Source organism: Eschrichtius robustus, chromosome 5 (assembly GCF_028021215.1).
Source record: "Eschrichtius robustus isolate mEscRob2 chromosome 5, mEscRob2.pri, whole genome shotgun sequence".
Lineage (NCBI taxonomy): Eukaryota > Metazoa > Chordata > Mammalia > Artiodactyla > Eschrichtiidae > Eschrichtius > Eschrichtius robustus.
Window position 1 is genome coordinate 19,324,962 of NC_090828.1, and position 271,945 is coordinate 19,596,906.

Here is a 271,945-nt window from a genome sequence, read left to right on the forward strand (position 1 = left end):
CTTCCCTCTACCCACCTTCCCCTAACCCCACCCGCCCAACAGGCTCCAATTACAACCACCTGCTACCTGGGCTCCAAGTGTGAACTTCAGGAAACACTGACTCAATTAATTATCTCGCCAGGCAAGATAGATTGTACCCCCTCAGTCTCAGATGTCCCTAGACCTAATGGATTTGGAGATCTCAAGAGAGCTGGAGGGTGAAAAGAACTTTTCTAAATAGTCTGGTACAGAAATAAAGGGGACAATAAAAGATGAAACTAACCTAAGGAAAATAATCGGGACCAGAACAAAGATGCTGATAAATATTTAATTTAGGCAACAGTCATTGATAAATGCTAAAATCATTAGAGGGTTGATGGGGGACTTTTACACTGAAAGGACATTTGCTATCACTTGTATATTTTAATCAATCTTAGATCATGAAATGTGGGGCAGCTATAAATTATGTCTCATGATGTGATGCAATTTGAACTACACATTAATACTTAGGAAGTAGTGTATTTTTGTCTAAAAATCAGTTGAATCTGAATCTTAATCAAACTTTTGGCTCCAACTTCCAGTTTTCAGGAAATAAAGAGAAACATCGTCACAAGAAAGCCATTTGACCAATCCAGAATGTAGGCCAATGTATAGGGGAATGACCTAATTTCTCTGACAATTTCAGAGTATAAAAAAAGAGTGAGGTGTTCTATATCATGAGACTTAAGAGACATAATTACATCAATGAGTGGACCTTGTTTAGATCCTGATTCAAATAAGCCAACTGCAAAAAAGATACTTTTGAGACAATAGAGAAATCTGAACATGGATGGGGGAATATTAACATAGATAACGTTAAGAAATCATTATTAATTTTTTTAGTTATTGTAGTTTACTGAATGGTGACCCCCCCCCCCCAATATATCCTTGTGTTAATTCCAGGAACCTGTAAATATTACTTTATATGGCAAAATATGTGATTGAGGATTTTGAGAGGATGATCTTGAAAGGATTAAGGAGTTTTTCCGGATTATCTGGGTGGGCCCTAAACCCAATAACAAGTGTCCCTAGTGAGGCAGAGGGAGATGGGACAGACAGAGAGAATACACAGAAAAAAGGAAGAGGCAGTGTGACCAAGGAGGTACAGATCAGAGTGAAAAGGAATGCCTGGGGCTACCAGAAAGTGGAAGAGGCAAGAATGGATTCTTCCTTAGAACATTCTGAGGGAATGGGGTTCTTCAGACAGCCTGATTTCAGAATTCTGGCTTCCAGAACTGTGAGAGAATTTCTGTTGTTTTAAGTCACTAAATTTGTGGTAATTTTTTCTGGCAGCCACAGGACATTTTGACATTTTGACATCTTTTAAGAAGATATCCTTATTTTTTTCCGACACTTTAAGGTATTAAACAACATGATGCCAGGGGGTTGCTTTCGTTTTAAATACTACAGCAAACACCCTAGTAGCAACGAGCACAGGTAGCATCCAGGTCTTAGTTTCTAATACCACTACATTACAAGGAACCAGCGCTCCCTAGAGAAATGGCTGATTCTCAGACTGGGACAGGAAATATACAAAATGAGCCTGAAGCATCTGGTAGTGCCAGAAAGAAAGTGTTCCTAAAACAAACAAAAAAAACAGATTGGTGGGTGTATGTCACAGGAGCTAACTGCAAGAACTCCCAATGACCAAAGCTCGAACAATTTGAGCAATAAAATTAAATAAATAGCGGTTTATGACCCAAAGTATAAAATATCCATGAGTCCCTGATATAAATAAATGGTTGAATATATTCACAAATGTGATAAAGAGACAAATCTCCTATGCAGAAAAATTCCCCCCAAATTATGTAGATACTCAGCCCTAAAGGAGGGGGAGTATAAGCCCCATTCCTTAAGTTTGGGCTGTGCAGAGTGACTTCTTTCCAAAGAGTACAGTATGGAAAGGGAGGTGGAGTAGGGCAAAAGTAGTAACAGTAGAAAAATCTGACAAACATCACTTCTGCCAGGTGATCAAGGTCAACACCAAGTCCTAAGTCATGTACATAGTATATGCCCTTGATATATGATGAAAATGGCATTTTACTTTTGTGATCTTCCGCCCCAAAACCCATAATTCCAGTCTAGGCATGAGAAACACCAGGCAAGTTCCAGTAGAGGAGCATCCTACAAAATACCTGACCAGTACTTCTCAAAATTGTCAAGGTCACAATGTTCATTGCAGCACTATTTACAATAGCCAGGACATGGAAGCAACCTAAGTGTCTATCGACAGATGAATGGATAAAGAAGATGTGGCACATATATACAATGGAATATTACTCAGCCATAAAAAGAAACGAAATTGAGTTATCTGTAGTGAGGTGGATGGACCTAGAGTCTGTCATACAGAGTGAAGTAAGTCAGAAAGAGAAAAACAAATACTGTATGCTAACACATATATATGGAATCTAAAAAAAAAAAAAAGGTTCTGATGAACCTAGGGGCAGGACAGGAATAAAGACACAGACGTAGAGAATGGACTTGAGGACACGGGGAGGGGGAAGGGTAAGCTGGGACAAAGTGAGAGAGTGGCATGGACATATATACACTATCAAATGTAAAATAGATAGCTAATGGGAAGTAGCTGCATGGCACAGGGAGATCAGCTTGGTGCTTTGTGACCACCTAGAGGGGTGGGATAAGGAGGGTGGGAGGGAGATGCAAGAGGGAGGGGATATGGGGATATACGTATGCATATAGCTGATTCACTTTGTTATACAGCAGAAACTAACATAACACTGTAAAGCAATTATACTCCAATAAAGATGTTCAAAAAAAAAATTGTCAAGGTCCTCAAAAACAAGAAACTTCTAAGAAACTGTTAGAGCCAGAGGAGCCCAAGGACAGCTAAATGATGTGTAATGAGATCTTGGAACAGAAAAAGGAAATTAGGTAAGAATTAAGGAAATCTGAATAAAATACAGGTTTTAGTTGATAATACAGTTCACCCTTGAACAACACGAGTTTGATAAACCACATGGATCCACTTACATGCGAATTTTTTTCAATAAATACATACTACAGTACTACATAATCCACAGTTGGTTGAATCCTCGGATATGGAGGGCTGACTGTAAAGTTATACTCGGATTTTCCATTGTGCGAGGGTCGGCACCCCCAAGCGCTGTGTTTTTCAAGGGTCAACTGTATATCAATACTGGTTCACTGATTGTAACAAATGTATCAAAATAATGTAAGATGTTAATAATAGGGGAAATTGTGTGTAGGGGCAAGGTATAATATATGAACTCTCTGCACTATCTGTTTGATTTTTCTTTAAATCTAAAACTGTTCTAAAATATAAAGTCTAGTTAAAAAAAAAAAAAAAACAGCAACAGAAATCTGCCTAGCCCACCTTAACCAAGTCATCAGAGGTAACTTCACCAATAATGGGAAAACGCAACATCATCGGCCTCCAGAAATGATGTACTAAGAGGACACATCATCACTTATATAGTGTTTCTGCCAAAAATGTATAACTGGAATCAAATCACACAAAAAAATCAGATATACCCAAACATCAGATATACTCAGATCACAAAGAAACATCAGATATACTCAATATCAATCACTATCATAAAAGAAAGGAAGGATGGGGAATGGTTCTAGGTTAGAGGCAAAAGAGATATCATAAGCAAACACAAAGCATGATCTTGGTTGGGTTGGATCCTGGACCAGGAGAAAAATTGGTATAAAGAACATTATTGGAACAATTGGCAATATCTGAATATGGGCTGTAGATTAGTTAATAGTATTATATCAGTGTTGAATTTCCTGATTTCATTAATCCCATTAATTATACTGTGGTTATATAAGTAAATATCCTTGATCTTAAGAAACACAAGTTTTTTAAAGGTAAAGGGGCATGGTATTTTCAACTTACTCCCAAATGGTTCAGAAAAATATGATAAAACCAATTGTGGCAAAATGTTAACAGTTAGTGAATCTGGGTGAAGGGTATATGGGAGTTTTTTGTACTGTTCTTACAACTTTTCTTTAAATTTTAAATTATTTCCAAAAAATGCTTATTTAAAAATACAGCAATGACAAAATTAAACAAGGGAATAGGTAGAACCAGTGTGATAAAATGTTGATAACAGCTGAATTTGTGGGATCAGGGTATTGGGGGGTTTAGCATGCCATCTCTCTACTTTTATGTGTTCAAAAACTTTAAGTTCCTTCTCCCCTCCCCAAAAGTTAAAATACATATGCACTCAAAACAAGCACAAATGCTCAAACCTTCCAGACATTCTCTAAATTCCAGGCACTACTCAGACTTTCATTCCAAATCCTCTCAGCACTTTGTGTGATAATTGCTAGATGTAAAACTGTTTACATATTTTTACATATTTCTTTTCTTTTTGGCTGCGTTGGGTCTTCGCTGCTGCATGCGGACTTTCTCTAGTTGCAGCGGGAGGTGGGGGGCTACTCTTCGTTGTGGTGTGTGGGCTTCACATTGCGGTGGCTTTTCGTGTTGCAGACCACCGGCTCTAGGCGTGTGGTCTTCAGTAGTTGTGGCGCTGGGCTTCAGTAGTTGTGGCTCGCGAGCTCTAGCGTGCAGGCTCAGTAGTTGTGGCACACGGGCTTAGTTGCTCCGCGGCTTGTGGGATCTTCCTGGACCAGGGCTCGAACCTGTGTCCCCTGCATTGGCAGGCGGATTCTTAGCCACTGCGCCACCAGGGAAGCCCCTGTTTACATATTTCTAATCCTTTAGATTGTATGCTCACAAGGATGGGAACATTTTTCTTATTATGCTTCCTCATAAAATTATTAATTATTGCTTGATGCAATAGCCTAAAAAGTTTGGATGTAAATTTAATTTCTCTACATTAAATTGTTTACATACCAGATAAGCAAAATATTTCAAGCTAGTGTTTAACAAATTATTTGGAAAAAGCAAATAATTCCTTTACAAGGTAATTCCCCCTAGTTTACCTTTTAGGAAAAAAAAAATCCAGATTTAAAAACACAATACTGTATACATATTTGTGTTAATCCAGACAGGTCTTAGTGAAGTACTGTGGTTTTGTGAAAAACAAAATTTCTGATTTGTCAGAGATACATTCCGATGTACTCATGGATAACATATGTTGCCCAGGATTTGTTTCAAAATACTTAAGTAAAAAAAGAATAGATATGGTAGCTATCGAAGTGGTGATGGGGTTCACTGAACTAATCTCTCTACTTTTGTGTACGTTTGAAAATTTCCAGCTAATAGACTTAACCTTCAAAACTAAACTAGATTTTTCCCACCCACTACCGCTCCACTAACAGCCTTCCCAATTTCAGTTAATGGCAATTCCATCTTTCCAGTTGCTCGGGCCAAAAACCATGGAGTCATCCTTGACTGCTTTCCTTTGTTACACTCTCACATCCAATCAGTCAAGAAAACTTATTTGTTCCATCTTCAAAATATATTCAAAATCTGACAACTTTTCACCACTCCATTGGTACCACTCCAGTCCAGGACACCATTATCTCTCATGTGAATTATTACAATAGCCTCCTAACTGCCCACCCTACTTCCCATCCTCCCCCATTCCTCACTGTCCATCACAATACAAGAAGGAAGAGCAATCTTTTAGAACATAAGGTAGATCTCAGAACTCCTCTGATCCAACTCTCCAATAGATCCCTACTCTACGTAAAATGTAAGGTCTTTAAGGCCTACATCTGGTCCCCATTACCTTCCTGTCCTCGTTTCCTACTGTTCTCCCCCTTCTTCACTTATTCCATCCAAACTGGCCTCCTCATAGCTCCTCAAGCACTCCAGGCATACTTCCATATGGCCATACTCCAGTGGCCTTTGAAGACCATTCTCCTTGCATAGTCTTTTCCCTCAGAGAGCTGCACTGCTTTGTTCAAATGTCTTTGTTCAAATGTCACCTTCTAAGTGAGGTCTGCCCTGGCTATCCAACTCAGCACTCCTCATCCCCCGCTTCCTGCTTTATATTTCTCTGGAGCTTTTATCACATTCCTACATACTGAAAAATTCATTTTTTTTTAAAGTTTTCTTTAAGTAATTTAATATTTTATTTATTTATTTATTTTTGGCTGGGTTGGGTCTTTGTTGCTGCGCACAGGCTTTCTCTAGCTGCGGCGAGCAGGGGCTACTCTTCGTTGCGGTGCACGGGCTTCTCATTGCGGTGGCTTCTCTTGTTGCAGAGCAGGGGATCTAGGCATGCGGGCTTCAGTAGTTGTGGCGCACGGGCTTAGCTGCTCCAAGGCATGTGGGATCTTCCCCGACCAGGGCCCCAACCCATGTCCCCTGCATTGGCAGGTGGATTCTTTTTTTTTAATATATTTATTTATTTATTTTTGGCTGTGTTGGGTCTTTGTTTCTGTGCGAGGGCTTCCTCCAGTTGCGGCGAGCGGGGGCCACTCTTCATCGCGGTGCGCGGGCCTCTCACTGTCGCGGCCTCTCCCGTTGTGGAGCACAGGCTCCAGACGCGCAGGCTCAGTAGTTGTGGCTCACGGGCCTAGCCGCTCCGCGGCATGTGGGATCTCCCCGGACTGGGGCACGAACCTGTGTCCCCTCCATTGGCAGGCGGATTCTTAACCACTGCGCCACCAGGGAAGCCCTGGCAGGTGGATTCTTAACTGCTGTGCCACCAGGGGAGTCCGCAATTCACTCATTTTAATAAGCCCACTGTCTCCCCAACCAGAATGGAAGCTCTATGACAAACAGGCATTGCTTTACCTCCAGTGCCTAGAATAGTATCTGGCATATAGAAAGGACTCAGTAAATATACGTTGTAGAAAATAGACTGGTGGTTGCCAAGGGGGAGGGGCCTGGGAGAGGGTTGGATTGGGAATTTGGGATTAGCAGATGCAAACTGGTATATATAGAATGGGTAAACAACAAGGTCCTACTGTATAGCACAGGGAACTATATTTAATATCCTGTGACAAACCGTAATACAAAAGAATATGAGGGCTTCCCTGGTGGTGCAGTGGTTGAGAGTCCGCCTGCCAGTGCGGGGGACACGGGTTCGAGCCCTGGTCTGGGAGGATCCCACATGCCGCGGAGCAACTGGGCCCGTGAGCCACAACTACTGAGCCTGTGCGTCTGGAGCCTGTGCTCCGCAACAAGAGAGGCCGCGACAGTGAGAGGCCCGCGCATCGCAATGAAGAGTGGCCCCCGCTCGCCGCAACTAGAGAAAGCCCTCACACAGAAACGAAGACCCAACACAGCCAAAAATAAATAAATAAATAAATAAATTTATAAAAAGAAAAAAAAAAGAATATGAAAAAGAATGTATATATGTATGTATAACTGAGTCACTGCTGTACAGCAGTAATTAACACATTGTAATTCAACTATACTTCAATAAACAACTTTAAAAAACAAACAAATAAATAAATATATATTGAACTAAACTGAAATAATCTGGATAGGAGGAAATTATGGTGGTCTCTAGAAAAAAATGTTATTTTTGCCAAAATATAAACACAGACAGTGGGCAATGAAGATGAGGTCTAAATGAATTCTTTATAAAAATAAAGGCACCTTACTCATCTTTCATTTCTAAAACAAGTGGAATTTAAGGAAGGACAAAAAGTAGTCTCCCTATGTTACAGATGGAGAAATTAGGGCTCTGGGAAGCTGGTTGCAAGCTATCCAGTGAGTGAAGGTTTAAGCTTTCCAGGATGGATTATGCTTCTAACCAATGGGCCTGCCAAACATCCCTTTCTGGTAAACTGCACAATCTCCATAAACAGCCATCCTTCTAAAGCAGCTGGGCTTCCCTATACATTGAAACTCCAACAAATATTAAAACTAGTCACTAAGCCTGAGATCAGAAAGCAATCCAATTTATCCCTCTGTTTAATCCTATCCTTTCCTATTTCAGCTCCACTGGCCCTGGCTTGGAAGTAGGTGATCACATGCAGCTCATCTGGGATGGAGGAAGCTGGAAGGCAGGAAAAGATATAAATAAGCTCCCAAACCAGGATCTTCTGTGAACAGAAAACCAGTGCTTCCAGCATCACACATCAGCTAAAAGAGCTGAACCTCTCAACTCTTTACCCTGGCAGCTCCAAGTAGGGTTAAAAAAAAAAAAAGAAAAAAGGAAGGAGAGAGGGAGGGAGGGAGGGAGGGAGGGAAGGGAAAGGAAGGAAAGAGGGAGGGAGGAAGGAAGGAAGAAAGAAAAGGTACACTCCCACCCCCACCAATGGATGGGAATGGGGGCTACAGGCTGGGGAGCCCTCCATAACAGGGACTGATGGCATTTATCCCCACAGCAGGCTATCCCCTAGAGGCAGACTCTGTCTTCATCACTGTCCTGGGACCACTGCATCTAAAACAAGAACCTGCTGGGAAGATTTCAGGAGCTCCAGAAAGGAAGAGACCTCGCAGGTAGAAGGTGTCTCCCTAAGGTCCAGGAGGCATGTCCCTTGGGTTTAAAGGCACATTATTGGAGAAAAGACCCCCTGATGTAGAGAAGAAAGGAATCTCCTCTGGCACCAACAACAATGAAGTTTACTGGCTGAAATGATCCTGAATCTGGGGGAAAGAAGGAGCTTTATACATAAATCTCTTCTAGGTTCTCGTTCTCAAATCAGTTGATTGGCAGCTTATCTCTTTCAGTCTCTTTAGCTCTTGGCTGAGTTGGTGGCTTGTAGAGCAGAAAAAGGAAGGGTTGGCAACAGTAGGGCAATGAAGGTTGGAGGCTGGACCCCAGGAATCTGGGGTCATGTATTGTGGGTTGGCCTCAAGAGGTGAATGAGTTTCCTGCAGTGTTTGGCAGAGGCCGGCCTGGGACTGCTATGTGGCAGTAACTGATTCCCCAGAGAGAGCAAGGCTAATTTCTCACTGGCACCCAGGGACACCAGCACCTGTGGGATAGAGAGAGATGATAGAACACGACATGCAGAGGACTGTGATTTGGCCCAGCAATTCCCACTCTAGAAAAGGAAGAAAAAGAAAATGAGCTCTTGGGGACTCAAAATAGGTTGTGTGGGAAAAAGACCTTGGAGACAGGAATCACCAGGACCAGAGGTCTATTTCCATTCTCTTTGGTTACAGACCATGAAACCAAGGCACCAAAGGAGCCATGCACTTGTCCCCAGGAAGAGGTAATAAATGCAGCAGTAAAAGTAAGCCAAAAGGTGAGACTCCCAGCTGTGGATCTAGACCAGGTAAGGGGTCTGGACCTCCTTACCACCAAGAATCCCTTTTATTATTTCCCCACACAGATTGCCAAAAAACTCTAATATATATCATAACCATCCTGTCAAAACTTCTCTTCTGCATGAACCACCCAATGCTACCACATTGAACTATTATAATTTGGAGGTTTAGCTTTATCATAGGTAGATGTATGATTTTTCCATTGGGCTGTTTATATACTGAAAATTGAGCAGAAAAAAGAAAAAACAGAGTAAAGCAGTGGTTAAGAACATGGGCTCTAGGAACTTCCCTGGTGGTCCAGTGGCTAAGACTCCGTGCTTTCACTGCAGGGGCCACAGGTTCAATCCCTGGTCAGGAAACTAAGATCCCACATGCCGTGTGGCACGGCCAAAGGAAAAAAAAAAGAGCATGGGCTCTGGACTTAGACTCTTGAGTTCAAAAGTCCAATCCTACATATTAGCTTTGTAACTTGGACAAGTTATTAAATTCTTTGTGCCTCAGTTTTATTGCCTGCAAAATGAGAAGCAAAGCTTAAACCAGATAATAAAGGTAAAATGCTTAGCATGGTACTTTTCACATGGTAAGTGCTAAAAAAGATAGTTAGCACCTTCGTGGCCCTCAGAATGAAACCACTCTATACCTCAACGTCTAGTCTTCCCTCACCTCCCTCCTGCACAGCCTCCAGAAGAGAGAAACACTGGTCCTTGAGATCCCAGGCATCTCCTAGCCCAGTGGAGCCCTCTTCCAGGTCCCCTCCCTTCTCCACGTGCGAAATGTTAGATGAAAAACTCATGACCAAGTCACGGCCCCTGGGTTTCCTGCTCCCAGAGAAGGATACAGCTTGGGTTTCTAGATGTCCCAATTCTTTAAAGACTATCTCAGAAAAATGTTGTGAAAACCAGCCCCATCATGGTGATTCCTAAGTCCCCTCGGGTGTACCTGATGGATGCAGGGCTCCTGTCGGAGGCTCCGGAGGGCAACGAGGGCAGCCTCCTTCACATTTGGCTGGGGGTCTCCACACGCCACCTCTAGGAGCCGCTGGGGCACTTGGCACTGTAACAGCTCGTCCCCCAAACCCTCAGGCCCCAAGTTGCCCAGAGCTGATGCGGCATTGCGCCGGATACCAGCCTGAGGATCTCCAAGCAGCTGGGTCATACCGGGCACCGCGGCTGCCAGGGCAGGCCCCAGGGGACCAGCTTGGTAGGCTGCATTGCCCACAGCAAAGCTGGCAGCGCGCCGCACAGCAGGGTCCTGGTCTCCAAGCCCCAGCAGCAAAAGCTTGAGCAGTCCTAGCTGGCTCTGCAGGGCCCCGCGCAGGTCTCCGCTGTGCTGGAGCAAGTGTCCCAGGAGCCCGTAAGTACGGGCCCGCACAGAGTTCTCTGGGTGGCCCAGGAGGCTGCGCAGGGTCCGATAGGATTCATCGGGGCCAGCCAGGAGTTCTTGGATAAAGGACAAATGGCTGGGAGACAGTACCCGGGCTGTGTGGGCCAGGAGGGAGAGAAGGTCAGAGGTCAGCAGCGGCTGGTCGCCCAGGAGGGCAGCTGAGAGGAATGAGATGGTGGTTGTAGGGGAGGCGGCTACTGTGCTCACAAACTGATTGAGAGAGAGGGGCTCCGAGAGGGCCAGGCGTGTGAGCAGACTGATGGGCAGCTCGGCTTGTGTCAGTGGAAGATGGTGGCGGCAGACCTGGAGAAGGGGGAGGGGTGCAGGCAAAAGAGCTCAGGGAGAGGGAGAACACACTGCAGCTAGATAACGAGACGGAGCCCACAATCTGGGAGAGAGAAAAGCCAAACTCTGGTGAGAATACCACAGAGAGCCGGAAGACCTGAGCCACAGCACCGCACGTGAGACACAACGTGGAGCCCAGGAGAACAGGTCCTTCCCAAGTCCATGCCTTGCTCTGCAAGGACTTAGTCTCTCTGCTTCAGAGACCCGCTCACTGCTTAATGCCAACAGTTTCCAAGGAAGTGATTCCCAGCTGAGGAGCTGAGTCTCCAGGGCCTAGACTAAGATATCTGCCCCACTGGGCTCCAAGTGAATCCAGATATCGGACTGATGGAGAGAAGAGGCACCAGCCCAGCTCCAACCACATGCCTCTGTTCAGGCCCGAATGCTTTCTCCACTCCAACTCTTAGACCAAGCCAGATGCTGCACTCCTACAGGGGCCTGGGAGAGCCCCAGAGCTGTCGGGAAGTGAATTTGAGTACACAAGGTTGGGCCACCTTCCTCTCCCACCTTCCTGCCTGGGTAGCTTCCTCAGTACCTGCAGCAGGTGGGCTGTGACTTCTGAGTCTGTGAGGTCAGCCAAGACACCTTCAAGGAGGTCAGCGTCCACATCCAGGGCGAAGGGGAAGCAGAGGAGCTGGCAGACAGAGAGCACCACGACGGGGAGAAACTCAGGCCCTTGAGGCCTAAGGTGGGGAGAGTGGAAGGATATACTCAGTCTGGCGCACCCACTCTTTAGCTTTCTTCCGCCGACTCTTCTCAAATTCCCTAGTCCAGCTCTCCTTCCCCAACCTCAGTAATCCCATTTCTTGCCTCATAGCTCAAGCTGTCAGCTCTTTCTCTCCTGCCTTCCCCTCCTCCTACCCCCAACAGCCAACGTTGAATTTTCTGGTCTCCCTCCTCTAGCTCCAACTCACGCCTGGGTCAGTTGATGCAGGAAGCTGGGCGAAAGCAGATGCTTCAGGGTGGACATGAGGATACTTCCACGCTGAGACAGGTGGCTCAGGCATAACTGGGGTTCCTGGGTAAAGGTGGCCATGGCCAGGCTCAGCAGGGCTGCCATGCCTGGAAACACCAAGAATGGAGACCCAGTGGAGCAGGTAAGAGGTCAGGATGCCCCTGCGTCCCCAGGGCTCTCAGGGCTACCACCTGTTCAGTCCCTTCCCCGTCCTTGAGCAGCTCCAGCATAGACTCTGCCATCCTCTCCCCAGGGAGCAGCAGCAGTAGCCATCCCCATGGGCTAACCCAGTTTTAGGCTGTTTCCTCTTGAAGAGGAATCAACACACTGGCCCGACAAAAGGGGCGTGCTGCTGGAAAGATACCTTGAGGTGAGATCAGCGTCCAGTCTGGCTCTGGGCTTTGTGGACTGGACAGTGACTGCTCCTCTTCCTGTACAGATGCCTCCTCGGGGAGCCTCAGCACCATGGAGAAGCGGTGCCACAGAACGGTCCACATTTCTGAGCTAGCCACGACCCTTATCGGATTACCCTTCCCCTGCTAGAGACAAAATTGAATGAGGGTAAACGAGGAGGTCCAAGACAGGAGTCAAAATGCCTTTTTTTCACTCTTGTCCCTGACCTACGAGGAAGAGGAGTCCTGGAAATAATTCTTTCTGTTTTCCCACCCAGGATTTCCCTGTTGTCCCAGTTCCCTCACTTATCACATCTTAACCCCTGACCTCTCAACCCATGTGTATGTCTACTGGAAACCAGGGAATTACAGCTTTCTTCCCACTGAATCCCAAGGGATGCAGCTGACTGGTTCCCCTTAAAGGGTCCGTACTGACGGCAGATGGGCCCAATTTAAGGCCATCACAGGCGCTTTGAGAGGAGAGGTGACTGTGTTGCTTCTTCCTTCCTATTGGCCAGTGGCTCCCCAAAGCAGCTCTCCGTACTTCCCATCCGTCCTAGGATGCAGCTGTACCTGGGTGAGCAGCTGCAGCAGAAGGATGAGGAGGCCATCATAGAATCCACAGCCACCTGGTGGAGTCAGCCGGACCTGTCGGAGAGAGGTGGGAAGAGAGCAGATCTGAGAGGGGTGAGGTGACCACACAGGCCTGTGCTCCCAACTCTAAGTCAGGCAGAAGGAGTTCTTCTTCAGCCTGGTGTAGTGGGGAGGGTTCTTTTGGACTTAGGAGTCTTGGCTCCTGCCTATTCATTCAATGACTAACTCTGTCCTGAAGACACACAGTCAGTAGGGTAAGCAGCCAGACAAACCATTACAGTTTAGGAAGATGCTTGCTACATGAGAGGCTGTCAGGGAGGGCTGTGGAGAGGGAACGGGACACAGTTGAGAGTGCTAACTCTGCCTCCTGGAGGTAGGAAACTGATGGGATTAAAAGTTTAAAAGGGAGATGAGGGGGAGGGAGGGAGATGCAAGAGGGAAGAGATATGGGGACATATGTATATGTATAACTGATTCACTTTGTTATAAAGCAGAAACTAACACACCATTGTAAAGCAATTATACTCCAATAACGATGTTAAAAAATAAATAAATAAATAAAATTTAAAAAAATAATAATAAAAGGGAGATGAGGAAGGGAGAGGTCATAGCTTCCATAAAGGCAGGTCGTGAGAGACCACAGTGAACTTTGGAAATGTTAACTCTTTGGTGGAGCAGGATTAGAGAGCCCAGAGGGAACAGATGAGCTTTGAGTAGCCTGCTAACCAATTCAGACATTAACCCAGAAACCGTGGGAAGCCACTGAGGACTTACACAAGCTCCACATGGGCGAGATTTTTTTTTTTTTTTTAATTTATTTTTGGCTGTGTTGGGTCTTCGTTTCTGTGCGAGGGCCTTCTCTAGTTGGGCCACTCTTCATCGCGGTGCGCGGGCCTCTCACTATCACGGCCTCTCTTGTTGCGGGACACAGGCTCCAGACGCGCAGGCTCAGTAGTTGTGGCTCACGGGCCTAGTTGCTCCGCGGCATGTGGGATCTTCCCAGACCAGGGCTCAAACCCATGTCCCCTGCATTAGCAGGCAGATTCTCAACCACTGCGCCACCAGGGAAGCCCTGGGCGAGATTTTTTTGTCTCTTCTTTCACTACTGTATTCTCAGAGCTGAGACTAGTGCCTGGTACTCACTACTATATTTATGTGTGAAATAATTACTGGTTGAACAAATGGGCAGGTTTTCCTTTAAGAAAGCTCACTTTGGTGGCAGTGAAGAAAATGGACTGGAGAGGAGAGAGGCTGGAGGGGAGATCCTTCAGGAGATCCTTCAGGAGGCAAGTGCCAGAGTGAGAGAGAGAGAGAGAGAGAGAGAGAGAGAGACACACACACACACACACACACACACGATGCCTCCCCCTCCCCCTTCAGAGGTCCTGCAAGTTAACAACAAACTTAAAGCCCTGACAGTCCGGGCTCAGAGGGATCTATTATCCGAGGGCAGAAGGATAGGACAGGAAAGACGCCTTGATTCTCTCACACTCCTTAGTTTCCTCTAGGATTGCTGGCATTTCAGTCTTTCTCCCTGAACGCAGACCTTATTTGACTCAGAGAAAAAACGTCTCTGCATTCCCTGGTAGAGCTCACCTCCGCAGGGGCAGACAGGGCATGTGTGGCAGCTGCAATCCACTCCACAGGCTGGAGGTCAAAAGTCACCCCTTGCTGACCAAGCTGTCCCAGCAGACAGGCTGCCGCGCTCTGTGGAGAGTTAGACAAGGCGGAGGAATGTCCGCATCTGAATGGTACTCGGGGCAGGCAGAGAGGATTTATTTCTGTCTTGGTCCAGAAGAATGCCTCACAAACAGCTGTAAATTAGGAAATGACTCTCCTGCTTGCAGAAGAGTGGGATGATAGGGTGAAAAGTGGAGGAAGATGAAGGTTGAAAACTCACCACAAGAGAGACGACGTGTGAATGGGTAAAGACAGTAGCAACCTCACTGCCTAGCTTCTCCATTCTGGAATAAAGAGATACATCAAGGGATGTAGCGGTGTGAAAGGAGGCTGCTGCGTGGCCTGCCCTCTCCCTTGGATGGCACTCTCCACCTAGGCTGCATGTCCACCTCCAAGGCACAAAGTTGGTGGGAATCTAGGTCTCTTCTTTGTACAGAAACCCTCGCACTCTCTGTCCCAATCCCTCCTAAGGATAGGCTGTAGGGTGTCACTCCCCACAATCCATGTCTGGGTGAGCTATGTGGGTGGAAGATTTCAGTGGAGAGACCCTGCTTTATGACTCACCCAGAAGGCAGATCTTGGAGGTGAAGGACAAGAAGGGAGAGGAGGTACAGTGTCACTTCAGCAGACTCTTCCCAATCCACTACCTTTACCTACAAAGGAAACCCGAGATACCAGAGGCTCCTCTGATTGAGATGGTGGGACCCCCAAGAGATGCCCATTTGCTGCTGGCCTACCTTGCCCTGGACCAACTTCCACAGTGACTCCAAGGCCAGGGGCTCTTGCCCTAGAAGACGGCACAGGGGCACACTGACGTGGCAGCAGGAGTAGAGAACCTAAAGGGAGTGGGAAGGAGTCTGTCAGGGAGGCAGAGCAGCCCCTGGGCTCCTAGATTGAAAGGCTCAGCTGAAAGCAGGCTAGCCTCTCGACAGATCTAGTATCCACAACTAGGGATATTAGAGAAATTCAGGCCACTTCTGCCTCTTGCTCAAAGACTGTGAGATGCGGACACTTCTCAGTTCTGCTGAGGACTGGCTGAACAGTTTTAAAAGCAGAAAGGGGTCCTCCAAGTGGGGATGTCTCTCATTTCTCTCAGTGTCTCTTTCTCTCTCTCTTAGTCCTTGGGTGACAAAGAAGTCTGAAAGGCCAAGAGTTAATGGGCAGGCAGTACCTTGAGAAGGTGTAGGCACAGGATGGGATGCTGCAGGCCAGAGATGAGGGATGACCTCAGTTGGTTGCTGTCTTCAGTGAGCTGGTTTGCCAAATGCCGAGAGATCTGTAGAGACATACCTGAAGACTCAATCCCATTCCCATTATTCCAATCCCATTCCTCTCTTATCTCCAACTAATCAGGACTCTCAACCCCTTGCTAGCCACTCTTACCCAGATTCACCAGGAACTTCAGCCCCCATTCCATTCCCAGTCTTCATGGCCAGTGGAGAACCAAAAGGCAAGGCCTAGTTAAGTTCCACTGCAGGCAGGTACAGAGGAAAGTGTTGCTAGCCAAAAGGGAGCAGGAAATCTGAATCTTGAACCCTTGAGGAAGTATCACTGGTGGCTTCAGATCAGCTACCCCACCACATGGGCAGTTTGTCACTGAGCTCTCTAATCAGCTGGCCAAGGGCTCTGGGATTTTGGCTACATCATGTTCTACAAGTGGCCCAAACCTAGTGGGAGCATCTGTTTCTGGAAGTACTGAGTAAAGGGAGGCATAAAAGCTTGTTTTTCTGCCTTTCTGAAAAGCTGGGCCAGCCTCCCCTACTCTGGCAACAGGGAGGACAGGAACAAAAAAATTGTAGCTCAGACCTGCTCCTTGGCTTCCCAGCAGCCAGGCAGCCCCACAGGAGCAGCGCATAAGGCTGCCAGTGCCGAGGACATGGCTCCAGGCAGATCCTCACTCTGCTCCCGAAGCGGCTGGCTCACCTCGGGGGCTCCTGCGAGAAAGGCAAAGAATGCAGGAAGGCGTTGGTTGTTTCAGATTCCCCATTCTTTCTCTCAGTTCATAGTTATTTAACACTCACTAAATGCCAGGCCTATTCTAGGTAATGGCAGGAGAAAGAGCAGAGCTGGACCTACTCGACAAGTAGGTCGAGAGAACCTTACCTTCCCAATCCAGTTACCTGGGGGGCTGTGGAAAGGGAGCTGTGGAACTGTCAAGCCATGAAGGAGCCCGTCCAACACAGCCCGCTGTGTGGTCATCAGGCTGGAGTAGAAAGCTCTGGAGATGGTCCAGCTGTTCCTATCCATGGCTTCACACAGAACAGTAAAGCACTAAGGGAGACAAGGCAGGGTTAACAGCAGGCACATCAGAAAACTGACTGGACTTAGGGTAAGGAGCAGGAGTTCCCGGAGAACCTGAGAAAGGAGGAGAAAAACCCAGGGGGACCAGCTGATGAACTCTAAGTATTCCTCACACAGAAAGTGCAATATAACTGCCTTCACATTTCAAGGACAGGAATTTTAGGTGTCCTTTTATTCTGATCAGCTGCTCCCTAGATGATGTTTCTCAAAGTATTATCTGTGGACCCTGAGTATAAGAATTCCTGGGGATTCATGGGTCCTTCCCAACCCAGTCAACGATTCAGAATTTCGAGAGGTGGGGAATTTATTCCAAACTCCCCATGCTACTCAGTGCACAATGACATATGAGAAGTGCTGACCAATAATGTGAGTCACTACTGGCCAAAATTTACATTAGATGTTAAAAGCTTCCTGACCGGAAAGGGTGAGGGATGTTAAAATGGGCTCTCAGAAGAGAAGAGACTGGGCTTCCCTGGTGGCGCAGTGGTTAAGAATCCACCTGCCAATGCAGGGGACACGGGTTCGAGCCCTGGTCCGGGAAGATCCCACATGCTGGGGAGCAACTAAGCCCAAGCGCCACAACTACTGAGCCCGCGCTCTAGAGCCCACGAGCCACAACTACTGAAGACCGCGCACCTAGAGCCCATGCTCCGCAACAAGAGAAGCCACTGCAATAAGAAGCCCGCGCACCGCAACGAAGAGTAGCCCCCGCTCGCCACAACTAGAGAAAGCCCGTGCACAGCAATGAAGACCCAATGCAGCCAAAAATAAATAAATAAATAAATTTATTTAAAAAAGAAGAGAAGAGACTGAATGGACTGCTAGCTGCTAACTGGAAGTAGGAATGTAGCCCAGATCTGTGCTCCCAGTTTCCAGTCTGAACAACGACCAGGCAATTGTTTCCTTCCTCAAACATGTTCCTCTCTGTCTCCTCTGAGATCAGTCAGAACTCAACTATTTTCTCTTTCAAGCCTCCCTTCCCATTCCTCACCTCCAGAGTCCAGGAGAGAGAACCCACATAGGTTACTAGTCTGTAGGACAAACAAGGTTGGGAATACTAGCTGATCTGTAAGTCTATTCAAGAAGAAATACTTCTATTTGTAGTTCCCTAAAATAGGCCACACTGCTTAATGCCTCTGGGCTTTAATATAGGTTGCTCTTTCTACCCGGAATGTCCTCCCTACTTTCCTGCCTCATCCACGTGGCAAACTTCTGTGCATTCTTCAAATCCTAGCAGAGATGATTTCCTTCTTCAAGATTTTTTTCTATGACCCTTAGGGACTTCCCTGGTGGTCCAGTGGTTAAGACTCCATGCTTCCACTGCAGGGGGCGCGGGTTCAATCCCTGGTCAGGGAACTAAGATCCCACATGCTGCGTGGCGGGTCCAAAAAAAAAAAAAAAAAGATTTCTTCTATGACCCTCCAAGTAGCGTTAGTCTTCTTCAGTGGTGCTTCTGCATTTTACATGAAGTTCTAATGTATTTTTCACACTGTTGTCCTTGATCACATCTCTCCTATTAGACTAGCCCTGATCCCTTGAAGATGGGGACATTCTCTTACTCAGATGGCATATGGCACATAGCTGGCATTCAACAAACATTTGTTGTATTACCTCGATCTAACCCTACAGAGCCATAAGAAAGAGGATGGGAGAAACACAGGGAAAACCACAGACAGAAATCTGGAAGGGGGAGCAGATTACCATAAGGCTGTCCCTCCGCAAAGTCTGCTCAGAGTCATCTGGTTGGGCCAGTAGTTTCCCCAAGAGCTCCAGAAAGAGGTTGGCAGCCTCCTGAAATACCTGTAGGCTAGGAAAAAATGAGTCCGTGGTTTCTTCTCATCTCTCTACTAAAAGCCCACATGTTGTGAATGGGTCAGTTCAGGGCAGGTAGGAGAATCTCTGCAAAGGAACACATCAGAGTGCTCTCTCCCCTCTCCCCTCACACACACACACAGTCTCACATACATACCTCCAGGCCTCTTTGGCATTTTCTCTAGCTTATTCACACCCTGAGCCTTCCATTTAGTGTGACTGCTAACCCTTAGAAGCTGAAATTCCGTGGGCAAACTTGGAGGAGTCTTGGGGACTAGGTAGACTCTAAGGGGTCACTCAGCTGACCCCTAAACCTGGCACAAATCATGGCTTCTCCTTACTTAGCCTCTTCCTAATGGGGATGGGAAGAAATGGGGGTAGAAACTGAAGCCAAACTGGCCAACAGAGCAAAACTGCCTCTCATCCCACCTGTCACCTGTCTGGCTCCTCTCCAGATTGAAGGTGCAGGCAAAGTAGGCCTGAATCACAGCCATCAGGTCCCGTAAGAAGGTCCCATACCAACATTGCTGCCAGGGAAGAGGACAGAGAGTCAGGGCAATGTAGGGGATGGAAACAAAGACTAAGGGAAAAGGGTGTCAGATATCCAGTCAGGCTGAGCAAACAGAAAGGGACAGAGGGAAGAGAGCGTTTGGACAGAGAGAGGAGATCCAGAGGTAACAAAGTGGCGGCCGACGGGCTGTAAACAGCCAGAAAATGTGTCTTGTTTGGGCCTGAACAGCATTTTGGAGTTTAGGAGGTTTTATTTTTCAAAATAGCTCAAATTCTTTTCTAAATTCCTTAAAAACTCTCAAGACTAACACTCATCAGCAGAGTGCAGCTTCCAGCCGCCAAGCCTTGGCCACGTTAAACATTTCTGCATTCCGGCCTCTCAGCTCAGCTGCGTCGGGACACAGCACAGGGACGTGGACACTGAGACTCACTCCTAGCTCTCCCGCTTATCATCTCCATGACCACTGACAAGGCAGTGCCGGTGTGTGAGTTAGTTAATCTCTGAATTTCAGTACCCTGCTCTATAAAATCAGTCCGGTAAAGCCTAGGATTTTACCTTTCAAAACACAGTGCTCTAAATATTGGGAAATTGCACATAAAAATCTGGATTTCTAGCTTTTCTTGGAAAACTGCAGGATCTGGCACTACTGAGCCCATATTCCCACCTGGCAACAGTGAGCTGGCGCTGAGGAGAGGATGCCCCGTTCCGACTGAGCACAAGATCTCAGTTTCTCACATTCCCACTGATTCATATAGTCACACACAGTCTACTTCACTGATGACATTACCTGCCTGGCCTCGGAAGGCATGAGAATTTGCAATTCATGATCTACTAACTAGAGAGGAGGAGAAGAAAAGAAAAGGCAGTTGGGCCAAATAGAGATGGCAGTTCAAAGAAAAGAAATCCAAAGAGAAGAAATTCTGGTAAGTCTTGAGAGGCTCCTGGTGCAGCGCTTACCTGCTGGAGACTGCTGCTCTCCTGGCTGTGTCGGAGGAGGCTGAGCAGCAGCCGGGGGAGCCCTGCCTCACGGCAGAAGGAGTACAAGGGAACAGAGTCACCGCAGCTGGAGAGAAGACTGCTCAGGACCCGGAGCACAGGAAGGATATGGGAAGCGCCCTCCAGCACGCCTTTCAGGATCTGGGTGACACAAGGGAAAGAGACAGTAATCGATATTATGAGAGGTAAAGGAAGGAGAGTCACAGATACCAAGTGTCCCCAAGATGTTGACAAAGCAGACCAAATGTTCTCATTCCTTTCTTTGGGAATCTAAAACCCAGAAAAGGAGAACAGAGAAACAGAGAAAGTGTACCAGGAAAGGGGAATATAGATGGCCAGGTCACCTGACTTAGAGGTGACCAAACTGGGGGGGAGGGGGGAACACCTCCCCTCAGTCAGTGACAGACCCAGTGACATTCCTATCTGCTCCCTCCCTTCTCCAGCCCTTCACCTTAAAACAAAATGAAACCACACACACACATTTCTGAAAATTAAAAACAATGGACACAAAACAATGTCGCTCAACTCCAGATAGACAAAACATATTATTCAACTCTAGATCAGGGGTTGACAAAATATGACCTGCAGGCCAGATTCTACCTACCACTTATTCTTATACAGGACAGTATTATATTTTTAAATGGTTATTTTTTAAAAGGTTATTCTTCAAAAGAAGACGAACGTTTACATCAAGTGCTTTACAATATGCTACTCACTGTTCTGAATCTGTTCACTTATTTACTCACTTAATCTTTACAATAACCCTAGTGATTGTAAAGTAAATACAATTACCCATTTTATAGACCAGGAGACTGAAGCTTCTAGATAGATTAAGTAAGTAGTCAATAATCACACACAGTAGTTTGGCTGGAATTCTAACTCAGAAAGTCTTACCCTGGAGGCAGAGTTGTTAACCTCCTTCCCTACTGAAAAATTATCCAACACAAGGAGGACAGGTAAGGGCCAAAAGAGAGGTGCAGGGTGCCAAGGTAATTCAAGAGCGAAAGGAGAGTCTTTTCAACAAATGGTGCTGGGATGATTACATAACCACATGCGAAAAGATGAACTTATATCCCTACCTCACAATATATACAAAAATCAACTCATAATGGGTCAGAGACCTAAATGTCAGAGCTAAAAGTCTAGAAAGCTTTTAGAAAAAACATAGGAGAAAATCTTCAAGACTTTGGGTTTAAAAAAGATTGCTCAGATACAACACCAGAAGCATAATCCACAAAGGAAAAAAATGGTAACTGGACTTCAAAATGTAAAACCTTTGTGCTTCAAAAGACATTCTTATGAGAATAAAAAGACATATTAGAGACTGGGAGAAAATATTTGCAAGTCATACATCTGATAAAGGTCTTGTATCCAGAAGATACAGAGAACTCTTACAACTCAAGTAGAAAACAACCCAACTTAAAAATGAGCCAAAGAAATGATTGGATATTTCACCAAAGAAGAAATATTAATACAAATGTCTGGTAAGCACATGAGAAGATGCTCACATTAGTCATTAGCAAAATGTGAATTAAAATGGCAATGAGATACTATTTCACACTCTCTAAAATGACTACACTCAAACAGACAGATAGTAATACATGTTGGCAAGGTGGTGGAGAAATGAGGACCCTCATACATTGCTGGTGAGAATGTAAAATGGTGCAGCCACTTTGGAAAATAAATAGTTCAGCAGTTTCTTAAAATCTTAAACGTAAATTTACTATATGCCCCAGCAATTCCACTCCTATGCATACACCCAAGAGAAATGAAAACATATGTCCACACAAAGGCTTCCTCATGGATGTTCACAGCAGCATTATTCATAAAAGCCAAAAACTGGAAACAATCCAAATTTCAATCAATTAGTGGAATGGATAAACAAAATGTGATATATCCGTACAGCGGAATATTAATCAGCAATGAAAAGGAATTAAGTATTGATACACGCTACAACATGAATGAACCTCAAAAACATTATGCTAAGAGAAAGGAGCCAGACACAAAGACTATACATCGTATGATCATATTTATATGAAATGTTCAGAAAACACAAATATAATAGACAGAAAGTAGTCTCCTGTTACTAGGAGTGGGAATGATAATTAACTATAAATAGTTAAGAATGATCTTATTGGGGTGATGAAAATGTTCTAAAACTGAATTATGGTGATGATTTCACAACTTGGTAAATTTACTAAAAATTATTTTGTAAAACTTTAAAGAAAAGGGACTTCTTTCCAGTGGTAAAGAATCTGCCTTCCAACACAGGGGATGCGGGTGCAATCCCTGGTCGGGGGACAAAGATCCCACATACCGCGGGGCAACTAAGCCCACGCGCCACAACTTCTGAGCTCGTGCGCCTCAACGAGAGAGCCCACGTGCTGCAAACTACAGAGCCCAGGCGCCCTGGAGCCCACACACCACAACTAGAGAGAAGCCCGCTTGCCGCAACGAAAGATCCCACATGACGCAACTAAGACCTGACGCAGCCTAAATAAATTAATTAATTAATTTAATTAAATTAAAAAAAAAACTTTAAAGGAAAGAGAGAGAGATGCATGCAACATATTTCGGTGAGTTCCCAGGAAAGAAGATCACCATTTCAGAGACGCAAGGAAAGGCTTTGTAGGAGAGAATACTAATTATGAACACCAATTAAGCAAGATGTTATCCCCTAAAAAAGAATCTCATTCTTCTCATTAGTATACCTGCATTAGAAAATATTACACACTTAAATTGTTACATATTTTTAATTTTGTGGAAATGTGTTTTCTCTCATTATAGAAGTAGTTACATGATATCCTCCATTTTTTCCTCTTGGACAACAGTGCCTAAAAAAGTTCCATCAGAAAGTTTGCTGATTCCCGCTCTAGAGGAATACTTTTCCCTTCAGAAAGAAAAACCCAACGTCTGCTCTTTCTGTATTACTAAAGGAGGTTGGCAAATCTCCTTGAATTAAACAGAAGGAGTGAAAGAGAATAGGAAACGGACAAACTTTCTTTCTCCTTATGTCAATCAAAGTTTTTTAATGCCTTATCTGTGAAAACAGTCTCCAATTTCATCCATGGTATGCTTCTGCTGGTTACCTGCCCTCCAGCCTCATGCAGCTGACTCTGGATGCGCTGGCAGAAGTCGGGATTGCACAGCAGGGCGAGAGGGGCCTTCAGTTGGACGGGCACAGGCTCAGTGGTCTCTAGCAGGTGCCGCCACTCATCATCATCGTTGTCTGGCTCCTGAGGCATCAGGGAGTGAAAGAGGTCAGGAGGAGGGTGTCAGGTTCAAGGGTAGTAGCTCCCAACCTGGGGAATCATGAAGTAACTGCAAAAGGCCAGCGACTCCTTTGGCACAGATGTATTTTTTTCAGCCACCCGTTTAAAAAGGTAGAGTTGGCAGTAAGTGAGGGGTCTTGAAAAGTCTCTTGGAGAACACTGGCAGGTGTGCATAAAGAGACACCTAGAAAGATGCCCACTGCATGGTTTATAATAAAAAAAATTGGAAACATCATACAGCCAGTCAGTAAGGGAATAATCAACCATGGCACATCCATATTAGGACATACTAAGTTGTTAAAAAGATTGTAGTACTGACAATGCATCATTTATGTAGTGTGCCCACCAAAAATGCATGACTCGAATCTAATTATGCGGAAGTATCAATTTGAGGAACATTCTACAAAATAACTGACCTGTGCACCTAAAAACTATCAAGCACGAAAGACAAAGAAAGAGTAGGAATGGTTTCAGATTAAAGGCGACTAATGAAGCATAACAACTAAATGCAATGCTTAACACTGGATTGGATTGTGGACCGGGGGAAAAACATGTTTTTGCTATAAAGAACATTACCAGAGCAATTGGCAAAATCTAAATATGGACTGTAGATTAAGTATCAGAATCATATCAGTGTCAAATTTCTGACTTCTATAATTGCACTGATGCACCAATTGCATATATACATATACATATATATATACATACATACATATGTAAAAGAACAAAAAGTTTGGAAGGAGACAGACACCTCTGGGACTGAAATACGGCTCAAGAGGGACTTTCCTTTTTACTTATGTACTCCAATTTTTGATAATTAAATGTTCAGATACTATGCAATTAAAATCTATAAATAATAAGAAAGCAATTTTTAACACAAAGGGAGCTATTCCTTGGAGGGTTGGGAATCACTGTTCCAGAAAACATCTACCAAGACCCAATATCCCATGTCAGGGACAAGGCCAGGAGGAGCCCCTAGGTCTCACCTCATTTTCTAGGTCCACTGCATCAAGGCTCTGCTGGCCCACCACCTCTGGCCTCAGCTCTGGGAATGCTCGCTCACAATCCTGGGTGATCCAGTTTTCCCTGCCAGAGGAAGCAGGGAGTAAGATGAGTTCCAGACCTGTGAGGCTTAGAGTTCATATAAGCCATATAGGATTGGCTAGAGGAGACCTCCTTCTAGGATCTGGCCAGGACAGGATAGGTCCACTACATGCATATCCTTGACTGCCCTCCCACTTTGGATCTTCTTCTCAAAGCTACCTTGGCGGTTTTCACCCATAGCTCTCAACTCAAATAATCTTCCCTTTCGCGTGGAGATGATTCTTTCCTTTTCAGTTAATGTATAAATACAACTGAGACATAGAGAAAGGAAAGCTTCCACATTTCCTGATGAATCAGGAAAGTATCAATACCTGGAATTAGGGTTCAGGCACCCAGGACTCAAGACTCCCAGGGCCCTGTCTACACTTAGGCAGTAGTGAGTGACAGGGACCATGCTGTATTTGCTTTGACTGGAGCCAAAGATCTGCAAGCGACCTCATCCTATAAATCCTGGTTCTACCCTCCTCACCAAGGTGCAGGGGGAGCTTCTCCAGCCCTCCACTCAGCCCAGCCGCTCTTCATTTCTGAGCCTAAGACCCCAGTCAAGAGGCTTGGTTCCTGAGGAGTGGCCTTTAGTCTGGGCAGAGAGGCTGTGCCAGAAGCCACCTTGCTGGTCCTGTCCTCTTGCTCGAGGGCAGGTCCTGTGTTCTGGTGTTTCTGCGGGAAATGAGACATTGAGTCAGAACTATTTGGTTGTCATAAGGCACTATGAATCCTATTCGTGGTCCTTTCCCAACCCTAGAAAGTCACCCTCCTTCTCCAACTCCCCCAGTCACTAGCCTGGCTATGTCATACATGCCCTTCTGCCCCACACACCTTCTGCTTGGCCTCCTCAGCCATGCGCTTACAGGCTTGCCGCAAGATGCGAGATCGATTGCCCTTGGGGGCCAGACGATGCGCCTGTTGGTCCTTTAGGACCTGAAGTTCTGGGGGTAAGCGACTGGTGAATGGGGTACCCAAATCTGGGCCTGCTGACTCGGTTAGTACTGCAAGGAGAGAAGAGGGGGACAGGTGATCACACTGGAGCTGCGCCACTGTTTCCATTTGGCCAGAGACAACTTCAGCATCTCCAGGCTTCTGTGGAAGGAGACCCTTTTGACAAAGTGACAAAGAGGGATTGGAGGGGCTTCCCTGGTGGTGCAGTGGTTGAGAATCTGCCTGCCAATGCAGGGGACACGGGTTCGAGCCCTGGTCTGGGAAGATCCCACATGCCGTGGAGTGACTAGGCCCGTGAGCCACAATTGCTGAGCCTGCGCGTCTGGAGCCTGTGCTCCGCAACAAGAGAGGCCACGATAGTGAGAGGCCCACGCACCGCGATGAAGAGTGGCCCCCACTTGCCGCAACTAGAGAAAGCCCTCGCACAGAAACAAAGACCCAACACAGCCATAAATAAATAAATAAATAAAATTTAAAAAAAAAAAGAGGGATTGGGGTTACAAGGGAAGTGGCAAGGGTCATGCAAAGGGCTAGGGAGAAATTTCAAGCTGGTGGGGAAAAGAATATATGTTGGATCCAGACGCTGGGGTCAGGGGTTGCATTGGGTAGAGTACTAGGGAAGTGCAAGAGCCCTGGGAACCCTAAGGACTCACTGGTGACACGACCAGCAATAAAGGGGTGATGTAAGAGGTCTGGCCAGGACAGACGCTGCCGGGGGTCCTTGGTGAGCAGTCCCTGAAGGAAGTTCTGTGGAGAGAAAGGATACCCCATCAGCCTTCACTTCTCCACAGGCTCTCTCAAACTCATCAGAATCGGCCAACCAAGACTCCTGAGCGCATTCTTACAACAGACTAGCTGGTCTTACTCACACCCTCTCTACTCCTATCCTTAGGCCTCATTTCCCTGGCTGAAATCATGAACAGACCTCACTGCCTCACCTCCTGGGGAGCCCCAATTCCTGTTCATGGACGTTTTGGAACCCCAGAAGTAAAACCAGAAATCTCAATGTCAACAGCTTTGTGAAGAAGTGAAAAAAAACGAAGAGAAAGAGAGGGATGTCACCTTCACAATCATCTTCAGAAAGCAAACATTCAAGGGGGTCCCAAACTGCTCACTTTGCCCTCCCTTTGACTGCGGTTTGTTTGTGCTGGGTAGAAACAAATGCACTTACAGTTAAAAGCACACTCACACGCATAAGTCATTGTGTAAAGATGTGTTTGGGAGCACTCAAAAACAAATCTTTCAGCAAGTCTTCAGATGGTGGAGGGGCAGGGAGACTGTCTGAAAAAGGGTACATCTGTTATGAGGTATCCTTGGGGAAATCCTCAATTGGGCCTGAAATAGGAATAGAAGGTACTAGTAGATTACGACCCCTGTTCTAAAACAAGGTGATCATTACACCTTGGCTCTTGCTGGAGATACCTGCATGTCTGCCCTAAGGGAAAATGAATATCTTATGTATATCACCCACTTATGTTTCCTTTGTTTAGGTTCTTTTTGATAATTATTTGGGCCACCCCCAGCTAAATAGGTTGGGGAGAAACTTGTCTCTTTTCATCTTAGATAAAACAAAGGAAAGTTATAATGAGATTTTACTCTGGGAGAAGGCTGCATTTAAATTTTATTGAAGGCCCAAATCTTGCCCTAGATGAAAAATAAAAAAGGTCAACTCCTTTTCCTCCCTCCCACCCTCCCTCTGGCCTGCTGAGATTTAACTGCAAAAAACAGGCACCATCTCTATCCTCTGCCCCTAATCAGTGAGCTAGCCCCATTAGCCCTGGCCATTTGGATATCTAAAGATTCTTTCAGGAAGAGGACAGCTGTGTTGGCAAATCTAGAAATCATTCGGACATTGCATCTGATAGGAAATTAGTAGAATAGAGAGTGTGTAAAGGGACCAATATCTGTTTCTGGTGTCTTGAAACTACCTCTCCATTTTGATAAAGGACAGCCTGACCCAAGGAGGGGCTGCTACTCCCAAGTTGGGCACACCTTAGATCACCCTCCCAGAATAGCCCCTGCAGTACAAAAGCAAGGCAGCTTGCCCCAGCTCCTGCATCAATTAAGTAACTGCAAAGTGCAGCCCCAGCTCTGGAAAAAAATTGTGGAAAAGGGAACAGGGCAGAGGGAGACAGGTTTCTGATGCAAAAGCAGTCTTTCAGTATTCATCACCTTGAAGCAAGGACTAATGGTGGGGGGCCAGCGCACAGGGTCCTTGAGAATGAGGCTGACCAGCTGAAAGATGCTCGTGGTATAGAAGGGAGGAGTGCCCACTGCCAGCTCATACAGTATGCAGCCCACAGACCAGAGGTCCGCGGTGTGGTCGTATGGTCGTTCCTCCACCAGCTCTGGAGACATGTAGAGTGGTGTGCCTTTAATGGATGTCAGCACCATCGTGTTGGTGCTCATAGCCCGGGCAAATCTGCAGTAGATGATGGAATCAAAATGGAAAAAGAAGATATTCAATAAAAACAAGAGAGACTTCCCTGGCAGTCCAGTGGTTAAGATGCTGTGCTTCCACTGCAGGGGGGCGTAGGTTCGATCCCTGGTCGGGGAACTCAGATCCAGCATGCAGTGGGGTGGGGCCAAAAAACAGATAGATAAATAAATAAATAATAAACACTAGAGCTGGTCACTGCTACCTACCACTGCGTGAGATATCCCCAACCTGAACAAAGAGACCATCTTCCAAGACCCAGCAGGAATCCCAGTCTCCAGCTCAGGTTCTAAAATGAGGCCCAAGGAAGTCAAGCATATGGTCTAAGGCTCCTTGCAGAACTGAAAGCAGAGACAGAAGGTCAGGCACCTCACCCAAAGTCACAGAGCTTTATGCCACCACCCTTGGCAAGGAGGATGTTCTGAGGCTTCATGTCTCGGTGGAGGATGCGGTGGGAATGCAGATAGTACAGGGCTGACACCAACTGGGCAGCAATGGCCTGAACCTAGGGGTCAAACAGTCAGGTGAGAGGAAGAAAGGAGAAGTCAGCGGAAGGAGTCTGCGGATGAGCCCAAAGACTCCACCCTAATACTACTGCTGATGTGATCTTCTCTTCCTTCCCTTTCTTCCAGAGCTTCACAAGATACCTTCCTTATTTCTTGCTCCCCTATTCATTCATTCTTTCATTTGTTCAATCACTCATTCGAGGAAAATTTATTGAGTCTCACTAACTGCATGACCACATGCAAATTATCTTCTTAGATTCATCATCTATCCATAAGGCGACAATAATGATACTACTTATTTCATAGGATCATTGTGAGGATTTAAATGAGTTAAAGCATGTAAAGTAACATATTGCTCAGAATGGTGCCTGGCACTTAGCATTCAATATATATTAGCTGTTATTAAATAAGACAAAGTCCCTTTTCTCAAGAGAAGTAGCCAGACAAACAAACAAGACTGACAAAACAAATAAGATGATGACTTACAAATAATTTTGAATGCTTGGAAGGAAACAGAATGCTGTGACAGGAAGTCCTGAAGGGGGCCTAGTTGCTAGAGTACAGAGAAATCCCTAGAATGAATATGGCTGGAGAATGTGTTCAACCAAATCCTACTGCTAACCACTGTGTCTTGGTGGTGAATCATGCCTTAACCACAACGCTTATCCCTTCCAGCCTCTCTGGTACCACCACACTGGGCGTTCTTACCTAGAGGTGCCTAACAATAACAACAGCATTAATAATAGCTAGAAATATTGAACACTTGTGTCAGGCACTCTTTCAAACACTTTATAGGAATTAACTCATTAATCTTCACAATAGCCTTATGAGGTAGACATTATTATTATTTCCATTTTAAAATGAGGAAAGTGAGGGCAGACAGCAGAAGCAAGAAGAACTACAATCCTGCAGCCTGTGGAACAAAAACCACATTCACAGAAAGATAGACAAGATGAAAAGGCAGAGGGCTATGCACCAGATGAAGGAACAAGATAAAACCCCAGAAAAACAACTAAATGAAGTGGAGATAGGAAACCTTCCTAAAAAGAATTCAGAATAATGATAGTGAAGATGATCCAGGACCTCGGAAAAGGAATGAAGGCAAAGATCGAGAAGATGTAAGAAATGTTTAACAAAGGTCTAGAAGAATTAAAAAGCAAACACACAGAGATGAACAACACAATAACTGAAATGAAAAATACACTAGAAGGAATCAATAGCAGAATAACTGAGGCAGAAGAACGGATAAGTGACCTGGAAGACAGAATGGTGGAATTCACTGCTGCAGAACAGAATAAAGAAAAAAGAATGAAAAGAAATGAAGACAGCCTAAGAGACCTCTGGGACAACATTAAACGCAACAACATTCGCATTATAGGGGTCCCAGAAGGAGAAGAGAGAGAGAAAGGACCCGAGAAAATATTTGAAGAGATTATAGTTGAAAACTTCCCTAACATGGGAAAGGAAATAGTCACCCAAGTCCAGGAAGTGCAGAGTCCCATACAGGATAAACCCAAGGAGAAACACACCGAGACACATAGTAATCAAATAGGCAAATATTAAAGACAAAGAAAAATTATTGAAAGCAGCAAGGGAAAAACTACAAATAACACAAAAGGGAACTCCCATAAGGTTAACAGCTGATTTCTCAGCAGAAACTCTACAAGCCAGAAGGGAGTGGCATGATATACTTAAAGTGCTGAAAGGGAAGAACCTACAACCAAGATTACTCTACCCGGCAAGGATCTCATTCAGATTCGATGGAGAAACCAAAAGCTTTACAGACAAGCAAAAGCTAAGAGAATTCAGCACCACCAAACCAGCTCTACAACAAATGCTAAAGGAACTTCTCTAAGTGGGAAACACAAGAGAAGAAAAGGACCTACAAAAACAAACCCAAAACAATTAAGAAAATGGTCATAGGAACATACATATCGATAATTACTTTAAACGTGAATGGATTAAAAGCTCCAACCAAAAGACACAGGCTTGCTGAATGGATACAAAAACAAGATGCACATATATGCTGTCTACAAGAGACCCACTTCAGACCTAGGGACACATACAGACTGAAAGTGAGGGGATGGAAAAAGATATTCCATGCAAATGGAAATCAAAAGAAAGCTGGAGCAGCAATACTCATATCAGATAAAATAGACTTTAAAATAAAGAATGTTACAAGAGACAAGGAAGGACACTACGTAATGATCAAGGGATCAATCCAAGAAGAAGATATAACAATTATAAATATATATGCACCCAACATAGGAGCACCTCAATACATAAGGCAACTGCTAACAGCTATACAAGAGGAAATCGACAGTAACACAATAATAGTGGGGAACTTTAACACCTCACTTACACCAATGGACAGATCATCCAAACAGAAAATTAATAAGGAAACACAAGCTTTAAATGACACAACAGACCAGATAGATTTAATTGATATTTATAGGACATTCCATCCAAAAACAGCAGATTACACTTTCTTCTCAAGTGTGCACAGAACATTCTCCAGGATAAATCACATCTTGGTTCACAAATCAAGCCACAGCAAATTTAAGAAAACTGAAATCATATCAAGACCACAACGCTATGAGATTAGAAATCAATTACAGGGAAAAAACGTAAAAAACACAAACACATGGAGGCTAAACAATACATTACTAAATAACCAAGAGATCACTGAAAAAATCAAAGAGGAAATCAAGAAATACCTAGAGACAAATGACAATGAAAACACAATGATCCAAAACCTATGGGATGCGGCAAAAGCAGTTCTAAGAGGGAAGTTTATAGCTATACAAGCCTACCTCAAGCAACAAGAAAAATCTCAAGTAAACAATCTAACCTTACACCTAAAGGAACTAGAGAAAGAAGAACAAACAAAACCCAAAGTTAGCAGAAGGAAAGAAATCATAAAGATCAGAGCAGAAATAAATGAAATACAAACAAAGAAAACAATAGCAAAGATCAATAAAACTAAAAGCTGGTTCTTTGAGAAGATAAACAAAATTGATAAACCATTAGCCAGACTCATCAAGAAAAAGAGGGAGAGGACTCAAATCAATAAAATTAGAAATGAAAAAGGAGAACTTACAACAGACACCGCAGAAATACAAAGCATCCTAAGAGACTACTACAAGCAACTCTATGCCAATAAAATGGACAACCTGGAAGAAATGGACAAATTCTTAGAAAGGTATAACCTTCCAAGACTGAACCAGGAAGAAATAGAAAATATGAACAGACCAATCACAAGTAATGAAATTGAAACTGTGATTAAAAATCTTCCAACAAACAAAAGTCCAGGACCAGATGGCTTCACAGGTGAATGCTATCAAACATTTAGAGAAGAGCTAACACCCATCCTCCTCAAACTCTTCCAAAACACTGTAGAGGAAGGAACACTCCCAAACTCATTCTATGAGCCCACCATCACCCTGATATCAAAACCAGACAAAGATACTACAAAAAAAAGAAAATTGCAGACCAATATCACTGATGAATATAGATGCAAAAATCCTCAACAAAATACTAGCAAACAGAATCCAACAGCACATTAAAAGGATCATACATCATGATCAAGTGGGATTTATCCCAGGGATGCAAGGATTCTTCAATATACACAAATCAATCAATGTGATACACCATATTAACAAGTTGAAGAAGAAAAACCATATGATCATCTCAATAGATGCAGAAAAGCTTTTGACAAAACTTAACACCCATTTATGATAAAAACTCTCCAGAACGTGGGCATAGAGGGAACCTACCTCAACATAATAAAGGCCAAATATGACAAACCCACAGCAAACATCATTCTCAATGGTGAAAAACTGAAAGCATTTCCTCTAAGATCAGGAACAAGACTAGGATGTCCACTCTCTCCACTATTATTCAAACATAGTTTTGGAAGTCCTAGCCACGGCAATCAGAGAACGAAAAGAAATAAAAGGAATACAAATTGGAAAAGAAGAAGTAAAACTGTCACTGTTTGCAGATGACATGATACTATATTTAGAGAATCCTAAAGATGCCATCAGAAAACTACTAGAGCTAATCAGTGAATTTGGTAAAGTTGCAGGATACAAAATTAATGCACAGAAATCTCTTGCATTCTTATATACTAACAACAAAAGATCAGAAAGAGAAATTAAGGAAACAATCCCATTCACCATTGCAACAAAAAGAATAAAAAGCTGGGAATAAACCTACCTAAGGACGTAAAAGACCTGTACGCAGAAAACTATAAGACACTGATGAAAGAAATCAAAGATGACACAGATGAAGAGATATACTATGTTCTTGGATTAGAAGAATCAGTATTGTGAAAATGACTGTACTTCCCAAAGTAATCTACAGATTCAATGCAATCCCTATCAAATTACCAACAGCATTTTTTGCAGAACTAGAACAAAAAATCTTAAATTTGTATAGAGACACAAAAGACCCCAAATAGCCAAAGCAATCTTGAGGGAAAAAAACGGAGCTAGAGCAATCAAACTCCTTGACTTCAGACTATACCAGTAATCAAGACAATATGGTACTGGCACAAAAAAAGAGAAATATAGATCAATAGAACAGGATAGAAAGCCCAGAGATAAACCCACGCACCTATGGTCAACTAATCTATGACAAAGGAGGCAAGGATATACAATGGAGAAAAGACAGTCTCTTCAATAAGTGGTGATGGGAAAACTGGACAGCTACATGTAAAAGATGGAAATTAGAACACTCCCTAACACCATACACAAAAATAAACTCAAAATGGATTAAAGAACTAAATGTAAGACTGGACCCTATAAAACTCTTAGAGGAAAACATAGGAAGAACACTCTTTGACATAAATCGCAGCAAGATCTTTTTTGATCCACCTCCTAGAGTAATGGAAGTAAAAACAAACAAACAAACAAAAAATGAGGAAAGCAAACAAAGAGAAGTTAAAGTAACTTGCCCAAGAAGATCCAGCTAGAAAGTGGCAGACCCAACCTTTGTATTCAGAGATTTGGGTTCCAGCGTTCACATACTTTACTGTCACACCACACTGCCTCTACATATACCTAGACTCTTATATTTTACTTGGGAGTTTTCAAACTGGAGACTCTCCATGCCCTCAGCTCTCGCTACCAGTCCTTAAACTGAGAAGAGGTCATGGGTGGAAGAAGTTTGAGCCAGGAATACCTGCTCTTCGGGAAGTTTTCCGTCATCTTCTAGGATCTGAAAAAGCTCTCCCTCAGCATAGTCTGTCACCACCACCACCTGCAGGGAGAAGGCAATGCTACTAATGGCTCCACATTTATGCATTTTGAGGCTGGGAAATTCCTGGGACCTTTCTTCTTGGTGAGAGGTGACCCAAAACCAAAGCGCACCTCTTTGTCAGTCTCAAAGCTGTCAAGCATATGCACAATATTGGGATGCCGCAGGCCCCGCATGATTTCAATCTCTCGTTGTAGATTCCTCAGCTCTTTCTCTGAGCGTCCCAATTTTGGAATGAACTTCAGGGCCACCACCTGTCAGTGGTAAGGTCAAGAGTCAAGGCCTAACCACACTATTGAAACATTAGCCTCAAAGGTCCAGAACTCAGACTTCAGATTGTTTGAGCAATTCTCACTATACTTGCTAGTCTCCCACTCGACTTTCCCCATGGTACCCTGGCCTTACCCAGGTTTCCCCTGCTCTCACCCTAGGAGGAAAGAGCCTCTGCCAGACAGATCCCTTTGGTGGATTCTGGGAAAAGAACTGGATAAAGAACTCAAGATTTAAGGGATTTAGGGGAAAGGGAAGAAGGAAAAATGAAGAAGGAAGGATAGAGTTCAGGTGGTTTATCCCTTCCTGCATGGTATGATAGATAATAATATTAATAATAATAATAATTGTTGTTTACTAGGTGCCAAGCACTGTTCTAAGTGATTCAGTGTGACATCACACTTAATTCTCGTACCCCAATAAGACGCTGTTCTTATTTTCATTCTATAGATGAGGAAACTGAGACATAGAGAGGTTGAGTAACTTGTCTATAGTTCTAAGGCTAGAAAGTGGTGGAGCTGCGATTTGAACCCAAGTAATCCAATTTCAGAGCTCATATTCCATAAGTATGAAGGAATCAGTGTCCTAGGAATACAGTTCAGTATTCTGGCCCCATTCTCCACTGGAGTTGAGGGTGTGGAATACCACCCAAGAGATATCCCTCTTTGTTCACCACCTGAGCACTGTATTTTCTTCGACCCTTGTACACCCTCCCAAAAGAGCCTTCTCCAATCATCTCCAACACGTGGTACTTTTCCATGACAGAGATTTCAGGATCCCTCAGAAGGAAGGAGATAGAGATGGTGGTGAAGGGCTACAGCTCCAGGGACAGTTCCACACATCTGGGAGGCCTGGTTCGGGCATGGAAGAAAGGTTAACGTTAGCCGCCTTGCCTTTTCCTTTTTTTTCATAACAATCCAGATCTCATAAACAAGGTAGGGTAGAGAATTGAAAGATGAGATCTTGGAGCAGAGTGCCTTCCGTAGTCCTCCCTCCTTTTCTCTTCCTGTCTCCCAACCCAACCTTGTTCCCACCCGACCCCGTGTCCCCCTTCCCCCTCCACCCAGCCTTGCCCACCCGACCACTGCCCCCTTCACCCAGCCTCTCCCCCTCACCCCACCCTCTCCACCCAGCCTCGCCCACCCGCCCCCGCCCCCGCCCCCTCCATCCAGCCTCTCCCACCGACCCTGCCCCTTCCAGCCACCCCAAAGTCCCTGCCACTGCCAACCTCCTCAGCACCCCCGCCCACATCCCCGGTCCGCCGGCTTAGCGGACAGAAGCGCCTCTCTTACCCCAAGCCTAGGAGCTTCAAGCTCTTCAGGCCGAGAGACGCCGGCCCTGGCCTTCAGCCCCGCCCCTTCTGGCTGCCTTCGTATTTTGCCTGACTTGTCGTTCTTATCGTGGGACTTATCGTCCCACCCCCACTGCCGGTCTCTTTAGACTCACATTGTTACCAATTTTACTCGCTAGAACTGGTCAGAGGTTCGGAGGAACAGGCGTTCAGGGGTGTGGGAGAGACGGTGGGCCGCCCATAGGCACTTCCTAGGGCATTTCCGAACCATCCCTTGGCCCTCAGGACCATCTAAGGACCGGGAGTCTGCGGTTGCCTAGAAACGGCCGCTAGCTACTCTCCCTCCCCTGCTTTACTTTCCGCCTCCGACTGCCCAGAGGCTCTTTCCGGTTCCGGCTGCGGGCCGCAGAAGATATGGCGGCGTCTGCGTCGGCAGCTGCAGGGGAGGAGGACTGGTAACTTTGGGGTCATGGGCTTTGGAGGACCGCCTGGATCCGGTCCGGGGGACTAGCGGCAGCCGCGGACGGTCCGTACGGCGGGCGCGTGGGGCGGGGAGAGGGATGAGGGATGGCAGAGACGCTTACATCTCTTTCTAAGAGAGTTCTGGACTGGGGAGCGGGTGGGTGGAGGGGCACTGGTCTGACCCGGAGGAGACCGCATCAACGCCGGCCTGGCTAGTTCGGGCCGCGCCTTATCAGGTTCGATCCTCCGGCTTCACCCCGTCCCATTCTCGCCTTCTGAAGTGGATTTGCTCAGGGTCCCGGGGGAATACCTGTTTATCAGATCTCCGCCCCGCTCCCCGTACCTTTTACTTCCCAGAACCGACGTCCTCCAGTTCCCGTCCCCCTTTCCCCTCGGATCGGACTATTTCCGCTGAGGCTTTGCGCAACCTTCTCCCTTCCCGACAGCACTAATGAGGACTGTTGTCTGAATAAAGCTTTACACCTCACAAAAAGCGCTCCTAGTCCTTCTCTCAAGCATTCTTCACAAGGGACCAGAACATGGAAGGACTCTGGGATTTGGAAATAGATAAATGTGGGTTCACATCGTATTTTGTTAGCTGTGTGATGCTGACCAGGCCACCTAGCTTCTGTGAGTCAGTGTCCTCAGCTGTAAAAAAAAAAAAAAAAAAAAAAAAAAAGTGGGTGTGGCATCCACCTCAGAGAAGGATCTGAGAGGATCAAGATGGATTTGTAACATACCTAAGCCTCCTTTTCATTAATAACTCTGAGGTGTAGGCACCTGAGGAGACTAAATGAGGCCTGAAGAGGTAAAAGGAGTTGCCAAAAGGTACATAGTTATGACTAGGAATCCAGGTTGTCAGACTCCAAACCTTATGTTCTTAGTTCTAGGACATTCTACAGTTCCACCTCTCCTTTTTTTGTCATCATCTTACCACTATCCCATCCCATATCTCACATCCAGGGCCCAAGTCACAGGTAGGGTGGGTGAAGTATTGAAGGGCTTCTTGATAGAGGCTACACGTCAGTGTTTCATAGGTTCAGGGAGCCCAGCCAGTGCTGGCCTTTTTTGACACCATCCAGACTTGCTGTTTTCAACCTGTTCAGGGGGAATTTAAGATTCTGAGGGGACACGTTGTGCCTTGGCGAGGGCCGTATTGATTGTACAACCAGCCTGCGGTGCTCTAAGACTCCAACGCTCATGTCAACCAGAAGTACTCAACTGTTACCTACGTTATCTATTTTATATTTTCAGGTGTCTGCCTAAGACTTAAAAAGACTTTAAAAATTTTTGAGAATCACTCTATATATATACACATACACATGTATACACACACACACCCACACACACGTATGTCACACTAGGGCAGCCCTGCTCTTGGTGAAGAAGGGGCAATATAACTATAAGAAAGCAAACCAAGCATGTATCTTTCCATGTATTATCTGGGTAAAGCTGTGGCCTCAAGCCAGTAACTCATCTTCAGTGGCATTACAACTGCTGTTTCTGTGATTAAACATGTGTGTCCTCTGAGGGATGGCAGAGACACTGAAATCTCTTCCTAAGAGAGTTCTGGACTGGGGAGCGGGTGGGTGGAGGGGCCACTGGATCCTGCCCTGCACAAGTTGATCTAGATCAGTCAGACAGCAGGGATTATAAATACATTGAATATTAACTACAACGTTCTCTCTTTCCTTTTATGGGAGAAGGTTAATACAAACAGGAAAAAAAGAGAACACAGATTAGCTACTATGGCCAAGATACTATTAGGCACTTGACATAAACAAATCACCTTTCATCCTCAACGATAACTGTGGAGAGTGGGTGGTAATATCTATATGTGGTGGACAGGGTAATTCAGGCTTACAGATATAAGTAACTATGCAGATCACATAGCTGGTAAGTGATTGGTACCTGTTACTCGTTCCAAGGCTGATGGCTCTTCCACTACAGCACAGCCTTTACAGCATGTAGATCTGTTCTGTTCAGGTTGGTATCTCCTTTGAGGAGGTTTACAGTGACTGGTATTGGCAGTGTGTGTAGACACTGGGATCCATGAACGGTGTAGGGAAAGCCAGGAGTGGTATTGGTAACCTTAATGCTAATCAATAGATGTCATATTTCTGGGTCAGAGAGATGGCCACTAAGGAACAACCAACAGTACAATGAAACTTAAACAGGGAGTCAGGAAATCTAGCTTGGGTCTCAGTCCTGCCTCTGTTAAGCCTTGAGATTTGGGCTAGTCTTTTCACCTTCTTGGGAATCTGTTTCCTCATCTATTGGCAGAAATGATCCCTAAAACTCTGATTCCTGTGCTCTCTACCTGGCCACTTGACAAATTAAGGAAACATGTTTCCCCCATTTTTATGGAGGTTAGCAAGAAAATGCACTCACGCAGATTGCCATTCTTCTACAAAGCCAGCCTTCATTGGCCTTAGTAGGCTTTAATAGGGAGAGTTGTAATGGTGAGTCAATCTCCCCTGTCTCTCTAGGGTCCTTCCCTCTGAAGTTGAAGTGTTAGAGTCTATCTATCTGGATGAACTACAGGTGGTCAAAGGAAATGGCAGGTACGTATTCAACTAGAGGTGGGCAGGAGTCCCCTTGGTAGTAAGAGGGTTCCGTGCAGTATCTGTGGGCCTTGATTTGAGCTAATATTTCTGTCATGTAGACAGTCTATTCCTTTAATCACCCCAAAGAAAAAGCCTGATGCTCACTTCCTCTGCCCGCTTTACTCTCTCACCCCCATCCTCCCCAGCCCTCAAGTCCCTGCCCAGTCACATCCCAGGTCTCCACTTCATCCACCTGCAGATCATCACCATGGGAGATCTACATCACCCTGCACCCCGCCACTGCAGAAGACCAGGATTCACAGTATGTCTGCTTCACTCTGGTGCTTCGGGTCCCAGCACAGGTGAGGCCTCTACTTTATGGCAGCAAAGGGAGGAAAGGGAGAGGCCTTGGGGTGGAGTGCATTAGCAGTAGCGTGGTATTTTCTCTCTCTAGTATCCCCATGAGGTGCCACAGATCTCTATCCGTAACCCCCGTGGACTCTCAGATGAACAGATCCACAAGTAAGTCGGGCTGGTCAGAGCAGGGAAAATTTGGGATACAGCTCAGTCTGGTGAGGGAAGGGGGCAGGCCTAATGTTTGCTTTGCCCTCTCCCCACAGGATCTCACAGGCGCTGAGCCACATGGCTGAGGCTGGGCTGGGTACTGCCATGCTCTATGAACTCATCGAGGTGAGAGGTGTGCTAGCCTGGGGAAATGTCCTTGCCTTCCAGCTAGAGCAGTTTATTTCAAGGGAGGCCATGGGCCTAGAGTCTTAAATATGTCTGGAGACATTCATTTAGTTCTTGTTTAGGTAAGCCTAAATTGCTCCAGAAAGGTGAGACTCTCTTCTGTTTCAAAAAATCTCCTGAAAGACAGTTGCATAGCTTCCCCAAGTTGCCTGTTCCAGCATCGTGACAGAAGATTTTTTTTCCTCTTTAACTTGAATTTTTCGTGCTTCATTATCAGTGCATTTCTTGTTCTCTTGGCATTGGCAACTGAAAATGGCAAGAGATCTTGCCTGGAGGGTCTAGCCATAAATGAACATTTGAAGGCTAGTCTGCCACTGGAGCTGACTAGAAAAAGTCATGGTTCTTTTCCTCAAAGAGTTTCTACCCTAGTGAAGGAAACAACCCACATGAAACTATGCCTAGAGCTACAAGTTAATATACACAGCTAACTTTTGTTGTTTGAGATCAAAAACACAAATACAGTCTTGTTTTCCTCTACTTTGAGTTTTTAAGAAAAATGTTCAGAAAAGAATGAAGGTGGGTGGCCTGGAGTCAGAGTGAGCATAGACCACTGTAGCATTTCTGAGTCAGGCCTCCACGATGCAGCTTTGAACTTTGTGGAATTCCGGAGTATTAGCTATTCAAACAACAGTGCAAATGCGTATTTCGTAGCTCAACCTGATGCCTTTTGAATTCTCTGTCCGTTTGGGGTGTCCATGCCTTCACTTTCTTTCTGAAAGCTGACTCCAGAACAGGCTCATTGAGGGAGTGATATTCAAAGGGGGATAACCAGGAAAGGCCTCCCAGAAGATGTGAGTTTTAATTGAACATTTTTTTTCTCTCTAAGGTATTTTATTTTCATCCCCAAGATGTATTAAAAGTGACTTAATGAGTGGAAAAGCAATTCAGTTGGATTTTGAAGCTGGGTAGATTTGGGGGGAGGGCTGTGGGCATGGAGGAGGATTGATTCCAAGCAGAGGGAGCATCGCCAAGACAGAAATGCATGAACACAAGGCCAGCTGGCTCAGTGGGAGACAGCCCGCCAGGCACTCCTGGGAGTAGGCGACAAGCTTCACTCACAGTTCTGGCCCCTGCCTCCCTATTTGAACAGTGTCTTCTCTCCTCTCAGAAAGGGAAGGAAATTCTCACAGATAACAACATCCCCCATGGCCAGTGCGTCATCTGCCTCTATGGTTTCCAGGTGGGTTACTCTCTTGGGACCTGGGGGTCGGCTGTGACAGACAGTGGAGGGCTCGGGGAGAGCTCTGACACAGTGCCTTACCCTCCAGGAGAAGGAGGCCTTTACCAAAACAACCTGTTACCACTACTTCCACTGCCACTGCCTGGCTCGGTACATCCAGCACGTGGAGCAGGAGCTGCAGGCCCAGGGACGGGAGCAGGAACAGGAATGGCAGCACGCCGCAACCAGACAGGTCGACCTGCTGCCCCCGCTCGCTTGACTCTCATACCCTCTTCTATCCCTCCACTCCAGGGCCGCCTTAGCCTTTTCAGGGTCATAGGTACCTTTGAGATTAACGAAAGGTCACCTTTGTCCAGGAAAAAGGGGCATCCTTACACATACACATAATCATACTGCACACGGTTTCAGAGGGTTCCCAGACCTCTAGTTAGGCAGCCCCTGCTTTGCTCCCCCTCACTGCTGAACAGATATTCCTATGCCCCTCCGTCCCAGCCCTTTACAGATGAGGCTGGGCAGCTGGCAAGCACCCTAGGCTGGGAAGCAGGGGTGCGATTTCGCCTCTCTTTTCAGAAGGCCGTTGGTGTGCAGTGCCCGGTGTGCAGAGAGCCACTCGTGTATGATCTTGCCTCGCTGAAAGCAGCCCCTGAACCCCAGCAGCCCGTGGTAAGGGAACTCACTGCTCATCTGATGATAATGGCATCTTGTCTGTTTTGAATGGGGTCTCTGGAATTGGCCTCAAGCTGCCTGCGCCCTCTCTGTAAAGCTATGGCCCCCAGCAGAAGTCCAAAACTCTGTTCGGGAGCCCAGTCTGAGGGATAAAACCAAGAACCTTGAGCAGATCTCCTGAGGCAGTCCTGGAAGAGCTGGGGTTTCGAGTCTGCCTTCTCCTGTTTATTCTTCTCTCCGTGCCATTCTGCTCCTTTTCCTCCAGGAGCTGTACCAGCCCGATGCAGAGAGCTTGCGCCAGCAAGAAGAGCGCAAGAGGCTCTACCAGAGACAGCAGGAGAGGGGGGGCATCATTGACCTCGAGGCTGAGCGTAACCGGTACTTCATCCGCCTCCAGCAGGTGAGGGAAGGGTTTCCCACTCCTCCCCTTATGACACCAACCTTCCTACCAACACCCCTCTGCCGTGGCCCTCGGGTGAGCTTTGTTCTACCCTGGGAGGTTATAGGCTGATGGCGGTCGGCTCAGATTCTAGGTGAGGGGCCTGCAGTTCCCCGCTTTGAGGAACTGCATCCCCTTCACTGCATCTGCTCACTTCCTTCTAGCCTCCTGCCCCTTTGGAACCCGAGTCAGCTGTAGATGCCTCCGGAGGATCCCACCCACCCAGTACCCTTGCCACCGAACAGTCCACCTCATCAACTGCTCAGACCACCCTGTCAGCTCCTCTGCCTGTGGCCTCCCAGTACACATGTGAGAAGATTCCAGGGGCTGGGCGAAATCAGCAAAAGCTGGGCGAGACCCAGAAAGCTATGCTAGATCCTCCCCGGGCCAGTCGAGGTCCCTGGAGACAGCCCGAACGGAGGCACCTAAAAGGAGGGGAGTGCAATGCCCTCAAAGGTACCAGTGACACCCAGGAACTGCCACCTCCTGAGGGGCCCCTCAAGGAGCCCATGAACCTAAAGCCAGAGTCCTGTAACCAAGGGGTTGAAGGTCCTCCCCAGGAAAAGGGGCATGGCAACTGGCAGGGTCCCCCGCCCCGCAGGACTCGCGACTGTGCCCGCTGGGAGCGCTCCAAGGGTCGGACACCGGCTTCTTCCTACCCCCGCCTGCCTCAGGGTCGGGGAGCCTACCGGCCTGGTCCTCGAAGAGAGCCCGTGAGCCTCGAATCGGAGGATGGTTCCTAGCAGTACTGTGGGGGGCGGGGGGGGGACAATAAAGAGATTGGCCTTGTTTGGCTTTCCTTACTCAGTAGTGCTTAGCCTGTGAAGTATGGCTCTCTTTCTGAATTCCCAGCAAGACGAGCATGGGAGAGTCGCCGCAATCTTGCTCTGAAGTCTGTTCTCCCAAGAAATCGGGGTCTGGATAAAGAGGAGTCTGACATCTCAGCTAGTATAGTGGACTCCAAGGAAAACTAGTGGAGGCCAACATTTAAGAATATGCAGGACCCACCCTGCCCCATAACCCACTGTGCATACGCCCACATCTATCTATCTGTCTGTACTTGAATATCTTGAGGTGGAGGGTGGTACTTTCCCGTTTACTACAGTCTCTCTTCTTCCCCCTTTGTCTAAGGGAGGCTGTGCCCCCAGCATTTGCATATGTGGACACCTGATGGCCCCTGAAGGCATCTGTGTTTATAGCCCCTGCTTTTTCCTCAAGTGCCAACACCGGAAGGTAGGAGGGAGGTCAGAGAACGGAGTAGCATGGCAGGTGTTTATTGATCCCCTGGAGGAGGAGAGGGTTGGGCACAGCCCAGTTGTCACCTCCTCAGAGACTCCGCGTTGTGAATTGCCCCTGCAGGGTCACTTTTATACAGCATGAAGTAGCCCTGCACCTGGGCAGGACTGATCTGAGTTGTAGCTTGAAGGACACGATCTGCAAAGGTCTCAGCCAGGGAAGCTGCTTGCCCTGGATAGAACCTCTGGAACATCTGGGTCAGCTGCCAGCGTGAGCAGTGGCCCACGTACTCCTTCAGGTCTACTCGCCCAGGGCGTATCAGGGCAGGGTCGAGCCTAAGAGAAGAAGGCAGCAAAAGCAGTCATGAGCAGCAGTGCCACCAGCACCCACAAAAATGGTCCCGCTGAACCTCCTGATCCTCCTAAGATGGTGAGGGGGCAGAATCTTGCCCCACAGTCTGAGTACCTCACTCCTCACCTGTCAACATGGTTGGTGGTCATGAACACAATGCGTGCCTCAGTGGAAGCCACGCCATCCAAGGCGTTGAGCAGGCCGCTGAAAGTGAGACGACCTAGACCTTGGTACTTTACTGGGTCTGGAAGAAGGGAGAGAGAAAGTGTGAGTGATCATAGCCCTACTTAAAATTAGCATCCCCTTCTACTCCTTACTTACTATGTCCCCCTACTTATCAGTGCGTCTTGTGGGCTCTCATTGCTAACCCAGGTGTCCTCCATCAGCTTTCTGGATTTCTCCCTCCACTGTTCCTCATTTAGGAACACTCCCCCTTCCGTCAACTTCCCTCACTTACTCTCCGCAGCCAGGTCTCGACTGAGAAAGGCAGCATCCACGTCCTCCAGGAGCACCAGGCTCTGCTGCGGTGCCACGCTCAGCAGGTGGTTGAGCCGGTCATCAGAGAGGCTGGAGTCTGTGAGACTCAGCAGGCAGATGCTGTGCTGCAGTTCCCCAGCCAGGGCTGTGCTATGGGGGAGGGATGACAGGTAATGGGCAACCTGGGAACTGGTCCTTGGGCCCAGCTGCTTGTTCCTCACTGTACTAGTTTTGTCTCGGAGGCCTAAACCTTTCACCATACCCCACTAGTGTTCCACGTGTCTCATGTTTATCCCGGTTCCTGTTCCCCACATTTATTTCCCTTTCCAACCCCACCAGTCCAGTTTCTCTCCAGTTTGAGGGTTAAGGGAAGTTTGACTCTACTCACATAAAACTGCTCTTTCCACAACCAGGGGGCCCATAAAGCAGGTAGCCACGTCTGTAGGGAATGCCTAAGAATACAGCCGGGATGATTGTCAAGACCTAAAATGAATCACGTACTCTGCCCCAGATGTCCACATTCATGCCCAACTCTGCTCCCTGGAGGCCTGATGACTTTGGCATTGGAAGAAATCATTCCCGTAGACAACTTTTCTCTCCCCTTCGTCTATGGGAATTAGTCTAGAGCTTTGTATTTGCCCACAAATATAAAAAACGCTAGCCCACAGCTTTATATCTGGCCACAAAGACCAGCCTGTTCCCTCCTGTTCTAATAGCACATCAAAAACAACCTGGCCAAGACCCCAGCTGCTTCTCACCTCTGTCAGTGTACCACTTGGGGTTATCGATGAATTCCCGGATGTCTCTGACAATTCGGTCAGCCAGACCCTGTTCTAGAACCACAGAATTCAGTGGCCGGCGGCGGCGTGGATAGCCAAAGGGGCGCCATTCAGAGCCCACGGCTGTGTACATCACTGTCTTCCCTTCCTCCTGCTGCAAGGCTAGCTCTCGAGCTGGGAGGTGGGGAGATGAGACAAAGCCAATAATTCCTCTTTGCCGTGCTACTAGGCAGAGCTGTGCCAAAACCGTTTCCCTAGCCACCTGCTCCCGTGGTCTCAGAGCCCCCTGCTCGTCCTCTCCAAGCTTCTCTTCCTTTGATGTCGAAGACCCCATCCCTGCAACCACCACCCCCCGCCCCCATAAAGCCTGTCTGTGCCATCCCACACCTTCCTCCAGGATGTTGAAGAAGACCTTTCGGTCAGTGCCCAGAGCCGTGAAGGTGACAGATTCCCAGGGGGTCCCCGTCTGCAGGTCTATCATCTGCATCTCTCGGCTCCGTTCCACCCGGATCCATTTCCCTTGATACCTGAATAAGAATGGTCAAAATGAGGTGAACGAATGGGTCAAACCCACCTCCCCTCATTCTCCTTTTCTACTCTCAGAGCCCTCTCTGTTTCCCAACCTTACCAGATAAAGTGGTTTCCAGGGCTGGGGACAAATTCAAATTTAGTGGAGATGCGGCCACTCTCGTGCTGAAGGTACGAAGTCTCGACACTGAGGTGCTGAGTTCGGGTACTGTGGCGGGTGAGCCAGCTAAGCAACCAGGCATAGCTCCTGTCTCGAGCAGGGACTTCCAGTGTGATCATGTAATGGCGCCGGAATGCCACCAGACCCAGTTGGGCACCTTTCCGGGCCAGGGCCAGGGCTGTGCCCACACCCACCAGCCCAAATCCAGCCCCAAAGTAGGGATTGTCCTTCAGGGCCAGAACAAAGTCTGAGAGGGGCATCTTGAAAGGAAAACACTGAATCTTACAGGCCCCAAGGCATTTTCAAGACCTGGGGGTGGGGAGCAGTGGAGATGGGACAAAGCACAAGATTAGTTTAGAATGGACTCTGAAATTCCTCTCCAACCCACCCCCTCCCCCACCTGCAGAAGCTGGGAGCAGGAAGGACAGGTCAGCATTACTGTGTGCTTCAATATCCTCCCTTTGTGGGGTGGGGTTGGTGTTGGAATGCAAGGGATGGGACTCTGGGCCACTTGCCCCATTTTGCCTTTCATTATCCTGTTCATACCTGTTTCCTGCCAGACGACTATGTCTGTAGATTCCTTAAACCTGAGAGAACAATATAACCAGCTTCACATCAGGATAATGGATGGCCAGAATTTTTGTGGTCCCTAGGACCAGCTGAGTTAGAAAGGGGCCCACTGGCCAGAGTTAGGAGGGGATGAAGAAGCTACTGTCTTCTGTCAACCTGTCCGTAACCTCATGGCTTGCTATTATGAGTCATGTACTTCAAATATCCTCTCCTCTCCTTTACATGCTAATGTCCTGTTTAGCTCTTTATTACCTCCCACCTAAATTGTCTCTTCAAAGTTAATTTTAGTTATTGAAGTGGCATCTTAATGGGTCTCCACGTCCTGCTTCACCAAACTGCTACACAGGGGTCCAGATCTTTCTTCATAAGGATCTGCTTCAATCCCACTACTTTCCCTACTCCAACACCTCCAATGACTGGCTCTCAACAGGTCCCTGAATTAGGTAAACTCCTCTGCCTCCACAATACGGGGCCCACCTACCTTTAATGGCTTAGCTCCTAATACTCTCTGTTGAACAAAAATACAAACCTCCTTCTTCCTTGCTCAAGCAGTTCTCTTGACTCGGAATGACCATTTTAATTTATTTCCTCCATTCTCTCCAGTTGAAATCCCGCCCATCTGCTACTTTCTCCAGGGAGATTTCCTCGAATTCCACCCCCAATAAAATGTGACAGGGCCTGATTCTAGACTGTAAGATCCCGAAGGGTAGGAGGTCAAATCGTTTCTAGCACACCTCACCCGCCCCCCTGCCACTTCGCTCTACGCCTGGCACGCAGTTCGGTGAACTGACAGCAGTAACCTCCGCTGAAGCTCAGAATAGGATCCAGAATTCCAAAATTCGTATGCGTGGAAGGCTACAGACAAAGCCCTTCCCGCTCCCGGTCCTTGTCGGTCGCCCAGAAGCCCCCTCCCGAACCCCCTCTACACTCCAGCTCGCGCCTCCAGCAGCGGAGTTTGGAATAATCGGTCACTCCCCCGCCCCTTACCGCCATGACTCTCTGGCCCTTCCTCTCGATGGTTTCACCCCTTCGCTCTTCAGGGAAGCGCTGCTTCGCCCGGCCCCCGAGTTGTTTCATCTACTTCCCGCCACACCCACCAAGAGGGCTGTGCCACTCTGCTCCACAACTCTCGATGGTACTCTTTGGGCCTCAAGGCCAGGAGGGGGGTAGGGGGTGGGGAAACGATAGAACCATAGAGTACTCAGCCAGCCTCACAGAGGAAGAGAGAGCGGCCTCCAAATGCCCGAGGTCCTAGAGGCGGCTGGGCCGGAGGCGGTCGCACAAAAGGAGTCACGGGCGGCTGCTCCAGCCGCTGGTCGACCATAGAGATGAGGCTCCCGCCCGCCCAGGGCCGGGAGGTAAGCGAGCGGCAGCGGGGCGGGAACTAGTAGGGAGTGTGGGTGGAGTAGGCCGGAGGCAAAAATTTCTCGAGCCCCAGGGTGAGGGGTGGGCCTGGGTGGTGGGAACGCTCGGGAGAAGTGCTGAAGGGAGCACGGCGACGAGCGAGGCCCCGGAGCATCACATCAGCCGCCCCGGTGCCTCGGTCGCGTCACTGCCCTGGACCGCGCCCGGTTACCCGCTGCCTCTCCTTAGCACCATAAGCATGACGATGCTCCATCCTAAGCCTTGCAGGTTACAAAACGGCTTTCACATTTGCCGGCACTTGTGATTCCCGCTTCCGCCCAACGATGTGGACACTGTCATCGCCTCCACTTTACAGATAGAAAAGCTGAGGCCCCGAGAAGCGAGGGGACTATATCTGTCCAAGGCCACGCGGTGAGTCAGAGCCCACAGGAAAGTGGACACCGGGTGCCTTGGTCCCCAGGCTGGATCTCATCCTTTTCCCAGGCCTTCTCTCTGCCTTAATTTGTCCTTTCTCTTCCTCAGTACCCGTGCTCCGAAGATAAGTTCATTTCTTCTCTTGTGCCCACCTATGTCCCACCTCACTCCGCCTTCCAGCGGCTCAATCTAGACGACACCGCGTCCTCCTTGGCTCCCCCCTAAGGCAAGTATACTGCCCGAGCTGGAAGACTCCCGAGAGCAGCGACGATAAGTGGAGGTTGTGGTTTCCAGAGAATCCTCTGAGGGCGGAAGTGCCCTGCCCTGACACCTTCCGAATTTCCGTGATCTGAGGCTTTGAGTTGCAGAATTATCACCTGCAACCTGATTTCCTAGCCCTAGGCCATTTTACTCGACCTCCATGACTCAATTTCATGAAATGATTACTGTCATCCTCATTAATTCCTAGTTATTTAGCTTAGACTAATTTTAGCCGTGTATAACAAGATATGTAGTGTACTTGACATTAATTTCCGTTGTGTTCCAGTGTTCAATGTGAGGCCATAGTCAGTTTGTTAGAAATTTCTCCAGGTGTGTTAACTTGTAAGGCACCACTGATTTGATTCTACTTCTATCTTAGTAGAAGCCTAGCTTTGCTTTGATGCATTTCTGTGTCTGGAGTTCTTCACTAGAATTCCCTTATTTGTCTGACTTGCATAGACTGTTGTGGTGTGTTCAGTGAAGTGATAACATCAATAAACTCCACTCAAAAAGCTCCAAGTCTAGGGAGGGAGACTGATAGGTAAACGACAGTGCAGTGTGACACAGTTTCTGTCAGAGCCATGTACAAGGGGCCATTAGGACCTCAGAGAGAGAAACTTAGATGAAAGGTGTCCGGAAGCCATCCTAGTGGAAGTGACATTTGTGCAGATTCTTAAAGGCTAGTTAGGAGTTGGTTAGCCAGACAAGAGAGATGGCAAAGGGGAGGAGGCCCATCAAGCCGAGAGAGGGATGTGTAAGGATATGGAAGCGGAAAAGAATGTGGTGAGTCTGGAGAATGGCAAATCAATGACAAGTTGAATCATCAGTTCAGAGATCTTTTGCGGAGAGAGGTGGAAGATGAATCTGGAGAGGTCAGCAGGGGCCAGATCATGAAGGAAGGGCTTTGAGCTAAGGAATAGTGAGATCATAAAATGTTAAGAGAGGAGGGGACCTCTGAGATCCCTTGGTCCCACCCAATTTTATTGCAGATAAGAGACCTGAGACCCAGATTGCTTAATAATTTGACCAACATTACTTAGTTCCAAGAAACAGTCTTTAATATATTGGCTACAACTTCTTGTCTCTTTCCTATATTGACCCCTATTATCATGTTTATGCTTTTTGTTCTAGACATTGTCATATAAAGAAAATTTCTAGGTTAACTACGTATGGCACGCTGCCATGCAAGGAAATGCCTGATTGGGCAGGCACTGGGCTGTGCATCCACACCAACTGAGAAGAAAGTGAGAGATCTAATTATATGTTGTTTGGTTTTTCTTCTGGTTGGTTTATCAGCACGTAAGAGGACATAGCACACAAGTTGGTGGTGATGACAGACACTGTGTTGGACTCACAGCCAGCCAACAGCACTGGGGAGATGGATGGACTGTGCCCTGAGCTATTGCTGATCCCCCGACCTCTCTCTAACCATGGACTCCTAGAGCCTGTCCAGAGCCCCTGTCCTTCTGGGAACCCTCCACCTTTGCCTGCTGACCCAGGCTGCCTGCTGGTAGAAGCCACAGCAACTGAAGAGGACACAGGGAACATGGAGATCATTGTGGAAGCAGTAGCTGGAAACCTGTCCCCAGGTGCTCCTGGAGAGACCCCAGGTACCAACACAGTTGCTAGCAGGCCAGTGAGACAAGCAACCCTGAGTTTTTGTCTGTGCTGTTTTTGATCGTTGTATATAAGTATGATGAAGACACAAGGTAGTATCCTATTTTTATACTTAGAGATGTTGTAATTTGATTTGCAGTTGGTGAATGTTGATTGAAGTCTGGCGAGGTGGTGCACAACTTGTACCAAGCTCTTGGCAGTCTATCCCTGCGAGGGCTTCACGTCTGCTAGGCAGTAATCCAGAAGGGAAGACCTTTCTGACACCTCTGCCCAACCCTTACTCCTATAGTCCTCAAGGATTCTTTTCTCCATGTTGACCGTCCCACCCAGGGACTGCAGCCAGGGATTAGGCAAAAGGCCCAGCCTCTCTCCACCACCCAGGGCTTGGCAGGGCTTCCTAGCGGTAATCTGGTATTTCCCTGCTCTAGTTTCTTGCAGATAACATACTTAACTCACCCAAGGCATGCTGTTAAGAGTGGGAGTTGAATAATTTATATTTACGTTAGAAGAAAGAGTCTCCCCTTTAATCTTCCCACATCTCAACTTCTTATTTTTAGGTAACTTCCCTGTTTTGTAACTGTCGTCTTCCAGCTACAGCTGTACCATTTTTCCTTGGTAGTGTACAAAGAATACTGGGAAAGATTAGCCAGTTTGATCATATAATATTTCTAAACTTTGATGTGGTGAAAGAAATAATAAATAAAAAGGAACCTGGAAAAACATTTGCAATATATAAGAAAGAGTTAATATCTTTAAAATTCAAAGAGCTGCACAATAAGAAAAAGAAACAGTATTTTTTTAGAAAGGGAGAAAAGAAATCTATGTGCAATTTACTAAAGAAGAAATGAAAATAGTTAATAACCGTAAGTATATTTAATCTCACTAACACACAAATTCCAGTTTAACTATAAGATGCCATTATTGTTTCTCAACTTTGGCAGAAATTAAGCATTTTTTATAAAACTAGTGTTGCTGAGGCAATGGGGAAACAGACACTATCTTATAGTTTATGGAATATAAATTAGCATAAGTTTTTGAAAGTCAATTTATCCATGTAACAAATTTTAAAAGACGTGTACTCTGACCTAGTAGTTCCACTTCTAGGGATCTGTCCTATAGAAAGAGTCACATACATGCACAAGGATACAGGAATAAGGATGTGTAGGGCAGCTTTATTTGTAATGGTTGGAAACAACCCAGATATCTATCAGTAAGAGCAAAATTTCATTTTGATTTACCCGTGCTCTGAAGTACCATGAACTGGACAAAAAAAATTAGGTACATCTAAATGTCCTACTCATAGGTAAAAATATCTTTGATATATAGCAAGTGAAAAAAATTTTTTAAAAAGCAAATTGCCGGGGCTTCCCTGGTGCCACAGTGGTTAAGAATCCGCCTGCCATTGCAGGGGACACAGGTTCGAGCCCTGGTCTGGGAAGATCCCACATGCCGCGGAGCAACTAAGCCCGTGTGCCACGACTACTGAGCCTGCGCTCTAGAGCCCAAGAGCCACAACTACTGAAGCCTGTGCGCCTAGAACCCATGCTCTGCAACAAGAGAAGCCACTGCAATAAGAAGCCCTCACACCGCAACGAGGAGTAGCCCCTGCTCGCCACAACTAGAGAAAGCCCACGCGCAGCAACAAAGACCCAAAGCCAAAAATAAATAAGTAAATAAACTTAAAAAAAAAAAAAAAAAAGCAAATTGCCAGAAAATGACCCAAAAGGTCTGAAAGGATATAGACCAAATTATGTGTGTGAGGGTGGGAGGTGGTTATTCTTTATGTAGTTCTTTTGTTGCACTGAATTTTTATTTAAACAAAAAAATAATAAAGAGAAAAAGAACCACCAGAATAAATGTAGGACAAACCTGGGCTCCACCATTAACAGGCATGGTGGCCTTAACCTTGCAGCATCCCAGGTCCCTCTTCTCATAGGGCAGTTGGAGGACCAAGCAAAAGTGTTTCCTAAGCCTTTCTTTGTCAAGGTCCTGCCAGTTGCTTAAGAAATGGCAGCAAGCGGAACAACTAGACCCATGCGCCACAACTCCTGAGCCTGTTCTGTAGAGCCCGCAAGCCACAACTACTGAGCCCGCATGCCACAACTACTGAGGCCCACGCGCCTGGAGCCTGTGCTCCGCAACAAGAGAAGCCACCGCAACGAGAAGCCCACACACTGCAACAAAGAGTGCACCCCGCTCGCCGCAACTAGAGAAAGCCCGAGCGCAGCAACAAAGACCCAATGCAGCCAAAAATAAATAAATTAATTAATTGATTAAAAAAATAAAAATTACCAAAAAAAAAAAAGAAATGGCATCAATTATTATGAATGTGATCTGGCTCATCTCAGAAAGGATGTCCTCCATTTTATGAATTACTGTGCCTTTGAAAATCTCTTCACAGAATATAAAAGTAATGCTTTGTCACGTATATTGCAGATATTTTCCTCAGATTGTCATTTTCTTCTTTTGTAAGTTTCTAATTTTTTATTTGGGCAAAACATCGCCTTTTCTTAATGCTTTCTGGATTTGGTTAATACTTGTTACATTCACTTCACAAATATTTATGAAGTACCTACTTTGTGCCAAGTATTGTGCAAGATACTGGAAATCCAAACACACGTGCAAGATAGACCATCTTTGACCTTAGGGGGGCTTTGAAAATCAGACTTAAGGTGTAGTATCAGACTTAAGTCCATCTCCATTCCGTGAATGTTAAAAGATTCACCTACATTTTCTACTGGTAACTAACTCCTCTGAGTCTTGTTCCATCTGATGCTGTGCCTTTCTCTGTCGGTCCTCTGCCTGCAGGTGTCCTGGTAAAGGTGGTGGAGGTGTACTTCTGTGAGCGCTGTGAGCAGAGCTTCGCAGAGCCCACTCTGCTGGCCCTGCACCAGTGCACTGAGACCATTATACAGCCTGTGCAGGGCCTCGCTAGCCCCCCCTGCTCTGTAGAGCTGCCCCCCAGCAACCTCACTCTCCCTGGCCCTCTGCAGGGCCAGAGCCCACCAGATAGCCCCCTGCCATGCCCTGTGTGTAGGCAGGAGTTTGCCCAACCCCAGGCCCTGAAGAGCCACTTCAAGACTCACCGGGGCACTCCTGACGCCTTCTCCTGCCCAGAGTCTGGCTGTGTGTTCTCCGCTGAAGATCGCAAGGGTCTACAGCACCACCTGAGGCAGACCCACAGAGCGCTTCCTGTGCCCTGTTCTTTCCGGGGCTGCCCCCTGCTCTTCGGGAGCCAGCAGGGCATGGAGCTGCACCGGCAGGCCCATTACCCTTTCCACTGCAACCACTGCAGCTTCGTGGGCTCCAACATCAAACTCTTCCGGCAGCATCAGCGGAGTCACGGGCACGGGACACAGGGAGAACTGTCTGCTGTTCAGGGTCTTCCATCCCAGCAGCTGCTGCCAGGTATGAGGCCAAGGACCCAGCAGTATCCTGCCTGGATTGCAGCTGCAATTGGTCTGTAGCAGAGGCAATTGTTACTAATGCCATGAATGTAAGCCTGAATTGAAGAGAATCTGGGGTAGTGGCTCAGGAGGACGGGATTATTGGCTGACGTGGGAAGGCATCTAGACACCCCGGACCAGGCAGAAAATCTGGGACAAAGAGGAAGTCTTTGTCCATGACAATGAATGAAGTTTGGCTTAAGCTACACTGTGGCCTTGAGGTTACTTAACCAATGTCTCTTATGATCCATTTCAGAACTTTCTGAGGGCAGAAGCTAAACTGCCCATCAGTGGCTGTAGCCATTGGTAGAATGCCTGTAGACTCCCTGTTAGAGCAAGTGGGATTGGGCAGGAGAAGCTGGGGTTATTTTAAAAAGAAACCTTCAAGGGAGGTGGTGCTTCAGTGATTCTTATTCCTCTTGGTTTCAAAAAGAGTGTGGGGTGAGCAGAGGAGCAGGAGGAAATAGAGAAACCAGGCCAGGAGAGGCCAGGGTTCTGATGAGAGAATTTGGCTTGCTAAGACTGATTTGTGCTCTGGTACAAAGAGAAGATTCCTCTTTCCTGGGAAAAAGTCATACATCTTTGCCTTACTGAGGCAGCTGCCTCTAACTGAGGGAGAGAAGGAATACAGGATGTGATCCTGAATTGCTGAGTTGGGTTTCTCAGTACAAGTTTAGAGATCAGGGATGTTCGCCCACACTGAGCCACCAGCCATTAACCCTGGGGACCTGAGCCAGGGAAGTACAGTCTAGTCCGCCCATTCTCTGCCTCTCTGCCCCCTCCCCCCACTGCAGTGACCTCAAAGATCTTGCCTTCAAGGGGTCCGAGGTTGGTGTTATCTGAGGTTTGATTTACTTCAGACTGGAGCATCACTGACAGCTTAGCTCCTGGTCTTCCTATCCCTGTCTTGTGTGGGAATAAATTAATATACTTAGAACCCCAGATTCCCTTATGCTAAATGGTGGGAGGTGATTCTTCCGGCCAGTAAGAGGAGAAGTACAAGCACTCAGCACTGCGCTGGCTCCTCTAGTCATCAAGTTCTTTGCATCTTCAGCTCTCAGAGTGTCCCCAGGAGAGGGAGAGCCTTCAGAGGAAGTAGGCGCACCCTTGCCTGGGCAGGACTCAGCTGAAGAGGAGGACGTAGAGGAAGAAGAGGACAGTGGCAGCCAGAACTCCCAGAAAGCCCTGGAGAAAGGCCAGGGGGCTCAGCGGTTGGAGGGTAATGATGTGATGGGGCTTGAACCTCTTGGTGGTGGGGAGGAACGGACTGTGGGGGGCCTGGTATTGAGGCTCTGGGGTTTGGTTTTCTGAGTTTTGGTTCAGATCCTTCTGTTCCTAACATTCCACTTTGACATGTCTAGTGGGAAAGTGATAAATGGGCACAGACCCTGGTGACACAGGGTAAGAGTAAATAGAGTTTGCTCTCGGGGCTGGTTTTCCCCAGACAGAAAGCTCTTTTGTGAGGAGGGAGAGGGTGATATTCATAGTATGAAGATGCCAGAGGTTTTTGACTGGCAGCCTGTCTTGTCTGACATTGAGCCCCCTAAGGTTGTTTTTCTGAATCCTTGCTTCCCAGTTTTCCATCTGAGGAGAACAGCATTTGAAACCCATCCCACAGGGAGCATATTTACTGTCACGTGACCAGGAAGGCTCTGATTATATTTATTATCAGCTCTCTATGACCCCAGTGTTCAGAAACAGGAGTACTTTACCTTCTCTTCCCTCTGCTCACTCCCTGTGGGGTTCTTTTCCTTCCAACCAACCCTACTGATTCTTCCGCCTGCCCTCCGGGTCAAGGACAGGAAGAACAAGAATGCTCCATCAAGATTCTTCTTTTGAGCCTTTCTAGATAAAAGCTCAAGAATAGTGGGTGGCTGGGTGAAGCACTTCTTAAAGGTCACAGCAAGGTCTGAGAAGTCCTTGTGATTTTGTTTCTCTAAATACTTGAATGACTTCTCTCTTCTTTGAGGCTACAAAGTTTGAGATGCTATTGTTTGGTTTCCTAGAAAGAAAGGAACAAGGCCATGCATGCATGCATATTTTGTCTGGGCAAATGTGGTTCTCCCATTAACTGGCCAGCCCCTGACCTATCGAAGAATCTCACTCTTAACCCTCCCTGCCTTTCCCTCTCCCAGGAGCTGTGGCTTCTGGCACCGAGTCCCTCTTCAAGACCCACATGTGTCCAGAATGCAAGCGCTGCTTCAAGAAGCGGACCCATCTGGTGGAGCACCTACATCTCCACTTCCCAGACCCCAGTCTCCAGTGCCCCAACTGCCAAAAGTTCTTCACCAGTAAGAGCAAGCTCAAGACCCACCTGCTGCGGGAGCTGGGCCAAAAGGCCCACCGCTGCCCACTGTGCCACTACAGTGCAGTGGAGAGGAATGCCCTCAACCGCCACATGGCCAGCATGCATGAGGATATTTCCAACTTCTACTCAGATACCTATGCCTGTCCTGTCTGCCGGGAGGAGTTCCGCCTCAGCCAGGCCCTTAAGGAGCACCTCAAGAGCCACACCGCAGCAGCTGCGGCCGAGCCGCTGCCCCTTCGCTGCTTTCAGGAGGGCTGTAGCTACACGGCACCCGACCGCAAGGCCTTCGTAAAGCATCTGAAGGAGACCCACGGGGTGCGGGCCGTGGAGTGCCGCCATCACTCGTGTCCCATGCTCTTCGCCACAGCAGAAGCCATGGAGGCCCACCACAAAAGCCACTATGCCTTCCACTGCCCCCACTGTGACTTCGCCTGCTCCAACAAGCACCTGTTCCGTAAACATAAGAAGCAGGGCCACCCTGGCAGTGAAGAGCTGCGCTGCACCTTCTGCCCCTTTGCCACCTTCAACCCGGTGGCCTACCAGGACCATGTGGGCAAGATGCATGCTCACGAGAAGATCCATCAGTGCCCTGAGTGCAGCTTTGCCACTGCCCACAAGAGGGTGCTTATCCGCCACATGCTGCTGCATACCGGTGAGATGGCTTCTACCCTTCCAACCATGTAATAGTGGTGATGATGGCAAACGGGAGCGTTTACTGTGTGCCAGACACCCAGAGGGCTTTGCATACATTGCGTAGGACTCATCTGACCTAGTGTTCCTAGAGATAAATCTAGTATTTGCAGTTTACAAGTAAGCCTTAAGTTGAGTGTCACTCAGCTAGTAAAGTGGTCAGGCTAGGATTTGCGGCATGTGGGATCTTTTTAGTTGAGGCATACGGGATCTTTTAGTTGCGGGATGCGGGATCTAGTTCCCTGACCAGGGATCGAATCCAGGCCCCCTGCAGGGAGCGCAGAGTCTTAACTGGACCACCAGGGAAGTCCCGTGCCTCACCTTTATAGCCCTGTCGGGTTCTGCCCACCCCTAATCAGGCGTGGGTGGGTCAACACCTAGCCTGTTAAAGCAAAGAAACCCAGACCAGGACAGATACCTTCCTTTGCAGTTCAAGTTTTGTGATGTGCTGTGAGAGATAGCGGGTGAGGGAACTGAGCCATCCATATATATTATAGCCTTGAAAGCTGTGACACTGAAACATGATCACGTCTGGTGACCTGAAAGTTGCAGGTTTTTCAACTCAGACTCTTAATTGGTTACCAGCATTACTGATGCTTTGAGTAAAAACCAAACCAGAAAAAAAAAAAAAAACAAAACACCAAACCAGGCTTCCTGCTATAGCATCTTCCCATTTGTGATCTCTATGTAAGCATTGGTGGATTGACAAGACATTAAAAAAATCTCATCAAAGATTCTTTAGTTTGGGAGGACAGTTTTTAGGCAGCTTGTGGCAAAGCCATTGTTGTTTCCATTAAACAGTTCATTTCTATACAGGCTTTAGTCACAAAATCTCATTTTTCTGAGGCTTCTTAAAACCTCACATCTATACAGGCATACTTTATTTTATTGCACTTTATTGTTCTTAGCAGATACTGTGTTTTTTTCTAAATCGAAGGTTTGTGGCAACCCTGCATTGTCAGGTGATAGTATTTTTTTTAATTAAGGTACGTACACTGTTTTGTTAAAATGTTATTGCACACTTAATAGACTACCATGCAACGTGTGAACATAACTTTTACGTGTACTGGGAAACCAAAAAATTTGTGGGACTCGGTTTCTTGCGATATTTGCTTTATTGTGGTGGTCTGGAACTGAACCCACCATCTCTCTGAGGTATGCTTGTGTAGTGCTTTATAGTTCTTTCATATATTATCTCATTTAATCCACAATAACGATCTTGTAAGAAAGGCAGGTAAAGATGAGAAACGCTGAACATTTAAATGGCCTGTTTCAGGATCACACAGCTGGTATCAGAAGCAGAGCCAGAACACCACGTTGCTTGCCTTTCACCATAAGGAGAGGGGCTGAGCGGGTGGGCAGGGATAACAGGGAATGGTCCTGAAGGAACACGGCCCCAGCCTCACGTCTTAGCGCTAGGTCTTGACCAACGTACAGGGACAGCTCGTCCTTGAGCCCTTTAATCTTCATATCAACCATGTGAGGTCATATTTTTGTTGCCCCCTTTTTGGAGACCAGGAAACTGAGACTTAGAGGGGTTAAATGACCTGCCCGAGGACACACAGTAGTAAACTGGGATTTGAACCACTGCCTAATAGCTCTGTGGTTTCTCTCTGCCTCAGCTTCTTCCTCTGTAAAATGGGGTAATAAAGGGCTGTTGTGAGGATTCAGTAAGAGGAGGCATTTTTATAAAGTGCTCAGAAAGGTGCCTGGCACGTAGTGAGCACAGTATAAATGTCAGCTATTAATATCTTTATTACTGTGTTGGACTCCAGAGTCAGAGTTGTTAACCACTATGTTGTATTGCCTAATTTTTTCTCCTCCTCTTCCACAAAACTGGAACGAATTGGGCTAAGTGGAGCAGTTGGCCGTTAGTGCCAATAAGCTGTATAACAAATTCAGAATGGACTTTGAAGCTACTTTTGAAAAGCTGGGTCTTCACTTTCCCCCTACCTTCCTTGGCGTCAGGGTGGAAGAGTGGTCGTCCCAGAGGGCTGTGAGGCAGCACTGACTTTTGCAAATAGCACCTCAGCTTCCACTCCCACTGGGCATCAGGGCGAGCCTGCTGGGGAGGACGGTCTGTCGCTCCCTCGGTCCGTGTCTGACTTGTGTTCTCTCCCCGCTCACCCCCATCCCCACAGGCGAGAAGCCGCACAAGTGTGAGCTGTGTGACTTCACGTGTCGAGATGTGAGCTACCTGTCCAAGCACATGCTGACCCACTCCAACACCAAGGATTACATGTGCACCGAATGCGGCTACGTCACCAAGTGGAAGCACTACCTCAGCGTGCACATGCGGAAACACGCGGGCGACCTCAGGTATGAGCACACGCGTGCCTCCCTCCCTAACCCAATGACCTGGAGCTAAGCTAGCCGCCTCTCAGAGTCAGCTTCCGGCCCCATCTCTCTTCTGGCCCCAGAGAGACTCCTCCGCACGGCCCTCTGCTCCTGTCATCTCGGCTCCGCTGCCTCTAGGTGACCTCTGCCTGTGGCCTAGTCCACACGGAGCGAGCTCTCTGGGCTCAGGGAAGGGGGTGTAGACCCAGAGTAGAGGCCCAGAGACTAAGGTGTCATTTGAGTTCTGAGTCCAGTCCTGGTGAAGTAGATGGGCTTCGCTTGTGGCTCCAATCCTGGCCACGTCCAAATCCAGGCAAGTTCCCCTCTGACCTGTGGGCACAGCTGGCTAGGGGGTTTCTCCGTGGCTTTCACGTCTCCGTGGGAGAGTGGGAACTAGGCACAGAAACCTGCCCCGTGGGGCTGTAGCCATGTCAGCTCCTCAGAAGTCCACAGAGGTTAACTGATCCATGATACCTTCCCTTTAGGAAGCAAGGTAGAGTAGGGGGTAGAACACAAGCCCTGAAGCTAGACCGTCTGCCCTTCACTTCCTTTGTAACTCGAGGCAAGTTATTAACTTCTGTGCCTTAGTCTCCTCACTAAGACGATTAAATTAGATGATGCATGTGCAACACTGAGTGTAGAGCTTGGCGCATAGTAGGTATTTATACAGTTACTGGTAGTTGCTGTGATTAATTTATGATTGTGATTTTTCCCTCCTCACCAGATACCAGTGCAACCAGTGCTCCTATCGCTGCCACCGGGCTGATCAGCTGAGCAGCCACAAGCTGCGGCACCAGGGCAAGTCCCTGATGTGCGAGGTGTGCGCCTTCGCTTGCAAGCGGAAGTATGAGCTGCAGAAGCACATGGCTTCCCAGCACCACCCTGGCACGGCCGCCCCACTCTACCCCTGCCGCTACTGCAGCTACCAGAGCCGCCACAAGCAGGCCCTGCTGAGCCATGAGAACTGCAAGCACACCCGCCTCCGAGAGTTCCACTGTGCCCTCTGCGACTACCACACCTTCAGCAACACCGCCCTCTTCTTCCACAAGCGCAAAGCCCACGGCTACGTGCCCGGGGACCAGGTCTGGCAGCTTCGCCGTGCCAGCCAGGAGCCAGAGGGAGCCGGGCAGTGCCCGACACCCCCACCAGACTCAGAGCCCTCAAGTCAGCTGTCTGCCCAGCCAGAGGGGCCGGACCGCGACCCAGGGACGGTGGTGGACCCCAGCTTGGATCAGGCCCCGCCAGAGACCAGTGAGGAGGACAGTGCTGGGAAACAGGACGGCGGTGAGGTTCCCCAGGGGGACGACCTGGTTGGCAGCCCCAGTCCGGCGGAGGTAGATGAGGGAGGCTGCACGCTACACCTAGAGGCCCTGGGAGTGGAGCTGGAGCCTGTGGCCAACCCGCCCCTTGAGGAGATCACCGAAACGGCTCCTGTGGAGTTCAGGCCCCTGGATCCCTCAGGGCCTCTGAGACTGGAAGGGCCAGATGGAACTTTGACAGAGCTGTCTACCTTTGAAGGTGCTGGAACTTCCAGCTTGGGTGCTGAAGAGTCCATTCTGGAAAAGCCAGTCTCTGAGCCCCCTATAAATCCCCCTTCCTCAGAGGAGCCCCCTAACAGCTGGGTAGGAACCTTCAAGGCAAATCCACCCACTGAGACAGCACCCCTTCCCCAGTTCCCTGAATCAGAGTCATTACTCAAGGCCCTAAGGAGGCAGGACAAAGAACAGGCAGAGGCGCTGGTGCTGGAGGGGCGGGTTCAGATGGTAGTGATACAGGGAGAGGGGCGGGCTTTCCGCTGCCCACACTGCCCTTTCATCACCCGCCGGGAGAAGGCCCTGAGTCTGCACTCCAGGACTGGGTGCCAGGGCCACCGAGAGCCCCTCCTCTGCCCTGAGTGTGGAGCCAGCTTCAAGCAACAGCGTGGCCTCAGCACCCATCTGCTGAAGAAGTGCCCTGTTCTCCTCAGAAAGAACAAGGGCTTGCCCAGACCAGATTCACCCATCCCTCCGCATCCTCAGCCCCCGGGCACGCCGGCCTCAGAGGATGCAGCAGGTGGGAAGCCCCCACCTGCACCATTAGAAGTAGAGATCATGCTCCCAAAAGATGCTCCTTCCAAGCTTCCTGGGGAGCCAGAAAACGTAGAGGAGCCTGTTGCCACACTCTGTGGCTCCACAGCCCGTCCTGCAGAGGACTCCTCGCCCCCGGAGGCCCCTGAGAGGTTCCACTTCGAGCAGGGCAAGTTTCACTGCAACTCCTGCATGTTCCTTTGCTCTCGGCTTTCCTCCATTACCTCTCACGTGGCTGAAGGCTGCCGGAGCGGACGTGGCGGGGGAGGAAAGCGAGGCGCCTCCCAGACCCAGCCTGTTGTGTCCCCGCTGAGCAGCAGGGACTCTGCTCCCCTGAGCAGTGGGAGTGCAGAGCGCAGCCCTGCTGATGGGAATGCAGCTCTGGTTCCAAAGCAGAAGGGGGCTCGCTTCTCCTGCCCCACGTGTCCCTTTAGCTGCCAGCAGGAACGGGCCCTGAGGACTCACCAGACCCGGGGCTGCCCCCTTGAGCAGTCCGGAGAGCTGCACTGTGGCCTCTGCCCATTCATCGCTCCTGCTGCTGCTGCCCTGAGGCTCCACCAGAAGCGGAGGCACCCCGCCGCAGCCCCAGCCCATGGCCCCCGGCCCCCTCTTCAGTGTGGGGACTGCGGCTTCACCTGTAAACAGAGCCGGTGCCTACAGCAGCACCGGCGGCTGAAGCATGAGGGGGTGAAGCCACATCAGTGCCCTTTCTGTGACTTTTCCACCACCAGACGGTACCGGTTAGAGGCTCACCAGTCCCGACACACAGGTGTTGGCCGCATCCCCTGCAGCTCCTGTCCCCAGACATTTGGTACCAACTCAAAACTGCGCTTGCACCGGTTGAGGGTACACGACAAAACACCCACCCACTTCTGTCCACTCTGTGACTATAGTGGCTACCTTCGCCATGACATCACTCGCCACGTTAACAGTTGCCACCAGGGCACCCCAGCCTTTGCCTGCCCCCAGTGTGAGGCCCAGTTCAGCTCCGAGACAGCACTCAAGCAGCATGCTCTGCGCCGGCATCCCGAGCCTACACCCCCTGTCCCTGGCTCTCCCACAGAGGCCACTGAGGGCCCCCTGCACTGCTCCCGCTGTGGGCTGCTGTGCCCCAGCCTTGCCAGCCTGCGAGGGCACACCCGGAAACAGCACCCACGGCTCGAGTGTGGGGCCTGTCAGGAGGCCTTCCCCAGCCGGCCGGCATTGGACGAGCACCGAAGGCAGCAGCATTTCAGCCACCGCTGCCAGCTCTGTGACTTTGCTGCCCGGGAGCGGGTGGGCCTGGTGAAGCACTACTTGGAACAGCATGAGGAGACTTCAGCAGCGGCATCCTCAGCTGGGGATGCTGGCCAGCCCCCTCTGCGCTGCCCTTTTTGTGACTTTGCGTGCCGCCATCAGCTGGTGCTAGATCACCACGTGAAAGGGCACGGGGGCACCCGGCTCTACAAGTGCACTGACTGTGCTTACAGCACCAAGAACCGGCAAAAGATCACCTGGCACAGCCGCGTCCACACTGGGGAGAAGCCCTACCGCTGTCACCTTTGTCCCTATGCCTGTGCTGACCCCTCTCGCCTCAAGGTAAGGTCAGGGGCTAGGGGGTCTGGGAATGGAAGGAATGCAGGCTGCGGAGTTAAACTCCCTGGGTTCTTTAATCCTGACTCTTCTGAAAATTAACTCTGTGACTTTGGTCAAGTCCCTTAACTTCTCCAAACTTCAGATTCCTCATCTGTGAAGAGGGGATAATACTTCATAGTGTTGCTACAGAGATAAAATTCCGTAATACATGCTTGGCATGTGATAAAGGCATGTAATAGTTTGTAGATAACCTAGATGATGACAGCTGACATTTATTGAGTACTTACACTGTATGTCGGACACTAATTTTAATCCTTTCAAAAATATGAGATGTACTTTTACTGTTTCCCGTTTTCCAGATTAATAAACTGAGAATTAGGGGTAAGGTTGCCCAAAGACACAGCTAATAAGTGGCAGAGTTGAGATAGGGCAGACCTGGGGTCGGCCGAATGGGTTAGGGTTGCGTCAGAGTGCCTGGCCTCAGAGACCTGATTGGCAGTGGGGGAGAATGGGTAGGATTGGTGCAGGGAACAGGATTATCTGCCAACAGTTTCTCTGCCTGCTTGCTCTATTTCCACATCCAGTGAGTACCAAAGGGTACACATTTTCTGGGTGTACTCTTTGCTCTTCCCTCCTCCAGTACCACATGCGGATTCACAAGGAGGAACGGAAGTATCTGTGCCCTGACTGTGGCTACAAGTGCAAGTGGGTCAACCAGCTCAAGTACCACATGACCAAGCACACAGGTGAGTCTGCATGGTTTTGACAGGCCCGAGGGGTCCCCCTGTGCCCTAGCACAGCCAGCCTCCCTGAGGTGGTGTATGTCCTTACTCAGATTCGGGGTGCCCATCAGTATTCACGTCAAGGGTAGTAGGTAGACTGAAAAGCCAGAATAGCTTCCCAACCCACTGAAAGCCTATCAGAATCAGGAGAGAGGTGAACCTGAGAGTCTGGGCATGTGTACTTTGCAAAAGCTTCCCGGGGTATTATGGAACGAGGTCACCCACCTCCAGTTGAGAACCTCCAACTCAAACATGAGTGACTGAGCAGGTCTGCCTGGTCCCTACAGAGACAGGATGGAACTATCATGAGTGAGGAGGACAAAGCAGAGGGTTCAGCTGTTATTTATTTATTTATTTATTTATTTATTTATTTATTTAGGCTGCGTTGGGTCTTTGTTGCTGCGCATGGGCTTTCTCTAGTTGCAGCGAGCAGCGGCTACTCTTCGTTGCGGTGCGAGGGCTTCTCATTGCGGTGGCTTCTCTTCTTGCAGAGCACGGGCTCTAGGTGTGGGCATAGAAGTTGTGGCTTATGGGCTCCAGAGCGCAGGCTCAGTAGTTGTGGCGCATGGGCTTAGTTGCTCCGCGGCATGTGGGATCTTCCCTGACCAGGGCTCGAATCCGTGTCCCCTGCATTGGCAGGGGGATTCTTAACCACTGCGCCACCAGGGAAGTCCCTCACCTGTTTTAACTTGTCCTTTTTTTTCCTCCTGGGTACAGTCCATAAACCATAGGTTCTCAGAGAAGGGTTAATGATGGTGTGCCTGTGATTGTTGCATATGCTGCCCCCCCCAAGTAAAGGAATTAACCAGATGCATTTCAAGGCCCTCTGCCTCTACCCCTTCTTTCGCCTCTACTGCTTCCCTCTTAAGCATTTTCTTTTACATCTTGTGTTGAACAAGGGATCCATTTCAATGGATTCCCAATTCCATGAGTACTCCATGACCAAAAAGGGGTTGGAGTTCCCCATGTAGAAACCCTGTCATAGTTGAGTATTTATTGCTGTCAGTTGGCTACTTAGGGGTCCAGTTAGTTATCGGCATCCATTGTATACAAGGGGCTATGTTGGGAATAGGACACACCAGTGTCAGACAGGATTGGAACATTCCAAAGACATGGTCCTTAGGTTGCTTGTGTTCCTTATGTCCCAGGATCACAGTGACTCCTCTGGTCCACTGATCCTTGTTCCACCTCCTTCAGTGGTGATGTGTTCCCTGTCCTTGCCCTGTCCTACAGGACTGAAGCCATACCAGTGTCCCGAGTGTGAGTACTGCACGAACAGGGCCGACGCACTGCGCGTGCACCAGGAGACGCGGCACCGGGAAGCACGGGCCTTCATGTGTGAGCAGTGCGGCAAGGCCTTCAAGACACGCTTCCTGCTGCGCACCCACCTCCGCAAGCACAGCGAGGCCAAGCCCTACGTGTGCAACGTGTGCCACCGTGCTTTCCGCTGGGCCGCCGGCCTGCGCCATCACGCCCTCACCCACACCGATCGCCACCCCTTCTTCTGCCGCCTCTGCAGCTACAAGGCCAAGCAGAAATTTCAGGTGGTCAAGCACGTGCGCAGGCACCACCCTGACCAGGCTGACCCAAGCCAAGGCGTGGGCAAGGACCCCACCACGCCCACGGTGCACCTACATGACGTGCAGTTGGAGGATCCTGGCCCCCCTGCTCCTGCTGCTCCCCCTACTGGACCTGAGGGCTGAGGGCCTCCCCCACCTCCCGACAAGAAGAGGGTGTGGGCCCAGATGTGCAGACTGGAACCAGAGCTAGCCTGAGGAGCTCAGGGCCAGAGGAAAGGCTTGGCTTCAGGGTGTCAGAGAGGCTGGAACCCTCCTGGGACTCTGGCTGTAGTACTTGGAAGTTGATATAAAAGAGAGACCTGGACCACAGATTGACTTCTGCTGAGGCACATTGTGTTTTTAACCCGTGAGTTCCTAATTTCTTCACCATCACTCCACCAAAGTCCCTGGCTATAACATCGTGGTTTACCCATTTCATCTTCTCTTTCCTTCTTACTATTATCAAGTCCTATTTTCTTTCAGCATCCTCAGAACAGTTGTATCTAACCGCATGTGCTGTTGTGCCCACTGCTCTATAAAGCATGGTTAAATGATTAGTAGCTTATATAGACTCGTCCAAGTCCCCGACTTAACACTGCCAGGCTGTCATCTCAGTCTGCACTGTCCCCTCTCAGGCCTCTGTCTCTCCTTTGTCTCCTTCCATCTTCACTGAGCGATTGATTCTGAAACACCCAGGTCTGCCTTCTCTCTGTCCTCGAGCCTGAATCAGCCCTTGCCCTGCTCCCTATTTCTGAGTCCCTTTGTCTACCTGTAGAGGGAGGATTGCCACCCACTAAGCCTCCTTGTGGAAGCAGCTTTAATTCGGCAGCATCCTGACTGGCTCAGCTGCTGCACTAGAGTTAAAGCACAAGGATAGGGTGAAAGACAGACAACTGGGAAGGTAAATCTCTAACCCAGGATTCTGTCAGTGCCTCACAGTGACTGTATAATTAATCATCTAAACTGGGACACACTGGGAAAATTGAAGAGGGTACTATTAATAATTATGCTGAGACACCAGACATAAACCAGGACTATTCCAGGCAAACTCTTTAGGAGGGCTGGGATCACATAACTCTTTGTCTCCTCCTTTTGCCCTGTTCCTTAGAAGCCATACTTGTAGTAAGTGCAGTGGGGGGCCCTGGAAACCCTATTTTTCCACCTTTTCCCTATCCCACCTGTCTACCCAAATGTCCCCCAACCCTCATATCTCCCCTTCTTGCCCAACGAGAGACTGTACTCAAGCCAAATTGAGAGAGAAGCTCTATTTGTACCGGAGGGGCTAGGGAGCAGCAGTCCAGTGGAGACCCTGAGGGCTGTGTAGTGTCTCTTGAGAGTCGTAATACAGTCTTGGGGTCAGATCTCCTTCCCCAGCCTTTGCCTGGGGAGACTTGGGGCTTGATTTGTCCTTCCCTTGGCTCTGGACTTTGAGGAAGTTAGAGGTGGAGGAGATAGTGCCTCTTAGGGTTTGTCTGCCTCAAGCCCTTCTCTGGATTTCTAGTTGCAATCTGCCTTTGAGCCAGAGTTGGTGCGAAAGTGTAGTCCTAGATCTGGGTATGGTATTGAACCTATAGCAAGAGGAAGGAAGGAAGGAATTCCAGTGTAGAGTATGCAGAGGGTAAGGACAGGAATGATTCCAAAGGCTGGTGAAAACGAAGAAAGGGAAAAGAAAGAAGGTGAAAAATCAGGTCCTAGATTTGCTTGTCAGGAAGGATGAAGTAATTTTGTGCCTAGGAATGCACAGTCAAAAGCTTGGTTTTCACCACCTCTGTTTGCTTTCTGGAGCATCCTTCCAGGCTTTTCTTACCATCTAAAGCCGATGCACCCACTCTTCCCGTGAAGTGCCCACCTTAAGATTCAACCCCCTCTAGCCCTTCCCGGGTGCAGATGTGCACAAAGATGGAGGCTGGATGGAGGCTGATGCCATCCTTGGAGAGCAAGTGTATGTGGCGGTAACCTGGAAAGGGGGGCGGGGGACAGTATTAGGAAGGCAGCCAGAGCTGGGGTGCGGGCCAGGGGTGGGAGGACTGGCTCACCTTGTTGCATGCAGTTCCAAGGCAGGGTGTACTGACCAATGAAATCGTTTCGGGATTTCCAGTCATAGTCTTTTACCACAAAACGCAGCAGGGCCAGTTCAGGTACCAGGACCCGGAAGCACAGTGTCTGCCCCCAGTATGGATTAAAACCTGAGCGGGGGAGGGTAAGTGAGGGAGGAAATGAAGGAACAGACATTGTTGACCATGTTGGGTTGCTTTCCCCGTGTTCTCTCGCTTAATTTTCATAGCATTTTACAAGTGAGGAGATTGAGAGGGAAGCAGTTTGCTTAGGTCACTGGAGCTTGTAAGTGAGGGGCCTGGCTTCAGACCCAAGACGTCCAAGTCCTTATTCTTTGTCCGGTTCCACACTGCCTCCCATGAAGGTGGCGGGAGGGGTGACGGGCTGTGCTTAATGGAGGGCTGGATGGTCAGAAAACGACGGCCATGCTCCTCCCGCTTTCCCCCAGCACTGCCCAGTCTCACCATTGTTCTCCACGTAGCTGGTCTCTTGCCGGCTTGTGTCTGGGCGGACGCCAAAGATCTCCACTCTTACCAGTGGATCCACAATGGACTCCTCTTTGGTCTTGTCCACTTTGGGGAGTTGCTGCCCACTGATTACCTGCAACCAGAGCTCTGGAACCTCACTAGTTCCTGCTCAAACCAGCCCCCCTCCAGCTCTCACACCCTTGCGGGGGAGACACAGGACCTTGCACTATAGCTTTGGGGTTTGCAAAGCTAATTCTCATGGGTAATATATTCTAGTACCTCACCTGCTATTTAAAATGCATCCAAGTAGAAATTTAGCAAGGTTTGAAAATAGGTATTTTATGACAGCAGCCCTTCTATAGCACTTACTATGCCCTAGGCACTGTTGTAAGCACTTCAAATTAACTAATCACAACAGCCCTGAGAGGTAGGCAGTATTATTACCCCAATTTTGCAGGTGAGGAGACTAAGGTTAAGGAGTTTGCCTAACGTTACACAACTAGTAAATGGGTTTGAACCTAGGCAACTGGCTCCAAAGTCCATGCTGCCTCACGAGGAACTTTTCCCCCATTACACTCCTGTCAGGCCTAGCCACCCACCCCTCACCCCTTCCACCCTCCACCCTCCCTGGCTTCTATCCCAGTGATCCCAGTTTCTTCTCAATGGTTTCTCTTTCCATTATACCTGGATTAGGAGGGTCTGGGCTTTGAACGGACTGATGGGCCTCTCAGGGTGGAAGGAACTCTGGGCGTCACGCAGGAAGTCTGGCTTCAGCACGTAGCCAGAGCCAGCGTTCTGGCGGAAGAGCCCATCACACAGGTCCATCTCAAGCCCCGCAGTCTGCATATTCAGAGCCACTGAGGGCCCCGGGAGAAAGGAAAATTCACCGTGGGGGCCATCCAGCCCCTCTTTCATGGAGCTAGACAGACATATTGAGTGTAAAAGGGCTGCAGGGAACACCATGGAAAGCATCTTTCTCAGCCTAGCCCTCCTCTCAGAGCACTCCCTGGCCCCATTGCCACCCAGGGACTTACTTCCCACCCGTAGCTCTTCCACTCCCTCTTCCCTGTCCCTACTGCCCCCTCACCCATCTGGCAGCCTGCATTCCAGAACTCCTGGGGGTTGTAGTTGGATGAATCTGTCCTCAGGCCACTGGGATATACACGGCTTAACTGCCAGGTATTGTGCAGCACAAACTCATTGCCTGTAAAGAGGGTGTGGGTAGGGAGATGGTAGTGGGTGGGGTGGATCTTCCCACTTCCCTGGTCTCGAGGACCCTGCCCACCCACTTCATTCTTCTCTGCAGCATCTCCTAAGGCTGTGCCTCTCTCTCTTCCATGCAGACCATCTCCCACACCTGTCTTGCCCCTAGAGCCTTGAGCCCACTGTTAATACTCCCATCCCTGTACCTGGTCTGAGGAGTTCCTTGGCTCCACCATCCCTCCTTCGCTCCCTCATCCTCTTGGGACTCATCTGCCTGCCCATCAGACCTGACTCTAACCCATCCCAGTTCCTTCCCTGTCCCTCCCTTTTGGTCCTGACCAGCCTCCTTGATGAGGCTCTTGGCCTTGGCTTCAGAGAAAGATGATGTTTCATAGAAGCGGTAGTGCTCCCTCGAATGAGTGAAGCTGTAGAATGTGACAGCCTTCAAGTAGACAACCAGGGCAGAGAGGGATGGACATAAGATGGGCTTGGATTTCTGGAAAAGGAGAAAGTAGAGAGGAAGATGGAATTGAACCATTAGCAATCTGAGAGGGAAGAAGCCAATGGCCAAGATCTGAACTTCCCCACCCAACCTAAGGCTCTGCCCACTGCCTCCCCATTGTATTCTCCCTCCTGCCTCACCTGCTTGGGAAAGAGAAGGAACCCAGGCTTGGAAATAGGAGCCTGGGACATAATCTGACAACACATAGGCGGACACAACAGTGGGCACATCACAACCTGAGGATGGGAATGGCAATAAAGGCAGTCTATGTATACTGATGGGATCAGTTTCAGCCTCTGGGCTTGAAGGGTTACTTTGTAGGTTACTTTGTAAGTAACAGGTTTTTAATTTATTATTATTATTATTATTAAACAGATGTCATACTCCCTACCTCTCATCTTTTAAAACAAATAATTTTTTTATCAAAATGCACATGAGCCCAGACAGATAACGTCCAGGTATGCAAATGGTCATGGAAATCACACCTGGAAGGATGTGAGAGTTCCAGAGTAATATCTATAGATTTTTCTCCTGAATTCCCATTTCCATCCCTGGGCATGGCAGCAGGTTAGACAACACAGCTCCAGAGAGAACAGGATAAGCTAGAAGTCAGCTGAGCCAAGCAAATGCACAAAAGAGAGAAATGCGGACTTCAGAGCAGGATCTCGGTGGTCCCACCAATGGTACCCCTTCCCCACCTCTTCCTGCTCCTCCTCTTTGGCTATTTGTGATCCCTCTTCAGACTCACCTTTTCCAAGAAGCTTTCTCTAAGCCCACTTTAGTTGAGGTCACAGCAGTCACTCTAGTAAGCCCTACTTACCCGATATAATACACACACGCACGCATGCATGCATGCACCCATCAGTGGTTTTCGAACTAGCCTTCAAGGAGACTGGGAAGTAGTACAAAGATGTCTCAGAAGTCACCTGGGAGACCCAGGAGAGAGCCAAAGGTGTGCTTCAACCAGGAGGGCTCTGCATTTATCTATTTTGTATACCGAGCTTCCATATAAGATTTCATTAAAAAAAAAGATTTCACAGCCCAAAGAAGTTGGAAAGCCACTGCAATGTGTCTATATATGGCAATCTATATAGTGATGCTATGTACGCATTCTTATGCCTCTTTCATTGGAGGCAAGGAGCATTTTGCTCCTCGGCCCTCCACCCTGCCTGGCTCCAGTCTCTTCACATGTGGGCTCTCAGCTAGTGGTACCACCTGACCAAATGCCAGAGCAGAAAGACCACTCTCCTGGCCTACCTTCCTTTTGTCCTTACTGCGAGGGCTCAACTCCTGGGGCTCAGACTCCATCTGGGCCTCCAGCTGCAGCTCAGCCTCCTCCAGTTCAGACTCTGGCTCCTCCTCCTCTTCCTCAAGATCCTCCTCAAGCGTTTTTAACTTCTTTCCCTTCACAAGGATCTTCCTCCGAAGCTCCTAGGGGACAAAAATGAGGGGGCCTGTCTACCTATCTCGTCTGGAACCCTCCTGGGGATCATGCAGGTCCCACTGCTCTCAAAGGCACAGGAAGTGAGTGAGTGGTCAGAAGGTCCCACAGGAAGGCTGCTTGATACATACAACAGGGATTTCCTATTAAGCGAACCTGTAACATCTCTATCCATAAGGAAAAAAATACATGCAGACCCCTACCTCACATTTGACACATGAAGATTCCTCACAGATTAAAGATTTACATGTAAATATAAAGAACATAAGAGTATTAGAAGAAAATACAGAATCTTTCTGAATAACCTTAAGGTGGGAAAGCCTTTAAAAACATGAGATGAAAACTCACAAGACATAAAAATAATTGGCTGATTTGACTACATAAAGCTTAAAAATCTCTGAAGATGCTATAATGACAAAAAGAAAAAGTAGACTGCAAGGGCAGTTCCCTGGTGGTCCAGTGGCTAGGACTCTGCACTTTCACTGCCGTGACCCGGGTTCATTCCCTGGTCTGGGAACTAAGATCCTGCAAGCCGTGCGGCACGACCAAAAAAAAAAGGAAAAATAGACTGCAAAAAAATATTTTCCAAAACATTATCTTTAACATTTAAAAATTTGTTATATATCAATAAAAATTATAAACCGTATATATTTACCCTATAAAAGGGGGTAAATAAAATTATCAATTAATTGAAAAGAAGAAAACATAGACCTTCCTCTTTTAAAAAGTTGACTTTTTTTGTTGTTCATGTTTGCCATTATGAATTATCTCACTACTGGAATTATTTTTAGTCACTGCCTTATACTGTTGGTTGGAGTGCAATTTGGTATCTTTTTTCCAGAGGGCAACTTGACAATAATAACCAAAAATGTCAACATGCGAACTTTTCAACACAGCAGTTTTGCTTCTAGGAATCCAACTCAAAGAAAAAATAAATGGGCAGAGCTCTATGTACAAGTGAAAAATTATAAACAACCTAAATGTTTACCATTTACTGGTTATGTTTACCACCTACTGGTTGAATAAATTATGGTCAATAACATAAAATACAATACTATAGAGCTGTTAAAAAAGAAAATACATATATATGAAAAGACATTCATGATATATATTGATATTATATGTGAGATATAAAAGGAGTAGAAAGGATGATCCCATTCACGTTTTTAAAAATGTGACCATATATACACATATATGTCTATATAAGCATTTAGAAAATCTTTTGGCAGCTGTTATGGGAGAGGCTGAGATTATGGTGGGGGGGCTTTCCCTTTCTCTATATTTGTACAGGCTATAATTATGAACTATCAAGAAAAAAATTAAGATTTTCCATTGAAAAAAGAAATATAAAGTAAATAAATGATTTTAAATTTAGAGAACTTTATCTAGAATTCTATGTTAAATTAGATTTTTTTTTTTTTTTTTGGCTGCGCCGTGCGGCTTGCAGGATCTCAGTTCCCCATCCAGGGACTGAACCCGGGCCACGACAGTGAAAGCCCGGAATCCTAACCACTAGGCCACCAGGGAACTCCCTGAATCAGATTTGTAAAAAATTGAAGTTGTGTCCAAGGATATTAAAGAGTAAGATGGTCCATCTGAGGGTGAGAAGAAGGGAACGAGATGGGCATGGAAGAAGGAGCCAAGGTGGGGCAATAGGGAAGCCACGGCAGAGCCTGGGCTGGGGGAGCATGGTCCTACCTCAGGGGAGGGCAGCTGAGTGGGAAGATGCCCATCCAAGGTGGTGCTCAGTAGCTGATTCCCCAGGATCTCCGTCAGATGGCGTGCTATGATCTCCTGCTGTTCCCAGCTGCAGTGGTTCTCCAGGGACAAGATGACTGGATAGTCTGATGTCTGATGGGGAGGGGAGGGCATGCTGGAGCCAGAGTTCTGAGGCCTATAACCTCCTTGCTTCTCCAGGCCCCCCTAATTACTAACTCAACTGAGTCCCCTGATTGCCAAGGTCCTCCGACCCCATGCCAGGCCTCAAGGAGATCTTCCTGGGTCTGGGCACCCCACATCTAAAAGTCACTCTTGGGACCCCAAATCTCAGATCTGTGCCAGGTCTGACCCAGGTCCCTCTGGGAGCTTTGCGTTTTCAGGCTCAGAGTGGGAAAGCCAGGCCATTCCCCCAGTTATGTGTTCATGTTACACTCTCAGGCTTTCATCTCCAGATTGCTATTGTCTCCCAGCTCTACCCACCACTTTCTCTGTTTCCTCATCCACCCTCTCCCAGATGGGTGACGAAGTTGTTAGAGGTAATAATTACTCATCTCTAGCAATTAGCTCTATGACTACTAGTAACACATCTAACACTTATTCATAATAATCCCTTAATATTTGCCAGATGCTTCACAGTTAAAATCTCTTTTACACATATGCCATTTGACGTAACCTCCCCTGCAACCCTCCACCCTCCCCAGACCCAGAGCCTCTTCCTTCAGATCCTCTTGCCTCATCAGTATTTCCATCCTGAGGCTCCTACCTGGAAGGCATACTGTCCAATGGCGGCCACAACGTCTTTGAACGGGATGCGAGAGGTCAACGTGTGTCCGTGGTAAACAATAGGTTCCCCGCTAGGTCCATCCCATATATCCACCTCCACGCAGCGGCATCCCCGCTTCAGGGCCCTGCAAGAACCCCACCCCCCAGGGACAGGAGGGGTCAAGGTCTGATCTTCCACCTAGGGACCCTCTCTCCCCACCCTGGAGAGAACAGTGCTTACCAGCACTTACCCATCAAGACTCCACCAAGCTACATCTCCACGGACCCTTCTCTGTCTACTGGGACACGGCTGCAGCTCACACTGATCTCCACCCACCCCCACCCCGCCCAACTCACAATCCTCCCTTAGCAAGCGATCACATTCTGCCTTGGGGTGTTCTGCTTGTAAATCATTATACAACACCCGAGTTATTAAAACTCTCAGTAAATTTAAAGTTTATTTTCTCTACTAGACTTCCTGGGGAAGTTCCACTCATCATGTATCCCTTGAAGCTACTAGTTCAGTTGCTGGCACTACAAGGATATCTTGACTATTTGCTCTAATCCACGATTAACTGCAATAAAAGCAGATACCATTTATTAGCTATTGACACATGGATTACCTCATTTCATCCTCACAACAACCCAGACAGAATAGGCATTGTAATCATCTCTGTTTCTCAGATAGGGAAACTGAAGCATAGAGAGGTTAAATATTTAGCCCCATAGTCCCAAGTGAGGGAGTTAGTATTTGATCTCAAATCGTCTGACTCCAGAACCTATGTTTTTAACTCCTCTTCTCTACTGCCTCCCATTTAACATTTAGTTTATTTATTTGTTCACAATAAATCTGTCAGGACCTCTGAGTTGCAAGAGAGTTTCATAGCCTATGAGAGAGAGAGAAGCTCCGTTTACCCACAGGGTTTCCATACCACTCTCCTGCCAGTCTTCAGTAGCTCCTCCACATCTCTCAGGTATCCAGGGATCCTCAGCCCCAAAGCCCCCCGCAACAACTTTACAATCCCTGTTATCCCCTGACAGCACCCCCCCAACTTCCCACAGATATTCCCTTCTCATGAGCTGGACCCTTCCACCCCTCGGCCCCACTGCACCGTATGTATCCCTCCACGCTGCTCTGGCCACAAAGCTGGTCTCCCACTAGGTAGGTGTTGTGGGAGCTGCTGATGTAGTACTGGTTCAGGGGCTGAGTCATATCCTGGTAGATGGGGAGGCAGGTCGGATTGAAGATGTCTCCGTCCTTCGAGTAGAGGTAGCTGAGGAAGCCATCCATGCTCAGCACATGCCGCAGTTTGCCTAGGGTGTGGAGTAGCTAGAGTGAGAAGTTCTGGTGACAGCACCCAGCACACCTACAGGCGGTTCTCCACCCCAGCCCTCTCCAGGGCCTGGCCTTTCCAATGGTGTCCACTCCCAGCCTCCAGATCCCAAACTTGCCCCATCCAGTGTCTGTCATTTCAATCATCCCCACCCTCAGAGAACATTAAATCTACAAGGGGAATCGTTAAGATCATTCTAGTCCAGTGCTGTCCAATAGAACTTTCTGCAATGACGGAAACGTTCTATTCTGCACGGCCCGATATGATAGCCTCTAAATACATAAAGCTACCGAGCATTTGAAATGTAGCTGTGCAACTGAGGAAGTGAGTTAAAATTTTGATTTTAGTTATAGTCATCCCTCAGTATTCACAGGAGATTGGCTCCAAGACCTCCCCCTTCCCCACAGCAGATACCAAAATCCGTGGATGCTCAAGTGCCTTACATAAGATGGCATGGTACAGTCGACCCTCCGTATCCACGAATGTGGAATCTGTGGATACAGAGGGCCAACTGTAAATTAAATAGTCACATGGAGCTTATGGTTACCATAATGGACAGCACAGTATTCAGTCCAAAGCGCTAAAATTTCATAGATGGGGAAACTGAGGCTCAGAGAAGATCAAAGTCAAAGACTTGTTAGTGACAAGACCAAGGTACCTGTGTTTTATTCCCTGTGCTGTGTAGCTGCTGCCAACTATGGCCTGAGGGTTTCTTCCTATCGTCAGTTCCCATATGGTGCTTTGAGGAGTGTTTGTCCAACATCCCCTTGGACTACACTCTGAGGGCAGGGCCCTGTTGCTCCTCCCAGAGCCCTCACCCCCTCAGCACGGGCTTCATATAATAACAACAGTGATGGCTAACAGTTCTTGAGCACTCGCTCTGTGCCAAGGACGTTACATGCAGCATCTCTCTTAATGCTCTCACCAACACGATCAGGTGGATGTAACATGATCTGCCCTGAGAGGTTAGGTAACTTATCCCAGGGTCACATAACTAATAACTAATAAGTGAAGGAGCTGGGATTTGAACCCAGGCAGCCAGATGTCAGAGCCACACTCTATACCACTGGATTGTACAGTCTCACTGAGGGTAACGTTGTTGCAGGGGAGACAGAACAGCTTGACTCTCATGCCCAGCTTCCTAACTCCAGGTTTGACAAGGCCCGAGGATGGTGGAAAACGGCAAGAAGTTGGGCACAAAGTTTCATTCTTGCCTGTAATAACTCAAATCGCTAGGGTAAGTCCATAGTTACTAGGTAGTCTTCATGTACATTATTTCATTTGATCACCAATTATTTTACAAATGAGAAAACTGAGTCTCCAATAGGTTAAGTGACCATTGCCCAGGGTTACTCAGTTACTAAGAAGCAGAGTGGGGACTTGAGCCCCCGTCTCCTGACTGGTACCACACTCTGCAGCCAGAGTGTAGTATCTGAGAGTCAAATGCAAGGGGAAGGAAAACCAAAAGCGGTGGGAGGTAGAATAAATGTAATGATGTATACCGGATCCTGAACCGGAAATAGAGGATCCTATTTCTTAACCCACCAACTTCCTCTTCTATTTAGTTTCCTGAAATGATTGCTTTACAGCCCCTTCCTTCTCTGAGCACCCACATGAATCTGGAATCAGCGATTCCAACGCTTTCTGTTTGACTCTGCGTTCCATGAGGGCACTGTCCTTGTCTGACCTACTACTGTATCTCTGGTGCCTACCATAGGTCCTGGCACATTATAGGTACTCAGCATTTGCTGAAGTAGTGAGTGAATGAATGAATGAAAGGGAGTGGAAGTTGAGACCTAGGAAACCTGGGTCACCTGTCCAGCTCACATTCCTCTCATCTCTAATCCTCGTTCTCAAGAGAGGCACCAGGTAAGAGTCAGATGACCTGGGTTTGAATCCCAGTTCCTCCTTTCATTAGCTGTTGACTCTGAGCAAGTCATTTAATTTTTCTTAACCTCAGTTTTCCTCTTTTGTACAACTGACAATAATAGATCCCACTTCCTCAGGTTGTTGGAAGGATTTGAAGAGAAAAACATGTAGAGATATTAGCACGTTATGGGATACTTAGCAAAGGCCCAATAAAGATTATTGGTTTTGATTTACAAGGATGTAGTGAGGACTAAAAGAAGTAAGAGATGTAAAATGCCTTGTAAGTCACTTAATATTAGTAATGTAAATTCTTCACTTTCTGCAGGGAATGGAGGGCAGGAAGGTGTCTAGTAAAGGGGCAAAGAGAAAGGTTTGAGTGCAGACAGGGCATATTTTAGCTGTGCTTGTAAAGAGTTAAATGATTGGCCACCTCATCATCCCCCTCAGCCAGGGACTGACTAGTTTCCCTGCTCAGGAGCTTAGGACTCAAGAACCACTTGGAGAATTTGGAGAAAGCCCAGGAAAGGATAGAGAGCCAGCGTTTAAAGAGACAGCCAACAGGAACCATGAAGGGAGCTGGAGGAAAAGGAATCACATGCACTAGAGAAGAGGCCAAAAGCAAGAGGACCGGGCTACCCTGATGGTGCAGTGGTTAAGAATCCGCCTGCCAATGCAGGGGACATGGGTTCGAGCCCTGGTCCAGGAAGATCCCACATGCCGCGGAGCAACTAAGCCTGTGCGCCACAACTACTGAGCCTGTGCTCTAGAGCCAACGAGCCACAACTACTGAGCCCGCGTGCTACAACTACTGAAGCCCGCGCACCTAGAGCCTGTGCTCCGCAGCAAGAGAAGCCACCACTATGAGAAGCCTGCGCACCACAACGAAGAGTAGCCCCTACTCGCCACAACTAGACAAAGCCCAAGCACAGCAATGAAGACCCAACGCAGCCAATAAATAAATTAATTAATTAATTAATTTAAAAACAAAAAACAAGAGGACCAAGGATTTTCCGTTTCCACTGAGGACAAATGTTGATAGCAGGAAGAACTTCCTGAAAGTGAAGGATGAGAAACATGAGCATGGTGGAGGAAAGGGGACTTATGGAATGTTCTTCCTCCTGAGAAATCCAGCACTACAGGGGAGACTCCTGCCTTATGTGGGCAGGAAATGCCTCTCTCCTTCCGAAAGAGTGATTGAATGAGATGAAGCTGATTGGGCAGGGGGCCTGGATAGGGGTGGACTCAGCCTTCCCTTAGTTAAGCAGAAGGCTTCTTGTCTCTGCACCTTTCTAATCACAGTCCCCCATCCGGCCCCCACGTCTGGTGCCTCTCCACCCTTGTCCTCTTACCGCTATCTGAAGGCTCATAGCAGTCGATAAGTTCTAGAGCAAGGTCAGAAGCCCGTTCTCCTTCTTTCTGCTCCTCTTGGAGAAAATCCACAAATTCCAGCAGGGTCAGCTTCTGCCCATCAGATGAAAACTTTTCAAACAGTTCCTGCACCTCAGGACGCTGAGTCAATGACTTATAAAACTCTACAAATTCTTCTCCCTCCAGAGTCCCAGACTGGGATGCATCTGCTCTCTGCAAAAGAGGGTTTAGAGGAGAGTGGACAAACCCTATTAACAGCAGATTTTTTGGCTTTGACTTGCCCTGTAAGGGCAATATTACTGGTGGAGCCAAACATGCTTCCACAGAATTCCTGACATTCAGTGTTCATAGAAGAAGCCACTTCAGTAAGTAAAAAGCAAAATTTCAGCCATACCATTTGCTACTGGAGATAATTTTCAACTAGAAGGAGTTAAATACCCCAACATGTCCCTAAAAGGTCAGGAGATCCCTCCTCCTATTTACTCACATACCAGTTGGAGTTTTCCACTGTACTAGGCACTTGTGAAATTCTGGCCAAGGGCAGAGAAATTAGCGCTTTGGACTGAATACTGTGCTGTCCATTATGGTAACCATAAGCTCCATGTGACTATTTAATTTACAGTTGGCCCTCTGTATCCACAGAGGAGAGAGGTCCCTGAGGTCTGATGTAATAACATGTTGTTATTTACCTTTCATAAGTTTACGAGTCATCTTTCCAACAAGACTGAAGGTTAAGAACCATGTCCTGCCCACACTTCCCATTGAGCCTGGCATAGTGCTAGGGTGCATAGGAGAGATTCAACAGATGAGTGTTCCTGGAGAGTGTCAGAGGACTTCCGGCCAAGTGAGAATGTGGCCTTGGCTGGCTTCTGCTATTCCTTCCCCAGAAGACTCACCTGGAAAAGCTGGAAGGCATGGTCTTGGTCCATTTCCACATTCATCAGGTGCAGTAACCGCTGGACTTCTCCGAAAGTCATCCGACCATCCTGGTTTTTGTCTCCGTGCTGGAACCAATCACTCAGCCATCCAGGTCTGAGTCAAGGCAAAAGCACTGAGTGTGTGTTTGTGTGTGCACGTTCATCCATTGACATCTGCGCCCCTGTCTTTGTTGCCAGTCTCTCCCCAATGCCAATTCATTTTCCACATTAGTTTCTGGAATAATCTCCCCAGAGCACCGATCTACCTTGTCCCTGCATGGCTCAGGTGCCTGCGGGGACCTCCCTGTTGCCTGCAGAAAGAAGCCCAAATTCCTTAACATAGAAGTTAAGATCTCCTTCACCCCCATGATCTGGCCCCAACCTCGTCTTCTCAGCACATCACTGACCTCCCCGTACCTCAGCCAGACTCAGCAACTCCCCTGCTCGCTGATGTCCCACTCTCTCTCCTGCTCTTCAGTTTCCCACCTCTGGGCCTTTACTCATGCTGTTCCCTCAGGCAGGAGTGCCTTTCCCTCCTCCTCTCTTCATGTTCAAATTCTACTCATTTTCAAGGCTCAGCTCAAATGCTACTTCCTCCCTGAAGCTTTCTCAGAACCATCTCAGCTAGAAATAAATATTTCTCTTTCCTTTGGACACCCACATATCATCTAGAGTACCATAACACTGCTAAGGTACTTAAATTATTTACACAATTCTATTTTCTCTACTGACTAAAACAGTATCTGAGTCTCATTAATCTTTGTATTCCTAAAGCCTGGCATAGTGCCTCATACATTCTGCTTAATAGATGGTGAATGAATGAATGAACTGGCATAGAAGGCGAATACAATCTAGGAAACTTGAAGTGCGTTGACCCCACTAAGCCCTCTGAGGAGTTGCTTCCCATCCCTATGGTAGTTAATGTCACTGGGATCTTCTGTTCAGCTCTCAGGATCAGCACCTAGTTTGATCCTTTGCCTTTCACTGTCCCTTCCTCCAATCCTGGGGGCCCTGATTCCTGCCCAAACTCTGCCTGGCTATGCCTGTGCCATCGCAAGCCTCCATTCCTCCCTCAGTGTCTCAGCCTCACGTCGGCTGAGCTGTCCCTGCCCACCCCATCTGGACTCTCGGGCTTCCCTAGCCCTGTGCCCCCTCCCACTTGTCCCTAGCCCTGCAGCATCTGGCTCCTTCAGTGACCCGTGGAGCCCACTCTGACTCCATCCTGCTGATACTGGTCCAGCCGCTCCTGTTGGTCCATGCTGGTGACAAAGTCCACCAACAGCTGGAGCCCCTGCATCCAGATCTGGGCCTCCTCGACACTGTTGGCCACCAGGTCCAAGTTGGAGCGGCGGCCATGGAAGACGATGGTGAAGCCCTGCTCCAGGGGGAACTCCTCTGCCAGGTTTCGCAGCAACTCAGACTCGTGGCCCTCACGCACTGTGTCCACATCGGATATTGAGACTGCCGGAGAAGAGGCAAGTGCGGGCACTGAGGAAGAGGGTCCGCCAAATTGCAGCAGCTGAGGGTCAAGGACCAGTACTCCCTTCTTTTCTCTGAAGCCACAGGAGGAGGGACCTCAGCCTCCACAGGCTGGAACCCCCAAAGCCTTAGTACAGGGAGATGCAGACCCTTGGAATTCAGGATGCCACAAGTCATTGCTGTTTTCATAGGCAACATGGCAAGGGGCCTGTTCTGGGAGTGGCAAGACCTGGCTTCCAGCCACCAGCTGGCAGTGTGACATGGGCCAAAATGACATAACCCCTCAGTGCCCTCATCTTAAATAAGGGATGGTCCCCTCCATGGCCAGTTTACATGGTGATCACAGGAGGACTGGCGGGGCTGACAAGTGGAAACACACTTGCGGGGTAGAAGCAGTTACACCAAAGCATGATGTGCCCAAATTCAATTCTCCCATTCCAGGTTTGAGGGCTTCCTCTTTCCAGATGTCTGGGAGGGAGCCAGAGAAATCCTTCCCCCCACTTCTTCAGCTGGAGCTGGTGTGGATCGTGAGCTTTGGTTATGTCTCTAAAGTAGATTCTCTTAGATGTGTCCTGTGATCAAATTTTTAGAGGGATCATAAAGTGTTTGGCCAATAGGATGCACATTATTATGACACATTTATGATATTTAGAAGTATTCGTTATAATGGCTAACATTTATTAAATGCATCCTGCTTTCAGACCTCATGCTAGGTGATTTATACATTAACTTCTTAAGCCTCTGTAACATACTGGACAGGTACTGTTTAATCCCCATTTTATAGATGAGGAAACTGATATTAGTTTAAGTTAAGTAACTTGTCCAAAGCCAGTCAGCTAGAAATTGGAAGAGCCAGGGCTTTAATCCAAACATTCTGATGCCTGAGATCAAGCTCTTATAATAATAATAATAATAATAATAATAATAATAATAATAATAATAATAATAATAATAATAATAATAGTATAATAATATATAATCTATGATTTACTGAGCTTTATTATGTGCCAGGACTCTTCAAAGGTCTTTGCATGCGATAACCAATTTGATCCTCATAACACACTTAAGAGGCAAGTACTGTTATAATTTCCATTTTACAGGCTCAGGCACAGACACAAAAGGGACAGCACAAGGGCATGTCATAGGACACTGGTCCCTCCCCCTGCTCTCAGGCTGCTGGGTCCTCAGGGTTCTATCCACCCATGTGCCCGCCCCTAGCTATCCACATCACTCACAGCTGGGCTTGGCCCTGCCTCCGGCCTGCCGGGCATGCCAGACTGTCATGCCATCGTCCTGAAGTCTGAAGTATCTTAGCTTCTTCCAGCTTTTGGACCTCACCTTGCGCATCAGCGTGCCTTTCTGCATCAGCAGCAGGTCTTGATTAACAGGCAGCCCTGAGCCAGGAGAAGCAGGGACTGGGTAGCCGGCGGGGAGGGTGGAGGGCCCAGGAGGAGCTCTTGAACAGGGTCCAGCCTCCTCCCTGTCCCTGGGCTGTCTCCCCAAGCCCTCTTCTCCTGCAGGGGTACTCACGGCCTTGCAGCAGGGACGCCATCACCCACTGCTTCACCAGCTGATGCCAGAGTCACCTAAAGGAGCGAGGAGCAGCAAGAGGCTTTAGGTTAATCTCGGGGTCTTAGAATAACAGATCAGCGGAGGAAGAGAAGGAAGTAGTGTTTCTTGATTGCACACTGTATGTCAGCTACTTCATCTACATAGTTTGTAGCTCTTTTTACTTCTGATTTGAGTTTGGTGGTTCTGAGGCTTAGAGAGGCTAAGAAACTTGCCTCAGTCACATAGGGACTTGGAATTTAAACCCAAATATATCTGATTCCAGAGCCTATGCTGTTTCCCACAGCCATCTCCGACAGGGCCACACCAGGGCTTTCTGCCAAATACCCCTTCCTTCCCAATATCCTGCTATCCACGAGGTAACGCTAACCACACGTCTCAGTTCCCCATTATTAGGAATCACCAACTTGCTGGCTGTCCCCTTTCAGAAACTAGACTCTCTCTGCATCCTAGCCTTCCCTTCTCCAAGTGGAATCATCCCAGCTCCCTCCCCCAGGAGCCCTCTCCATGCTCCCAAGTAGGTCATCCAGCTCCAGAAGGGCTAAGCCAGAGTATTTCTTTTGTCTCTTCTACAACGCTTGGTGCTGCACCTACTTAAATAAGCCACTTCTACCTTCACATGATAAAGTATATTTTGTACTCTTTTTCATAACAGTAATTCTCACAGTTTTAATGGACCAGATAAGTTACATAGTCTCAGAACGGCATTTTCAAGTTTTCCCTACCTACTAAAAAAGAGTTCCTACCTTTAAATATGTGCTGTCTAATTTAGGACTGGTTAAGTTGTCCTAATAGCTAACAACAAACTTGCCTTGAAAAGAACTAGAAGATTTGATTTGTGGCCACTTTGATTCTAGCTCTGCCTCAAGAAGAAATATACTCAACTCTTAACCAAATCATGCTGAAACTGGCCAAGTCCATGAAACATAAAGCTCTATGCTCTTGTATAAGCAAAGGATCTACACTTGGATAAAAATGTTGTGGTTTTTAATTAATAAGTTTAACATTTTGACAGTGGTGAACATCTAAAAAACTGGAAGAATCCTTAAACCAATCATTCAATTAGTACTCCATTGAAACATCATGCAGTTCAACTCCCTACGTTTTACAAATGAAAAAGCAGAAGTCCAGAAATGTGATGTGACTTGTCTGAGGTCACACAGCATATTAGTGCCCTATCTCCCTTAAGTAGGAAGAGACTATAAAGTCACCCAGGGTAACTAAGTCTTCAGGAATAATGTGGAGGTCACTGAGAATAGAGCTTTCCTGACTGCAGGACTTAGAGAAGGCTTTCCAAAGGAGTAGAAATGTGCAGGGAATCAGTTTGAGCCTAAGCAGAAGAAATATCTCAAGGCAGCTCTCAGGAGAGCAAGAACCCTGAGACAGTTCCAACAGGGAAAGGTTTTGCTGGCTGAGGCCGAATGTGTAAGCTTGGGTGAGACCAGAAGAAACCTCTGATTGAAGAAGGAAGAAAAAAAGACAGAAAAGCATCTCTGCTTTGCTGGGTGGCGATGCACAGTTTGGAATCTGAGGTTTACAAAAGCTGTATGAAGACTGAAAAGTAACGGGTCTGGGCTTCCCTGGTGGCGCAGTGGTTGAGAATCTGCCTGCCAATGCAGGGGACACGGGTTCGAGCCCTGGTCTGGGAAGATCCCACATGCCACGGAGCAACTGGGCCCGTGAGCCACAATTACTGAGCCTGCGCGTCTGGAGCCTGTGCTCCGCAACAAGAGAGGCCGCGATGGTGAGAGGCCCGCGCACCGCGATGAAGGGTGGTCCCCACTTGCTGCAACTAGAGAAAGCCCTCGCACAGAAACGAAGACTCAACACAGTCATAAATAAATAAATAAAAGAACGTGAATTTCTTTAAAAAAAAAAAAAAAAAAGTAACGGGTCTCTCTTAAATGTCTTAGGTCCTCAGACTGTAAGGGAGGTTGAGGTAACCCGGGCTGAAGCCTAATCCCCCTTGCCAACATCCTGCCTCATCTCTCCTCTGAACTTCTGGGATGGGTGGGTCTTGGCCCTGGAAGAAGACAGAATTACCTTCCTTATGCCTGTGTCTGGGAGCCTCACCATGATGTCCTGAAACATGGGAAGCCTGAGAACAGAGCCCAAGTGCTGGGACACCCCTATTTTGCTGGGACACCCCTACCTCCTCTCAAACCAGCCTTAGAAAATTATTTTAACCTTTCTTGTCAAACTCTTCCAATCCCAGAGCTCAGCATGCTCTTCCAATCCTGCTCCTATTCCTGAATCACTATTTTAAACCTGTATCTAGGTGACATGTGTCCATTAGAGGGCCAATTTCAACTCAGGGAGCCACAGAATGTCAGAGCTGGACTGCATTTTATAGAGAAGGGAACAGAGAACTAGCTGAACTGCCAGTCGCCTAATGAATTAAGTGGCAGAACTGGGACTAGAACTGAGGTCTCTATCTGACCACCTCAGAGGTCTCACTGAGACACTGCCCTTAGAAAGGGCTTTCTCTAGGAAGCAGATTAAAGGAGAGATAAGACTGAATGAGGGACATCAGTGTTTTGTCTCTCCTCCCCATCATTTTCTGTTCCCACCGTATCCCACTTAATAGCCCTTCTTTTCTTTCTTTCCTTTCCCCACTCTCTGCTTGACCCCTTCCTTTTCCTTTCTCCCCAGCTCATTCTTTTCTCATCCCCTCTCTGCCTCCCTGTTTGCTCACTTAAGTCAGCCTCGCTTTGGTCTCCTCTTCTCATCCTTCTCCTTATACTTTCTCTTCATTACTCCTTCCTCTTTTGTTTCTCTTCTAATTCTCAATAGCTCTGGTTCTCTTCCGCTGTGAGGAGTTTGAGACCCTGGAAGGGGGACACTTGGGTTCGGATACTGAGTAGCACATCCCTCTGCTCGGCCTCATTTTCCCCTGTATCCTAGGAGATTGACTAAACAAACTGCCCAGAGAATGAGACTTAGAACCCAGGTGTTCTAGGTCTTGGTGTTTCCTCTGGTGCCTGAAGGTAGGATGGGAAGGATGGTCACAACTGATGTAGGTGCAGTTAGGAGAGGAGGGAAAAAGGATTTGGAAGTGGGAGCGAGAGCAAAAGGCAAGGAGCAGAGGATAATGACTGAGAATAAGAGAGATTGGGTCTTAACTGTTTACTCCTAGGCACATATGTGGAGATCCTCGAGGATATGGATAATTACCTCTATAATACAGATGAGAAAATAGAGACACAGAATAAGGTGGGAAGTGGCCAAGGGCTGCCGAGCAAGATTTGGTCCTCAACTGCCAGGTGGCTTCATGTCACCTAGAGATGGACTTCGGCAGAGTTGCCAATGGCGCCAACGGCCAATAGTGGAATTCAAGGTGTCTATGGTCTCTCTGAGGGTAGGAAGGAAGAGAATCATTCTGTCTACTCTCTTGCTTTGGCGCAGGATTATGACAGACCTGGTTCATATAAAGAGGACAGAATGGGTCATAGCCCTCAGAATGTTAGAGCTTGAAGACTCCTCTTTTATAACACATCAATCCAGCAGTTCCTGGCTATATCAGTATCTCCTGGAGAGTGTCTTAAAATAGAGATTCCTTAGCTCCACCTCAAATCTACCAGATCCAAATTTCCAAGGATGGGGTCCAGGAATATTTATCTTTAATAAGCACTCCTGATACACAAGCAAATCTGGGGAAGCCTCCACTCCCTCTGATCATAGATCAGGAAGTTGTGGTCCAAAGTCACAGAGCTAGTTAACGTCAGAGTCAAGACTAGAAACAAGTGCTCTTCCCAGCACAGCACTCTGGCACACCAACAAAGTGCCCTGGGTCATTGAGCAGGCTAAGAACCAGGCATAGAACTCAAACCCTGGCTCTTTCCAAGGAAGTCTCACAACTCTCCCTATTACCAGGGGTTTCTGTACTCCCCATGGGTCTTGGCCAGCCCTCATTTGGTAATCCTCAACAATCTGTAATTGAATTTGTGCTAAAGCATGGCTGCTCCAATTCTCTCTCTTCCCTTACTAGGGTGGGGCTCACCTCTGAGTGGCAGCCTAGGTAGCTAAGAGGTCCTCATATAAAGAGGTGACTGACACAACCAGCAGGAAAACTGTAAGTCAAAGAGGTTAAGCTAGAGAAAACCAGGAGGTCAGGGCCCTGTAGGTCTGTTCAGGCAAAAGAGTCCAGGGTATGATTTAGTCAGGGTGGGTAAGCATGTGGAGGGCAGAGTTAGGGACTCAGACAGGCCAGAGCTTGGAGCAGAGGCTGGTCTGAGCCTCCAGGCCCTTACCGTGGGCAGGAGAGAAGTCCTGTGTCTGAGATCTGCGACGCTCTCTTCTGTGGGCCGAGGAAACCCAGGAGGGCTCCTTTTCTCCTTTGCTTCTCTTGCACTCACTGGTTTCCTCCCCTCTTCTGCTGCAGTTTGCTGCTGTCACTGGCAGATTTACAGCCAGATGGAAAGAGTAGGGTGGGGAGAGGTGTGAGCTCTCTCCTCAGTCCAGCCCATCCAACTCTTAAAGGCCCAGGACACTGGTCAGTGTGAGGGAGTAGTGGGGGTGGGGTGGGCAGAAGAGGATTAAGGGGAGGGATTGACGGGCATCACATCTCCAGGGAGGAGGAGCCTGTCTGTCCTTCATCTTGATGCCAGCCCTCACTGACCTCAGTCCTGCAGTAGCTCTCAGAGTGAAACCCAAGGAGTATCTGAGTTGCAGTGCTCCATGAATCACTGCTTTTCATTCTGGTTGGTTTCTCTCTGCGTGTTGTACAGCTGTCTTTGCCCTTATTTCATCTGGCTCCTTTCCATGGTGTCTGTTTCCACTGGCAGAAGTGTCTCTGCATCCTGCCTTGCCGGGCACTCAGTCTAACTCTATGGCTCAGGGAAAGGAAAAAAGATAGAATGGGAAAGGGGGAAGATGAGAAAAGGAGGAGAGGAATGATTTGTGTAGAGGGATAGGTTGGTATCTACGTATATATTAGGTACTTGCTAAATATTGAAGGAATGCATACGTGAATGTAGGAAACAATTTGTTTCATATATTCATTCATTCTACAACCATTTGTTCAGCACCTCTAATATGCAAGGACGTATATGTTGTTTTTATAATGGTACATGTAGAAATGAAGCAGAATCATGGTGTCTGAGGATCAAGGGCAAAAAGAGGAGCACAAGGCTGGAAAGACACCCAACTGGGAAAGGAAGGTAATGTGCTTCTTACAGCGTGTATAAATAGGCAGCGGAAACAGGAACCAAGATTGAGGAAAGGGGGCCAAGGTAGGTGAGGAATAGGGGATTGTAAAGGGCTTTATCATGGCCCCATACTTCACTGTGAGAAACTAAGGCCCAGGGAAGTTTAGGCAATGTCCTAGACTCACATGTCGGCAGCAGAGACTGCCAGTCCCTTACACTCGCCCAAGTACTGTGAGCTGGGACCTACTTTTGCTCTGCCTTGGGAAGACTGTGGGGTATGGTTCTTTCTGGATCAGTGGATGACAGTATGGAGCTGAGGGCATAGGGCACAGCACTGTACTTGGACTTCTGTGGGATCGTCTTCCGGTGAGGTGTGTCTTAATCATAGGCACAGAGGGAACTAACTGTACAAAGTGGTGTGATTTTTGAGTGTGCTGAGATCCAGCTGCCTCTTGTGGCTCCTCCAAACATCCCTCAACTGCCTAATAGTCTACCATTAGTGATTATTTATAGCTAAATCGTTAGTCCCATTAAAATAAAATCCTCCTGAGTGATTACCATAAATGTCAGGATAGTGGTTACTTTTGGGAGGAGGGAGGAGTTGTGATGGGATGGGGCCCATAGCTGGCTTCTGAAATAGCTGACCAAGCTCTATTTCTGGTTCTGGGTGCTAATAAGGGTTTTCACTTCATAATAACTTATTAAGCTATACATTTTCTTTATGTAGTTTTCTATATCTGTGTTATATTTTACAATAAAATGTTTTCACATTTTATTAACTGGTAATTTCAGAAGCCTTATGGGTCTTTCATAATTTATACCTAAGTTGAGTTTACTCTACTAAGAGCAGGTTTTGGTAAAGGAAAAGGAGTATGCAGGGAGTAGAGGCAGAAGAGGGAAGGCCATTCATGGAGAACAGGAAGATTAGGAGGCATCAAGATTTAAACTGTGCTGATTTCATATTTTACTTAATAGTGGTCCTGTCTCACATGCTCGTCTTACTATCCAACATCATCATGTCCTTATTTTTCCATACTTCCCCTTCACCTTCCCCACTCCCCTTCTGTATTCCAGGATTACATACAGTTTGCCTCTCTGAGTCACTGTTTGCCTCACCTAATTGCGGCCCAACCTCCTTCCCTTCTGGGTATTCTGTGAGGGGTATTATCACCCCCCGCCCCAGGGTTTTCTGGTAGAGTTCGAACCTCAAACATTCTGCTTCAGTGTTCTCATAAGCACCCCAGATCATGTGTCCTGATTTTTGGGAAAGGCACTTGGAGACCTTCACAAGGTTAATGTGGCTCCAAAGAATGGCTTAGAAGACATGTCCACTGCAAAATGCTCCTCAGACACAGGACAGGAGCAGACAGACAGGGCCCTGTGCATAGGAACTGCCCATCTGGTTTAGTTGCTCCTATTTCCATAATGATCCTGGCCCTTCCCCCACTGTTGTCTATTATTAACAGATCCAGAAACCTGATCAGGGTAGCAGCAGCAGAAGGACTTTCTGGGAACCATGCCCAGGAAAGGCCTAGAAGCCCTAAATTGAAATGAAGGGGCAGCTGGCAAAGAGGGAGACCTAAACAGTATACTCTCTTACTGCTACGCAGGCAAAGAGGGAGACCTAAACAGTATACTCTCTTACTGCTACGCAGGCAAGCCTAAACTCTCCTCCTGACACCCAGGGGAGATGCCCTAAACTTCTCTGCTTCTCAGGAGTCAGGTTGGGGTTTCAGAGACCTCTTTCCTGGACCATCCAACCAAACTACTCAAACTTCTGAAATAAAGCCCCCTTCTTGTTGGTCAAAAAGGCAACTCAAAATATTAAATTCCATCTAAAAAATCATCAATATGAGACCACCTGTTGAATTAAAAGCCAAGATATATAACTTCAAAAGACCACAGAATGTGTAGCCACTCTTCCATTCCAGCAAAACAAAAACAAAAAAACACCAAAACCACCAAGGGGAGTGGGAACAAGTAGGTATAAAATAAACCAGAGAACAAGATGATAGAAGTTAGAACTAAAAATGCAAAGGGTGTAAATGCCAAGGGTGTAAGAGGTAAAACTTCAGAAAAATTCACAAAATACAAGTGTATGCTATTTATAAGCCATATCTCAAAAAGGTGGTACTAAAATGTTGAAAGTTAAAGGAGGATATCTGGGTGTGGAAGGACTCCAATTTCATTTTTATTCAAGATTGCCTTGGCTGTTTTGGCACTTCCCATTTCCATGCAAATTTTAGAATCAGCTTGTCAATTTTCACAAAAATAAACCTGTTGGGATTTTACTTAGAATTGAGTTTCACCAGCAGATCAATTTGAGAGAACTGTCATCCTTACAATATTATTTTCCAATCCATGGAGTCGATATATGTCTTCATCTTTGTCAGTCTCTCTTTTTTTTTTTTTTTTTTACATTTAAGGCATTTCAATTTTTTTAATTTTCAAAATGTATTCATTTATGTTATTGTCAGATCGTAAAGTCATCCCTTAAATTTCATCAGGGTTAAAAATGCTTCTCAAATCTAATGTTATCTTATATACAATTTAAAGAAATAAAACTAAGTTATTGTGAAACTTTCACAGTGAGATTTCCAAATAGCTGAGAACATAGGCAAGTTTCCCCTTTGCTTCCAACAGACAGAAGTTAACCTATAACAAGGAAGAAAAATATTTGGTGAATTGACTATACATGATTTGACCACACACCTATCAATCAGTCTTTCTCTCAAGAATGTTTCATTGTTTTCAATGTAAAGATTCTGCATATCTTGTGACATATCTATTGATATTTCGAGCTATTTATTATCCTATTATAGACAATATATTTTTGAAATTTCATTTCCTATTTATTGTATCTAGAAACACATAATTGATTTTTTGGGGGCGGTATATTGACTTTGTATTCTGTGACCTTGTTATAGTCACTTAATCCTAAGAGTCTGTAGATTCTTTTGGATTATCTACATACACAATTATGTTGTCAGCACTTTTTTTGTTCCTTTATAATCTTATTTTCTTTTTTTAATCTTTTATTAATTACAAAAATTTTTAAATTTTTAAAAAAATATTTATTTGGCTGTGCTGGGTCTTAGTTGCAGCATGCGGGATCTTTAGTTGCAGCAATGTGGGATCTTTAGTTGCAGCATGCAGGACCTTTAGTTATGGCATGCGGGATCTTTAGTTGCAGCATGAGGGATCTTTAGTTGCAGCATGCAGGCTCTAGTTCCCTGACCAGGGATTGAACCCAGGCCCCCTGAATTGGGAGCACAGAGTCTTAACCACTGGACCACCAGGGAAGTACCTTCTTTTATTTTCTTGACTTATCACACTGGCTGGGACCAGTATAATGGTATACGGAGTTGTGATAGTGGACATTCTTATCTTATTCCTCATCTCATGGAGAATGATTTCAATATTTTATCATTGAGAGGTTTACTGTAGGGTTTTTATTAAGGTTTTAATTTTTTAATTTTTTTTGTTTTCATGAATATGAAACATTTTACTTCTTTAAATTATAATTAAATTTTATTTTGGGTCAAAGTGATTACACACACACACACATATATATTTGTGTGTAATCAATTAACCTACCTACCTATATTTAACCTACCTACATACATATATATGTAAGATTTTTATGAGATTAAGGATATACCCTTCTATTTCTGGTTTTCAAAGTTTTTAAAAATCATGAATAGCTGTTGAACAGTGTTCTTTCCTGCATCTGTCTAGACTGATTTTTCTCCTTATACGTTGTGTGAATTGAATTCATTAGTTTTCAAGTGTTGACTCAATCTTGTATTTTTGCAGTAAACCCAAATTAGATATGACCTATTATCATTTTTATATATCGCTAGATTGGACTTGCTTATTTTGTCTGGCAGTTTTACATTAACATTCCCGGGACAGATTAGCACCTGGTTTTCCTTTCTGGTGATATCTTTGATAGTTTTTGGTGGCTGGGTTATACTGCTTCAAAAGTGAATTGAGGGACTTCCCTGGTGGTCCAGTGGTTAAGACTCCATGCTCTCAATGCAGGGGGCCCGGGTTTGATGCCTGGTCAGAGAACTAGATCCCGCATGCCACAACTAAGAGCCCACATGCCGCAACTGAAGATCCCATGTGCCACAACTAAGACCTGGTGCAGCCAAATAAATAAATATATATTTTTTAAAAAGTGAATTGAGATCTGTTCCCCTTTTCTATAGTTTCTAAAAGTTTATGATGTTGGTGACTCTAAGATATGAGTGATGTCCCTTTTTCCATTTTTAAAAAAAATATATTTTATTTACTTATTTTTGGCTGCATCAGGTCTTAGTTGCGGCACACGGGCTTCAGAGCACGTGGGCTCTCTAGTTGTGGCATGCGGGCTTAGTTGCCCCGTAGCATGAGGGATCTAGTTCACCGACCAGGGATCGAACCTGCATCCCTGCATTGGAAGGCAGATTCTTAACCATTGGACCACCAGGGAAGTCCCTCTTTTTTCATTTCTAATGTTGTTTTTTTTCCTGATCAGTCTATGGGTTTATCAATTTTACTGTTTTTGAGGGAATGACTTTTGGCTTCATTGATTTTCTTTATTGTACATCTGTTTTCTATTTCACTTTTTTTTTCTGCATTCTTCCTTCTACATTTTGAATTTGCTATTCTTTCCCAGTTTCTTGACGTGAAAACTTAGATCACTGACTTCAGCCTTTCTCTTGTAATGTGCGAATTTAAAGTTTTATATTTAAGTAGTGCTTTACCTGTATACCATAGGTTTTGATATGGCATATCTCCATTACCAGTTAATTTTTTATTTCCTTTGCGCTTTTTTTTTTTTCTGTGACCAGTGGGTTATTTAGAACTCTACTGCTTGTTTTATAGACAGTTAGGGACTTTCCAGTTTGTTTGTTTTTCTCCCTAGCTTAATCCCGCTGTGTTCAGAGAACACTGTATTATTTTAAATTATTTTGGAAATTTCCTGAGGCTTACTTGATGGTCCAGCTATGATCAATTTTGGTAAAAGCTTTTCTTGCAATTAAAAATATGTACACTGTTGGTTCAGTGACAATGTTCTATATATGTCAGTTAAGCTAGGTTTAATTGTGTTCAACTTACCTATTGTATCTGCTTTTTAAATAAATGTATTATTTTTAAAAAATTTAAATTCCACAACATTCTGGAAAGAAAAATCTCATTTCATTCTATGGTTTCCTATTTTAAATGTTTTCCTTGGACTTTTGATAGCAATTAACTTTGTGTATTCCCCCTCTCCCCCTCATACTTTCCCAGCCTTTGAGCAGCAGGAACAGTGAGCAAGGGGATCATACATATAGCTAGTAAGGAAGCTCTGAAGGCTACCAATGCCTTTCCTTGCCCTGTTCCATCACTGAAACGAAGGCCCGCAAGCCTTGGAAAAAAGAAGCTGGAAGCAGAGGTTGGCTCTGTCCCACTGAGAGACAGGAACAGGGATGGAAACAACTCTGGAGATGTGCTCTAAGTCTTGAACCCTGGAAGGAAATGAATATTAAAGTCTTTGATAAAATGTTTCAAGCTTTACCTCTTCATTTATAGAAGTCTCTCCCACACTAGTACTCTTCTGGCTACTACAGCCAGGAGTGAGGTTCTGCCTCAGCAAGAGATACTTTATCAGAAAAAGGGCACCATCTCAGCCTCGCAAACAGCTTTTATACATCAGTAAGCTTCTCCCAAAGGACCTATCTACAAAGGAACCATCACTGCCCTCTTGGTAGGGCAGTGTATGTGTGTAGTTCAACAGAGGTAGAGGCAAGGTTGATGAGGATCATCTGACCACAGTGCCTAGATACCTCGATATTGACAAAATAAAATCTCCAGTTTAAAAGAAAAATTATTGTTACAAAAACAGAAGCATGTTTTATTTCAATCCTGTTGAGGGAGTGAGAAGGATGGAACACAGAAAATGTGGGGTGGGGGGAGGGGTCCTCTTTATACACACACGACATCAGGATCAACTACAAGGAACAATACCCATTTCCACCCCTCCCCCCAACTCCTACATGGGGTCCAAGGCCAGCTGAGAATAGATGGTACAAGAATTAAGATACTATTGGCACAGTACAATGGCCAATGCCCCGAAAGATGGAGAAGAGAATTTCTCAGGGAGCAAGGCCCTGGGCCTCAGCTGCTTCCCCAGAGGAGGGGGAATGAGAAAACTTTGGCTCAGCAGGAAGGCGATTGGCAAAAATCAGGATTACCCTAGCTGGACTCTCCAGGTCAAAACTATGGACTGAAGGGAGTCAAGACATTTATCCAGTCCATGCTGTTCTCTGTTTTCTCCAAGACCTTTTCTCTTCAGGCTTGAGATTAGTGAGAGCTGGCCTGGTTCTCCTCTTCATTTTGGAAAGCAGGGGAATAAGTGCTTATTCTACCCTTCCTACATCTAGGCTACTTAATTACTACTTTCTTGGCTCTAAAGAGACAGAAGCCAACTAACAAGCTGGCTCCCTTTGTGAAAGTCGGCTTGAAAGAGCCCTTGGGTTGGCAAAACTGCCTCTGCAAAGGTTTCTCTGAGCCTGCCCCTTATAAACCCTCCCCAAACGTATTCAGGGACACCTTCAATCGTGTGAGATGTGGACCAAAAATACTTGGTCTCTCTCTAGTTGGGTTAATAATCCCATCTTTGACTGGAGATGAGGATCAGAGAGAGAGAAAGCAGGTGATGGCAGGGGGAAGGATTGGGGGAAAGCAAGGCAGTTTACACTGCAGATTCAAGCCTCTGGATTGTGAATAGAGTCACCTAAAGCTCCAGAGGAGGAAGGGGGATTCTCTGACACAATATGAAAAAGTGTAAAATATTTTAGTGGCAACCCTGTAATTCCCAGAGACCAAAAGGGAATGTGTCAAAAAAAAAAAAAAAAAAGACGGAATAAGTGAGCAAGCAGAGTCCAGCCCTCTATCTTAAATCTGAATAAAATTAACTCATTCAGCTAATACTGCTTCAAGTACAATCATGAAGACAGATGGAACTGTAGATTCACACTAGGGCAAAGAATAGGATCAAGTAGCCTATCATCTTAAGCACAGACACCTCCCTTTTAAAAGTCATCTAGAAAATATCTTTGAGGACTTGAATTGAAGGTGACGTCCACCATCTCCTCTCCTCCCCCAATACAATACCCTTCCAGGACAGCCTGATGAATTAAGACGTCTGTTTTAAGTTTAATAGGAGGGAAGTGAAGAAGGGAAAAGCACGGAGATTTGGAAACGCTAGCAGCTAAAGCCAAAAGCAAGGTTAAGGTCCTTATGGCATCCAGAACTAGGGGTAAAAGAATGGGAAAGGGAAGGGAAACAGGCGGTGGGTTCCTGCTGTCCTTTGGCTTTATATCCTTCCCCTGCCTCCCATTCCTCCCAACCGCTCATGCAGCTATTGGCCTGCTAGAGGGGATGTAATGCCCAGACCAACTTTTTATTGAGCTTATGCAGCTAACAGACTTGTAAACAGTACCAACTGACAAAGTTTTGCTGAATATTACAGCTTGTGTCCACTAAATACACCTCTCTCTGAGGTTAAAAACAAAAAACCAAAGTAAACAAATACTGAGAGAGAGGATGAAGAGACACATCTTGAGTCTTCCGGGAAGGCAAAATAAGAAAACGCCACATGGCTTGGTCCCAGGCGTTCACCATGCCTAGAGTGCTGCTGCTGTCACCACTGTCTCCCCTCCCTGCCAGTGGCTGGGTAGAGGTGAGGGAGCACGGTCATCTTGGGCATGCTGCAAATACAGCATTTGCTGGTGTTGACACCCTCCTTGGCTGTGGTGGCAGAACACTGTGTCAGGAGCCCGTTTCCTGGGAGTAGCAGAGGGAGCCCAGGTCCTCAAGGCAGCCTGATGGCAGCTCATACACCTCAGCAGGGGTACCGTGCCCCTTTTCTCCAGTGCAGTTCAGCATTGAGGTCGTCTATTCCCAGTCAGCAATAAAACCTGAGCTGTATTCCTCGCAGGTTTCCCCTCCCTTCCCCAACTTGGGGGAGTAGTGGGAGGGGACGGGGGAGGATCACTGAGGGGGCAGGGGGATACCCCGGGGATCGGTGACCTGGCCCTCTTGCAGGTTCTTCACGAGTTGTGCAAGCCAGCGTTTAGTGGTGGTGTCATCTTTTAGCACCTGGGCGAAGGTCGTGTCCTTCAGCTGGTCAGGGAGGCACTGCCTGAGTGCTTCACGTGCCCTACATCAGAAACAAACAAACCGACCAGGGAGACCAAACAAATAAACCCACATCTGGGGGACAGGGAAGAGCCCTTTTCTTAGATATAAATACATAGAATCCTGGGAATCTATGGTTCTGTCAAGGTACTTTAAGAAGCCATTAAAATTCTTTAAAGCTTATGTTAGGCATAGGCTCAGATTGCTCCAGGATCTGTTGTCTGCAAACATTTTCAGAACGATGCCCCAATGTAGAATTTTGTGACAAAGCAAATGGAATAAAATGGTGCAATAATTTACTTCAATTCAAACTGCTTTCTGATTTATTACAGTAAACATTGTCATAATACTCACGTTGGAAATATATGGATGATAGTAAACGAAATATTCCAAAATCAGTACATTAACAGGGGATATGACCTGACTCATAGTATGATAAATTAATGAACTTTAAACTGATATAAGTTTGTGTCTTTCCAAAAACAGCTTCAGTTTTATAGTTAAAACCCTTAATAAGAGATGAGCAGTAAAACCAAAACTATGGTAACATTATTATCAGATGAACTTTTAAATGTTTCATTTACTTTAAAATATGACCAGTAAAAGTCGAATCTGAAAACTCAAAAAGGTAAATGTTAACTATTTATAAGGCTGTTTTTTAAAAAAAGTTATAGCTTTTGTACTCAGCCTAGTTTCTTTGTACAAGGAGAGTTTTAAATAAACATATTTTCAAACTTTGGTGAAAACAGGAGCCACTAAAGAACAGGACAAAATGGTCAAAGAAATAGTTAGGGCTTAAATAACCTCAGTGGCAGGAGGCTGAGTTCACATTAAATCAAGTTATCCTCATTCCTAAGAACACAGAAATCAACCCATTATGTGGTTTAGCAGAATCTGAGCAAGTGGCTTTCAGCATGAATTATGGATTTACAAAGCAAAAGGTCAAATATTTCTAAAATGCATTGTATCTACAATGTATGATTTCTGGCAGAAAGATTACGAACATAGGGAGATAAAATAATTAGCTCAAGGACTTTACAGGAAGAGAACTGGAAATATAATTCAAGAGCCCTCTGGGCCTGTTCCTTTCTTAAGAGACCTTTGAAAGTATACTTTTCTTTCTGACCACCTGGAGTAGCAACAGAAAGCTCAAACCACAGGAGTAATGTATCATAAGATTCACTGTCTGAACTCTCCGGAATTTTAGAGTAGGGTACGGAGTTCCAGCGGGGAGATAAAACTCTGATGGATTTTTAAATTCAGCACTTCAGATTTTAAAAGGAATTAATCAAGGTCTGTCTCAGACAAACTAAATATAGTTTTACCCTTTCCCTGTCCTAAAGACATAGGAGCTATGCCATGAGATGGGGCAACTGCTCACCAGAGTATTTCCCCTGAAATACTCACCAGAGTATTTAAGTCCTATAAATCCTATAAATGTTTACCTGGGATTATCTGAGAGTCGAAGGTAACATCTTACTACATGCTTCAACAAACGGGCGGAAGGCTCTTTGGATAGCTGCAGGACCATCTTACCCTGTTTCCCCCAAAACGAGGTGGGATAGGAAAAAAACACACAAAACACAAAATAATCCTAGTTGATATCAGAGATCAGGTATTGCAAGAACTGTTATACAAGATTTACAGTTGTTATTTCTAGTTGGGAGACTGAAGCAGCTCAGTGTCGACTGCAAAGCGACTAAGCTGTGTGATTAGAAGCAGTTACAAAGAAGGCAAATGAAAGAACTCACCAAGATCATGGCAACATGGGAGAAACGCTCATATGTCTGACATATATAAGCCAAACCAGTGTCATCTAAGAGGATCTTCTGGAGGATAAATGTGGCAACCTGGAGTAAAACAAAATTAAGGAGTCCAAAACGTTGCTCAGACTTGTCTTCCAACTGTCTACTCTTCTCCCAGGAATAACCATAAGCAGAAAACTAAGCAAATACCCTTGCATTCTATATAACTTACTTGACGAGACATGCATAGTACAAAAAAATTAATAAATATTACCATATTGAACATTTACTATGTGCTGGAATTTTTCCTTAAGCCATAACATGCCTTATCTTATTTTCACAACAAACCTATGAGGTAGGTACCATTGTTATTCTCATTTTACATAAAAGGTAGGTAATTATCAGAGTCTTAAAAACAGAGAGACTGTCTCAGTTACTGAACACCTACTATGTGCCAGGTATAACTGTTAATCAATAACTTGCCAGGTTAAGGTCCCAAGTGACAAAGCTACTAACTCACAGAGTTGAGATCCAAACCTAGTTAAACACAGAGTCTCTTCCCTTTTCCATGGGCCAAGATGATTTTAGCAATTCAGCTATGCCTCATCTCCTCTGAATGAGTTAGGTAAAGCTTTTCTTATTCTTAAAAGATCTTAAAGAAAATAAGATTTTTAAGCCTCCCTTCGAAAATTGTTCCAACAGTAATAAAGAATATTCTCACTTTAAGCTCATTAACTCTTACATAGATGGGATTAAAAAAATACTAGTTTAATTCAAGTCAAATGATTATTATAATAATTCTCTTCCTCAGCTGCTCCTCAGAATCAACTGTGGGAATTGTTTGTTTTATTTTACTATTTTACTGGGGTATAACATTGTGGTTGGCTAAATAATGGCCCCCAAAGATATCTAGGTCCTAATCACCAAACCCTGGGGATGCTACTTTATATGGCAAAAGGGACTTTACAGATGTGATTAAGTTAAGAATCTTAGGGGAAGATTAATCATCTTGGATTATCCAGGTGGGCCCTGAATATAATCATCACAAGTGTCCTTATAAGAGGAAAGTGGAGGGAGACTTGACAATAGAGGAGAAGGTGATGTGACAGAAGCAGAGAGAGATCTGAACATGCTACACGGCTGGCTTTGAAGATGGAAGAGGGGGCAGTGAGCCAAGAAATGCAATTCTAAAAGCTGGAAAAGTCAAGGAAAGGGACTCTCTCCTAGAGCTTCCAGAGGGAATGCTGCCCTTACTGGCACCCTGACTTTAGCTTGGTTAAACTGATTTACGGTTGCTGGCTTCCAGAACTGTAAGAGAATAAATCTGTGGTGTTTTAAGCCACCAAGCCTGTGGCAATCTGTTATAGCAGCAATAAGAAACTAATACAACATATACACAGTAAAATGTGTAAAGTGCACTAATCTTAAGTGTATCTTGATTAATTTTTACCTCCTACACATCTGTGAACCACAACCAGATTAAAATACAGAACATTAGGAGGTTGGGATTAACACATACACAATATTATATATAAAATAGCTAACCAACAAGGACCAACTGTATAGCACAGGGAACTACACTCAATATCTTGTAATAACCTATAATGGAAGAGAATGTAAAAAAAGAAAGAAAAAAAAAATCACTTTGTGGTACACCCGAAACTAACACAACATTGTAAATCAACTATATTTCAATAAAAATGAAATAAAATAAAAATTCAAAATAAAATAAAATACAGAACATTTCCAGCACCCCAGAAGATTCCCTTGTGCCTTTTCCCAGTCAATATCCTTCCCTGAGAGGTAATCACTATTCTGATTTACCCTCACTGACTGTTCTTGCCCGTTCTTGAATTTCACATACATATATGAGTCATATGGTATGAACTCATATATATCTGGCTTCTTTCACTTGACATAACATCAGCCACATTGCATGTATCAGCAGTTCATGCTTCTTAACTATTGTGTAGTTTATTTTGTAACTATACTACAATTTATCCTTCATGAGTAAAAATGCTATAAATACTCCTATATATGTTTTGATCCCCATGAGAGCTTTTTTTTTTTTCTGCCGTGCTGTGTGGCTTGTGGGATCTTAGTTCTCTGCCCAGAGATCGAACCGGGGCCCTTGGCAGTGAAAGCGTGGAGTCAGTCCTAACCACTGGCCCGCCAGGGAATTCCCGAGAGCTCATTTTTCTTGGGTATATATTCTTGGGTGATAGGGTAGGTTTATGTTTATAGTGGATACTGCCAAACAGCTTTCCAAAATAACAGCTTTCCAAAATAACTTATACTATACACTCACCCAGGGGGATTTTTTAAAAAACACAAATGTCCATACTTTATCACCCTGCAGAATGGTTCAGTAGGTCAGATATGGGACCTGGACATTGATGTTTTAAAACACTTCACAGGGACTTCTCTGGTGGTCCAGTGGTTAAGAATCCACCTTCCAATGCAGGGGATGTGGGTTCGATCCCTGGTCGGGGAACTAAGATCCCACATGCCGCGGGGCAACTAACCCCAGGTGCCGCCACTACTGAGCCCACGTGCCACAACTAGAGAGAAGCCCGCTCGCTGCAATGAAAGATCCTGTGTGCTGCAACTAAGACCCAACACCCCCCCCCCCCCCAAAAAAAAAAAAACCAATAACAAACCAAAGAAACAAAAACACTTCACAGGTGATCATGCCACACAGCTCTGACTGAGAACCTCTGCTTTACTGGGTGCCTACTATGGCAAGGCGTTTGACTAAGCATTGTACATAAAAAGTGAACACAACGAGGTGTCTGCTTGCATGGAGCAAAAGAAGAAAGACTTGCCAGGAAGTGACTACAAACCATAAAACGTAGGATAGGAGAAGTATTCTAGTTGAAGCATAAAGGTCAATGGGAACATCTACACATCAAGGATGAATTAATTCTAGTAATGGGCAAGGAATGTAAATAGGGGAGGGATCATTAGGATGGGGGCTCCTGGAAGAAATGTCACTAAAGAAGAAATGAATCTTTTTCTGTCCCAGCCATAAGAAGCCAACTTGAAAAAAACCTATTCACAGGCAACTATGAATAAAAAATGACAGAATACAGTTGTAACCATTCCAATCCGGTCCCGGAAAGCCATGGAAATTAACAAAAGAAATAAAATTAAGGAAGAAATTAGAGAAGAAAAGCATGAATAGGGACTTCCCTGGTGACGCAGTGGTTAAGAATCCGCCTGCCAATGCAGGAGACACGGGTTCGAGCCCTGGTCCAGGAAGATCCCACAAGCCGCGGAGCAACTAAGCCCGGGAGCCACAACTACTGAGCCTGCGCTCTAGAGCCCATGAGCCACAACTACTGAAGCCTGCACGCCACAGCTACTGAAGCCTGCGCACCTAGAGCCCGTGCTCCACAACAAGAGAAGCCACTGCAATGAGAAGCCCGTGCACTGCAACAAAGGGTAGCCCCTGCTCACTGCGACTAGAGAAAGCCCGCGCACAGCAACGAAGACTCAATGCAGCCAGAAATAAATAAATAAATAAATAAATCTATTTTAAAAAAAAGAAAGAAAGAAAAGCATGAACATAGATCACATGTCACTTATTCTTTGTGTGTTAGTAGAAAACTGAAGACAGAGGTTTAAATCCTCCCTAACACACACACCCTAGATGGCAGGCTGGGTGGAAAAGTATTCAGAGGTAAAATACTTGACTTAAAAGCTGCCAACTTCAGCTCATAACATCTCTTTCCATCCATTATTTTTAAACAAGTGGCAATCTTGGATAAAAAGATGCCCACAGGGAAACTTTTATAGAGACATACCCTACACAGGGGTAACAAGTAATACTTATCTGCATTTTCAAGGAAATTGCAGAGAATGTGGACTTTAAAAAACATTTTAAAAAATTCAAAGAACATAAAAAATTCAAAGAAGAGCTGAAAGGACATGAGAAATGAGAGGCAGAGACTAGAGGAAAAAACTTAATACAAAATTAAACTGCTACATGTATACACAGAGTATTTCTGGAAGGATTGTACAAGAAAATAGTAATACTGGTTACCACTGGGGAGAAGAACTGAGGCTAAGGTAGGAGACTTACATTTGTTTGTATACCCATTTGTAGTAGCATTTGAATTTTTACTTTATTTGTATTGTGTATTCAAAACAAAAAAAATTTAAATCATTACATCTGCTTACATCCAACTCAGCAATAAGTATTTACCGAATTAAAAATTAGAGTGACAAGTCCAGTCAATGTGACTAGACATACTTTGGAAGCAGAGGTAAGATATTGCTAAAAATAGTCAGCAACATGGAAAAGTAGCCTTGAGAAAAATCACGATATGAAATGAAAGACAGAAAGTAGAGAGGGAAAAAATATATATTTGAAAAATAGACAAAACAGCATAACTGATGTTGCTGAAGCAAGAGGCCAAAACAAATTAAAGGGAAAACTATAAAATTAACCAAAAAAGAGACACAAAGAGTACGCTCTTCCAGAAAAAAAATCTGATATAAGATTATCAAATGATGGACTTCCCTGGTGGTCCAGTGGTTAAGAATCCGCCTGCCAACGCAGGGGACATAGGTTCAATTCCTGGTCTGGGAAGATCCCACATGCTGCAGGGCAACTAAGCCCGTGCGCCACAACTACTAAGCCTGTGCTCTAGAGCCCATGAGCCACAACTACTGAGCTCACGTGCCACAACTACTGAAGCCCGCACACCTAGAGCCCATGCTCCACAACAAGAGAAGCCACCACAAGGAGAAGCCCACACACTGCAACGAGGAGTAGCCCCTACTCGCCACAACTAGAGAAAGGCTGCGCACAGCAACGAAGACCCAGCGCAGCCAAAAGAAAAAAAAAATTATCAAATGAACTTAAAAATTATAAAAGAAGCTAATAGATACCACACAGAAAAAGCAAGTTCACCAATGAAAGGAAAATATTAGGCTAACCCAAGATTTCACTACAACATTCAATACCAGAAGACAACAGGGCTATGGCAATGGAGTTCTGAGAGGGAAAACAGAGGTAAGAATTTATACCAGTCACATTATCATCCATGGTTAAAGTGCAAAGTAGGCAGAAGCTCAAGTATATATACACTTGATTATGCATAAAAAAATGTCTGGAATAATACACCTGTGTAGTGAGAAGTGGGTTCAGATGAAAAGGAGAAATTTAGTGTTTTAACATGATATTCTTCTGACGGGTCTGGGTTTTAAAATCATCATTGTATAACAATTTTTATTTAAAAGAGAAAAAACATTCATGAAAGTTTCAAAAAACCTGAAGGGAGGCAGAAAATGATAACCATGAAGAAGTAGCCCAAGAGTCAACAATATAGAATCTAATTAAGATAAAAACACACACCGTTTTAGAAAGTTCACTTCCAGATTCCATAATACGCAAACACAAAGGGATAATTTCTGTTGTCAGTAAAAAGTTGATTACTTCCTGCTCATCTGTTTTCACCAGGGCCCCTAAAGAAAATATGGACAAACAAAATTATTTCAGAGTCAGGGTTTCCAACTAAAATTGTTCATCCAGCTAGTTGTGGAACTTAACATACAACACAAACTGTGGTTTATATGTCAGAGAATCAGATTCATACCCTTGTTTAAGAAACAAAAAAAAAAAAGGAAGAAAAGCACAGGTTGACTGTTATCAGTCAACACTAAAAGATCAGGTACCAAGTTTGGTCTATCATATAGTTAGTATCAGTTTAGCTATCTAAATAATTTTTCTATCACTCTTGGTAGGCATTCATACAATAATATCACCATCTCTTCTCCATATATCTTAGGTAAGAGAAAAGAATTCTACATCAGTATTAAAGCACATTCCCAGGTAGCAAAGAAACGATGTCAGTCTGAATCCTACTTCACAATAGGCATAAACAAACATTACTTCCTGGTTATTTAATTGCCCTTCTTTTCCCGAAGAGCACAAACACTGTAGGGCATACCTAAACAAGAAACACACACACCTGGATTCCAATTCTGGTTCCACAACTAGTTTACCTAAGTTTGACAAAGTTACCTTCCCCTTGCAAGCCTCTGTTTCTTTATAAAATAAGAATTGGACCAATGATTTCTAAAATTCATCCCAATTCTATTACTCTGTTGGTTTCTGAGCTTACAGCACTGACCGGGTGACAGACACAGTTCACTGATAGCCTCTCCATTCTGCATATAGGGAGGCAGAGTCCCATTAAACAAATGACTGTTCCCTGAGCTGCCCAACGCATCACTAGCTTTTATATGAAAGGCCTTAGTTAACTGGACCTGTAATAACTAAAGTCAATCACTTCAGGAGAGAGTAATATCATTTACTTTAACCAGAACTGACAATCTACAAATGCTACATCTCTAAACAGCACATACCATAATTTACTAACATGGCCTGCTGCAGATGTCAGATTATTATCTCACTTAGATTTTTTACATGTAGGTCTAAAATCCATTTTGTTAATTTTGTATAGAGTACAAGGTATAGATCATGGTTCATTGCTTTACATATGGATATCCAATTGTTCCAGCACGATTTATTGAAAGAGACTATCCTTTCTTCACTAAATTCTCTTTGCAGCTTTGTCAAAAATCCAATTGACCATAATTGTGTGGGTCTATCTCTGTACTCTCCATTCTGCTCTACAAGTCTATCTTTTCTCCAATACCACACTGTCTTGACTCTGTAGTTTCCCAGTAGGTCTGGAAATCAGGTAGTATATGTCTTCCAACTTTATCCTTCTTTTTAAAAAATGCATATTCTAGTTCATTTGTCTTTCCAGATAAAATTTTAGGATCACCTTGTCAATTTCTATAAAAAAAAATCCTACTGGGATTTTGTTAGAATTGCTCTAAATCTATATATCATCTGGGGGAGAACGACATCTTAACGATAGACCAATTGATGAATATGGTGTATCTGCATTTATTTAGGTTTTGATTTCTTTTGTCCTTGTTTTACAGTTTTTAGCTATAGACTTTGCACATATTTTGTAAGACTTACACCCAAGTTTTTCACATGTTTTGGTGAAATTTCAATTTCTGTTTAGTGCAAGCACACAAAAATGTAATTGATTTTTGTATACTAACTCTATATCCTACAACCTTGTTAAATTCACTAGTTCTAGTAGCTTTTTTCTGTAGATTCTTCAAGACTTTTCAATGCAGTTAATCATGTTGTGTGTGATACAGTTTTTTTCTTTTTTTAAAAAAAATTTTTATTGAAGTATAGTTTCTGTACAATACTGTACAAGTTACAGGTATACAATATAGTGATTCACTATTTTTAAAGATTATACTCCATTTATAGTTATAAAATGTAGCCAATATTTTATTTTTTCCTTTCTAATTTGTATGTCCTTTATTTTTTTCCTCTTGCCTTATTGCACCAGTAAGGATATCGGGATGAGAATGAGTAAGACTGGTGAGAATGAACATCCTTGCCTTGTTTTCAATCTTAGGGGGACAACATTCAGTTTTTCACATTAACTATGATCTTAACTGTAGGGTTTTGTTTTTGTTTTTGTACTTTATCAGGTTGAGAAAGTTCCCCTCTATTCCTACTTTGCTGGAGTTTTTATCACGAATGGATACTGAATTCTGTCAAAGGCTGTTTTTCTAAACTACAGAAAAGATCACATGATTTTTCATCTTTAGTCTGTGGATACGGTCAATCATAATGGCTGATTTTTGAAAGCTGAACCAGAATGACTTCCTGGGATAAAACCCACACGGTCATTATGATCCTTTTTACATGTTGTTGGATTTGATTTGTGACCATTTTGTTGAGAATTTCTGCATCTGTGTTCATGAGGGATACTGGCCTATAGTCTTCTTACTTCTTTTTCTGTTTTTATTATCAGAGTAATGCTGCCCTCACCAAGAGTTGAGAAGCCTCCTCTCCATGTTATGGAAAATTTTTAACAGAATTTGTATTATTTCTTCTTTAAGTTTTTGGTAGAATTAAGCAGTTGAAACCATCTGGGCCTAGAGTTTTCTATGTTGGAAGGTTTTTAGCTACAAAAACTATTCAGCTTATCTTTTTTTTTTTTTTTTGAGTGCACTCTGCCAGACCGTATTTTTCAAAGAATTTGTGCATTTCACCTAGGTTGTCAAATTTATGGACAAAGAGTTATTAGCAGTATTACCTTATTATCCTTTTAATTGTCTGTAGAGTCTTTTACAATGCATCCCCTTTCATTTATGATGTTTGTAACTTGTGTCTTCTCTTTTTTTTCTCAGTCTGGATAGAGGTTTATTAATTTTATTGAATTTTTTTCAATAAAAAATTGGGGTGGATGAAATGGGTGAAGGTGGTTAAAAGGTATAAACTTCCAGTTATAAGATAAATAAGTCCCAGGGGTATAATGTACAGCATGGTGACCACAGTAACAATACAGTATTGTATGTTTGAAAACTTCTAAGAGAAATCTTAAAAAGTTAGAGATCGTAAAAAGTTCTCATCACAAGGAAAAACAATGTTGTCTATGTGTGATGATGGATGTTAACTAAACTTACTGTACTGATCATTTTGCAATATATACATACACCAAATCATGTTGTATACCAAAAACAAATACAATGTTATATGTCAATTACATCTCAAAACAAAACAAAACAAAACAAAAAAACCCTGCTTTCGGTTTCACTGATTTTATGTATTGATTTTCTTTTCACATTTTCATTGATATCTAGTCTTTATTATTTCCTTCCTTTTGCTCTGGTTTAATTTGCTCCTTTTTCTAGTTTCTTAAAGAAAAGCTTAGCTCACTGATTGAAGACATCTCTTTCTTTCTAGTATAAGCATTTAATGCTACAAATTTCCCTCTAAGCCCTGCTTTAAGCTGCATCCTACAAATTTTGATATGTTGTATTTTTACTTTTACTCAGTTTCAAATATTTTCTAATCTATGTTATGTATCACTTCATTTATATTCAAACTTGTCTGATAACCCTTGAACTGCAGGAAAAAGTCTAGGCCCAAACATTCACCTTCTGCTTGTTCTCTCAATGACTTGGGAGAAACTGAGTTTCTAAAAATATATGCAAGGGTAGACAACTGGCTTCATACCGTCCAAGTACTGTTTCCACCCCCCACCACTGTCAACATTTACCCTAACACATAAATGTATCATCCAACCACAGTAGTAAAAAAAACAGCAGAAGTAGGATGATTTGAACTAGAAGAGTGAATACAAGTGTTTTCTTTTGGCTGGAATCATGTTGATGTTTGAAATCCTACACGAGATGTTTTTATATCTTACAAGCTGGAAAGAATATATTGGGAAAAATGTTTCTAATTAGAGTACCACTTGGGAGAAGATGTAAAAAACAATAACATTCATTTGGAGTATGAGATAACTGTTACTCCTTAAAAGTAGAATAAAATGTTTCTCAGAAATACCAAACTTTTAAATTATACTTCCTGATTCATGGTTTATAAACATAAGGATGTGAACACAGCTTCAACATAAAAATAATAACCAAACGAAACAAAGTTTGTATAACTGATGTTCTTATATTTGGTTAGTATGTTGAGCAAAAACTATGAGAAAAAGACACAGAAAAAAGGAAGGGCAATTTAGGAAAGAAATCTTCTTGAATGTATTCACATTTCACAAATCTAAAGATTTTACTACCTAGGAGTCTAAGATCTGAAATAGCTGATATATTATTTTCTTGAGTAAAAAGCGTTTTAGACACATCTCCCATAATAAATGTACATGGAAACATTAATTTGAGCATGCAAAAATTCAACGAGGTAAAACAGAAGGTAAATCCCTGGAATTATGGGAGAACAGCTTAGAAGTGAGAAAGATGGAAAATCAAACCAAGAAACAAACTCAAATTCTTATTCCTGTAATAATAATCTTTTTTTGTTAACACTCTTGTTCTTTACTTTCCCTACAATTATTAAACATTTCTACATACACACTGAATTTAACCCCAAATGTTGGGTCTTATAGCCTTATTAACAATACTCAGAATGGTACTTGGAAAGAGCAATAATGTTCTGATATTCATTTATTAGTAAAAACTAATTTATTAGACTCAACCCTGAAGACAAAAATGAATAACTGGTGAACAAAAGCTATAAAAGACCAGACAAAACACCCAAGTTAAGACCACGATTATGAATGATGATGATTCCAGCCTTGCAAAACAATCCTAATAACTTACCAATAACTCCAAGACTGGTTAGTCGAAGATACTCAAAGGGACGTGTTTTGCTGACAGTGTGCAAAAAGGGGTACAAAAAAAGTGGGATGTGTGCTGCAAGAAATGCTGACCTGAAAGAAAAAAATAATCATATTCAGAGCCCAGAGTTAATTTCTAAGGATTCTGAACATTCCCAGGTGGTTAATTCTGTAAGGCTTATAACACTGCTTGACCACGGAATCTCTAGGAAAGACTGTTACTGGTCATTAGTCTAGACCAGTGGTTCTCAGTTGGGGTGATTTGGCCCCCCCCCAACCAGGGGCAATGTCTGGATATATTTTTGGTTGTCATACTGAAGGGATTGACATCCACTGGGCAGAGGTCAGGATGCTGCTAAACATCCTACAATGCACAGGACAGTCCCCTCTTATCCCCCTCCTCCCACCGCAAAGACTTAATCCAGCCCAAAATGTCAATAGTGTCAAGGCTGAAAAACCCTAGCCTAGACCAATGGTTAAGAGAACACACAATTTTCCCTGTAATCAGTACCAAGTACTTTAAAAATTGATAAAATATCCAACTGCAAGTTTTAAAAAATAGGTCATAAAATGCACTTAAGGGCCCAAGAGATTCTCCTAGATGCCCTCCCTCACCTAGTGTATGAGTGAACAGTAATATTCACAGGTAGGAGCTGACAAAATCTTATAAACCAAGACAACAAAATAAAGCAGCCACTATCAAGGTTTATCTGTTATGCTTAAATACTCTTTTTTGGTTAGAGCTTTCAGATACACTAAGTATCCTAAAAACATTTTAATCTGCAGCTAATATGTTCAGCAACTAATATGGAATCAGTCTATTACTTTATATAATTTATAATTATACCTTACAGGAGAGCCAACACCCAAAATTTTTAAGAAAGTACTCTTGCATTTTTAAGTACTTAAAAGTAATTTTCTTAGCAATGTTTCTACAGTTCCGAAAGGTCAGTGCCAACCTAGCACTCAGATTTTATAAGGAAAACTTGATAAAGAGAGGAAAGGCTTTAATAAAATGACTATTAAGTGCTTTAAGGCCATAAAAGTCACAAAGCAGATTCCTGAACAGAATCTCCCCTTTCTTAATTTGTCAGATACAGCAGGAAGGCAAAAGTGTCTCAATTTGAATGCCAATTCTCATTTATTACAGAGGTTGCCTAAAATCCTGTGTTAAAAAAGATTCTGAAGCCAAATCTGGCTTACTATGTGAGAAAAAAGTGCTGAGTCCAACTACAAACTGAACTCCTACTAAATGCCATGCACTGTGCCTCACGCGTGGCACAGTGATGCCTACCATGGATTCAGGAGGGAGAAGTAGCTGTATGCCTGACCTTTCCTGGGAGGTGACCACCACTCCTTTAAAGTTCCTTGCTACCAATGGGTAAAAAGTAAATGAGACAATGGAATACTATTCAGACTTAAAAAGGAAGGAAATTCTGACATATGCTATAATATGGATGAACCTTGAGGACATTATGGTGAGTGAAATAAGCCAATCACAAAAAGACAAATACTGTAAGATTCCATTTATAATGAGGTACTCAGAATAGTCAAAATCATAGATGGAAAGTAGAATGGTAGTGGCCAGGGGCTGGTGGGCAGGGGAATGGGGAGTTATTGTTTAATGGCTATAGAGTTTCAGTTTTACAGGATGAATAGAATTATGGAAATGGATGGTGGTGATGATGGCACATTATGAATGTATTTAATACGACTGAACTGGATACTTTAAAATGGTTCAAATGATAAATTTTACATTTTTTATATTTTACCATAATTTGAAAAGGCAAAAAATTAATTATAAAAGAACATGTTAAACAATACCATATTGTTACTACACTAAAATCTGGTGAATTAGAGACCAGAAATTCTTGAGGAAAAAAAAAGTAAAAGAAGAGTCCCGAAGATCCACACCCACACACGTACACCCTAGTGCATGACCCTCCTCTCATCATTCAGAAGTTAGGACCACATTCAATACAAACCTCTACCCACACACTCATCCAAAGTATTTACCTGGTTTCTGGGTGTGATGCTACACATTGCAATAATGCCAGAGCGTTGCAAACTCTGTTAGATTGGTGTGCTGTCAAGGTGGGTGGGTTGATAGATGGATAGATATTTACAATTTCCTAAAAAATGGAAATCAGCACCAGATGAACAAGGAATAACTTTAATTCCCATGCTATGAAAGCAAACAACTTTAATTCCACGTATCCTATAAGAACCGAACCATCAAAGAGGGGGAAGAAATAAACAATACTCCTATCTTTTCATCACAAATATACCTGACTGAGACTATCTGAGACATTTCTACATATATCTCTAGGAAGATCTCTATGGAGGCAACTGTGGTCAACCACACTTCCTCCTATATCCTGCATCACCTGTTGAGGCTTTCACTTGAGGGACTCATATTTGTAATCCCTCCCTTTTGTCAACACCCTACTTTTAGTTTAGTGATGAGACAGCTAGCCAGAAAGTGTTAGTAAATCAACCACAGTGACTCATAAAGAAGTTTCTGTTTGGTCAGGTAGCAACTGCAAAAAGGGGGAGATAAGAACATGGGTATATGTGTGGGGATATGTACAAACAGCAGGGAATATATGTATTCTCTGTCAAAAGGCGATGATTTGCTGAACACAATTCCATTTAGGTTAATTGTAAAACTTTTACACAGAAAATGTTCCTATAAGAAAGATTAGTTTCTTGGGTACATGTTGCAGGGACAGAATATGAATTTACTTAACAGATTAAAAAAAATTAATCTAATTATTGGGAATTATGGACAATACTTTAAAGGATGATCATTCTATCTTGGTTCTTAGGACTATACCATATCAATTTATTCCCCACAAATGACCGTTCTGGTCAGAACCAAATTTCAGTTATTTATTCTTCAATGTACAAGAATACCCACCTTTAATCCTACAGCTGTTATATCTTTATCTTAACATTTTCTTTCCCCAGAATATACCTTTCAGTTCTTATACCTTCCTTTCCATCCCCCCCACCATGTAGTAAATATTATTTTGTAGTACTCCTAAAGTTGTGTTTCTCAAAGTGTAGTTCTTACACCACGTACATTGGAATCACCTGGGTGTGGGGGAGCTGCCTGTTAAAAATACAGATTTTTCATCTTAGACTAAATAAATCAAATCTCTTGGGTAAGATCCAAGAATCTGCATTTTAACAAGTACCTTAGACTTTTCTAAAACAGATTCTTACAAATGCTAACATTAAAAAAAAAAAACATTCTGGGACTTCCCTGGTGGTCCAATGGTTAAGGCTCCGTGCTCCCAATGCAGGGGGCCCGGGTACGATCCCTGGTCGGGGAACTAAGATCCCACATACCGCAACTAAGCCCGCACACTGCGGCTACTGAACCCACATGCTCTAGAGCCCGTGCACCGCAAGCAGAAAAGCCCGCACGCCGCAACAAAGAGCCCACACGCTGCAATGAAGACCCAGTGCAGCCAAAATAAATAAATAAACTAATTAAAAAAATAAAGTTTAGGACTTCCCTGATGCCGCAGTGGTTAAGAATCCGCCTGCCCAGTGCAGGGGACACGGGTTCGATCCCTGGTCCAGTTAAGACCCCACATGCCACAGAGCAACTAAGCCCGTGCGCCACAACTACTGAGCCTGTGCTCTACGGTCCGTGGGCCACAACTACTGAGCCTGCATGCCACAACTACTGAAGCCCGCACGCCTAGAGCCCGTGCTCTGCAACAAGAGAAGCCACCGCAATGAGAAGCCTGTGCACTTCAATGAAGAGCAGCCTCTGCTCACAACTAGAGAAAGCCCCTGCGCAGCAATGAAGACCCAACGCAGCCAAAAATAAACGAATAAATACATTTATATTAAAAAATAATAAATAAAGTTTAAAAAAATAATAAAAAGAAAAAGAAAAAAACCATCCTACCAAAGTTTTCATAATCATTTGGCCAAAGGCAGACAGATACAAGTGTGATAAACAGGAATGACATGCAACTCGTGGATATATACCCACCTGTAAAAGTGCTGCAATAGTACCAAATGAATGCCACAGCATGGGTGCAAGGTCAGGAACAGATTCTCGCTTTTTACTTAACTCCAGCAAAGCATTTTCCCTTGTCTCAGGACTGGACAGCTCATTGATCCATTGATAGATCTTTTCTCTATCCACCTGAGCCAGTGCAGTAGGCACAGGCTTCAAGTGAAAACAAGAAAGTAAACATGTGAGTTTCATTAGAGTCAAATCACATCTTACTCTGCAGTAGCCTTTGGAAGGAATATATTTTTTGTAAATACCAGGGGAGCTTTTCTAAATACATATACTTGATGTAAATGAATTCAATCTATCAAAATCTAAAAGGCACACACTCTTTAATAATTCCATGTTTAGAAATTTATCCTACAGGTCTATTTGGGCTGTACTGAAGACATACCAGAATGTTTACCGTTGCACTATTTTAAAAGCAGAAAACTTGGGCTATCAACATCTATCAATAAGGAACTGGTTAAATATACAGGGGTACATTTTTATATGGAATACTACATAGCCCCTTAAAAAAGAGTTAGCTCTATACTGTGCTGATACTAAATAAGAAACAAAAAAACCCCCAAAAAGAGTGCAGAACAGCATATACGCTTCCATTAACACACACATATATTCTTATATATTGATATACAACATTTCTAGAAGGACACATAAGGAACTGTTAACAGTAGTTACCTCTAAGGTTGGAATGTATATGGGAGACCTACTTGTCATTGTATACAATAAAATCTTCTGCATGTAGTTTAAACTTTTTTTAACCATGTGCCTATGATGGTTTTTGAAAGATAAAAGTCTCCCCCCATTGCTCTTCCTTCCCCAGTAATTCCAGCATCCCCCACCATGAAGCAGAAAATCTATGTAATTTGGAAAAGTTCCCCCCTCTAATGATTCTTATACATATTGTACCTCCACCCCTTGGAGATTCATTCACTCCTTACTCATGTAGGGACTATATAAACAGAACATGCTTTCATTATTGTGCTAAAGAATCTCAATATTCCAAAAAATTTGAGCACTTCTATAATTCTGCACATTTGTCAAATAGGCTTCTTACCTTGGTTAAGTCCCTTAACTATTCTTATCTGGAAGATAAGATAGGAGACTAGAAAAATGATTACCATTGCTATTTCTGGCTCTAAAGTCCTAACAAATTCATGGTGATTTCCATCCCTAGACCAATATTTTCTCACTTAATTTCCCCCAAAACCACGAGGAATTATAGGGTAGGTAGACAGAAAAAAGGGATCTACACTTGCAGATGAAACTACCAATGCTCAGAGGAATTAACTTGCTCAATTCACCCAAGTATAAAGTTGCACATTCCAATCTTTCTTGAACCACATTACACCAGCTTCTCACACTATGCACATGTTCCCACTACACCTTAGTGTGACAGAATCATGCCCTACCCACGGCACAGATATAAAAATGAGGAACAAAAAGGACAGCTGTCTTTGCTGAAGAACAGAATGACGTCTAAGATGGACTATGAGGAGTAGTCACATTTACTCGAGCTGAACAATCGCCTTCTATAAATGGAAGCTTGATTAGAAGCTTTTAGTTTAACGTTTATCATTTCTCTTGCTTGCTAGAATGAACCACAAGGTGTTCTGCTAAACGGACTAAAATACCACGTAACTTAAGTCCTCTTTAAGTGCCTCAGAGTAATCTGCTAAAAGCTGTTTTGTAATTCCCATCAGTGATGCTCCTCAAGAAAACATAGGCTCCTAAATGATGCAGAAGGAATAGGGTAGTTTTCCTGCCCTCCGCTCCCAACAGCAAAAACAGTATGGTCCAAGCACTTGACTTTTCTATGTTGCCACAGATAGGCCCTTGACTTTAAAAATTATTTTTGGAAATGTAATTCCCACCAGAAGATAGGATACGTTTATATTTAGAGTATTACATCACCTTAAAAGCTCAGTAAAAACAAGGGCTAAAATTTTAGCTTTGGGTTTCCTGCCCACAGTCTCTTGGATGACCCACAATCCTAAAGAGGGCCCCACAGACAATGCTCCAGCAATATAGTATCTATCCTGATTAGTCATTACTCATTCCTAGAGGCCTGTCATCCAGACACCACCATCAGTAAACTCCATCACCCTCTCTAGAGCCAATGTGTGACTTGTACCCAGCACCCTGCACCCTATCCTGTCCTGGGGTACCCTAGGTGAACAACGCCAGGCTGCACTGGTAGACACCAGCCAGCATATTGTGGCTTCTGAACACCAGGTCCTATCTCCACATATTCCGTTTCCAGAGCTGGTTTGACTACAGCAGAGGAGATCGTGCCCCTGGAGTGGTGCTGGCGCTCTGGAGGGTCAATATCTGGTGCCTACTTGGGTCCCTAAGGCCATGACCTCCTGCTGCCAGTAATACTCCAACTTCTGAAGCTGCTTGTGGGAACTGCAGCCTCCACTGGACTTTAGTTCTAAGAGAGCTAGGGACGTCAGGTGGGTGGTAATGTGGCCCTCAGGTATAAGCTCAGAGATGAGTTCTGCAGCCACTCTAACAACGAGAAGGCAGTTAGGGCAGTTTGGTACCAGGAAATATCTGAGGTAGGGACCCTCCTTTTCATCACCCCTGGTGAATTTTGCCCCAAATTTAATAGGAGTTAGTTTAAACCCACTGAATACCTATTTGTTATTGGATGAATACAATTATTTCTTAAAATAAAAGTGAGAGCTCACATACATAGTGCTTACTCTGTTAGGCACTGTCTTAAATAAATACTTGTCATTACCACCCTCATTTCATAGATGAGAAAACTGAGAAGTTATTTAAAAGTTAAGTGGCAAAGCCCAGGATTTGCATTCAGGCGGTCTGGCAGCAGAGTCCATACTCTTAACTGCCTCGCTAATGCTGCTTCTCACTTGCCTGAAAGATTAGGTCTGATCTAAACACAACTTTCCAAAAAACTATTTACTGTGACCTAGACAAAAGAGATAGGAAATACATAAAAATCTCAGACAAAAATTAAAATGTTAACTGCTGTTAGTTCAGCAGAATCTGAAAAACAATCAGCACCCCTGAACAGTATCATTGATACTAGGAGAAATTCTCTACTTATTGAGATTATGAGGTACTTAATAACCATCATTTTAATGGGAAAAGTCGGTGAAATAGTTTGACATAGTTCCATATGTCAAATCATGGCTCAGATGGGCATAATTTAGCTAGTGATAACCACCAACACACACACACACACACACACACACACACACACATCCCTTCCCTACCTACATCAACAAGTAATTTTATAACACACAAGGAAATTTAGTTATTTTGGAGAAAAAGGAAGTATTTTTACTCTTTTTTTTATTTTTATTTTTTGGCCGTGCTGCTTGCCTTGAAGGATCTTGGAACCCGGGACCCGGCAGTGAAAGCGCCAAGTCCTAACCACTGGACCGCCAGGGAATTCCCATATTTTTACATTTTGAATTATGCACTGATTTCTACATTAACTTGTATTACCAGACGATTGATAAAATACTTTGGACTTAATCCCTGAATAAAGCCCCAAAGCACAACTCCAGCATCTTACTAGATCTTGATGGTAACAAAAACCCCAAATGCATCTGACTCTCCTTCTGAATCCCAAAGATCATTTAGGCACACCTGTCACAAAAATGTTAGAATCTGAAAATTGATGCCTTCCTAAAAGGGAGTGGGAAGTAAAAGAGGGGGTGGGGTAGATGAGGAAAGAGAGGGAACTGTATTGTACTTTTATTTATTTTAAAAAATTAATTTATTTATTGGCTGTGTTTGGTGTTCGTTGCTGTACACAGGCTTTCTCTAGTTGCGGTGCGCAGGCTTCTCATTGTGGTGGCTTCTCTGGTTGCGGAGCACGGGCTCTAGGTGCGAGGGCTTCAGTAGTTGTGGCACGCGGGCTAGGCTCCAGAGCGCAGGGTCAGTACTTGTGGCGCAGGGGCTTAGTTGCTCCGCGGCATGTGGGATCTTCCCAGACCAGGGATCAAACCTGTGTTCTCTGCATTGGCAGGCGGATTCTTAACCACTGCGCCACCAGGGAAGTCCCTGTATTGTACTTTTAAAAAACATGGTTTCATTGAATGATCACAGCACCGTGGTTATCATCCTCCTTTTACAACTGATGGAACTATGAGTAAACGGTGGGCAGACTTCCTCCTCCTCCAATTCTCTATTTAAAGATTACCTTTAAAGATTCCTAGTTCAATTGCTACAATTCTTTAATTTATAATTTACTAATATTTTCTGAGGCTGTGGCTGATACAATCTACTAGCACACACCGTCCAGTGGCAGAGAAGCTAATTTACCTGACTTCCCTTTTGGAGACTACCTAACTTAAACACATTAACAATAACGGCAGGATACTACCACAAGAGCAGAGGTTAGCATTTCTTGAATGAAATCTCTGGATCTTTTCCTTAGAAAAATACACAATTGAAAATTGTTTTGCACATAATTTATTTTTACCTAAAATTTACACATAATTTCAGGGAATTCATAGATCCTGCCTGTACCCCTTTTACAGACCTAGAATTAAGAACATGTTTATAAAGTTTAAGAATAAGAAAGACCTTGGGAATTCCCTGGTGGTCCAGTGTTTAGGACTCTGACCTTCCACTGCAGGGGGCCCGGGTTTGATCCAGGGATCAGGGAACTAAAATCCTGCAAGCCACGTGTAGCGTGGCCAAAAAAGAATTAAAAATAAATAAAAATAAAAATAATAGGAAAGACCTTGATTTGCAAGCAACTACACAAGTACCTAACTGGAATGCACACTGGATTGGGAGCTAGAAGTGGCTTCAAAACAGTTTTGCCATTTTTACAATTGTGTGACCTAGAATAAATCATTTACTTTTCTAGCCTCCATTTTATCATTGGTTATATGAGGGAACTAAATTAATTATCAAAGCCTCAGCTCTAAAATCTCAAAAATTTCTTTCTTTAGTTACAAGTGAGAGACTAATCTAACTGGCTACAAAAAAATCAATTTTATTAAGGTACAATTTGCATACAATAAAACTTTTAAGGGCACCCATTTAAGTGTACATTTCAATGAATTTTGAGAAACCTATATACCCAAGTAACCACCACCACAATCAAGATACATTACTGGACATTCCATTATCCCCCCCAAATTCTCTATATTCCTTTCAGAAAACCCCACACTCAGCCCTCCACTATAGACTAGGTTTGATTTTTCTAGGAACTTTTAATAGGAGGCAATGTTTATTGAACATACTATGTGCCAGTCACTGTGGATTACCTCAAATTATTCTCAAAATTCTAAGAGGAAACAGGTTCAGGGAGGTTTAATATACTAAAGTTCACACGAACAAGTATATGGCAGATTTACATTTAAACTCTAGTCTACTTCTCTATAGAATCAGTGAGTCCTACTTGGTCTACAGGATTGAAATCACAAATATTCCTCCAAGTTGAAGAAATTATTTAAGAACCCAATACAGAAGTTTAAGTTTGATATTCTGTTACAGTTGGATTTGAGTAAATAGTGGGTTCAATTAACATACCCAGAGGCAAAGTCATTTATGAGAAGTCTGATATGGACTATTAGTTATCACCCTCAACACTTCCAACATCAAAAACAAGATCAATTACATGTAACTATATACTTTTAGCTATAACCTGCTTAGAGTCAGTGGTCCTTTCCTTTTAACAGATGTGTTAAAAAATGTACTATCAACTAGGAGGGACTCATTCCCCTCTTTCCTGTTTATTGGTTTATATGTGGAAAATGTATTTCAAGTAACTTTTTTCTTTCAGTGAAGCTTAATAAGACATTTATCAAGGTGAGTCACCAATGGTTAACTCCAAGTGTCACTAACACAGGGTACTGATAGTTGGTCTTCCACTTCCGAAAAATCTTAACAGAATGTGAAAAGAAGATATTTAGAACTTAGAAAAGATCCACATTTACCCATAAATGGGAAAGAAATATGATTCCCCCTCTTGAGTAAACTAAAAAATTGTTGTTGATGGCTTTCTTAAACAGAAAATGGCCAAATCTATCAATAAAATTTCATGTTCGAGGACCAAAACAGCTGTTGGTTTTCTTATCGATGAATATGTGATAGTGAATAAAAAATGGAATTAGACTGAAATAGAGATTATTTCTGAAGTCTGGAGATGACTCAACACGTGGCTTTGGGTGTCTACATAATGATGATATAACAAGAAAACACACTTTCTTAATAGTGCCAAAGGGAAATACTAAATTAGCTTAACTATCCTCATATCTTTATAAAATAAGGGCCAGAATGTTCTTCAAAATAACTTTTTAAAAATGGAAGTGAATAAACAAAGAAAAGTTGGTTAATTTGCTTAAATCTTCAACAGGAGACAGCTGTCTGAATTAGATCCTTCAGAGTGCATCATGTTCTTTCTACTTGCCAAAGAGGAGGGGTCTAGCACTGCTTCAACAAAGAGATATAAAATGACTAATGCAGCTGCTGGTTACGTGGAAAGTGAGGAAAAAGCAAGGGTTTAAGGATGTCAGAATTGCCACTGGAAATTAGTGGGGAAAAAAAACAAAAAACAAAGCATACCCAATGCATCTCCTAAAGGTTTACGTTTGCTGTTTTAGATCACTAGCATAACATTCATCACAAAAGACCCATGGTATGTGAAGATCTGTGGTTCTATTAAGCTGAAGCAGTCTTCAAGGTCCACAACAGGTGATCTGTTACTTTGCTGAGGCAGGAATTAGAGTCCCAAGGCTGAAGTGTGGGAGCAAGTCTTTTAACCAATGAATGAACCTAGCCAACCCCTGAGCACTTTCTTATTCTTATTTAATACAATCCTGTGGGGTATTTCTGTTTCTATTTAGTAGATGTGAGAAAGAAATTATATTCTGCAATGGCAATAATGAAGATGCTAGGATGTATTCTGCAAAGAATGAGAAGAGTCCAGTATACTACAAATTGCTGGCATAATAAAATACTAAAGGAAAGAGTCAAAATTTAAGACACATCCCAAATGATCTCAATTCCTCCATCTAGTGAATAACATCCTGCATTTGTATGTGATCACATTCTCCTTTGATAGTACTATCTCCCTAGCTGAAGTGATTTACTTGTTATTCAAAAAAAGAAACAAAGATACACACAAATTTTCATCATTAGACAAAAAGTAAGCATCTTCTCAAGCGGTTTAGATTATTGCAGGCACTGCTGCATGTATTATTAACTCCTCAGTTTTTAGTGAGGGATATATACCATTAGTGTCCTTTTACCCAGACCAGAATAACACAGGCAGTTTAGCCTAATGGAAGGCATTAAGGGTTGGGAAAGAGGTGGCTCAACTTTTTTTTTGCTTCAGATTCACTAAGCAAATATTCCAGTGAATGAGTGGTACAAATGAACTTGTCAGAGCTTTTGTGTAGTCCAAACAGCATAACAGGTGAAAAAGTATCAAAAGCTCAATTTCTAAATAAAGGTAAGGCACTGTAAATTTACTTGAAGAAACACGTACTGAGTATTTAAGTAATGAACCACAGCTCTAATGGCTGTTCAAAAGATGTATTAGGGAGCAACTAAAAAGAAAAGGAATTGAATAGGTAGAGTCTGGGGAGGCACAGGGGAAAGAGCAGCTTGGTATCAAAGCCTAGAGAAGACAACCAGATTTTGAGAGATGGACGAGCCAAACTTAGCAGAATCCTTTGTTTAACCTGCCCCCCTCCTACCAGCAACAACCTCATTTTCTGACTAGCTTCTTCCCATATTACATGTAAAATCTGGAAGAAACAAAAAAGCTGGGGAAATTGCAGTCACCTAGTTAAGAGATATATAAAAGGTACCTCTCTCTGTGAAAGGTTACAAACACTTTAGAAACATGGTGCCAGGAGGCAGAGATGCCACTGGCCCTGGAAATGACAATGCTGTCTGTAGCCTAGTCACACTCAGCTCACTTTCTGACTTTAAATTTAAAGTTGAGACAACTTTTGTCTTCTATTTAGGATTTATGTTATTTTGCCTGGTAATGCAACTTTAGTATATTACTTTCTCTTTAAGTCACTTCACCTTGGTGAAACTGAAAAAGCTGGATGGGCATTCAGAAGAATATGCTCAAATCACAAGATCCTGTCTGCCCATTACGGCTATTTGCTCTCAGTAGTCACCTCCCTCATCTATACCGCGTCATTCAGCAAAATATTTGAGCCCTTACTTGGTGCCAGGAACTGACCTGGCACTGGAGTAACCATATAAACAGGACCCACATGATCCCTGTCCCTGACCTCAAAAGGGGGACAAATAACAAACAAGTAAATGAATACAAAAATTACAAGTTGGGATCAATTCTTTGAAGGGTACTCTAACAGAGAAAAGTTGGGGGGTTACAGAACTACTTTAAATAGGGCGGTCAGGGACGGCAACTCTAGGGAGATTAAGACAGAGACCTGAGGGAAAAGGAGCCGGACACCCACATGGATGGGTGTGTGTGTGTGTGTGTGTGTGTGTGTGTGTGTGTGTGTGTGTGTGTGTGTGTGTGTGTGTGTGTGTGTGTGTGTGTGTGTGTGTGTGTGTGTGTGTGTGTGTGTGTGTGTGTGTAAGAGATGCAACCTGGAGTGGAAAAGCGTTAAGTAGAAGAGATGGAACGGCGGCCAGTGTAGCTGGAGCCTGCGGAGCAAGTGACATAAGAGGCTGAAAACCTGGGTAAGGAACATAACGTTCAGGGAGGGCCTTGTAGGCCAAGGCAAAGAGTTTGGATTTTCTCTCAATGCAATGGGAGACCACAGGGTTACTTCACATAGATTAATTTACACTATCTGTTTTTCTTGGTAAAGGATCACGCTAGTAAAATGAGATGTGTGAAAAAAGGTTTTAAGCGCAGAGAACCGTCAGTCGGACATAATAACTATTCGCTTCTCCGGGTCTCGGATTTTGCATCTGTAAAGCAAGTGGTTTGAGCTAGAAGCTATTTCCTCCCCGCCGCGATGTGCCTAGGCAGGGAGTTCCGAGAGCACGGGCAGTGTCAGGCGGACTGCGGAAGTCCCCTCGCCCCCGCCAACGCCAAGCACGCAACTGGCGCCCTGAAACTGTTGGTCAGCGAAATGAATCAATGAATGGCCCGTCCGGGCCGCGAGAGAGGCGCTCCAGCCGCGGGACCAGGCCCCGGGGCCAGAAAAGAACGCGCTACGCGGCGTCAGAGGCCGCGGGAGCTGGCCGGCGAGGAAAGTGGGGGCCGGCTCCGCCACAGCCAAGCGCGGCGAGGAGGGGGGCCGGGACCTCGTGGGTTGAGGGCAGGAGGAGCAGGACTCCCGGCCCGACACAGGGAGCTGGGAGAAAAGGCTGAAACGCCAGGCTGAGGTGGCGTTCTGGGCCCAGGCTGGGCAGCCCAGTCACTTACCGCAGCCGTCGCCAGACTGTGCATGTTGGGAGCGGCCGCCGCTCTCCTCCCACCGCCGGACACGCCCGACCCGCGTCCCAGCTTCAGCGCCTCTACCGCCGAAGCAGATGAGCCGCCGCAGCCGCCATCCGCCTCCAGCTCGCTCCGCCCCTTCGCAGCCCCTCTGACCTTTCACCCCTGACCCCGCCCACACAACCTCTTCCCGCCTCTCAGCTCTTGGAGTTAACAGTCCTAGAGTTTGTCCTTTGTCCCTTAAGTTTCAGGACCGGAAGGACATCCGCCACCTACTAGTCCCCGCATCCCCGGCTTGGAGCAGGTATCTCCAGAGAAGGGCGTGAACTCTGACCCTTCTCCGGAGGCCAGTGAAGGGCGGGAAAAGCTGGGCAGTCCCGGGAGGACAAGTAGTGCGCATGCCCAACTGGGCTGAGTAGGAGGGAAAGGGTGGGAGGGCGAAAGTGAGTGAAGTAGGAGGTGCGCATGCGTACTACGGTCAGGGCTGGGGCGAAACTTCGCTCGGTACTGGGGCGGGGCGAGGGCGTGGAAGGGGCGGAGTTTTCAGGCTGGCGCGCATGCGCCTCATCTGCTCGCGTCGGGTGTGCGTGCGTGCGTGCGTGCGTGTTTGCGTGTGGTCACAGTTCCCGCCATCAGCCGCTCTCCCTGACTGGGGGAGTGAGCGGCCCCTCTCTTTCGTGCCCGGTGTCCCTTCCTTCCTAACCCCCGGCTCCTCCCCCTCCGCGCGGACTCCGTGCTTCCGGCAGGCCTGTCCGAGGCTCCGAACTCGCAGGCACAGGTAAGGTGGGCCCGGCGAGCGTCTCAACTGAGCCGTTTTACCCTGGCGCCCCAACCCTGGCTCCCCCAGCCCCCCCGGCCCACCCACCCAGTGCTGTCCGCCCACTTGGCGTTCACTCTTCTGGAGTTCGCCCCGCTGCTGCTCAGCCTGCCCCCATCCTCGCGACGCCCCCTCTGGCCTCACAGGTACTCCACTTAGGTCTTTTCCCAGGCTTTTCCTCTTCTTTGACCTGGTCTTTACTGTCACTCGCTCCGTCTGCGACCCGAACCTGACCCTTCTTTGCTAGGGGCTGTCGTCCGCCACTCGTCCCTTAGGAGGCCTGCTATCCCTTCAGGTGACTTCCGTTGCCGCACGTCCATCAGGCCTTGGGATATGATACTGTTTCACTCTCTTGACTGTTCTTCACCTTCTCTCCTAACCATTTCTCACTAAAAGGCATGATTTGTATTTTTTAATGCCTTTGGTTGGTCCCCATCTCTAGCCATCAGATCAGGTTGTCAGGTTTACCTGTTTTAGGTCATGATCCGTGAAAGGAAATGATAATTGATGACAAAATTCTGTGTCTGGAGAGTTGGCCTGTAGTGGTTTTGTAATCCTTTCAAAATTTAGGCTCTGTGTAAATACCTTTTTTGGGGAGGCAGTGTCTGAGAAGTCTCTAACAGGAAAAGCTATCTAACAGAGGATGTCAAGTAGGCAGTTGGGATATACTGGGTTGGAGCTCAGAGGAGAGCTCTGAGCTGGATATATAGGTAAACGTATATAATATATAGATGTCGTCTGTCATGTTGATAGTAATTGAAGCTATGGATGTGGATGAAATTGCCTCAAGAGAGTACAGTGCTAGAAAAGAAAGGGAGGAGCACCTGAGGGATTCTTGGTGTTTAGTAGTCAGATAGAGGAGTCCAAGTCTTGTAGAAAAGGTAAAGGAAGTTATCAATAATGTTGAATTCTGCTGAAATGTAAAGTTGAATGAGGACTGAAAGGCCTGTTGACATCAAAGTAATCGATTATCATAGGGAGAGATGTTTGATGGAGTAAAATGGTTATCTGGGTTCAGTCCTAGGTTGTTCTCCTTTTACTCTTCCCTTCCACCCTATGCTTTAAATTCTACCTGTATATTGATGAGAAGTTTTATTTCCAGCGTGTTCCTTTTGTTTTCAGCTCAAGATCTAAATAGCCAACTGTCTGCTTGACATCTCAACTTGATTTTTTTTCTTAGGAATTTCAAATATAACATGTCTGAAACCAGTCTTAATTCTCTCCATACCCAAATGCTTTCTCTTCTGGTATCCTATTTCATTAAGTGGTATATCCATTTATCCATTTATCCATTTACATAGTATAGAAACCTGAAAGCCCTCATCCCATGTATCTATACCCTCTTCAAGTTCTGTTTATTCTTACTTTCATTATATGTCTTGAATCTATTTCTGTACATTTTCATTAGCACTTTTCTAGTTCAAGCCACAGTCCTCTCTCACCTGGACTTAATGTTTCCTATATTCTCATCTGTAAAGTGGGAATAATAATCACCTTATTGGATTGCTATGAGGATTAAATTAAATAACTATGGTAAGCACCTGACGTAGAGTAAATAGCCAGTGAGCATTCATTGTTATTGTAATTGTCTTTATAAGCTGAATCACTTCAATACTCTCCTGTCTGGTTGTCCTAATTTCTTTCATTCTTGCTCCTTTCACTCTCTTCCCCAGACCCAAACAAACCACATCACTTTTCCATTCAGCAGTAACACATCATTTCTCTGCTTAAAAGCCCACCCCGGTCCTTAAATCAGGTACCCTATTATAATCTTTCATCATGCCTGAACTTTATACCATTTTTCAGAACTTTTAATTGTATATTTACTTGTGTGATTATTTAAAATGTGTCTTCTACTAGAATATGGGTTAGGAACTATTTCATTTCTATTTCTCAAGAATTTGTTAAATGAATAAATAAATTGGAGCTTGCTATAAGAAGCATCATGTCTTTGGGAAACACCAGCTTACTGATATTCTTGTCATCTGATGACAAGCATCTTTTTTCACTCTGCAGACAAATTAAAGGACACAAAAAACCAAAGGGTTTTCCAGCTTTGGATGATTTTACCCATTCTTATGTCAGAATCATTCAGATTTTAGACTCTTTGAATTGGAGATAAACTTTATCTAGGTCAACTTCTCTCTTTACTTTCAGCGACCACACTAATTTTATCTCTTTGTGCATTTGTTTTATGGATCTTTTTAGGAAAGAAAGCCCTTAGAAATCAGAGCAGTGGTTTATATATTTTAACAACAGGTTAAAGTATGAGACCAGTGAAGATGAGGTTTCCAAAAATATATAAAGGAAAATTCCATGTTTAAGTAAGTGGTTGGTGGTAGTTATGGAAGAAAATACTAAAATTTAATAATTTGTGTGTGTAGAACAGGATTTATGTTGAGAAATAGAAAATTAAAGGTAGGAGTGCCAAACACAGAAGCATTTGGATTTATTTTATAGATAGTGATGAGCTGTTAAAAATGTTTGGGAGAAAGTTTCAGTTAAGCAAGATGAATAAATTCTAGAGATAAGCCGTACAACATTGTACCTATAGTTAACAATACTGTATTGTACACTTCAACATTTGTTAAGAGGGTAGATCTCATGTTAAGTATTCTTACCATAGTAAAATAAAAATAATTTTTTTTTTAATGTTTGGGAGGGGAATTAGCATCAGTAGCACGTATTTTCGCATTTACTAAGTGCCTGTTATTTTGTTGGGAGTACAAAAGAAAAGACAGGGTCCCTCCACCCTCCCCCTGCCCCCTTTAGAGAGAAAGTTAAGGAGGCACACTTTAGTTGGTAAGAGATAAAAAGAACAGTCCTTTAGAAAGGGTATTATAGGGTAAAGGATTTATTGGATAGAAAAATCTTGAGAGAATGGAGACTGGAGAGTAGTTGCTACAGATCATTGGGGATGCAATAAGGTAGTGGTTAAAAACATGGCTTCTGGTGCTAGACTTAGTTTTGTCTCTTACTGACTCTGTAACCATGGATAAATTACCTGATCTCTCTAAGCCTCAGTTTCCTCATTTGTAAAATAGAGATATTAATAATCCCCATCCTTTAGGATTATTGTGACGATTATGAGATATTGCATGTATGGTGCTTAGTACTGTGCTTAGTAAATGTTGCATAATAAATATTAGGTGGGAAGAATGGCAAAGTGATGCATTTCTGAATTAGGGTAGTAGTGATGAAAAGACTGTGTTTTAGATAAATGAGAATGAGGTTAAAGCTGATGCTAAGATCTTTTTGCCTGAATGACAGTGGAAGGACAAATGTAGGGAAGTCTGGGGAGTCTCTTAAAGAGGGCGAGGACTGTGTCATGTTCACATGTGTATCCCTAACACAGTGCCAACAGATTGGAGTAGCTCAATAAATGATTTTTTACGAAGTGAACAAAGGAGTTTAAAGTTGAGGTTATAGTATTCAAGGAGGCAGTGAGAAATGTTTGGGTAGAGCTTCAGGGAAAGTTGAGGCTTTGAGAGGCCTAAATTTGGGAAACAAGCCCATGAAGTTAATTTTGAAAGAAAAGTAAAAACCAAGTTTACCCACCTTTTGAAATTTGTATCAACACATCATGGAAGTGGTATTTTAAGATTTAAGACATCATTATGTAACAATGTTTATAAAGTCAACAAAGGATATACTCTTTTTTTCATTGCCTTCTTACTTTCAAAATGTAGCAGGAGTAAATTAACCAAGACACAAATTGATGAAGGTGCATGGTCCTGGAGTCCCTTGTTTTCCACAGCAGATATATCCCTAGAGTTCTGTTGATTACGTGTGTGTGTGTGTGTGTGTGTGTGTGTGTGTATATGTGTATCTTGAGCATTAAATGTTTTCAGGAAAGTAATTTGTGGTTTTTAAGTAGTCAAAGGGTTAATTTTTGTTGTATAAATGATCACTTTAAAAAAATTTTAATTTTGTAAATGAGTTTTTTTTAAAAAAGGCACACTTATATTTTCTTTAGCTGAGTTGATGGCTCCCGGAGAACTGGCATAGCTGCAGAATATGAGTAGTTCCCCAAGAAGAGCGCATTGCCTTTGGCACAAGGATCAGAATAAAGGTGAATTGTTATTACATAGGGTTTTTCAGTAAAAAGTCACTGAAAAGTAAGTAATGTTTTTATTTTGGATATATGTTTCCAAGAGTATGCAAACTGGCAAGAATTGACAGTTTTCTTCTATTTTGTAGTAATAGTTTTGTGCTTTAGCATGCTTTCTTAAACCACAGAATACCCTCTGGATAAGAATGTTTTCAAAGCAGTACCTAAAATATGAGCATTTAAGTAACTTGTAGAGGGTGTAGAAACATTCTTGTCAGTGTTGTTGATTGAGCTTTCATAGCCTGCTCAAAATTGAACAGCAATTTTAATAATAGTGAAGAAATTTAGGGAAAGGGGAATCTCTTTGGATGTACTTAAAGAATAATTGGTTTTTCTTGTACTTTGTCTTCCTAATATTGCTTTGATAGTGAATTAGCATTACAGAGTTCAGTGAAACCTTGTCTTTGTCCTAGGTTCACAGAAAGTTTAACTGTTACTGGATCATGCTAGATACCAAAAAAGAAACTTAGTGTTCTTTCTCTTAACCAAGTAGGGCAAACCCTGATAATATGATCAGTGTACAAAAGTAAATATAGTTAATTCATTTAGTGCAAGAGCAGATAATGGACTAGCTTGAGGCATTAAGAAAAAATCTTATTGATTCTGCCAGTTTTATGTCCTGTACCTTTTAGATTTTTTCTTGTAGAAGAAAGAGAGATTGCTAATAGAAATGGTTAAGAAAATGTTCAATATCTGATGTAAAATTTTATACAAACCAAAACTGCATCAAAATGTTTGAGAATTATATCTAGAGAAATCATGTATTACATATAGAGAGAATTATATAGAGGGAAACAGAAGTAACCAATAAAGTTTTTTTATTGAACGTTCAGATCTTCACCTCCAAATCTTGTTAAATAATCTAATTTTTAAAAATATGTTTTTGTTGGAGGAATCAAGGTCAATGTCCTTTACTTGCATTTTGGTCTTTAAGGAAAGCAGTAAGATAATTGGGGTTTATGTTATTTGCTTTTAATTTGGCACCCTGACATAAGGAAAGATGAGGTAATTTGATAAACCTCTTTAAGTGGAGTTTCTTCATTGAACAGTAAATTATATGAATCCCAGTTTAGGCAAGTTTACTAATGTTTTTTGTTTTAATAATGCATTCTGTAACTACATATTCTTGTTTTTCACAAATGATTTTTCTCTCATTGAATCTTAACAAGATATGTGGACAGTTTTGCATTTAGGAGAAATTCAGATGCACATAGAAAAAGCCTAGATGTAGTATTCAGAAGATGAGGTATACAGTGCAGAGTGATACTCTTGTAGAGAGCTTAGTAAACATAATCCTATATTGGCCATATAAAAGGGATTTATGGTTCTGGTATCTGCTGCTGTATATTTTAACAGTAAATCGAATAAAGTTGATAGTGCTCATTTGTTCATTATTCTTGAATAATGAGTTTGTTTCTTGTGTGCCAGACACTGTCCTATTGGGGATGCAAAGACTAAAGAACATATTTCCTGTCTTCAAACAGCAGAGTCTAGCTAGGGAGAGACAAAGAGGTAAATAGACAGTTTATAATACAATATGATAAATGCTCTACTAGTGGTAAGCACAGGGTACAACAGAAGAGAAAAGCATTCAGTGCTGTCAGTGTGGATATGGGGTGAGAGAAAAAGTGAAAGATAGCTGGGAAAGCCTTCTTAGAGAAGATAATATCTAAATTGAGTTTTGATTTTATAGCCAGGAGAAGAAAAAAAGGGGGGTGGTGGGGGATGGGGAGAGTAGGTAAAAATACTGCGGACGTAGACCACAGTGTGTGCAAAGGTACAGTGGCTTGAGAACATATGCCTTTTTTAGGGAAATTGTAGGTAGTTTAGATGGGTGGATTTGGAGGGTTTGTTGGGGATAGGGAGGTAAGCAGGGCCTGGATCATGAAGAGTGTTTATGCCATGTTAATGAGTCTAGATTGAATTGTGAGGGCATTGGGGAGCTGTTGAATGATATTGAGGAGAGTGATGTGATTTGATCTGAAGTTCACTATAAAGATGTCTGGAAGGTATATGGAGGTAGAAATGACAACTTTACCTTCCATTTCCAGTCCAATACCAATAATCATCAAGAGAGAAGTCAAAGATAACTCATGTTTCTGGCATGGGCAACTGGAGTAGGAGAGGGGCCACATATTCTTGGCAGTGCTGAGAGACAGAGTGGAAAAAATCTCAAGGCTATATCTAAATGATGAAGCACCAAATTATTAATTGTAAAAAAAAGCATTACAAACACATTGCTGGCCCAGATTTTGTAGTTACTAGTTTGAGCAAAATGTCACATTAACAGGTCTGTAAACAGTAGTGGCCTTTATTACTTTGATGGATTCATACACCCAGCCAATTATACTATCTAAATCTGGCCACAATTAGGCACTCAAAAAATTTGATGAGATGAGTGAGTAATAGTAGAGGACTTACAATGCATAATACCTTTATTCAAAGTGTTTTCATATCTCTCTTTAAAGTTATTCCTAGCTGTTTGATGTACAGCACCTAGAGGCCTCGAACTAGGATTCCCCAGGCTGTATTCTACCTACAGGTGGGTTTTGTTTGATTTGTGGCTTTTAAAAATAAGTTTGAATTCATTGCCCACAATTTGAAATGGGCAGTTGACATAAAATTTGGATGTCATTTTCTTGAAGAATTAGATGATCTGGCAATGCTAGGTTCACTGTTTCTACATGGCAAAACCGGCTAGATTTGAGTAGCAGTTTTCATATTCTGCCTGCCTAAGTCATTTGTGTCACCTACCTGGCCTCTATAGGCAGTGAGTTGGTGACCCTTGTTAACAAGTTATTTGTCTGGGATCTTTGGATAAAGAGGTGTTGCAGACAAGGAATAAATTCAGAAAGTGGACACTAATTCCATTCATATTGAAGCTGCTGCCTGTTGAGTGCCTAATGTGTGTTACTTCATTTAATATTGCAACACTATAGCATTTTCATATTCCTGTTTTACAGTTGAGAAAACTAGTTGTTAGGAAAGGTAAGTTACAAATTAGTAAGTGACAGAGCTGGCTCTTGATATGTAGATCTAGTATGCTTTTCCTTTGTACATACACTACTACTTTTAGCTTTTCTAGTTGAGCTGTTTAGGCAGAGGCAAAGTTTAATGATTTTTAATCTATTAAATTATAAGGAAGAATCTGTATTAGAGGCAATGTTTTTAGAGATTTGAAGGCTATAGTATAAATTTTGTTTTAATTTTAGATGATTGCATATATGTGTGTATGTGTGTAACACACGCACTCTGATAACATTTTTTGCTGTTACTGTAATTGCATTTACTTGCTGACATCTGGTAAGCTGGTTTGAAGAGTCTTAGACATTCTATCATTTCTGTAAGTATCAGAAGTTCACTTGGGAAATTTGAATATTTGTCAAAGATAAAATTGGTAAATATTCTTTCCAAGAATGGTAATATTAAGCATAAATGGTAGGTGGATCTTAGGAACAGGGTTTTTTTTTTTGGTTTGGCTGTTTTCCCTAGAGAATAAATGATTTTCTCAAGTAATATAATTCTTTAGGTTAAACTAATTTGATTATTCTCACAATTATTTATTCATTTAAACTAATTTGGTTATTCTCACAATTACTCATTATTCTCACAGTAGTTTATTATTTATTCACATATGGATATGCATAGACTACCAACTGGTAGAAAGAATTATTTGGTGATATGATTTGATGTTTTGCTAGGAACTCAATTCTAACAAATGGAGTCAGCTGACTGAAAATATATTTTTACTTATATTTGAAATTCAAGATCCTTTAGCATCATGAAGGAAGGTAAAAGTTGCTCATATTGCCATGGGCACTCACACTGAGAATGGAATCTTTAGTATTCCTGATTGTCTTGCCTTTAGTGGCAGCAGTATGGTTGTTAATGGTACAAAATGCAAAATTTAGACACTAATGGACACGGGTACACGGCAAAGGAGAGAACATGTGCAGAAAAAATAAAAGGTGGGTAAATTCAGTCACTGAATGTCAGTGACTGCTTCATTTGTTTTTCTTACCTGTGCCATCCAGCTAACCAAAGCCTTTGAGGATACTTAGAGGTAGTTTATTGAAATGGAGAAAAGGACATAAGATGGTTCATTAAATGTTCTCTTTCAAACTCTTGTTTTAATCACTAGTAAATTGTAACTTATTATTTTATTTTATTTTTCTTCCTTAGAATCTGTCAGGTGAAGGTATATTTTTTTCTTTTTAATTTGGCTAGAAGCAATTTATTTTTAAAGAAAGTATGTCTCCTCTGAAGATACATGGTCCTATCAGAATTCGAAGTATGCAGACTGGGATTACAAAATGGAAAGAAGGATCCTTTGAAGTTGTGGAAAAAGAGAATAAAGTCAGCCTAGTAGTTCACTACAATACTGGAGGAATTCCAAGGATATTTCAGGTATTACCAAATTTTGATTTGGAATAGATCTTCAATCACATCCTTTAGTGAATAGCTGTTCTGTGCCATACTAAGTATCATGGTAGCCCTCCTAGATTACTATTTCTTGCTTCTTATTTCCAGGACACTAATACTATTAGGCATATATATTATAAATTATTCAGCAAAATTGTTGATGGTGTATAATAAAGAGTAGGAAGTAGTCACCATTATTGAAGAGAAAACTGGTGGGAGGAAGCTGAGAGGAACTGAGTTTGGATACTATCTATCTAAGCTATGTTTAAAACCACATTAGGATAACTTCAGTTATTTTTCCCCCCTCAACATATATGATAAATTCATCACCATTTAGTGTTAGCTTTTTTTTTTTTTTTAATCATTCCTTAAGCCTTTATTTCAACTTAAAACATCCCTCAAGTTTTTGATGTAGGGCCAAGGCCTGTCTTTTGAGTTTAGGGCCTCCCATTAGTGCTTTGCATCCTACTTCTCATATAAGCCACACGTCTGAGGGTTTCACAGTCATTTTGTCTCAATTTCTTTAAAGTGGAGTGAGATCTTAAAGACATTTTGTGAGGCAATCAGATTTTTCCAGATTTAGTGATGTTTTACAGTTGGCTCTCCCACGCCTAAGTTGACAGTACATTTTTAGTAACTCACCTTTAATGTGCCTTTCCCAGGCATTCAACTTGGATCTTATAGAAACAACTTATCTCTTTTGCACTCATATTTCTTTAAGTAACTTTAATTAAATTGTGTAATTACAATGATCGGAAGAACTAGCATAAACAGCTTTGGGAACAAACAGATTGGCTTTTGGTGAGCAGACAGCTCCACTGGTGAGAGTGGCAGGGTGCAGACCTGCTAGAGTAGCCACTACTGGCTGTGATCACGCAGCATGTCTTGGGCCTTGTCTTTACATTTGTAGAGGGAATGGAGACCACAGATTAGTCAGTTAAGTGTCGGCCACCTAAGAGAGCCCTGACTCAGTATGGCTTCTGTTCCATGTCTGGCCTAGAAGATGAATACCTTGAAGGTCTAGGTTTTATCTTTGTGGTTAGTTCCAGAACCTAGCACAGTGGTGGGTGTATAGTGGGCCCTCAAAAAACATTGATAAACCAGCTAACTGACTATACCAACAAAAACAAAACTCAACTTTGCCGCTGCACATCTTCTGGTGAGGGTCCTAAGCACCATTCCACTGTGCAGAAGTTGGATTAGAGAGAAAGAGCTAGCAAATGAATTCCTAATACCGCTGTAAGATGAGATGATGTATACCATTAAGTAGTAAAATGGAAGGCAGCTATAAAGAAGTGAATTTTGTGTAATATGTAATTAACCCAGGTAACTGACTAACACAAAATAATAGTGAGACAATACACTTGATAACATCTTATAAAGGATTAGATAATATTCTTATATGAGGAAAAAATCCACATTTACAACCACAGTATTTGACTGCAAAAAGCCTCTCTGATGATTATGTTCTGGACCAGCCGGGTCAAGAAAAAGTTTCCCTGACTGATGTATCCTTGCAGTATTGAGTTTATTTTTATTTTTATTTTTTTTAATAGATCTTTATTGGAGTAGAATTGCTTCACAATACTGTGTTAGTTTCTGTTGCACAACAAAGCGAATCAGCCATATGCATACACATGTCCCCATATCCCCTCCCTTTTGAGCCTCCCTCCCATAGTCCTCCCTGTCCCACCCCTCTAGGTCATTGCAAAGCACCGAGCCGATCTCCGATCTCCCTGTGCTATGCCGCTGCTTCCCACCAGCCAACTATTTTACATTCGGTAGTGTATACATGTTGATGCTTACTCTCACTTCGCCCCAGGTTCGCCCTCCCACCCTGTGTCCTCAAGTCCATTTACTATGTCTGCGTCTTTATTCCTGCCCTGCAGCTAGGTTCATCAGTACCATTTTTTTTTTTTTAAGATTCCATGTATATGTGTTAGCATACGGTATTTGTTTTTCTCTTTCTGACTTACTTTCACTCTGTATGACAGACTCTAGGTCCATCCACCTCACTACAAATAACTCAATTTCCTTTTTTTTTTTTTTTAGTGTTAGCTTTTAATAAGACTCATTAGTGTCTTCTTAATTACTTCTTCATAAATAATCCTGCCAAAGGTTGTGGTATAGACCGTTCAAGGATGATTATTCAAGGTCATCCTTACAGCTGTTTTCTTCTAACTGTTAACTTTTGAAGGATCTCATTATTTTTTCACTGCAAAAGATAGGTAATTTTGTTTTCACTTCTGTCTTGTGCAGCCAAGAACTAGTGTTGATAAGAGTTGAATTTAATGTCTTAGTTACATTTTTCTGCACTTAAAAATGCTATATTTGTTAATTAGATCATATAAAAGTATAATATTCATTCTAAAGTACTCTTGAAGAACAATTTATAAAACTTTATGCTTGATAACCAGAGCTGAAGTAAAATTTCTATTTATCTTTGCTTTTAAACTTGGAAATACATTGATTATGATTTTATGTATCAAAGATATTCTTAAATAGATTGGAGGTGGTGACATGGGTAATAGAAATGATAGTTTCTACCACATGTATATATCTACTAATTGCCCATCTCAATGAAAGAAAGATTTTTTTCAAATAGAGATTCAGTCTTTCAGTCCTCATCCCAAATTAGCACTGAGTAAATATTTAAATACTTAAACAAACATAGATCTTTAGAAGCATGAGGAATCTACCTGTGATTACACCTTCATCTCAGTTCTAGATGAATTTGCATTCAGCATTCATTTGTTAACCACCTACAGATTACCGTGGTGGGTACTGTGCTAAGGGCTAAGAATACAGAGCTGAATGAGACACTTTTCTTCTCAAACTTAAGAGTAACCAGATACATTCTCAGCTGTAAAATTATCTCAGAGATACTGAGGTAACACAAAGAAGGAAGTGTTTTGTGCTCCGAGGATTTAGAGGATAGATAGGAATTTGCCAGACATAGTGGAGGTAAGGTGGAGGTGATTTCTATAATGGACAAACACATGCTAGTGTGACTCAACACTCAGGGAACCAGAAAATTATTTTAAAATAAATGCACAGTAGGGAGTGAATGGCAGAAGTAGAGGCTGAAGAGCTAGATAGGAACCAGATCTTGAAATATCTTGTTTGTCATACTAACGGGAACTTAGATACTAAGGAGCCAAGAATCTTAAGTTTAAATTCATTTGACAGCTAGGCGGATGACTTTGTTTCAAGAGCTAGTGGGAGAATAAGGATGTGTAAGAGGTTATTGTGGGAGTTTAGATGAGAAATGAAAGTCCTGAGCAAAGGAAAAGGCAGTGGGAGAAGGAGGTGGAGGAAAGGGTAGATTTGAAGAGATTTCAAGAAGATTTAATTCATTAGATTTGGGGGGTGAGAGAGAAAAGAGTCTGGGGAGATTCCTAGGTTTGAGTGGATGGCAGTCCCTTTCATCTTGTCTTTGATAGGGGGCAGAGGGGAAGAATTGGGGCATGAGGATTGGGAGAGATGAGTTTTCTGAGGTGTCAGGCATTTAGATAGTGGTATCTACTAGGCATTTGGTAAACAAAACTGGAGCTCCGGCAGAGATCTGGACTTAGAGAAAAGGCTGAGAGGCCTCACCATATGGGTAGTAACTAAAATTGTATGACTGGCTAGGATTTTTCAGTTGTTGAAATGATCAAGTTCAAGATTATTCTCATATTGACTGAAATAATGGTTTTATGCAGTCTCTTTTCCTTTTTGCACGGTAAACTGCTGATTTAAATATTTTGGAGTTAAAGCATCTGAAACTAGTTATTGTGTTTTATGATAGAATTTCTACTCAAGGACATGAATTTAAGACCAACTTTGAAGCTTAAAAAATGTCATTTAAGTTTAAAATAAATAAATTAAGTCTGGTAAAACTCATTTTTCATTCTTATCTAAAAATTGTCAAAGGTCAATTCTCCCTAATTAAAAAAAATTGTGAAATGCTATTCTTTCTTTATGCTGTTCAGAGGCTATGTCTTCAGCAAAAGGCAGCTTTAGAAACCTCTGTAATATGCCTGCTGAGGGAGAGTGTTAGAGAATAAGGATGCCTGGTTGGCAGGAATTATTTAGATTAAAAAAGTGCAAGATTTATTAGTTTAGTCTTGGAAAAATTTCAACCAAGAGAAAATAAAATTTATCACTTAATAGCACATATCCAGAGTCTGGAAGAGTATAAGACAAGTTATTGAACCAGTTCTGGGGAGTGGGAGAAGTAAGCTGAGGGAGTTCCAGGGTACTTATGATCTTTGTGATTGAAAGTTAAATGAACCTGCTTAGACAGTTAAAAAAGAAAAAAAGAATGTTCTAATGCTGGTAAAGGTTTATGTTGATGTGTTTTTGAGAAGTGGAATTCTTTTGAGGATTATAGTTTGGATTAGTATATCCTTTTATATTGCAGCTGCTTAAACCACTTGCTAGATATTTTATAAGCTTTTGTTTAAAAAAAAAAAAGAAGAAAGAAAAAGCCTCTAATCCAATATGGCTTTCTAAACTGGTGATGGTATAACCAGCAAGGCTCTGTAAATTAACTTATTAGTTTTTATAACTTTATAACTATACTTGAAAATATGCAGTTCCCTACCAAAAAAATCAAGAGTGTTAGGATTACTGTGTAAAATTTTAATAGTATGTGATTGCCTTTCCTAGAAGTGAAATCTTTGATTTAAATGTGTCAAAAATGGAAACTCTTTTTGGTTGGGGGGGAAAAAAAGAAAACTAAATTAATATGGGAAAAAGTAAGAAATGTGTAACTTAGAAAGTATAAAGTTTAGTATTCATTATACAACTTTTTCTGCTTCATTATAATTCATTTTTAATGATACTTTTCCTTTTGTGTTGATCAGCTAAGCCATAACATTAAAAATGTGGTGCTTCGACCCAGTGGAGCAAAACAAAGCCGCCTAATGTTAACTCTACAAGATAACAGCTTCTTGTCTATTGATAAAGTACCAAGTAAGGATGCAGAGGAAATGAGGTTGTTTCTGGATGCAGTTCATCAAAACAGACTTAATGCAGGTGAGCACTAATCCTCCCAGGGTCTGACATTAGCAGTTATAAAACTATTACTAGATAGTAGACCAGTATCCCTCATGAATATTGATGCAAAAATTTTCAACACAGTACTAGTAGACCTAATTCAACAGCACGTTAAAAGAATTATATACCATGAACAAGCGGGATTTATTTCTGGAATACAAGAATAGTTCAAGATATGAAAAAATCTATCAATGTGATTATTCAAATTAGCAGAATGGAGGACAAAAACCACATGATCATCTTGATGCAGAAAAAGTGTTTGATAAAATTTAACATTCTTTCATGATAGAAACACTCAACAAAGTAGGAATTAAAGGAAACTACATTACCTCAGCATAATAAATGCCTTATATGAACAGCCGATAGCTCAGTGATGGAAAACTGAAAGGTTTTCTGCTGAGATCAGGAACAGGAAAGGATGCCCTCTCTTACCCATTCTGTTCAACATAGTACTGGAAGTCCTAGCCAGAGCACTTAGGCAAGAAAAAGAAATAAAATTGGAAAGGAAGAAGTAAATTTATCTTTGTTCTCAGATGACATGATCTTATATGTAGAACACCCTAAAGATTCCATGAAAGAGTGTGTCTAGAAAAGGAGTAGGATTTAAATTACAATTGGGAAAACTTACCTTGTTACATAAATCTTATATACTTACTTTTTTATATGAAACTTATTCTGAGGTTTTACTCTTGCTATGAAAACAGAAGGTACTATAGAAAATCACACACACACACACAAAAAAATAAAATAAAAAATAAAAAAAATAAAAAAAATAAAAAAAAAAAAGAAAATCACACAGTATGATAAGATTCCCCTACCTCCTCCAACCCCTTTCATTTAAAATGTTTTGATTTTTTAAAAATATATATTTGTAGGCATCTTTTTAGGAATAATCTGTTGCTTAAAATGAGTTTTCCACTATTATTGTTAGTCTCCAGCTCTATCATCATCAGTAATTTGTTATTACTGATATTTTATAGTTGACAAACTTTTGAGTTTTTTAACTTAAATATAACACATTAAAAACATTTAAAAAATGAAGATGTAGCAATGCTGCCTTGCTTGGATTTAATTAATACCTCTATTTCATACACTATTTTCTTGTTTAAAAAATTTTTTTACGGTTGTTTGCCATTTGGTTTCTATTCATTATGTGTTCATGTTACCAAATCTGAACTATGTCAGTCTTCTAAATATTGAATTTTAGAATCAAGGAATTGAGTACCGTTTGAAAGTTTAGAATATATCAGGGATTATGTCTGTATTTCTATATTTGTTTTATTCCATCATATTAATTGAATCACTGTTTTAAGAATTGATGTGTGTAAGAAAAGCATGTCTCTAAATGCATTAGAGGGGACTTCCCTGGTGGCACAGTGGTTACGAATCCGCCTGCCAATGCAGGGTACACAGGCTGTATCCCTGGTCCGGGAAGATCCCACATGCCGCGGAGCAACTAAGCCCGTGTGACACAACTGAGCCTGACACAACTGAGTACTGAGCCTGAGCTCTAGAGCCCATGTGCCACAACTACTGAAGCCCACGCACCTAGAGCCCATGCTCCACAACAAGAGAAGCCACTGCGATGAGAAGCCTGTGCACCGCAGTGAAGAGTAGTCCTTGCTCGCCACAACTAGAGGAAGCCCGCACACAGCAACGAAGACCCAATGTAGCCAAAAATTTAAAAATTAAATAAATAAATAAATAAATAAATAAATAAATAAATAAATAAATAAACAAACACATTAGAGTGGAAAGCACAGTAGACTGGGGCCCAAGTTTGAGTCTGAACAACATGGCATAATGGAAAAACACGAGCTTTGGACCTAAACAGGTTTGGGTTTGAATCCTAGCTCTACTTGTTATTTCCTGTGTGGTTTTGGGCAGCTCCCTTAATAACTGAGTTTCAGTTTCCTCATCTCTAAAATGAATGTTTTATCACCTTAATTTCAGTGCTTAATAAAAAATTAGAGCTCATTAATGTAAAGCATGACTGGCACATGATAGACACTCAGTAAGTCTTAATGCTTTTAGAGTGGCTAGCTGTGGACTCTGTACTCTTAGGCAAGTTGGATTTAAGTTGCCTTAGCTGCCCAAAAGTGATAATATGTACTTTGCAGACTAGAGTAAGCTAATGAATATAAAAATACTTTGAAAAGTGTGAAACATTTAAAGTATAATATGTGGTGTTTGAAATGAATGGGAAAAAGACTAATATTAGATGAACATTGTTGTCTATAAATAGGATAACCAGCTAACCATTTAAGAAGATAATAAAACTGGATCCTTATCTTACTCCTTCATCTAAATAGATTTTACATTGATCAAAGATTTGAATGTAAAAAAAAAGGTGATAAAAGTATTATTAGAAGGGTAGAATGGATTTTAACATAACATGTGGATGGAAAAAACCTTTCTGAGTATGACATAAAACCAGAATCAATAAAGGAAAAGAGGGCTTCCCTGGTGACGCAGTGGTTGAGAATCCGCCTGCCAATGCAGGGGACACGGGTTCGAGCCCTGGTCCAGGAAGATCCCACATGCCGCGGAGCAACTAAGCCCGTGCACCACAACTACTGAGCCTGCGCTCTAGAGCCCACATGCCACAACTGCTGAAGCCTGCGCACCTAGAGCCCTTGCTCCACAACAAGAGAAGCCACTGCAATGAGAAGCCTGCGCACCGCAACCAAGAGTAGCCCCCGCTCGCCATTAGAGAGAAGCCCGCACACAGCAATGAAGACACAACGCAGCCAAAAATAAAAATAAATAAATAAATTTTTAAAATAAATAAATAAAGGAAAAGATTAATAACTTGGACTGTGTAAAAAATTTAAGTGATCTCTGACAAGGAAAAAAGAAAAGACAAAGGAAGAAAACTTTAGCCACAGTGACAGAGTTAATATTGCTAATATATAAATACTGACTTTCCAAATCAGTAAGAAAAAAGACAATTCAGTAGAGAAATGGACATATACGAAATTCAGGAAGAAAAACAGGTGGCCCATAAACACGAAAAAATTCTCAACTTCACCAGTAATTAAACAAATACAAATTCTTACTATCACATTGGCAGTAGTGTGAGGGGAGGCAAGATACTCTCATATACTTGGTAGGAGCTTAGAGATTTTTTTTTTTTGAGGAATAGTGATAATATCAATTTAGTTTAAAATTGTACATCCTTTACACCAATATTCTTTTTCTAAAGAGTTTTATCCTATGAAAGTTGTTCCATTAGTGCAAGACGATATGTAAAAGGATGTTCGGCATTATTTGCAATGTCTTTAAATTAAAACATTCCAAATGATCATCAGTGAGAAGTTAATGAAATTAAAATGTAAAATACTTTTTTTTGGGGTGGGGAGGGGCCACACCACAGCTTGTGGGATCTTAGTTCCCCGACCAGGGATTGAACCCCAGCCCCCAGCAGTGGAAGCACAGAGTCCTAACCACTGGACTGCCAGGGAATTCCCTTAAAATACTTTTTAAAATATATAAAAATTCATATTTATACATTACTTTGCATGTTCTTTAAACTAGCATTGATTTCTTTAGAATAGAAGCCATTTAGTCTGTTTGCTGAACTTACAGAGAATGTTTTGGCATATACATTACTGGAAGTATATCAGTCACTGATTCTGACACATGTCCTTAGCATCCAGTGTCCATGTTCATGCCATAGATACACAGTGACTAACTTTTCTATAGTGTTAATTAGCAAATATTTATATAGGAGAATTTCTAGCATTTTCTTTTTGCATTTAAAAATTTACCCTTCTATTATCAATACATGTTTCCAAATTTTTGCATAGTTATTTAATTTTCTGCTTGATCCTAGTTCTAAATTTTATTTACTGTATATATCAGAATTACTTTCTGTCAGATAAGCACTTTGATTTGTTTTATTTTTCCTGTTTCTGTTTCCTCAATATTAAATAATAATAATGACAAATCTCTTTATTAAAGTAAGTGATTTGAGATTTTTTTTTTTTTTCCCACCAGCCATGAAACCTTCTCAGGGTTCTGGTAGTTTTGGAGCTATTCTGGGCAGCAGGACCTCACAGAAGGAAACCAACAGGCAGCTGTCTTACTCAGACAATCAGGTATGTTTATTTGAATCGTTTTAGCTTTTTTTAAAAAAAAAGATAATCTTAGATAGACATTCTATAAGGTAGTTGCAGGAAGTAGAATTTAGACTGTAATGTCTAGTAATTCTTGCATTATCTCAAGGGTACTTTCCACATATCTGAAATTTACCACAGTGTAGTTTTTAAGAACATAGCTTTGGAGTTAGATGTGGGTTTGAGACTTGGTGCTGCCACTTACTAGCTGTAGGTCATTGGAGAGAAGTTCCTTAAGTATCCTGAGCCTTAGTACCCATCTGTAAAATTAAGACAGCAATAATATTTTAAGGGTTGTTATGAGGTAATGCATGTTGTAAAAGTGCTTAGCCCATGATACCATATACTAACAACCCCATAAATGTTTGCTGCTATTATTTCTTTGATGCTTTTTGGGTCTGTTCTACATTATGAACTTTGCCTCTATACTATATGATACCAGACTGTTTTGTTGGGTCTTCTGTTTGCTTTTTAAATAGTTTTTCTTTCATAAATATTCAGCCAGCCATGAGACTTACTGTGCACTATTGCAACTTAGCAGTCCTGTGTCTCTTTTAATTTGTCTTACAAAGGTAAACCAGGTGTAAAAAGAAACTTTGAAGCTCCCCTGTAAGTAAAAGGATGAATTCTGTTTGGCTGTGCAGATAGATTGATTACTTAAACCATTTACTGGACTAAGCAATCAATGAATAAGATTTCATTTTTGTTAATTTCTTTTTACAAGTTGGGGTTTTTTTTGTTTTTTTTTTACATTTTAATTGAGGTATGATTGATATGCAGTAAATTGCACATATTTAAAGTGTGCAATTTGATACATTTTTGACTTATGTACATACCTGCAAAATCATCACCATAATCAACCTAGTGAACATAGCTATAACCCTTAAAAGCTTCTTTATCCCCCTTTGTAATCCTTCTCTCCAGCTCCCTGTCTGGCCCCTATCCCTAAGCCACAAATGAATTGCTCTGTGTCACTCTAGATTACTTTGCATTTTCTAGAGTTTTATATAAATGGGATCAGTGTATAATTTTTTTTGTCTGGGTTTTTCACTCATTATAATTACTTTGAGATTGATCCATTTATAGGTAGAAATTTAACGTGTTAGAATATTTAAACTATAAGTGTTAACATATCTAGCAGAAGCAAATATACTTTCACAAGTAATGATTCCCATTAGTGAGACTATAAAATCAATTTTGTGGATTGTGACTAGCATTAAATAAAAAAGGAATAGAGGAGAAAACAATAGAGAAGGTATTATGCATAGTAAGGAAAAGTATTGGTTTCTGAAACTTCTGGTTTTATTTATATGTATGTGTAATATGTTGTGATGTAAAATATTTCTCGCTATGGGGTCATGGTCAAAAAAGGTTGAAAAATATGCAAAACAGTATGCATATAGTATGCTACTGTTTGTATAACAAGAATAAAATATTGATTTTCATTTGCATAAAAAACAATAGAAGAATACTTATAAGGTGTAGGAGGATGGGAAGTGGAAGAACTGGGTGAATGGCATTGGGGTGATGAGACTTCTCAGTATATGGCTTTTATAACAGTATTTTGATTTTTTTGAATCTTGAGAATGATTTACCCATTTGAAAATAAATTTAACTTTTAAATCGTTCATCCAGATGACCTCAGAGATTTTTTCTTTCTTATTCTAAGATTGTAATTCTGTAGAAGGTAATTGGAAATATTTTCCATAGAGATAATCACATAGCTCTTAGTGTAGAGTTATAAAACTTATCTGGCAGAATGCTGGTCAAAAACACTGTTTTCCAACTAATATGTGTAAAGTGTGCATTATCTTTGAATGTTTTTAATGTGTTTTGGGGGTAGATTCTTTGATTCATCTTCTGCCAGTAGGCTCTATTTCACTTTCAGTCTCCCCATTGTTATATATATTTGTTTCATTTCTCCAAACTAGAACCCCCTCAAAAGTCATATGCTGTACATATGACTTGGCATTTAAATTGTGGCAACTAAATATCATTATTGCTCCTTTTTCTCACATTTATGTCACTTTAAATTATCATAATTGGATTTTTTTTCCCTAAAGATGTGTTTCATGCTGGTCACTAGAACCTTGTCTTGTGTATGTGAGTCCTTTTTTTTAAATCAGTAATTCAAAGCAAATTCCTTTCTGCTTCCAGGAATGCTGTGGAATTTGTAAGTTTACAAGAATACTATAGGAAAATATGCGTCAAGCTTAATTTCTGACACTGACCGTACATTAGAATCACCTAGAGTGCTTTAAAAAAAGTGCTGATGAATGGGCCTCACCCCCACACCAGATAGGCTAGAATCTCTGGAGTTGGGTCTCCAGTTGTGGGTATTTTTTAAAAGTTCCCTATATGAGGATCACTGGTCTAAAAGTATGCCAATTAATTTGAAGAACTGGCTGTGTTAAACTTTATTCTTATAGGTCTCTTCAAAAAGAGGAAGTTTGGAAACTAAAGATGATATTCCATTTCGAAAAGTTCTTGGTAATCCAGGTAGAGGATCGATTAAGGCCGCAGCAGGAAGTGGAGTAACTGCTACCCGGACAGTTCCCTCTTTGACATCTACATCCACACCTCTTAGATCAGGGTTATTAGAAAATAGGTATGAAAGACTTCTTTTCTTTCTTAGTCATTAGCTCTGCCTGTTTATAAATGTTTTTCAGGCCTTTTAGAAAGACCGATAATTTGAGAAAAAGAAGGAGATTTTTCCAGTTAGAAGAAGAAAGTGTGAAGTGTGTTTTTTGGAGATAATTAGTATTTGTCTTGTGATTTATGTTAGTGACACATATAGAGCTTGCAGATACACAGTATATTAATTTAAATGTGGTGTAGAGAATTAGATAGCAGTAGTCACGGTTCTTGTTCTTGAGTATGTTGGTTTATACTTTTTAATAGTATGAATTAGAACTTTTTAAAAATAACGTTTTTTTCTCTGTTTTTTATAGGACTGAAAAGAGGAAAAGAATGCTATCATCTGGCTCAGAGCTGAATGAAGATTACCCTAAAGAAAATGATTCATCGTCGTAAGTTGCTTTAAGAACTTTTATGGCACTAGATCAGTGTTTCTTATATTGGTAATTACAACCACTAGAGAAGATTGGGATGGTGTTCAGTTTATGGGAATCCCAAAGACAGAAGAACAAGATTTAGATTATTTTGGTGACAGTAGGTTATGGGCTCAATAGGGAGAGGATTTGGCCATTAGTATTGCTTTGGTCATTCCCGTGCACTTCTCCCATCCTAGCTTTTTTTATTTGCAGCACTTAGAAGAAGGATCGAGCTGAAGAACTCTAAATAAGTGTTTCTTGTTGGCTACTCTTTTAGCATGGACCCCCTTCCTTCCCTCTTCCCTTTACCTGTAAAAAAATTTTTTTACCTTATTCATGTGAAAAGTTAGCTTAGGTAGACATGTGGACACAGTGGGGGAAGGGGAGGGTGGGACGAATTGGGAGGTTAGGTTTGACATAAATACACTACTGTGTGTAAAATAGATAGCTGATGGGAACCTGCTGTACAGCACAGGGAGCTCAGCTCGATGCTCTGTGATGACCTAGATGGGTGGGATGGGGGGCTGGGAGGGAAGTCCAAGAGGGAGGGGATATAGGTATACATATAGCTGATTCACTTCATTGTACAACAGAAACTAACACAACATTGTAAAGCAATTATACTCCAATAAAAAAATAAAATAAAACCCTGCATAGGTTCTAGGCAAGGAGCGTCAATCTTTTGGAGCTATTTTTTGTGTTGAACAAAAGGGCATACCTGCAATAGGATAGTCACCAGCTCACAGTTCTCTTCCTCATAATGGATGTGTTGTGGGTTTTGTTTGTTAGTTTGTCTGTCTGTCTTTTGGGAGAGAAAACTTATTACACAGTTGCCAAGTAATACCTTAACAGAAATCAGTTGCTATTCAGTTAACTGGTGTTCAAGGTCAAAGGGTCACCAGAAAGGAGTTGGGAAAAAGCTAAAGAAACTTTATATAGTAATTGGGTTCTTGGTTCTGTTGCTGTAACAGATACAAAAATCTAGGTAGGTGATAAGACTGGTGTGGTATCTTAAACTACAATGACCATGGACTCAAGTTCCTTCTATCTTGTTGAGCTGCCATTCTTAATAAGTAGCTTCCATTTTATGAACCACGATAGCTTCAGCCTCCACTCTCATGTCTGTATTCCTATTGGGAAGGAGGAAAGGAGCAAAGGGAGGGCATACTGCTCTCGTGTAGGCTGAAAATTGTACACACCACTTTTGTGCATATCACATTGGCTGGAACTTAGTCATGTGGTTATATCAAGTTATGAGAAGGTCTGGGAAATGCCTAGCCCAAATTCTACTATTATGGCAGAAGAGTACAATGGTTATTTGGGGACAACTAACAGTCTGCCATAGTTTACTCTTCTAGCCACAGACTTAACCTCTGTTTATCATTCTTCCCGTATATAGAGTACTCCTACCTTCACCGTGCTGGAGATAACCTCCATGTCTCATTTAGTCATTGTATCCAGCTCAGAGTCCAGGATCTCTGGGTTATGTGCAGTTCTCTGCATAAGGTCCAGGTGTGCCTTGGACCATGCACCTCATGGTCTGACACCTAAAAACTAAGAGGCAGGTTAATCTGCATTCCTCACTCCCATCTCCATACACATATCATTCATTATGCATTGCTGGAGTAGGCACAGGATAACCACAATAAAAGTTACCGTTTAGAAAAGATAAGAATAGGAAACTGAGGAGTCATTGGTCTATAGCAGAGATAAAATCTTGTGAGGCAGAAATTGTGAAGACAGTGAAAGCAGTGGAATAAGTTCTTCATTAGCCCATGTAGCAGTCTCTGTCCTATCCTCTGGGAGAAACCCTTGCTCATTGTACTCCATATGACTCCTGGCTTTGCCCTTTGATTGATTTCCTTTGTCTGTTATCTTTCAAGGCCATAGCTGAAGGGGATTTTGAAGACTATGTTCTTTGGAGCCATTCAGCTTTTGTAGCCTATGTCATGCTGGTGTAGTTCTGGAAGTTAGAAGTCTGGAAGCTTTAGAAGTCTAGAAGTTTCTTTAAAGGTAGAACAAGCAGGCTTTTATAGGCTTGAGAAAGAATTGGGGCCAATATTTTTGTTGTTATTTTGGTTCTTTTAATAAATTTTGGAATAATTTTAGATTTACAGGAAAGTTGCGAAGATAGTATAGAATGTACCTGTATACCCCTCACGCAGTTTTCCCTAATAGTAACATCAGTTTTTCACAAAACTGCTTCTCCAGTTACCTCTTATCATTGCCTCAATTTGAGAATTAGAAGCAGTTGGATTTTTTTAGTCCCATATGGTCTCAAGTTACCACACAATTTTAATTCTAGGCCATTGGCACAGAGAAATGTATTCCTTTTCATCCTTGATTGCAAGCTGGCTAGTTCTTGCCCAGATTTATCTGTCTTGAATAGAACCTCACTGTAAGCAGTAAGAAGCACTAACACAGACCAGTGTTATTAATTGTCTCAACCTTTTCCTTTGAGGTCTGCCTCCCAAGACATTACAGATAACAGTTCTGTAAATATTTTGCTGAAATATAACAATAGTCACCAGCTTTCCAGTCTGTAATATCTGTGTTCTTACCCTCTACCTTCCTACTGAGCTAGTTCTGCATATTATAGGTTTGTTATGGTAGCATCCCACTTCTAGTAACAAAATTTGTGTATTTGGAGTCCAGTTGTAGGGAACAAAATTCACTCTAGCTAGTTTACGCACAAAGGTATTTCCATACAGAGAGCATTAAATGGCTTACAGAATCATTAGGAAAGTGAAAATGTAGACTCTAGGTTACGCTTTCAGGAGTGATTTTGAGAGCCATGCCCCAGATCAGGTCACCAAAGATGCTTCTGGCTATCATGAAGTGAACAGCTGAATTGGAAGCTGGCATGAAAGCTGTTATCTGTAAAACTGTGCTGCCACTGCCAAATGCGGAAATCCTCTACAGGAAAACCAGATACCCCCACGTTGATGTTAACCACCAGAAGTAGCAGAACACATGACCTCTCCCTATTTCCATTTCCCATATCTTGCACAAGTATATGTAATTTACCTTAAATCTTGAACACTAACTTGGAAATGTAGTTTTTTAGCTTTCTGGCTTCTGTAGAACAGGGAGGTACACTGAAAGGTGTTAGTAATGGACTTTGCATGCCAGTCCACCATATTCACCACACTTTGGGGAAGTCTCAGTTGTTCCACTTTGAGTTGTCTGATGAACCCTAAATTTCTAATCCTTGTTCTGGGCTAATAATACTTTTTATACCATCACAATTAAATTTTTTTAAGTTTGGACTTCCTAGAAGCAGGCTCTAGATGAATATACTTTTGCAAATGCCTTATTAAGGAAGTACTCATAGGCGAGACCAGTAACAGAGTAAGGAAAGCAGGACTGGGAAGGGGAGGAAGCCAACTAAGGATGTCACCTTAGATAAAAGTCCCACAGAGAGTGGGCCTCATCTTGATCCAGCAGGAGGTCTGGGCTTCTTTCAACTAGAAGTAAGGAAGATGGGCTTTCATATTTCCATACTGCACTGTTTTTGGTTAACAGCTGCCTTGGGGCTTTTGGCTCTGCCTAGATGCGTAAAATATTTGAAATAGCCCAAAGGCAGTCTTCTGAAGAACTACAGGTGCTGGCTGTTGAAAACATAATAGTCTAGATGTGTGAGAAGTATAAGCAGCGATCTGAGGGGGCTCTGATAGAGCATCACTATTAAGTTCATTCCATCTTATTATAGATTCTTCACATTGATGCTTTTCAATTTCTGGGTGAGAATATTAAAAAAAGGAGGGTTAGTGGGATGAGCTGCAGTTCTTTTTGTCCTTATTGCTACAAATAGCCTTGAGGCTATAACTGATATTGTTATCTACTTTTACCATCCATTCTAGATTCACTGCATTTTCCACTAACACTTCTGGTCTTAATGGTTTGCCTGGTGGTATGACTGAGATCTTCTTCTCTGAGGGATCTGAGCCCCTGGTCACTGTGTACTTCTCAGGCTGTGATTGCTGTAATTGCCCATTCAGAGTTAAAACTGAGCATGAGAGCACTAAGGATTCCCTGGTCAATTTCCTTTATTCCAAACATATTCTTCCTGCCCTCATTATATAGCAGCAACCCTGCCCTCTTATAATAATCAAAGTCAGTTACAGTATGGTAACTCCTTTCTTTGCCTGTTGATCTGCCAGCATGAGAAGCCCAAAATGAGTAGGTAGCAGCCATAGCTTTAGATTAAATGGGACTCTTCCTGTCCCCCCAGTGAAAATGTCCCCACTCTGGAAACCAGGACCTCTGGACCCACAGAATCTAAATTGAGGGGACAAGAAACACAAGAGTGTTATCAAGAGTGATACTTAGTGGGGGCATTCCTACTTCTGCTTCTTGCTTCCAGACCCATGTATTCTCTATAAATGTAATGGCTTGTTGGTTTGTGCTATATATTGTGTCTTGAAGGGCACCCAGTTCCTAATGAGATCATCTCTAAGCACCTTTAAGGGCTATTGGCCATCAGCTTTGAGGTAATATGGTATGTGGTAGGGCCAATGGAGCCTTTGGTCATATGCCCTTATTTTACCTCCTTTTCTTTTGTATAAGGTGGGTTTCTCGTTCCAGGATGGTGTTATGTGAGATTTCATGTTAATAAATCATATACTCTTATGAGCCCTCAGAGAGCAATGCCGCCAAGGCACTGTGGGCAGGAAAGGCAAAAGCAAACCTAAAATATATGCCAATCCCAACCAGAATTAATTGCTACCCGTTCTGGGATGGAAGGTGTCTAATGTAATCAACTTATCACCAAATGACTGGTTAGTTTCCTTAAATGATAGTACTCAATCACGGGCTGGGGATCAGCCTCTGCTGCTGACCAGTTGGACATTCAGCAGCATCAGTAGCTAAACCAGCCTTATTGAAGGGGAGCCCCTATTGTAGGGTGCATTCAGAGCTTTTATCTCTGCCACCATGGCTGTTATTCATGGGCCCTTTTGTGGAAGTACTTGGATGGCTGAGTACAGAGATTGAATGGCAGCTACTGGGCAAGTTACCCTGCGTGATTGTTTCTTAAGTGGAGACATTAAGAGACTTAATGTCTCTTCAGTGGAGTTCTCTGGTGAGCATTAACATGTGAAACAGATCTTCACCCTTTGTACATACTTCTATATGACTATCCATAAACCTCTTCCATAAATCATTTCTCCCTGATCTTCCAGTCTTATTCCTTCCAGGCCCCTGACCATCCATCCAAACCATTTGCCACCATCCAGGGGTTCACTGACCCACTTTTCTCTCCACACAAAGTGGATAAAGAGGTGCATTTCTCAAACTCTGCACAGTGTAGGATTTTGTCTTACTCCTGTGTTCAGGGGCAGTCCCTTAGTGGGGCTACAGTGCAGCAACAGTTCATTTTCAGCTTGTACCAATGTACCAAGATGATCCACCCATGAACCAGGCACAGGTTTTTTCCCTCTTCTTCCAGCTGGTCACTGGAATGCTCATAAGTCTGTTCTCATTATCTATTCTTATTTACTTGGATATACCACTCACATTTTATGATGGATTACTGCTGTATCTTCCTGATCTTACAGCTTCGTGGGTATGATAGCACCCAGCTCATGATGGCTTGCTCTGGTTGCATAGTCCCTTGATGACCCATAGTCTTTATGATTATTATTTACCCCATATCACTGTATCAGCTATCTAGTGTTGTATAACAATATACTTAAAATAGTAACTATTATCGCTTATGGGTCAGTGGTCACTTGAGTGGTTCTGTTTATCTGGGTCTGGCTTGGCCAGTTGTGGCTGGATTCTCTCATTTTCTCATGCATCCATGGTCAGTTGGTAGGTTGGCTAGGGGTTGGCTGGTCCAAGGTGGCATTACTTGTATGACTGGCCATTGGCTGTCTAGTGGTTGGGGTGATGAGGGAGATTGGCCATGTTTTCTTTTGTCACCTGGCAGGTTACCAGGTGAATTATTCACAAAGCAGTGGTAGGGTTCCAAGAGAATGAGTGGAAATTTGTAGGGCGCCTTTAGCCTTAGCATCAGGACTTATGTGCTGTTATGTCTGTCACATTCTTTTTGGAGAAGGAAATCACAAGGCCAGCCTCATTAAGGGATGGGGAAATAGATTGCATTTCTTAATAGGGGACTTGGGTACAAGGAAGGGAATAATTTGGGACATTTTTTAAACAGCTTTATTGAGGTACAGTTTACACACCATAAAATTCACCTGTCTTAAATGTATAATTCTGTATTTTTGGTAAATTTATTGAGTTGTGCAACTATCAGCATAATCCAGTTTTAGAACATTTCTATAACCCTAACAAGATCCATTGTGCATTCTACCACATTTTTCAAATGCTGGAGAGATTGCATGAGCCATATTCTCTTCTACTTTATCCAAGTCGAGTTCACTACATATGAAAAGTCTTGGTGGTGTAACACTATAGGATACCAAAAATTTTACCACCAGGAGTGGAATTTCTGTTGCCATTGCCAAACAATTGATCCAATTCCAGAATCCTGTCCTTAGAGAGTATGCTTCCTAGACCCATTTCTAGCACTAATGGTTGTAGATCAAGTTCCCCAGAAACAAACCCTGAAATGGAGAGTAGTGTGCAAGTGATTTATTTAGGAATTATTCCCAGGGGATACCCAGGAAGGGAGTGGGGGAAGTAAGATATTGAAGTGCAAGAAACAAAGAATGAGTGTGATCTCAGACAGAAATCTGATCTCTGAGCAGGAAAATGCAGAGGTTAGGCTTCATCCTAATCCCAGAGAGAAAAATCTGTTACATAAATTTCACCTTAAAACTGTTCTAATCCAAGGCAAGGGAGCTGGGCTTCTATACTTTAACACCTGACCTTACTTGTGACTCTCTGAGAGTGCAGGCAAAGTCTCTCTCGTAGCTTGAGGGCAATCCTGTGAAGAACCCTAGGCACAGGCTATCAACAAATTAAAAAAAAAAAACCTAAATTGAAGAACTTGAAAAAGAATAGATATGCGTATATGTATAACTGAATCACTTTGCAGTACACCTGAAAGTAACGCACCATTGTTAATCAACTATACTCCAATATAAAAAAAAATTGAAAACAAACAAAAAATACCTAAATTGGTGTGGACGAGAGGACACAAAAATGGGGCCAGAGGGAATCTGGGTGGAGCGTCTACATTGTCTGCTTACAGGCTTTATTCATGATGGCTATCCTAAAATTAGCACTTCTAATCAAAGTATGAGCATGTTTCTGAATGGACCCACTCTACTTAATATAGGTCCAGGTATTTGGGAATAATAGAGGGGGGAAAGGGGGCTTAAGAAATTTTAATTTTGTGTTCATGAACTTAAAATTGTTTAATCACTATGAATTGAAATGTTGACATTTAGTAAATAGTATTTCAAATTACATAAACTATAAGAACATTTTGGATTTTGTTTTACTTTTTTTATATATATATAAATATATATATATATATATATTAAAATGTATTTATTTATTTATTTTTGGCTGCGTTGGGTCTTCGTTGCTGCGCGCAGGCTTTCTCTAGTTGCGTTGAGCGGGGGCTACTCTTTCTTGCCGTGCACGGGCTCTAGGCATGTGGGCTTCAGTAGTTGTGGCACACGGGCTTAGTTGCTCTGTGGCACGTGGGATCTTCCTGGACCAGGGATCGAACGCATGTCCCCTGTGTTGGCAGGCGGATTCCTAACCAATGTGCCACCAGGGAAGTCCTGTTTTACTTTTTAAACCTATTCAGTATCAAGCTTGAATAGTTTACTTTTTTTTAAATTTTATTTATTTAAAATTTTTTTTAATTTTAATTTTTTTAGCTAGTTTCTTAATTGATTCTTTTGGTCTTAGTAGCTGAATCATTTTATCTGGCCTTGCTTTTGGCTAAGAAAACCTATATAATATTGCTGTCTCTGCTTTGACTTTTGTATAAAGAAAATACTCCTTCATTTTTGCCTAATTACCAGGGTTATGGATTAAATTCGCTTTTGACTAGGTAATGAAAGCTTTTTTTTTTTTTTTTTTTGAGAACAACTAGAAGAGCTGGTAAAATATATTTTAAAATCTTTCTGGGGGGAGAATTTTTTTTTTTTTTCCACACACACACACACACACACACTGTATTTTATTTTTACAAGAGATAAATAGACTGACACCAAGCATTGTACATGGGTGACCACAACAAAAGCAACAATGATTGCAATTACCAAACATGAAACACACTCATACTATGTCATAATATTGACATTCAGTCCAGTAATCCTCCACTGTAACAGCTCCTTTACTTTGCAGTGAAAATTGATTTGTATATTCTTTGCCTCTGAGTCCTTGTGGGGTTTTTTTTTTTTTAATTCAAACAGAAAGTCACAAAAACTATACTCATCCTCATCAGTTCACTCAGTCCCATGTAATTAATTTTTTTTTCATCTTGATCTTTTGTTAGCACTTCTATGAGTTCATCAGTTTTTCATTAGAGTTCTGAAAGTGCTTATTCATTCAGTTCAGCAGTACAGTCAGTTACCAGAAACCTGTACTTGTCAGAGTCTTTTCCATGAATTTCTTGAAGATGAAACCCTTTTATAGGAATGTATTTGCAAAAGCATCAGAGTACACCCAGAACTGTCTGTAAATGACAAAAGACTTAAAAATGACCACGGTTAAAGATTTGATGAAAGTTCATAATGCAGTTGACAAGAAAATTAGTTATTTCTGAGATATACATTTTAAAGTAATAACTAGGATTATGACTTATAACATTATACCAGAACATATAAGATTTTTAGAAATTTCATGTAATGTCTGAAACATTTATATTAACATATTTCCATACAAATAACCCAATGAAAGTTTAGTATTAGTTGTTTTGTTTGTTTTTTTATACTGAAGGTTCTTATTAGTCATCAATTTTATACACATCAGTGTATACATGTCAATCCCAGTCGCCCAATTCAGCACACCACCATCCCCAACCCACCGCAGTTTTCCCCCCTTGGTGTCCATATGTCTGTTCTCTACCTCTGTCTCAACTTCTGCCCTGCAAACCGGCTCATCTGTACCATTTTTCTAGGTTCCACATACATGCGTTAATATACGATATTTGATTTTCTCTTTCTGACTTCCTTCACTCTGTATGACAGTCTCTAGATCCATCCACGTCTCAACAAATGACTCAATTTCGTTCCTTTTTATGGCTGAGTAATATTCCATTGTATATATGTACCACAACTTCTTTATCCATTCGTCTGTTGATGGGCATTTAGGTTGCTTCCATGACCTGGCTATTGTAAATAGTGCTGCAATGAACATTTGGGTGCATGTGTCTTTTTGAATTACAGTTTTCTCTGGGTATATGCCCAGTAGTGGGATTGCTGGGTCATATGGTAATTCTATTTTTAGTTTTTTAAGGAACCTCCATACTGTTCTCCATAGTGGCTGTATCAATTTACAGTCCCACCAACAGTGCAAGAGGGTTCCCTTTTCTCCACACCCTCTCCAGCATTTGTTATTTGTAGATTTTCTGATGATGCCCATTCTAACTGGTGTGAGGTGATACCTCATTGTAGTTTTGATATGCATTTCTCTAATAATTAGTGATGTTGAGCATCTTTTCATGTGCTTCGTGGCCATCTGTATGTCTTCTTTGGAGAAATGTCTATTTAGGTCTTCTGCCCATTTTTGGATTGGGGTGTTTGTTTCTTTAATATTGAGCTGAGGGCTTCCCTGGTGGTGCAGCGGTTGAGAATCTGCCTGCCAATGCAGGGGACACGGGTTCGAGCCCTGGTCTGGGAAGATCCCACGTGCCGCGGAGCAACTGGGCCCGTGAGCCACAACTACTGAGCCTGCGTGTCTGGAGCCTGTGCTCCGCAACAAGAGAGGCCGCGGTAGTGAGAGGCCCGCGCACCGCGATGAAGAGTGGCCCCCGCTCGCCACAACTAGAGAAAGCCCTCGCACGGAAACGAAGACCCAACACAGCCAAAAATAAATAAATAAATTTATAAAAAAAAAAAAAAAATATTGAGCTGAATGAGCTGTTTATATATTTTGGAGATTAATCCTTTGTCCTTTGATTCGTTTGCAAATATTTTCTCCCATTCTGAGGGTTGTCTTTTCGTCTTCGTTTATGGTTTCCTTTGCTGTGCGAGAGCTTTGAAGTTTCATTAGGTCCCATTTGTTTATTTTTGTTTTTATTTCCATTACTCTAGGAGGTGGATCAAAAAAGATCTTGCTGTGATTTATGTCAAAGAGTGTTCTTCCTATGTTTTCCTCTAAGAGTTTTATAGTGTCCAGTCTTACATTTGGGTCTCTAATCCATTTTGAGTTTATTTTTGTGTATGGTGTTAGGGAGTATTCTAATTTCATTCTTTTACATGTAGCTGTCCAGTTTTCCCAGCACCACTTATTGAAGAGACTGTCTTTTCTCCATTGTATATCTTTGCCTCCTTTGTCATAGATTAGTTGACCATAGGTGCGTGGGTTTATCTCTGGGCTTTCTATCTTGTTCCACTGATCTATGTTTCTGTTTTTGTGCCAGTACCATATTGTCTTGATTACTGTAGCTTTGTAGTATAGTCTGAAGTCAGGGAGTCTGATTCCTCCAGCTCCGTTTTTTTCCCTCAAGACTGCTTTGGCTATTCAGGGTCTTTTGTGTCTCCATACAAATTTTAAGATGATTTGTTCTAGCTCCGTAAAAAATGCCATTGGTAATTTGATAGGGATTGCATTGAATCTGTAGATTGCTTTGGGTAATATAGTCATTTTCACAATGTTGATTCTTCCAATCCAAGAACATGGTATATCTTTCCATCTGTTGGTATCATCTTTAATTTCTTTCATCAGTGTCTTATAGTTTTCTGCATACAGGTCTTTTGTCTCCCTAGGTAGGTTTATTCCTAGGTATTTTATTCTTTTTGTTGCAGTGGTAAATGGGAGTGTTTCCATAATTTCTCTTTCAGATTTTTCATCATTAGTGTATAGGAATGCAAGAGATTTCTGTGCATTAATTTTGTATCCTGCAACTTTACCATATTCGTTAATTAGCTCTAGCAGTTTTCTGGTGGCAGTTTTAGGATTCTCTATGTATAGTATCATGTCATCTGCAAACAGTGACAGTTTTACTTCTTCTTTTCCAGTTTGTATTCCTTTTATTTCTTTTTCTTCTCTGATTGCCGTGGCTAGGACTTCCAGAACTATGTTGAATAATAGTGGCGAGAGTGGACATCCTAGTCATGTCACTGATCTTAGAGGAAATGCTTTCAGTTTTTCACCATTGAGAATGATGTTTGCTGTGGGTTTGTCATATTTGGCCTTTATTATGTTGAGGTAGTTTCCCTCTATGCCCACTTTCTGGAGAGTTTTTATCATAAATGGGTGTTAAATTTTGTCAAAAGCTTTTCTGCATCTATTGAGATGATCATATGGTTTTTCTTCTTCAATTTGTTAATATGCTGTATCACATTGATTGGTTTGCGTATATTGAAGAATCCTTGCATCCCTGGGATAAATCCCACTTTTTATGATCCTCATTTGCTTAAGGCTTTGACACCTTGAAGCCTAACTTCCAAGCAAATCAATGAATTCGGCAATTGAAATGTAAATTTTTAATGACAACTATTTAAAATTAAGAATTGTATCTTTATACATATATATATATTTGAATTAAATTATTAACTGTAGGAACAACAAGGCTATGACAGATCCCTCAAGAAAGTATTTAACCAGCAGTAGAGAGAAGCAGCTGAGTTTGAAACAGTCAGAAGAGAATAGGACATCAGGTAAGTATTTGGTCTTTGTATAAGATACTCATTTATTGTATGATGGATTGTATTAGACTAGAAATAGAAACCTAAACTGGGGCATATTTCTCTACATTATTCAGGAATACTGTGTAATTCAGTACTAGTTATCAGGTACCAATTTGTATCTGGTACTTGGCTAAAATATTTTTTTAAATATTAGAGCTATAAGGGAATTTTTATTTTGCTTGCAAGGAATTTAAGCTTTGCCTTTTCCCCTGTTTAACTACCTAGAATTAAATTATTTCATTGTCAAAGTACCTGGACCATGGAATGAATCCAGGGAGTTAAAGTGGTTGAAGTTAAAGTTCATCAGTGTTGCTACTTATTAGAAGTTCCAGAAGATCTTGAAATGATTGCCTGAAGCAGTTGTTGAAGCTCACTTGTTCCTTGTTTTTACAAAAACTAAAAGTTAGACTGTCCCTGAATTTTTATTAGCGTTTGCTATACTTAACATATCTCTCTGATCCTCTAAACTCCTTAAAGATTCAAGTATCTGGTATTGATTTGAATACTGTGTTCAACTTGAAATTAAGTTGAAGCAAGCTAAAATACGGCATGATTTTGACAATTTGGGAGTTTACGAGAATTCATTTGATCAGGACTCTAGGAACGGTCTCCTTTTAGTGGTTCAGAGTTGTAACATTGGACTCCTACAGAAAGAAGTATCTCTAGTATAATTCTTACCTCTGAAATAATAATACATTATGTAAACTCCACTTACTGGTTTTCAGCTTTTGCAATCAACCTATAGTTAGAAAACTTAACTACTTAAAGACGTAATAATCCTTAATACTGTTGAAGTTAAGGTACATCTTACAAAAGTTGATGTAGAAGAGGAGAGAGAGAAGGAAGTAAATGGCCAAGTGATAAAAAGGTTCATGGAACAAAATGTAGAAAGTTTAAGTGTGTTAAAGTTGCAAAGTTAATCAGTAGAACTAAAATAACACAACTGATGGGGAGTTCCCTGGTAGTCCAGTGGTTAGGACTCGGCGCTTTTACTGCCGTGGGCCCAGGTTCAGTCCCTGGTCAGGGAACTAAGGTCCTGCAAGCTGCGTGGCACGGCCAAAAAATAAATAAATAAAACAAAATAACACAACTGGTAATTGGTTGGAGAGAGGAGAACAGGAGTAGGGGTGATGTAAATAAGAAATTATTTCTAATTTTTCAAAAAGGGAGTCGGCTGATATTGTTTAAAAATGAATAAATCAAGAAATTATAGAAACATTATGTAATGTTATGGAGGAAATCAGAAAAACTAAGTTTCAAAAAATGGTTAGAAATTGGAAGCAAAATTTGTGGAGCTTTAGGGCTGGAGAGTATTCTTTTATAACCTGTTATAATGTTATCCACAGTGTTTGATCTTTTAACATGCGTATATATGTATTATTTTGATGAAAAGAAGGGGGAAAAAAGTTTAAATATAAACAGGGCCAATGCATAATTTTATTATTAAATGAACTTGAATGGTTGATTTAGGAATTAAACGTTTCCTGTGTCTGTTCATTTTTTAGGGCTTTTACCTTTGCAGTCATCATCTTTTTATGGTAGCAGAGCTGCATCCAAGGACTACTCTCCTGGCAGCACTAACCTAGACAGGTATGCATTGGTTATATGCCTTGTGAAGAACTTGAAGAGCTTTCTTCTTCAGAGTATTAAATGATGGAATGGGCTGTGCATTGTGCTCTAAATGAATACCCTAATTTAAAATAACAAAATTGATGAGAATTATAGATTCATGATATTTTAGTTAGAAAGTACTCTAGAAATGTTTTAGTTCAAACTCTTATTTTTTATGTTTTTCAACACAAGAATAAACTGATGTATAGGAAGATTTGTACTGAGGCCACAGGTTGTGACTGGCAGTGTGATCAGATACTAGACTGGTGTATTTTCCATCGTTCCAAGTGATGAACATATGATCTGTCCTTTGCGGCATTTTAAAATTGCCTTTGTTGCCTGTGTATTTGTTAAGCTACCTACCAAAAGTTAAGGCATTTTCTTTAAAAAGCAAAAGTTTCACATTAGTGGGTATCTTTAACTGGAAAAGGCTAGTCAGAAATTTAATTGCTGATTCTAGAGATATAGATTAAATTTTTCGAGGTTTATCGGGTATGAATGTGTAAGGCAGCTGCTAAGCACTTGTCAAGAGGTGTGATCATGGAATGCTGCACAGAGGGGCAATGATAATGATAAAAAGTGAGGGTAATGGTGTATAATAGATACGATGTGTAACGACCTATTAAGTCATATTTTGTTTTTTACTAGAATTTAATTCAAAGTGGTAAAGACATCTGGATTATTTGTATTAAATGATTAAGGCGAATTAAAGAATTTGATATTGTATATTTAGGTATATTCAGCCTTGGGTGGTATCTGTCAAGCACTTCATGACAGCAGTGGTAACTAAGTTATTTGAATTTAAGGCAGAGGAAGCTTGACATATTTCTGCTTATTAGAAGAATCTTAAAGGAATCTAAGTTGAAAAGAAAAAGAACTAAATTTGGTTTTCAAGTGATTTATTAAATACAATACAAATTTCTTCTCAAAATAATAGAATGAGCATATTCATTGCACCTAGGAATGATTGAGGAAATAAAAATTTCTTTTAATGCAAAGCTGCATTCAAGGATAAGGTGAAAATTTCCAGATTGGTGAGCAAACTAATACTGAGTAAAGGCTGAAGCCATAAAGCACTTACAAAACGCAGACTGGAGTCAATTATTTAGGGCTGGGTCTTCAAAACCAACGTGAGGGGGCTTCCCTGGTGGCGCAGTGGTTGAGAGTCTGCTTGCCAATGCAGGGGGACATGGGTTCGAGCCCTGGTCTGGGAGGATCCCACATGCCGCGGAGCAACTGGGCCCGTGAGCCACAGTTACTGAGCCTGCGCGTCTGGAGCCTGTGCTCCGCAACGAGAGAGGCCGCGATAGTGAGAGGCCCGCGCACCGCGATGAAGAGTGGCCCCCGCTTGCCGCAACTGGAGAAAGCCCTCACACAGAAACGAAGACCCAACACAGCCAAAAATAAATAAATAAATAATAACTTAAAAAAAAAAAAAAACCAACATGAGATTGGGAACTGAACATGACCCCAGACTAGAATTTGGTTTCTTTTTTTTTCTTTTTTTAAAATTTTTTATTTATTTAATTTATTTATTTTTGGCTGCGTTGAATCTTCATTGCTGCGCGCGGGCTTTCTCTAGTTGTGTCGACGGGCTTCTTACTGCGGTGGCTTCTCTTGTTGTGGAGCACGGGCTCTAGGCACACAGGCTTCAGTAGTTGTGGTGTGTGGGATCAGTAGCTGTGGCTCACGGGCCCTAGAGTGCAGGCTCAGTAGTTGTGGCGCCCGGGCTTAGTTGCTCTGCAGCATATGGGATCTTCCCGGACGAGGGCTCGAACCCATGTCTCCTGCATTGGCAGGCAGATTCTTAACCACTGCGCCACCAGGGAAGCCCTAGACTTTGGTTTCTTATATGAAGCTACATGAAGCTGGGTATCTAGAACTGTTCTCTGTGCTAGTAAACCAAGGCACAACACTTTCTGTATAACTACCTGAGTTCGGAACCATAAATATGCTGCTTGCCTGATGCTCCCTAAACAGAGAGCAAATACCCAAAAATGGGAATTGCAATGATTGGCATCTGCTGAATTCTGAACCCCTGATATAAAGTCCTATGCAGGTTAGAGGTCCATACTGATACAGCTACTAAACACATCAAAAATGCATGATCATGGGATGTAGTACAGAGAGGAGATGGTAAATGTAAATGAAATTAAGAGAATTATGTTGGGCTCCTTGGTCTACCCTCCATGTCTTAATAGCATTTTGGAAAAAAAAGAAAAAGACTAAGGAGAATAAAGGCAAGGAATTTGTCAAAGAAAGAAAGGATGAAAATGATGGCAGTCCACATTGAAATGCCTCAACAAATGCCAAACAGCCAATATATTTTTTTTAAATCCACATTGTAGAAGATGATGGGTAAAGAAATTTTAAAAGCTAAGAGAAAGAAAAATATCATCTATAAAAGGAAAACTGACATTAGCAACAATAGGAACAGAAGACACTGGAGTAATAATAATATCAAAGAATTCAGTATCCAGCTAAATTTTAATTCAAGAATTCAGACAGAACTTCCCTGGTGGTCCAGTGGTTAAGACTCCTTGCTTCCAACTACTGAAGCCCGCATGCCTAGAGCCCGTGCTCCTCAACAAGAGAAGCCACCGCAATGAGAAGCCGGTGCACCACAACAAAGAGTAGCCCCCGCTCGCCACAACTAGAGAAAGCCTGCACGCAGCAGCGAAGACTCAAGGCAGCCAAAAATAAAATAAGTAAATTAATTAATTAAAAAAAAAAGACTCCGTGCTTCCAATGCAGGGGGCACAGGTTCAGTCACTGGTCAGGGAAGTTCCACATGCTGCTCTGTGCAGCCAAAAAAAAAACCGACATGTTTATTAAATTCAAATGAAAACAACTTCTAAAAAATTGCTGTTTTTAGATATGCAAAGACAGAATTTATTTAGCAAGAAGAAAACTGAACAAAAGGAGTAGAAGTAAGAAAAATCAGTGAGCAAAAAAAATGTTAAGCATATTTAAAAATTAAATACCTTTAAAATTTATTCTTTTGTATAAGTAATAAGGGCATATGGTAGAAACTTCAAAAGTTTCAGGGTGCATACAGTGAAAAATAAATCTCTCCAAACTCCTACTTGTTCATTTTCTTTCAAGAGGCAACTACTGTTACTAATGTTCTTCCGGGCTTGGCTTATTCTATGCATCTAAATACATTTTGATAGTTTTTATAAAATGATGATGATAGAATTAAAAACAAAAAAATTAATAAAATATTATACAATAAGAAATAAAGGGGTGGAGAAAAGAAAGTACAGGGAAATTAAAACATTTTAAGTTCGTTTTTTGTTTGAGAGGAGGCCACAGTTAACATAGACATATTAAAAAGTTAAAGATGACTTCCACTTCTGGCCAAGATGGAATAACAGGGACCAGATTACCCTCCTTCATGAAACAACTAAGAACCTGGACAAACTGTATGAAACAATGGATCTCGAGACATTGGACATGAGTCAGTGAAGGACAGTGATCCCTGAGAGATGGGAAACAAATTAAGCTTATGACTGCCTCAGCTTGCTTCCTAGTGAAAGTTTCCAGGTTGCTACACAAGGAGGGGGAACCATGCAGAGCCAGCCCTGTGCTCTTCCTGAGTTGAAGAAGTGGAGCTAGGAGTCCAGGGAGGCCAAGGGCAGCTAGAATTCACAGAGCAGAGTACCAGAGGGGAAAGCTGCACAGAGAAGGAATTGCAGAGATCTGCAGAGGGTCCCCTTGAGTATTCATTTTGAGTGCTGAGCAGCATATGCAGGTGAGGAAACTAGTCAAGGCCAGGGAAAGAACCACCCAAAAGGATCTAAGGGAATAATACTTGGAGTATACATAAAGCCAGGCATAGTTCCTGTTCCTAATAGCAGCAATTTGAATGCCTAAGAAAGGTCTCGCCTCATTAGTGAGGAAAAACTATCCCTAGACGAATTGCTGCTCTTTTCCCACATGACAAACCTTAAAAGCAAGATCGAAAAAGATCAAACTGTTTCCAGGTAACCTAACTACATCCCAGAACAAAATTTGAGAATGTTTATAGAAATAAAAAATACACAGCACCCCACAAGATAAAATTCACAATGTCTGACATCCGAGAAAATATTACTGAGCTTACAAACAAACAGGAAAATACAACTCATAAGAAGAGAAAAATTAAAAAATACTCAGAAATGACACATATGATAGAATTAGTAGACAAAGATTTTGAGTTATTAACCTAAATCAGTAATGACATTAAATATAAATACACTAAATGTTTCAGTTAAAGAGAAAGACTGGATTTTAAAGGAAGAATAATAATCCATGTGCTGTTTAAAAGACAACTACAGTATAAAGATGGAGAAAGGTTGAAAGCAAAAGGATGAAAACAGATATACCTTTCATTGTCCAAACTACAATATGTAGGAGTACATAGTAAGAAATAAAACTGATAGAAAGCTAATAATAACTTTTAGGGTAGAGGAACGGGGTTGTGATTGGGAAGGGGTACTCGGAGGTTTTTGACATCAATGGTTGTCTACATATGTGTTTGCTTTATAAAAGTATTGTTAAGCTCCACACTTGATTTTTAATTAATAAACTTTTCTTTCTAGAGCAGTTTTAGGTTCACAGCAAAATTGAACAGAAAGTGCAAAGTGTGCCTAATACCCCCATCCTCCCTCACACACAAAACTTCCCTCACTATCAGCATCCTGTACCACAGTGTTACACATTTGATTTTTATATACTTTTCTGTATTCTATTTCACAATTTTTTTTTTTTTTTTGAGTAAAAAACCAGATCGTGGCTAACAGATGGCCTAGGCAGACAATAAGTTGTTTGGGGACAACTGGTTTTTCCTTATAAAAAAGTAAATCATATTCCTGCTTTACAAGATGCAAAAAGTAAATGTCCAAACAGATTAAAGACCTGAGCAGGAGGGAAAACAAGATTTTAAACTTTTAAAAGAAAATACAGGAAAACATTTCTCTGACCTTACATTACAGAATGATTCCTTTTTTTTTTTCATTTATTCATTTATATTTGGCCACAGTTGGTCTTCGTTGCTGTGTGTGGGCTTTCTCTAGTTGCGGCGAGCAGGGGCTACTCTTCGTTGCGGTGCGCAGGCTTCTCATTGCGGTGGCTTCTCTTGTTACGGAGCATGGGCTTTAGGCGCGCGGGCTTCAGTAGTTGTGGCACGTGGGCTCAGTAGTTGTGGCTCGCAGGCTCAGTAGTTGTGGTGCACGGGCTTAGTTGCTCCGCAGCATGTGGGATCTTCCCAGACCAGGACTCGAACCCGTGTTCCCTGCATTGGCAGGCGGACTGTTATCCACTGCGCCACCAGGGACGTCCCTACAGAATGATTCTTAAACAAGACACAGAAATTGAAACCGTAAAGAAAAGATTGATATGTTCAACTTTGGTAGTAATCAGGAAAATATAAAACAAAATAACAATGAGATCATGTTTCACTCATTAGAGTGATTATAATGTAATGGAGACGATGTAAAGAAAGGGAAATTCACTACTGCTGGAAATATAAATTGGTACAGCCTTTGTGGAAAACAGTCACTATCTAGGAAAACTTTAAATGAAAATACTCCTACCATTTTCACTGCTAAGCATATAAATTAGAGTAAGTTCTCAAGGAGATTGGGTAAGAATATTTCTAATAGTGGGAAAAGTTCACTGCCTAAATGTTTTCAAGACTAGGTAAACTAATGTATGATAGTCATTAAGTGGATAAAAGTGAATAAAGAAGTAAAACTATATTTATGGCTTTTCTCAAGCCATTAACTTGGATTATTTTGATTATAGGTTATGTAGGTACAGTATTATGCCTTCAGCTCCCTATCAACAGATTTGCTGATTTACATTTGTGAAATTTTCTCCCAAGTGATCATTATTACTGATATTTCCTCAAATTTAGGATTTTTTTTCCCCTAGACCTTGACTTCTCTGAATCTACTAGGGGAAAAAAGTAACGTTCAAAATTGTTATGCTTCTTCATTTTTTCTTTTTTATAGGACTAATATTTCAAGCCAAACTCCCTCTGCCAAAAGAAGTTTGGGATTTCTTCCTCAGCCAGCTCCTCTTTCTGTTAAAAAACTGAGGTGTAACCAGGATTACACTGGCTGGAACAAACCAAGAGTGCCCCTTTCCTCTCACCAACAGCAGCAACTGCAGGGGTAGGTAAATTCTTTTATTTTGCTTTCTTTTTATAAAGTGATTCAACTGAAGTATGTTTTACTTGGTATAAAAAAATGATTAAAGGAGTCATATTAATTTTAGTTCTCACATATTTGCTCACTTATTAAAGATTTATCACATCCATAAAATTCAGTCCATTTATCTGGCCTCTAATTTTCAAACTTTGAAAAAATATATATGCATATATATATATATATATATATATATTTTTATATATATTTTTATATATATATATATATATAAACATTTGTCATAAAGCAGAAAGTGCATATTCTTAAGTCCCATACACATCATCTCCTGAGATACTTCAACATTAATTTTATTTATATCCTTCCCAGCCCCTTCATGCTTATATTCTTATTAAACACACAAAAATGAGACCATGGTATAATAACTATAATAATAATAGCAGCTTTATCTAAAGTGTTTGTTACGTGCCAGAGACTGTGCTAAGCATTTAAATGAATTTTTTTCTTTAAATCTTCGCAGTAGCTCTCTGAGCTAGACATATTAAAAATTCTGTTTTTATAGATGAAGTAACTGAGGATTAGAGAAGTTAATTAACTTACTTGAGGTGTTGTAGTACAGCAGTAGTAAATCTAGGCAGTTGGACTGCACTTGCATTTTTTTCCTTCCAATTTTATTGAGATATAATTGATGTACAACACTGTGTAAGTTTAAATTGTACAGCATAATGATTTGACTTACATACATCATGAAATGATTACCACAATAAGTTTAGTGAATATCCATCATCTTATATAGATATAAAACAAAAGAAAAAGAAAAAAATATTTTTTAGATTTAAGTGTAGTTGATTTACAATGTTGTGTTAATTTCTGCTATACAGCAAAGTGATTCAGTTATACATATACATACATTGTTTTTCTTTAATATCTTTTCCATGGTGGTTTATCATAGGCTATTTTTTTTTTTTGGCTGTGTTGGGTCTTCGTTGCTGCATGCGGGCTTTCTCTAGTTGCGTTAAACGGGGGGCTACTCTTCGTTGAGGTGCGCAGGCTTCTCATTGCAGTGGCTTCTCTTGATGTGGAGCATGGGCTCTAGGCGTGCGGGCTTCAGTAGTTGTGGCACACGGATTCAGTAGTTGTGGCTTGTGGGCTCTAGAGCCGCAGGCTCAGCAGTTGTGGCGCACGGGCTTAGTTGCTCCACGGCATGTGGGATCTTCCCGGACCAAGGCTCGAACCCATGTTCCCTGTGTTGGCAGGTGGATTCTTAATCACTGCGCCACCAGGGAAGCCCTGTCATACTATCATAGGCTCTTGAATATAGTTGTCTGTGCTATACAGTAGGACCTTGTTGTTTATCCATTCTATATATAATAGCTTACATCTGCTAACCCCAATCTCCCACTCTTTCCCTCCCCCCAGCCCCCTCTCCCTTGGCAACCACCAGTCTGTTATCTATGTCTGTGGTTCTGTTTCTGTTTCATAGATAGGTTCATTTGTGTCATATTTTAGATTCCTCATATAAGTGATATCATATGGTATTTGTCTTTCTCTTTCTGACTTACTTCAGTTAGTATGGTAATATCTAGTTGCATCCATGTTGCTGCATATGGCATTATTTCATTCCTTTTTATGGCTGAGTAATATTCCATTGTATATATATACCACATCTTCTTTATCCATTTATCTGTCGATGGACATTTAGGTTGTTTCCATGTCTTGCCTGTTGTGAATAGTGCTGCTATGAACATAGGGGTTCATGTATCTTTTTGAATTATAGTTTTGTCTGGATATATGCCCAGGATTGGGATTGCTGGATCATATGGTAATTCTATTTTTAGTTTTCTGAGGAACCTCCATACTGTTTTTCACAGTGGCTGCACCAAATTACATTCCCACCAACAGTGTAGGAGAGTTCCCTAGAAAAATATTTTTTCCTTTCTCAAGAATCCTTGAGAACTCTTAGGATTTACTCTCTTAACAACTCTCCTATATAACATATAGCAGTGTTAATTATATTAATCATGTTGTACATTATAGTCCTAGTAATTATTTATCTGATAACTGGAAGTTTGTACCTTTTCACCACATTCATCCAATTCCCCCTTCCCCTACTCCCCACGTCCAGTAACCACAAATCTGATCTCTTCTATGAGTTTGTTTATTTATTTGTTTTTGAAGTATAAGTGACCTACAACACTATGTTAGTACTGGTGCACAACATAGTGATTCAGTATTTCTGTACATTTCAAAATGATCACCATGTTCACTTGCATTCTTAATCACTATGCTATATTACTTCTCTGTTCCCTGATTTTTTTCTACCCCACATTAATTATGGGCATCCTCTTATATTAGTACATAACCTTTAACCATGTTAGTGTGCATTTAGATTCCCCTTTTTTCCAATTATAATCCAGACTAGAACGAACATTTTTATATACATGTGTTTTTAATATTTGTTAGAACTTTTCTATAGGAAAAATTCTTGGAAATAGAATTGTTAAGACTAAGAGAGGCACTTTGAAATTTTTGATTACTCTTACCACATTGCTTTCCCAAAACCTACCAGCTTGTTTGTTTTTAATCTCACTCAGATTACTGTTTTTCCCCAGCTTTCGGATTACCTTTTTACTTGAGTGACTGGTGTCTGCCAGTTTGGTTTATCCATAGTAGTTTATTTGCCTCATATTTTAGCAGAAAAAAACATAAAACTTGTAGTGAAAACATTTCACTTTCTTCTCTACTTACTATTCTTCTCTGAGCCTCTTCTTTTTTGCTTTGTCTTCTAAAGTGTTTACCTTCCAGTTTAATTCTTAATTTCCTTTCTTCTTCATTCTAATTGTTCTGCCTCAAATTATTATCTTGCTGCTTCCTTACCAGACAACGTTTTTATATTAGTCTGTCCTATTTTGTGACCATTTTTCATCCACATCTTATTTCTATCTACCTTGATCTTACTTGGCTCATCTTCTTAGTGCCTCCTCCTATGTATTTTATAGTTTACTTTTGGTCTCTGTCATTCATATCCTTCTGAGTCCTTTGATATCCTTGAGTTACCCTTGGTGCTCCAGGCTCCCTCTCTACCTCCAGTGTTTCTTTAATTTCTGTATAGTACCTGTACCCAGCTTTCCTTTTTTCAGACTTCTTGCAGGAATTTGAGTGCAGTATTTCAAGTAGGCTAAATACCCTGGACTAAGGACTCCTTAAAAAACAAACAAATAAACAAAAATACCGAGTAGAAAACTGCCAAGTCTAGAGGATAATGGAGGCTACCTAATTCCAGTATTCCTCACAAATCCCCCCCAAAACATAAAAAGTATTAGGAGTTCAAAGAAAAACACATGTAACCTTTAGCATTCTAGGAGACAAAGAATACCATCACCTTTAAACTACTTTCTAAGTGGAGAAACAAAGCAGATTCTAGCAGTGTTCCTGTTTCCCACTGCTTTAAGCCTGTGGATGCTGAGAGTCAGGGACAAGAGGCTTAAGAGACTTCATGAAAAAAGAATATATAGGAGTAAAAGACTTAGATGAAGCACAGAAAAAAATCACTCTCAGAAAGAGAAATTCAAATACTAAGTTTCTAAATATTGAGTATAGGTCTGGATCTTGATTGTTTGCAGCACTGGTTACAGGGAAGGGGCTTTGAAAGTAAGTGGTATCAGAAGTCACAAAGAGTACTATTTAAAATGGACAGACTAGATAGTAAAAAAAAAGCTTAAAAAACAAGGGTTATGAGAACTATAAAAAAGTACAAATACAGATATAACCACTTTAAAAAAAGCCTTTCTTAAAACCAAAAGAAATATTTCTAAAACACACCAAATAGATAACTAAAATTATAACAACATGACAGAGTTGAGTCCAAATGTAAGAATTACTCCAGATTGAAGAAAACTAAAGAGACATGAAAACTAAATGCATTATGTTATCCTGGACTGAATCTTGTGCTTAGGGAGAAAAAAATGCTGTGAAGAAACATTGGGTCAATTGACAAAATTGGATTAAAGGAAGTATATTAGATAAGAGTATTATGTTAGCATTAAATTTTATAATGCTCATAACTGTACTCTGGTTATATAAGAGAATGTTCTCGTTCTTTTGAAATATACCCTGAAGTATTTAGAGCTAAATGGGTATGATCTATGCAGCCTACTCTCAGATGGTTCAGGAAAAGTATATAGAGAGAGGTGTTAAATGATAAAGCACAGAGTACAAAAGGGTTAACAATTGGTGAATCTAGGTAAAGAATATTATTCTGTGCAACTTTTCTGAAAGTTTGAGAATATTTCCAAACAAGTTTTTTTAAAATATGTACTTTGGAATAATGTTTGGCGGTACCCATTAAGCATATATATATTCTGGATAAGTCCCCAGTCCTTTTTAGCATTCATTTGAAAATGTATAATTTTCCTTGAGATGAAACTAAGTTGTAATAATGTTATACTGCATCAGCATCAACTGGGATCCTATTAGAAGTGCACATTTTTTGCACCTTCCCTGTCCAGACCTACAGAATCAGAAACTCTGGAGTCGGGGCCCAGCAGTATGTATTTTAACAAACCCTCCAGATGATTCTGATGCATGCTATAGTGGAGAAACCCTGCTCAAGTGAACATACTTCAGGAACGAACTGCTCTTGTCTTCAAAAGTACTATTTCTTTCATTTTCAGCTTCTCCAATTTGGGAAATACCTGCTATATGAATGCTATTTTACAGTCTCTGTTTTCACTCCAGTCATTTGCAAATGACTTGCTCAAGCAAGGTATCCCATGGAAGAAAATTCCACTCAACGCACTTATCAGGTAACTGTTATGTACTTACTGAGTAACCTTTTTACCTTATTTATTATAGAATAATGGAGTATTAGACATTTAAAATTTTATGTGCCATTGTTAGCAGTCCTTAAAATATAATACCATCCAGTGTTTTGTAAAACCTGCTAAACTTGTCTCTTTTGTTTTACCAGGCGCTTTGCACACTTGCTTGTTAAAAAAGATATCTGTAATTCAGAGACGAAGAAAGATTTACTCAAGAAGGTTAAAAATGCCATTTCAGCTACAGCAGAGAGATTCTCTGGTTATATGCAGAATGTGAGTACTAATTGTTTTTATTTTTTTATTTCTTTTTTTTTGAATTTTTGAATTTTATTTATTTTTTTATACAGCAGGTTCTTATTAGTCATCCATTTTATATACATCAGTGTATACACGTCAATCTCAAACTCCCAATTCATCACACCACCACCCCCACCCCCCGCCACTGTCCCTCCTTGGTGTCCATACGTTTGTTCTCTACATCTGTGTCTCTATTTCTGCCCTGCAAACCGGTTCATCTGTACCATTTTTCTAGGTTCCACATATATGCGTTAATATACGATATTTGTTTTTCTCTTTCTGACTTACTTCACTCTATATGACAGTCTCTAGGTCCATCCACGTCTCTACAAATGACCCAATTTCATTCCTTTTTATGGCTGAGTAATATTCCATTGTATATATGTACCGCATCTTCTTTATCCATTCGTCTGTCGATGGGCATTTAGGTTGCTTCCATGACCTGGCTTTGTAAATAGTGCTGCAATGAACATTGGGGTGCATGTGTCGTTTTCAGTTATGGTTTTCTCTGGGTATATGCCCAGTGATGGGATTGCTGGGTCATATGGTAATTCTATTTTTAGTTTTTTAAGGAACCTCCATACTGTTCTCCATAGTGGCTGTATCACTTTACATTCCCACCAACAGTGCAAGAGGGTTCCCTTTTCTCCACACCCTCTCCAGCATTTGTTGTTTGTAGATTTTCTGATGCTGCCCATTCTAACTGGTGTGAGATGATACCTCACTGTAATTTTGATTTGCATTTCTCTAATAATTAGTGATATGAGCAGCTTTTCATGTGCTTCTTGGCCATCTGTATGTCTTCTTTGGAGAAATGTCTCTTTAGGTCTTCTGCCCATTTTTGGATTGGGTTGTTTGTTTTTTTAATATTGAGCTGCGTGAGCTGTTGATATATTTTGGAGATTAATCCTTTGTCCGTTGATTCGTTTGCAAATATTTTCTCCCATTCTGAGGGTTGTCTTTTCGTCTTCGTTTATGGTTTCCTTTGCTGTGCAAGAGCTTTGAAGTTTCATTAGGTCCCATTTGTTTATTTTTGTTTTTATTTCCATTTCTCTAGGAGGTGGATCAAAAAAGATCTTGCTGTGATTTATGTCGAAGAGTGTTCTTCCTATGTTTTCCTCTAAGAGTTTTATAGTGTCCGGTCTTACATTTAGGTCTCTAATCCATTTTGAGTTTACTTTTGTGTATGGTGTTAGGGAGTGTTCTAATTTCATTCTTTTACATATAGCTGTCCAGTTTTCCCAGCACCACTTATTGAAGAGACTGTCTTTTCTCCATTGTATATCCTTGCCTCCTTTGTCATAAATAAGTTGACCATAGGTGCGGGGGTTTATCTCTGGGATTTCTATCTTGTTCCATTGATCTATATTTTTGTTTTGTGCCAGTACTATATTGTGTTGATACTGTAGCTTTGTAGTATAGTCTGAAGTCAGGGAGTCTGATTCCTCCAGCTACGTATTTTTCCCTCAAGACTGCTTTGGCTATTCAGGGTCTTTTGTGTCTCCATACAAATTTTAAGATTTTTTGTTCTAGTTCTGTAAAAAATGCCATTGGTAATTTGATAGGGATTGCATTGAATCTGTAGATTGCTTTGGGTAGTATAGTCATTTTCACAATATTGATTCTTCTGATCCAAGAACATGGTATATCTCTCCATCTGTTGGTATCATCTTTAATTTCTTTCATCAGTGTCTTATACTTTTCTACATACAGATCTTTTGTCTCCCTAGGTAGGTCTATTCGTAGGTTTTTTGTTTTTTTTTTTTTAATTTATTTATTTTATTTATTTATTTTTGGCTGTGTTGGGTCTTCGTTGCAGTGTGCGCGCTTCTTATTGCAGTGGCTTCTCTCGTTGTGGAGCACGGGCTCTAGGCACATGGGCTTCAGTAGTTGCAGCCTGCGGGCTCAGTAGTTGTGGCTCACAGGCTCTAGAGCACAGGCTCAGTAGTTGTGGCGCACGGGCTTAGTTGCTCTGCCACATGTGGGATCTTCCCGGACCAGGGCTCGAACCCGTGACCCCTGCATTGGCAGGCAGATTCTCAACCACTGCACCACCAGGGAAGCCCTATTCCTAGGTATTTTATTCTTTTTGTTGCAGTGGTAAATGGGAGTGTTTCCTTAATTTCTCTTTCAGATTTTTCATCATTAGTGTATAGGAATGCAAGAGATTTCTGTACATTAATTTTGTATCCTGCAGCTTTACCAAATTCACTGATTAGCTCTAGTAGTTTTCTGGTGGCATCTTTAGGATTCTCTAAATATAGTATCATGTCATCTGCAAACAGTGACAGTTTTACTTCTTCTTTTCCAATTTGTATTCCTTTTATTTCTTTTTCTTCTCTGATTGCCGTGGCTAGGACTTCCAAAACTATGTTGAGTAATAGTGGTGAGAGTGGACATCCTTGTCTTGTTCCTGATCTTAGAGGAAATGCTTTCAGTTTTTCACCATTGAGAATGATGTTTGCTGTGGGTTTGTCATATTTGGCCTTTATTATGTTGAGGTAGTTTCCCTCTATGCCCACTTTCTGGAGAGTTTTTATCATAAATGGGTGTTGAATTTTGTCGAAAGCTTTTTCTGCATCTATTGAGATGATCATATGGTTTTTCTTCTTCAATTTGTTAATATGCTGTATCACATTGATTGATTTGCGTATATTGAAGAATCCTTGCATCCCTGGGATAAATCCCACTTGATCATGGTGTATGATCCTTTTAATGTGTTGTTGGATTCTGTTTGCTGGTATTTTGTTGAGGATTTTTGCATCTATATTCATCAGTGATACTGGTCTGCAATTTTCTTTTTTTTGTAGTATCTTTGTCTGGTTTTGATATCAGGGTGATGGTGGGCTCATAGAATGAGTTTGGGAGTGTTCCTTCCTCTGCAGTGTTTTGGAAGAGTTTGAGGAGGATGGGTGTTAGCTCTTCTCTAAATGTTTGATAGCATTCACCTGTGAAGGCATCTGGTCCTGGACTTTTGTTTGTTGGAAGATTTTTAATCACAGTTTCAATTTCATTGCTTGTGATTGGTCTGTTCATATTTTCTATTTCTTCCTGGTTCAGTCTTGGAAGGTTATACCTTTCTAAGAATTTGTCCATTTCTTCCCGGTTGTCCCATTTTATTGGCATAGAGTTGCTTGTAGTAGTCTCTTAGGATGCTTTGTATTTCTGCGGTGTCTGTTGTAAGTTCTCCTTTTTCATTTCTAATTTTATTGATTTGAGTCCTCTCCCTCTTTTTCTTGATGAGTTTGGCTAATGGTTTATCAATTTTGTTTATCTTCTCAAAGAACCAGCTTTTAGTTTTATTGATCTTTGCTATTGTTTTCTGTTTCTGTTTCATTTATTTCTGCTCTGATCTTTATGATTTCGCTAACTTTGGGTTTTGTTTGTTCTTCTTTCTCTAGTTCCTTTAGGTGTAAGGTTAGATTGTTTACTTGAGATTTTTCTTGTTTCTTGAGGTAGGCTTGTATAGCTATAAACTTCCCTCTTAGAACTGCTTTTGCCACATCCCATAGGTTTTGGATCGTCGTGTTTTCATTGTCATTTGTCTCTAGGTATTTCTTGATTTCCTCTTTGATTTTTTCAGTGATCTCTTGGTTATTTAGTAATGTATTGTTTAGCCTCCATGTGTTTGTGTTGTTTACGTTTTTTTCCCTGTAATTGATTTCTAATCTCATAGCGTGTGGTTAGAAAAGATGCTTGATATGATTTCACTTTTTAAAAATTTACTGAGGCTTGATGTGTGACCCAAGATGTGATCTGTCCTGGAGAATGTTCCATGCGTACTTGAGAAGAAAGTGTAATCTGCTGTTTTCGGTTGGAATGTCCTATAAATATCAATTAAATCTATCTGGTCTATTGTGTCATTTAAAGCTTCTGTTTCCGTATTTATTTTCATTTTGGCTGATCTGTCCATTGGTGTAAGTGAGGTGTTAAAGTCCCCCACTATTATTGTGTTACTGTCGATTTCCTCATTTATAGCTGTTAGCAGTTGCCTTATGTATTGAGGTGCTCCTATGTTGGGTGCATATATATTTATAATTGTTATATCTTCTTCTTGGATTGATCCCTGGATCATTATGTAGTGTCCTTCCTTGTCTCTTGTAACATTCTTTATTTTAAAGTCTATTTTATCTGATATGAGTATAGCTACTCCAGCTTTCTTTTGATTTCCATTTGCATGGAATATCTTTTTCCATCCCCTCACTTTCAGTCTGTATGTGTCCCTAGGTCTAAAGTGGGTCTCTTGTAGACAGCATATATATGGGTCTTGTTTTTGTATCCATTCAGCCAGTCTATGTCTTTTGGTTGGGGCATTTAATCCATTCACGTTTAAGGTAATTATCGATATGTATGTTCCTATGACCATTTTCTTAATTGTTTTGGGTTTGTTTTTGTAGGTTCTTTTCTTCTCTTGTGTTTCCCACTTAGAGAAGTTCCTTTAGCATTTGTTGTAGAGCTGGTTTGTTGGTGCTGAATTCTCGTAGCTTTTGCTTGTCTGTAAAGCTTTTGATTTCTCCATCGAATCTAAATGAGATCCTTGCCGGGTAGAGTAATCTTGGTTGTAGGTTCTTCCCTTTCATCACTTTAAGTATATCATGCCACTCCCTTCTGGCTTGTAGAGTTTCTGCTGATAAATCAGCTGTTAACCTTATGGGAGTTCCCTTGTATGTTATTTGTCGTTTTTCCCTTGCTGCTTTCAATAATTTTTCTTTGTCTTTAATTTTTGCCACTTTGATTACTATGTGTCTCGGCGTGTTTCTCCTTGGGTTTATTCTGTATGGGACTCTCTGCGCTTCCTGGAATTGGGTGGCTATTTCCTTTCCCAAGTTAGGGAAGTTTTCGACTATAATCTCTTCAAATATTTTCTCTGGTCCTTTCTCTCTCTCTTCTCCTTCTGGGACCCCTATAATGCGAATGTTGTTGCGTTTAATGTTGTCCCAGAGGTCTCTTAAGCTGTCTTCATTTCTTTTCATTCTTTTTTCTTTAGTCTGTTCCGCAGCAGTGAATTCCACCATTCTGTCTTCCAGGTCAGTTATCCGTTCTTCTGCCTCAGTTATTCTGCTATTGATTCCTTCTAGTGTAGTTTTCATTTCAGTTATTGTATTGGTCATCTCTGTTTGTTTGTTCTTTAATTCTTCTAGGTCTTTGTTAATCATTTCTTACATCTTCTCAATCTTTGCCTCCATTCTTTTTCCGAGGTCCTGGATCATCTTCACTATCATTATTCTGAATTTTTTTCCATTTTTCTGGAAGGTTGCCTATCTCCACTTCATTTAGTTGTTTTTCTGGGGTTTTGTCTTGTTCCTTCATCTGGTACATAGCCCTGTGCCTTTTCATCTTGTCTATCTTCTGTGAATGTGGTTTTTGTTCCACTGCAGGAACTGTAGTTTTGTAGTTCAAAACTGCAGGATTGTAGTTCTTCTTGCTTCTGCTGTCTGCGCTCTGGTGGATGAAGCTATCTAAGAGGCTTGTGTAATTGTTTTTAAACACCTTAGAGATAGGGAAAATTGAAATGATTTTAGCGTGTTGCCCAATATTATTTTAAAATGAGATTTGTGTATGTGTGTTCATCACAGGTTGGAAAACCTGAGGACTTCTGGTAAGGTTCAATATGACTCTTCTGTGTATTTTATCATATTTTAATAATATAGATGTGGTTTGCCAGTGTAGGACCTTGGAGTATTTTAGCTACAAAGGCTATTTTAGAAAAATCACTCTATTTTTAAAAAACAAATGAAGGAGTGATTCATTTATTAGTCATGCTAATCTAGCTTAGGAATATAAAATATGTCATTTGTTGTTTTGTTTTGTTTTCACAAAATATGTACTGCAAAATCATTAGAGTAAATCTGGCCTTTTTCCACACGTGTTATTGACTTGCAAGGGCTTTACTCGTATAGATCACAATGTTAATAAGCTGTTGTTGTGACAAGAAATGTTTTGACCTGATTAAGGATATTATGCCTTCTTAGGACGCTCATGAATTTTTAAGTCAGTGCTTAGACCAGCTGAAAGAGGATATGGAAAAATTAAATAAAACTTGGAAGACTGAACCTGTTCCTGGAGAAGAAAATTCACCAGATATTTCAGCTACTAGAGTATACACTTGCCCTGTTATTACTAATTTGGAGTTTGAAGTTCAGCACTCCATCATCTGTAAAGCGTAAGTAGTCTCTAAGAGAACTCTTTTCCCTTTTAATTCTTTACAGCAAGTGACTGAAACTCTTCTAGGTTTTAATTCTTATCTTCATTCCTGTGTCATGGGGAAACATGAATATAAATATCTTTGTTCAGTGTCTTTATCATCTATAAGAATGCTTGGTGGGGTGAGAACTAAAGTGAACTTAGTTTGTCAAATGCTTTAGTGCTGACTAAATGGTTAATTTTGCTCTGCCTTTTGAGTGTGTGTGGTTTTTTTCCTTTTAATCACTGTGTGGAAAATCAAGCTCTTTGAGAATACTTGTTCATCGTTTTTTTATTATTATTTATTTATTTATTTATTTATTTATTTTTGGTTGAGTTGGATCTTTGTTGTTGCTCACGGGCTTTCTCTAATTGTGGCAAGCAGGGACTGCTCTTCATCGTGGTGCTCAGGTTTCTCACTACGGTGGCTTCTCTTGTTGCGGAGCACAGGCTCTAGGCGTGCGGACTTCAGTAGTTGTGGCTTGCAGGCTTTAGAGCGCAGGCTCAGTAGTTGCGGCGCACCGGCTTAGTTGCTCCGCAGCGTGTGGGATCTTCCTGGATCAGGGCTCAAACCCATGTCCCCTGCATTGGCAGGCAGATTCTTAACTACTGCGCCACCAGGGAAGCCCTCGTCTTTTCTTTTTCCCTGAAAAGACTCCCTCCTATTAGTTGCTTATTTTGTTGAACCAAATTGTTTTTATAAAAAATGGGTTTTGGGGTTTTTTTTTACAAGATACATTAAAATGTGAATTATTTTTAATTTTTGCAATGCTTTTTAACCATGTTTACATTAACTATGGAGACTTACCTTCTACATTTAATTAATTTCCATCCTCATTATCAGGACTCTCTACCAGGTACTTCACATTAAAAGGTTCTATTTTGATTAATCTTCCAGTTATCAGTAGTACATGAATACATTTTTTTTCAGAGAGTGGAATTCTTCAGAGTCCACATATAAATGAGAATTAATTTCTGTGGCTTTCACACATGACTTAATACAGGATTATTAAGTCAGACACAGCCTTCCCCCTCAACATACTACATATACTGTCCCATCATATCCTGTTACTCTGACACTTAGGAGAAGTCTGATTTTGTTGATAATCTTTTTCTTCCTGAAAATCTGTGATATTCTTAATTTTTGAAATTCAGAGTTTCACTAATTTACATCTAGGTATTGACACTTTTTCATTAATTTTGCGTTTAACATGATGGGGCTTTTTCATCTGAAGATTTGGGATTTTTTTCAGCTCAGAAAAACTATTCTCTAGACACTGCTTCTCTTCCATTTGTTCTGGGATTTTCTTTAGGAATACTCAACAGCCATATGTTGGCTCTTCATTCTCTGTCTTTCATATTTATTTATTTTTCTTTTTTCTTTAATTTTTATTTATTTTTTGGCTGCATCGGGTCTTCATTGCTGTGCGCAGGCTTTCTCTAGTTGCAGCAAGCGTGGGCTACTCTTCCTTGCAGTGCGCGGGCTTCTCATTGCGGTGGCTTCTCTTGTTGCAGAGCATGGGCTCTAGGTGCACCGGCTTCACTAAGTAGTTGTGGCACATGGGCTCAGTAGTTGTGGCTCGTGGGCTCTAGAGCACAGGCTCAGTAGTTGTGGCACACGGGCTTAGTTGCCCCTGGCATGTGGGATCCTCCTGGACCAGGGATCGAACCCATGTCCCCTGTATTGGCAGGCAGATTCTTAACCACTGCACCACCAGGGAAGTCCCCTTTATTTATTTTTCTTAGGCTGCTCAAAATGATAGTGTTCACTGAGGTCTCTTCTAGCTATGACACTAGTATTTTTTACTAGAATTTTGAACATTTACATGGACACTACAAAGACAGTAGTTTTGCATCATTAGTCTGTGACATTTTTTATCTTCATGATTTCTTCAGTCTTTTTTTTTCCCCCTAGTGGATAAATTATTTTTTAAAGAAAAGGTCTGGGTCTTATAAATACAGTTCATAATCTTGCAAAAGCTAGAGAGCCCATAGTATGATAGCCATCTTTCCCTTTCTTCTAATGCACTTTCCAAACAAAATTTGTTCAAGTCAGAGAGAGAAACAGTTTGTCACTGTTAATATTTCATTTAACTGTGGGGTGTCAACCAAGTTTCTTTTGATAGGAAAATTTCTGTTGCCTGTGGTAGAAATGGCCACAGGCATCACAGGAAGAAAGCTATGTCAAAGTAATGCCTGCTTCACTGGGCCAACAGCATCAGTCAACCATTCCAGTTATGCAGCACCCAGATATTGGGTGTGCAGTTGAGGTGTGTGTACCAGTGCATGAAGTGATATGGCTCACAGTGTGTAGGCATGAGGCTGAATGCCAGGCATCCAGACTGAACAGTGGCCCAAGAGTTGGCAAGTCCTGGAGGTAACAAGGTTCTCTGGGGCTGCAGCAGCAGTACAACTACCTCCTCGAAGGCCTTGCCTTAGTTGCTTTATTAGTCATTTTCTTTAAGACAACTCTTTAAAGATAAAATAGTTTCTGGCTGAAGGAAGATTCTATACACCTTATCCCAGAATTGTAATTTTCCATGTTTAGCCTCTGTCCCATCTGGCTGTGTAAGTTAGTTTGACCTGTTTGCCAAATGTACTTAATTTTTGTAAACTGTTATAGTTTAGGTTGACTGGTTTTCAATGATTATAAGCCATTTCAATATATTAGTAATATATTCTTGAATATGAGGAATTTGTATGAATTCTACATTTAAAGAACTTAAAACATCTAAAACTCAGTACTTAATAATCCCCCATAAAACCTCCTTCTGCAGTCTTCCCTATCTCAATAATGACAGTTCAGTACTTAGAGTTTATCAGTACAACAGTGTGGTGTATTTCTTAACTTTTCTTTTCTTTCTCTTGCACCCCTACATCCCATATGTCAGCAAACTCTTTGAGCTTTTCCTTCAAAATACAGCCAGAATCTGACCTCTTTTTACTACCTCCACTGACACCACTGTGGTCCAAACCACCATCATCTCTGCCTGGATTGTTGCAATACCTTCTGACTGATCACTGTGTTTCTGCCCTTGTCTCTCTGTAGTCTATTTTAAACACATTAGCCAAAGTGATCCATTTAAAATGGACATTAGTTCATGTCGGCCCTCTGCTCATAACCCTTAAAATAAAAGCTGAAATTCTTGCTATGATCTACAAAACTCCATATGATTTGCCTTTCAGCAACCCCTCCCAGTTAACTCTCTTACTTCATCTCTTATCACTCTTTCCCCTTGCTCATTCTGTTCGAGCCAAACTAGCTTTCTTGCTTTATTTGTTTGTTTATTTGTTGTTTATTTATTTATTTATGGCTGCATTGAGTCTTCGTGGCTGCACATGGGCTTTCTTTAGTTGCGGTGAGTGGGGGCTACTCTTCATCGTGGTGCGTGGGCTCCTCATTGCGGTGGCTTTTGTTGTTCGGAGCACGGGCTCTAGGCATGCGGGCTTCAGCAGTTGTGGCTCGTGAGCTCTAGAGCACAGCCTCAGTAGTTGTGGCACATGGGCTTAGTTGCTCCGTGGCATGTGGGATCTTCCCAGACCAGGGGTCGAACCCATGTCCCCTGCATTGGCAGAGAGATTCTTTTCTTTTTTTTTTTCTTTTTTAAATTAACTTTTATTAGAGTATAGTTGATATACAGTGTTTTGTTAGTTTCTGCCATACAGCAAAGTGTATCAGTTATACATATACATACATCCACTCTTTTTGAATTCTATTCCCATATAGGTCATTACAGAGTATTGAGTAGAGTTCCCTGTGCTATATAGTAGGTTCTTACTAGTTGTCTGTTTTATATAGTAGTGTGTATATGTAAATCCCAATCTCCCAACTTATCCCCCCCAACTTTTCCCCCTTGATTACCGTAAGTTTGTTTTCTACATATGTGACTCTATTTCTGTTTTGTAAATAGGTTCATTTGTACCATATTTTTCAGATTCCACATATAAGCAATATCATATGATATTTGTCTTTTTCTGTCTGACTTATTTCACTCAGTATGACAATCTCGAGGTCCATCCATGTTGCTGCAAATGGCATTATTTCATTCTTTTTTATGGCTGAGTAATATTCCATTGTGTATATGTGCCACGGCTTCTTTTTTTTTTTTTTTTTAAAGATTGATTGATTGATTGATTGATTGCTATGTTGGGTCTTCGTTTCTGTGCTAGGGCTTTCTCTAGTTGCGGCAAGCGGGGGCCACTCTTCATCGCGGTGCGCGGGCCTCTCACTATCGTGGCCTCTCTTGTTGCGGAGCACAGGCTCCAGACGCGCAGGCTCAGTAGTTGTGGCTCACGGGCCCAGTCGCTCCGTGGCATGTGGGATCCTCCCAGACCAGGGCACGAACCCATGTCCCCTGCATTAGCAGGCAGACTCCCAACCACTGCGCCACCAGGGAAGCCCGCCACGTCTTCTTTATCCGTTCTTCTGTCGATGGACATTTAGGTTCCTTCCATGTCCTGGCTATTGTAAATAGTGCTGGCAGACAGATTCTTAATGACTGCGCCACCAGGGAAGTCCCTCTTGCTTTTTAAAAAAAATGCCAGGATCCTGGTACCTCAGGGCCTTTTCACTTACTGTTTCTCTTTCCCCATGTGATAATCACATAGCTAGTGCCCTCCCGTCTCCATATCTTTATGTAAAAATCACTTGCTCAGTGAGGCATTTTCTTGCTACCATATCTAAAATTCCAGCCATCTACTCTCATCTTTTGCTTCCCTCTTCTGTACTTTCTTTTTCTTCTTTAACACTTACCTAACATACTGTATATTTTACTTATGTATGTATTTTTATTGTATCTCTTCTCCAGTATAATGAAAGCTTCATGAGGGGACATATTTTTGTCTTGGTTTGTTCTCTGCTACTACCCCAGTGCCGAGAACAGTTTCAGCATATAGGAGACATATTCAGTGATGCATAACAAATTGCCCCAAACTTAGCAGCTTAAAACAACATCCACTTAACTCAGTTCTGTAGGTCAGAAGTCTAGGCAGGGTATGGCTGAGGTCTTTGCTCAGGTATCAGAAAGCTGAAATCAAGGTGTTGGCTGGCTGTGTTCTCATCTGGAGTCCCCTTCTAAGCTCATTAAGGTTGTGAGCAGAATTTAGTTCCTTTCAGTTGTAGTACTGAGGTCCCCATTTTTTTGTTAGCTATTGACTGGGGCAACTCATTTCCTAAAGGCTGCCTATTGTTTCTTGCCATGTGGCCTCTATAGGAAGTTCACAACAGTGCTATTTGCTTTCTTCAGGCCAGCAGTACATCTCTCTGACTTCTAATCTGTGACTTCCTCTGTTTGAGACCTCTAGACCCAGATTTAAAGAGTTCATGTGATAAGGCCTCAACCATTCAGGTAATCAATCTCCTTTTTGATGAACTCTACAGTTAAGATTAGTAACATTAATTATATCTGCAAAATCCCTTTTGCCATGTAAAGTAACATCATCATGGGAGTGATAGCTCATCATAATCACAGTCCTCCCACACTCAAAGGGGATAGAATTATACAAGGAAGGGCAAGGGTCATCTTAGAATTCTGCCTAGGAGAGAGGCACTCAATAAATGTTTATTTAATGAAGAACAGATGTATTCTTACAGTCCCTAGTCTTCTACTGTTGCAATATAGAACTGGGACAGGAAAATGAATATTACTAAAAATGCTCATAATGCAGACAAAATGAAAAACAGTCAATTAAAACTAAGTAAAAGAAATCAGTTGGCTTCCAGGTAAATTGAATATGATGTTTTGATCTCTGAGCCCATTTTTTGAAATTCTATAAAATGTATCCAATGACCAAACAATTCTGCTAGGAACAGAACTGCCTACACATGTTTACTGAGAACACATAGTGTTTTCAATTTGACACATTGTTCATTTAGTCAAAAACTGGAAATAGTCCAGATGTCCATCAATATGGATAAATTGAGGCATGCTCATACAGCTTAATACTAGACAACAGTGAAAAATGGGCTTTAGCCATTGCAACAAGCATGGTTGAATCTTATAATCATGTTGAACAAAAGAAGCTAGTTAAAAGAAAACATTCTGTATGGTTCCATTTATGTAAGGTTCAGGAAAGGTAAAAACTATTTTAAAAAAATTTTTTTATTGAAATATAGTTATTTACAGTATCATGTAAGTTTTAGGTGTATAGCAAAGTGATTCAGTTATATGTATATATTCTTTTACAGATTCTTTTCCCTTACAGATTATTACATAATATTGGGTATAGTTCCCTGTGCTATATAGTAGGTCCTTGTTGGTTATCTATTTTATACATATAGTGTGTATATGTTAATCCCAACCTCCTAATTTATCCCTCCCCCCACACCCCTTTCCCCTTTGGTAACCATAAGTTTGTTTTTTGTGTCTGTGAGTCTTTCTGTTTTGGAAATAAATTCATTTGCATCTTTTTTGTTCTTCTAGATGCCACATGTAAGTGATATCATATGATATTTGTTTTTGTCTGGCTTACTTCACTTGGTATGATTAAACCTAGGTCCATCCACATTGCTGCAAATGGCGTTATTTCTTTTTTTTATGGCTAAGTAGTATTACATTGTATAGATACCCAACATCTTTATTTATTCATCTGCCAGTGGACACTTAGGTTGCTTCCATGTCTTGGGTATTGTAAATAGTGCTGCAGTGAACATTGGGGTACTTGCATCTTTTCGAATTATGGTTTTCTCTGGATATATGGCCAGGAGTGGGATCACAAAATCACATGGTAGCCCTATTTTTAGTTTTTTAAGTAACCTGCATACTGTTCTCCATACTGGCTGCAGAAGTTTACATTCCCACAAATAGTGTAGGAGGGTTCCTGTTTCTCCACACCCCCTGCAGCATTTATTATTCGTAGACTTTTTGATGATGGCCATTCTGACCAGTGTGAGGTGATACCTCATTGTAGTTTTGATTTGCATTTCTCTGATAATTAGCGATGTTGAGCATCTTTTCATGTGCCTTTTGGCCATCTTTGTGTCTTCTTTGGAGAAATGTCTGTTTAGGTCTTCTGCCCATGATTTGGTTGGTTGTTTGTTTTTTTGATATTGAGCTGTTTGTATATTTTTTTACTGAAGTATAGTTATTTTACAGTGTTGTGTTAATTTCTGCTATACAGCAAAGTGATTCAGTTATACATATATACATTCTTTTATTATATTCTTTTTCATAATGGTTTATCATAGGATATTGACTATAGTCCCCTGTGCTGTATACAGTGGGACCTTGTTTATCCATTCCATATATAGTAGCTTACATCTGCTAACCCCAACCTCTCACACTATCCTTCCCCCCAACCCCCTCCCCCTTGGCAACCACCAGTCTGTTATCTATGATCACCAGTCTGTTATCTATGTCCGTGCTTCTGTTTGTTTCATAGATAGGTTCATTTGTGTCATATTTTAGATTCCACATATAAGTGATATCATATGGTATTTGTCTTTCTCTTTCTGACTTACTTCACTTAGTATGATAATCTTTAGTTGCATCCATGTTGCTGCAAATAGTATTATTTTGTTCTTTTATTATGGCTGAGTATTCCATTTTTTAGAATGTGTTTGAGCCTGTATGACTATCATTCTAAAGCAAGTAGAGGGACTTCCCTGGTGGTCCAGTGGGTAAGACTCTGCACTCCCAGTGCAGGGGGCCCAAGTTCGATCCCTGGTCGGGGAACTAGATCCCACATGCATGCTGCAATTAAGAGTCCACATGCCGCAATGAAGATCCTGTGTGCTGCAACTAAGACTGGGCACAGCCAAAATAAATAAATTTTTTTAAAATAAATAAATTAAATAAATAAAGCAAGTAGGTATAGGAAGGGGTTAACATACTCAAAAAACAGGGTGACCACAAATCAAAAACACAATAGAGTCACAAAAATCAAAAAGAAGAAAACACAAGCATAAAATAAAAGGAAATTATCAAGCCACAAAAAGAAAAAGAAAGGAACAAAGAAGAAACAGAATCAACTGGAAAATAAGGCTTAAAATGGCAATATATACATATCTATCAATAATTACCTTAAATGTCAGTGGACTACATGCTCCAATCAAAAGACACAGAGAGGCAGATTGGATAAAAAACCAAAATTCAACTGTTGTTTTGGAAGTCAGGATAATAGTTATCTTTTGGAAGTAAGAAAGGGATAGTGATTGGGAAGAGGCATGTGAGGGGGCTTCTAGGGAGTTCATAGTGTTCTATTTTTTGAGTTGAGTGGTGATTACATGTGTGTGTTAACTGATAATTCATCAAGCTATACAACTTTGGTTCACTTTTCTATATATATATTATACTTCAGTGTTTTAAAGTTTGGGGGTTTTTTGGAAAGTATAAAAATTTTAAATTTAGCATTTTAAGAAAGTACTTAAACACTTTCAATTGAGGTTTTACCTGTATGGATTTAATAAGGGTTAAAGTAAGCATGAGAAAAGTTTTAAATGTTTATTTCTCATGCCTAGTCATGGTCTCTCAGTACCTGATAAGTTCATTGGGGGAACAGTGTTTCTGAAGTATATTTGTATTTATTTTGTATTACACAGTTAGGCTTCTAAATTCTTACATTTGTCTTCTTTTATTTTTACAGATGTGGCGAGATTATTCCCAAAAGAGAACAGTTTAATGACCTCTCCATTGACCTTCCTCGAAGGAAGAAGCCACTCCCTCCTCGTTCAGTTCAAGATTCCCTTGATCTTTTCTTTAGGGTAAATAATACCTTTTGGTATTTTCACATAACTAAATTTTATATATCATAGATAATTGTATTTGAAGTTGGTTTCTTTAAGGCAGAGTTTTGACAAAATAGTTGCAGGGGAAACAAATGAGAATACTATTTATAAATAGTAATACTAAACAAATGAAATACTATTTATAAATAGTATTTATTTTTAGGAGCTTGGTAAATATGGTTGTTAACTGATTGTAGAAGAAAATTAATTGCTCAAGTAGATTATACATCTAACTCAACAGCAAGTGTTTTAGACAACCTTAGAAGCATTTGTTTGTAAACAAATAATATGAAGTGACATATGCTAAAATTGGGTAATGTGAGTCAAAATTGGAGATACTATCTAAGTTAGTATACTAAGATCTGAGGAATGAAAAAAAATACTTTTTGCTTCTCCTTAGGTTATATGTATCATGTTAGAAACAGAAAGGACAAGTCATGTTTATTCAGAGCTATAGATAAATATTTGCATTTGTGTTATACTGTTACAGATATTCAGAAAGTTTCTGGGGCATAATTGGACATGTTGTGTAGCAGTCCTTATAACTGATGGCAGTTTGCCATCTGTATAATAGTGGTTCTTGTTTTGTTGTAGCAAAGGGGCAGGGTTGTCATCCTAAGATTTAAAAAAAAAAAAAGACCTCTGTTCTTGAAATGATGAATATTCAGCTCCACCCAAGGATAAATATTCTGCTTTTCTTTTTGTTTTAGTCATTCCTTACTATTCCTGTTATTATCGTAGAATTTGAAGCTTTTCCTGTGTATCTTTACCCCCATTTTTTAAGGATTTCTTGTTTCAGTTTTCTCTAGGTAATGATATCCACCCCAAACTTTGGTCCTTTTAGAGCAGTTGTTCTTAGTGGGCTGTCACCAGAAGATTGAGTTCCATTATAAGAAAGGGGTAGAGTTACACCTAACAGACCAGGAACTCCGCCTAACCTGAAGGTGATCTTATCTCTGCTATGGCCAAATGTTAAAATCTGGATATACTCTTGGCAGTGGTTCTTGTGTATCCATGGGGAAAAGGTTGAGAATCTGCTACTATAGTTTAGTTACTATCATAAATTGAGATGTTTCCTTGGTAAAAAAAAAGGAAATTAGGAATTCTGAAACAGGGCATGATATTATAACTATATTTTGAGGATTAGGTCTTAATTTAGTAAGGCTTATGATTCTAGACACAAAATTTAAACTGGTCGGAGTTGTCATTCCACTGAACTAGTATGACTAGAGAAATTAGCATTTAATGGGGCAGTGCTAATTCAACTTTATACTTCTTTATTTTTCCCTCTTGTCTTTTTACAGGCAGAAGAACTTGAGTATTCCTGTGAGAAGTGTGGTGGGAAATGTGCTCTTGTCAGGCACAAATTTAACAGGCTACCCAGGTAAAATTAATTGGCTCTTCAATTTTTCTTCTTTAAAGTACTTACAAATATTACTGAATAAGTGAGGCTTACCAGATGGATTGGTAAAGAAGGTCAGCAAAGCTGAGATATGAAGAGGGTAGAGAATGGAAAGCTACAATTCTCTTGTATAAGAAAGGAAGAGGATTTGGAAAGTTGAAGAAGAGAAGGAACCTGAGAGTCCCAAGAAGATGGCAACAAGAGAACGAGGCTGATGAGACTTTGGAATAATGATAGGGACTTACTAGTAAATTTTTAATTCAGTAATGTGTAACACTCAATTATAATTTGTTGTGCATGTACATTTTATAGAACTTTTTTATAAGTGGAGAAGACTTCATTTCTCTCTTACCTTTCTCTAGAGAAAGTGCTACTGAAATAAGAATAGTTCTTGTCAAAAGTCATCTTAAAAAAATTAATTTTCACCACCAAACATAAGAGCTGTTTAATACTTTATTTATTTATTTATTTTAATAAATTTATTTATTTTTGACTGTGTTGGGTCTTCGTTGCTGCATGCAGGCTTTCTCTAGTTGCAGTGAGCAGGCTTCTCGTTGCAGTGGCTTCTCTTGTGGCAGAGCACGGGCTCTAGGTGCGCAGGCTTCAGTAGTTGTGGCTCGTGGGCTCTAGAGCACAGGCTTATTAGTTGTGGCACATGGGCTTAGTTGCTCCGTGGCATGTGGGATCTTCCTGGACCAGGGCTCAAACCTGTGTCCCCTGCGTTGGCAGGCGGATTCTTAACCACTACACCAACAGGGAAGTCCTGTTTAACACTTTAAATTACCATTTGTCGTTATATAACACCCATTTTTTGGTAAACTATATAACATTGAAGTAAATAATTTAGGGATTTGATCCATTATCAATACCAATATTCTAAAATTAGTTTTCTTGTCTGATGTGTTTTGATTTTTTTTCTAGGAACATTATTTTACTGAAACCTCACAATTAATAATTAATATCTACCCAGTGCCTGTGTTTTATTTTTATTTTTATTCTTAGTACCTAGCACAATGCCTAGCACATGGCAAGTATTCAGTAAATGTTCTTTGACAGATCTTTAGTTCAGCCTAATGTAGTCTTTAAATCAAAAGCTGTCTAACATGGTTAGTTACAGTGATCTCTTCTTACCTGTAAGAGAGCTACCTCTATTATGTATAAACTAATAATGTTATCATCTCCTGTTTTTTAGGATCCTCATTCTTCATTTGAAACGATATAGCTTCAATGTTGCTCTCTCACTTAACAACAAGATTGGGCAGCAAGTCATCATTCCAAGATACCTGACCCTCTCATCTCATTGCACTGAAAATACAAAACCACCCTTCAACCTTGGTTGGAGTGCACAAATGGCAATGTAAGTCCTTGAGAATTTGTTTCCCTTTTGAAGTAGAAAGGCTTTTAGTATCTGATCAAAAGAATGACTGAACTAGATAACATGACTCCAGGTAAAATCAGACCAAGAAGGAGATTTTTATTTTGCTTTATTTTGGGACTTTGTGCTAAGTTACTACCTGATTTAAGTAATTGAATAAAATGCTTAAACAAAAACTTTGAACATATATTAATTGCCTTTCATAATAAATTACCTTTTCAGGGAGTGCTCCTTACTCTTTTAGATCACTAGAAGATAGTTTGATACATTTGGGGAATATAAACCAAATTTGCATGATCATAAGAGTCACTTGAACGCTAAAAATACTGATTCCTGTGTTTGTTCCTTAGAAGTTCTGTTTCAGCAAATCTGATATAGGCCTGGGGAATCAATATTTTTAACAAATGCCTTTGCTGACTCTGGAGTATGCAAACTTGAGAAACAGTACATTAAATATTATGCTGGGACCCCCAAAACAGATTGTGTCTTCATAAATGTATTATTACCAGTTTGAGCAAAGAACTTCAATGGCTCCTCGAAATTTTTCCTTGAGAAAAGAAGTAACTTTTACATTCTATTTTGCGTCATCATGAATGCCAGGAAAACCTTAAGACTTCTCTAAATGTTGCTCTTTCTTCTGCATACTTGCGTTACTTTGGAGCCATATATTGTAGTTCTTTTTTATACTTGAACACTAGTTTGGTATAATCATAAAGTTCTAGAGCTTTAGAGGTGAAAGGGATTTTAGAGATGTTTGTCTAACTTCTTAATTTTACAGAGGAGATCCAAGGAAATTAAGTGATTTTCTTAAACTCATACAGTTAGTAACTGGAAGAGCCAGGTCTCTTCACTGAAGTGGAATAATAGACATTGCAGAAAGTGAATGAACATTTGCTAACATAAATTAATGAAGTTTTGTAAAAATTATTCCCCTTGGATTAATAATTGAAATATATTCTACATCATGTACGTTTACACTAAAGGCCTCAATAAGTCAATAACAACATGTTCCCAGAGAATCAGTGTTTCTGGATTTTTCTCTTACGGCCTTTCATTAGAATAGATGTTTTTGCTTGATGGAAACTGCCCTCTACTGGTAGAGCTAGTATTCTTTCTGGCAGTATTATCAAACCATTAGCCAAGGCTCTTTATGATCACAGGCCTGAAACCAGGCTCTCTGACTCTGTGATATGATAGCTTTAAGATTTTGGACAAATTCCTTGACCTGTCTGTAGGGAAAATAACAGGGTAGTTGTGAACATTAAATGAGGTAATACACAAGAGTTCTTACTACAGTGCCTGACATCTAGTAAGTCCTCAATAAATGAGAGCTATTGTTATTTTATTGCTTAAAAGAACTGAGACAAAGAGAATTTCCCAAGTTCTCTTTATATTATATTTGACTTCTTCATTTCCAGTGTTGTTTATTTAGATCATTAGATAAGGAAGAGCCTAGAGAAAGTATTTTGTTTTCTCTTTTGGCCTCTATTGTTAGTTAAAAGTATTATAATTGTTTGCTTTTCAAGAGGATATATAAGGGACTATAATACAGAACAATTCATTTAATAAGTTAAATATATTTTTAGTAATAGTAATTGTATACATATATATTTTCTAATTTTCTGATAGTTCTAGACCATTGAAAGCCTCTCAAATGGTGAATTCCTGCATCACCAGCCCTTCTACACCTTCAAAGTGAGTTATATTTCTTGTGTACCCAAAATTTGTATTTTTAAGGATTTGGCTTACCCTGATTTCCAAGATTATCCCCTCCCCTTTTCTTATTGTTTCTCTTTTTGCATGATAATTGCTCTGCATTACTGTACTTTGGAATTCTCCTGAATATGCTTTAAACTGTAATTTAGGGAGTATCAAGTTTTTAACACTGAATCAAGTTCAGATGGTCCTCTCAAAATTTTGTTTTAAAACTTCTTAAATCATCTGTTGTATGTAATATTTTCATCCTACAACTCTAGAAATTGACTAATGATGAGGGATTTTAAGGATTGAAGGGTTAAAATAAGCTCTACTCGTATAAAAAGCACCATTCTTCAAATATACACATGGAGATCCCAAAATATCTTTTCACCTGTTGCTAGCCAGTGTGGGACTTCTTGTCTTAGACACTGAGCTGGAGCTATTCTGAAAGGGGACAGGAAAACAAGTACACATTAGAATGTAGCTATTCTACAAATGTTTTTTGCTTAAGACCAAAAGTTTGTCCAAGAAGGAAACAAATACTTTTTTTTTTTAATATACCTCCTCTATGATTTGACTAGCACCACAGTTCCTGATTAGACATTTCTAAATGACTTCGTTGTCATTTGTCTTTAAAATTAGTTTTTCTAAAAATTTGATGTCCCAAAGTACTTTTAGAAAAGAGACACTTTTGTTGTTTAAGGGCTTTTGGGGGGCTTATATAACCATAAAATGACATTTGGGAATTGCTATTTTCTTTTCCTCCTGTTAATTATTTTTCAGTGCAATTAAAACCAGATGACTAACTGACTAGAAATCTGAAATGGTACCGATATGAATACTCTTGCCCGTTCTCAAGATACAAATGAGCAATACCACTTGGCTGCTTAGAAAGTGAGCAAGTGATGCATTTACAGGATGAATATTTTTCCTTACTACAGGCAAGCTGCCTTCTGTGAATATAGTAACTATTAATGGAATGCACTCTTTATGTACCAAATCACTGTAGCTTCAAGAAAGAGATGGTTTCATTGGGCATCATTATACTTGGCATGGTCAATCTGTTCTCCAGGGTCTTACTGCTATGAGAATTTGAGAGTTGGTCAATAAAGGATGATTAGGCCCTAGAAGACCTGTCATGCCGATCAAACTTAAAAGAGGCTGAGCTATGAACCAGAATACCATTGGTTCTTCTGTAATGTCCTTTGTCACATTTGACCCTGGTATATTAGTAGCCAGGTGTCACCCTCCTTCAGCAAAGTATTTACATGGATAAATAAATCAATATGTTCAGTTTTGCTTGGTGAGCATGAAATCAGAAATGAAGAATTAAGATGGCTAATTGGCTATTTCTAAGTTATATTAAAAACCCTTTTTGAACACATATTGGGAGGCTATTCAAGTGTTCAGACTGAAGTGCAGTGATATCCTGGCTGCTCTCAGCCAAAGACTATGGTTGGGCTTATCACTGACCACTTGCCTCTTTTCTTTGATCTACATTGCTACGCAATCCTCCTGATTTCCATTGTGGCCTCTTATTTCTTGGTGCCATCATTCTACATGTTTATTTACAGTTTTCACATTTAGATTATTGCATTTTCCAATTTCCATTTTACATTTTTTTTTTTAGTACAGCATATGAATTTATGTTAACCTTCATCAAAGAAAGTTTGTGCTTTTTGACCTTTACCACTTTTTCCTTTAGTTTATTTTCAGCTCACTTAGAAGACAACACAGTAACACCTTACTTATCTGGTATCATTGAAGAATAATATTTGATATTCCAAATAAATGAATTTTTATATAACTGAAGCTTGTCCTTTTAAACATTGCCTTTTTAATTTTAATCTTTAAAATGTTTTAACCATTTTAGATGGTTATATCTCTGTAAGCTTACAGAATTCCTTATATTAAATAAAATACGCTGCAGATAATTTAAATATATTGTAATTACTTAAAATCAGCATTGTAAATATCAGTTATTGCACTGTGTTTTAATATGATAATGCCCTCAGAGGCTCTTAATTCTTATAAGACAGTTTACCTTTACATTAAATTACTTTATAGTTCTTTATTGCCCTTTTTGTGGTTATTCTCTCTCATTTCTTAGCTCTCATTTCTTGATAAACTTGCTACATTATTTTATACACTATTTCCTGGGGAAGTAGGGTCCCTGCCTAAAGAGAAAAGTTCATGGGCTTCGAAACTGCTGCCTTCCTCAGAGGCATTTTTGTTTGTTTGTTTGTTTTTTTACTTTTAAGTTCCTGTGTTCTAGAAGGTAGAGGTTGCCAGAAGTTGGACCTACATATAAATGGATAAGTGGAATGTTACTGTTAATTTCAAAGTACATGGATCATAATTTAAAAGAGCAAAAATTAGTCCTCATGCACTCTCTTGTCAAAAACATGTATTCATTGCTATGTCTGCATGCATTCAGTAGAGTACTTGCTTTATAAAGCCAGTAACAGACTTCTTTGGAGTTGATCATTAAAAGAAAAAAGGCACAAAGTGATTGGTTTACTGATAATATATAATAGCATAAGAGTTGTCTGATTTTCAAAGCATGGCTCTTTTGGAGTAGGGCAAAGGTAATTCTTAAATATACCTCTTTTGATATATCTTTTTTTCTCTGTTAAATCATTCTCCATAATGGAAAAGCTTTTTGTTTTAATTGGTATTTATACTTCAAAAAAATAACAAGGACAAATGTTTATTTGTCAGACTTACATAGGGTTTTTTTGTTTGTTCATTTTTCTTAAATTACAGGAATTTCACCTTCAAATCGAAGAACTCCCTGGCTTTATGCCTTGATTCAGACAGTGAAGATGAGCTTAAACGCTCTGTGGCCCTTAGCCAGAGACTTTGTGAAATGTCAGGCAGTGAACAGCAGCAGGAAGACCTGGAAAAGGTAAGTAATTTCTCACCAAAATATCTGACTGTCCAAACAAATGCCTTTCATAACCAGCATCAGCAAACTTAATAAATACACAGGATAGATCATTTCTTGTGAATGAGGACTTTTCAGACGTACTCTTAGCACCTTTCAGTATGCAGTACGATATTATTAACTGTAGTCACCATACTGTACATTACATCCCTGTGACTTATTTATTTTATGACTGGAAGTTTATACCTTTTTGCCCCTTCACCCATTTCACTCACTCCCTAGCCCCCACCTCTGGTAACAACCAATGTGTTCTCTCTATCTGTGAGCTTAGTTTTTTTGTTTGTTTGTTTTTTAGATTCCACATGTAAGTGAGATCATACATTATTTGTCTTTGTGTAACTGATTTCCCTCAGGGTCCTTCAGTGATGTCACAAATGGCAAGATTTCTTTCTTCCTTCCTTCCTTCCTTCCTTCCTTCCTTCCTTCCTTCCTTCCTTCCCTCCCTCCCTCCCTCCCTCCGTTCCTTCCTTGTTGCTGTGCGCAGGCTTTCTCTAGTTTCAGCCAGCAGGGGCTACTCTTTGTTGCGGTGCGCGGGCTTCTCATTGCAGTGGCTTCTCTTGTTGCGGAGCATGGGCTCTAGGCGCGCGGGCTTCAGTAGTTGTGGCGCGTGGACTCTAGAGCGCAGGCTCAGTACTTGTGTCGCACGGGCTAAGTTGCTCTGCAGCATGTGGGATCTCCCTGGACCAGGGCTTGAACCCGTGTCCCCTGCATTGGCAGGTGGATTCTTAACCACTGCGCCACCAGGGAAGTCCCTATCAATTTAAACTCCAAGGTTGCTGTATTTTTAGGCATTCTGGTTTCTTCTAAAAGCAGCTCTATTCTTCAGGATTCAAAATCTTGCAGACTAGAACATGATAAGTCTGAATTGGAAAACTCAGGATTTGACGGAATGAGTGAAGAAGAGCTTCTGGCAGCTGTTTTAGAGATAAGTAAAAGAGAAGCTTCACCATCTCTCAGTCATGAAGATGATGATAAACCAACCAGCAGCCCTGATACCGGATTTGCAGAAGATGATATTCAAGAAATGCCTGAAAATCCAGACCCTGTGGAAACTGAGAAGCCAAAAACAGTCACAGAGCCCGGTAGGTTTAATGAAAATAAACATCTGTTAAACAGGCACAACTGTGTTCCAAAGCTTTTATAGTAACAAATGACTTCTACATAATGGGATGTGAGATGGATCTGTATAACAGAGCCAATAATATTTGTGTGCTTTTTTTTTTTTTAACAGTTTAAAAAAATGAGAAGCAAATATTGTGAGTTAGTATCCAGAGGCTAGTGGTAAAGTATGCCATGTCCCTTTAGGTGTACATCAGAAGAAAAGTTAGTATTCTTGTGCATTTAAAAAATGTTTGTGTCAGTTTTTGGTCTCTTTTTTCACACCACTGCTCTCAGAAATTTGTGTAATTCTTCATTTTTGTATATCTGAACTTATACCAAGTTTTAATATATAAATAATTTAAGTTCTCCATTCTTCTTTGGGTTCATCCCTTCATAATGGTGGCAAGACCACTGAACTAAGAGGGTCTTGGGTGTCTAGTCTTAGCTATACCACCTACAAGTTATAAATTTCTAAATAGGTAATTTAATCTCTTTGATACTCAGTTTTCTTACCTCTGTATGGGGAATCTACCAGACATACTTCAGATAGTTGTGGGTAGAATGTTAGATAGTATATACATATTATGTAAAGTGCTATACAGATAAAAATTATTTTTGTGGTAATTATTACTCATATTTTGTTATTTCTCAAGCTATCACTGCAAACAACAGAGCTGAGCCTCCTTGCCTTGCACTATGGGTATTTTAAGATTTTTTAAGTAGAAAACGTTCACTTCCTTTTCCTGGGGCCAAGTCTAATATTTTCTCCTGATATCTTTAGTATCTGTATCTAGGTAGCTAGCTAACGTGTTTCCATATATCAAGCCTAGGATTTTGGAGATGAAGAGAATAGTAGTATATCACAAAATTATTTTCTGTATTCTTGGGGTTGTTAGGGCCTCCTCAGTTTTGAATTATTTTATGTGCAAGTAAAATAAGAGTTAGTATTTCCTCAATTTAACTGGAAACAAAAAGCTGATGATTTTTGTATATAGATGTTTCCTTTTTTTTCTTTTTTCTTTACACCTTTTTTTACCTCTTGATGCAAGTACCCTTATGAAGTCCCCTTCTCTTACTAAGCTTATTATCACTGCCCTTGGAAGTGAATCCCAGATATTAGATCATTTCATCAGTAAGGATTTCAGTATCACTAAAAGATAAGAACTCCTCCATATCATTATCATACTTTAAAAATCAGTAATAATTCTAAGGAACAATCAAATGTGATCAAACCCTCCATAAGGTTTTATTTTGAAAGTTTCAAATCCAGAGAGAAGTTGAAGAATAAAACAATACACACTTTTATACCCTTCACCTTGATTCATTAACATTTTGTCACATTTTTTTCTCTCCCTTCCACACTGCCCCTGTGTGTATGTGTAGTTGTGCAGCAGTTACCCCAAAATTAGTGCTTTACAACAACAGTAATTTTAATATCTCATTACTGTGGATTGACTGGTCTTAGCTGGTAGTTTTTCTGCTCTATGTGATGTTGGCTGGGGTTTAACTGCGCTACAACATCCAAGATGGCTCACCTTGGCACATGGGTTGTGTTGGTTAGAAGGGTCAGCTGAGCTGGCTAGATATCCTCTCTGTTCTTCTGGTCCCCTCTCCCTGGCCATCTCCCTTCCCCTCTTCTCCTCAGCTTTTCATCTCTTCATGTAATCTCAGGGCCTCTCCCTTCCTGTATGGCCTCTTCAGCATGGTAGCCAAACTTCTTACATGATAGCTCAGGGCTCCCAAAAGCACAAAAGAGGCTGCTGCCAGGCCTCCTTAATGTATAGGCTCAAAATTAGGACAGAATCAATTCCACCACATTTCATTAAAGCACTCACAGGATCTGCCCAGATTCACTGTGAGGTGGACCACACAGAGTTGGAATACCTGTAGGCATGGTTCATTGGAGGCCATCTTTAGAGATTGTGCGTGTGCACACACACACACTCTTTTCTTAATGGAACCATTTGAAGTTGCAGGTATCATAATACTTCACCCTAAAATACTTCAGCCTGACTCTCCTAAGTACACAGAAATTTTCCTATATAACAATTATCATACCTAAGAATATTAACAGTAATTCCATATATAGTTCTAATATAGAGCCCACATACACATTTACCCAATTATCTCCAAAATATTTTTTACACTTTTTAAAAAATCTAGAACCCAAAGCTTACCCCCTGCATTTGGTTGTTAGGTCCCTTTAGTCTCTAGTCAGGCCAATTTTTCTTTGAAAGACTCCGATTATGGATTGTCCTTCTATTCTTTAAGTATAAGCTGTTTTTTTTCCCCCATACCCTAAAACTTCAGAGCCTGGAGATGGTTTTTTCCTTGTTGCCCATTGCCATTTCCAACTGCTCATCTTCTTTCATCCTACAAAAACCCCAGCTCCTTTGGTACGTGACTTCAGACTTTGCCACCTATTATCTCTGTCTGTAGCTCTCTTTTACCTTCCAGTCACTCCACGCCCATCAGCATTCTTAGGGCTTTCAGCATCCTCATAAATGACCCTTTCAACAGCCTGGTTTCTCAATTCCTAATCTTATTTCCAAAGAACTTTTCTTCTACCCCATCTTGATAACTGCCAAAACTCATACCCTAAACCAGTAGTTCTCAAAGTGTGTCCCCAGGCCATCAGTATCATGTAGGAACTTGCTGGAAATGCCATTCTTGACCCCACGCCACACCTTCTGAGTGAGAAGCTCTGGATGTGGGGCTCAGCATTCTGTGTTTTGATTCCAGTTGATTCTGATGCATGCTGAAGTTTGAGAACCACTTCCCTAGACTTTGTCATCATCAGTAAATGTACCACCTTTGAAATCTTAACTTCAAATATCCTTCTCTAACCCTTCTCTCCCCCTAGCTCACCTAATATCATATTCTTATTTCAACAATTGCTTGATCTCATTAAGACTTCCAATCCATTGTCTTCTACTTTTTGCTATTCATCACCTCCCTCTTGTCACCACTTCCCTCCCCAGCCTATATGCTTTTATCTCTTTGCTCTGTTTTCTTCTCTCAGTCACCTAACAAAGTCCCATCTCCCAATTCAACCAGCTTCTTATTCCATGCCTACACCCAAGCAGCTGAAGATTGCTGGAGAAAAGTCCCCAAACTGTGCTGACTATACTTTCCTCAAAATCATGACTACGCTCTTACATGGGCACTACATGCTACTAGTCAGTTCTGTTACAGTTCCTTAGTAAATTTCTTTTCTTGGTCTCCATGTCTTTCTCAAATCTGTAGTTCTCCTTCCACACATACTCTAGGCACATAACTTAGCTGTATACCTTTCAAAGAAAATAGATGCAGTCAGATGAAAACTCTGCCTTCACCTTTGTTATGGAGGAAATGTCTCTCTTCTTATTTAAGGCCAATCCCTCCATTCATATCCAAGATTTCATCTACTTGTGACTTCTAAAGACTTTCCCTCTTGAAATGATGCTCTTTCTCTTCTGCATCAGGTCTTCCCTCTTCTAAATTATTCCTGGTGTGCCTTAATATCACCCATCTTTTTAAAACTCTCATGACCTTGTGTTTCCCTCTAGCCACTGCTCCCTTTCTTTGCTCCCTTCCCAGAAAAATCCTTTGAAAGAGTTGTTTTACTCATTCTCTCTACTTTCTCACCATCTCCCATTCTCTTGTCAGCCCTGTCCAAGTGGGCTTTCATCCCCACCACTCCACTGAAATGGTCTTTATAAAGTTTGCATTAGCAATTTTCATACAATCCATTACTCCCTCCTTAACATTTAAAGCTTTATAAACTTTTTTCTATAAACTATTCTTGACATGGTTTTTTCTTCCTACTAAACCAACTGTTCATTCCAGGGTTTTTTGGTTTTGTTTTTTGCTTCCCTCATCAGAACTCTAACTGTTGGAGTATTCCCAGGACACTGTCCTTAGCTGTTTTTTTCCTAAAGTTCTCTCCCTGAGTGATCTCAAACATTACCATAACCTCCCATACTGATGAAATATCAAATTCATATCCCTAGCCCGGATCTCTCCCCTGAGCTTTAAACTTACACATGTAAATGCCTACTTGACATGCCCATTTGGCTGTCTAATTTTTAACTGCCCCATATCAGCAAATGGTACCACCATCCACCATTTTTTGACTCAGTCCAAAAAATATGTCTCCCTTGATTTTTTTGTTTTACTTTACACCTTACATTCAGTCCATCAATAAGTCTAGTCCTCTCTACCTCCAAAATATATCCTGAATTTAATCATTTATCAACATCTTCATAGCTGTAACTCTAGCCTTCCATCTCTCACCTGGTCCACTACAGTTGATTCCTAATGTCTCTTCCGTCATTCTTGCCCCACTACAGACCTTCTTTCTTGAACAAAGCAGCCAACATAATCTTTCTGAAGCTTAAATCACACGGTCACCCTTCTGCTTAAAACTTGTGATTTCCCATTACACTTAATCCAGGCTTCTCACCATGGCCTATCTTTACCTTCCCCCTCTTTCACTCTGCTGTTTTAGCCGTACTAGCATTCTCTCTGTGTCCATCATGCTAAGCTCATTTTCATCTCAGAGGCTTTGCACTTAAGCACCTTCAGGGCAAGGGCCATCTTGCCTTAATTATCACTATATCCCCAGCTTCTTTAGCAGTGCCTGGCATATAGTAGATTCTCAATAAATATTTGGGGCTCATCAGATTGGTTGTCTCATGAATCAACTGAGGAGGGGAAGGAATACTGGTTAAGTAAGGTTTTACTCTTAGCCAAAGGGAGGGGAAGAGTGTATGCAAAGGCCCAGACATGAGAAAGGCCATGGTAAGTTAGTGGACCTACAAAAGTTCAGAATGATCTGCATGGCTGGAAGGAACATAGTGTTGAGGGGGAAAAGCAAAAAGTTGAGACTAGAGAGTTATGCAGTCTCCAGTTTTTACATGGCCTAAAACCATGTTTAGGAGTTTGGACTTTTATTTCAAAAGCATTAGGAAGTTACTGAATAATTTTAAGCGAAAAAGTATTTGATAAAGATGTATATTTGAAAAAGATCATTTCTGGCTGCAGTGTAGCGCATAAATTAGAGAAGAACCAAAGTATCCTGTGAGACCTGTTAGGCAGTTATTGCAGTAGTCCAGACCAAAAGTTAATGGTGCCCTAAGCCAAGGTTTTGGCATTGAAAAGAAAAACAGTTGGGACTTCCCTGGTGGTCCAGTGGTTAAGACTCTGCATTCCCAGTGCAGGGGGCCCGGGTTCGATTCCTGGTTAGGAAACTAGATCCTGCATGCTGCAACTAAAGAAAAATAAAAAGGAGCCCGCATGCCGCAACTAAAAAAAAGATCCCACGTGCCACAACTAAGACGCAGTGCAGCCAAATAAATAAATAAATATTTTAAAAAAAGAAAGAAAGAAAAAGAGTTGATGGATTCGAGAGATAATTAGGAAATAACGATTTATGTAATATGAAGGGATAAATGAGAAGTCAAAATGACTCCCAGATTTCTATCTTCAAAAAAAAAAAACAACTAAACTGAGTGGACAGTGATCCCAATGACTGAAATATAGAATGTAAGAAAGGAGCAGCTTTCATCTGGGGTGGGAGAAGCGGCAGATGATATATTTAGTATAAAAATGTTTGAGTTTTAACACATGGTTCCCCTCTGTGTTTTTTATTTCATGGTCATATTTGTTCCTAGATCTGAAATGTTTTTTGTATCCATCTGATAATCTTGTCCTGAAGACAGATGTATATTGATTTTTAGCATCTCAAAGTAAACTTTCTTACATCTGTTTTCTATCACATGGATTAATTACTAGTGTAATTCTAGGATTGTGTGAGGTACATTGGTATATTGAGTGCTGAAAATTATTGGTTAAGAAAAATTGTGCCTCTGTCACCTTCTTTTTTTGAGTATGTTTTGATAATAAAAGTAATAATCCTCATCTTATGCCCTAAAATAGCAGCCTCAACTCCCCAATCTTTCTTCTACTTGAAACGCTCAACATCAACTAACTTTGAATGTCACGGTTCCAAATTTCCAGAAGTGGTCTGATTGGTTGATTCTTTCCGATATTCATTCCTGGTCCAGTAAGCTAAGGCCAGAGGGACAGGTGGGATCTTACACGCCTCAGAGCTGCCCCTTGCAGGCTATGGAAAATGACTTTCTCCAAGAATGGAGGAGTATAATTTTTTTTTAATTGGAATCGTACTGCTTTTTGCACTTAATAATATCCTGAGTTTCTTTTCCTCTTTTAATGAACATTCAGAATTAGTTTCAATGATAAATATTCAGTCAACAAGTCAGTTCAATTAAAAAATAATGACTGGTTGCTGACTTAGAGTCTAAAACCAAGATGCTGTAAGCTTCAGAGTTGTCTGTGCTATAGAAAATTATCTGCCATTTAAATGGTTACAATGCAGTATTGGGGCAGGTAAAGACCACATACTAATTTTAAAACAATCCATGTGAAATAAATCTGTAAAGGTAGTTCTTGTTAGCCAGTTGAATTCTTTTTATGAGAACTTCCTTAACTTACTAAGACGAAAATTTTTGCTTTGGTAAAGTGTTTGAGAAGGGAGGGAGGGAAGGAGGTTCCTTCCTCTTCTCCCCACTCTTACCTATATTAAAAATTATAATGAAATTCAGATAACCAGAACAAAATTATGCCTATATTATTTATTCCAGCTAGCCGTAATCTAGAAATTGAGAATGAACAGAAAGAAATAAAAGGTTAATATTTTTTCTTACCTCCTTGGATGAATGTTTTAAATATATATGTTGTCATATACTTGCATGGTACATGAGATGTTTATTACATATTTTATGTAGCTCTTCTGATTTAGAATATGTTCAAGGCTCATTTGATTATTAATGTAAGAATGCTCATATGACATACAGTGTAATAAATGGGAAAATCTCAATAATTAGCTTAATTATTCTATCCTAATTCTTACTTCATTTACTCTAAACAATACTTTATTCCTAGTACTTGGTCATGTGACATGACCTTTGAATATGGCTATTTATTCTTCTCCATCCTTAACCATAGTGTTTCTGATGATTGCTTAAGTTTCAGAACCATTGCTGTAGGTCAGTGTTTCTCAACCGAGGGCAGTTTTGTCCCCCAGGAGACATCTGACAATGTCACTTTTGGTTGTCACAACTGGGGAGTGTGGGGTTGCTACTGGCATGTAGTAGGTAGAGGTCAGGAATACTGCTAAACACTATACAGTGTACAGGGCAGCCCCTCTCCCAGCGCCAAACAAAAAATTATCCCACCCAAAATGTCAATAGTGCTGAGATTGAGAAACCCTGATCTAGGTATGTAGTAAGTGAGATTGTGTGTCCCAAGCAGGTTATGTCTGAGGTTAGGATACATTACTCTTTGAACAGTGCATGTCACTCTAGTGCAGAGAGTTCAGTTTATAAGAGGATATCCCAGTTATGTTCTGCTTCCTCAGATCCTGCCAGTTTTACTGAGATAACTAAAGACTGTGATGAGAATAAAGAAAACAAAACTCCAGAAGGATCTCAAGGAGAAGTTGATTGGCTCCAGCAGTATGATATGGAGCGTGAGAGGGAGGAACAAGAGCTTCAGCAGGCATTGGCTCAGAGCCTTCAAGAGCAAGTAAGAGATATTTATATTGCTACTTTCTCCATACCTGTCTTTTCCAAGAAATAGAACAATAATAATAGTGAAAAACATTTGTTAAGCACTATGTGTCAGGCATTATTCCAGGTGATTTACATACGGTGAACCACTGAACCACCAAAACAAACTAAACTTGTTTGGGGCTTTTGCCTTGGGTTTGAAACAGAAACACTGATTGTTTTTTCTTTTTTAAAAAACCCAAATGCAACAGAATGTCTTGTTGGTTACCTCCTATTGCTATAATTTATTGCACACTAAAGCAAGATGAGTTGTTAGAGATCGTCCCTAGTCCAACTTTATTTTGCAAGCAGTTGAAACAGCCAGTATACCATGATGATTTTATCATTAATATTTTAAGGCAAAATGTTTGTTTTGGTCATTTTCTCACAATATGAATCCTTTCCTATGAATTATTTGAACATAAAATTCTCAGGAATATTGTCTGAAATTTTAGATTTTAGTCATAGACTAACATTTATCTGCTCTTTTCTTTATGTAGTAATCTATTCTTCAATTTTTAGTTCTTTATGCTTGTATTTGCCAAAGCTGGTTGATTTGCACTGTTGCAGTCAGCTGAGGTATCTGACTAAAAGGTGATATTTTGATGGTTGTCTAATCCTATACAATACATGTTAGTAATAAAAATTTGCCAAGACTCCCTAGAATGAATGCACAATTTTAGTGTTTGCAAATATCAGATTAAGAAATCTAATGTCACTAGAATATTGGGTCTTAATTTAAACTGCACATTAATATTATCTGGGGAGCTTTAAAAAAAATACTGATGCCTGGGTTGTTCTGCCCCCCCAGAAATTCTGATGTAATTGATCTCAAGTGTGGTCTGGCATCTAGATTTCTTTTTTTTTTTTAATAAGGGTTTTTTTTAAAAAACAAAACAAAACTTCCCCCAGTGATTCTAATGTGCAGCCAAGGTTGAGAACTCCTGCTTTAAAACTATTTCAGAGCCAGCTGCTCTGTATCCTTTTATTGATATTTATAAGAAGTACCTCCCTAGTTGCCTTGTCATCAAGATGTGTATATGTCAAACTGTCTTACAAATAATATATAGTAATCATTTGTTGTAGAAAACTTAGTGTAAAAGACCATGGTTTGGTTTCTTAACAATAGTTGCTTATAGTGCAGAAAAAGAAAAAATTCAGTAACCCTCCTTTTCTTAGACAAAAGACATATATTTTTCTTGTCAGCTGACCCGTTTAAAACTACCTTATTTGTCTCAAATATGAGGATAGGATTATGAGATGAAGTTTCTTTAGTTTGGTATACCTGCATCATTCTATTAATTACTAAAAGAGAATCCTTTACCTTCTTGTTTCAGCATAGACTTTATGTACTTGGATAAATTTAAGTAATCATATTTCCTCTTAGAGAACACCTCTGTAACTTTCTTGAACACAGTACTATTGCTCCCAGGACTATAATGCAGAATAGCTCATTCTAAGCTTCTTATACATTTAAGTAACTTTAAAAACAAGTCTAGAATTGAGAAAAGTATAAAACAATTTTACTTTTTTTTTTTTTACTCATGCATCCTTTGTAAGTTATCTCTTCTCTGAAAATGAGAGGGAAATTTTTTTTTGTAGTAAACATTTTCCTATTCCTTTTATAATGAGTCATCTAGTTGAGACATTTCCAGAGGTACAATTTTTTTCTAAGAAAACCTCGTATGTATTAGAAAAGCAACAGTCAGCAGCATTCATTTAGTATTTACCAAGCTTCTTTTACATGTTTATGGTTTCTTTAACAAGAATAAAAATAGAAATCTATGAATAATATGTTGCGGAAATATTGTTTATCTTGATGTCATAGGCGTAGGGTCTGTGCTAGAGCCAGCTCCCTGTCAGCTTAGGAGAGCCCACTATACATACTTCCCAAATCTGCATTCAGAGTCACATTGGTAGCTTAAAATTGGCCATGGTAGGAGTATTTATACCAAGGAACTTGGCAAATCCTGTAAATCAGGGGAAGAAAAGAGAGCTATTTACTAAGTATCTGCTATGTTCCAGGTATTTCATACATGTTAGAAGAAAAGGAAATTACATCATAATGTCACATTGAATGGCTTTTGGTTGACAAGCCAAGCGTCATTAACTAGAAGAGATAGCATTTAAGCCTTTTTAACCCCCACGTTTTTGTTTTAGGAAGACAATGTTGGAAAAAGTAAAGAACTTCTCCACATCCCTCAAGAGGTCATATTCCAAACATCCATAAGATTATAGAAAACATTATTAGCAAATACTTTCAGAGCAGCGGATTTTATCCTCATTAAATAAGTTTAATCAATACTTCTTTAAATACCTTAGTTTTGTTCTTATCCCTTTAGGAGGCTTGGGAACAGAAAGAAGATGATGACCTCAAAAGAGCTACGGAGTTAAGTCTTCAAGGTATGGAGATTAATTACATTTTTTAATATGCTGAAATGTATCACAGAAGAGCATAAAAAATGTTTTTGTTATTTTTAATAACAGTAACAAATTTGAACACCTCCCAGGTAAAGATATAGAACCTTAGAAGTTACCTGTATACGCCTTCCCTTCCCTCCCTCCCAAAGGAAACCACCGATCTAACATTTGTATTCATCATTAACTTACCTTTTTAAAAAAAAAAATAATATTACCATGCATATTCATATCCCTAAACAATACTTTTTTGACATTTTAAATATGAGCTTTATTTTAAATTTAAAGAAACACTGAAAATAAACACTTTTTACAAATTATATCAAACACTTAAAACATAATTTGGGAATGTTAAACATTAATTCTTAATTCAAAATAATGACATTCATAGAATACATCCTGGTGCTGGCCAATAACGAGTTTACTTAAATCTAGTAGATTTTATGTAAGCTTAACCATTAATCCTTCCTAAAATTCGGTGATTATGATTCAACTTTATAAGGTTAAGCAAGTCTTCTGTGTAATACCCTCATATAACTTTTTCAAATACAAACATTTATACCAGCAAGGAAATTATTAAAACGTCTATAAATTATGCTGAGGGGCTTGATGAAAAGGCTTTCTATATAGAGAGAGGCATCTCACCTTAGAAAGCACACACACACACAAAACCACTTAATTGAATATAAGATGCCAGGACATTCTTTTAGTTATGTTACACAACACACTGCACGTTTATAAGTGTCATTCTATTATGTATGAACTGAAAACATAATATTTTTTAAAAAGCCCTTGCCACGAGGGAGTGGAATATGCCTGCATTAAGCACAGAAACGCAGAGCTTTTTACAGGATGTCAACTGACTGCCTGTCTCCAGCTGGCTACCAGGCACCACTGAAAACTGTCACCACCCTCAGAAAGACAAGATGTTCTTGTTAATGATGTCCACGGCCTCCAGAATCTCCTCCTCCTTGATCACAAGCGGAGGTGCAAACCTGATGATATCGCCATGGGTTGGCTTGGCCAGAAGTCCATTATCTCGAAGTCACAGACATACCTTGCAAGCATCACAGTCTTTGGTTTCTCTAATAACAATAACATTTAATAATCCTTTTCCTCTTACAGCAGTTACAATATCAGAAGGTAGCTTCATGCGTTCACTTCTCAAGATGATACCCATTTGTCTGCCTTTTTCAGCAAGGTTTTCTTCTTCGAAAACCTCAAGGGCTGTGATGGACACTCGGCAGCCTAGTGAACTGCCACTGTACATAGAACCATGTTCCCCTGGTTTAATGGGCAACATTATCTCATCATTATACAACACTGTGGATACAGGGTATAAACCACCAGAAAGTGCCTTTCCTAGAAGAACTGTATCAGGTCTGACATTTTCGTGATCCATAGCCAGCCATCTACCAGTTCTAGCCAATCCTGTCTATTTCATCAGCAATAAACAGAACCTGGTCCTGGGTTTAGAGCTCTTGCACGCCCACAAGGTAGCCTGGATCCAGAACAACAACGCCTGCTTCACCCTGAATTGGTTCCATCATGAACGCCACAACATTTGGATCCTGAAGTGCACGCTCAAGAGCAGGCAGATAATTATATGGAGTGATTTCAAAACCTGACATAAATGGTCCAAAACCATTGTAACTGGTTGGGTGTGTGGAACTGGAGATTGCAGACAATGTTCTACCCCAAAAATTTCCAGCTGCAAAAAGCAATCTTTGCTTTGTGTTTTGGGATACCCTTCACAGTAGTATATCCCCATCTCCGAGCAAGTTTGCAAGCACTCTCTCCAGCCTCCACTCCTGTAATCATAGGAAGAACTTCGTGGTAGTTGAAAAGTTTAGTAACATACTTTTTTTTTTTTTGTCTGCGTTGGGTCTTCATTGCTGGGCTCTGGCTTTCTTTAATTGCAACGAGCGGGGGCTACTCTGCTGCGGAGTGCGGGCTTCTCATTGCGGTGGCTTCTCTTGTGGAGCACGGGCTCTAGGTGTACGGGCCTCAGTAGTTGTGGCACGTAGGCTTCAGTAGTTGTGGCTCACAGGCTCTAGAGCGCAGGCTCAGTAGTTGTGGCACATGGGCTTAGTTGCTCCACGGCATGTGGGTTCTTCCTGGAACAGGGCTCAAACCCATGTCCCCCTGCATTGGCAGACAGATTCTCAACCACTGTGCCACCAGGGAAGCCCTAGTAACATACTCTTTGTATTCACCAGGCACGTTGTTGTAGAAAACTCTAGACGTTAAGGTCACTTTATCCACCTGACTTTTCGAAGCATTCACAGTCTTTGGATGACAGTGCACTTGGTTGATAGCACTGTAAGCACTGAGAAAGTCAAAATATTTTCTGCCTTCTACATCCCATATGTAAATACTTTTTCCTCTCTCCAGGGCTACAGGTAAAGGGTGGTAGTTGTGGGCACCATATTTAGATTCCCGTTCAAAAATGTAATCAGAGGATGGAGGACCTTGGACTGTTTTTTTAGTTGCAGCAGATGTATTGGATTGGCCAAAAAGTTCATTCGAGCTTTTCCGTACCATCTTGCAAACTTTTTGGCCAACCCAATAGCAGAAGCCACTGAAGAATGAATTCCACGGTGAAGGACAGCAACAGTCTGCACATGTGCTAGTCTGGAAAACAGGATGTCCTTCAAGTAGGAATATCACCAACCATCCCTTCTTCCCACAGTTCAGATTAGAATACAGATTTTTAACCCAAGATCCAGGGATGGTCTTCACAGGGTCCAATAACTCCTGGCGGCACCTCCAAGACCAGCCTAGGACACGCAACATCAACTGAACAGCTGCCCTAAACAATATATTTTTTTAATTTTGAAAAATTAAATAGCAAAGACAATCTTATCTGTAATCCATCTGTATGACAGCAATACTGCCACTGTTAAGACTGCTAGGAGAAGATAATGTGACTTCAGTTTCCCCGTGAATTTACAAGAGCTCACTTGGGAAGCCAGTGAGCAAAGTCGTGAATGAGTATTTAGAAGCGTAAGGTTCACCATAGGGGATTTGGCAGAACTTATTTATGGACGATGTGCCGGAAGTCTACCAGGACAGGTAGTCACGGGAAGTGAGCTAACTCTGTATTTTCTAAGATCACTCTGGTCTTTCTCTGGCTCTGAGAAATAGATTAAAGCAAAACACTTTGCTGGTATAAAATGAGTGTTCTAGGCTGATCTAGACACCAGGGGATGGTCGAGAGAGCAAGAATTTCACTGCAGATGGTTGAGACAGTTACAAATAAGAATTCAAGCTAGGCTCACCTAGGCATTGTGTCCTCAGATTTAAAAGATGGTACAATGGTGGTGATGACTGACCGTCTCAAGTCATATTGTTCCAGTCTGGACTGGTTGCCCTCTACATCCATGCACAGATATCCTGAAATCTCCCTAACCGTTCTCCAGGGGATTCCCTCTGATTCGCTCTTTTGTTCGAATCTCCCATTTCCTGTATGACTCTTTTCTCATCCTTTGTGTACTTATGCTTTGATGGAGAACATCCCCAGTAGTTTTCTTGAAAAAGAGGGGATGTGACTTAGATTTTTTGGAGGACTTGAAAGTTTCATTCTGCCCCAGTATTTGACTGATAGTTTGTCTGAATATAGAATTCAGGGTTTACAATCATTGTAAAAGCATTGTTTCCCCCCACCTTCATGCTGTTGGGCAATGACAAAAGTCTTGTTTGCTGGGTTGCTGTATGAGAAGTCTAAAGCTGTTCTTTATTCTGATGTGACATCTTTTTTTTCTGAAAGCTTATAGGATCTTCTCTTTGTTTCCATTGTGATTAAGTTTCACAGTGATGTGCCTTGATGTGTGTCTGTTTCATCCATTTCTGCTGAGCACTTAGAGGATTATTTTAATCTAGAAACTTTTGTCCTTCAATTCTAAGAAATTTTCACTGATTTCCTTCATTCTACTTCCTCTCTTTTCTCTTTTTGAAACTCCTATTATTCAGACATCCTAGTCTGATCCTCTTAATTTTCTCATCTCTTTTCTCTGTTTTCCATTTTTTTGTTATTTTGCTGTACTGCCTGGGAAGTTTCTCCAACATTATCACCAACTCCAAACTTTTTTTTAGTATTTTATTTCTATCATATTTCTAATTTTCAAGAACTGGTTTTTGTGATTGTTACTTTTTTATAAGATTTTGGAGTGGGGGTGGTTCATAGAAGCAATACCATCTCAACTCTCTGAGGATATTAAATACGGTTCATTTTTTTGTTTATTTGACATTTCCATCTCCCTGAATAGATTCTCTTTTCTCCAGATTGCTCTGTCCTGTGTGTTTATTATGGTCTTTATATTCCTTGTTAGAGTCTTTTTTCAATAATCTAGTAATCCTTGGCTGTCAGCTCATGATTAAGAGTAGGGGACTAGCAGAAACTAACACACCATTGTAAAGCAATTATACTCCAATAAAGATGTTAAAAAAAAAAGAGTAGGGGACTAAAAAGATGATTGGAAGCTCTGAGTATATGAATAGCTAGGACTTGTCAACTTTGAGTTTTACAGGGTTTTACTGTTTGGGGGATGATGTTAACATTTTAGGCCTTCCCTTGGGCTGGTAAGATTCCTAAAGAAAGTTTTCTAGTCTCTTGCCCTTGCCTACAGGTAAAAGATGTGGCTACCAGAGTTCTAGAAGCCAAGTATAGGCATAGGGCTGGGGGTGGGGGTGAGAGTTATATTCATCTTTCAATATGCACACTGTCGCCTACTCCCCTATTTTCAGTATGGTACTCCCCTGTGCCTGGAATCCTCCAATCCAGAGACTGTTTTACCAACTCTCCAGAGAACAAAGCTGCCGACCTCTGTCATTGTCCAGCAGCATGAAGTAAGGGGAAGTGGATCTAGGAGTCTGTAACTCAAACAGCTTTCACCTAATCCTTATTTTTATCCTCTTCTTAGCCTCCAGTTTTAGAGATACCTGCTATTTCCAAGTTGTATGTCTTTTGAGGACTCTGGATAAATTGGATTGGTTCTCAACTTTTCCATTACTGGCTTAAGTTTGACTTTCTTAGGTCTGCTAAGTCAGTCACCCCTCTATATTCCAGAGTCCAGAATTTTGAGGCTGTAGTCTTTTCCTGTTCTTCCCATTCTTAAGTGTTCATGTCTTTTAAACAACTCTATAAAAAAAAAAGTCATTTATGCACAGATGCTCCTGGGATTCTTTATTTGAAGCCATTAGTTAAAGATGGATTCTTCCAGTGGAAACACATTAAGGAGAAAAATTGGACCTTGGATTTATTTGTTTAGTGTATTTTAGGTAAAACTTAGGAGTGTAAGGTTGAATTTCCATTATTTTTGTTAAATTTCAAAGTATGATTTAATGTTGAAGAAAATGAAAGGATGTTGATCTTCTTATGGTCTCTTTTCTGTCAGATAATTTATGTTTGCTGTTGGCACCTATAATATGCACCAAGTGTGTCAAATCTAACATATAGTTTATATAATAGAGAATTCAGTGAAATTGGATTATCTGTAATTTCTTTTTTTCAGTTTTATTCCTTTCTTAAAAGAGTATTATCCCCTTTCATATAAATATATTTAAAACAAAAGGGAACATTTCTTTTACAGATAACTGGTGCCTGAATTTTTATTCCCTAGAGTAAGCTGGGTGAATTGGAACCCTAATAATAATACGTTTTATGTTTCTTAGAATGATAAAATGTGTATGTACTTCAAGCTGTTTTATACCTTCCCAATCGTATCTCTTTGTGTCTATTCCAAGAACTTTTACAAGACTTTGTCTTTGTGTTCTTCAGAGTTTAACAACTCTTTTCTGGATTCATTGGGCTCTGATGAGGACTCTGGAAATGAGGATGTTTTAGATATGGAGTATACAGAAGCTGAAGCTGAGGAACTGAAAAGAAATGCTGAGGTGGGTGACATTATATTCCATTTGTAGGTCAAGTTGTCAGTACTATGCCTGTTGTTCCTTATCTTCAAAGGCCCCACTGTCAATGTCCATTCCAGGTCCCCTTCTGACCCTTTGGCAGCCATCAAATGGTCTTCACTTTCTCTTGGCCTTTGCTCCTCATTTCTTACACAGAAGATTCTCAAAACAAAATGAAAAAACAAAAAAAACACACATCCTGATCACCTTATGTGCATGTTAGGTAATAACTTAGTAATAGTTCTCAAGGTCATATGTATATTAAATCACCTTCCGTTCTACCAAAACTATTTTATCTTTAAGGTTAAATACTAAAAATAGCTGTTACTATTTATAGGGGTTACTCAGTAAAAATAGTTGTTACTATTTATAGGGGTTACTCAGTAAAAACTGTTGATGGCATTAACTAGAGCACTTGAAATCTTTTTTTACCCTAAATAATTGCTTTTTTCCCATTTTCCAAATTTTTTGTAATTTTAATTACCCAGGATCCCACTATTCTAACACAACTACTGTTAGCATTTGATATATTCTTTTATCATCCCTACCCCAAAGTACCCTAAGTATGCTTTTAAAAAGTCATAGAATAAGTACAGTTTTTATCCTACTTGTTAAAGACTATAAGCATTTTATTTTTAATGGCTATACTGTATTCCATCAATGAACATGCTGTTTATTTTATTTAATTTTTAGTTAACATTGAGCATTTAAGTTGTTTTTTTTTCATTATAATAAATAACATATCGAGGAACTGTATATGATTGTAGTGTTTTCTATATTAGGATTTTCTTCTTTAAGGAAATTCCCAGAAATAAATTACAGCTTCAAAGTTTTTGCACATTTTAATGGTTTCTGGCTTACCTATAAGCTATATTTCTTCCCAAAATTATATCTTATAGTGCTGCCTGAACTGTGTATGATTGTTAATGTTTTCTATATTAGGATTTTCTTCTTTAAGGAAATTCCCAGAAATAAATTACAGCATCAAAGTTTTTGAACATTTTAATGGTTTCTGGCTTACCTATAGCTATATTTCTTCCCAAAATTATATCTTATAGTGCTGCCTGAAGTCCATGAATATCACTTTTCAGTTGTTTTACTTTTCTGCTAATAATATTTTAATAGCATTTTAAAAAATATTTAAAGTGTAAAAGTTCATCCATAATCCCTACAGCAACACAGCAACTCTTTTCATTTTTTCCATTCTGTTTTTCAGTACTTAGCCATTAACATATCTATTTTAGAGAACTATAGTTATTATGTGTGTTCATGTAAGTTTGAAAAACAAGTTAACATGTTGCTGACCCACATATTTTTTCTTTAAATAACTGAATAATACTGTACTGAGTTGATATACCAGTAACCATTTAACTATTACTGAGCGTATTGTTAGTTCCAAATTTTCATTATTATAGATAATGCTACAGTGAATAATTATATACATATATACTGTTTCCTTCTTTTGCATTATTTTCTTAGGATAAATTCTTGGGGAGTAGAATTCTTGGGTCAAAGGATATGAACAATACCAACCACTGGGTTTTTTTATTGAGTCTAACCCCCCACACATTGAAACTTTGCCATGTCAGCTTTGATAATAAATTTAAAATTAGTGTTTTGCTTGTATTCAGATGAAGAGTTGAAAGTCATGCCCACTTCTGTTTTCCAGACAGGAAATCTTCCTCATTCCTATCGGCTCATCAGTGTTGTCAGTCACATTGGTAGCACTTCTTCTTCAGGTAAATGGACATTAGGATTTCAGCATTTTATAAATGGCCTAGCCAGCATTTACTCCTTATTGGGTTGCTCTGAGCCTAGCTTTGTGAGGTGTAAGTTAAACACATCAAGAAAAACTTTGAAATCTTTTCTTTGATCACACTAAGTGTGAATTGTGTTAATAGGTACAACTGTTTTGATTTCTCTATTCACATGTGACCCAAATGTCCCTAAACAAAATATATTTATCAAAAAAGTTGTCCTGGTATAGTAAGGTGAAATGGGGTTGGCTGTTTCTCTTTCTGAAACTTCCTGTCCCTGAGAAAAATTCAATGCTTTTTTTTTTAAATTTATTTATTATTTTATTTATTTATTTTTGGCTGTGTTGGGTCTTCGTTGCTGCACACAGGCTTTCTCTAATGCGACGAGCGGGGTCTACTCTTCAGTGCGGTGTGCGGGCTTCTCATTGCAGTGGCTTCTCTTGTTGTGGAGTGTGGGCTCTACGTGCACGGGCTTCAGTAGTTGTGGCACACGGGCTCAGTAGTTGTGGCTTGCGGGCTCTAGAGCACAGGCTCAGGAGTTGTGGTGCACGGGCTTAGTTGCTCTGCAGCATGTGGGATCTTCCCTGGCCAGGGCTCGAACCCGTGTCCCTTGCACTGGCAGGAGGATTCTTAACTACTGCACCACCAGGGAAGCCCCTTTAATACGTTTTTTTAAAAAAATAACCTTAATTTTAAGATTTTATTTATTTCAGGTCATTACATTAGTGATGTGTACGACATTAAGAAGCAGGCTTGGTTTACTTATAATGACCTAGAGGTATCTAAAATCCAAGAGGCTTCTGTGCAGAGTGATCGAGATCGAAGTGGTTACATCTTCTTTTATATGCACAAGTAAGAAACTTTGCCTGATCTGAAGCCGTGGGCTAAAAATCACTTGAATTCTTTTTTTTTTTTTCTTTAAGGATAAAATGTTCCCATCAATTAATTGGTAGACAATTTATGGCTTTTATTGTCTTTGGTTAGGGCTCATGTCTTGATATTTCCAAAATATTTTTTCTCTTAACTTACACAGTAGAATCTAGGTATAGAACTTAAGATCTTTTTATGATGGAAGCTGTCCTGTCATAAAACTTTTTGGTCTTTCATTGTATCAGCTAGAAGATCTGAGTTATATGGATAGGAACTACATAGCATTTCTATCAAAGCTAGCTATTGCCATTCCCCACTAAGTATTTTTAAGAATCGGCACATGGGGTTAAGATGGTAATAAAATTAATGAGCTGCTTTTTTAAATAAAATTTAGGCACCATGGGATTATGCAGCCTTTATCAATGTTTATTTTCTGTCTATCCTCTGTCTCTGTTCACTGAATTTCCTGTTTAACTTTTTATTTGTTTTATTTTAAGGGAGATCTTTGATGAGCTGCTGGAAACAGAAAAGACCTCTCAGGCACTTAGCATGGAAGTGGGGAAGACCACTCGTCAGGCTTCATGAGAAACAAACTCCTGGGTTGGCAGTGTGCACTGCATATTCTCTCTTACTGCCACCCACTTCTCCTTCCTCTGCCTGAGGAGAATTTAGAACTCTACTTGATGCGGGAGCAACAAACAGCTCAGGGCCAAACCAAAAGACGAAAACTGCAATTATGCGGAACGCTCCATTAATTGTTTTATGGAAACTTTGGTCTCACATCTGTAGCTGATTATCCTTTTTTTCTCCTACAAGAGTGGCACTTCCTTTTGTCTTAGGAATACATGTTGTAAATATATATATATGTACATACACACACACACATACACACACATATATGTGGAATGAATGGAGCCTTAAAGAGTTAGGATAGCCCACCAGAGTATGCCTGGTCAAAATTAATAGCACAGCAGTTTGGAGACGAAATGAAGTTGTCAAAGAGTCCATTCACCTGAGAAATGTGTGAAGATATACATATCATTTGGCATTTAGCTTTTATGTTCCTTGAGTAGTTTCACTCAAGTCTGTAATCTTTCATGTGTGTTTCCTATTAGTAAAGTTCACTGGAAAGCCAGCTCTCCGTGTTACACTAATGACAGTTTGTCCTCCTGACAAAGGAGGGACAATTTCTGCCACCTGACTTGAGGAGCTTTTTTAAAAAAATTATTTCATGGATTTGTAATGCTTTTGCTGTTTACATGCAGTCCCAAGAAATGGATTGTTGGTGCTTTGGAATGTGTTATGTTCCCACGTTTGGTATTCATTGTACACTTTGTATTTTCTTTAAAGAGATTCCTTCACACAGTATTTTCATTGTATATCATCTATATTATTACCGTGGTGAAGATAGAATCTTTTATTTTTCTTCTGTGTCATTCTTCCATGGAGCAAGCATTACCCTAACAGACTGCAGCCAAAACTTTAAGAGGTAGGAAAGTGATGTTGTCCCAGTTGGGACTCCCCTACAAGATTACCTAGAGAATATGAAGAATGCTAGCATCTCTGTCTCCCACACATAGAGAGGTCAGGAAGAGTATTCTTGTGTTAAAGCTGAAACTCTGGACCACTAAAGCTGAAAGCCCTGCTTCAAGGGTGAAATTAAGCACACGAGCTATAGGATAAAGCTTAAACATATAACCATTTGCTGTCTGGCTTTGCCCTTAAAACAGGATGAGAATTAAAATATGATTGGTTTAGGTAATTCCAATAACTAACAAATAACAAAGGTGCATAATTATCTTTTTAGGTGCTTTGAGTTGAGGTTAAATGGGGTTCAGCATTAAGTGCTATGTTAGTCACTCAGCTGACATAACCAGCTTGGTTAAGCAGCTTGTGAAACCATATAAAGAATGAGTTTGAGAGTAGAATTTTGTTCGTAAAATAATTTTGTGAGCCCAGGAATCCTTAGGATCACACAGAGTTAAGTATAGCAAAATGAAACCTTCAACATTTTCTTTCATTTTTAAGTCCAACATCACAGATGATGTAACATCTTTTCTGGAAGATTGCCTTAAGAGAGCTCCAGCCCTACTCTTGAAACTTGGATGTGTTCTGACATAGTAACCTATTCTAAAATATTGAATCTTTGAATTATAAATGGCCCCAGCACTTTTGCTTAACTACTGATAAAAGCTTTGTCTCCTACCATTTACCTACCTGTTAATGTAGTGAACGTTCCAAAGTGGTACGGTGGTAGGATATGCAGGAGTAGTATAGAGCAGAGGAAAATACTTGTTTAAAAAACTAGCTTTTAAAATTTTGTTTATTTCCACTGGGGAGCCTTTTTTTTTTTTTTTCTTGAAAATAACTGGTTTTCTCATATGTGAGTGAAGTGATAATCAAATTCTTTAGCTGTTTATTAGTTCACTGTGTCTGTATTTGAGAGCTTTTGAGAGATGCTGTTAAAAATGATTGGGAATGATTGACATGAGTGGGTGCATTTAGGGCATTTAAACAAATAAATATAATGCCATAAGCCTAGGATGCCCATGAAGTACCCTCGTTTGACTTGCTTTTCATAGCTTGTGTGTGTGTATGGTTTAGAAGTACACTTGGCTTGAACCTAATTTGATTTGTTCTTCATGTCTCAGGCAGGAATTATTAGTTGAAAAAAGTAGATGCGTTATGTCACTGCTCATACACTTGCAAGTTTGGGACTTGAAATTTCCTTGATGTCTGTCCATTGTTTTGGCCTGGTCAGCCTTCCTCTCTCCCTTCACTCCTTCAACTATTACCCCTTTCACTACAAAGTTACTTTCTCATTTTGGTTCAGTGAAGGATTAATGACTACACATGGAGAGTTCAGCTGGACCATGTTGATGGAGTTTTGTTTTTTTGAGCTGACTGTATGTATTTAAAAATTACAAGTAGATAATATTTTTTGTGCAGTTTGCTCAGAATTGGGGAATGGAGCATTTGGCATGTTGGTGCCCGAAAGGGACGAGTTAGATAGGGACAGAGAGCTTCAGTTCCAGGCAGCTTGCACAATAAGTAATATTCCTATTGAAAATACCAAATATGTTACATTACTTTAAATGACTTTGAATTGGAACTTGACAGTTCTTAGTTCTACACACAAGTGATCCTAATTGGAATTTTTTGAAAGGGAAAGCTAAACTAAAATTCAAACTTGTTGATTATTATCACCTAATATTATTACAGAGGATTGGAAAGTTGCATGTGCCCAGATGCTGCTATCACTTTAGAAGCCCTGACTATAATTTAGGCCTATAAGGAGATAGATTCTGTTTTGTAGGGAATATATTTATGTGTACAGACTCAGAAGTTCTGTTTCAGCAGGATAGAATAAGAAGCAAGTCCATGAATAATTATTCTATTTATATTTTGATTCCAAGAGCTACTTGTTTACTTGCCATGGTCTGTTAATTTCAGGCCTAACTTAATGGCTCAATAACAAATGTAAATGTGTTTACATTTTAAGAAGTATGCAGTGATACTTAAAGATCAGTTCATTAACTCTGGGAGGCAAATACTAGACTAGACATTTATTTCTCTCCTTGATCAAGTGTAAACTTTTTCTAAAAGAGAAACTTTAAGAATTAAAACCTCAGCAAGTGAATTCCTGAATTTACCTATTCTTCCATATTGCAGTTACCATTATGTAACTGTATAAATATAGCTCTACACATGTACAGCTAGTTGTATAATGAAAATTATTCGGAAACACCTAAATTAAAGAGATTCTTGGCAGTATCTCATACGTAGTGGAGCATTATGAGTGTAGAGAGAGCATGGGCATTGAAAACATACAGGAAAAAAGGTAGTTTGTAAACTCATTTGTGATCTACTGAACAGAGATTATATTAAAACAAATAAAAATATTACCCTTCTTCCTCTTTCTTCTCTGTCCTCTAAATCGACTACAGTGGATGCTCTTAGTCATCCAACCATTTTTGCCCTTTTGTTTTAAATCAAGGAAACAGCGCTGGATCTCCAGGTACATGTGGATCTTGTGTATACATGGAGATTTTTAGAAAAAACAACACCCAGTACTAGATGCAAGTCACATAAAAGTGTCCCCCCCCAAAACAGAAACATCTTTTTCCTCCTCCCCATCTTGCTTTACACCAAGTAATGCTCTTTAAGTGTGTACAAAAACTAAACAGATTTCTGCCCTCTAACATCTTTCTAATGCATTACTTCAAAATTCTAATTTTGTCTCTATCAATGTCTTACTTACATCTGAAAAAATATATATATTTATTTTATTGGAAAACTAGTTTGTTAGGCCTTGAGAGTTTTGTGACAGGTTTCTTTTGCTGTGTCTCACCACGACCACTGACTCCTCTATGGCATGCTTTGATTACCAAACTTCAGGCAGTCTCTTTTGTTGTATCATATTTATACACAGTTAGTGTTTTCCTTTCCATGTGTGCTGTGTGACTGAGGTTTTGAAGTTTTTAATAAAAAATGTGCCAGTGTGAATACAAGCAGTTGATTTCAGTAATTTGGACTTAAAGTGCAGAGGTTTGAAGTAGAGGCGTGTCCACTGGTGTCAGAGTAGAGTGGATGAGGGTCTGCTTCAGGACTGGAGTTTGTTAGGTCCAATGCCAAAACAGAAGAGCAATCATCTGAACTGGTCTGTTTCAAGAACAGAATGGGTGGAAGAGTGAGACACAGTGGTTGTACACACCTCTCGTCTTTAGTTTTCCCTCCCTCTTTTCCTTCCATCCCCATCTTCTCTGGCCTATTGTCAGTGTTGTTTATTTATGCTACGGAGAGGAGAACAGAAGTAAGCTTCCTACACTTTGCCTAGTTGAGCCACTACTAGGTTTGCTGGCAGCTTTGGCCACATTATTTGTGAGGTGATTTTCTTTCTTTGTGTTCAGAGTGACTTTTGATTCTGATTCTTTATGTTGTTTTGTATGGAGCGGCACTTTATCTGTGTTTTAGCAGAACTGTTCCTCTGTACCCTGTACGGTTTTTCCTTGTTTTTGTTTCCTTTTTAAATTATGCATAGAGTTTTTTGTGTGTGAAATTAAAGCCTTTATTAACCTTATGTTGTTTCAACTGTTATTTCTGAAAAGGACATATTCTTGCAGACACTTAACCCGTTGTTGAAGTTGTGGAAATCAGCTGTTGGCCTTCTGACTTGGACTTTCAAGCACACTGTTACACCTTAAAGGGGATGGGATGGGAAACCAGGTATGGCTGAGTCAGCACCAACGTCCAGTGGATTTCACCTGGGGAGCCTGTGAAGCTTTGCAGAGAGGTTCTGGATAACAGTTTTTAAACCCAGCATGGGCCTTAACTGCGCTCTTCCTTCGCCTTATTATTCAGAGTACCACAGAGGGGGGTGAAATGGCATTTGTATTTCATACTTGCTGTTGGGCCTTAAGCCTAGGCCTAGTGAGTATGTTGCTCTCGCTGGGTACTGGTTAGTGAGTATTGTGAAACCTCCTAAATAGGGCCATCACCTGGGCCATTCAGCTCTTTCAAAGAATGGGTCCCCTTTAACATCACCTGAGGAAGGCAGTAAGAAAAGTATATGTGAAAAGGAAAAGCCATTACTCTCGGAAAGATATAAAACTGCAAAATGCTTCAGCCCACCGGCCATAATTAAAAATGAGTCATGATAAAAGCCTAGGAAAGGCTCTTCTGTGAAGTGTTGGGCTGCTCTTCTAAGAAGGGAAAGCTCTAGAACAGGATGGTTTAAAAGTAATGCAACACCCAGGATAAAAAAAATGCAACCACCTTCTTGAGACCTGAAATTGGGACCACAGGCTCCTTATGGAGGAATCATCTTTCTGGAGGAATAGGTAGATTACTAAACAGAAGTGGCATTGCCACAGACTGCTGCTGACAGGTACAACTGTAAATTTTCACTTCCATTAATATAAGACTAATACCAGTAATAAAGCTCTGCAAGCGGGGTAGGGTACTGCTTTAAACCACAGCTACTCTTGCTTCTCAAAATAGTCCTTTTTTTTTCTTGAGGTTTTGTTGCTTCCATCGAGGCAGAGCAGAGAAGGCAGCAGGAGTCATCCCCAAGGCCTTGGTGAAATCCTCAACAGACAGGTGCTCCTAGAAGAGGAGAGGGACCAGAGGGCAAAGGTCACATTCTTGCCAGAGTTCGATTTGTTGAGTCATATAGGTGTGTACAGAAATCAAATGAGCAAAAACAGTCAATGTTGTGAGAGCCAGGAAAGGGATGGGAAGGGGGGAGGTGGCATTCTGAGGTCCAAGAGATTTGATCCCTGAATTTGGAACATAATGAAAAGGACGGTAACAACATGAGGCAGATAAGAGCTCCTTTTCTTTCGACCAGGGTCAAGTTCACACTAACCCTGAAATAAGAATTACCACATTTGACTTAGCTTGGTTAAAATGTTGCTTCTCTTTCTAGGTCTTAGTTTTCCTCTCTATAAAAATGGGAGAGGGCTTCCCTGGTGGTTGAGAATCCACCTGCCAATGCAGGGGACACGGGTTTGAGCCCTGGTCCAGGAAGATCCCACATGCCGTGGAGCAACTAAGCCCATGTGCCACAACTACTGAGCCCGAGAGCCACAACTACTGAAGCCCGCACGCCTAGAGCCCATGCTCCACAACAGGAGAGGCCACCACAATGAGAAACCCACGCACCGCAATGAACAGTAGCCCCTGCTGGCCGCAACTAGAGAAAGCCTGCATGCAGCAACGAAGACCCAACGCAGCCAAAAATAAATAAGTAACTAAATTTATTAAAAAAAAAAAAAAAAAAGCTTCATGACATTGAATTTGGCAGTGATTTCTTAGATGTGACTCCAAAGGCACAGACAACAAAAGAAAAAAAAAGTGGACTTCATGAAAATTAAAAAATTTTGTGCATCAAAAGAAGACACACAGGGCTTCCCTGGTGGCGCAGTGGTTGAGAATCTGCCTGCCAATGCAGGGTACACGGGTTCGAGCCCTGCTCTGGGAAGATCCCACATGCCACGGAGCAACTAGGCCCGTGAGCCACAACTACTGAGCCTGCGCGTCTGGAGCCTGTGCTCCGCAACAAGAGACACTGCAATAGTGAGAGGCCCGCACACCGCGATGAAGAGTGGCCCCCGCTTGCCGCAACTGGAGAAAGCCCTCGCACAGAAACGAAGACCCAACACAGCCAAAAATAAATAAATAATAAATAAATAAATTTTAAAAAAAGACGACACACAGGGACTTCCCTGGTGGTCCAGTGGTTAAGACTCTGCGCTCCCAATGCATGGGGCACGGGTTCGATCCCTGGTTGGGGAACCAGGATCCCACATGCTGTGCAGTGCAGCAAATAAATAAATAAACAAACATGCCTGGGGAAAAAAAAGACTACACACAGATGGAAGAAAATAGTTGCAAGTCATATATCTGATGACTTGCAACTATTTTCTGATGATGCAGCCAAAAATAAATAAATTAATTTTTTTAAAAAATGGACAAGGACTTAATTAGACATTTCTCCAAAGACAACATACAGATGGCCAATAAGCACATGCAAAGACGCTCAACATCACTAATCATTAGGGAAACAAAAACCAAAACTGCAATGAGATACTACTTCATGGTCACTAGGATGGCTATTACGAAACAAAAATGAAAACAAAACAAAAACAGGAAACGGTAGTGTTGGCAAGAACGTAGAGAAACTGGAACCCTTGTGCATTGCTGGGAACCACTATGGAAAACGGTATAGTATGCCTCAAGAATTACCATATGACCCAGCAATCTGTTTCTCGGTATATACCCAAAGGAATTGAAAGCAGGGTCTTGAAGAGAGATTTGTACAGCCATGTTCATAGCAGGCATTATTCCCAATGGCTAAAATGTGGAGGTAACCCAAGTGTCCATTGACAGATGAATAGATCAGCAAAAAGTGGTATATAAATACAACAGAACATTATTCAGCCTTAAAAAAGAAGGAAATTCTGACACCTGCTACAACATGGATGAACCTTGAGAATACTGTGCTGAGTGAAATAAGCCCATCACATAAAGACACATGCTGTATGAGCCCACTCACATGCAGTTCCTAGAGGAGCCAAACCCATAGAGACAGAAAGCAGAATGGTGGGTGTCAGGGGCTGGGGGAGGAGTGGTGATGGGGGAGTTGTTTAATGGGTGCAGAGTTTCAGTTTGGGAAGATGAAAAATTTCTGGAGATGGGCAGGGTTGATGGTTGCACAACGATGTGAATGTGTTTATTAATGCCACTGAGCTGTACACTTAAAAATGGCTAAGATGGTAAATTTTATATTATGTATATTTCACCATAATTTTTTAAAAAGGGAAAAAAAAGAAAGTTAAGGTCATCTGATCCCAATACATGCTCCACTGCACCACACTCACCCCCTTTCCTGAGTGATTTCAGGGATCCTGTACAGGTCATCTTTCCCTCCCAGACTGGCAAAGTATATACTACTGTGCTCACAGGTGACTGAATTTTACCATTATAGTTATCTTCATCTCTCTTGGCTTCTAGGTTTGTTCCTAGTTAAAAGGCAACATGTTCCTGGTTAAACCTCACCAGTCTTCTATATTCCACTGTGAATGCATCAGCCATTATTTTGTGGGAACAGGTTTTGCTTAGAGATGGTGGCAGGTAGCAGCAGGGGTACAACTGAGGTGAGGGGAAAGATGCTAAGAAAAGAAGCTAGGAAAGCCACGAAACAAATTTAGAGTCAAATTTTGCCTAGCTATTGAGTGGGAAACAAAATATTTGGGTAAATGACATGTACCAGCTTCTCTCATCCTGTGGATAATCTAGAAGATTAGACAGTGAAATTCTACCTTTTCACTCTTGGTTTGAAAATCACGACTGGGAGTCGCCTTTCTAGACCTTGGGTCTCTTCAGCCTTAAGACTGAAATGACCTTTGCTCCCAGTTCAAACATGATATAGTAGTGAAACTGCTGGGAGCTGGCCAGTATCCTCAAGGCATACTCAAGTAAGAACCCCAAATTCAAATTGTTAGAAAAGAGCATCTCCCACCTCCAGCTCTGCTCCCCCAGGCACCAGAAGGGGCCAGAGCCGGGGCGAGAGCAGTGGGTTTCTTTTCAATCTTGGGCTGTTCTGCTATGTAGGATTGCCCTGGAAAATGTTTTTTTGACTCCCTCAGAGAGCCCTGAACTGAAGAGCTTCTTGGTAAACACCTGTAGATGGATTTCAAGCTCAGGTGGATCTGAAGCCCCAGTTTTCTAACCTGTCATCCCACCTCTGCGCATTTTCTGCTCAAGGCTCCTGGGAGGCCTCCCCACTCCCCCAGGCAGGGCAGTGGAGCACCTTGTTTTGGAAGAAGGTCCCTCACAGCTGTGGCTGCCGTCTCGATGGTCTGCAAGTGCCTTAGGTGCCCTCTCTCTGTCCCACCCAAGCTGGCTCTGCAGCTTGGTTGAGACTTTTGGACTCTGACCCCCAGGCTAGAGGGCAGAGACTGCCCATCCCAGTGGACTTGAATCTTTCCACTGGTCCTGTTCTTGAACCCTGCAGTCCTACCAGCTGATTACTGGCCTCACCCATGCCCACATCCGCCTCTCTGTGGTTTACTCATTGGTACTCAAACAGATTACCCTCTTGCTGCTGCCTCTACGTCTGGAGCAGACAGAGAGCTTGTCCACTCTCCCCACTTGGCATGGAGCTCACAGCACTGCTGCAAGAATCCACGCTACTCCCACAATTAAAAAAAGAAATCAGCAGCAACTGATTTTTTAAAAACTGATTTTTTAAAAAGAATCTAAGACTTTTTAGACTGCTTCTACCATGGTGGGGTTGTCTTGATTCTGTTTGTTATATTCAAAATTAGCGATCTACTTAGCTTCCATTTTTTAAAATAGGTAAATGCATATTTAACTTTGTTAGATATTGCAAAATTCCCCTCTACAGGGGTTGTAACATTCTGCCCTCACACCAACAGAATAATATAATTTCTCCACAGCCTTACCAACAAAATATATTGTCAATATTTAGCCTCCTTTTAATCACCTGGTTCAATAATATTGGCTGCCCTTCCATTTAGAAATACTTTTTCTGTGCTACATGATATGACAGTAACAGCGGGACTCAGAAGACCTGATTCTTGCTCTGACTTTGCTACTGACTAGTTACATCACATTAGGCAAGTCACTTTCCCGCTCTGGGTCTGAGTTTTCTCAGGTGCAGAACAAGCAATGATAATAACAGCCTACATGTATAGAACACTTCTTATGTACCAGGGGCTGGGCAAATAATAATATTTGTAACATTATTATGAATAATATAATATTATATGATATTGGAATCATCCCAATTTTACAGTGAGGACACATTGGTGGATATGGGAGAGAATGCACAAAAGGGTTCTAAAGGGGACGGGCAGGATGCAATGTTCTGGAAACAATACACTTATGCATATATCGGGCCCAAACCCATAACAGACTCAGATGTTCCTGGAGAAAATAGTCATCTCACTTCTGTAGATTCATTAATTTTTCTCTAAGACTTCTTTATGGTTTATTATACACAGAGTAAATTTTCTCTTCTCTCAGTACCCTCTCAGGCTAGATTTGCAGTCTATTTTAGATGTTCATGAAGTGGGAATGAATACTAGAAATGTGGGTTTTGTTTTCTTCTTCTTTTTGGCTGCACTGCATGGCATGCGGAACTTCCCTGACCAGGGATCAAACTCGTGCCCCGTGCAGTGGAAGCACAAAGTCTTAACCACTGGACCACCAGGGAAGTCCAGAAATATGTTTTTTAACAAGCCCTTCTTGCCAAACTCTCTCCCACAAGTGGTCCACACAGACAGCAGCTGCAGCTAACTGATGGACCCTGTGCCAATGAGTCTCCTCCCCGGTGCTCCTCTGAATTGCCAGCCTGCCAAACATGTATTTCAACCAGGATGTCTCTTGGGTGCTGCAAACGACATGGCTGCCACTAAACTCATGATTGTCCCCTTCTAAGCTGGGTCTGACCCAGGATTTTTATCTCAGAAAATTACACAACTTTCCCCTCTCACAACCTTTATCCGGTCGTTGTTACCAAGTGTCGTTGATTTAACCTCCGAAATATTTCCCTAAACCCTCTCCTTCCCTCCACCCACCCCCACCTCCACCTGCCACCATCTATTCTAGGCTCCCGTCTACCTCTCAGCCCGACTTGTGGCTGCTGCTTTGGCCACCATCCAGTCCATTCTTCACTGAGCAACTAGAGTGGTCTTTGAAAAGCGTAAGCCTGACTGCCACTCCCCTGCTTCACCATAATGGTTCCCCTTGATTTTTAGAATGGACACCGCCCACCCCTAGCCTGGCGTAGAAGGCACTGCCCAGCCCCCTGCCCCTCCCTAGCTATCAGCCGCCCCTCCCCAGCTCCACACACCCCACCGCTCTGGCTACCTCATCCTTTCGCCCGAGCTGTGTTTACTTCCTACTTCTGGGCTTTGTGTATACTGTTCCCGTCTCCAAGAGTAACCCACTCTGCCTGAATAATTCCCGTTCACCTTTCAGGAGGAAATCTCTGACTAAATCAGATTCGTCCTCCTTCTCAGAGTCTGACCCACCTCCTTCCTGCTGGGATCCACACCCTCCGGAAGCTCCTCCACAGGCTTGTTCACCAGCTGCTCCAGGGGAAAGATGGGTAGAGGCCCAGAACTGATATTGCTGTTAGCGTTGAACACGTCTAGTTTAGGGTTTGTGAGCTCCTAGGGAAGAAAAGGAAAACACTGTTAGTTCAGCTGGTTGGTGGCTGCCTTCCAGGCTGCCTTTTTCTCTGAAGTCAACACTGACCCTAGGGGACCTCCTTCAAGAAGCCCTCCATGGGAATTCCCTGACGGTCCAATGGTTAGGACTTGGCGCTTTCACTGACAAGGGCCAGGGTTCAATCCTTGGTCAGGGAACTAAGATCCCGTAAGCCTCGTGGTGTGGCCAAAAAAAAATAAAAAAGAAGAAGCCTTCCATGACCCGCGCCTCCCACTGTCCACACGCACATACACACACTCATAAAAACATGGCACTTTGGACAAGACCCATGAGCTAAAGCTTGGCGTTCTGTATTCAGCCAAAGCCAGTTGGTGTAAGATGACTGTTTTGTTCTATGACTTATGAACTTCTCCATGACTACCCTGATGTTCGAGGTCTACCTTGGACATTTATGACCCTCTTTCTCTTATCTGTTGTGAAACTGTCATCCGTAAATTCACTTAGCCTTGACCTATCTATCTACGCTTTCCCGTCTGCACCATCCGTCAACCAAGAAGGGTTTATTGAGTGCCACAGGGTTCCCAGCCTGCGGGTGAGGCTGAGGAGCCACACGTGTTATCTGCTGATAACCCCAGCGTGCTTGGGAAATTGCTCTCATGTTCTGGACACACTTCTGCAGAGTCTACTTGGTCTTGTTTCGCCTGCAAGACTGTGAACTTCTTTGATTTCATATTTCCACATCTTAGGCCTGTAGGCGGAACACACTTCCATGAACTAACTGAAACATCGAAGGAAAAGGTTATTCTACCCAGAGAAGGGATCACCAGGGTGATGATAGTAGAGAAGTCACTATTTCCCCAAGTGTGATCTGCGGACTAACTGCATCAAATTACCTGGGCCCTTCGTGAAAAATACACATATTACTAGGTCTCAGCCCAACTCTACAAACCAGAATTTTGGGAAGTGGGACCTTGGAATCTGCATTTTAATAAGCTTCCCCCATCCCCTAGTTCCCCATCACCCAGACTCTTATGCATGATAAAATTTGGGAACCATTTCACTAGGGAATGGAGGAGACAAAACAGCTAGAGGCATTGAAGTTAAACAGCAAGAAGAACTAGGAGAAGTGGGAGGGAACAGTGGAAAGGAAGCAGAGGACCCTGGCATCTTCCGTGGAGCTTTCTCGGCTCTCACGGGTCTGACCATTGTCAATGGCCACCGCCAACTGCCCCGTGCTCACATCAGTGATCTGGCCCCAGTCTCCAGAGTTTCCAAGCTCCGCCTTCAGGGCCTCATAGGATTTGGCGTTCTGCAAGTAAAGTAAGTAACAAATTAGACCTGGGTCTCAGCAGAGGAGACAGAAGAATATTTTCCTTCAGGCTTTGAAAGAAGGCTGGCCTAGGGCCCGGGGGTGAGAAGGAGATGAGGAAGCTCAGGGGGAGGCTGGAGGACATCCCTGAAAAAGGAGGTTGGATGGTAAGGATGAGCACGAAGGGCTTACGGGTAACAGGCTGGGGCAGGGGGCTATTTGCCCTGCTTGGCGCAACATGGGGATGGAAAGTACGATTTTTCCCCACCCTCGGGGTCTAAGCAGCCGCACAGTCTTGAGACCCCTGCCCACACTGTGTAGGCTCTGGGGGACTGAGAGGTCCTGGAGAACTGGGGGGCTCCTCTCAGAGCCTGGAGGGGACCCTACCACGGAGGAGTGAAGGGAGTAGAGGGGACCTTGGCTCCATGGGGAGCCCCATCTCCACATCCCCAGGGCCTGGCAGCAAGCATGGCGCATTATGAGCTCCAGTTATGCTGACTGAATGAATGAGTGAATGAATAAATGATTGAGTGAGTGAATGAATGAGTCTGTGAGAGACGCCAGCACAGACTTGAGGTGGGGGAAGACCTGCCAGAGTTGTTGACTTGGGACACTGACCTGGGTTTGAGAAGTTCTGGCATCTAGGTGTGCAGCCTTGAGATTTATTTGAATCCATCATCAAGACTAAACTTAGCTCATCAAACACTGAATTTGTTTAAACACATTTGAGGAAATTAATCTAAGCTTTGTTTCCCTAATCTCATCTGTTGTGTCAATTTCATGTACCCAAAGCCACCAGGTCAACATTCATTCTACCTTAGCCTTCCTCCTTCCTTCAGAGAACATTCACTGGGGTTCCGTTTTGAGGAGCTGCCCTCTGCTTCTATCTGAGACCAGTTTAGAAAATCCTGTGGAAATCTGATTCACTGTCCCTCAGGTAAGGACCACAGATAGGACCAGGAGACATCTATTTGCTTAGAATTTAGTGCCAGGAGACATCCGTCTTTAAACACTTTCCTTTAGAACTGACATGTTCAGGGGACCCACCAATGCTGTCGCATAGAAGTTTCTGCAATGATGATGGAAATGTTCTTTTTCTGTGCTGCCCAATATGGTACCCACCAGCCACATGTGACTAGTGAGAAATGAGTTCTTTAATTTTAATTCTTTAATTCATTAATTTAGTGAGAAATCAATTCTCCAATTTTAAAGAAATCAATTCTTTAATCAATTTAAATGCAAATTTTAATTAATTTGCATTTAAATAATCAGTACAGCTCTTGCCAATAATGTCCAAGAGCTTTGAGCTAAATCTAGTGCACAAGAAAGACACTGTCATTAGCCTAGGTTTTTGATAGATTTCCTTTCTTCTCCCTCACCAGGGGCCTTAATGGTCTTGCTGCAGCCTTACTGTTTATTCTAAGTCTCCCCAACCCCTTTACAGATATATCACAGGTCGTCTACCACAATGAACAGAAAAGCCAGGAGTCCACCCTGCCCTCGATGTGCCATGAAGGATGCACTGGGCTGGAAGGAGCAGGTGGGCTGGGGCCACTCACACTCCACTTGAAGGGATCCCAAGCCAGGAACCAGCCCGTGAATGTGGGGGGCTCGTGTCCTTGCTTCACCACAATGATGGGGGTCTCGGGGTCCCGGCCGCTGGGATGGGTCTTGAGGTATTCCTGCACCGTGGTGGCTGCAGCTTTCTTCTCGGCCTCATTGGCATTCGTTCCAATCCAGAAAAAGACCTGTGGAGCATCCCACAGTCAGTCCTTTCTGTGCTCCCTCGGCTCCCCCAGGCTCAGATGTCCGGAAGTGGACCCTGGCCTTGGGCAGGCCCCATCAGGTCTTGATTTTGCCTCTGGAAATGGAGGTTGGACAGATGCCCTCTACTTAGATATTCTGCAGATGTGTGACTCCCAACCTCTCCAGAGCCAAAGACCCTCAAAAACACTCCTCTGCCTCATGAAATGAATTGGACTTTGGGAGAAGAATACATCCTGCCCTGCAGTCCGTCCAGGCACGTTCCTCTCTACTTGCCTTCTTCTTTCTTAGGCTCATAACACCACTCCCAGGGAGAACGTATATGGGAGTCAAGAAAACGTCAAACCTTACCTATCCCTAAAGCCACTATTTCTTGGCTCTGGGGATTGAGGTGGCGGGAAGGGAGGTCCCCAGCCCTCAAACCTACCTGGTCCCAGACATCTAGCAGGAACACATCATCCTCTTCCAAGTCATCCTGATTGAAGTCAGGGATCTCTGTGGCCAGGAAGCGCCCGGTCTGGTTGGAACATTCAAAGAGCCGAGGAGTGATCACCAGGGTTTCCTCCTGCAGCCTGCAAGGTGGAGAGGAGATCACATTGGAAAGCCTGTCTCCTAGGAAAATGCTCTTTCTTCTGATCACACAAAAGGTCCCGCATCCTCCCAAGAGTCCAGGAGCTCTCCAAGGGAGAAATTCCCACCAATCTTCCAGGATATACATTTCAGTGGCTCTTCTATAGTCCTGTTAGGAAGTTCTTCCTGATATCTTCCCTCTATTCCTCCTGCTGCTACTGTAGTACATGCCCTTTTGCTTTTGAACTGGGGAATAGTGGATCATGGACCTTCTTTAGAAAAAGAGGGTTTACAGCTTGTGTTCCTCAGCATCTGAGTCCTGTGGCAGCATGGAAGGACAGGAGCTGCTGGGACCCTGGCATCTTCTTCCCAAAGGGCACAACTATAGCCCTGCCCCTCTCTTTGAGCTGCCTCCTATGGCTGTGGAAATACCCCCACCAGGCCCCAGGCATTCCATGGTAAGCAGCACAGACACAGCCCCAGTTCCTGAGAGGCTCCAAGGGCCTGGGCTGCCCCTTACTCACCTGGCAGCCCTGAGAGCCTGGCACACAGAGTTCTCAATCCATACCTGCTGCAGGCTCTGGGCCATGCGGGTGGAGGTGCCGGGAGGCTCTCCAGCCTCGGAAAGTGAGCTGGCGGTCGAGGGACCTGGGAGTTACCTCTTGGTGCTGGCATAGGGGGCCTTCCCGCCCAGGGCCATCCAGAAGTTGGCCGGCTCCTGCCCTTCCACGACCACTTGTTTCTCGGTCCGGGAGATGGTGTCAGCAACCATCTTGGCCATTTCCCGCTCGTCCCCACTACAGCCCTGGGAAAAGGGGGGGGTCGGCTGTGCTGGGGGAGCCCATCTCCAGTGCCACGCCTCCCCCTCCTTCCACCACATTCACTGGCCCAGAGCTCCCGGGTCTGGGAGATTCTCCTGGATCAGGGGCCCACGCACACGGCCCAGGCAGGGGCAGCTGTCCCAACCTCTCCTCTGTCCTTGATGCTCCAAAGGATGGCAGAGGAGACAAGAGAGTCTGCACTCCTACTGGGCGGGAGGAAGTCTCCAAGAGACTGAGTCCTCCTGACAGAGACAAATGGGGAGGCAGCTACAGGCACAGGGAGAGTGAGAGAGCCCAAGACACAAAGACAGAGCAACACGGGGACAGACAGGGGTGTCCAGAGACAAACAGAATGAGAAAGACCTACTCGGACACAGAGGCAGAGAATCAGGACGGCCAGACCCAGCGCCGCGGAGGAGCGAGGCAGGGCTAGAGGCATCAGGGAAACCAGTGAGCGGGACCTACCCGGCCAGAGGCCCCTGCCCTGACCCACACGGGGAGGCTGCTCTGAGGCTGGGGGACCGCCAAGACACACGCGGGGAGGGGGAGGCCGCTGGACCCTGCACACACCTTCCCACACCACAGGTAGCAGCAAGACTGGGTCTTGAGGATGAAGACATCATTGGAGTTGAGGGAGGTGGCCCGGGCTGGGACCTCAAAGGCCTTGGTGTTGTTGGTGTTGGTCCCCCGGACCTGGAACAGCCGTGTGGAGGGCACAGGCTCCACGCTGTTAGCCCGAGAGGTGCCTCCCTGCAGGGAGAGAGGGGCAGGAGTACCTTAGTAAAGGTGATGGGAGATTAGAGGGGCGACAGAGGTTGGGTGGGTCTGCTGCCCCTCCTGGTCCTCTACACCATCACCAGACTATAGTCTTTCCAAAACACTGCTTTGGTCATGGGCGTTTCCCTGCCTGAAACCTTCATCCGGCTTACAGACTAGAGCCCAGCTTTCAGCGCGGCCCTTGATGTTGAAGGTGGAAACTTCCTTTCAAGAGTCACTCTCACCTCTCTCCAAACCCTCCATTTAGCTTGGCCAGTTTCTCACTGTTCCCCACGGGGCCCTTCCTCTGGGCCTTTGTACTGGCTGTGCCCCTGCATCGCATGCCCTCGTTTTACCTCTGCTGAGCTCTTCAACTCTGACCCCAATGTCAAGACCTCCTCCAAACCCCCTTTCCATCATGGACTTTATGCCTACTCCCTGATTACTGTATGCATGCTCCCCTTTGAATGCAACATATTTCTGGCATTTAAGCACACAGTGCCTTGGGCTGTTGGTTCACTGGTTGCACAACAAGATGGTAAACAGCATTAGCATGGCATTTTTCTCCCCCTTGGCGCTTTGCAGAGGGCTGTATGCTTAGTAAGTGCTCAATAACCAGATTATTGCTTAAAGGAATGCAAGAGACGGCTATTTCATTATGTCAGAAGGCACCAGTGCATTTTAGACAGGTCCATCGTTAGGCAGATCCAGACAAAATAACTTCTTTTTTCATGGAGAGGGCCCAAGGAGTAGGGGTGTAGAGAGAAACAGTACTTGTATGTGCTAAGTGTTTATCAAACGGATTTTTTAAAATACTGAATTGCTGTTTCTATTACCATTCCACATAGATGATGGAGCCTCAAACAATCCTCTCCTAGGGAGAATGGGCTTCACCCTAGCCCTGCTCCCACCCCATGTCCCCTTCCCCATCTCCTGGATGCCCACCCCGCCTCAGCTGCCGGTACTGCCAGGCACCCCGGTCCAGCAGCCACACCTGGTAGACCACCATGCGTCCTTTGAAGATGGACATGAGGTGAGGTGGCTCCTTGCCCATCGGGACGAGGATCTGGACTGGTTCATTGTTGTACTGCTGGTCCAGGATGACCGCTTGATAGGCCGAGGCTGTGATTTCATCCCGGCTTGCCTGGCTGCCCTGGGGATGAGCAGGATGGAAGGGGTAGGATGAGGACAGCCCCCGATTCTGACTCCGTCCCCAGCCTTAGCCACAACTCCATCCCCAATTCTGCCCGGCCCCAAAACCAACTGTCTTCCCCACCAAGCCCCACCCCGGACACAGCCCAAATCCCCACCTGACCCAGACCTCGGTTCTGATCCCAGCCCCACACCTAATCTTTTTCCAGCCCCAGTCCACCCTTGACCCACCTTGACCCCAAACCTCCTCTCCCGCTTACTGCACCTTTCTCAGGGAAACACCATGGCTACCATACCACTCAACCCCAGCACCCAAGCATCTCCCTGCTCCCTCACATCTGGACATAGAAACCCACAGTCAGAGCAGATAGAGGGAATGGGAGTTGGAAGAGAGACTCAGAGAATCAAAAGGGGAAAGGGTTGTGAGTGTCAGTGGGATCTCACAGCCAAAGCAGTTCCAAGATAGAAAAGGGGTGAAATCCCCATCACCAGAGCTATTCAATTCAAGTGCAATGGCCACTTGGCATGGGTATAGTGGAGGGGGAGCTGAGCTGGCTATGCTCTGGACAGGGTGGGGTGGGGCTTGACCTGCCAGACGTAGAGCAGGTAGTACTTCTTCTCGCCAATGAGGTAGGTGTAGAGCAGCAGGTAGCAGTCGCCCCCATAGAAGTGGCCGAGCCACTTGGAATCCACAGGCACCAGCTCTAGGTCCTCAATGCGCCATACCTGGGGTGGGTAGCAGGCTAGTGTGAGGTCCAGGACAGGCTCTGCCAAACCCTCCCCACCCATCCCGGGCCTCCCTCCTCCCTTGCCATACCTGCACCTCCCCACTCCCATCGTCGACCATCTTCTGCTGGGCAGCCACCTGAGGCTGGACGTGCATGGACGTGGCATCAAACTTCACCTGTTCCACCCTAGCTGGAGTGAGGGGGAATCATGATACCCAGTGTCACCAGCTGAGTTCCCCCAGGTTCTCACAACAGCCCTGAGTGGAAGCTACAATTCTTAGACCCATTTTACAGATGAGGAAACTGAGGCTAGAGAGATTCAGTAGCTGACCCAAGGTCATGCAGCTAGAGAGTGGCAGAGTTATAACACAGAACCATATCTCCCTCCAGTAAGGCTCATGCTTCACCGGGGCCTCCCAGAGCAGCCAGAGAAAGGACAACCCTTTTCTCCTCCCCCAGGTGCCTGGCACGGAGCTTGCCCTCAGCAAATATTGTCCAGGAGACTAAAGTTTTCTGGGTTCCAGAGAGACCCAACCCCACTCCAAATGAAAGTCAGGCTGTTCTCAGCTCCATTTTTGTGACAACTCTTGAGTTTCTCCAAGTCCCTTTGTGTCCCCACCCCACCTGGGGAGTCCAGACCCAGGGTGAAAGCACACATGCAAGAGGCGTGTTCAGGAAGGAGGGCAGGAGACAGGTCTGTGCTCTCCGGGCCCCGCTCCCGGCTTCTGGTCCCACCCTGCCTCGGGCCAACCCTCACCCACGGAGCCCACGGCATGGGTTTTGCCCAGGCCTGAGGCCCGGTTGGGCACTGTCCACTTCTGGAAGAGCTGCTGAAAGACGGCTGACTCGGCCCCATCATTCTGCACCTCCACCTGCGTGCTCGGTGGGTATTGCTTCGCTTTGATAAAGTTCTGGGAAGAGAAGGAGGTGGCTGGGCCTGTGTCCCTCCCCCAGTCCCCACCCCCTAGTGAAAGCTGACCCCAAACCTAACCCTGCTCTGACCCCCACCCCAAGGCCAAACCAGACTCCAAACTCGACACCACCTCCAACCTAGCTCTGACCTCAACCCTGAATCCACTACTAACCTCAAAACCCACTTCTGACCCCAACCCCAAGGTCAAATCTGACCCAAACCTGATCCCAGCCTCCATCTCCGACCTTGAACCCCACCCCCAATCCAACGCTGACCCCAAGCCAGTTAGAATGACTGACTCCAACTCCTACAGTGACCCCAAACTCTGACTTGGCCTTAGCACCGTGCTGACCCAACCCCCTCTTGTAGGAAGGCCAGCCTCCATTTCTCCCTCCCTTGTCCCAGCCAAGCTGGAGGTGGGAGCCCGCATTCTGCAGAGGCCCCCAGGTTGCCGGGTGGTTGGCTATGCAGCATGCAGAGGCCCGCCAAGACGGCTACAGAGCGGATATCCAGATCCCCTGGAGCCAAATCAGGCTCGGAGCCTTCCCTGGCCTCTGCCTGGGGCTGTGCCTGGCCCTGACCCCGCTGCCCTCTCCCTGCTGGAGTCGGCTTCTCTGCCTTCTCCTCCAAGTTCTCCTCCCTGACGCCCAGGCCCACCAGTGCCTGGCTCATGGCTTCCTTCTTCTCCTGGGCATTGACATTCTTCCCCTTCCACACGTAGATCTTCAGGCCCCCTTGGTCCAAGATGTAACAGTCCTGGAGGCGGGAGAGAAGGACGCAGGGTGAGAGCCTGAGGGCGCCCTCGGTGCCGGGCTGGGGGAGCGGCAGGCACACGAGGTCGCCTTCCCTCACATGCCACCCCCTACTCCACAACCAGCCCAGGCCCCTGGCGCCGCTCCTACTTGGGGGAGAGTGGGCAGGCGGCGGGCAGGGGGGTGATGGGAGTTGGGGCTGGGGGCGGCCTCCAGACCCTCTCACCTGGTGACTGAGCAGGTCCTGTGTGAGCGGCCGCGTGGCGACTTCTCTGACCACCACGTTTCCCCCTGAGTCAGACACGCTGCAGGACAAACGTGAGGCATAGACAAGGGGGGTCCTGGGCCCTCACCTGGGGAATCCTCCCCCAGGAAGTCCCCCAGGGTCAAGAGGAGCCCAGAGGCAACCGGGCACTCACTGGTACAACTTGAGGGCGGCCTTGAGTGCCGGCTCCACCACCGTGTCAGGCACGGCGGCCTTCAGCACTGTCCGCTGGCCCAGCACGTGGTTCATGATCTCCATCAACTGCGGCGAGGCCTTCTCGTTCTCCCCGTCCACTATGCCCACGTAGGTGCGCCCACCCCGCTCCTGGTCTCGGATCTCCTTGGCCAGGGTCATGCCCTGCAGGGAGGCCCCGGGACCCGTGAAGGCTGGCAGGGGGCAGGGGACAGGGTAGTGTCTGCCACCCCAAACCACACCTGGAGAGCCCAGCCCCCTACAGCAGTGCCAAGGGGGAGGCACCTGCCCGGCCCTTCCCTTTTGATGGGGGACCAGGCTTTTTAGGTGCATGTGAGGAAACCAGGCAAAAATCCCAGGAAGAGCAGGTTTCCTCTTGGGCAGGAGAGGGTCTGGAGGGGACTTGCTGGGCCTTCGTTTTTGACATTGTTTGAAATTTGTGATTTTACTTCACAGTTTTGCATAAGAGGTGAGCCCTGAAGATCACAGTCCTCGGTCTCTTTGCCCCAAAGCCATGTACACACACACACCCACACCCACACACACACATGCGTGCGCACGCGCGTGCATGCATACACACAGAGGCTCATGTATGTGCTCACACATACGCCCAAACACACACACTCACACACACACACAGCAGTCTCTCATGTGCTCACACAGATGTCCAAACACACACTCACACACAGGGCTGGCTTACCCTCCTCTGCCCAACGTCTACTACTCAGTTACTGGCCTTTCCACCCCGGTCCCCTTCTCTCTCCACTCCCCTCCAGGCCCTCTCACCCAGTCCCAAGGCTTCTGCTCAGGTCCATATCTGTCTCCAGCCCAGCTCTCTGTTTTCATCCTATTTCTCCAACTCCCATGATAACCCCATTTTAAGATGTCCCAAACCGAACTCTTGATTTTCTTCCCAACTCTGTTGCTTCTTGATCTTCCCATCTCAGGAAATGGGACTCCATCCATCCCCACAAAAAGCACAGCCTTTGACTTCTGCCTCGCCCCTCTCTCGTCACCCCCAATCTGACATGCAAGTCCCATGATTCCACCTTCCCAGCCATGCTCCTCACCCAGACGGCCAGAGGGGCTCCCTGTGTGCCCTCAAGCCCTCCACACCCTCTCGCTTCTCAAAAGTCAGAGTGACCTTCAACGGCCTCCCGGTCACTGAGAACAAAACCCAACCCTCTCACACAGACTTCTGACCACATAACATGTCTTATGAGACCCACCCGCCCTCTTCTCCAAGCTCCCCAAAGCCCTCATTTTGTGCTCTGGCTGAGCTAGGAGGTTCCCTGCCAGCCACTTCTCTCCTGCTTCCCCCAGAAGCCTTCATAGAACTCTCAGAACCCCCAGCACCACACTCCCCACCCCTCACTTCTCCAATATTGCCCTGCATGTCTGTCTTCCCCACTGGACGGCCAGCTGGAGGCCAGAGCCAGGGCAGGGCGCTGCCCATTTCATTCACCACCAGATGCCCAATGCTTGGCACAGGGTCTGCCACACAGCAGGGACTCATTAGACCTGAGTGGATCAGCCAGGGTACACACACGGGAACTCCAACACGCATAGCTCTCCCCATACACATGAAGACTCAGATCCACCTTCAAACACAGTACCCTGGACAGTCAGGGGAGAGACGCCTGGGGAAATGGGGGCTGCTTGGGGTGTGGCAGCGGTCTGGCAAGTTTGACTGGGAGGGAGGCTGGGTGCTGGGTGCAGGAGCAGGTCGGGGCAGGGTGGGATTTGGGGGGAGGGGTGGTGCACCAGCAGGGTTACCCTGAGTCTCTCCATGCGGTTACTCTCTGGGCCGTTCCACTGGATGATAAGCTTCCCGAGGTCCAGGAGGAAAACATCCCCACGGTTGAAACTCTTCCAGGACATCTTCACCTGGAGAGCCATGGGGCAGGCACAGACCCCACTCAGACCCCATCCATCACCCCCATCACCCATCATCTCTTCCCCACCCCTTCTCTGCCCCTCACCCCTCCTCAGCCTCTGCTCTCCACCCAGGCTGGGAGCGGGGAGAGGAGGCCACGCCCACGGCCCTGGTTGATGCCCACCTCTCCGGCCACCACATTCCTCTTGCCCTTGACATGTAGCAGCCGCTGGATGTCATAGGAGTTGGTCTCCACTTGTTTCATGCCAGAAGCCACACCCCCTTTCCGGATCCTGTGAAGAGAGGTGAACTGACCCAAGGGAGTGGGCTGGGAGGTGTGATAGGTCCCTGTCCTCCCAGATCTTGGGTACCTGGTTGCCACAGGGGCCATTTGAGGGCTGGGGCTGGGACTAGGGAGGTGCATGAGGCACCTTGGGCACAAACTCCAAGGAGGCACTCACTCTCAGGGCCATGCAAGGTCGGTCTATTGCCTCAATTTGCATGACCCTGGCAGTGAGTGCCTCTTTGGAGTTTGTACCCTAGATGCCTCGTGCACCTCACCCTAGTCCTTGCCCTGTTGAGAGCCCTGCGAAGATGGGTGCATGGTAATGTGGTAATGTGGAAGGACCGGATAGGACTCTAAGGACAGGGGACTGAAATGAAGGAAAGAGGGGAGATGCTATGGACTGAATTGTGTCCCCTCCCAACTCATATGTTGAAGCCCTAGCCCTCAATGTGATGGTATTTGGAGACGGAGCCTTTGGGAGGTAATAGATTAGATGAGGTCTAGGTGAGGTCATAAGGGTGGGAACCTCATGATTGGATTAGTGCCCTTATAAGAAGTGACACTAGAGAGCTTGCTCACCCTCCATCATGTGAGGACACAGTGAGAGGGTGGCCATCTGCAAACCAGGGAGAGAGCCCTCACCAGCAATCAAATCAGCCAACACCTTTATCTTGGACTTTCCAACTTCCAGAACTGTGAGAAAACTAATTTCTGTTGTTTAAGCCACCCAGTCTATATTTTGGTTTTTGTATTTTTTGTATTTTGCTATGGCAGCCCAAGCAGACTTAAGCCAGGAGAGGTACCACCTCAAGTGCTCAAAGGAGTGGACTGCTGCTGTGAGTGTAGAAAGAAGGAGAGCAAGACAAAAGGGAAGGGTGGGGACTGTGGCTAACTGGAGAAATCCTGGCCTATCCTACAGGTCAGTAGCAACTTGGCTCCTGACCGTGTGTTTCCATGAGAAAAGCCGGGAGGTCAGAACTTCAGATTTTTCAAGAAAAGCTGGAAATCTGGATTTTAGTGTGAAAGGTTTCTTTAGAGAAAGAAGGAGCAGTCATATACTCATTGGCCAGTGGCGAGACTTGATATGATGCCCTGGAGGGCCTCCTTTGGTGCTGAGCTCTCCAGGACATTCAAATAGGGGTTGATTTACAAAAATTCATGGTATGCAGAGTTACAGAATTTCAGAATGGCCTCCCGGCAGCCAAAGACACACTCAGAGAGATGAAGACCAAGGACAGGGCAGCAGCAGAAATGGGAGTGGAAGATTAGAAAGGTGAACAAAAATTACTCTCATGGGCTCTCCCCACAGCCTCAGGCTCCCTTTCCAGCCCCAGGTCTGCCCCCCAGCCTTGGTGTCCCTCCCCAGCCCTGATTCCATTCCCAAGCCTGTAGCACGCCCCTCCGTACACAATGCCCTGCTTGAAGTAGCCTCGGAAGGTCTCGCTCTCGTTGCCCTGGACCTCGCGGTGCTGGACAGCCCGGCCCTTCAGAAAGTCATCCATCTGTGTGGTGTAGATGGCAGCTGCCCCTTGCTCATCCTGGGACGAGTCCTGGCCGATCCAGTAATGAATGTCATAGGACAGGTTGCTGCCTGTCTTGTGGATCTAGGGAGAGGGCATGTCCAGTGTACCCGAGGCCCTGGGCTCCCACAGCCCTCTCCCTGCCTCCCTGCTTCACAAGCTCGTGGGGCCTGGGCCACAGGGGAGCTTGGCATGGGGGAAGTTCATGGGACTGGTGGTCAGCAGCCCTGCATCGTGGCTCCAGTTCTGTCAGACTCTCTGAGACATGGGGCAAGTGGCTTCCCCCACCTGGGCCTTGCTCATCTCATCTTGGAAATAACTTGGTGGGACTACAGCATTTCCCAAAGTGATGTGCACAGACCATCAGAGGTCTGATAGGTGATTGGGTGGTATACAATGAAATGTATATATGAAATGATCATGGAATTTTTTTTTTTGGCCACGCCACCGGACATGCAGGATCTTAGTTCCCAGACCAGGGATCGAACCCACACCCCCTGCAGTGAAAATGCGATGTCTTAACCACTGGACCACCCGGGAAGTCCCTGATTATGGAAATATTTTATAGCTACTTTCTGTTTGTGACACGGGACACTGTGTTCCATTCATGATAATGATATTAAGTTTTTAAATAAATTGATTTAAATTTTAAAAGTGAATCAATATAAGGAAAAGTACAAATGCGTTAACAATACAGGATGTGGAAGAAACCGAGAAGGTGAAATGAAGTTGACTATGGATTTTGGGAACATGGGCTCAAGGTAGGGTGACATCCCACCAGTTCAGAAAATCCCCCAAGACTGTAAGTCCACAGATGGTCACCCCAGCTGGGAGCTCACAGCCCAAGGGCAGGGAGAGCCTCTTACATCTCTGACCCTGTGGAGCTACCTCTAGGCTGGGAACACCCAGTGAATGCTGTCCTGGGGTGAAGTTCAGCGGCAGTTCCCATTGCCCCCAGCCTCAAGTTTCCTCTATGTTGCTACCGTGAGCTTTGCTCTCTGCTCAGCCCCCTCCCCGGCCCATCCCCGACTCACAGCCAGGACTATGTAGCAGTCACCGTCGAAGAAGCTGCCGAAGGTGCTGGAAGGAACAGGCACCATCTGCATGGCCTAGGGAGGGAAGGGAGGTCGGGGAGGTCAGAGGGTCAACCACCGAGGACCCCCAGCTTCCCTGCCCCCCTTAACCAAATGGAGAGTTAGGAAAGGAAGGCCAGGAGGAAGAGGGCATGAGGAAACTGACAAGGAGAATGGGTGTGAGGAGGGTGGGGAGGAAAAGGAGCAAGAGGATGTGCCCGATGCCTGAGGAGGGGGTGGGGATGGCACTTGGGGACAGGCACCAGGGGCTCGCATGCCAGCAGGGCAGGATGGAGGACAGTCGAGTAATCCCAGGGCTCTCCCTTCCCTTGGTCCACCCCAGTCCTGCAGAGCCCCCTTTGTGCCCAGGCAGGTCCTCACCTCTATCCTCCATATCTGCACTCCGGGCGTGGTGATGTTGAGGGAGCCTTTGACCTGGGCGCTCAGTTTCGTCATGGCGGATGAACCTGGGGAGAAGTGGTGTCAGAGTAAGAGGACATGGGGTCTTCCATGGTGGCGCAGTGGTTAAGAATCTGCCTGCCAATGCAGGGGGCACGGGTTCAAGCCCTGGTCTGGGAAGATCCCACATACTGCGGAGCAACTAAGCCCATGCGCCACAACTACTGAAGCCCACGTGCCTAGAGTCCGTGCTCTGCAACAAGAGAAGCCACCTCAATGAGAAGCCCACGCACCACAACGAAGACCCAACACAGCCAAAAATAAATAAATAAATATTAAAAAAAAAAAGAAGAAGAAGACCTGGCCATGCCTCGGTTTCAGTGCCGCTCTTACAGCCCAGCCCGGGACAGCTCCCGACAATGCCCCGAGGCCAGGGCTCAGGGACCTGGGGGAAGTTCCCCACCCTGGGCCCTGATTGGCCAGGGGCCCGCCCTCCAGCCTTCTCACCCAGCTCTGATCTTGTCATTCTTGTTTAAATACCTTCTCTCATCACCTACTGCAAAAAGTCTCCCTCCACTCCTTAGCCTGGCAATCAAGGCCCTTCTTGATCTAGCCCCAAACAGTTTTTCTTCCTGAAAAGTTTTGATCAAAGTCATGCCTGGTTAAAAAAAAAAAAAAAAAAAAAAAAAATATATATATATATATATATATATATACATCATACGGAGTTTTCTTTTTTAAAAAGAAAGCAAAGAATAAATAAGGGTTGAAAAGTGTACGCACCCAAAAGATTTGAAAAAAACAGGTGTTCAAACAATAACCTGTACATAAAATTCATAGCTGCTGTATTCACAATTGCCAAAAGGTGGAAACAACCCAAATGTCCATATGAACAGATCAACAAAAGGTGGTCTATCCACACAATGGAATGGTATTCAGCTGAAAAAATGAATGAAGCACGATACACACTACAATGTGGATGAACCTTGACTACTTTACGCCCAGTGAAAAAAGTCAGACACAGAGGCCCGGTATTGTATGATTGAATTTATATGAAATATCCAGAATAGGCAAATCCATAGAGATAGCAAGCGATTAGTGGTTGTCAGGGGCTGGGAGGAAGGGAGGAATGGGGAGCGACTCCTAGTGGGTATGATGTTTCCATTCGGGATGATGAAAATATTCTGGAACTAGATAGTGGTAGTGGTTGTGCAGCGTTGTGAATGTATTGAATGTCACTGAATTGTATGTTTTAAAGTGGTTAAAATGGTAAATCTTATGTTCTGTGTATTTTACCACAATAAAAGAAAAGTGTATGCAGCAGTTTCCTGTTTCTTGCTAGCTCCAGACACGCCGCAGTTACTGTTCTGGTGGCCCACACAAAATGGGGTGGGACCATGTTTGTTTGTTCGGTACTGAATCGCCAGCATATAGCACTGTTGGCACTTTTTGCTGAGTGGGTGCATGGGCAGATGGATGAATGGGCGGGTAGTTGGGTGGTTGGTTGGGTGTGTGGGTTAAAGTGATTGAGTGGATGGATGGATGAATGAATGAGTGAATCCTTCCAACGTGAACCACCCTCCACCCACTGAGCGGGAAGAAATCTCTCCCCAGTCTTCTTTTATGGTATCTGTTATGGCTCTATTCCTTTGACCTGTAGCTGTGTTCTCCACTCCAGCTGCTCATCAGAATCACCTAGGGAGCTTTTTTTTTTTAAACACAAAGGTGCTTTATTTCAAGTCCATGCCATCTAAATCTACTGAGTACAGTAATCAGGACCGGAGAGGGGACGAATTAGAACTTAAACAACAACAACAAAAACACTGGGACGTTCGCCCCCTGCATTGCGAATCTTAGTTCAGAAGAATCCGTGCACTGGCAAGCCCGTCTCCCCCCTGAGAAGCACGCTTCTCGCTCCGTTCTCCCTAGGGAGATTTTTTTTTTTTAAACATCTTTATTGGAGTATAATTGCTTTACAATGGTGAGTTAGTTTCTGCTTTATAACAAAGTGAATCAGTTATACATATACATATGTTCCCATATCTCTTCCCTCTTGCATCTCCCTCCCTCCCACCCTCCCTCTCCCACCCCTCTAGGTGGTCACAAAGCACCGAGCTGAGGGAGATTTTAAACAACACTGATCTCTGATGCTCAGGATGTATCCATATCTCCAGGGATTCTAATTTAATTAGGCCTGGGTGTGGCCCATTCTTGGGTACTTTATTTTCTGCCTTTTGGGAGGTGGGGCATAGGTGCTTTTGAAACTCCCCAGTGATTCTGATGAGCTAAGGAGAGCCACTTGTCCCCGGTTATTTTTGTCCCTGGTTTCCTGCCCCTCCCTCCCAGGCTGGAAGCCACCCCATTCCCCACTGAGCCTACCACCCAGCCCTGCATGGAATTGCCCTCCACGAATGCTCCTTGAATCAGTGAATAATAAATGAAAGGTCATGTGGCCCCCACCTCCGTGCACTGACAGCTGGAATCTATCTAATCTCTCCTTGCACCTGAACTCTGAGTCACCCCTTGGAACAATGACCTGGTTTTTTACTGCTGGTAGACTCCCTCTTCTGAGTCCTGAAGGGTGACCCCCTCTCCCTGGCATTGTGGAATCTGGGGGCAAGGTCTCCCTGCCCAGCCTTTGATTAGCGCCCCCTCCAGCAGATCAGGGCCACCTGCCAATAGCCAGCACTGCACATATAGGAGCCCCTTGTGCCTGGGTCCTGTCTGATGTCCCTGTCGGCCAGGGCCTCCTCCATGAGGTATCTCTCAACCCGCAGAGACCCCAGGGCTCCCAGGACTCCTGGTTCAGCTGAACCAATTTGGGTACAAAAGAGGAAAATGTTTTCTGTTTTATTTCAATCACCACCTTCGTCCACATCCCTCTTTTCACCAAAACAGACTGACCCTCACTAGCTGTACAGACATGGCTGTGTTTCTTCATCTACGAGGTGGGCAGTTGACAACTAGGTGATCTCTAAAGTCCCACCAGGGGGACTTCCCTGGTGGCGCGGTGGATAAGACTCCATGCTCCCAATGCAGGGGGCCTGGGTTAGATCCCTGGTCAGGAAGCTAGATCCCACATGCATGCCGCAACTAAGAGTTCGCGTGCCACAACTAAGGAGCCCACCTGCCACAACCAAGACCCGGTGCAACCAAATAAATAAATAAATAAATAAATATTTAAAGTCCCACAGGAACATGCTCTGAGTCTAGGAGGAAATAGCAAGAGGAATAGAGTGTAGACAAGATGAGGCTCTTCTGGTCCATCAAAGCAACAGAGACTCTGGGGAGCAGGGGCTTGAAAAAGCTGGGGCTCTCCCTCCCTAGAGAGAAATCAGGACTGGGGACCTCCAGCAGCTTGAACAGGGAAGGGGTGAGCAAGGGCATTCTGGGGAGGGCAGCCCCTAGAGGGGGACTCATGCTCCAAGGGTAGCTGCCAGCTGCTCCTGCCCTGTCGACGTTGGTCAGAGCAGATGCCTCTGGCCCGCCCCCCTGGCCCTCCCCAGCCTCCAGTCTCTCCTGAACTGCTGGGAGGAATATGGGTCCCATGCTGTCCCAATGCCGACAGCACAGCCCTGGGTTTGGATATGTGATGTCTTCTCTCTCAGCTTGAATTCACTGGCTCCCCCCTCACTCCCGGTCCCCTCTCTCCTCTGTCCCCCCCTCGAGGAAGGGCACCAACACTCCCAGACCCCAAAGCCATCCATTGGTGCAGCAGCCTGGACCCCTCCCTCTCTGGCCCTTCTGTCCACCTGAACGCCTCTCCAGTCTGCCCCCAACACACCTCCACCTCTCTCTGCTTCTAGTAAAACCACACTGTTCACTGGCCCTGGCCACCCCCCACCCACACATGTTGCTTCTCACCCTCCCCTCATGTCCCTCCTTTCTCCTTTAGTTTTCTTTTCCAGTGCCCTCGCCACCTGTCTTCACTTGGCCAACACTCCCGTGCTCTTCTTGATTCAATTTAGGTCTCATTTCTTCCAAGATACCTTCCCAGAATCCTCAGGCTAGACTATGGACCCCTCCTCAGGGACTCCAAGGCATCCTGGCCGGATGCCTCTCTTGGACCCCTGACCACATGATGATGAGAGGATCTGTTTATAAGTCTGAGGTCCCCAAGGTCAAGGACCTAGACACATTTGTCTGTGTAGCCCCCAGATCCTAGCACATAGTAGATGCTCAAAAAATACTCTTGAAGCTGAAAGACTGAACCGCAGAATAAAAGGGATGGCCCTTCTTGGGACCCTGGAGGGAGTTAGGGCTCCTGCTGCCCCCAGGTCCCATCTTTCCTTTCGTAACTGCTGCCTTGTTGTCCTCAGAGTTGGGGCTCCAGGGAGCCCCAGAGTGCTGTCACTGCTCTTCATTCCTAGTCATGCAGTCCTGAGCAGGACAGGGATGTGGCAGTCCCCAAAGGACACCCTCCTGCTTTGTTAGGCCCATGAGAGCAGAGGAAGTGGACATATCCCAGCCCCCAGCCTGCTGACTCTGCCTCACCCTGAGCCTGAACAGGCTTCCTGGGAAGCGGGTGGTCAGTACATCCCAAGATCCTGATCTGGACTTGGCTCCCACCTCCCCTGCTCCCCCTATTTTAGCTGAATGGAGCCACGGTGCCTGGTGAGACTGAGCGGACGGGTCCCGGTGGAGGAGAGATAGGGCAGAGGTGCATGAGAGGGTGGTCGAGCCTGGACCAGGGCCCAGGGTCCTGTTGCCCACAGCCCCCTGCCCCCTCTCTGCCTTTGCCCATTCAATCCCTGATGGCTGTTGCTCACACCCTAGTATCCAGGAGATGAGAGCCCTGAGGTCCCAGGAGTTCAAGGGAATGGGGACACAGAGAAAGAAACCATTTCAGATGAGGAAGAAATGAGCAAAGAGACAGTGGGCGCAGGGGTTAGGGGGACAGTGAGGTCCGGGTGACCAACTAGTCCCGGTTTGCCCAGGACTGGAGGCTTTTACATCTAGAAGTCCCCAGATACTCCTCAGTCCAGGGCAGTCGGGCGGGGATGGGTGACACCTGAGGTGGGGTGGGGACTGGAGGCAAGTGGGGGTCGGAAAGAGCAGTGGTCTGGGGTGAAGCTGCACAATCCTTCCCTTGGAGGCCCAGGAAGCCACACTGGGCTCCCTGCCCTTTCCAGACTCTCCAGAGAACGAAGCCTCTACCTCACACCCACGCCAAGGAGCTGCAGGAGGCCCCAGGCTGCCCGCCAGGAGCAGAGGACCCTGTTCTGTCCTCTCCCACCACCTGTGGTCCCATGTGTCCCCACAGGGTGGCCTTACCTGTCTGGAGGAGGCAGCTGCCACCTGGGAGATCTCAGGGAGCTGTGGCAGGCTGGCTGGAGGAGAGCGACCTTTGTCCCTTCCCCCCCCCCCACCCCAGGAACTGCCTTCACCATATAAGGGAAGACAGGGCCCCAGAGAGAGAGAGAGGATGGGTGAGGGGGTGGGGAGGCAGGTGCCCGCCAGGTCCCTGGGAGCCAGGAGCCCAGCGACCGCCTGACGCCCAGAGCCAAGGTGCCCCACCCTTGGCTCCCGAGCAGGCGCCCAGGGATGGGATGCGTTTCTGCCCAGCGCCCAGGCAGAATGGGATGCAGGTGGACAGCATCTGCCAGGAAAGATAGGGGCACCTGGACACTTCCTCCCTTCGACCCAGAGGAGCCAGCTCTGCCGTCCTCCCTCCTTCCCGGGGGGAGTGGCCCCGGGGTGGGGGAGCCCTGGACCCAGGGATTCCGGGCCAGGGGTTCAGACTTAGGGCCCTTCCAGGACATATGGGACACTGGCACCCCTAGAGGTCACGCGCTCGGAGGGGCACAGTGCTCTTCTTGTCTCCCTCTTCAGAGGCGCTGGCTCCATGTGGAGTTTTTATGAGCCGCCATAAACCGTTGCCTTTGGACTCCGCTCTGCTGCTCTGTCCCAGGAGCCACAGCTTCCATTTCTGAACCTGATCCTGGGGGGCTTCTCACTCAGGAGGGGAAAGGATCGCAGCCCTCTCAGGGGCGGGTCTCAGAAGTCGGCGTCGCCCACAGACTCAGCACCCTGGGCAGCTGCCCTCAACCTCCACCGCTGCAGAAGTTCTCCTGTCACCTCTGAACTGTGGTCCTTAGGAGGGTGCGCTGAAGTGGGCTGGGTGAGGGCAGCTGCTTCTCCTGACCACAGCTTCCCAAGAGTTCTAGAGACCAAATGTACATTTGTGTGCACACGTGCGCGTGTGCATGCAGGTGTGTGTGTGAGCTCACGCACAGTTTGGTAAGAGGAATAAACACACCGCAGGTGCTATTTTGTTTCTAAAAAAACACATTTTTGTGTGAATAAAAAGTATATGTTCACTCAATTATACAGACAGGCAAAAAGGAAAGGAAAAACTCATTTATAATTCCACTACAGAGATAAATCTGGGTAATTTATTTTGGAGTATTTCTTTCAAGTTATTGCCCAGTACATATGCAGTGTGTGTACTATATGTATATAATATCTATCTATCATCTACCTGTCTTCATATATATCCTTTTTACTGTGACATGTTACATGCTAATTGGCAGTGTCATTTTAATTGTCTCATGATAATCCACTAGATAGATAGCATAGCTTATGTAAGCAATAGCTCATTATTGGACTTTCCAATTATATCCAATTACTTGATACTACTAAGAATGCCGTGATAAGTATTCTTATTGCTAAATCTTTGCCAATAGATTGTATCCATTATTATTTATTTAGGATAAACTCCTAAAAGTGGGATTGCTGGGTCAAAGATGTGAATAGGCGAGTTGCCTTCCAGAAAAATCGCATTAATTTATAGTCGCACCAGCACTACAGGCATCTGCCTGTTTCCCCAGCACCGGACTCCAGCTTTTAAGAAAATTTCTGTCAGTTTGAATGTCCAAAAGAAAATTGTCTTTGTGTTGATTTATATTTCTTTGATTACCAGTGAGATAGACCATTAAAAAGTATATTTATTGTGGAATTCCCTGGCAGTCCAGTGGTTGGGACTTGGTGATTTCACTGCCGGGGCCGGGTTCAATCCCTGGTCAGGGAACTAAGATCCCTCAGGCCGAGTGATGCAGCTTAAATATGTATATACAGGCTATGCCTTCTGTGAATTTTTAATTGATTTGTTGCAGTTGTTTATATATTTAATGTATTAAGGTTGGTAACCTGCTTGTAATTTAGGGTACAGTTTTCTCTAATTTATTGCTTGCCTTTTAACTTAGCCTTAGAATTTTGGGGGAGACCTTTTTTTTTTTTTTTGGCATGCGGGATCTTAGTTCCCCGACCAAGGATTGAACCAGGGATTGAACTCCACTCCCTGCAGTGCAGGCACGGAATCTCAACCACTGGACCGTAAGGGAAGTCAGGAGAACATATGTTTTTAAAAATTATTTCCAATTTCTTAATTTTGATGAATGTCAAACATATAGAAAAGTAGAAATAATAGTATGATAGTATAATAATAAACACCCATGGACTCAAGAATTAACATTTGCTATATACATATATTTGGAAGTTGCAGATATTATTATACTTCAGTTCAAAATATTTGTCATACATCTCTTAAGAAGTAGAACAATCTCCTTCATAACTGTAATACGATTTTTGCAACTGAGAACATTAACAATTATTTCTAATATCATCTTCCATGAAATACATAATCAGATTTCTCCAGTTGTCCACAGGAGGACTGTAACACCTGGTTTCATTGATCCTTGATCAAATCAAGATCATGCATTTCCTTTGATTGTTATGTCTCTTCAGTATCTTTTAATCTAGAAGAGTCCTGCTACTTTTTTCTATGACATGGGCTTACCCGAGTCAAGGGCAGTGTCTTGTAGAGTGTTCACACTGGGATTTGTCTTTCTTTGTGTATTTTTTTTAAAATTTATTTTATTTATTTATTTATTTTTGGCTGTGTTGGGTCTTCGTTGAGGTGTGCGGGCTTCTCTTGTTGCGGAGCATGGGCTCTAGGTGCGCGGGCTTCAGTAGTTGTGGCATGTGGGCTCAGTAGTTGTGGCTCGCGGGCTCTAGAGCACAGGCTCAGTAGTTGTGGCGCACGGGCTTAGTTGCTCCGTGGCATGTGGGATCTTCCCGAACCAGGGCTCGAACCCACGTCCCCTGCATTGGCAGGCGGATTCTCAACCACTGCGCCATCAGGGAAGCCCCTCTTTGTGTATTTTTAAATTTGTTCCTCTTCCTCCTGTATTTCCCACAAACTGAAAGTACCTCTAAAGGCTTGGTAGGTTCTGGTTAAACAAGTTTTTCAAGAATATGTGAAAAAAGACAGTGTTTCTCCAACTGTAATATCTTAAGAATCACTGGGGAATCTGTTTGAAGTGCAGATTCTGATTCTATAGGTCTGGAGTGGGGCCTGAGACTCTGCGTTACTAACAAGCTCCCAGGTGGTGCTGATGTTCCATTCGGTGGACCACACTTTGAGCAGCGTGGTCAAAGGTGTTGCCGTGTACTTCACACTGCCTGGCATCAGGAGGTATATAATGTCAGGTTGTCTCAGCATGAGTGAAGGCGAAGTTTGATCCCTTGATTACGGACGGTGGTGATTGTCAGATATCACCACCTTAAAGGCACATTTCCCCCTTACAAGTAGAGGTCATATTGGGGTAATCTTGGGGCAATTAGAAGTCATCTCCAGGCACTGGCAGAACAAAAGTTTCAGATTATTTACCACTTTCTACTTCTCCTTTTGTAATATTATTTTGTAATTCCTTTGTTAATGTCTGTTTTCCCCACAGTGTCTGTTTTGCTCACTGCTGTACCCTAGTGCCTGGTACAGAGTAGGCATGCAATGACTGTTGGAAGGAAAGAAATGGAATTTGGGATTTCTATCTTTGATAATATATTTAGAAAGCTGTTTTTAATTTAAATAGATTTTTATGTTTAAAAATTAATAAATGTACCTGGTAAAATAATTCAAAATATAAAGCTATATAATAAAACGTGTCCCTCCCATCTTAAATGACTCCCACCCAGTCCCCCAGCTCTGCTCCCCACAATTAGCCACAATTCCCATTTCTTGTGTACCCTACGGAAGTATACAAAATTATATATGTATATTTGTGTCTACTTTTATATTTCTCTTTAGTGGGAAAACACCATCACCATTGCTATGAATCTTGCTTTGTTTCATTGACCGGTTTATCTTGGCGATCATTCTGTATCCGCTTGGATAGTTCCACCTCATTGTTTTTCATCACTATATAGTATTCTCTGGTATAGATACAGTGACATTTATTTAACTAGTCCCTTATTCTTGGACACTGAAGTTATTTCAAGCGCTTTGCTATTACCAACAAGGATGAAATTAATACCCATATGCATACAAAGTTATATGCATATACATTTTATCTACCACATAAATTCATAAAAGTGCAAAAAAAGCTGCCTGTTCCTTCTGTTCTCTGTGTGCGTAACAAGCAAATAGTGAATAACTGAGCCCCACACCAGGCTCAGTGAGAGACATTCTCACAGCTGAAGTCTCCAAAGCCAGAAGTCAGGTTGCCTTCCTCCCTCCCCTCCACCCATGCCCCCAGAGCCAACCAGCCAGAGCTTCCTGCCAAGTTCATCTCCTATGTCACATCCATCGCTTCGTCCTTCTCTCCTCATTCTGCCTCAGCTTCAGTTCAGGTCTTCATCGTCTGTCTTCAGAACCACGGCTGTGGTCTCCCCACAGGGAGAGTCTTATGTCCCCATACCCCTGATTTAGCTTCCAACGCGCAGCTGCCAGGTTTGAGTAGGCCCCTCTGTTGTTCAGTGTCCCCCAGTGTCCCTCAATGGCACCCACTGCCCGCAATGAAAAGGCCACTCCCTCGGTCTGCCTACAGATCTGCAATACCTCGCTCCTGCTTTCTGTGGCATCATTTCCCATCCTTCCCCCCCACTGTGTGCAATTCCAAAATTGTCACTTCCCACGCTCCCTACTGTGGCCCTCCTGAAGCTCTGGCTTCCTTTCCTGGTGTACCTCCGCGCACAGACCACCTTCACCCGAACCTCATCTCCTTCCCAAATCCTCTGAGCCTCACTCCCGCGGGAAGGATTTCCAGTCCCCCCATGGCCGCCGCAGAGGGGTTAGGTGTCCCCTGCCCTCCGTGTTATCTCTTGCACTGCATTTGCAGCCTTTCAGGGTTGGACAGTCCGTTCAGGTGTCTTTCTCCACACTAAGGTGTGAGTTCCTTGAGAGCAGCGGCACAGCCTAGTGATGGCGTGCCCCCCGGTCCTGGCACTGTGTCTGGTACAAAGTAAACTCTGATACACGTGGTTGTGTTGAACTCTGTGGGTGAAGTGTGTGGGGTGCGGGGTGCAGGAAGGCTGGCTGTGGTCTCGTTCAAAGTTGGGAGCTGTGGCGACTCTCTGGTGGGATGCAAATCTGGAGGGACTAGTGTTTGCATGGAGAGCAGGAAATAATAGTGCAGGACCCCAAGCAGGGCCAGGGCAGAGGCAGGGAGGACTCGGTATTTACCCTGCCAAGGGCTCCCTCCGGGGCTTCCGCTCAGACTGGAGCTGGAGCTGACTGCACTGAGCGAGGGTACTGCGGCTTCTCTTCCCAGGCGGATGCTTCGTGACACTTTTCTACCAGGGAAGAGCAGCGGGGAGGGGGCAGTATCACACTGCAGATCCCCTCAGAGACTTAGGGGGCAGACCAGCAGGCAGCCTTGAGGCTGGATTCACAAGGTAAGGGTGTGAGGGGGTGGGAGGGGTAGGGGAGGTGGAGCTGCGGGAACAGGGATCAACCTTTGGGAGGGGCAGACCTTCCTTCCCCACAGTGGGTTTGTTCGGGCGGGCGGGATGGAGCCAGAAGCTACCCACTCCCGGGAGAGGGCGGAATGAAGCCTGCCCTCATTTTTCCAGCCACGGGCGGGGTGGGGGAGAGGGCTGGGTGTGTGCGCCCAGAGGGCAGGCGGCGGAGGCCCGGCGCTGGGGACCCCGGGCGTCCGCGAGGACAGAGGCCTCTAGCGGCCACCGTGGGAAGCAGGAGAGGGCGGGCCGGGAAGGCACTTCCTGCCAGGGCCTGGGGCTGCCCAGTTTTGCAAAGGAAGTGCTGCCAGGGCCGGAGGGGCGGAGGCAGGAAGTGGGTCAGAGGCTCGTGCGAGGGTGCGGCCGGCGGGTAGTGAGAGGCCGCGGTCGGAGGGGTGCGGCGGTGAATGAGACCGAGCTCGCGACCCCACCCATCCTCCCCAGAGCCCCAGACGCCTCAGCCTGCCGGCATGTCCGGCGGCGCGGCGCAGCGCAGCCCGCGACGCCTCGGCCGCCCGCACGCGGCCTGGGTCAGCCGCGTTCCAAGTTCTTCCGTTTGGAGCTGAACTTGGCTTCCCTCTAACTCGCCCCGCACCCCACCTCCCCCCTCTGGGGCCTCATGAGCCCCTCCCCTCCGCTCCGGAGCGGAGACCACACCCCTCCCGTCTCTGAATACCTTCCAGGGGCCTCTCCTAGGGACGCATTTCAGCTTGCTTTAGAGCTAATAATATTGAGTCCTCCCTGTACGGGCATTTAATCAATTCTGTAAAGAGGGCCTATCTCCATTTTGCAGATCAGATAACTGAGGCCAACAGAGGTAGAATTAAATAGCACAGCCGCATGCACTCAGATCCATTCAAAGTTTGCACTTTCAGACTTGAAGCCCCAGGGGGCTTAGGGTAGCCCTTCCCTCCACTACTATCGCCGTCGTTCCTAAGGGTTTTCTGAAGCGAGGTGTGGCTTCATGGGACTGCCCGCACGTCAACGCCCCCCCCCCCCCCCAATAACCACAGAGTCAGGATAGGGGGGGGTCTGGCTTTCTCTTTAGTTCTCATCACACTTTGGGGCTCTCCATTACAGAGAAGGCACTTCGATGGGAAGGTCACCTGATTCAGACCAACCTTGTCCTCCCTCCCACCCCCAGCTCTCTGGGGGGGAAGGGTAACAACATCTCCACCTGACATCCCCCTTGGCACTGGTATGTGGGTCCCCTTAACCGATAGGCCCTGGGGAGGGCCCAAGGCCTTGACCTCCAGACTCAGCATTTGGGGGAGGGGTTCCAGATAAAGGACTCAGAGCTGGAAGGCAGCACGTCCTGGGAGCTGCCCCCAGCCAGCAGGGGGCGAGGCAGAGGGCTGCAGGGGTGGGTTGGCACAGGGGAGGGGGACAGCTTGGCCCCCAGGCTTCCTGGAGCCCCCCAAATCCCGCAAGAAGGGTCCCACCTCCTACAGATCCCCTAAAGGCACCGGTGAAGTATGGGGTGGGTGGGGGAGGCACCCGTTAGGTGGTGTAGACTCACACACGCACACACCGTGGTGGGCCTAGCATGGCGCTGGGCACAGAGAAGGTGCTCAACAAATGTTTTTTTGAATGTATGAATAAAGGGAGCGAAGAGGGTGTGAGGGACAAAGGACAGGGCCTGGGGCCCTTTGGCCCAGCCTGTTTCATTCAGAAAATAGCAGTTTAAAAAATGTAAAAATCCTTTCCCTCCTCCCCCCAGTTTATGGGCCCAGGAAAGGGGTGAGGGAGGGGTGTCTCCACCCCAACCCTTCCCTCTCCCCTTCCCCTAAAAATCTATATACACATATACATATTTATATGGCACCGCAAAGGGATCCTGCCTATGCCTCCACACTTGGAGCTGTGGCACCAAACCCCAGGGCCTCGGGGTGGTCAAGGCAGAGGTGAGAGGTTGGAGCTTGGGCCATGTGGGAAGCGGCCCTCAGGTGCTGATGAGGCCAGAGAAGCTGGATTCTAGGGTCCTGAAGGACAGATCCCTGCTCCCTTTACAAGTGGTAACAGATCTTCTACCCTCCCCGCCCTCCTAGGCAGAGATTGGTGGAGGCTATAGCAGTCCCAAGGTAGGAGGTGGGGCGACTAGGTCCTCCCCCACCAGCCTAGATTGCTGCAACCTGAAGGCTGTTCCAGGCAGAGCTGACCCGGATCGTGGCCCTGGGAAAATTGGGCCGAGAAGAGGGCTCTATGCAAGGCACTTGGTGTCCACTGTTCCCAGGCTGGGGGCCCAAGGCGTGGGGCAGCAAAACCCTGCCCCTCCCCCAGGCAGAACTGGAAGGGCCCGAGGGACCCAATTTGGCAGCAGAGAAACATGGCCGTGCAGAGAGAGAGAGAGAGAGAGAGAGAGAGAGAGAGAGAGAGAGGAGGGAGGCAGCACGCAGGGCCCCACAGGTCCCCCAAGAAGGAGGAGGTTCTAAGGCACTGACACAGGGACCCAGGGACTCGTCGCCCGCCCTCGGTGCAGCCTGCTGCCCCCTCCACAGCCTGGCCGGGCTGGCGGGGGAGAACGCCCACTTCCCCGTGGCGCTGAGTTTTCTTAAGGAAGAGTCCGCGTGTGAGTGGTGCAGGTGTGGTCAGGGGCAGGTCCTGGCCCCGTGGCGCCTCACTAGCTGCCGGGCCGAGGCTGCCTGAGCACTGAGTACACGTCATCCACACGGCTGAGCTGCTCGAAGAAGGGCAGGAGGTCGTGGAGCTCCGTGTCACTCATGTTGTCAAACCACGAGGCCACCGGTACCTGAGCAGATGGGTGTAGGGCGGTGAGGGGGGCAGGCGGCCCTGAGCACAGAATGTCCAGGTCGATCCTGAGCACCCACTGCTCGATGGGCCACCTCCTGGAAGCCCCTTACCCACAGTCTTCAAACATTCTGACGGCAGCCCCAGTGAGTCACACATTTACACACAGGTCAGAGCAGAGGTTCTACGGAACCATACTTAACCTTACCGTGTGCTAAGCACGCTAATATTTTCAGTTCTATTTCATTAAAAAAAAAAAAATCCCAACTAAGACGCACTACATTATTTCCGTGTTCCACTAACAGCTCACAACTGGCGGTATGAAAAATGGAAACTGATCCAGTGTCCAGCAGGGACCCGAGCCCATGGCAGGCACCCTGTACGTGCAGGCAGAATGGGCTGAGTGACTAACAAAGGACAGAGAGCTGCAGTGGGTGGATAAGGCGGGTGGGCAGCAGGCATGGGTCACTGAGGAAAGAGGGAGGAATGGGAGGGCGCCAGCCCCCAGCAGGGGCCCCTATCCCCATCCTGCCCGGTACTCACGGCGTTATCTGGATGGAAGACATAGGAGGCGGGCGAGTTGTCCAGGATGAGCACCCGCCGAAGGTCTCGGCCCAGCCGGCTCAGGTCCTTCACGTAGTTCCCCCGGTGGAAGACGCATGACTCACGAAACAGCCGCGCTCGGAAGGCCCCCCACTTGTCCAGCAGGTCAGCTACTGGGTCTGCGTACTGGGGGGCAGGAGGTGGGTCATCCAGGGCCAAGGGCGACCCAGAGGTCACTGCCCAGAGGTCGTGCGCTGGAGGCGGATAGGAAGCAGAGATGCCCCAGGAGGCCTTCGGAGGGTGGAGGGCTCACCTTGGCAAGGCTGGCGGTGAACAGCACGCATTCGAAGAGCTCACCCATCCGCTGCAGGAACTCATCGACGTGGGGCCGCTTCAGCACATAGACCTGGGGGGTGGGCCAGTGAGGGGACTGCTGGCCCACAGGCCTGGGTGGGGTGGGGCGGCCGGGGGCTGGGAGGGAGTGGGTGGAGGAGGCACAGGAGCACAGGAGGGAGGCTGGTCCCAGGGCCTGCGGGCTCCACTCAGCAGCCGGTGCAACCACCACTGGGGAAAACACCCACCCACCCAGAAGAGAATCAAAATGAACCTCCAACTCCTGGTTTCGGGCCCTGCCTCAAAGGGAATCACTAATTCCCAGCCCCTTCCTCCACCATGGCCTCAGCCCGATGTAGGGGCCTGGGGGCAACCCCCTCACCCCAGAGCTGCAGAGCACCGGCCCCCGAGCCAAGTAATGGAGAACAGGCTGGACAGCACACAACCTATCCTGAATTACTTGAACTGGGTCCCGGGCAGGGTGGGGCGAGGGGGCACCAAAAAGGACCCCGACTCCCTGCAGGCCTTGGAGTCGGGCCAAGTCCCTGAGGGTCCGTGTGACCTTAGGCAAGTCTCACACCCTCTCTGGGCCTCTGACATTCCACACCTATCAGAGTCCCATCTGGGACTCTCAGGATTGGTGGGAAGAGCCTGGGGTCTGGAAGACAGATGCCAAGCCTACCACCTCCCCCCACACCCGGCCCCTCACCTGGTGGACCACCCCATCAATCTCCACAGGGATGATGAAGTCGGCATTGTTGACTGGCTGTGAGGGGGGAAAAGAGCTGCTGGAGCTGGGGCGAGGCCCGCCGAGACCGCCTCCCAGTCCAGGGCAGACTCCCTTAGAGACCCGGGGCTGAGGGCTGCTGGGCAGGGCCCACCTTGAAGGAGCTGTGCACCAGGGTCTCGTCCAGGTCGATGACTACGCAGATCTTGTCCAAGTCCTGGGCCTTGGCCTCGGGGAGCAGGTACTGGACTGGGGTCTGCTGTGGGGACGGGCGGGGCTGGCTGCGGGCACCTCTCTCAAGCCCCGGTCATTTCTCCTCCACATGTCTTCCCTCCCCCAGCCCTCTACCTGGCGAGCCACAAGGATAGTGGGAGAGACCAACCCCTTCCCAGCTTTGCCCCTGCCAACTCTGGAGCCTGGGGTAGGCTGCCTGGCTCTCTGGGCTTCACTTCCTGACCTGGGAAACCAAGGAAGAGGAAAGCTTCCACTTCTGAAGGGGAAATTCAGAATTCCTGTGGTTGGGGGGGGGGGGGGGCCCTGGGGGGGGGGGCCCTCCCCTCGGAGGCAGTCTTGGGGCATTCAGGGCTGGGAAGGCCTGGGAGGGTGGAAGGCTTGGTTGGGGGACAGGGGGGCTCCCCCCTCCTTCCAGGGCCTACGAGCGGGTCATGAAGAGCCCCCTCCCCCTAAACCCCCTGAGGGCTGAGCCCAGGTGCCCCTGCAGCGCCCTCCTGACCATCACACACCTTGGGGACAGCACCGTTCTCCTCCACGAGCAGGGGCGCCCCACTGTGGGCGGGCAGGGCCTCCCCATCATCCCGGCAGACGCAGCAGAAAAGTGAGTGGAGGATGCCCCGACTCCGGGGCTTCTGAGAAGCCGCTGACTTCTGGTCACCTGAAGCAGGGAGGCCCAAGGTGGGGGCAGGCACACTGACTGGCCTGCAGAGGTGGGCACGTGTGCCCAGGCACGAACCCCTGGGCTGAGAGGGTCTGGCCGTGCTGCCTTCATTGAGGGAGACACATGAAGGTGGCATCCTGATAGTCTTGGCTCCAGGCCACCCCTCCTCTCCCCACAAGTTCTTCTAGTGTGGGTACAAAATTACCCACATTAGGGAGTGGGCTGGCTGGAGGCGGGGCATGAAGGTGTTTTCTCTTCCTAACAGCCTCCATCACTGCTGGGGGATCAGCCCACTGGGGTCACCTCCTGACACCCCCCTGTACCTGAGCAGCCCCTATTCAGTAGGGCCCCTGCCAGAGAGGGTTGAGGCCTGGGGCCCTGGGGCCCACTCCTGCCTTCCTTCCCCTCCTTCCATCCTCTCCGCCTCCAGAGGTCCAAAGTCCTCCCTGAGGCTGGGCCCAGAGACAGGCGGTGGGGGCCTGGGGCCAGTGTCCTGCCGCCATCTGCCGGCCCCTCCTCCTCCGCCCCCGCCCGGACCTCCAACTTAGGTCCCGCTGATAGACGGCCCGCCCTCCAACATCCCCTCCACCCGGCCCGGGCAGAGCTAGGCCCAGGCCACAGGTGCGAAGACCTGGAGGTACTTCCTAGCTTCTTAAGTCAACACCGGGACAGGGAGGGGCAGACCCCCCTGCCCAGACCCGGCAAGCCCCGGGGTGCCCGGCCGAGGCCGGCGGCATCTCGGGTCGGTGCGTGTGCGCACAGACCCAGCGCCCACCGGCCTGCAGCCGGGGCTCCGAGTTCCCCGGTCCGACGGGCGCGCTAGCGATCCTTAAAAGCGGTTGCCCCTCTCTACGTCTCCGAGAGGCTCGGCGCCTCCACGAGTGACACGAAAGTTTGTGAAGAACGTGGCTGTGTGGTAGCGGGAGATCCTTCCAACCCTCCCCAGCCCGCTGTCACCTCTGCGCCCCCTCCCTCGACCCGACCAGACCGCGGCCCAGAGGGGGCGGAGTCTCAGCTGGTGGCCTGAAGGCGCCCTCTTCAACCCCCCCATCTCCCAGCCCCACTGGCGCCAATGGGGGGGAGGGGGCGACTCTCAGGCATCGCGCACAGCCAGTCCGGGAAAGCCGGAGGGCGCCCCTTCTCTACCCCTGCCTCAGTTTCCCCACCTCGAGCAGACAGGAGCGCCCAAAAGGGGGCAGGCCCCGCCCCGCGTCTCTGAGCCTCTGCGAGTTCAAACTCTCAACCAGCTCCCCCTCCGGTTGGAAGCTTCGGGCCCCGCCGAGTCGGGAGCCTGGGGCGGCAGCTGCGGCTGCCCCGGGGAGGGTCGCGGCCCCCTCCACCTCCCCGCAGCACCCGGACTGCGGGCCCCTCCGCGCGCCCCTGTACCTTTGCTCCGTAGCGGGCTCCGCGCTTCCTCCTTGCTGATCTGAGTAATGACGGCCGAGCTGTCCATGGGGCCGGGCGCGCTCCGCTCCGGCCGGACTCTGGCCCGGGCGCCCGGCCTCCCCCCCGGCTCGGGCCGGAATCGGGGCGCGGGGGGGAGGGGAGGGGTGGGAGGGAGGGATCCCCGCGAGCTTCGGAGGGGAGGGGAGCCAGGTTCTAAGGGGGAGGGGGAGGGAGGGGGCGCGGAGGAAACTTTGTTACAACATGGAGTTTCCTCCCCGCGAGGCGGATGCAAACATGGAACCCGGGCGCCGTTTCAAGGCTCCCCCTTAAAAGGGCAACGGTTTCAGCGTGACCTGGACTTGGCCGGGGCTTTCATCACTTCTGGGGCCGGCGCGGCTTGGCGGGCTAGGAGGCGGGCCCGGCCGGGTTCCTGCAGCACTCCAGGGGGCGTCGCCTCCCTTCCTGCCGCCCGCCCGCCTGCGGGGCCGAGCCTCTGCGGCTGCGTGGCAGGGCCGGCACCCGGCCCACTGTTCTCCCGCGCTGGGCGGCCAGGGGACAGGGCCCGCCCGGAGCGCCCACGCCCGGGAGTGCCCCGAGGGCGGCGCGGCTCCACCTCTGCACATTCCGAGGGTCGGGGGCTGGCAGCTTCTCGGTTTCCTCATCTGGGAAATGGGGTAACACCGTCTAGTCTGTAAAATGGGTCTCTCCGGCGGTCTAGGGGCCATCTCGCAGGGAAGTCGTGAGCGTACAAAGACTCTTTGCTACCTTCAAACGGCTGTGCAGATCCACACAATTAGGCTCTTAACCTAATTGTGACCTAACCATGACCGTCACCACCTACCGCAGTCTCGGGCCCCTTCCCCTAAACCCGGAGTTGTAGGGCGTGGAAATCGCAGCTGTCTGCCCCGGGATGCCCCCTGCCGACCTCTCCCAACCGGCTCACCTGGCGCCCGGCCACGTCCACTCCAGCCACCTGGCTTTCTCGCCAGAAGCCAAGCGCCTCCACGCGTCAGGGCCTTTGTACATGCAGTTCTCTCGGCCTGGAATGCGCTTTCTCCGACTTCTCACAGCCAAATCCCACCGACCTCGAAAAAATGACACCCCCTCCAAGAGGCTTTTCTAGGCCCCTCCTCTACTCCCCACGCCGGCCACGATGTGACTGTTGGGCAGGGGGGGAAATCAAGCGGCGGCCACACACAGTGGGGCCCCAATCCCTGCGGGCTCAATGCCCAACCGTGGGGACCACAACGTCAACTGGAGGACCTTGAACACCCGCTCCACCTGGGTCTGTGCAGACGCACCGGCGGGCGCGGGGCCCGCGTTTCCACGCAGATTCTTCACGAGGGAAACTCCCGTGTAGTGCGCGGTGAGGTTTGCGGGTGGGTTTTTTTTTTTTCCTGTTTATGAAGTTCTTTCCATTTGCCGTTACTATTTTGTGTTCACGTTTAAAAAATATTCATAACGCCAAGCCTTGACAAACACGCCTCAGCATTTCCTTACCCCGCCGGGCGGGGCGGGGCGGGGCGGGCGCGTCCAGTCCCGTCCGGCCGCTGGGTGCTAACGCGGCGCACGTCCTCCGGGCCGGGCGGAGGGGGAAGCCGGAGGGCGAGAGGCCCCGCGAGGGGAGCGGCGCTCGCCCGAAGGCGCGCCAGCTTCGGGGCTGGGCACCAGGGCGGGGAGGAGGTGGTCAGAGGCTGTGAATCCTGTGGACTCCACGACCCCCCCCTTCTGCTACTGGGTTAGCCAAAAAGTTTGTTCGGTTTTTCCGGAACATCTTACTACGCCGCCGGCCGGCTGCCATCATTGCATTTAATCACGATAATCGCCAACTTGCGGCGAGCGCTTAGTCGGGCCCCCGCTTTGGCTGCGCCTCTCATCTCATTTACCTCTCAGAACAACCTGTTTTTAAACCCATTTTATAGATAAAGAAACTGAGTCCGGACCAGCGAGCGACTCGACCCGCCCTCCGCCGGGGGCAGAGGTTGGATTCCGGTCGCCGCGCCGAGCCCCCTCCCCTTCGGTACGGCCCCAGGGCGGGGCCTCGGTATTCTCTCCGGATGCTCAGCTGGCGCCGACCCCAAAAGGAAATGTGCGGCGGAGGGCTGAGTGAACCCCTGGCCTCGCCCCTGGCCTGAGCAGGGCGGCTCGCCTTCCGCTCCCTTCGTCTTTCCCTCTGTGAAGGCTGGAACCTGGCCGACTGTGCCACTGCGGGTCAGCGGAGCTGACGCGGGGATAGGGCACTGGGCAGCACTACTGCCCCCCTCCCGTCGCTATTCCCTGCACCTCCTACTCCTAATCCCCGCCCCCCCCGCTCCCCGCCATCGTCTCCTCCGAGCCTTCGCTGGTGCGGGTCTCCTCCCAGCGAGACCTGCCCTCCTCTCACGCTCAGCGGTGCACTTTCCGCCGGGGCGGAGTGGATGCGGAGTGAGCCCGGACGTCCGTGCAGTGCGGGGGTCTGGGGTCTGTGGGGACAGAGTTGCTGGTGGAAGCGTTCTGTAAGGTGGGGCGGGTTCTTTGGGTTTCCTCAAGAAGGAGGAGAGTCCACACCCAGCTGGTCTCCCTCTACCCTCTCTACTACAGCAAGTGGGGGGGTCGCCGTACCCGCATAGTTTATTTTTATTTGTTTCATATGTTTGCGCCCCAGGACGGATAAAGTCATGGGGACTGTGAGTCGAGAAACACTAGGACTCAGCCGGGGTCGGTCTGGCAACCATGGACAAGTGTCTTGTTCACCCAGCACCTCAGCTTCCTTCTCTGCCGAATAGGGTTGGTAAGGGTCCAACCCAGGCAAGTGGGTAGGGGGAATGCCGAGCAGAAAGGCCGGATGCCCTCCTCCCAGGCTCCAAGACACACCGTGGTGCACCTTCCGACACAGCGGGGTGGATGCGGAGTGAGCCAGGACGCCTGTGCAGTGCCGGGTGTGGGGGGTCTCTGGGGATGGAGTTGTGGGTGGAAGCCTCTGGGGAGAGTAATGGTGTCAGGCCACTCCCAGCCTGAGGGACTGATGAAGCATCTAGTTAGATCTGAACCTGGGGGCTGGGAGGACCAGAGCTGCTGGGGAGGGAGCAGCCCTTTGGGAGTCGTCCCTGTCTGGATATGACTGACCTTGGCCTGACTTTAGCACTAACGCCTTACCCAGGCCCAGAGCAACCCTTAGCTGGCCCTTTGGTCCCCTCCCCTCCTCCCCTTCCTTTACCCCAAATTCTAAGCTCTGGGCTTGACTATTCGTATGACCAGCCTGCCCGTTCTTCTGGGGAACTCCCAACAAGGTTGCAAATCTCTAGCTTTTGCACACACTGACCCCCACCCCCGCCCCAACTCCCGGCGTGTTCATCTCCCCCTTGACTGCTCTCCCTCTGTCTATTCGGCTTTCAAAATATTGTCCAGGAGTTTCTCTTCTGTGGGTCTTGCCTCATTCTTTGCAGGTGTGCCTGACGCACACTTCCGATCCTCAGTGTTTTGTTGTCATTTACTTAGGTTCCCCCCAACCCAGTGTGAGCTCCTAGAAAGTTGACATCTTTAATTCGAGACTGTGCCTCCGTTCCCCACGTCTAGCACAGGGCTGGCGCCCAACTAATGCCTAGAGAATTGACCAGAGGGGTGGGCAGCGGGTACAGCTGGGGGCACCTCAGGGAAGCAGGAAAGGGGTCTCCCGTTTCTCCGCTACCTGGCCCCCATTCATCCTCTGAGTTCGCAGGGGCCCCATCTTCTCCAGGGACTAGCCGGGAGAAGGAGATTGGGCGGCGTTCTAGCCCAGGTACCTCTCCGCCGTTGCTCGGGTGAGCCAGACCTGTCCCATCCCCTCCCTCTTAGAGGGCCCCACTTGTTTCGTTGCCCTTTTAAGAAAGAGGAAATTCTTCTCATAAACAAGCGCCTCAACCAGAGCGCGGAGCCCAGCTGCCTGCCCCGCCGCATCCCCGGGAAATCGGGGGTGCTTCCAGGCACAGCGCCCACGCAAAGCTCAATCTAGGGGAAAGGGCTGGCGGCCCCTCCTCGCCGCCGCTCGCCACAGCTCCGGGGCTGGGGTCCGAGGGACGGGAAGAGGCAGGAGGGACTTGGGGGAGCCTAGAAACAGCCCAGGGAGCGTCTGTAAAGTGCAGTCCCTTTAAGGGGCGAAAGGGCGCCGAGCCGCTCCCTGCGGCCGAGGGGGTTCCCCGCCCAAAGAGCTCACCCCACCTTCCCGCCTGGGCGGATTCCGAGGCCCCCGGGCGCGAGGCCCGAGTGACAGCCTCCTCCTCTTTGGAGGCGGGGAGTCCCGGCGCTCGGGATCGTCCCTGCCCCTAGGGGGAGCTGGGAGTCAACGCCCAGGGAGCGTTAACTGCGCGGCGTGGGAGTCCCGGCCGCCTGGTCCCCTGGGGAGATGGCAAAGGAATTGGGCCTCAGAGGCATCGACTCTTGGGTTCCTTAGGACTTGGCGCCCGAAGAGGGGAGAACCGCGCTTCTGTTTTACTGCCTGGAAAAGGGGTTTCAGGTGGAACAGAAAGGCTGAGGCCACTCCAGCGAGAGTAGGAGCGAGGCAGACCTTGGGGAGGGGGACTATTCTTGATGGTTCAGGGATTTTGTGCTTTCCTGTTTCCGTTTCCCTGCTCTTTTGGATAAGAAGTGAATTAGCATTTATTTATCATTTTCAGACTCTATTTTAAGTACCAGCTTGGAGCCTGTGTCCCACCCCCAATTGGGTTGGTCTGTCAGGTCACTCCTATAGGTGCTCAATAAATACTTTAGGAATGATTTTTTTTTTTTAAGTCTCAAGTGCCAGGCTCTGCGTTAAAGTGCTTTATTTATGTCCGTTGCAAGGTTGGTGTCCCCATTTTATAGTTGAGAACACTGAGATCTGGAGGTTAATCACTTGTGCAAACTAGGAGACAGCAGGTCCCTACAGAACCAGGGTTGGCCTGCTTCCAGAACTCCATCTTGCTGCCTCCACACACCGCCCCCGCCCCCCACTGGTCCAGCAGGCCAGTCTGCCCCACTCATTCCACCCTCGGCCGTGCCCTGGGTGGGAGCTCATCCAGAGGTCTTCTCCTCCTGATCCTCTTCAGGAAGCCCATACAGAAAGTGTTGGTGGGAACCGTGGGCCAGACGTGTGGCTCCATGGGTGATGAGACAGGTCCAGGCCTGGAGGAGTGGTGACCATGAGTAGGGGAGAGGACAAGACCTTTGGGGAAGCCCCAGTGCATCCCCCCTAAGCCCTCCATCTGTTGTCTCTTCTCCTTGCCTCCCCCATCCCCAAGGCGCCCGCTGACCCAACAGTACCAGGTAGGTGGTGAGGCCCAGGTAGACTGCGGCCAGCAGTGCCACAAGGCTGAAGTAGGCAGGGTGGGGTAGGCTGGGCAAGTAGCTGACCACAAAGTAGAGGTTGATGGCACAGATCAGCACCATGATGGAAGAAGTGCAGGCCTTGCTCACCCTTGGGCACAAGAGGGAGGCTCAGGATTGGCTGCATCTCCTCCAGTGCCCACAGCCAGCCTGGAGCTAAGGTGGGGGGTGGATACACAAAGCCAGCTTCCCAGGGCTGTGGGCCCTGGAGCAGACCCCTGGCCAACTTCTGCCTCCTGGGCCCTCCAGGCACCACACTGGCAGGATTTGGCAAAAGCAGAGTCTGAGGTGAGGGGGAGGAGCTCAAGCTCTAGAAACAGCCCCTGGCCCAGGATTCCAGTCCTGGCTCCTCCACTTGCTAGCTAGCTGTGTGACCCTGGGCAAGTTTCTTAACCTCTCTGACCTTATCTGGATAGTGGGAATAATGGGAATTCCTACCTCTTGGTGGTTGTGAGGATCAAGTGTGGTAATGTAAGTCCAGTGCTGGGGTTGGGGAGTACTCACGGGCCATTGGTAAACTCCTGCATCAGGGTGGGCATGCTGGTGAACGTGAGGATGGGCAGCACAGCGAAGGGAAGCTGGGGAGAATTGGGAGGAGGGGGCTGAGGGACCCTGCCCTTAGTAAGGAGGGGAGGAGCAGGCCGGGGCTCCAGTCACCCTCTGCCTCACTGTGCACCCTTGGGAAAGTCCCCTAACCACTCTGAGCCTCAATTTCTCCACTTCTATGCCTTCCAGGGTTGTAGGGGCTCCAAAGCAGGAGAAAGTGTTTGGAGGCTCTGGCCCCAGGCTGCCTGAGCTTGTATCCCAGCTCTGCCACTGGTCACTTAACTGCATGCATCAGTTTTCCCATCCGCAAAATGGGGATAATGGTGGTTCCTACCCCCTGGGGTGGCTGTGGGGAGTACATGAGGCTTGTAGATAAGGTGTGTTTAGAATAGTGCCTGGGAGGTAGGGGAGGCTCCGTAGGGGGATTGCTGTGGTTCTTGTTTGGCTCCACAGGGGGAAGGAGGTGATAGGGCCCGTGGGCTCACCAGCAGGCTCTGCAGCACGTTGAGCAGGTCGTTGAGGCCTGACAGGTCCCGGAGGTCCCTGAAGACTGCCACGAGCATGGTGGGCAGGATGGCACAGGAGCGAGTGAGCAGGACTCGGGCAAAGCGTGACCACCGCAGCTTCAGGAAGCCCTGGGGGGTGGGGTGGGCACCTTGGTGGTGGGGTGCAGGACTGCGTTCCAAGGGAGGGACCCTCTATCCTCCCTCAGCCCATCTCATGCCTCGAGGAACACTCTGTTTTTCCATCTTTGAAATGGGGGCAGCTCTGTCCATAGTTGGTGGTGAGGGGATAGATGGGGGGAAATTAGGGGGGATTCCCCTCCCGCAGCTGATTGCTGAAGACTAAACCGTGTTGGAGAAAAGGCTCCTATTAGTCCTGGGTCTGCAGTCTCGAGCCTCACCTCGCTGAATCTCAGTTTTCTCATCTGTAAAGTGGGGCTTATAAGGGCACCCGTTGGGCTGCCTTAAGGATCAAGGAAGCGGACGTCCGAGCCCCGAGTAGTGTGCCTTGTCCTCAGACCCCTGCCCGCCCCGGCCCGCCCCAGCCCCACCTCCATCACAAACTGTCCCGCGTAGGTGCCGGTCATGGTGGAGCTCTGCCCGGCGGCCAGCAGACCCACCGCCCAGATGTAGAGGGCTGCGGGGCCAAAGAGGCAGCCCAGGATCACGCCCTGGAGGGAGGGGTGTGGTCAGACCCATGGACCCGCCCCTTCTCACTCAGGCTCTGCCCCTGAGGTGGGCGTGGCGAGGAGCCCCGCTGGGTAGAGCCCTTCCACGCCCGCCCTGCCTCGCGCTTACTCCTTGGTAAATGTCCACCGCCACTGTAAGGTTGTTCATGGGGAAGATCTTGGCGTAGTCGTGGAGGCTGCTGTTAGCACAGACGTTGAACTGCGGGCACCGGGCAGTAGGAAGGAGATGTGAAGCGCACACTCAGTGTTAGAAAATCAGACCTCCAAGCCTTGACCAAGGGTTGAAAACTGGTGGCCCGCGGGCTGCATCCAGCCAGACATATTTTGTTTGGCTAACAAATTTTTTTTTCTTTAGTGTGAATTGGTTGACAACATTTACAAATGAGAAGATTTAACATGAGACCCTGGTTTCCAGCTGCTCTTGGATTGTAAGAGCTGGCATTACCACAGAGAGACAATTGGCCGTCAGTGACTTAAGCTGCCCCACAGGCCCTTCTCCCTTACATGGGACCCACTTTCCACAGCTCTGTGACTCGGCTGGTGTCAAAGGCAATGTGTTACTGCGGTTTGCCATCCTATTTAGACCTCTCTCCTTATGCTAAGGAGCAGAGACCCAGGGAGGGCTATGACCTCACAAGGTCACACAGCAAGGCAGTGGCAGTGCCCATGTCCCCGGAGGCTTGGCCAGTCTGTCCCATCCCCACCCAACCCTGTCAGCGTTCAGTAAGCGCCCAACACTGGCTAGCAGTTGTTAGAGCCTTGGGACAGAGACTCACTCAAAAACTGAGACAGGCACAGTCCCAGATCCCAGAGAGCCAGGGAGGAGCTGGCCGGCTCCTTAGCTTTCAGAGTCCGCTCAAATGTCACCTCCTCCAAGAGGCCTCCCCTGACCACCTGGCCTAATGTAGTAGTCCCTCCCTCACCACACCCCCAATTATGTTTCATCACCCCCTTTATTTCCTTCACAACATCGTTCATATTTTCCTTTGAAACCGATCAACTGATTGGTTGATTTGTTTCCTGTTTGCTCACTGCCTCTGAATTTAATCTGCAAGAGGGCAAGGTCTCTGTATCATTGACTGCTGTATCCCTAGGGCCTAAGACACTGGCTGATACATAACAAATGCTCAGTAAATCTTTGCTGAATGAATGACAGTTTATCTACTAATAATGAAGATTATCACTAGAAACTCAAGAAAAGAAATTGACTGCCTGCATATTCCTAACCCCATGCTCATGCTTAGGCAGACACCCCCTCCCAGAATGCCCTCTCTGCAGTTTGCTGGGCAAATCCTGCCCACCCTTCAAGGCGCAGCTGGAATGCTGGATCCTCCAAGACTCAGCTCCTCTCCCCAGTCACCTCCCCTGGACGTCTGTGCCTTGTAGCCCCTGGCGTGGGGCTGACCACATGCAAGCCTACATGTGGCGTGTCTCCCCAGTGGGGTGGGGAAGGGGCTCCCAGCCAGAGGCCAGGGTCGCAGACTCCCTCCCCTACCAGTGCCTGGAATGCAGGACAGAGACTCGAAGGGCTTAGCTGCGCTGTTTGGAGTCCCCAGCAAAGCCTGAAGGGCATGTGCGTATGGGGTGTGCCTCACCGCAGCCTGGTTGGTTTGCTGGTAGAAGGCTTGCCCAAAGACAGCCACAACAAAGAGGTTGATGAAGAAGGAGACAGACAGGGCGATGGCGGCTTCAATCAGGAAGTACATGTTGGCTTCTCGGATGTCTGCCCGGCGGGCCCGGTCTATCTCTCGAGACTATGAAAGTCAAAGGGAGGGAAGCACCAAAGTCCCTCAGAGTCATCCCAACATTCTCTACCCTCACACCTCTACCTATGTTCCCCCCAAACCCCAGTACTTTCTAAAGCCCCCTACATGGCCGTCTGGGATAGGCCTTTGTTTCTGCCTCAGGGCCTTTGCACTTGCCAGTCCCTCTGCTTAGAATCTCTTCTCCCCTGGTCTTCCTTCCCATCCTTCATGTTTCAAAGGCCTTTGCTGACTCCTTTTCTAAAGAAGCCCCCTCCTCAGTCATTCTCCATCATACTTCTCTGTTTTGTTTCCTTCAGAGCACCTTTCACAATCCATTTCTTTCCTTTATTGTTTACTTGCGCATGGTCTGTCTCTCCTACTAGAATGCATGCTCTAAGAAGGCAGAGGACTTATCTGTCTTTTCGTCACTGACCCCCAGCTCCCAGCACACAGTAGACCCTCTATTATTATATATTGAATAAAGAGTGATTCACTTCCCTCCTAAATTCACAGTTGGGAGCCAAAGGGGCGGGGCTCCAGCCTTGGGGGCGGAGCCAGTGTGGCTCTTAGGGAGAGAGCGTGTCTCCCTGCCCTCCAGTCTGCTCACCTTGACCAGGGCTGAGTGCAGGTAGATGTTGTGGGGCATGATGATGGCGCCAATGATGCCCACGGCCTGCAGCAGCTCGGGCTGGCCGCAGCCAGGGCACAAGGGCAGGAACAGGCCCCGAAGAAGTGCTCCCTGAGCAGGACGTGCCACCACATACTGTGGAGAGGAGCCTCGTCAGGCTCCGCTCCACCCCTGAGCAGCCATTCTCACCCTCCACTCCAACCGCTAGGGAGCATGGCTAAGGTCCGCTCCCCCTCTCCCCTCAGGCTCAGCAGGGGGCAGAGTGGGGTGGCCTTGGTGTGGGGACATGGTACGGCTTCCCACCTCATAGCCGAAGGTCAAGGCCATAATGGTAATAAGAAATCCAAAAAAGGCTTCCAGCTTCCGCAGCCCTAGGGGGAGAACAAAGGGGCAGAGCCAAAAAACCACAATTGTAACATAAGCAATTATTAATGGCTGGTATCTTGAGCACTTTGTTCCAGGCACTGTGCCAAGCGCTTAACATATAGCGCTCAGTGTAGCCTCGCCGCAGCCCTGTGGCCTCTGTGCCATTATCCGCATGTTATAGATGAAGAAACAGAAGTCTAAGTAACTTGCTCAAGGCCATACAGTCAGAGTGAGGTTGCTAGGAGCACTTCTCCCAATTCAGCAGAGCATCAATCAGCTCCTACATTCATTGCCGGTCCCCCCCCTCGCCAAGTCCCCTGTGGGATGAGAGGCACACCCACCGTAGTTATCGAGGAAGAGGAAGAAGAATGTGTCCACGATGGTGATGAGGACACCACCCCAGAGTGGGATTCTGAAACCAGAGTGGCCTGCGTCAGCCCCGCCCGGTCCAGGAGTCTGGAACTCCCTCCTCAGGGCTGGAGACTGTAGAATGGGGCCTCCCAGGAGCAGGCACTCAAGTGGCCCCAGACAGCTAAGGGAGAGGGGAGTGGGAGTGTGCTAGAGACGGGAAAATGGCGCATACATGCTAGGAAGGGCCAAGCTGTGTGGAGGACCAGCATGGTAGGGAGCTTGGGGCTGCAGTCCTGAAGGCTGCATGGTGCTGACATCTGGGTGATTTGAGACAAGTCACTTTACGTATCTGGGTCTCCATTTCCCCATCTGGCAAATTGGGCAATAGCTCTGAGTCAGAGGTGACTGGAGGATGAAGTGGACGCAGGGAAATAGAAGGCCTGGGGAGGAAGAAGCAGCTGTTCCCAGCCCTGGACTGAAGAGCTGGGGCCCCTCCGGAGTACCGTCCAGCTGAGAGCAGATTGAATGCAATAGCTGTGCCAATGACTTCCTGCATGTCTGAACCCACGATGGCTAGCTCGATGGTCAGCCAGAGAAGGATGCGGGGCACCTAGGGGGAGGTAATCCCGTCATTAAGCCTGGACCAATTATTTGTCTGTTGTCTCAGCCCTACACTGACTGACCTTTCTGTACCTGGCTCTATACTCCTGGGCTGGAAGCCTGCAAACTACATTTGCAAGTCGGCCTTGCCAGCGGGCTTCCAGTTAGGTTTTCATGGTGTAAAATTAATCAACAGAAACTTCAATTAAATAGAGGCGGGAGCGGGCTTCCAGTTAGGTTTTCATGGTGTAAAATTAATCAACAGAAACTTCAATTAGAGTCGGGATATGAGAAGGGGAAGCTCCCACGCCCTGCGAAGATAGCAGAGCCCAACAGGAAGAAGAAAGACTCCTCTTCATTCCCCGGCAAGGACTCAGCCACTGAAAAGCCATGGACTCTTTGTTTACTATCGGCCTCCCAACTTTCCTTTCCCCTCCATAAAAGTGTTCTCCCTTTGCCGTGCGGAGACTTGCACGTGGCTCCCCATGGCTGCAGACTCCCCAGTTATGATTCTCTGCTGATCCTGAATAAGCCCATCTTTGCTGGAGAAATATCTAGCAGTCTATTTGTTTTAGGTCAACAGTAGGAAATAGTTAAAGGAAATGGAAAGGCAGGGAGACATCATTTTTACCCCCTGCTTCTGGAGCTGGCACCAGCAAGGGCACCAGGCAATATGGGCTCCAGTCAGCAGTGGCGGCAGTGTTTCTAGAAGCTTGGCAGCGAATGATGATCCCTGGGCTCCTGTCCAGCAGCTTTCTGATCTCTGGGTAACACCTCCTTCCCTTGCTCCTTCAGCTCTTTCAACACCTTTGTGACTACATCCCTGCATTAGATACCTTCGAAATATCTAGTGGCGTAATTTCTGTTTGTCTGCCTGGACGCTGACGACAGCCAAGTCCCCAGTGTCCACCGCAGCCAATGATTATCCCGAGCCAATGCCCACCTGCTTTTCACCTTGGGCAAGTCACCTCTCCAGGGGCTTCCTGTCCAGGTGCACCAAGCTCACCTTAGGGTAGTAGAGATGGCAGACCTCGCCCAAGTCCTTGCCTGTCACCACGCCCAGCCGGGCAGCAAGTCGCTGGCAGAGCAAGCCCAACACGGTGGCCCACAGCAGTACCCAGAGCAGCTGTGAGAAGCCAGGGAGAGACCGTCAGCCAGAGGGACCAGTCTCTGATAAGCCCTGAGCTGCTGGGACCCTCTAACCAAGGACACCCTCTGGGGAGCGAATGGGGGAGACAGAGCTAGAAGACTCCTCCCACTCCCGCAGGGCTGCCTTGGGGACCCTTTTGTGGTCCATGTGAACTTAACACCTGTTCCCAGGAACACTGGCCATGCATGCCCCTCTGGGGAAACGTGGCAAGCTGGGGGTCTCCACCCACTTAGCCTGGTCACCCCCTCCCCACTGTGCCCCGACTCAATCACTTTGAATCCAGCCACAGCCCCAGCCTGAAGGTCCGACTCGATGTTTCCTGGGTCCAGGAAAGCGATGCTCATAAGGAAGCCGGGCCCCGTGAAGGCCCACAGCTTCCGCAGGCTGAATGCGCCCTGTGGAGGGAAGTGGAGTGAGGGGTCTTGGACACAGGGTTGGGGACAGCTGGCCGTGGCCAGCCCCCAGGTGAGCCCCTCTGGGCTCATGGGCCCAGGCTGGCCAGCCCTGCCCTCCATTCCCCATTCCTGGAGCTGCCATCCCGGGAGTCGGGATGGGGGGGCGGGGGGTGGTTAGTGGAGCACAGGGGGTGGGAGGAAGTCGGGATTTGCTGAGTCACGGCAGATCAGCTTTCTGGATTGGTCAGGTTCTGTGGTCTACACTTGACCAGCCTTCCTCAGGCAGGCCCTGAGTCAGCAGATCCTCAGAGCCCAGAGGGGAGCTTTCCTGGGTCAGGCCTCCCTGGGCCAGCTCCTCCCTGCCCAGTCCCTTCTCAGACCACCGGGCCTCCTCTCTGGAGCCCACTGAGCCTAGGGTCTCCCCACCCCTATTCCGGGGGTTGGCCTGGCAGCCTGGGCATCTGCTAAAGATTCTGGGAATGCAGGGTGATACTCTCTTAGGAGCCAGCCGACAGGCTCCACATCTCCCGATGCCCTTGTCTGCGTCCTTTCCTTAAATGTTACAACAAATCCTTGAGGCTCCAACCGGAATTCACCCCAGGTCCCTTTCCCTTCCTAGGAAAGCTGAGATTCATCTAGAAAGCCACTTGGTAATTTTTAGACAAATATTAAGTGCCCCAGCTAAGCACTGGGGACAGAAGCAGGAAGGCAGCAGTTGCCATTGTCCATCACTGCTGCTCAGAGCTGGAAGGGACTTGCCATGGTCTGCAGGAGACCCCCCTCCCCCTGTGAGATCCCATATGATCTTGTCCATCCTGAAAGACCCCAGGAAGTTTCCAGCATTCTCACCGGTTCTGTATCTGGGATGGGGATCTTCTTGCTCAGGTAGGTCCCTCCGGGAAGCTCTTGCTGTAACCCTGGGTTGGGTGGGCTGGAGATGGAGCCATATCTGGTCCTGCTGAGCTTTGGGGGGCCTGTGTCACCTGCAAGGGGCCCCATGAGCCTTGGTGAGTGACCTGCCTCTTTCTGGTGGCCCAGGATTAAAGCCATCTGTCCTCTTCCCCCACCTCCTCTTGGCAAAGTGGAGAAACGAAGGCCCAACTGAACAGGAGGCCTCCTTGACTCCCATCTTGGGTCCACCGCCTCCACCCCGGACCAAACATTACAGAAGATGTGTGAGAAGCGGGGCCTTCAGGATTACCCTCCTTCCATGTGAGTGCAGAGATTCCCAGACCCAGATCTCTCTCGTCATGGAGGATGTGGAGAGGGACATGGGTTCTGAGGAGGGAAAGCTGACCCTGCTGTGTGTGCCCCTTGGCCTCATCCCTGCCACCTCCAGCAGCCAAGGAAGCTCCAGGAGCTCCAGATCCACAGAGATGAGGCAAGGGGGCACTCTGCCCTTGGGGATGTGAAGAACCCAGCCCCAGGCTGGTGTCCTTGCCCCCCTGACTCTCCCCCCCCACCCCCATTCAGGCTCTGTCCCTGGAGGGGGCCACTCACCTGTCATGAGGACCGCAGACTCAGGCACTCTGCACAAGTGGTGTGCTGGGCAGCCCTTCTGGCCACGCTTCCCCTCTGGGTGCTGGTGAGTGTGTGAGTCCACACCCTCTCACCCATCCTCAGCTGAGCTGGGCTGTCCTCACACACACGGAGCATTGTGAAACACTTTCCAAAGGCAGAAGTGGCCGGCTCTGGTGGAAGGGTCTGGGTGACCACAGTATGGTCATTTTTTCCCCTCCTGGCCTGAGTCCCACAACTCCTCTGGCTCCCTTCCAGGCAGCCGGAGTTGTGTGCGTCCCAAGTTAGCTCTGATTTCAGACACTTCCTGCCACTTGGGCATTCATGTCTAGATCATGTGACTGCCCCCTGCCTCCCCCTTCTCTCACCCTGCACAAACAGTCAGACCTTTCTCCTTTTCATTCTTGAGTCCCATGGCCAGTGGTTGGCCTAATGGGAGGAAGGGAGTTCTGATGCCTACCTCGACCTCAGTTTCCCACTGAGTGCCTCAAAGGAAAAGACCTTCCAGGCACGGCCACAGGGACATGCATTGAAGATTCAGGCCAAAGAGATCCTCAGAAGAAAAGGGCTGGAATTCTGGTCCTTGTTCTGCCACCGATCCACTTGACATTGTCACCAGATCATGTCCTGTCTCTGATCTTGTTTCTTCTGTTAAAGGAAGGGCTCAGACTAGCTAAGTGGTTAAAAGTTTAGGTGTCCAAGGAGGCCAGGCAGGTAAGATGAACTATGAGACAGGTTGGGAATGAGAAAAATAGTGCCACCTCTGGACTTCCCTGGTGATTTAGTGCTTAAGACTCCGTGCTTCCACTGCAGGGGGCACGGGTTTGATCCCTGGTTGGGGAAGTTCCGCATGCTGCCTCAGTGCAGCCAAAAAAAAAAAAGTGAAAAATAGTGCCAGCTCAGTGCTGAATGACAAAAGATGCTAAGCCTCAGTTGCGGGGGTGGGTACGGTAATAGGGAGTGGTGGACTGTAGCAAAACAAAGGTCATAAACTCTGTCTGAAGAGGGCAGTGCTTACAGAGTTCCAGCCAATTGTCATGTAGAAATGTGGGTCCACTGTCACCATGTCCTCTGACTTGTCAAGGATGCTGGAAAATGTATGCAACATATGCTTTTTGAATACTAGGCTAAAATTTTTTGAAAATATTGTGTAATCTAAACATACATTTCTATGGGCTGGATTCCACTTGAGGGTGACCAATCTATAACCTCTAGACCCTTACAGCTCCCAATCTCTTCTCCTTGCCAACTGCCAGCTCCTTTATCCCCCCACTTACCTCCCTCAGAGTTTTCTCCCTGCCATGCCCTGTAGCCTTTCTTTTCTGCCAAGAAGATTCAGACCTTGAATCGTCATGGGGTTTCCAACTCCAAAGTCTGCGACTTCAGGACTCAGAGAAAATTGGGACTGGTTCTCACATCCAGACCTGATCTGGGATATGATGTATCCCCATGTTGAGTCAAAAACTTGAGCCAAAGCTTAGGAAACCAGGGTGGGGAGAGGCAGCCAATTTCCTGGCTCCTGGCTGATTGAAGAGGCTAGAGGGACAGGAGAGGTGTGGATGTGGGTAGGGGGCTGAATGGTGGGTCAGAGAGGAGGAAGCAGCACTGGGGTCTGTCTCTCACTGTGCAATCCTGTTGCTCGAGGTACGGTCACCATCCTTGACCTCTAGGGTTTACACAGGTTTGCAGTCGCTACCTTGGACTCACGTGGTGGTGGCTGTGGGGTGGTGCTGGGGTAGGATGCTATGATGGTTTAATTTTTTGTGTCAGTTTGACTGGGCCATGGGGTGCCCAGTAATTTGGTCAAACATTCTGGGTATGTCTGTGAGGGTATTTTTGGAGGAGATTAATATTTTAATCAGTAGACTAAGTAAATCTGATTTCCCTCCCTAATGGTGTATCATCCAACCAGTTGAAGATCTGAAGAGAACAAAAGGCTGAGTAAGGGAGAATTCTCTCTCCCTGAGGACTGCTTTTGAACCAGGACACTGATCTTCCCTGTCTTCAGACTTGGGTTGGACTAGAACTTACACCATTGGCCCACCTGTTTCTCAGGCCTTCAGACTTGGACTGGGATTATATATGCCATTGGCTCTCCAGCTTGCAAATCTTGGGACTTCTTGGCCTCTATCCTCACATGAGCCAATTCCTTATTATCTATCTATCTATCTATCTATCTATCTATCTATCTATCTATGTATCTATCTATCATCTATATTTTCATTGGTTCTGTTTCTCTGGAGAACCCTAAGACAGATGTCTTCCTCTTTGCATCTTTTGTGGGGCCTTCCCTGTAGTTAGGAACTTGGTGAGTATAACTGATTAATGACTGATCAATACCCTGCACAACCTCTGCCTTACAGAAGAGGCAGTATGTGTAACAGTTAAGAGCAGAGGTTTCTGGGCAGAGTGTCTACATGAGCCAGAGCTCCAGAAATCTGCGTAGTGGTCCCCTCGGATCTGGAGTTGCTGCTGAATACTAAACCCTGCATGCGTAGGGTGAAATTGCATGAAGCCCAGTTTGCTCAAAATGGATCACAGACTTAAATGTAAATTTAAAACTGTAAAGCTTTTAGAAAAAAAGTAGGAGAGGCAATTCCCTGGTGGTCCAGTGGTTAGGACTCAGCGCTTTCACTGCCGTGTCTTGGGTTCCATTCCTGGTTGGGGAACGAAGATCCGCAAGCCACTTGGCGAGGCCAAAAAAAAAAAAAAAAAAAATTGGAGAAAATCTTCAGGATCTAGGACTAGACAAAGATTTGTTAGACTTGACACTTATAAAAGCATGATTTATAAAGGGAAAAATGATGAATTGGTCCTCATCAAAATTAAAAACATTTGCTCTGTGAAGGGCCCTGTTAAGAGAATGAAGAGACAAGCTAAAGATTCAGAGAAAATATTTGCAAACCACAAATCTGACAAAAGACCAGTATCCAGAAATAGGGAAATCTCTTAAAACTCAAGAGTGAAAAACCAAACAATCCAATTAGAAATGGGCAGGGAGTTCCCTGGTGGTCTAGTGGTTAGGATTCGGTGCTTTCACTGCTGTGGCCCGGGTTCAATCCCTGGTCGGGGAACTGAGATCCCACAAGCCTCACGGCGTGGTCAAAAAAACCAATCCAAAACAAAACACCAAACAAAAAAGAGATGGACAAAAGTCATGAACACACATTTCACCAAACAGGATGTACAGATAGCAAATAAATATATGAAAAGATGTTCAGCGTCATTAGCCATTAGGGAAATGCAAATTAAATCATAATGAGATATCACTACACGACTATCAGAATAGCTAAGATAAAAAATAGTCACAATACCAAATGTTGGTGAGGATGTGGAGAAACTAGGTCGATCACAGATATGTTGCTGGTGGGAATGTAAAATGGTACAGCCACTCTGGAGATAGTTTGGAAATATCTTTAAAAATTAAAGATGCAGGAACTTCCCTGGCGGTCCAGTGGTTAAGACTTCGCCTTCCAATGCAGGGGGTGTGGGTTCGATCCCTGGTCGGGGAGCTGGGATCTCACATGCCTCACGGCCAAAAAAACAAACAAACAAAAAACCCCATAAAGCAGAAGCAGTATTGTACAAATTCAATAAAGACTTTAAAAATGGTCCACATCAAAAAAATCTTAAAAAAAAAATTAAAGATGCAACTACCATATGATTCAGCAACTGCACTCCTGGGCTTTTTTTTTTCCCCAGAGAAATGATGATTTGTGTTCACACAAAAATCTGTACACAAATTTTTAGAGCAGTTTTATTCATAATAGCTCAAAATGGAAACTACCCATACCATCCTTCAACGGGTGAATGGTTAACCAAACTATGGGACATCCATACCATAGAATATACTATGGTACTCATACCATATACTATGGTATACATTTATCCCAGAGAAATTAAAACTTGTGTTCATACAAAAACCTGTATATGAACGTTTATAGCAGCTTTATGTCTAATAGCCAAAAACTAGAATTAGCCTAGATGTCATTCAACAGGAGAATGGTAAAACTAACTGCAGTACAAACCACGGATTACTACTTAGCAGTGAAAGGAACAAACTACTGATACACACAGTAACTTGGATGAATCTCCAGGAAGTCATGCTAAGTGAAAAAAGTCAATCTGAAAAGTTTACATGGTTTACTATTACATTATATAACATTTTTTGCAATGACAAAATTTTGGAAATGAACGTCAGATTTACTATTTTTTTCCTTTTACTACTAAGTTGCAGCCAGTAGAGGTGGGTGAGGTCGGGGGTGGAGAGGGATGTAGGTGTGATTCTGAAAAGATAACTTGAAGGATCCTTGTGGTATTGGAACAGTTCCGTATCTTGACCTTGGTGGAGGATACACAAACCTACACATATGACAAACTGAACAGAACTTCATACACACACATGAGTACAAGTAAAACTGGGGATATCTGAAAAAGAGCAGTGGATTTTGTCAAGGTCAATATGCTGGTTGTATTTTTTAAATTTTTTTTTATTTTTGGCTGCATTGGGTCTTCATTGCTGTGTGTGGGCTTTCTCTAGTTGCGGCGAGCGGGGGCTACTCTTCGTTGTGGTGCACGGGCTTCTCATTGTGGTGGCTTCTCTTGTTGCAGAACACGGGCTCTAGGTGTGCGGGCTTCAGTAGTTGCAGTATGTGGGCTCAGTAGTTGTGGCTCATGGGCTCTAGAGCACAGGCTCAGTAGTTGTGGCGCATGGGCTTAGTTGCTCCGCGGCATGTGGGATCTTCCCGGACCGGGGATCGAACCCGTGTCCCCTGCATTGGCAGGCAGATTCTTAACCACTGAGCCACCAGGGAAGTCCTATCCTGGTTGTGTTGAAAGTGGAGATTCAAACAGATACTTGTACACCCGTGTTCAGACCAACACTTTTCACAATAGCCAAAAGGAGAAAACAACTCAAATGTCCATCAACAGATGAATAAATGAATGTGGTATATCCATACAATGGAATATTATTCAGCCTTAAAAAGAAATGAAATTCTGATATATTGCTATCATATGGATGAACCTTGAAAACATTATGCTAAGTGAAATAAGCAGTCACAAAAGGACAAATATTGTGTGATTCCACTTATATGAGGCAAATTTATAAAGACAGAAGGTAGAATGATAATTACCAGGGACCAGGGGATGAGGGGGAAAGGGGAGTTATTATTTAATGGGTACAGAGTTTTTGTCTGGGATGATAAAAATGTTCTGGAGACAGATGGTGGTGATGGTTGTTTGTTGTACAATAATGTGAATGTACTTAATGTTGCAGAATTGTAGTTAAAAGGGTACATTTTATGTATATTTTACCACCGAAAAATGTGGAAAAAATCCTGGTTGTAATATTGAATTTTTTTTAAAGATTTAATTCTATTTATTTTTGGCTGCGTAGGGTCTTCATTGCAGTGGCTTCTCTTGTTGCAGAGCATGGGCTCTAGGCGCACGGGCTTCAGTAGATGTGGCACGCGGGCTCAGTAGTTGTGGCTTGCGGGCTCTAGAGCACAAGCTCAGTAGTTGTGGCGCCCGGGCTTAGTTGCTCCGTGGCATGTGGGATCTTCCTGGACCAGGAATCGAACCCGTGTCCCCTGCATTGGCAGGCAGATTCTTATCCACTGCGCCACCAGGGAAGTCCCTGTAATATTGTATTATATTAACATTTTGTAAGATGTTACCATTGGGGCAAAGTGGGTAAAATGTACATGAGACCTCTCTGAATTATTTCTTACAACTACGTGTGAATCTGTAATTATCTCAATTTTTAAAGTGAAGGAAAAGGATGTCTTATTGAATGAATATTATACTTTAATAAAATTGATTAAAAAAAAATCCACCAGGGAAATTCCCTGGCGGTCCAGTGGTTAGGACTCAGGGCTTTCACTGCTGAGGGCCTGGGTTCAATCCCTGGTCGGGGAACTAAGATCCCGCAAGTCACGTGGCGTGGCCAAAAGAAAAAAAAATCCACCAGAGTCAGAGTCTCTGGAATCAAATGGCCTGGGTTTGAATCTTTCCTACTAGCTCGATGACTTGGGCAAGTTTCTTAGGCCCTCAGTGTCCTCACCTGTGAAGTAGGGGTGATGAAAATACCCCAAAGCGTTTGTGTGAGGCCCAAGAAATGCGCCTAGCACAGCGCAGTTAGCTGCTTTTGTAAATTGGGTTCCAAAATGTCACTGGTCACTGTCAGTTCTTCAGAACTCCAAATGCATTTTCTGTTACAAACATTGATGCATGTGGTGGTTTAGTTCTCAGTCTCACCCACCAAAGGCTTTGGATGCAGTGTAGCTCAAACATAGGACATTTATGATGATTAAATAACAAAGGATAGGGCTTCCATGGTGGCACAGTGGTTAAGAATCCACCTGCCAATGCAGGGGACACGGGTTCAAGCCCTGGTCCAGGAAGATCCCACATGCCGTTGAGCAACTAAGCCCATGCACCACAACTACTGAGCCTATGCTCTAGAGCCTGTGAGCCACGACTACTGAAGCCCATGCACCTAGAGCCCGTGCTCTGCAACAAGAGAAGCCACTGCAATGAAGAGTAGCCCCAGCTCACTGCAACTAGAGAAAGGCTGCGTGCAGCAACAAAGACTCAATGCAACCAAAAATAAATAAGTAAAATAAATAAATTTATTTAAAAAAAGTAACAAAGGACAATTCTTATGCAATATATCATAAAACAAAATGGGGAAACGATCGAACTAAACAAGAATGGTTTTTTTTTTAAATTTATTTATTTTATTTATTTATGGCTGCGTTAGGTCTTCGTTGCTGTGCACGGGCTTTCTCCAGCTGTGTTCAGCGGGGGCTACTCTTGGTTGCGGTGCACAGGCTTCTCATTGCGGTGGTTTCTCTTGTTGCGGAGCACGGGCTCTAGGTGCGCAGGCTTCAGTAGTTGTGGTACGCGGGCTCAGTAGTTGTGGTTCACGGGCTCTAGAGCACAGGCTCAGTAGTTGTGGCACACAGGCTTAGTTGCTCCGCGGCATGTGGAATCTTACTTGACCAGGGCTCGAACCCGTGTCCCCTGCACTGGCAGGTGGATTCTTAACCACTGCGCCACCAGGGAAGCCCCCAAGAATGGGTTTTAGCGGGAATGCTGGTGTTGGGGAAACAGCAGATTTAACCAAAAGAGGGGAGGAGCACGACAGAGATTCAGAAGGTCAAATCTGCGCCTTCCAAGGGCATTATCAGCCCTGTTTTTTTATTTTGTTGTCAAATGTCAAAATGTAAGACTCTTTTTTTAGGGCTCCATTGATCTATAGCATTGCTGTTAGTTTATTTGCTTGTATTATGGCTTCTGGTGGGAAGAAAAAGCGCAGAAACAGGCAGGCATTCAAGTATTTGCCTAACCCACTTCC

The 271,945-nt window shown here is 44.2% G+C and overlaps 10 protein-coding genes, 1 non-coding gene and 1 pseudogene across 35 annotated transcripts; 4 read left to right on the forward strand and 8 right to left on the reverse strand.

The window, feature by feature from the left end:
• Positions 1 to 8,479: 8,479 nt before the first annotated feature.
• STK36 (serine/threonine kinase 36) lies at positions 8,480 to 35,265 on the reverse strand. 4 transcript variants are annotated; one of them, XM_068544440.1, is made up of 27 exons: positions 35,197 to 35,265; positions 34,581 to 34,755; positions 33,748 to 33,888; positions 33,560 to 33,637; positions 28,244 to 28,374; positions 27,605 to 27,854; positions 26,086 to 26,179; positions 25,313 to 25,482; positions 24,966 to 25,153; positions 24,379 to 24,478; positions 23,210 to 23,356; positions 20,082 to 20,261; positions 19,043 to 19,140; positions 18,503 to 18,608; positions 16,621 to 16,771; positions 16,307 to 16,434; positions 15,672 to 15,776; positions 15,238 to 15,336; positions 15,065 to 15,153; positions 14,721 to 14,784; positions 14,417 to 14,527; positions 12,800 to 12,904; positions 12,199 to 12,373; positions 11,794 to 11,941; positions 11,415 to 11,562; positions 10,091 to 10,837; positions 8,480 to 8,856 (listed from the first exon to the last, which is right to left on the reverse strand). In XM_068544440.1, the coding sequence occupies exons 2-27, from the start codon at positions 34,662 to 34,664 to the stop codon at positions 8,713 to 8,715; spliced, it is 3,981 nt and encodes a 1,326-aa protein (XP_068400541.1). In that variant the 5' UTR covers positions 34,665 to 34,755; positions 35,197 to 35,265; the 3' UTR covers positions 8,480 to 8,712. The 4 variants fall into 4 exon arrangements, with proteins under 4 accessions (XP_068400541.1, XP_068400540.1, XP_068400542.1 ...); XM_068544439.1 differs by lacking the exon at positions 35,197 to 35,265 and having other exon boundaries at positions 12,800 to 12,874; positions 34,581 to 34,707; XM_068544441.1 differs by lacking the exons at positions 10,091 to 10,837; positions 35,197 to 35,265 and having other exon boundaries at positions 34,581 to 34,707.
• Positions 35,266 to 35,594: 329 nt separating this feature from the next.
• Positions 35,595 to 42,041, forward strand: RNF25 (ring finger protein 25). 2 transcript variants are annotated; one of them, XM_068544443.1, is made up of 10 exons: positions 35,595 to 35,650; positions 38,147 to 38,221; positions 38,463 to 38,565; positions 38,658 to 38,725; positions 38,824 to 38,893; positions 40,062 to 40,133; positions 40,222 to 40,365; positions 40,704 to 40,796; positions 41,065 to 41,199; positions 41,403 to 42,041. In XM_068544443.1, the coding sequence occupies exons 1-10, from the start codon at positions 35,610 to 35,612 to the stop codon at positions 41,979 to 41,981; spliced, it is 1,380 nt and encodes a 459-aa protein (XP_068400544.1). In that variant the 5' UTR covers positions 35,595 to 35,609; the 3' UTR covers positions 41,982 to 42,041. The 2 variants fall into 2 exon arrangements, with proteins under 2 accessions (XP_068400544.1, XP_068400545.1); XM_068544444.1 differs by having other exon boundaries at positions 40,707 to 40,796.
• Positions 42,042 to 42,496: 455 nt separating this feature from the next.
• Positions 42,497 to 46,461, reverse strand: BCS1L (BCS1 homolog, ubiquinol-cytochrome c reductase complex chaperone). 4 transcript variants are annotated; one of them, XM_068544455.1, is made up of 9 exons: positions 46,327 to 46,461; positions 45,316 to 45,356; positions 44,710 to 45,078; positions 44,469 to 44,608; positions 44,061 to 44,255; positions 43,691 to 43,754; positions 43,283 to 43,452; positions 42,952 to 43,069; positions 42,497 to 42,809 (listed from the first exon to the last, which is right to left on the reverse strand). In XM_068544455.1, the coding sequence occupies exons 3-9, from the start codon at positions 45,027 to 45,029 to the stop codon at positions 42,557 to 42,559; spliced, it is 1,260 nt and encodes a 419-aa protein (XP_068400556.1). In that variant the 5' UTR covers positions 45,030 to 45,078; positions 45,316 to 45,356; positions 46,327 to 46,461; the 3' UTR covers positions 42,497 to 42,556. The 4 variants fall into 4 exon arrangements, with proteins under 4 accessions (XP_068400556.1, XP_068400553.1, XP_068400554.1 ...); XM_068544452.1 differs by lacking the exon at positions 45,316 to 45,356 and having other exon boundaries at positions 46,327 to 46,460; XM_068544453.1 differs by lacking the exons at positions 45,316 to 45,356; positions 46,327 to 46,461 and adding an exon at positions 45,869 to 46,245.
• Positions 46,462 to 46,541: 80 nt separating this feature from the next.
• ZNF142 (zinc finger protein 142) lies at positions 46,542 to 68,373 on the forward strand. Of its 2 annotated transcripts, none has more exons than XM_068544446.1 (11): positions 46,542 to 46,697; positions 46,964 to 47,115; positions 47,227 to 47,344; positions 48,676 to 48,989; positions 51,805 to 52,404; positions 53,497 to 53,661; positions 54,578 to 55,402; positions 57,582 to 57,759; positions 58,502 to 61,421; positions 62,059 to 62,164; positions 63,434 to 68,373. In XM_068544446.1, exons 4-11 carry the CDS (start codon positions 48,710 to 48,712, stop codon positions 63,901 to 63,903), a joined length of 5,544 nt encoding a protein of 1,847 aa, XP_068400547.1. In that variant the 5' UTR covers positions 46,542 to 46,697; positions 46,964 to 47,115; positions 47,227 to 47,344; positions 48,676 to 48,709; the 3' UTR covers positions 63,904 to 68,373. The 2 variants fall into 2 exon arrangements, with proteins under 2 accessions (XP_068400547.1, XP_068400548.1); XM_068544447.1 differs by having other exon boundaries at positions 46,972 to 47,115.
• PLCD4 (phospholipase C delta 4) lies at positions 62,641 to 85,398 on the reverse strand. 5 transcript variants are annotated; one of them, XM_068544450.1, is made up of 16 exons: positions 84,695 to 85,398; positions 80,406 to 80,461; positions 80,111 to 80,269; positions 78,629 to 78,857; positions 77,376 to 77,511; positions 76,461 to 76,692; positions 73,021 to 73,222; positions 71,910 to 72,054; positions 71,126 to 71,278; positions 69,244 to 69,417; positions 67,824 to 67,980; positions 67,369 to 67,485; positions 66,966 to 67,138; positions 66,279 to 66,414; positions 65,796 to 65,945; positions 62,641 to 62,827 (listed from the first exon to the last, which is right to left on the reverse strand). In XM_068544450.1, exons 2-16 carry the CDS (start codon positions 80,425 to 80,427, stop codon positions 62,772 to 62,774), a joined length of 2,241 nt encoding a protein of 746 aa, XP_068400551.1. In that variant the 5' UTR covers positions 80,428 to 80,461; positions 84,695 to 85,398; the 3' UTR covers positions 62,641 to 62,771. The 5 variants fall into 5 exon arrangements, 4 of the variants coding, with proteins under 4 accessions (XP_068400551.1, XP_068400550.1, XP_068400549.1 ...); XM_068544449.1 differs by lacking the exon at positions 62,641 to 62,827 and adding an exon at positions 65,599 to 65,716; XM_068544448.1 differs by lacking the exon at positions 62,641 to 62,827 and having other exon boundaries at positions 65,599 to 65,945.
• A 7,609-nt stretch (positions 85,399 to 93,007) lies between these two features.
• On the reverse strand, positions 93,008 to 119,235 carry CNOT9 (CCR4-NOT transcription complex subunit 9). The gene is made up of 8 exons (XM_068544456.1): positions 119,099 to 119,235; positions 109,717 to 109,896; positions 107,721 to 107,836; positions 105,688 to 105,797; positions 100,871 to 100,980; positions 95,515 to 95,613; positions 95,209 to 95,300; positions 93,008 to 93,785 (listed from the first exon to the last, which is right to left on the reverse strand). Exons 1-8 carry the CDS (start codon positions 119,120 to 119,122, stop codon positions 93,617 to 93,619), a joined length of 900 nt encoding a protein of 299 aa, XP_068400557.1. The 5' UTR covers positions 119,123 to 119,235; the 3' UTR covers positions 93,008 to 93,616.
• A 501-nt stretch (positions 119,236 to 119,736) lies between these two features.
• On the forward strand, positions 119,737 to 212,401 carry USP37 (ubiquitin specific peptidase 37). 7 transcript variants are annotated; one of them, XM_068544457.1, is made up of 28 exons: positions 119,737 to 119,888; positions 123,904 to 124,045; positions 125,467 to 125,550; positions 126,507 to 126,580; positions 128,221 to 128,445; positions 133,311 to 133,482; positions 137,503 to 137,603; positions 140,051 to 140,229; positions 140,573 to 140,650; positions 152,330 to 152,427; positions 153,963 to 154,047; positions 160,065 to 160,226; positions 164,891 to 165,022; positions 165,187 to 165,310; positions 171,307 to 171,497; positions 180,101 to 180,218; positions 181,547 to 181,626; positions 182,837 to 183,001; positions 184,649 to 184,714; positions 187,484 to 187,625; positions 188,491 to 188,746; positions 195,410 to 195,454; positions 196,186 to 196,352; positions 198,718 to 198,778; positions 204,573 to 204,688; positions 206,373 to 206,442; positions 207,174 to 207,312; positions 207,828 to 212,401. In XM_068544457.1, the coding sequence occupies exons 5-28, from the start codon at positions 128,290 to 128,292 to the stop codon at positions 207,913 to 207,915; spliced, it is 2,991 nt and encodes a 996-aa protein (XP_068400558.1). In that variant the 5' UTR covers positions 119,737 to 119,888; positions 123,904 to 124,045; positions 125,467 to 125,550; positions 126,507 to 126,580; positions 128,221 to 128,289; the 3' UTR covers positions 207,916 to 212,401. The 7 variants fall into 7 exon arrangements, with proteins under 7 accessions (XP_068400558.1, XP_068400559.1, XP_068400563.1 ...); XM_068544458.1 differs by having other exon boundaries at positions 123,904 to 123,999; XM_068544462.1 differs by lacking the exon at positions 195,410 to 195,454.
• Positions 153,413 to 153,485, forward strand: TRNAK-UUU (transfer RNA lysine (anticodon UUU)). Its single transcript has one exon. It is a non-coding gene; the product is annotated as a tRNA-Lys (tRNA).
• Positions 199,707 to 200,614, reverse strand: LOC137764741 (ornithine aminotransferase, mitochondrial pseudogene; annotated as a pseudogene).
• A 466-nt stretch (positions 212,402 to 212,867) lies between the features above and the next one.
• VIL1 (villin 1) lies at positions 212,868 to 233,469 on the reverse strand. The gene is made up of 19 exons (XM_068544465.1): positions 233,389 to 233,469; positions 232,969 to 233,043; positions 231,822 to 232,018; positions 230,313 to 230,421; positions 230,029 to 230,139; positions 228,215 to 228,417; positions 228,022 to 228,100; positions 227,701 to 227,799; positions 226,888 to 227,041; positions 226,220 to 226,320; positions 225,991 to 226,128; positions 225,245 to 225,403; positions 224,065 to 224,244; positions 223,333 to 223,478; positions 222,531 to 222,675; positions 221,899 to 222,087; positions 220,271 to 220,339; positions 218,892 to 219,032; positions 212,868 to 213,435 (listed from the first exon to the last, which is right to left on the reverse strand). Exons 1-19 carry the CDS (start codon positions 233,461 to 233,463, stop codon positions 213,322 to 213,324), a joined length of 2,484 nt encoding a protein of 827 aa, XP_068400566.1. The 5' UTR covers positions 233,464 to 233,469; the 3' UTR covers positions 212,868 to 213,321.
• An 11,698-nt stretch (positions 233,470 to 245,167) lies between these two features.
• Positions 245,168 to 251,283, reverse strand: CTDSP1 (CTD small phosphatase 1). 2 transcript variants are annotated; one of them, XM_068544467.1, is made up of 7 exons: positions 250,776 to 251,283; positions 249,238 to 249,386; positions 248,649 to 248,750; positions 248,477 to 248,533; positions 247,748 to 247,840; positions 247,435 to 247,620; positions 245,168 to 246,892 (listed from the first exon to the last, which is right to left on the reverse strand). In XM_068544467.1, the coding sequence occupies exons 1-7, from the start codon at positions 250,840 to 250,842 to the stop codon at positions 246,764 to 246,766; spliced, it is 783 nt and encodes a 260-aa protein (XP_068400568.1). In that variant the 5' UTR covers positions 250,843 to 251,283; the 3' UTR covers positions 245,168 to 246,763. The 2 variants fall into 2 exon arrangements, with proteins under 2 accessions (XP_068400568.1, XP_068400567.1); XM_068544466.1 differs by having other exon boundaries at positions 248,649 to 248,753; positions 250,776 to 251,280.
• Positions 251,284 to 255,536: 4,253 nt separating this feature from the next.
• Positions 255,537 to 264,730, reverse strand: SLC11A1 (solute carrier family 11 member 1). 6 transcript variants are annotated; one of them, XM_068544469.1, is made up of 15 exons: positions 264,568 to 264,728; positions 263,917 to 264,050; positions 262,945 to 263,067; positions 262,529 to 262,648; positions 261,426 to 261,532; positions 260,913 to 260,983; positions 260,509 to 260,576; positions 260,185 to 260,340; positions 259,428 to 259,586; positions 257,942 to 258,031; positions 257,695 to 257,814; positions 257,126 to 257,275; positions 256,599 to 256,672; positions 256,032 to 256,185; positions 255,537 to 255,893 (listed from the first exon to the last, which is right to left on the reverse strand). In XM_068544469.1, the coding sequence occupies exons 1-15, from the start codon at positions 264,572 to 264,574 to the stop codon at positions 255,783 to 255,785; spliced, it is 1,644 nt and encodes a 547-aa protein (XP_068400570.1). In that variant the 5' UTR covers positions 264,575 to 264,728; the 3' UTR covers positions 255,537 to 255,782. The 6 variants fall into 6 exon arrangements, with proteins under 6 accessions (XP_068400570.1, XP_068400573.1, XP_068400574.1 ...); XM_068544472.1 differs by lacking the exon at positions 256,032 to 256,185 and having other exon boundaries at positions 264,568 to 264,730; XM_068544473.1 differs by lacking the exon at positions 262,945 to 263,067 and having other exon boundaries at positions 264,568 to 264,729.
• Positions 264,731 to 271,945: the final 7,215 nt, after the last annotated feature.

Bases quoted from the DNA above. Each gene is read 5' to 3' on its own strand.
- STK36 (XM_068544440.1), bottom strand. From the start codon at position 34,664: ATGGAAAAGTACCACGTGTTGGAGATGATTGGAGAAGGCTCTTTTGGG. The intron at 20,262-23,209 runs GTAACCAGCAGA...TGTGTCACCCAG, and splicing joins TGCATGAGGCTGGAGGGCAG to ATCCTGAAAGGCGTGCTGGA. The intron at 12,905-14,416 runs GTGAGCTCTACC...CACCCCTCTCAG, and splicing joins CCCTGTCTGCCCCTGCGGAG to ATCTGCTCTCTTCCCACCTC.
- RNF25 (XM_068544443.1), top strand. From the start codon at position 35,610: ATGGCGGCGTCTGCGTCGGCAGCTGCAGGGGAGGAGGACTG. The intron at 38,726-38,823 runs GTAAGTCGGGCT...CTCTCCCCACAG, and splicing joins TCAGATGAACAGATCCACAA to GATCTCACAGGCGCTGAGCC. The intron at 41,200-41,402 runs GTGAGGGAAGGG...ACTTCCTTCTAG, and splicing joins ACTTCATCCGCCTCCAGCAG to CCTCCTGCCCCTTTGGAACC.
- BCS1L (XM_068544455.1), bottom strand. From the start codon at position 45,029: ATGCCCCTCTCAGACTTTGTTCTGGCCCTGAAGGACAATCCCTACTTT. The intron at 43,755-44,060 runs GTGAGAAGCAGC...CTGTATTCTTAG, and splicing joins CAAGTGGTACACTGACAGAG to GCATTCCCTACAGACGTGGC. The intron at 43,070-43,282 runs GTAAGTGAGGGA...CCCTTCTTCCAG, and splicing joins TCGAGACCTGGCTGCGGAGA to ACCCAGTAAAGTACCAAGGT.
- ZNF142 (XM_068544446.1), top strand. From the start codon at position 48,710: ATGACAGACACTGTGTTGGACTCACAGCCAGCCAACAGCACTGGGGAG. The intron at 53,662-54,577 runs GTAATGATGTGA...TCCCTCTCCCAG, and splicing joins GGGGGCTCAGCGGTTGGAGG to GAGCTGTGGCTTCTGGCACC. The intron at 55,403-57,581 runs GTGAGATGGCTT...CCATCCCCACAG, and splicing joins CCACATGCTGCTGCATACCG to GCGAGAAGCCGCACAAGTGT.
- PLCD4 (XM_068544448.1), bottom strand. From the start codon at position 80,427: ATGGCGTCCCTGCTGCAAGGCC. The intron at 66,415-66,965 runs GTATAATGGAAA...CTCTGGTTGCAG, and splicing joins CCCAGACCCTCCTAATCCAG to GTAATCAGTGGGCAGCAACT. The intron at 65,946-66,278 runs GTGAGACTGGGC...TCCCCCGCTCAG, and splicing joins CAGCTACGTGGAGAACAATG to GTTTTAATCCATACTGGGGG.
- CNOT9 (XM_068544456.1), bottom strand. From the start codon at position 119,122: ATGCACAGTCTGGCGACGGCTGCG. The intron at 109,897-119,098 runs GTAAGTGACTGG...TTTCACTTGAAG, and splicing joins ACAGTCTGGCGACGGCTGCG to CCTGTGCCTACTGCACTGGC. The intron at 95,614-100,870 runs GTGTGTGTTTTT...GTTTTACTCCAG, and splicing joins GAAGTGAACTTTCTAAAACG to GTTGCCACATTTATCCTCCA.
- USP37 (XM_068544457.1), top strand. From the start codon at position 128,290: ATGTCTCCTCTGAAGATACATGGTCCTATCAGAATTCGAAGTATGCAG. The intron at 171,498-180,100 runs GTAAGTAGTCTC...TTATTTTTACAG, and splicing joins CACTCCATCATCTGTAAAGC to ATGTGGCGAGATTATTCCCA. The intron at 204,689-206,372 runs GTGGGTGACATT...TCTGTTTTCCAG, and splicing joins AACTGAAAAGAAATGCTGAG to ACAGGAAATCTTCCTCATTC.
- VIL1 (XM_068544465.1), bottom strand. From the start codon at position 233,463: ATGACGAAACTGAGCGCCCAGGTCAAAGGCTCCCTCAACATCACCACG. The intron at 223,479-224,064 runs GTGTGTGCAGGG...CCCTTTTCCCAG, and splicing joins GCTACCTGTGGTGTGGGAAG to GGCTGTAGTGGGGACGAGCG. The intron at 220,340-221,898 runs GTGAGTGGCCCC...CTTTACTTGCAG, and splicing joins GGGATCCCTTCAAGTGGAGT to AACGCCAAATCCTATGAGGC.
- CTDSP1 (XM_068544466.1), bottom strand. From the start codon at position 250,842: ATGGACAGCTCGGCCGTCATTACTCAGATCAGCAAGGAGGAAGCGCGG. The intron at 249,387-250,775 runs GTACAGGGGCGC...TCCCTGCTTCAG, and splicing joins GAGCCCGCTACGGAGCAAAG to GTGACCAGAAGTCAGCGGCT. The intron at 246,893-247,434 runs GTGAGTACCGGG...CCATCTGCTCAG, and splicing joins TCTTCCATCCAGATAACGCC to GTACCGGTGGCCTCGTGGTT.
- SLC11A1 (XM_068544469.1), bottom strand. The intron at 263,068-263,916 runs GTGAGAATGCTG...TTCCCTCCACAG, and splicing joins CCATCCCAGATACAGAACCG to GGCGCATTCAGCCTGCGGAA. The intron at 257,276-257,694 runs GTGGGGCTGGGG...CCCACCCCCCAG, and splicing joins CGGGACAGTTTGTGATGGAG to GGCTTCCTGAAGCTGCGGTG.